Source organism: Molossus molossus, unplaced genomic scaffold, assembly GCF_014108415.1.
Source record: "Molossus molossus isolate mMolMol1 unplaced genomic scaffold, mMolMol1.p scaffold_m16_p_7, whole genome shotgun sequence".
Lineage (NCBI taxonomy): Eukaryota > Metazoa > Chordata > Mammalia > Chiroptera > Molossidae > Molossus > Molossus molossus.
The window spans coordinates 78302029-78590386 of NW_023425401.1; the positions used below are offsets into that span (position 1 = coordinate 78302029).

Consider the following 288358-nt stretch of genomic DNA (forward strand, 5'->3'; position numbering starts at 1 on the left):
TCAAGAACTAAGCTGTTTTTTTTTTTTTTCTTTATTGGTTTTTAGAGAGAAAGGAAGGGATAGGGAGAGAGAGAAAGAGAAACATCGATGAAAGAGGACATCGATTGGCTGCCTCCTGCATACCCTCCACTGAGGATGAGGCCCACAACCTGGACATGTGTCCTGACCAGGAATCAAACTGGCAATCTCCTGGTGCATGAGTTGGCGATCTCCCGGCTCAATCACTGAGCCACACCGGCCAGGCAAGCACTGAGTATTAATACATCCATTTATATGGCAGGAAGCCAGATGAACATTATAATTAAGCAACATAGAGCTTACTTGGTTACAGCCATGTAAGGACATCAAACAGGCAGTACTGAAAATTTAATGTTAATCTAAAAATTGGACATTTAGCCACTTCTAGACTAGTGAATGATTATTACCCTATATTCAAAACAAGCAAAGCCACAATACTAAAACAAACACAGAAAGAAAACTTTTATTTTGAAATGCTATTTTAATTTAAATGTGACTGATGTAATTTTCTATCTATAAATCTAGATATAGAAAGAAAATTGGAAAGATTCTCATCAGATAGACTTATAACACCAAGCTTGATGTAATTTGTTTTTAGATTAAATTTAAAAAACAGCTGCTAAAAAGTTATTCAATTCACATGTTAGTAAAACATAGCACACATCAGATTCTATTGAATGAAATAATCAAATTATGTATAAATAAATGTACATTATATGTATTTTATGAACCTATCCTAGAGTTATTGTCATGAGTAAATAATATAAATGATGGTAAAATACATGATTACTGTGCATGGGCTATCAAAGTACTAACTTCTTTTGTATAGCAAAAACATCAACAATATTTAAAATTCCAAGGTTTTTTACATTGTTTTCATTCATTGCAGAAATTCATTACCTACACTTCACATGTTCAAAGGAATTCTCCAAATATACAAGATATAATCATGGTCCCTTATAGAGATCAAAAGTTTACTTTAGTCACTAAATAAAAGTTTCAACATTACACTTTTTCCTGATAATTTTATCCCATGCCTGTGGAAAAATGAGTTCTAGCCTCAGTTTAATGGAAGCTAAAATATAGAAATAAAGGCAAGAGTGTTATTTTCATAGCAATGGGCAAGTGTGCAGTGAAAGATTTACTGATGACAAACAGCATGACTAATGAAATATGAACCAATTATTTTAGCTCAGACTTATATCAATAATCTATCCAAAAAGCTCCTTAAATAGATTTTTTAAAACCCATCAATAAGGGCAATCTAAAGTTTAGCTATAGAAAAATATTATAAAAAATGTCTTGAAGTTGCTGGTTTTCCAAATCACAAGAAACTTAAAATAAATTTTTGGAACTATTTTTCTGGGAAATTTATCCAGGCTAGGTTAATAAAGAGGAGAAACTGGGCTTCCATTCCACCTGGCTCACCATTTTTGGTGAACTGACACACTTAAAACATTAGAGATATAGGCCAGCTAACTAAAGAAAGTGATTTCAAAGCTAACAGTTTAACCTTAGGGATTTTTGTTGTTTGGCTGTAAGGGTATGGGAGGGTACTTTTTCAAAGGAATATGAAATTTAACTTTAATAACATACCTAAGGAAAAGAATCTTGGTCATCAACAACTGATTAAGCCTGGCCAGTATGGCTTAGTTGGTTGAGCATTGTTCCATGCACCAAGAGGTCACTGGTTCGATTCTTAGTCAGGACACATGCCCAAGTTGCGGGCTCAATCCCCAGTAGGGGGCATGTAGGAGGCAGTAGATCAATGTTTCTCATCAATGTTTCTATCTCTCTTTCCCTCTCCCTTCCTCTATCTAAAATCAATAAAAAATATTTTTTAAGTATCTGATAAACATGCAAGGTCTCTGCTAATAATAATGGTGAAATAGAAAAGATGGCAGCTCTGGCCAGTTTTCTCAACGGTTAGAGCATCAACCTTCAGACCAAAGGATCCCAGGTTTCATTTCCAGTCAAGGGCTTGTGCCTGGATTGCAGGTTCAATCCCTGGCCCCAGTCAGAGTTGTGCAGGAGGCAACTGATCAATGTGTCTCTCTCACATCGATGTCTCTCTCTCTCTCTCTCTCTCTCTCATGCTTTCTTCCTTCCTCCCTCCCTCCTCCCCTTCCACTCTAACTAAAATTCAATGAAAAAATGTTCTTGGATAAGGATTAACAAAAAAAAAAAAGAAAGAAAAAAAAGATAGTAGTCAATATTAATAGAATGGGAAATAGCTTTACCCAGAGATATAACTCTTTTAAGAAAGATCACACACATGTTTTCCTATATATATTAGAATGGTTTTGTTGGGTTTGTTTGTTTGTTTTTTATTTTTATTTATTTATTTTTTTCCTTTATTGATTTTAAGAGAGAGAAGAAGTGAAAGGGAGAGAAAGATAGAAACATCAATGAGCGAGAACATCAATTGGCCGCCTCCTGCATGTCCCCCACTGTAGATCAGGCCCACAACCTGGGCATGTGTCCTGACTGGGAATCAAACTGGCAATCTCTTGGTGCATGGATCAATGCTCAACCACTGAGCCACACTGGCTGGATGGTTTGTTTGTTTTTTAATAAGATTATAGACTTTTGACTGCGTTTGTGTTATATAAAATTCACTTTAGCAACAGTTATTAAGAGTATTCTATTAAATATAGTAGGAGATGAGCAAGACATGATTCCTGTTCTCAAGAAATTTATAATGTAAATAAAAGACAGGGAGGTATATTTCCAAGGAAAATAAAATAATTTATTGTTACAAAGGTACAAATAATGTGTTTTGAACTTTAAAGGAGAAAGGGTTGATTTTCTTGGGAGAATCAGGAAAGCCTGTTTGAGCAAAGAAATATTTAATATGGGCTTTGATGGCTGGGTAGGATTTGGCAACTGGAGTCTGGTGACATGGGGGAATAAGTGCAGTAGTGGTGGAAGAATTCCAGGTAACAGAAACAAAAGACATAGGACACATAAAAATCTAAAACATACTGAGTAGTAAAAAGCAGAATGTAGAAAGCCAGATAATTAACATGATATTAGACAGATAGGTCATAGTAAAGGTGGTTCTTTGTTTCAGCTTGCAGTATGTGCAATAAAAGTGTTGAGGACAGCCTTGGCCTGTTTGGCTCAGCAGTCAGTGTTGGCCTGCAGACCAAAGGTCACAGGTTCAATTCCTAGTCAGGAAATTGCAATGCCTGGGTTGCAGGTTCCATCCCTAGCTTGGTCAGGGTTGTGCAGAAGGTAACAAATTAATGGGTCTCTCTCACATTGATCTCTCTCTCTCTCTCTCTCTCTCTCTCTCTCTCTCCCCCTCTCCCTGCCTCTCATTTTATGTAAAAATCAATGGGAAAATATCCTCAGGTGAGCATTAACCAAAAAAAAAAAAAAAAAAAAAAATGTGTTGAGTACAAACTCCTGAGATTATATTGAATTTTAAGAACTTGTTTCTTTATACTCTGTTACTAGGAGTACTCATTCAAAGCTTGTGACAGGGAGCTATGCCATATAATTGTACATTAAATACTCCAAAATTTTTATTAATTGTGTACACAAAATAATTATAGCTATATTAAAACCTCATTTATATTTATTAAATGAGAACCACATTAGGTAGGTAGTGTTAGGGTAGCCAGTGATCTGGGTTGTGAAAGAATTCACAAAGAAGAGGGAGTTCTGCAAGGAAATTTATTTTACTTTCCAAGGGAGGAAAGGGCCAGACACTGATAGAGCAATACCTACCCCAAAGACAGAGTGGCCTGTGCTTTTAAAGAGTAAACAGTTGCTGTTGCAAAGCAATAAGGAAGGGAGAAGGTTGTGTTCAGTTAGCAGTTCAGCTGTAACCAGCTGCCTGGAGTTATCTTGAAAAGTTATAGTTGCTTGCTTTCCAAGAGGTGGTACATCTGCTGAGGACGTACCATATCAGCATTTTCAAATGCCTCTAAAACAAGCTTAGAACAAAAGTTTTAAAGAGATAAAAGGGGAGGCTGTTTGAAGGGGAGGGCGAAGGGAAAGTGGGAGGAGAAGAAATCCTAATTCAAGTTCTTACTAACCAGATTACTTAATGCAAATCATCCTGAAGCTGTTAAAACAGCAGGGAGGAGGAGGAAGGAACCAAGCAGCCTTATCTCATCTTGCTATTTGAACAGAGGAGCCAACAGTCTAAGGATTTAATTACCAAGTGCTTCTCATAAATTGGAGAAAAACTGCAACAAAGAAAAGGAGAGGCCTGTTTTCTGCTCCTTCAGGTAGCATCTGTGATTTTTTTTTTCTGAATATAATAGAAAAACATAGAATGTATAAGTGGACTTTAGATGTATGGGTCTTTTCTAACCAACCCTTCTAGAGATATTGAATGAATACCAGTATTAAGTGGTTTAAGTTTAACTTTCTCTCCGTGTCCCAGGACTTCTTCTAGTAGAAGTACAAATTAGTATTGATATGACCAAATGCAAGATCAGCTTTTAAAGCCAAATATGATATGAAAGATTACATGTACCCAATTGATCATTCGAATCCAGGAAATAAAAATCCAAAGGTTAAGTGGCTCAACCAAAGTTACCCTAGCAAATTTTCAGAGCCGAAGATAAAACAGATGACATTCAGAGCAAAGGAGAAAATTTATAAAATATATCAGAAAGGTTTTTCTTTCTTTCCACTTCTATTGTCAAAGATTATTTATTAAATTAAGAATAATTAGGACAAATACATTTGAGACTATCTTTCTCACGTACTTTTCTGTCCACACTGGCATCTTTGTTTATCCTCAAAGATGCCAAGATGCCTGGCATGGTATCTATTTCATGTATACATATATATTTCATATACATATGAACAAATTAGAAATAATTCCTACAGGTTTAACATCTCAATCCTGGAGTCCCAGAAGAGAGAAAAGAGAAAATGAATACAAGAAAAAAATCAGGATTTAAAATAACAATATGGTGTTACCTCAAAAAATTAAAAATGGAACTGCCATTTGACCCAGTGATCCCACTTCTAGGAATATACCCTAAGAAGCCTGAAACACCAATCAGAAAAAATATATGTACCCCCATGTTCATAGCAGCACTATTTACAATAACTAAGATCTGGAAACAGCCCAAATGTCCGTCAGTAGAAGAATGGATAAAAAAGCTGTGGTACATATACACAATGGAGTACTATGCAGCTGTAAGAAAGAAAGATCTCTTATCCTTTGAGACGACATGGAAGGACCTGGGGGGTATTATGCTAAGCAAAACAAGCCAAGCAGAGAAAGACAAGTATGATATGTTCTCACTTATTTGTGGAATATAATGAACATAACAGTTTGAGGAATGGGGTAGTCCCAGAGATGTGGAAGTGGGGTACAGACTGACAGTCCCCAGGAGAGGGAGTGGTGGGGGAGGGATAAACCACAGAACTTATATGCATGTATGCCTGAACAATGGACATGGACAACAAAGCTGGGGATAGGGCAGGGAGGGGAAAAAGGAGAAACATCTGTAACAAAAATAAATAAATTAATTAAAAATAAAATAAAATAGCATCAAACTTTTCAAGAATAACAGTGAGACTAGAAGATAATGAATTTTTGTCTTTCAGACTAGAATTCCATGTCTACCCAAATTATCAATAAATAAGGGTAAAAATAAAAATACATTTAGACTTACTAGGTCTCAAAAAATTCTCATCACGTACACTCATTTTTAGGAAGCTACAGGAGGAAGTGTTCTGCCAACATTGAAAGAGTAAACCAAGAAAGAGAAAGACAGAAGACTTGGGAAACAGGTGAGAGGTAATGGAAATGCCCATCATCCTGCTTCTGACCTCTTGAGTCACATTTCAGATGTGGCCTTGCCTCATCCCACAGTCCTGGCACAAAGTGTTCTTCTTGACTTTCACTTTTGTCTTCCCATTCTCAACCTTAATTCAGATAACCTGGCTACATTACCATAGTCCTTCAAAAACCAAGTCCTTGCTGCATGTTTTAGAAAATTGCCAAAATTAGGGATCCTTCCTAGGTCAAATTTCATTAAACTTCTTTTAATCATAATAAGAAAGTAATTTCAGGACCCCAAGAAACAAGTGCAGGCTCGTGTGGAGTCTTATCTGCCTAAACAGAACAGGAGCCCTGGCAGGCATGGCTCATTTGGTTTTAGAGAGGTAAGAGGGCTTCTCTCAACCCTATAGCAATGGCCATGGGCATGATCAGCAAGTACTTCCAAAGGAACAGGTATACTGTGAGTCCTGGGTGACATCCGGACACCATTCTCCTCCCCCAGGTTCTATAGATGGGTTTCCTGGTACCCTCCAATCACATGCTTTGCCTCATTTGTGACAGGTTTAATAGACACATCTAATCCCAATGTTTTTGCCTCATGTGAGGCACTAAGTAACAGATACCTTTAAAATATCTAATAGAAATAGCTAGTAAGCATGTTATTTGGACAAAGAGAAACTTGTCATAAGAATTTTGCATATATTGCATGACTCTTCTTTTCTGCAGTGTATATAATATGTCCTTTGGGGAGGAATCACCATTTCAGTGTGATTTCCTTAAGAATAATAGACACTGTCACACTTTATTAATCCCACTTGTTTCCCAGGAGGAAGGAAAGATTATTAATTACATGGCATGTATAGGAGGTCATTAGGCCCATAAAGTGGGTTGTATTTGAAGGCTCTGCCCCCAGAGCCTTCATATACACTTGCTTATTATTAATTTTTAAAACTTTATAAATACATAGATATCAAAAATTTTAGGCCAACAAAAGTGTACCATTTCTTAAGCTTTGCCTAGCCAAACTAATGCAAAGCTGGGTTATCCTGTATCTGCAGTGAAGCAGTCCCTTCTGAATATACAGTACCCCAGGGTTGTAGGATTTCCTACTTCCCTCTGCCCCAGGAACAGCTTTTCTCATTTTATTTGCCTTAATGCATTCTGATCCACAAAGCAGAAGACAGGAAAATAAAACACAAAACTAATATATGATTAGGTCATGTGGACAATAAAAAAAAGTTAATTGTAGTTCAGTGCAAGATACAGTAATTTAGGAGTATTAAGTGCCACTGGAAAGCAAATGAAGCAACCTGTCAGTCTGCCCAGGGTGTGGGACAGGCCAGAGTGAGAGAGGGCTGGCCAGTCATGGAAGCCTTCTAACATTAGGTTTGGACCTTATAAAATGAGTAAGAGTTTGCCATGCAAATATAAGGAGGAAGGCCATTCCCATCAAAGGAATAAACAATGCCAATAATATTGCCATTGTTGGCAAAGCTGCCAACACTGCCTTCTTTGCAGCTCTTCTTGGAGTAGAAGACACCTATGTTCTCCTTTGCTAGCTTGGAAAGAAAGGCAAAAAGCAAAACCAACACATAAAAGTACTTCCCAGGGCACACACCTTTCTAGGTCAAGTCTCATTTCCCAATTCTGGCAACAAAGTCAATATCCTTTTCTTATTGCCCATGAACTTAAACTCCACTGTCTCTTCAGGGTAGGAGTGGATGGAGAAGAGCAACTTGAAAGTTTATTCTAGAGTTTTGGACAATAATCCTCACTCACTCCTGTTCTTAACCTGCTCATAAGGGGATCTTCATTGAGCTAATAGCATCAGGATCTCTGTTCCACAGCTACTTTTCCAACAAAAGGCTTTATCCCACTTTCCCCAAAGAGGAACTCCTCTTTACCTGCCACAGTCTGCCATGGTCCTCCCTCCCTGACTCCAAGGCACCTGGTATCTTTTATATTTGACTCTCTATGGTCCAGATAATTCTAGAGCACTAGATTATATTAAAAGTAATAATAATAATGATTTCTTTCAACAGCATAAGAACCAAACAATGAATTTTCTTGAAATTTCTCATAGCTATCCTGAAATTTCTCCTATTTGGACACATTAAGACCACCATTTTGCACTAGTGATCACTATCAGGAAGTCCGGGGATAAAAAGACTCAAAATCAAAACAATTTCAAGTGATAAAAAAGTTCTGAGTAGAAAATGTAATGCTTTTAAGGGACTCTGTTTGAAAATTTGGTTCTAGCTTTAAAAAGATTTAAATCAGCCCTGGCCAGTTTGGCTCAGTGATTAGAGTGTTGGTCTGCAGACCAATGGGTCTCAGGTTCAATCCCCAGTCAAGGACACATACTTGGGTTGCAATTTCAATCCCCGACCCCAGTGGGGGTCCTGCAGGAGGCAAGCAATCGATGTATCTCTCTCGCATCAATCTTTCTATCTCTCTCTGCCCTTCCCTCCCCTCCCTCTCTTTTATTCAATCTAAAAATCAATAAAAACATATTCTTGGGTGAAGATTAACAAAACAAACAAAAAAAGATTAAATCAGGAAAGTAGAACCACTATGAGTGTTATAGGAGAAGGAATTTATGATAGGAATGAGTACTCACTTAGTTGTGGGAAGAGCTGGGAAGATAAACATCAGCAAAATGTGGTTGAAGGAGCAGAAAAGTCACACATGAGTCAGAATTTGCAGGGAACTATGGAAGCCAACATGTACTGCCACTGGCGTTGGACCACAAAGTATGTGGAAGGTTGTTGGCCATGGCTGCTACCTCTATGAATTGTCAGCAAAGTATCCAGTGGAGGCCTGGGGTCACTTTCAGTGGCCAAGGCCAGCATCAGGAAGGATGGAAGAGCAAGAACAAACTGAAACCCAACAACACCACTGGATCCAACAGTAATCTTCCAAACATAATGATTGCTGCTTCTCTTCTGCTTCCCAGAACTCACACAGCTTCCCTTTGGGCCAACTTCAACCTAGAATTACATGGAGAAGGAAAGTCTAAAAACCTACTTCTCATTGTTACCAAGTAGCCAATAGAATAATCCACATGGTGGTGTTTTGATGTAACTACCAGACTTGTCACAACTCATTGTGCAAGAACACATAAAATACTCCACCTCGAGTTTAACAAGTCCAACATAAACTCATCATTGTGCCTCACTTTCATTAAACAACAAAAAATAAATAAAACAAATCAAAAGCAATCTTTCTGAGTATAGCTCAATTTCTATTACCACTAAGTGGTCCTATATGTTCCACATCATTGGCATCGATCAAACTTTTCTCCCTGCCCTGCATCCTAGCAGTCCCTGCCTTACATCAAGCTTTCATCATTGCTTCCCTGAATTAAAGAATAGCCTTCCCTTTTGCCACCCTGCCTGCAATCTCACCCTGCTCCAAAACTTCCATTAAACCAGAGTGATCTTTCTAAAATGTGAAATTCGCCTGGCCAGTATGGCTCAATGAATTGAGTATCGTCCCATGGATGTTCTATTCTCAGTCAAGGCGCATGCTGAGTTGCACGCAGATCCCCGTCGGGGGCATACAGGAGGCAGTCAATCGATGTTTCTCTCCCTTCCTCCCTCTCTAAAAAATCAATGAAAACATTTAAAAATAAATAAATAAATAAAATGTAAAATTCCTATTATTTTTACTTAAAATATGTTAGTGACTTCTTATTATCTACCATACAGATTTTCTTTCTCGGTGTGATATGTAAGACCCCTCATATTCTGATCCTCACTTACTTTTTTAGCCATATTTCCTCCCCTACCCCCAAACACTGTGTCCCCAACTATTCTGAACTACTTAAAGATCCCTGAATATATAATTAGTTCAAGTCTGTGTTCATGCTCACTCTGTCAAGAATTCATTTTCTCACCTGTATCCCCCTGAAAATACAGTTGCCTGGCAAACACTCCTGCTCATTTGGTCAGATGTGGCTCAAATGTGGCCTCCCTTGCAGTGTCTTCCACGTTCCCTCATCTCCTCCCTCCCGATCACCACAATTAGTCCATGATACTCTCCTAACAGTAGTTAGCATTTACTACATCATTGTACCAGGTCTGATTTACATGTGAGTTTTCCATGTTAGACTATGAGCCCCTCAAGGTTAAGGACCACACCTCATCCATCTTTGTAGCCCAGACACTAACACTTCCCTGGCATATGGTAAGGACTCAATAAACATTTGGTTAAGAAATTAATTGATGGATTACAAGACCTAACATGTTTAAATATTTTATTCCATATTTATAACTGCTTCCATACAAATTATGATTCCCATAAAATATAGGTTCCTATTAATTTAAAAAACAGATTAATTTGAGGGTAGTCCAACAAATGTACATAGCCAAATATTGAAATTCACTAAAAATCTTGAAATGGCCCTAAATCATATGACCTCATTGATCATATTACTAAAATTATTTCTAAATCTCATTTCACTGGTACTGTTTAAACATGCTCTTGACCTTCCATCAGAATATAGAACAACAAAGGAAACATCTGGTTTTTCTTAACTTCGGGGTGACAAATCCATTTGTTAACAGTAGCAGTGGGAGAGCCAACAGTACTTGATAACAGCTCGAACATGGGAGCTTGGACCCAAACAGATGGCCCAGACACTTAAGGGAAAGCTTTAAAAAGATGTCTTTTTTAATTCAGGTTACACACTCCCATTAAATTCCTTCAACATAAGCACAAAAGTTTGCAGATGATTTTATTGGCTCTGACAGTCTATCTGGGGGTTAGTTTGCAATTGCCTCTTGGGGGCAGTTTGGTTGAATTTTGTTTTTCAAACTAAGTAAAGGCAGGGATGTTTATAATAGATCAGTGAACTGGAAATCCAAAGCAGTTTGCATCATTGTAGACTTTCTGAGCATGGCCCTTGACTGGTCAAAATTTGTCTGTGCTATTTTTTAATGTTATTTTTAAATTTTTCATTGGCAAATCACGGTTAATACAGAGTTATTGCCATTTCTTCTGTGTGTTTTGAACCCACAAAAATAATTATTATTTTTAGACTCTAACTAAGGTTGTTAAACAGTTGAAATCTGGCCAGTGTAGAAGTATTGGAACCATCTTTATTACACATTAGTATACATCAGTTATGTGTAATAGTTACAAAGATTCTAATCCAACCTTTCAAACATTTCATCATTTTTTCAATGCCACTAAGATCTATAAATTACCTCTTAAACTGTTAAACATTGTAGCCATTTCCAAATTGCCTATTTACTTTTGGACTCACCAAATAGATTATCTCTAAACTGATCATTAAATCAATCATTGGAAAGAAAAAATAATTGTATCATATTTGGACAATAGTGATAAGAATCACACTCTGGAGTACTTGCTTCCTAATACAATATCCCATTATATACAATACAATTAGCAAATTGTTTAATATATTTGCTTCAAAAGGACTGGTTTCAGTAAAATTTTGGTTGTTACTTAATTTTTTTATGTCATTCTCATCAGACAGTGAAACTGGTTTTATAGCTGAAATAACTGATCCACAAGGGTTAAGTGCCAAAGCACTCATCAAGTTAGTGATAAAAGTTAGAATTGCAGTAATTACACACACACACACACACACACACAGTTATATAAACATTTCTAAAGGGCTAACCATAAAGAAATACTTATCAATGAAAGAAACACATTTATTATTGTCAGTGAATTATTTCCCAAGATAGACTAATCCATTTGTATTAGTGCAAAACAGTTTAAATTAATAGATGGAATGGATATGCTAGTTGGGAAATAATGCTACACTATGTTGTATAAAAATGAAAGATTTTTCCCAAAATGCTTTTATAATTTACCACAAGGTAAAAGATAGAAAAAGAAAAGAAAAAAATGAGAGCAGAAAAGAGAAGAAAAAGAAATTAGCACAGCATCAGAGAGAGAAGTATCAATAGAGTAATTATGAGGGCATTGCCTTTATTTTTCATCTTCTGAGAAGACCCGCTCTTAGGACTCTGGACTCTCTGTCATCTGGGGCTTCCCTTTCTCTTTCACATCCCCCAAGTACCCAAAGGAGTTGTAAAAACAGAGACACTGGAGAAAGAGCATTCCAGTTCCTTTTCACATCAGGGGGGTCTTGGTCATTTGCACCTACAGCCCATCACCTAGGCCACCCTGACTGCCTGGGACCCTTGCTCCAACCTATTGACAACGTTGGTGGGGCCAGCACCTTTATTCTGCACTGTAATATTCAGTCCCTAAGGGTCAAACAAACAGAGGGTGGCTGTGTCTTAAATTACAGAGAAGAAAGGAAAAATGGGAGAAAGTCTTAAGTTCTGCTGCTCTGTGTTAAATGACTGCATCTTTCACCACAGGAGAAGGAACAGTTAACCAATATTGCAGTGAGAAGTGCAGTTCTGGAAAGAGACAAACTTAGGTCAGTTGTGTGAATTTGAATAAGTTACTTGATCTCTCTGAGCCTCATTTCCCTGGATGTAAACTAGAGGATGATACCTGTCCTAGAGTTTTGTTATAAGGACATAATTAGAACTCAAACACATGACTAATATATGGCAGACATTTAATAAATGGGAGCTAAATACATTGTACCTTTGCATGTTTTATAAGAGAGGCAATAAGCTGGACTTGAGCTCTGGCAGGTTTGGCTCAGCGGTTGGAGCGTCGGCCTGCGGTCCAGAGAGACCTGGGTTTGCTTCCCACTAAGGGCACGTACCTTGGTTGCAGTTTGTCTCCGGCCTTGGTTGGGTTGTGCGGGTGGCAACCACTCGATGTGTCCCTTTCACATCGATGTTTCTCTCTCTCTCTCTCTCCCACTCTATCTGAACAAAAAAATAGAAAAATGTCCTCGGGTGAGGATAATAAAATAAATAAATAAATAAATAAGCTGGACATGAAAATGGACCAAATCACTAACAAAATTGCTACATCTTGTTGGAGATAGCAATTTATTTTCAATTTCTCTGCCTCTCATCTCCTACTTTCTGATTAAAATCATGATAATTGTAGCTTCAAAAGCATAGCGGTCTTGTACTTGTCCTCAGTATTAATAAACCTAGTTATATTTTTAGGTAACTTAACATTGCATGTTTTATTTTTAGACAGCCCAGCCACAAGTAAATGACCAGTACAAATTTAACATATAAGCAGTTCAAATTGAAATTGTTCTGTTCTAACTCTTTGTAGCTGGCATTTCCATTCTTTAAGGCAAGGTGTCCTAAAGTATGATACCTATTCAATTAATTTTACAGAAAATTGCTACTGAGGCTATTATTTGTTTTGTTTTTTCATGCAAAATTTTCAGAATTTTCAATAGTTTAATATGGATAACGTATCTCTAAAAGATAAGAAGATTCCTACATCCCCAAAATGTATGTTCCCACAGAAATTATTTAAGGAGCCATCAAATAACTATTCTTCTTGCCCTTTTGTGGATACATTTCCCATAAGCACAATAATAGGGGCAACAGGATCAGAGAGTTAGGGAGAGGTGAGAAAGAGAATCTAAGAAAAAATACTCTAAGACAGATGTCACAAATTCTAATGCCTACAGGACAAAGTGACATCAAGATCAGAGGAAGGCTGGATGGATTACAAGAGAAGTTGGTAGGATGATGGCAAACTGAAGAACATATGTCTGTCTCCTGCAGCTCAAACTTAAAAAAAATATTCTGTGAGCCAGTGCATGTCTGTAGTCCCTACCTTCCACAGGATGCCAGCATAAAACCCCTGTTCTAAGAAGACTGCTTTCAATTTTGTTTCAAAAACAGCACCATGTGAATGAACTTATAGAGCACCTTCTAAGATCCAAATTTTAACGTGTTGAAGGGAAAGCAAAAATGATGGGGCTGGATGCTGCTCTTCCTCTATCCCTTGACCATAGCTACCATTAGGCCCATCTTAGGGTTAAGAGAGGAGTGCCTGTTTATAGTTTAGCGCTAAGTTATCCACAAGTATGTTGATAAAGATAGTGCATGCCTTTCAAGTACTTATATTTTACCAGACACTATTCCATGTGCTGTACTTATAGCTAGACCCTCATTTTATTCTCACAATAATCCTATCATTATCCTCATTTGACAGATAAGGCATAGAGAATTTAAGACACTGGCCTATAGTTATATAGCTAGGAAGCAGAAGAACTGGGATTAAGTCCAGGCTATCTGGCTCTAAAATCCACACTCTTAACTACTATCTAAACTCAGTCTTGGAGTTGTCTAGCCCCCCTTTGATGGATATATCAATTTTGAATACTTTTAGCCACAGGAAACAGAAACACTGGTTAACAGTGTCTAGAACAAGTATTTTTCCACAAAACAAGAAATCTGGAAGCAGGAGTCTACTGTCATTGGTGCTGTAGCTCAGCAATGTCAGAGCCAACTTCTTTTTTTCATAGTCGCATGATGGCTAGCTCTCTGCTAGGCATGACATATGAAATCAAGAAAGCAAGAAGTAGGGGTGGCACCAGCATATTAGATCCCTTTAATCAGGAAACTAAACTCCTTCACAGAAGTCCCAACAACCTTCAGCTTAACCTCATTGCCAGAATGATATCACATGGCCATGTTTGCCTGCAAAGGAGTCTGGGAAAGCAAGCATTTTTTTCCTTTTACAGCCCCAAGAGTGGAAGCAGGCAAGGGAATATTTGATTGGAAACAGGTGTTGGCTAGCCAACCACAGGAGTTTGCTTTAGTTAGGAAAATACCAATAGAACTTCATCATACAGTGTATCACCCATGCAATGAACCCAAGAAAAGTTAAACAACAAATATTGAAGTTTGCCACAAAACCAAAACTGAATTATAGAACTCCTATTGCCTTTTTAAAGTATCTGCTTCTATCCAATTTCAAATATGTGAAATTACTTCTACTCCTTTTTCTATTTAGGTGGTGTTTAAAAATAAATTATTTTATTTTCACACACAGGTATAGTTTTAGTTGAGCTAGTTTTAGTTTTGTTATTTTATAAAATGTTACCTCATTTATAATTAATAAATCAATGTGACAATTTTTAATTGTTTTAAAATTGAATTGAAATTTGTCAATAATTAGAAACTAGGAAGCTTCAATGCTGAAAATATATAACATGTTACTTGAATTTATACTCTATTTTATTTTCCAATTTGCATAGGCTTTTCTGGGTCTTTCCACCATTTTAATTGTACATTTTTTCTTTTATATTTTTATCATGGCACACAAACTCAGAAAACCTTTTAAGGTAACTACATAATGCAATCTAAAATTCAGTTAACATACTGCTATGGAAACTAAGAAACAGAAACAGCACTCTAGTTATTTCTTTAGACAAGTATGCTTAATTGTGTGTGTGTGAGAGAGAGAGAGAGAGAGAGGAGAGAAGAGAGAGGAGGGAGGGAGGGAGAGAGGGAGGGAGAGAGAGGGAGAGAGAGAGAGTGCATTAGTTTACTTACCTTTTATTGAAAATTGGTAATTAGCCCTGGCTGGTTTGACTCAGCAGTGAGCACAGACCAAAGAGCCCCGGGTTCAGTTCCCACTAAGGGCACGTGCCTCGGTTGCAGTTTGTCCCTGGCCCCTGTTGGGGTTGTGTGGGTGGCAACCACTCAGTGTGTGTCTCTCATATCGATTTCCTTCTCTCTTCCTCTTTCCCTCCCACTCTATCTGGAGATAAATGCAAAAATGTCCTTGGGTGAGGATTAAAAAAATAATAATAAAATTGGTAATGAACCCCAAATCTGTAATTGACCTGTCCATAAATAGGCCCAGCACCCTCCAGCCATTAAATTAGAATTTTAATATGAACCACAGTCATTGTTAAATTATGCCATATGATATGAAGAAATCTTTGGTAGGAATGTGTTGTTTATTTAGTCTTGCCAGGCTGCTGCCTCTTGGCATGGTGTGAAGAACATCTCACTGGAATTTGAGAGCTGGGTTCTAACTTCTCTGATCTTACTAACAGCTGTGTGACCCTCTCAGGACTCTTAGGCACTGTTTTCTCATTTGCAAAATGCTTAAACGAAGGGCTCTACTATTATGTAGGGAACTTTACTTTTCCATAACATTGAGGAATCATAAGGTATTCTTTTGTTTTTAATCCTCACCGGAGGACATTTTCCCATTTTTGTTCAGATAGAATGGGAGGGGAGAGAGAGAGAGAGAGACATTGATGTGAAAGGGATACATCGAGTGGCTGCCTCCTGCACAATCCCTACCGGGGGTGGAGGGGGGGGGGGTGAGGGGTGGACAGGGATAAACTGCAACCGAGGTACATGCCCTTAGCAGGAACTGAACCTGGGTCTCTCTGGACCGCGGGCCAACACTCTAACCGCTGAGCCAAACCGGCCAGGGCAAGGTAATCACTTTTGAGGACTGAAAATGCTCTGTGTAGAGTCCCTGGTAAAGTGTCTGGCACACAGTAAGCTCTCAGGAAAATGCTAACTATTCTTACTATATTTTTCTATTTTTTAATCTGTAGTAAATAATTCCCAAATCTGCATAGTAAATTGCCCCTTAACTGTCAAAATGTAACAGATGCTATTATCTGAGCAAGCCCTTAGGAGAGTGGAAAGGAGAATGCTAAGTCCTAACAGGAAATGCTGTTCCTCAGATCCCATTACCTGTGTTTATTTTCTCTTGAAAGTTAATGTCATTTTTTTTAGAGAGAGAGGGGGAAACATGATGAGAGAGAGACACATTGATTGGTTACCTCCAGCATGAGCCCTGATGGGGGCAAGGGATGGAACCCACAACCCAGGTATGTGCCCTTGACTAGGAATGGAATCTGGTGACCCTGGAGGTGTGGGGGTGCAGGCAATGCTCCAACCACTGAACCACACCAGCCAGAGCTAATGTCAATTTTTATATTCAGAGATGTGGGATATAAAAAGTTATCCTAACACAATTAGTCCTAATACAAGTAAACAAATCCTCAAATTCCTTTTTTAAATCATAAGATTTCAACATTCAAGAATTAAACTTTTGTTCTCTTTTGCTTGTTCATTGATGTTTGCCTCGTTTAATCAGCCTGTTTCCTGCTATGGAGAAAAAAAGAAAAAACACGTTAAAGAAACTGGGGTTTCCTCAGGGTTAAACTACTGTGTTGTTCTTTCTTCCAGAAATCCGAATTATAGTAGGGGATAATCGCTGCATAATGAAATCTTTGTACTATCTGATCTGTCCATCCACTCCTACCTCTCTCTCTCTGACAATGAATTTCTTGTTTATATGGTGCCTAAATCTTTCTCTTCCTCGGGTCAGGACCTAGCGAGTAAATAAATAAATAAATAAATAAATAAATAAATAAATAAAATAAACAATTTTCAAGAGAAAATAAACACTCACAGGTAATGGGATCTGAGGAACAGCATTTCCTGTTAGGACTTAGCATTCTCCTTTCCACTCTCCTAAGGGCTTGCTCAGATAATAGCATCTGTTACATTTTGACAGTTAAGGGACAATTTACTATGCAGATTTGGGAATTATTTACTACAGATTGAAAAATAGAAAAATATAGTAAGAATAGTTAGCATTTTCCTGAGAGCTTACTGTGTGCCAGACACTTTACCAGGGACTCTACACAGAGCATTTTAGTCCTCAAAAAGTGATTACCTCATGATTCCTCAATTTTATAGAAAAGTTCCCTACATTTAGAGTAGAGCCCTGCAGTGTGTGCGCGCGTAGGTGCCCCGAGTGTGCGCGCCGTGAGCTCGCGCGCCCGGAGACGCTTGCCAAGCGAGCGCCAGAAGGGGGAGACTCGGCCCCGCTTATCTTCCGCGGGGCTACCTTCAAACTGCCCCAGCTGGGGGAGGAGAGATCGCAAAGCCTGGGCGAGAGAACTCCACCTAAAGTTTCACCTTGCCGTGGGCGGGGGAAGGGTAGGAGGAAACGCGACCCCCACGGGGTCAGGCGCGGCACTGGGAAGGCAGGAAGGGCGGGAGCCGATTTCCCCCTCTGGGTGGTGCCAGTCAGCACCTTCTCGGTCCTTGGACCCGCAGACGAGGAGGACGGACAGCAGGCCAGACAGACGAACACGTGCTGGGACGGGCGGGAGGCCGAGCTCCTGGGTCGGGTCGCGGGACCGTGCCTCCTGTCTGGACGCGCCCGGGCCGTCCTGGGCCGCGCGCGCCGATACCCGGCTGAGTCACGGGCCGGTCAGCGCGCGAGTGTGAACCGGAGGAGGGAGCGCCGCCGCCGGTGGACCGGACGCTCGCTGGGCCCGGCCACAGGTGACCCGAGGCCCTTGTCCAGTACTTTGTAACCAGATGCAGAGCCCAGCGGGGCGCACGAGCCAAATACAGGACAGCTGACTTGCTTAGAGGAGGCGCGGAGAGCGCGGGTGGTCCCTGCGCGACTGACTTCTCTGCCGCTGGTTCCTGGGCACCACAAGGTAAAACTACAACCCCTTTCATATCCCGCACCCCACCCCTTTCCTCAGTGCTCCTGTCTCTTTGTTCCCTAAGGGACTTGACTGCTATTCCTTAAGGCAAGACCAGAGAGGTAAGCGAGAGTTTAGGGGCATCAGAAACTCAAGGGATGTGGTCTGGAGGGAGGTCGAAACTAGAATGGGGCTTTTCATTTGAGGGGTTCACTTCCGACGGCCACCTGTATGACTCAGGAGAAAGAGGCGCTAGGGTAGGGAGTATGTATGTCTGTTTATGGCCAGGCAAGTTTCAAGGCTGTGATCTGACTCAGACTTTATAAAAGGGATCCAGTCACCCTGTCCACGGTGATACAACTGACAAAGTTCGAACCCAGAGGTTTCCTTGTTCCCAGCGCTGCATTTTCTGTATTACGAGGAGGTCTTTCCAAGGGACAGATGTTTCTGTTGAAGGGATGAATGCTGCTCTTCTGGCAAATGCACAGGACTTGTGATCCATCATTTTCATTTGTATCTTACTTAGCTCTTTGCTGGAGCGCTGTGGAGGGCATCTATCTTATTAGGTAAAACAGATTATATCCAGAGGTCGGATAGTCTGGCTAGTACTGATCCAATAATTAAGGCATAAATGAAAGTATTTTCACTGACTATTACCAGTGCAGAATGTACAATAGAGTACGATTTTCCATTTAATAGCTTTTGTATTTCAAAAGAGCCATTTACAAATTTGGGAGTTGAAGGGGGTTCCAGTGGCCCAATGTAGTTTACCGTATCACAGTTTTGTGTTCAAATGAGCCCTAGGTAGAATGAAATATTGTCAGCTCTCCTAGCCAAAATAATCAGAATACTTTAAGTGCCACGTTAAGATGGTTAATGAACATGAGAGGGTTGGAAAAAATGACACTGGAGAGAGTATAGACTATCTGGACCCTCTCCTGAACTTTAAGAAGACTGTTCACATTTTGTCGAGTTGGTTGGAGGTTTATTCTGTTGTTTCCATCAACCAGACACATGCACATTGCCATGCAAATGGATTCAGGAAAACATTATTTTCCTTTACAGCCAAACTGTTATAGCTGATTAATGACATTTTTCTGCATGAAGATGATCTGAAAGTAATGTACATCATGTTTCTCTGTGCTGTTGGAACATAAATTGTGCTTTTATGTAAACTGTAAGTGTTGCTTAGATTATTTACAAGTACATAGCTTTCTTTTCTAGCTCTACGTGTATTGGGCTTTGTTTTAACATGTAAACTTCTACAATGGAACAGAAATGAGGTGGTTTGGTTCCAGTCATAGACTGCAAGTCTATGGTGTATTTAGTGTTCACTCTTTTTTCAACTCCTGCATAACACAGGTAAAATTTACATCACTCATAAGAAATTTTTGTAGTACCAATAATGTCTGATTGCCTATATAATATTCTGTTGTTTTAAAAATTCTTTTTGAGTTTCACAGTTAACAGTGGATATCTATAGTTATTAATCTAAAAATATTTTTATTTTAATCTAATAGAATTTATGGCATGTAAAAGGTGTTCTGCTGACTACTGCTTTTTCAAAGATTGCTTTATTCTTTATACATCACAAATAGTGGTTTACATTAGACATGCACTCTGTGCCTTCAAAATTAGTGGATGAAGTTTATCTGAATAATAAAGATGCACAAGATTAGCCACAGCAAGTCAGTATGAAAGCTCATAACTGGTATTGTCATGACTTTTAAACCTACAATAAAAGAAAAATGATACTTTTCCAAGCAGGAAAAATACCCATCTTACAAATTCATTTTAAGACTATATAAGCACTATAATCTTAAATTTTTAAAATTTGTTTTAATGAGGATTAAACTAAGAAATACACTTTAGAGATGAATTTCCTCAGCTGTTAGTATTTTCTAAGTCCAAAATAGCATTAGTCTAATTTTCCTTTCACAAATCTACAATAACCTCAAATAAACTTTTTCTCAAATATGGCCATCGCAAGATAAAGTGAATAACTTAAAAAGGCTAACATCCTCTCAGGACACACACCTTTCTTTCTCTAGGTGGCTGCACCAATGCCTATGGTGACACACCTATGATGAGTACATAGCTCCCTACACCTTCAGAGCACCTCCTATGTCTGCCCCTTTCCTTATCCCTTTCCCTTGGTTTGAATTGCTTCCAAGCCCTTGTGTGCCCCATTTCTCTCATTAGGTTTAATGCTTCTCACCAGAACCATCTATGTTTTCTTTTTCCCATCATCCCGAATGTTTTCCTTGGGCTTTGTTCATGTGATACCAAATTTCCTAATTGTTCCGCCTTACGGGGAGAAAATATGCGGAAACTAAATTCCAGGGAGTTCACCTCACTGGTGTATGTTGAAACTGTTGTCTTTGACTCTAGCCCTCAGGACATAATTTCTTCATGGGCTTTGCTTCAGTGCAAAATAAATAGTTACCTCTTAGTAAGTAATAAATGATAGATATACTGACTAATGTCAATTCAGCACCACTTTGATTTAGCAAGCACAGTGCCTGCCAGGCCCACATTTCCCTCACCAAAAATAACTAAGAACTGTATGTAGAATGTCATATGTGTTTGGTACTAAGAGAACAATTTTTTAAAGGAAGAAATTAAATCTCTGCCCTGGAGGAGTTTACAATCTAGGTATACAGATAAATAACACACATATAAAATGAAACCAAGATCCATAACTATTAATGGGATATCACACGAAAATTAAGTAGAATTTTATTTTTCAATCAAAAGATTGGAACTTAAAGACTCACTAAAATGTTTAAGGTGCTTCTGAGAATATCATCTTTCTGGTAATACAACAACCTTATAATATAGGCACTATCTTATATGTTATATGTTATAGACAACAAAACTGTGTGCAAGTGCCTAGCTCCCATGCTGTCTCAACAGCATCATACAGCGCCTGCCACATCATCAATGAAATTTAACTATTTGAAGCATTTCCACTGAGAAACAGATTGGGATCCTTAGGTTAGTGATAAATGATGAATATATATTTCTAGTCACTAGATTTTTTCCTTGCTTTCTCTTTCTCCAGTTATTTTTCTTACTTTCTCTTTTTGTAGTAAAGCATACCAAGAAAAGGTTCATATGTGTGGGGCATTCTCCTATTATCAGATTAAGAGTTGTGAATAATTCTGTAATTTACCCTCTATCAGAAAACCCAATCTCAGATACCTCTTCAGCTGTGTTTAACAGTAAGTATATTCTCCTTGGGATTTGTTTCAATAAAAACACTCAGTAAAATCTGACTACTTTGCTTTTCAAGGGACAAAATGGAAAAAAACTATTTTTATAAGCTATAAAAGGTAATTAAGAGAAAAATCATACATCTGACATTTGTAGCAGGAGATATAAACACAGTGCAACTTAAAAAAAAACCAGTTAACTGGCTAATCACATTCTCAGGTATACATATTTCTTCTGTGATTGTATGAATTTCTGCAAGTATGTTTATGGAGGACCCTCCTATTGTTTTCAATTTCTGTAATAGCTATAGGACCCATAGAAATTATATAAGAGCTTATGAACCATATAAGTTATATAATGGTCCATAGGATTTGAAAATGTATTTTTCCAAATATAACAAAGGATTATTATAAAATGTGTTCAGAGAGTCACAGGTTCTAGTGAAAACTAATTTCTGTACTCCAAGAATGTGATTGAGGATTTAATCATTCTGGATTTTGTTGTGCACCTACTAGGCATAACTCTAAATAGTGGCAATGGAGCAGAGAATAAAATTTAAAAAAAGTCTCTGACCTCATGATGCTCTGTTCTATATTTAGGAAGGCACACAGTAAATAAAATACATAAATAAAATGTGTTGTATATGAGATGGTGATAAGGTCTATAAGGAAGCATGAAGTGGTAAAGTGGAGTAGGTACTGTCAGGGATAAGAGGAGATCAGGTAGTGATTGAAAAATTTAGTATTGGAGTCAGAGAAGGCCTCACTTCAAGGGTGGCCTTTGAGCTAGAACCCAAAGGAGGTGAGAAAACGACCTATGTGGATATCTGGAGTAGGTCTTCTACTTTGCATTCCTCAGGAGTGCCATTCTCATTTTGTTTTCTCTGGAAGTATATAGTCCATAGCCTGTATAGCTATACATGGAGCCTCTGTTTTTTTATGGGAAGTACCTGGACAGTGCCTAGCATAATTCACTACAGTCTCAAAAATGAAGATGAAGTTATGACCCACATCCCTTGTTTTATGGGGTATGGAAGAGAACCCATGGTATTTTCCTCCATTAGTCTGGTCCTATCCTTGTACCCCATCCTTGATCAGGAATATTGCTTCATTTGGACAATTTTCCTTCTTATTTCCTACACTGTGTGCCTGGCCCAAGGATATTTGTTGAGAGCAAAACTCATAGCTTTTGTCATGGATCCCTTAAATAGTATAAAACTGGAGACAACAAGGGAGGCAATTTTTTTGGTATACAGCTTTTGTCTGCTGTGTACTTCTTTCTTTCCTTTTTTCTCTTGCCTTCCTTACCCCTTCCCATTGTTAAACCACTGTGTTGGATTTTCATCATCTTTTCTTCCTTCTTCCTTATGCCCTGTCTATATCCTGTATCAAGATTTGCAAAAAGGTAACCTAAATGAGTAAAACTAACCATTTCACTAGGGACGACAGCCTGCTCAAAGAAAGCCCTAAGAGGAGGCAGCCACTGCTTGGCATCATCAGAGTTGCCATGAGGCCCAGTGTGTGATGTGCGCCCATGTGGTGCTGTCTTTCAAATGTTCAGGAGAAGCTAGAAATCTCTCAGTATTTAAATGTTAACTCAGCATGTTTAAAACTGTGCAACCAGAGAGACAAAATGTCTGTGGGCCAACTTTGTCTTCTGGTGGCACTGTTTGCAATCTTGACTATGACTATACCTGCCAGGTGATCCCCAGTGTGACCTTCAGGTGCTGTGTGACCTTCAGCAGCATACTTGGCCAAAGTGCCCCAGGACCACTTCTGCAAAGTGTTTTATCTTCTAGAGTTCTCAGATTTTTTCCCTTTCTGGAATATTAGTTTAGTAATTTAAAAAAGAGAAAAATATTTTATAATTTGTATATTGTCACATACTTATTTTCTAAACTCATCAGCCCACACACTTTCTATCAAACTATATATATTTCTAAAGTAGAGGGCAGTCTAGCGATTTCATTCTTAAACTAAAGCAATCATTTTTGAAACTTAATTTATCATAACTTTATTTGTACATTTCACATTTCATTTCAAGTTCTTATTTAGAGTAAACCCTCTCTTTAGAATATTGGCACTTTCTTTTTTTGTTTTGTTTGTTTTGTTTAGATCTGCCTGAAGTTCCCCAGTTGTTGCTCCTCTACCATTGAAATTCAAAACCTGCACTGTGTTGATTTCACGGGCCTTTAAAAGCCATGAGATTAGTGTTGCAATCTATTTTTCCAAAGGAATAAAAGCTCACAGGTTGTGCACTAACTTGTTTTCTTTAGTCCTGAGAACTGGGTGAAATACCCAGGCTAATAATGGCCTTCTGGAAGATTATGTACTGTATTTCTTCCTACTATTTTAAAGCAAATATAATAATATATCATGAAACGGTGCACAAATTAAGATCAGTGGCCTTTTCCTGTTTTGAAATGATCTTTTTTTTGATAGTTGGAAGTCTGAGACAGCACCTAGAATCTCAGGTCCAATTTTAAATTTGTATGTTAAAAATAATAATAATAATTGATTTGAGGAATTAAAAAGTACTTCAGTTGTTCAGTGAGACCAGGGGATGGTTTTGGTTTTTATATTTTATTTAATATTAAGAACAGCATTCAAAGCTGGAGACCTTTGAAATAATGTAGTTTTCATAAGTCAGAGAAAGAGAGAGGTGGAGTAAATTTGGTTAACAGAAGGCAAGTTGCCTCCTTTTGAGGCCTAATCATGTGTGAAAGGAAAACTCAACCAAGTTTTGGATCCATAAGACAACTCTATCTTTAAAAATAAATTTTGGTTTTGTTTAAGACTAACGTATTTAGACCAACATTTTAGTTCTTAAAAAGTAAACCTAGGGGTCTTTTAAAAGAAATTTAATCCATGTGTTTTTTAATTCACTAAATCCTAAATTATTACCTATAAACTGTATGTCTCTCTAAGCTCTTTGATGTCTAAGAAATCTTTGAAACCATGTAAGGCCCCTTTTGTTCCAGAAAAACAGGAAGTTTGTTTCTACTAAGTCTCTAAACAGCATCTTCAAAAATCTGAAATCTAAAATTCTGCAACCGGGACAGAATGGATGTTTGAATGGGTACTAATGTATTTTTCTACTGCAATGTAAAAATATACGTATTTTTAAAGACCAGTGCTGTTCCATTATAATCCTTACTAGCCCCAAGGACATTATTTTGGCACAACTCCTCTTTCTTTTGTAATATAAAATAAAGTCCAAATATTTATTATTACTATATTTATAGTAGGTAAATATGTTGTTCAAAGTAAATGAATGAAATGTTCTTCTGCCCAGAATGTTCCATGTTCCAGCTAATATCAGTCTTTCTGTTCAATATCAATATCCAATTGTCATGTCTTGGAATGAGATCTGTTCTGAACCAGTGACCTGGTTCAACAAATTTTTTAAATAAGCCATCTAACAAAATGTATGACATTTATTGAAATTTATTCTGTACCATGAAGGAACTGCCTTTGCAAAGAGTGCTGAAAATAGGAAGGAATTCTAGGCTAATTTGATTAAGTATTCAATTTAATCATATGCTTTCTGAAAATTGATTTTCCCCCTTTTACAATTCCTGCTACCTTCCTCCCACCTTGACATGCTTATTGACTGAAAACGATGCACAGAAGAGGGCAGGCCATTTGTATTTATAAGCAAAAGCAACAAGTTCAAACAGACTTAGAAAACATAAAGCTTTAATCATAAGTTGTCATAAGGGACACTCAACAATAATAGTGGTGTTGGGGCTTGCTCCAAATTACATGGATGACACATCTTTGAACTCTATTGTGTGCAGAACACCTTCTTACTCTAGGTATATTTCCTGTTTGTGAGTTTGTGCTTTCTGGTAACTAGACTTCCCATGTGGACTCAGCCCAAATATATAATTCTATATACAGTTGAAATATACATGACTAGAGTATTAAAGCTTTGGAAACAGCAACACCTTCTCTCTAAAAGAAAGAACGTAGAATTTAGAGGGTGTAGTACTGAAACATGGACATTGAGATCTTTTACTATGTTGTGAATTTCTAACAACTTATCACAGTTAGTCCCCAGAAAACTTTCCCTGATCTCAAGTGTCTTGTTTCTGTGTGATATTTGGGTGCCAGAATTTGGCAGTTTCTTATATCTTGGTGGGGAAATAAAGGAAAAATGTGTTATTATGGTCTTGAAATGGAGATTCTTCTGGGTGAACATGAAGGTTTGCCAAATACATATATCACCGGTAAAGCTTGTTTTGAAATTTAATTGTAGATAGCACTGTATAAGGAGTGACTTATATATATAGTTTTGACATGTTTAATTTTTGTTTCAATGGTTAATCAGAGGATCAATTATAATTATATAGGGTGTCCCTAAAAAATATATACACAAAAAGTATAATTATAAAACAAGAATGTATTAAAACACATTTCATTTTCAACATGTAATAGTATCTACTGACACCCTGTTTACATTTTTTGGGGACACCTTGTATATTAATGTGTTTGTACACATTTATAATTAGATGATTTTAAATTTGATTAAAAGGTCTCAATTTGGTAAATTAGCAGTCAAATGCCTCTATATTTATACATCTGGGAAAATGTAGTTTAAGAAAATTTTTGTCATAAATTCTCATGCCACAGATATAGAAAATAAATAATGAAGGGGAAGACCTGGAGGTCTTTTAGGGGTATTGGATCTTTTAGATTAAGGGAGGAGAGAGGTAGCTGGATACACTAGGGTCATGGGCTTGAGTGCATTGCAAGGCATGAATAGAGTGTCCCACTAGGAATCAGGCTGCTTGCTGCCTTACAAATAGGAAAAAGACTGCTCGAAACTGAGTGGAGAATCAAGGGAAGCCTGCAGGAAATAGTAGGGCACACAAGAAGCAAAGTCAAAACTTTCTCTAACTTTGTCACAGGTTATTGAATTCTGGGAGAAGATAGACTGTAATCTGTCTAGTCCTAAATCAGGCCTTTAAGTTTACCCTACCCTCAGCTACCAATAAGAATAGTAAGAATATTTAGCAGAAGCAGGAAGAACTTTTATTCTGAGTGTCAGAGGTGTGTCCTAAATCCTTTGTTAGTTACTCACAAACACTCTAAATGAAATTCCATATTCTCAGAGGAAATCATTGTATTAAAAGAAAAAGCAGACAGACTTGTAAATGTTTTACACCATTTTCATAACTAAAATTTCCTAGCATATCAGTGATCATAATACATCTATTACTGTTGGGACCAAAAGTTATGTCCCTAAAAACTATGTACACAATTACTTTCCAATGGGATATCATCCACTGTAGTGTGTGTAGGAATTGCATTGTCATGTTCCAAACATAACTCAGACAGTGGTCTGAAGGTTTGATGAAAGCTTGTATTAGGGCCTGCCTTCACTTCCTGTCTTAGGTGAGCAGTTGTCAAGTTGTCCTCTAACTCTGGCCTCACATTTAGGTAGAATCCCTCTAGCTCCTACTGACAATTATACTGTCCAAAGTGAGCTTGTGGTCCAACTACTGCCTAGTTAAGACAAAGACAGCAGATAAATAGAATCATTTAGGGCTTTTCTGAACTTTGGGCTTAAAATATTGCCCTAGCTGGGTTTTTTAAGATATGTTTTTACTGATTTTAGAAAAAGAGGAAGGGAGAGGGAGAGAGAGAATGAGAAAACATGAATTGGCTGCCTCCTACACACACCCTAACAGGGAACTGAACCCGCAACCTGGGCATGTGACCTGACTGGGAATTGAACCAGTAACCCTTTGGTGCATGGGATGGCACTCATCCAACTGAGCTACACTGGCCAGGGCAAGTCGTAGCTGTTTTTTTAATTGAGTGTTAAGTAGTGCAATAAATATTTTAAGTTCTACTGAATTATAATAAAAAAGCAGCCAAAGCAAACATTGTTGACAGAAAAAACTTCATCCTAACAGAAATGAATGTACATTTTGGACTTTTCAGAAATTTACTTTCTGTCATGTCTGAATTAAGATATTTCTAAATTCTGTTTCAGTCCCACTAATGCATACTTGTTCAGTGAAATCTGTATGTCAATGTCCAATGATTTTAAACATTCTTTGGGTCTTCAAAGAAGTTACAAAAAAATCGTTCTTGCCCTGTCCAGTGTTGCTCAGTGGTTAGAGTGTCAACCTGCACACAAAAGGGTCATGGGTTTAATTTTCAATTCCTGGTCAAGGGCATGCACCTGGGTTGCAGGTTTGATTCCCCAGCCCACTTAGGGAGCATGCAGGATGCATCCAATTAATGTGTCCCTCTCACACTGATGTTTCTCCCCCCCCCCCACTCCTTTCCCCTCTCACATTGATGTTTCTTCCCCCCCCCCCCCACTCCCTTCCCCTCTCTCAAAATCAATGGAAAAAATATCCTGGGGTGAAGATTAACAACAACAAAAAATTGTTCTTTTAGTTACCAGATAAGTGCAGATAAAACCCCAGACAGTTTCATTAACAACAATGAAAGGTGACAGCCCTTGAATCTGTGTCATAAGTTGATTAATTACTTTCCAAATGTTTCTCAAGTTTCTCAGTGAATAACTACACTGCTTTTTAGGATCAGACTCTCTCACAATTCCTAAATGGGTTTTAATTTTCAAAGCTAGATGATCAATATATCTGATTAATTTGTTTAGCATCTTTAGATTCTTGGTTTTATTGAAAAGAGAAGAGGGTATCTATTTCAGTATGTTTTTCTTTTCCCTGAAGTTATTCCTTGCAGATATCAATAAAACTGGTTTTGAAATAAATACTATCAAATGCTGACATTTCCTCTTAATAAAGGCTTTTATTAAGAGCCTTAATTTGTTCAATTATGTAAGCAATACAAGGAATTCACTATAGAAGTCATGATTATGGATCCGTTTAATTCTCTCTCTCTCACTTTTTAAAAATTATCTCAAATCTGCTTTGCCAACTACTTAGACATTCAATGAGAATGGGTATTAGAATGAATTTTATCTCAGTTGAACTTGTGTTCTTGTTTTGGTCATTTTCCATTTTCTTTCTTCCCCTTATAATAATTGCAAACTTTCATCATTCTTTCAAGCTCTTGAAACTCTTTGGCTTCTCTTATTTTCAGTATAATATCTTTCTTTATGTTTTAGAGAATAAATAGAAGCCCAAGTGGTTTCCATGTCATCCATTATTACCTCCCTGATTCTGTCTCAAATGATGAAGTGCTCTTTTCAACCAATGGTCTTGGTCCCACTCTTTCTTACATTTTCAGGCACTTTGCCTTATCTATCCTGCTTTCTTCCCAAACCCTTCATATCTTTTAAAATCTCCCTCACCTTTGTTCATTCAGCCCTTACTCAATTTCTTTTTTTAGAAAGAAAGAAAACAGATGTCTAACATCCTGATAGAATTCTTAATACACACAATTACCTTAAATATTAACTCCTAATTCTGCCTTATCGTTTTGTTGTTTGGTTGTTGTTTTTATTTGTTTGTTTATTTAAGTTTGAATTTATGGGGATGACATTGGTTAATAAAATTATATAGGTTTCAGGTATACAACTGTACAATGCATCATCTGTATATTGTATTGTGTGTTTACTAGCCCAAGTCAAGTCTTCTTCCATCACCATTTATCTCCCCTTTATCCTCTTCTGCCTATCCCTCCCACCCCCACCCCCTGCTTCCTTCTGGAAATCACCATATTGTTGTTTATGTCCATGAGTCTGGTTTTTTCTTTGCTTAATTCCTTTACCCTTCTCACCCAGCCCCCAACCACCTCCCGTCTGACAGCTGTCATCTGCTCTCTGTATCCTTGAGTCTGTCTCCACTTTGTTAGTTTATTTTTTAATTACATTCCAAATATAAGTTAAGTTATATGGTACTTGCCTTTCTCTGACTAGCTTATTTCACTTACCTTAATACTTTCCAAGTCCACCCATGCTGTCACAAAAGGTAAGATTTTCTTCTTTTTTACAACTGAGTAGTATTCCACTGTGTAAATAATGCTGCAGTGAACATGGGGGTGCATATATTCTTTCAGATTAGTGTTTGGGATTTCTTTGAATATATTCCCATAAGTGGAATCACTGGGTCATAAGGCACTGTGTCCTACTACTTTACTGAATGTATTTATTGGTTCTAGTAGTTTTATGGTGGAATCTTTAGGGTTCTTTATATACAATATCATGTTACCTACAAATAGTGACACTTTTACTTCTTTCTTTCCATTTCATTTCCTTTCATATATTCTTGTCTGATTATTGTGGCTAGGACTTCCAGTACTGTGCTGAATAACAGTGGTGAAAGCGTACATCCCTGTCTTCCCGATCTTAAGGAAACGCTTGTAGATTTTGCCCATTGAGTATGGTGTTGGCTGTGGGTTTGTCATATGTGAGCTTTATTACTAGAGGTATGTTCCCTCTATTCCCAATTTTCTGAGAGTATTTATGATAAATGTGCACTGGATTTTATCAAATGCTTTTCCCACATCTGTTGATATGATCATATGGTTTTTATCTTTCATTTTGTTTATGTGGTATATCACATTTATTGATTTGTGCATATTGTACCAACCTTGCATCCCTGGAATACATCCCACTTGATCGTGGTGTATAAGTTTTTTTTTTTGTATTGAAATATCTGATTTATTCCTAAATGATGCAAACATTCTACCTGTTCTCCTGATGAATGCCCTATGCCTACTTTATTTATTTTTTATTTATTTTATTTATTTTTGTTACAGATGTTTCTCCTTTTTCACCCCATTGACACCCTCCTCCCCATCCCCCCCCCCCCCCCCCCCCGTCACCGGCTTTGTTGTCCATGTCCATTGGTTATGCATACATGCATATAGGTTCTGTGGTTTATCTCTTCCCACCCCCCACACCCCCTCTTCTGAAAGATGTCAGTCTGTGCCCTACTTCCATGTTTCTGGGTCTACCATATTCCTCAGACTGTTATGCTCATTATATTCCGGTATATAAGTGAGATCATGTGGTATTTGTCTTTTTTTGCTTGGCTTATTTCACTTAGGATAATATTTTCCAGGTCCCTCCATGTCATCTCAAAGGATAAGAGATCTTTCTTTCTTACAGCTGCATAGTACTCCATTGTGTATATGCACCAAAGCTTTTTTATCTATTTGTCTACTGATGGACACTTGGGCTGTTTCTAGATCTTAGCTATTGTAAATAGTGCTGCTATGAACATGGGGGTACATATATTCTTCCTGATTGGTGTTTCAGGCTTCTTAGGGTATATTCCCAGCAGTGGGATCACTGGGTCAAATGGAAGTTCAATTTTTAATTTTTTGAGGTAACACCATATTGTTTTCCATAGTGGCTGCACCAGTCTGCATTCCCAACAGCAGTGTACTAGAGACCCCTTTTCTCCACACCCTCACCAACACTTGTTGTTTGATGATTTGTTGATGGCGGCCATTCTGACAGGTGTGAGGTGATACCTCATTGTTGTTTTAATTTGCATCTCTCTAATGATTAGTGATGTTGAGCATTTCTTCCTATGTCTTTTAGCCATTTGTATGTCCTGTTTGAAGAGGTGCCTATTCAGATCCTCTGCCCATTTTTTAATTGGGTTCTTTGTCTTCCTTTTGTTGAGTTGTATGAGCACTCTCTATATATTGGAAATTAACCCCCAATCTGATGTATCATTGGCGATGATGTTCTCCCGTACAGAGGGTTGTCTTTCCATTTTGATGATTGTTTCTCTTGCTGTGCAGAAGCTTTTTAGTTTGATGTAGTCCCATGTGTTCATTTTTTCCTTTGTTTCTGTTGCTTAGGTGATGTATCAGTGAAAATTCTGCTGTGTATGATGTCCGAAATTTTGATGCCTACATTTTCTTCTAGAATTTTTATGGATTCACGGGTCACATTTAAGTCTTTTATCCATTTTGATTTTATTTTTGTATATGGTGTAAATTGATGGTCTAGTTTCATTTGTTTGCATGTAGCTGTCCAATTTTCCCAACACCATTTATTAAAGAGGCTGTCTTTACTCCACTGTATGCTCTTGCCACCTTTATCAAATATTAATTGAGCATAATGTCTTAGGTCCATTTCTGGGTTCTCAGTTCTGTTCCACTGGTCTATATACCTGTCTTGTGCCAGTATCCGGCTGTTTTGATTACAGTCACTTTGTAGTATAACCTGATATCTGGTATTGTGATCCCACCTACTTTGTCCTTCTTTTTCAAAATTGCTGTGGCTATTCGGGGCCTTTTTTGGTTCCATATGAACTTTGGAAGTATTTGTTCTTGTTCTGTGAAATATGTCGTTGGTATTTTGATGGGGATTGCATTGAATCTATAGATTGCTTTGGGTAGTATGGACATTTTAGTAATGTTAATTCTTCTAATCCATGAACAAGGTATATGCTTCCACTTTTTTATATCTTCCTCTATTTTTTTTTTTTTTTTCAATGTCCTGTAGTTTTCTGCAAATAGGTCTTTTATTTCTTTGGTTAAGTTTATTCCTAGGTGTCTTAGTTTTTTTGCCACGATGGTAAATAGGATTGTTTTTTCAGTTTCTCTTTCTGTGAGTTCATCATTGGTGTATACGAATGCTGTCAATTTCTTGACATAATTTTGTATCCTGCTACTTTGCCAAATTCATTTATTAAGTCTAGTAGATTTTTGATGGAGTCTTTAGAGTTTTCTATATATAATATTGTGTCATCTGCAAATAATGACAGTTTCACTTACTCCTTTCCAATTTGGATCCCTTTTATTTATCCTCATGTCTGATTGCTGTGGCTAAGACTTCCAGTACTATGTTAAATAAGAGTGGCGAAAGTGGACATCCCTGTCTTGGATCGTGGTGTATAACATTTTTAATGTATTGCTGGATCCAGTTTGCTAATATTTTGTTGAGGATTTTAACACCTATGTTCATCAGGGATATTGGCCTATAATTTTTTTTTTTGTAGTGTCTTTATCTCATTTTTGAATTAGGATAATGCTGTCCTCATAAAATGAGCATGGGAGTCTTACCTCCTCTTGAATTGTTTTGGAATAGTTTGAAAAGGACGATTGTTATTTCTTCTTTGAATGTTTGGTGAAATTCACCTGGGAAGCCATCCAGTCAATGATTTTTTTGGTTGGAAGTCTTTTGAATACTGCTTCAATTTTACTAGTTGTCATCTGTTTATTCTTCCTGGTTCAGTTTTGGATGATTGTATGTTTCTAGGAATGTATCCATTTCATACAGATTGTCCAATTTGTTGGCATATAATTGTTCGCAATATTTTCTTAAAATTCTTTGTATCTTTGGTGTCAGTTGTTACTTTTCCTCTTTCATTTCTGATTTTATTTATTTGGGTCCTCTTTTTTTTTCTCGATGAATCTCTTTAAAGGTTTGTCAATCTTGTTTATCTGTTCAAAGAACCAGCCCTTGGTTTCATTGATATTTTGTACTGTGTTTTTAGATTCTATATTGTTTATTTCTGCTCTGATCCTTACATTTCCTTTTTTCACTTTGGGCTTTGTTAGTGGTTCTTTTACCAGTTCATTGAAGTATAAAGTTAGATTGTTTATTTGACATTTTTCTTTTTTCTTGATGTAGGCCTGTAATGCAATGAATTTTCCTCTTAGGACTGCTTTCACTGTGTTATATAGATTTGGGGTTTTTGTATTCTCATTTTCATATGTTTCAAGGTAACTTTTGATTTTGACCTTGATTTCATTGTTAACCTGTTAATTGTTCAGTAACATGTTATTTAGCCTTCATGTCTTGGTGTGTTTTTAATTTTTTTTCTTCTGGTTGATTTTTGGTTTCATACCATTATGGTCAGAGAAGATGCTTGCTATGATTTCAGTCTCTTTAAATTTATTAAGACTTGGTTTTTGTTCTAATATATGGTCTATTCTAGAAAATGTTCCAGGTGTACTTGAAAGGAATGTATATTCTTCTTCTTTGGGGTGAAATACTCTGAATATATCAATAAAATCCATCTGATCTAGTGTGTCATTTAAGCCACTGTTTCCTTGTTGATTTTCTGTCTGGAAAATCTATCCATTGGTGTCAAACGAGTGTTAAAATCCCCTACTATTACTGTATTACTGTCAGTCTTTCCCTTTATGTCCATCAATATTTGCTTTGCATATTTAAGTACTCCTATGTTGGGTGTATAAGTGTTTACAAGGGTTATATTCTCTTTTTGGATTATTTCTTTTATCATTATGTAATGTCATTCTTTGCCTCTTACTATAGATTTTATTTTAAAGTCTGTTTTGTCAGAAGTATTGCTACCACAGCTTTTAAAAAAATTTCTATTTGCATGGAATATCTTTTTCCATCCCTTTACTATTAGTCTGTGTGTATCTTTTGTTCTGAGGTAGTCTCTTCTAGACAGCATATATATGGGTCTTGCTTTCTTATCTATTCAGCTTTCCTGTGTCTTTTATTTATTTATTTTTATTTATTTATTTATTTTTATCCTCACCCGAGGACATTTTTCCATTTTTTTGTTCAGATAGAGCGGGAGGGAGAGAGAGGAAGGGGGAGAGAGAGAAACATCAACGTGAAGGGACACATCGAGTGGCTGCCACCCGCACGACCAACCAGGGCCGGGGACAAACTGCAACCGAGGTACGCGCCCTTAGCGGGAACCGAACCCGGGTCTCTCTGTACCGCGGGCCGATGCTCTAACCGCTGAGCCAAACCGGCCAGGGCTTTCCTGTGTCTTTTAATTGGAGCATGTAAGCCATTTACATTTAAAGTGATTATTGATAGATACATATTAATTGCCATTTTATATTTTAACTAGGTTCCTCTGTTTTATTTTTCTTCTTCTTCTTAAAGAAGATCTTTTAACATTTCTTATAATGCTGATTTGGTGGTAATGAACTCCTTTAGCTTTTTCTTGTCTAGGAAGCTCTTAATTTCTCCTTCAATTTTAAATGATAGCCTTGCTGGTAAAGTAGTGTTGGTTGTAGGTTTTTGCTTTTCATCACTTTGAACACTTCATACCAGTCCCTTCTGGCCTGAAATGTTTCTATTGGAAAATTAGCTCACAGTCTATGGGAGCTCCCTTGTAGGTACTTAACTATTTTTCTCTTAAATCTTTTAAGATTCTCATTTATGTTTTAACATTTGCCATTTTAACTATGATGTATCTTGGTGTGGGCCTCTTTGGAGTTATCTTGTTTGGGCCTCTCTGCGCTTCCTGGACCTTGGTGTTTTTTTCCTTCACCAGGTTAGGGAGATTTTCAGTTATTATTTCTTCAAATAGGTTCTTAATCCCTTGCTCTCTCTATCATCTCTTTTTGGTACCCCTATGATACAGATGTTGTTACTCTTCATGTTGTCCCAAAAGTCCGTTAAACTGTCCTCATTGTTTTTAATTCTTTTTTCTTTTTGCCACTCTGATTGGATGTTTGTTTTTTTACTTTGTCTTCCAAATCACTGATTTGATCTTGTGCTTCATCCAACCTAGTGTTTCTTCCTTTCAGTATATTCTTGATGTCAGGTACTGTATTCTTCATTTCTGATTGCACTTTTTATGTTTTCTATGCTGTTTTTACATGCTGTTATAGGTCTCACTAAGTTCTTTGAGCATCCTTAGAACCATTACTTTGAACTCTGTATCTGATACATTGATTGCCTTCATTTTATTTAGCTTTTTTTCTGGAGAGTTCTCCTTTTATATGGATCCTTTTTCTTTGTCTCTTCATTTTGGCTTTTTTGTGTGTGTTTGTTTCTATGTATTAGATAGATCTGCTATGACTCCCACTTTTTGTGGGATGGCCTTATGTAGTTGGTGTCCTGTTGGACCTAGTGGCACAGTCTCCTTGATCACCTGAACTGGGTACTCTAGGAATGCCCCTTGTGTGGGTTATGTGGGTCCTCCTGTTGTAATTGGATCTTGATTGTTATTGGCCTATTTGTATGTGGGATCAACCTTGACTGTGAGGCTCAACCCTGACCACTGCATGTGAGCTGCTGTGCAGATGCTGACCACACAAAGCAGAATTCACCTCAACTGTGTTTGGTACCTGCCAAGATCTTTCTTTGGATGTGCTGTTGTGAAGCTTATTGGATCCTGCTCTGATGTTGTCTGACGCTGGCCACAGGGTGTGTTTGTTCTGGGCCTCCTGGGAGGGACCCGGGTACAGACACTGCCTGTTCCTGGCCCTCAGCAACCTGTTTGGAACTATAAGAAATCCACCATTGTGGCTACCTCTACTGGGCTTTGGTGCACAATAAGAACCAAGCTGCACACTAAGGCCAGATTTTTCTAGCACCAGGCTTGGGGGCAGTTCAGCAAAAGTCCCAAGGCACCAGAAGATCTGTCTCTGCCTGCCTTTGACTGCCAGCTGCCTGTTAGGTTCAGTCACTGAAAGAACCTCTTGTGAAGTTGGGAGGATGGGGCTAGGATCTTCCATCAAGGGGAGGTGCTGGTCAGGATTTAGGGAAGACAGTGGGTGTGGTCCCTGCCCAAGGACCAGAAGACTCAGTCTGTCCCAGATTTTGTCCCAACCTTGGCAGTGCAGAGCCACTAGGCATTTGGTGGGTGGGCCTCCAGATCCCAGAGGTTGGATCTGCAGGAAGCTAGAAGAGTGGTTCCACTGGATCTCCCATGAAGGGGAAATGCACCAGTCAGGTTCACAGAAAAGTGGCATGGAATGGCCCCTGCCTCAAAGCCAGACTACTTAGTCCAGTCACTGACAGCCTATGAATCTGCCTAGACTTCTATACCCTGGCCAAGGCAGCTGACTCCACAGCAGGGCCTCTGCTTTGCAGGGTGGGGCAAGAGGGAGTTCCAAGGATGGGGCAAGTGCTTTTCCTCCAAGCTGATGCTACAGAGAGGGGAATGCACCACCCAAGAAAATGGCATCTATGGTGTGAGAGAGTGACTCAGCATAGGGGTTCTGGTAGCTGTCCTTTCTGTTTGTTCCCCCAGAGTCACAGACATCAGAATCTCCTCATGTGAGTCTAGTCTCTTTCGCCCTCTTTCCTCCAGAGCTTAGAGTTAGTGGCTACAAATGAAATTTTGTGTGTTGGCCCTTTAAGGGGGTGCCTGTTTCTCTGGCACTTTCTACCTCTCCCTGACAAACAGAAACTTTGCTGTTTTTCACAGACAGATGTTGTATGGGCAACTTTTTCCAGCTCTGGGCTGGGGAGCCTGGCTTGGCGTGTAGGCCCCATGCTTCTAAGGGAGAATCCCCTACAACTGAGATACCTCTCCAGAACCTCAGCCACTACCCATGGATGCAGGGCCAAGCTGTTTCACTTCTTTGCCCTTGCTACTAGTCTTGATGTGGCTTCTGTAAATCCTTGGTTATAAGTCTTCTCTTCAGCTAGTCTTCAGCTGGTTATTCAAGATGATTGTTCTTTAATTTAGTTGTAATTCTAGTTTGGTCCTGGAAGGAAATAAGTGTAGCTTCTACCTTTTCCACCATCATCTTGGAATCCTGCATTATCCTTTAATAAAGAATTCTTGAAATAAATTTCTAACTCACTTTCTCTACTCTCATTCATTCCTTAAGTCATTCAACTCAAGCAGTGTTCCATACTCCCAAGAAAGTATCCTCACGGTAATCACCAATAACCTACTTATTGCCAAATATAACTGATACTTTTGTTTTTATCCCATTTCACCCCTCTGAAATTTGGTACTATACATCATGCTCTTCCCTGATTGAAATTTCTTCTTAAGTTTCTGAAGTGCCACTCAAATTTTTATCTTTAGGATATAAAAGTTAAATTCTGGGTTCCATCTGAATTCCTCCTTTCTGTGAACTGAACATTCTTATGGGTGATCTCACTTACCTCTGTGACTTCAAGTACACTGAGGCACCAGGGTTTACAGATTGTTATCTCTGACTCCCTCTTTACTCTAGACCACTGTGCCAGTGTTAGTAATACCTTATAGACATTTCCACTTGAACGACCAACAGATACCTCAGAGTTATTAACTGACTTACCATTTTTGCTCCAAAACTTTTCTTTGCCTATTTTTCTTCCCATTTCTGATACCTAAATTAGACATCTTTTAGCCATCCTTGACTCCTCAGTCTCCCCTATAACCAAAATCTATGTTGAATCATTATCACATAAATTTTCTCTCTTTAATATATTTTCTTTTTATTTATCCTTACACGAGGACATTTTTTGCATTTATCTTCAGATAGAGCTGGAGGGAAAAAGGGGTGAAGAGAGAGAGAGAAACATCGATGTGAGAGAGACACATCGACTGGCTGCCACGTGCATGATCCCAGCCGGGTCCGGGAATAAACCGCATTCCAGGTACATGCCCTTAGTGGGAACCAAACCTGGGACTCTCTGGTCTGTGGGCCGACACTCTAACCGCTGAGCCAAACCAGTCAGGGTCTTTAATATATTTTCACTCTCATCCTTCCTTTGTATCATATCCATACCTCTAGAGTCTTTGTTCAGGACCATTATTTCATGTATTAATTCATTTAATTATTTATTCTTTAACACATTCTTTTATTTTAGGACACCAAGTTTTCTTTAATTATTTTTTGGGGAAGGGACATCATACTTCTGCCCAATTAAGAGAAACATTTTTTATCAGTACAGAGGTCTTCTTTTTACACTTATCATGCCATGAATTCATAGGGGATGGGTTCCAGCAGCTCCGGCTCCTTTCCATTGGTTCTCACAAAATGTGCTTCTCTGGGTGGAGCAGGCTGATGCTTCAGCTGAACCCAGGTCCCCTTCTCTTTGGCTTCCTTCTTTTTCTGATCATTTTCCTTCACATGTTTCAGGAAGCTATCTCGGCTCTTAGAATGCTTAATATGCTCAATACGCACATTAATTCTCTTGGCAAGAATCTTGCCCTTGACTTGTTTGTTCACAACAATGCCCACTGCATGCTGGGTGACATTGTAGACTCTTCCAGTTTTGCCATGGTAACATTTGTGGGGCATTCCTTTTTGAACAGTGCCCATTCCCTTTATGTCCACAATATCACCTTTCTTATAGATTCGCATGTATGTAGCCAAAGGAACAACTCCATGTTTTCTAAAAGGCCTAGAGAACATATAGCGGGTGCCTCTCCTCTTTCCCTTTGTGTTCGTCATTTTGGCGAATTACTGGAAGATGGAGGTTCGGCTATTCTTTAACACATTCTTACCAAGTATCATATGATGGCACTACATGAGGGGCTGAAAACTGAGCTTGCAGTCTAGTGGAAGATACAGATAAGTAAGTTGCAATGTGATAATGTCTAGATAAGGGGAAGGCAGGATTGATGTATGAGCACATGGAGGAGTTTCTAATCTCTTACCAGAGGACAAGAGAGGCATGAGAGAAGGCTTTCTAAAAGAAGTGTCCCCTAAGATGAGACACGAAGGAGAATAAGAGTTACCACACAAAGGTGAAAACAAGAGTGTTCCATAAGTAGGTATCCACGTGTGCTGAGATGCAGAGTGGGAGAGCACATGGCTCGCTTCAACAACTAGAAGAAGGGCAGGGTGACTGGATCCTAGATTTCTGGGGTGGGGGGTTAATGGCATGAGGCAAGGCTGGAATGTTAGACAGAGGCCAAATTATACATGGCTTTTAAGCTGTGCTAAGGAGTTGAATTGTTTTTAAACAGGAAAGTGACGATTATGTCACTTTCTGATTATGTCACAATCTCATTATAAGTTGTAATTTTAGAAAGATATCTATGGTACAATGGGGAACAGATGAGCAGGTACAAGAATGTTGAAGAAAGACCAGGTAGGAAGCTGTTGTAGTGATCCAGGCAAGAAGTGATACTGCCTTGAACTATAGGTGGCAGTGGGGATGGAAGCAAATGGACATATTTAAAATACCTGTAGGTGGGAGTCAAGGATGATGTCCTGGAAATGTGGGTAGTGTTAGGCACTGAGAAGGATACAGAGTGGGAGAGCAAGTTTCATGGCAGTAGATGAAAGTACCAGAAGGAATCTGATTGCTACTTCTTAGTCTCTGTCTCATTCACCCTCTCCTCCCCAGCGTGTCAGCTTTGGTATGTTCCAGTGTGTAGTTCTCCTCTCTTCATTCTCTATACTCCTTTATTTGGTGGTCTCATCCAGCTTCAAGGTTTTTTATACCATTGATATGCAGACAATTTCCCAATTTTAGTCTCTAGCCTAGATCTGTCTTGTTAACTCTAAGACCCAAGTATCCAACTGCATACTCAACAGGTCCACAGGATTCCAAAAAATTATCTCAGACATGTGAAATACTCCTGATAGTCTCACATCCATGCCAAACTTGTTCTACCCATCAGCTTCTCCATGTTAGTAACTGACAAAGCCATTCTCCCTGTTTAAACAGCTAAAATCCTTGGAGGATTTGAGACTCCTTTTTTTTCTCACACACCTCATATCCAAATTCATCCTATTGGTTCTGACTTTAAAATATAACCAGAATTCAGCCACCTCTTATCATTCATCTCTTCCTTCTGGCCCAGGCCATCAGTCACCTTTACTACTACAGCAGCCTCCCAATTGGTCTCATTTTTCCACTTGTGCCCTATGCCATTCCCCTGCCACCAGCAGTCTTTCACACATGGGCAAGGCCATTCCATTCAATCATAATTACTCCTTTGCTCAACACCCTGAAGTGGCTCCCCACTTCATTTCAATAAAAACCTAAGCCTCACAGTGGCCTTCAGGCCCTATGTGCTCTGCTTTGTCCTCTGATCTCATTGTCTGGATACTAGCTTACTGGCCTCTTTGCTGTGCCTTGTACACACCAGGCATGCTCTCAGTATAGTCCTTCTTGCCTCTACTCAGAAATCTCTTTTCACCTCTCACATGGCTAAGTCCTGTCCTTCTACCCTCCCCTTAAAAGTCACCTTTCCAGTTTTTCAAAGCCACAAACCTCTCCTGTCACCTTCCCTCTGGATGTGCCTGATCCCCCAACCCTGCTCTTCAATTTTGCTTGTAGTACTCATCGACTCCCATTACACTACATGATCAACTTTATTGTTATGTATATAATTTATTGTCTGCATGCACCTGCTAGAAAGTAAGTTCTACAAGAGCTGGAATGTTTGTTTTGTTTACTGATGTATCCCAAACACCTCACACATAGTAGGGCCTAAATAAATGCATGTCCAACTTAGTCTTAAATAGCTGTTGGACATATAAAACTGATGCTTGAGAGAGAGATATCTGGACTGTGGAGGTAAGGAGATCATCATTCTATTATTAATCTTTATCCTCTATTGCCTGGACAGATGTAATGACCTTCATGTCTTCTGGCCTCTAGCTCCTTCCCACTTCAGTCCATTTCACAGTCACAAAATTGTGTACTATATAGACGTAAGTATCTCCTGCTTAAAACCTCCCAGCAACTCACCATTACAGATAAGGTACAGACCCCTCAACAGAACATATAGAGCTTGCTGTGATGTGGCTCCAGCCTAACCTTCCCAGCCTACACTGCTACTGTACCAGTTACAACTTCTTGAACAACCCTGCACATTTTCCCCACGGTCCTCTGTCCAAATGTCTGTGTCCTGCCTCAGCTGTACCTGAGCAACTTCAACTTCTCCTGCAAACTTCAACTTAAGTATTATCTGCACTCTGAAACACTCTAGCCATTCCTCTGTCTGCCAAAGTTAGCAATTCTTCCCTGTTTGCTAGTCCAGCCATGAGTACCCATCTTTACAGCACCACCTGGAGTACAACGAAGCAGGAGTCTGGGACTGCCAGCGAGTGGGCAGCACCTGTAGTGGATAAGTTGTTTTTTTTAAATCTCTTTCTTTCTCTCTTTCTGTTTGGCTTTTTCCCTCAGTCATAAATACCCTTTACACAAACACACACATACAAAACTGCCTATATTATTTTTATTTTTCCTTTATTTGATCAGTTATATAAATGCAATTCTGAGCAGTTATTTTTAAGGTGTCCTAACCTTTTGGTTTATTGATTTTTTTTCAAGGATCCAGAATGTTTACTGAATTTTAGAAATTGGATTCTGTACTTATGTACTTATTTTTCTGTACTGTTCAGTTTTTCCAAGGATAGCTTTGCTTTGCATTCTCTGTTCATTTAAAATGTTTAAGATCTTTGTAGAAAGTTTTGTTTGGTTTTTTATTCTCTGGTTACTATTGATCTCAACATAGTGATATTTTTATGCTTTTAATTTTTCTCACAACATGGTTAGAATTTCATCTGTACAAAAATATGGCTAGGTTTGGCTATTCCTTCCATTCACAGTATTTTCATGATTTCTAAAAGTTTTGATTCTCTCTTTTACCTGAAAAAGAAAATGTCATGTACTGACAAAATTTACCTTCAAAAAGGTTCTTAGTTCATTCCATTGCTACAGAGTCTACTTGCAAACTTTGCTTTCAAAGAAAAGTTCTCAGGTGATATGAACCAAATAAAATTCAGACATACCCTAAGAACTAAATGAAAGTAGTGTTACAGAGGAACACCTGCTTCATTTGATCATTCTGTATTTCAGGGACAGTGCCTGGCCTTCAGCACCCTCATGCCTCTCCCTTTGTCTTTCTTTCTTTGGATGTTGATTTCTTTTTATATGACAGCCACTGTGACGAGAAAGAAGTCTGCTTACCATCAGCATTTCTCTGCAGCCATTTGATTTCTGCTTTAGGTAATACCACAAGAGATTAATTAGTTATATAAAGACTATCTTGAACACAGTTTCCCCCATTTGGAATTTACCACACCTTGGACATTTTCAGACATGGAAGGAGGCAAATGTCTGATTCATTCATGAGTAATGTACCAGCTTCCTCTCTAACTTGTCTCCTCACTGGTTCACATTCTGACAGTTCCAGTCAGGTTTAACCTACTTAAAGAATGCAACTGGAAAAGGTTGTTAGGCTTATTTTAACTTACATACTTAGAAAAATGTTTCTCAAATGTGATTTGTGGATTCATGTTATTCAATATTCCTGGACTAATTGAAAAAAATCTGGTAGCACTTCTGCACAGTCTGTACTATAAAATTATATATCCATTAGGCTGAAAAATATTTTTAAATAGTTTTAGAGAATTTCAAACATGTTAGCACTTCCTTAATATTGGAAGTTCAATCTTCACATTTTTTTTTTTTTTTTTAATCCTCACCCGAGGACATTTTTCCATTTTTTGTACAGATAGAGTGAGAGGGAGAGAGAGGAAGAGAGAGAGAGGGAAACATCGATGTGAAAGGGACACATCGAGTGGCTGCCACCTGCACGACCAACCAGGGCTGGGGACAAACCACAACCGAGGTACATGCCCTTAGCGGGCACCGAACCCGGGTGTCTCCGGACCGCAGGCGGACGCTCCAACCGCTGAGCCAAACCGGCCAGGGCAATCTTCACATTTTTAAAGGTGATGAAACATTCTTGTTTGACCTACAACTTATTAGTGAGACAAATGCTTGTCTATCAGTCAAGACTCTGACAGTTCAATATATTTTCTGAACAGGACTTTTTACAATATGCACACTGATAAAACAAATGTCCATTTATTATTCTTTCCCAGACGCTGTATACTTTCAGTCATTCTTAAAGGAACAAAGATATTTACCAACAGATTATGATGGCTAAGCTTGAGAATATAATGGAATTCTGTTGTTTTTTATTTTTATTCTTACCACATCAGTTTTCAATCATATGTTACAACTAGAAAATGTATGGTTGGCTTTTTTGGTCCTATAATTTAGTCATTTTCAATTTTTAAACTATTTATTGGAAGAAGGGATGCAATGTTGCATACGTATCTGAATAAAAGCATTATTTAGGTCTCATTCAAAGAAACAACATTTATGTAATCAAGAATCAGCATTTATAGGAACCCCTAGAAACATTAATTATAAAACATGAAACTTATTCTTTTACCATATTTAACTTTTTTCACTTATAGCCACTTATATTTATTTATTTATTTATTTATCCTCATCCAAGGATATTTTTTTATTGATTTTTAGACAGAGTAGAAGGGAGGGAGGGCTACAGAGAGAGAGAGAGAGAGACATCGATGTGAGAGAGACACATCAACTGGTTGCCTCTCACACTACCCCAACCAGGTATGTATGTGCCCTTGACCAGGAATCAAACTTGAGACCCTTCAATCCACAGGTCGACGCTCTTAACTGCTGAGCCAAACTGGCCAGGGTGCCACCTATTTTTTAATTTAAATCAGCTTGGCCTGGCTGGCATGGCTCACTGGTTGAGTGTCAACCCATGTACCAGGGCACATGTGCAGGTCCAACACCCAGTGCGGGGCATGCAGGAAGCAGCCATTTGATGTTCTCTCATTGATGTTTCTCTCTCTCTCTCACACACACACACAAAAAGAAAAAATATTTAATTTAAATAAGCTTGTTTATTATAAATAAAGTATGCAAATCAATTTAGGAATATTTTTTCTGTTTCAGAAATTTTATGTTAGTGATAAGTTGCCATATACCATACAACTTTTCTCCACAAGCACACAATCTTTTTCTTGATTTTAGTTTTTAAAAAAAAGAAAAGAGAAGAATTTTTACTTCCTTTCAAAACCACCTATTAGGAACAGGTTACCCTGAAAATCACTTTGAAAACAGCATGTTTTAGATGTAAAGCAGCAAAACAACAACAGCAAAAAATAATTGTATTTTATATAGTTCTGCAATATGTGTGTGTTACAAAAACCTTAAAAATACTGTTCTGCTGCAACAGATAAATAGGTTTGGTCAAAATCTTTTCAGTCGAAGTTCTGTTAGTAAAAAGGGTAATTGTTCCTTTATTTTTCTGCATTTGCTTACAAATTAGATGGTCACATATAATACATTCATGGAACATACTTATACTAAGAAAAGTTATTTGTTATTTATCTGAAATTCAAATTTAACTGGACATCTTATATCTTTATTTATTAAACCTCAGTGGGGATATGAGTTTACTCTAAAGTGGCAAAGTAATTGGTTACTTATTTGTTTTTTCTAAGTACAGAAAGTCCTTACCGTGGCCTTTGTCTTGGAGGACAACTTAAGAAGGACTTCAAGAACTTGAAATTGGTTTCAGGAAAACCACAAGATAGCCAAAGGGTAGGAAAATAAGAAATAACACTATTTAATCTGTAGATGAAAGGACTAAGGTGATGAAACAATCACCAAGTATTTTGAGTGGGCTCACTCTGTGCCAAGTTCCTCATTTTTGATGAGGGTAGGCAAAAATTGGCTAAACATAACTTAGGATAATAAGTATAGTAGCTACATTTATTGAATGCCAGTGCCTCTCATAATTTATCTCTTACTCTAATGACTAACCCATAAGATGTGTACTATTATCCCTATGTTTGAAGTGAAGAAATTGACAGAGTTAGATGCTATGTAAATGGTAAAGCCCCAATTCACATCACATCTGAATCTCTTCTTCAGAAGGTTTTATGAGCTATTGGGAAGAATGCTGTCAAGCAAACTAGTCTGTACACATTAGACATAAGATTGACTCATGGGTATTTTGGATCATTTAAATGTAGTCATGTAAGAGAGCAGTTGGATGGGCTTAATGGTCCCAAAGATTTCTTCCTCCCTTCAACTTACTGTTAGAAATTATTTTCAAGGTAATGTCTGACTATATTAGAAGAGGTTTTTGACATGGTATATTTTTTCATCTTTCTAAATTCATTTTAGGCTTTTTTGATGATTATAACACTAAGTCTTTAGGTATAAGAATCAAATGTTCCACAAAGCATGTTTTAAAATGTGCTTTCTCAACATACTGCTAGATCCATTCACTTTTCAATTTAGATTACACATTTTGATTTTAATTATTTACCTTGCTAGCTTCAAATCCACGGACTGTACACTCTTTTAGGGTAGAAACCTTCAGTATCTAGACAAGGGCATGGTATCCAATGGATATTGTGTGATACAATATTACTTAAGCTGTGAGTTTTTACAAATAGAGTCTTTTAAATTACATCAGAAATATCCTATTGGAGTCTTACCTTTGCTTTGTTTTTATGGGCCTACTTTTAAAGTTAATGGAAATAATATATATAGAAAGAGGGCTAAGAATTTGCCTTAGGATTTAACTCTGGCAAGTCATTCTGGAGATTTAGCCATGACTGTTTTATGACTATAATTTCCTTAATATGAAGCCTCAGCCATTTTCCATAATCATAAATTTCTTTTATACACTTAAAAACAGGATTGAAATATTTTCAAATTTTTATATGTTAAGTTCTCTATGATACATTATTTCTATTTTAAGATTATGTTAAGTAAATACTACAGAATAATTTGGAATTATATAGCAGAAAAAACTAGTATACCACCTTAGAAATTTTAGCTAATAGATGTTTCCAAATGCAAAGTGAAATATATAAAGTAAGTTTTAAAGTAAATAAAGAAAGCATCTTTTTCTAATTACTTGAATACATCACATAAAGTTGCTTACGCACTTTGTGTTTGAATTCACAGATTTTTAGTATCGTTGATTGGATGTTGTTGAGTCAGGATTTTTTTAGGAGCAAGGAATAAAAGAATCACAATGAAACTGCTGATGGAAAAAAAGAAAGAAAAGAGGAAAGAAAAAAATTTTACTATTTCCCATTAGCACGGTGTGGGATCTTCTGCTCTTTGGGTCAAGTGTCATACTCAGGCAGGCTTTTATAGTGACAAAGATGGTTATAAGACACTCCAAGTTAAAATCACCTTTAGTGTGTGTGACCTTTGAAGGAGAGAGGTCCTCTCACAGTATCTGTACTGAATTCCAAAAAAGATTCAGTTGGCCTTGCTTTGGTCACGTGTTCACCCTTGACCAAGTTGTGGGTCAAAGGAATAGAGTTCATTGAAAGGCCAGCTTGGTTTGCAAGCTTACCTTGTGATGAGGGAGGTAGACCATGTGATTGACAGCCCCATTAGATAGTGAAGGGAGAGTTTTCAAAAGAATTTCCAGTAGTAGAGACTGTGACGGCTAGTCAGATAAAAACAAATGTTTACTGAAATATTGTGCCTTTTGAATAAAAATATTTTCCAAGAAATGCAAATAATTTAAATAATCATTATACTTTTAAAAATTAGAAATAGCATTCAGAAGAACTAAATGACTTGTTTATCATATTTTAGATAATATTTTGATTTCTTTGAATCTCAGTTTTGTCATCTGAAAACATGGGAATAGTGCTTACCTTCAATGAAATCATGCAGATGAGAAGAGATGATGCAATTGACAATATTTTATAAAGTATAAAGTTCTATCTGTATATTTAGAAAACATGGTTTCTAAGAAAATTAGCTCCTGAAGAAAACAACGTCACCTCTGTCAAAGGTGGAAAAAGTTTGGAAAATCTCTCTCTTACAACACGTGTTCCATTATACCTATTGCGGTTTTTCCTAAGGAATCTAGTACTTGAATACAACATACATATTTGCTTTGCGACAGGTTTTCATTGATAATGTAAGAACAATGATGATGACAGTAGTAGTGAAGATAGGCACAGATAGCTACTCAATAAATTCTTAGAAAATTAAATGTATTGCTAGATTTCTAAGGTATGAAAAGACCAAAGTAAGCTAGTTTAATGAGAAAACTAGAAGCAGATAGATGGCAGACAGAGTTGAGTAGCTGGCCTTAAATTTAGGCTGAACTGATATTTGTAGCTAACAGAGCAGTCCTCTTTATAGAAAATACTCCTCAAGACCAGTAGATTAATGCCCAGGGTGCCATTGAGGTAATCATTCCTAGGAAATGTTTTGCCAGTGAAATTATCTTAACTACCAACTGAAAAGAAATAAAGAAATGACTTATGTGTGATTCATTTTCATCTGCTATGTACACAACATTTTGAGAGAATAAATCAGTCATTTTGTTTGAATCATCTTTACATGTTCCTTTTACTAAACAACTCATAGTTGGTTAAATGGCCAGCACTATTTCAGAAAGAAAGAAACAAACAAACAGTAAAAAGACATTCTATATTGAAAGCCTTATGCAGGCACATCAAGATAAAAGTGTGTGAAAAGTGAAAATATTTTTAGAGTCATTACCAATATAAATACTGAAATTGCTCACATAGCTTGATCTGGCAGATTATATAAATGGAGAAAAGAGAGCAATATGTGCCAACTCAATGGCAAATAGAGTAAAATGTAATTGTAGAAAATCTCTCAGAGTTGAAAATTATTAGAGCTGGAAAATACTTTGGAGTTCATAAGTTCAACTCAGAAGTATGGTTGTAAATATTTAATAACCGTCCCTCTAGGGAAGGAAAAGAGCCCTGATTTGTAGTGCTAGCCTATTTCTATGATGTAAATACTCCCACCATGCCCAGTTTCAAGCTACTAAGATGAGGTCACTGAATGTGAGTTGGTAAGAGATGCACACAGCAGGCTGTCATGCACCAATCTCACAGGGCTCTACACATGACTAGTTCAACACTGTAATTTTACAAATAAGAAAGCAACTGAGGCCGAAGGAGTTGTTTTATACAAGTATTTTGCTGCACTGCCCTGCTAAAACACAAGTCCTTCATGCTCCACCTCAGTATTATGAATGCATTATGAAGAAAGGACTATGATTGATTGATTGGTAAGCCCAGATGCCCTCCCTAGCCTGGTTAAGCTTTCCCTTTAGGAGTCCCCATAACCTTTTGTCATTGAGTTTAAACTGTGATCTGTTTGCCTCCACCAGTCTGAGATTTCCCTGACACTTTTTCTTTTATTTTTGTATCTTTAGTATGCTGCACAATATCTAGAACATAGTAGACGCTCAAAAAGTGTTTATTGAGGGCATGAACAAACAATAATAACAAAATATTTATTGGTCCACTGTGTGACAAGCACTGGTCTTATTGGTTTGCATGCATTAACTCATGGAATCCTCAGAGTAACTATTGCAACAAGAGAAGTAAATACTATAATCACTTGTATATTTCAGATAAGAAAATAGAGACTAAGAGAAGTTGTTTGCTCAATGTCATACAGACAGTAAATGGATTCAAACCCTGCAGTCTGATTTCAGAACCTGTGCATATGGCTGTTGAGCTGTCACTCAATTAACTGGCAGTGTCATTGGGTTACACAACTCAGCAACAAATACTTTAGTAAGTTCTCTCTCCATTCCTTATGAATGACACAAACATTTTGCAGAGAAGATCTAGTCTGACCAACATATCCCTTTGCTAAGTTAAACTGATCAAGGAAATAGGGGGTTCAAATTTTCTTTATCTGAGCATTAAATAGAAGCCTGTATTCTAATTAAAAGTCCTGTTGTTGACAATGGTCCCAAGTCACATTTTTTTTTGCTTTAATAAAAAAAAAAAAATAGACTTTTCTTTGATTTCTCAGTCTGAAAAATGGCATCACTATTTGCTATCGAGAGAATGTAAAGAAGGTGTAGGAGACTGGGTTACTAACTCCAGGGGTATTCTGCATGTTTTTTCTTTAAATAGAAAAAATATTCTCCTTCCCTACTGGTTTTCTTATGATTTGTGACCAAGTAAGATAACAAAAAGCCCATTACTGCCCTGACTGGTGTGGCTCAGTTGGTTGGAGCATCATCATCCCATACACTGAAAGGTTATAGTTTTGATTCCTGGTCAGAGCATATACCTAGGTTGCAGGTTCTGTCCCCAATTAGGGTATATAGGAAGGCAATGGATCGATGTCTCTCTCTCTCTGTCTCCCTTCCTCTCCCTCTCTCTCTTCCTCCTTTCCTCTTTCTCCCCCTTCCTCCCTTTTTGTCTCTCTTCCTCCCTCTTTGTCCCCCTTCTAACTCTCTAGAAATCAATAAGCATGTCCTCAGGTGGGGATTAAAATAAAATCCCATTACTACATTTGCACATTTTCTTGGATTCTAGTTAATGTTAGTATCATGAGTGACTTATGTTCCAACCTTAAGATATGAACTTTATTTTTAAAATATTATGTAGTATGATACCTCAGACTTTCTTTTTTAAAGATCATTTTGAAGATTCCTTCAACAAGCCTGGAAGGGAAAAAAGTCATTTGCCCTCTGCACCACATTAATGGACATCAACTAAGATGCATACTGGTTGTTATGCCTTTTTTTTTTCTTTTGACAGTAATGATTCATTTATTTTCTTTCTTTATTATTTTTTCTAGAGAAAATGTGGTGATAAATAATGTATTTGGCTAATGTTTTCAATTTTAAAGATATACCAGCACCATATTGAGAGGTGCATTTAATTTTTCTGCCTAATATTGTCTAGAAGATTTAGATACACATTTGTAGCTTGTTTACAGTTTGTATTTGTCTTTTAATAGGACAACTTGCTGCAAATCCTTTTCTTCTACTCCTTGTCATTCCCCCCATCAGTGCCAAAAACTTTCTAGTTTATTTCAAAGCAAAGAGAATTATATATAAAAATAGCAAGTACATGCTCAGGCCAGTTTGGGTCAGCGGTTGGAGCATCAGCCCACAGACCAAAGAGTCTCAGGTTTGAGTCCAATCAAGGGCCTGTACCTCAGTTGCGGTTTTGTCCTCAGCCTTGGTCGTTTAGGAGGCAACCAATTGATGCCCCCCCCCCACACACACACACACACTCTATCTGAAAATAAATGGAAAGATATCCTTGAGTGAGGATTAAAAAAAAATAGCAGGTATAACACCCTCTATTCATAGTTATATACACATAACAAAGTGCTTTCAAAAATGAGTTGTTATTTGAAATAATTATGTGAGGGTAGCAGACCCTTGAATTTAAGAAGTGTAAGAAGTGGATGAATTGCCTGGAAGCACACAGCTAGAGAGGGTGTGGACCAGAACCAGAGCTGTGACTGCTTTACTCCTGCTCTTGTGCATTTTCCTTCTTAGCGTGGGTAGCCACTTCATTGTTAGTGAAGCACTTGAGAGTCTGGACAGATTGGATTGAATCTGGTTCTAACTGTGTGACTTTTGGCAAGTTGGCTCATCTAGAAGAGGAGAATAATAATAATTCCTACTTCACAGGGTGTTTATAAAGAGTAATTCAGAGGGTTTAGGCAGAATGCCTGGCATATGGTAAACACTCAACATGTTATTTTTTATTGTCATATGGTTTCTCTTTCACTTTTTTACCCTAATGAAGCTTTGTTTTGCCCTCTGGACCAACTAGTTTTCTAGCCTTCAAAGCCTATATCCTTAATCAAGTGCCTTCATTTGGACCCTGAAATCATTGTGTTCTTGACCTTCTACTGTGGGTTTCTTGCATGTCTTCTGTAAATGTGAAGAGGAAGTCATAATACATTATATTTTATCTCAAAGAAGCCCTCAGATCTTTTCTTTCATTTTTTGCTGACCTCAGTTTGCATGCCCTACTGTAACTATTCTAAACCTACTCCTCCTTCACCCTGAAGTCCCTCAGCCCTCTCTGTATTCATCACTTTGAGCAGATGGTCATATACTGTAATTTATTGTTAAAACATTGAGATCTTGTGCCCTGAATTCCTTTAGTGTCCCTGTACTTTATCTGATTTCTCATCCTCTCCACCTTCTCAAATAGACTGACTTGTCTTTTGTTCCAGAGCTCTTGGAAATGCCTTTTTAAATTTTGTTCCTTTGAAATGTTACCCCCCAAATTTCTGCCTCCCTCATTTGCCCTCTTTGATTTCCCCACATCTCTAATCTCAACTACTTTCATGTCTCCTTACCAGTCCAGGTGTTTTCCCTTGCCTCTATATCTTTGGACAAACTACTCTGTCACCTAGGAATTTCCATTCTCCAGCCTCCTTCAAGACTCAGCTCTAGCATCACTTCCAGGTTGGCTGCCCTTCCTACACATCCCTATAACCATCTATAAACCCATGCTTCCAAGTGACTATGAGCTTTCCAAGGAGTGGCACCAAGCTCTGTATTCTCAGCAGTACCACACTGACTGGCCCTTAGTAGATACCAATAAATGTTAGTGGGAGAAAAGGAGATCTACCAATAAGATATGTCTTTTCTAAAATTTAAGAATAAACTCCTCTATACCAATATTGCCTTCCTCCTGTCCTTCCTTAGCAAACATTCTACTTCTTCATCATACATTCCCTTGCAGTTTAGCATCCAATACCATTATTGAGTCTGCTGTAAAACTCTCATGAAGGTCAACAAAGAGCTTCCTTGTGGATCACATCCTCTTTCTTGAGCCTCACGCCTGGCCTGGCTTTTGTGACTATGAAATATAGGTTTTCTTGATGCCTCACCAAACTCACCTTTATTGACTCCTTCACTGGTTTTTCCAGTGTAAGTATTCTCCAAGATTTGATTCATTTATCTTCTCTTTCACCTTGTCTCTCCATGAACATACTCTTGGTTTTAACCATCACATCTGTGCAGATAACATGCAAAGTTTATGTCTAGTCAAACTAGCATCCCAGTTAGTCCAGCAAGACTGAGTCCTAGAATATTCATTTTCTTCTAGTGCAGAGATGGCAAATGCTTGGCACTCTAGCTTCCACTTGCCAGTGTCTCATCCAGGATGGATGTTGTATTTCCCAAGACTAATTGATTGTGCCTATTTCCCAGTAAGGGCAGGCTTCTCCTCAGAATCCTTTCCTTATTCTCCTCTGTTGTTTGACACAAATGCTCTGTCTGCTTCGAATTTTCATTCTTCACTTATTATAGACACCTGCCTCCTGGTGAACAATGTAAAAACATACTAGTCATCCCTCCAATAGAACATTTTCACTCATTTCACAGAATCACATTAAACTAAACATGTTTAAAACCAATGTATTGTATTCCTCAGTCTTCAGCCCAGCTTCCTCCTACTGACTACACTAGTTTTGTAACTTGTTTTACTTTTTCCCAGATGACCACTAATCACCTTTGCCTTCTCCTTTGTACTCCACCAATTTAGGGGTCAACCTTATTTATTCAATTATGTCTCATTCATCCCTTTCTATTCTTAGTGCCACCATCTTGGCTGGCCCTTGTTACCTGGTTATGAGCTATAATAATAGTGTGTCCTCTGATCTTCCTGTTGCCACATTCTCCCTCCTGTAAGCCACCTTGCCTCCAGATCAATCCTCCTCGAGTAAAACCTGAGTTACATGGCTTTCCAGCCCAAAACCCTCAATGACTTTTTATTACCTCTTAAATAAAACCCCAATTTCTATCGAATTTAGTAAAGTATAATTAATTATCATTGATTTTTTTAGTCAAAAATATTTAGATTCAAGTTCTGGGCACTATGTTGACCTGTTCTGTGACTTTGAACTTATTATTTACTTTTTATTCACTCATTTTATTCAACATGTATTTAGCACCTACTGTGTTCTAGACTCTATGCCAGGTACTTGGGATATAGTGATGAGCCAAACAGACCATGTCCTTGTTCTTCTGGACCTTACAACACTGTATTCTTGTCCCTATTACTCATAGTAATCCTGAGTACCTCCCTCTCTTGATGCTTTTAGTATTTGGTTTGTGCTATGCACAGTATTGTAATGCCATGTATTATAGTTATTTGTGTATCTGTGTTATCTCTCAACCACATTGTAGGTTCACTGGAGGGTAGGAGCCATCTCTCATTTCCCACAGTGTAAGCACAGAGCTATGCACATACTAGTTGCTCAATGAATTCTGTTTTTTTTGTAGACCCAGGGTTAGACTTGGGAATAGTCATAATACCTAATGTGTTTTTAGATGCTCCCACTGTCCTGTCAGATTTATACATTAATAAAAGGAAAATAGTGTCTATTTAGTTTCTATTCATTCGAAGGCCTATCCCTCAGCCTACTGCCCTGCCAATAATTATTGTAAGTGGAATTTGCAATATATATAACTTGTGTACATGAAATTTTTAAAAACTTAATCACAAATCCACTGTGCTTCCAAGTAGAAAATATTGTTCATATGCATACAACAGAATGTTAAAATAACGTTCCTTTTACTAAATAGCATTTGACTTGATAATGAATAATATGCTGTTTTTACCTGTTAAATAATTCTAGGACTTTAGTCCTGAAGGTTAATTTTATTTTATACAATTTCAGCTTACTGTTTTTATGTTCCCATGATCTTACATTAAGTTAAGCATTTGTCTATCCAAAACAATAGGTCAACTATAGCTAAATTATAACCATACCTTTCATCTGCACACAAAATCCTGTTATAAATAGCATGTGATCATTTGCATCTAGAATTTATTATTGTTTTCTTCCAAAAGGAAGCTAAATTTAGCCTAGTAATTCTACATGCTCCCAAGGAAACAATGCCTGCTGTGATTTCTAGAATAAATGAATCTGGACCACAATTCCTTTACTTGACTAACTGAGAAATTTTGAATATCAACTTAGTCATTAACCACAGATATTAAACCATATTGAACAACCAGCAAGGGTTTAAGAAAGAAATTTAGTATGTTTCTGACTTCATTGCTGAATGAGTCTAACTTCTAGTCACCCTATCATCCTTAATACAGAACATTGTTTGCATCTCATAATGGTTCTCTAAAATTAGTCATTCTGGCTTGAGTTCTAAAATTAAGTTATGTGGAATCATGTTCAATGGCACAATGCATCTTTATGTGGAACCAGTTTGAATTTTGTTTTCAGTCAATGTAAAATTTCCAGTAAGGAAGTTTTGTTTCTAATAGCTTAACTGGTCCAGTTCTTTCCATTTAATCTTTGTTTCTAATGACAACTAAATTGCTCTCACCTTGAACATGTTTTGGCAGATAAACTTCTCACCATGAAGGCCCCTGCTGTGCTTACACCTGGCATCCTTGTGCTACTGTTTACCTTGGTGCAGAAGAGTGATGGGGAGTGCAAGGAGGCACTAGTAAAGTCTGAGATGAATGTGAACATGAAGTATCAGCTTCCCAACTTCACTGCGGAAACACCCATCCAGAATATCGTTTTACACAAGCAGCACATTTACCTTGGTGCCATTAACTACATTTATGTTTTAAATGACGAAAACCTTCAGAAAGTTGCCGAGTACAAGACTGGGCCCATGCTGGAACACCCAGATTGTTTTCCATGTCAAGACTGCAGCCACAAAGCCAATTTTTCAGGTGGCATTTGGAAAGATAATGTCAACATGGCTTTGCTTGTTGACACATACTATGATGATCAACTCATTAGCTGTGGCAGCATTCACAGAGGGACCTGCCAGCGACACGTCCTTCCTTCCTACAATACTGCTGACATACAGTCTGAGGTACATTGCATGTACTCCCCACAGGCAGATGAAGAGTCCAGCCAGTGTCCTGACTGTGTGGTGAGTGCCCTGGGAACCAAGGTCCTGATGTCTGAAAAGCACCGGTTCATCAACTTCTTTGTGGGCAATACCATAAATTCTTCTTACCTTCCAGATTATTCACTGCATTCGATATCAGTGAGAAGGTTAAAGGAAACACAAGATGGTTTTAAGTTTTTGACAGACCAGTCCTATATTGATGTATTACCTGAATTCCGAGATTCTTACCCCATTAAGTATGTCTACGCCTTTGAAAGCAATGATTTTATTTACTTTTTGACAGTCCAACGGGAAACTCTTGATGCTCAGACTTTTCACACAAGAATAATCAGGTTCTGTTCCGTAGACTCTGGGTTGCATTCCTACATGGAAATGCCTCTGGAGTGTATTCTCACAGAAAAAAGAAGAAAAAGATCCCCAAGGGAGGAAGTGTTTAATATTCTCCAAGCTGCATATGTCAGTAAGCCTGGGGCCCATCTTGCTAGGCAGATAGGTGCCAACCTGAATGATGACATTCTCTATGGGGTGTTTGCACAAAGCAAGCCAGATTCTGCTGAACCAATGAATCGCTCTGCCATCTGTGCATTCCCTATCAAGTATGTCAATGAATTCTTCAACAAGATCATCAACAAAAACAATGTGCGGTGTCTCCAGCATTTTTATGGACCCAACCATGAACACTGCTTTAATAGGGTAAGTTACACAGATTCCCCACTTATAAATTATGAGGTGTAAATCAGAATAGGTATCAGTCTAGAAAAGAATACTAATGGCTTTTTGGTGCTTGTTAAATGGTATTAATCCAAAATACTTGTATATTCTTTCCAAGAAAATTTAGAACTTGAATCTTCATTTAGAAGTAAAATTACAGTTTGAGAAAAACTTAATGTGGTAATTAAAAGAAAAAATAATATATTTTTACAATTTGGGTTTGCACATTTGCCAGCACTTCAGATTATTAACCTTATTTTTCAAATAAGCTTTAGTAGTCCTGGTCAGATTTACACAAAGTTTAACACAACAGCCATTTCTATAAAGCATGATTATTAAAATCCCAGTAGAGTCTTTAGAACATTTTAAATTAGACACAAGTTAATGTGCGGGTTCTGAAGGCTTTTTTCTTATGAGGCACCATTTGCTCACTAATATGCAAATAAATGGTCTATGTTTTTTGCATTACTTAAAGAAACAACCAAAAACAAAACAAAACAAATCTCTTTCAAAATCTTGGTAAATAAAACATATTTAAATGAGCTAATATTTTTCTCGAAATAACCTAGCAAACTAGAGAGGAAATTTTTGCTTCTAAATCTCTCCTTTTTTTTTAAACATACATAAACAAACACATTTATTTATTTTTTGAACATTAACTTTCACTAGTAAGAATGCAACTTTTCTTTACTGTTAATGTCTAGTAAAACAAGCTTCTGAGATGCCATTCTGGCATGTGTCCTTCTGAAAAAAGAGTTCAGGATCAGTATACCAAAATAGCCCTGAGAATGTTCATGATTAGGTCTCCTGGAACAGATAATTTCCATTTCTATTCTTTGTTTCTTTAATTTTTTTGTTTTTCAATTAGAGTTGACATATATTATTATATTAATTTCTGGTGTACCCCAGTCATTAGACATTACATAACTTACTAAGTGATCCTCCCAATAAATCTCAAACCCATCTGACATCATATATACTTATTAGAATATCATTGACTGTATTCCCAATGCTGTATTTTACATCTCCATGACTAATTATGTAACAACCAATTTGTACTTTTTTTTTGAATCCTCATCTGATGATATTTTCTGATTATCTTCAGATAGAGTGGGAGGGAGGATGAGAGAGAGAGAGAAACATCCACATGAGAGGGACACATTGAATGGTTGCCTGCCACACGACTCCGACCAGGGACGCAATTGAGGTACATGCCCTTGACCGGAATCAAGCCCGAGACTCGGTCTGTAGGCCAATGCTCTAACCACTGAGAAATTTGTACTTCTTAATCTCTTCACCTTTTTCACCCATCTCCCCAACCTTTCCATCTGATAACTGTCAAAATGTTTGCTCTATCCATGAGTCTGTTTCTGTTCTGCCTGTTTGTTTATTTTGGTTTTTAGATTCAATTGTTGACAGATATATATTTATTGCCACTTTATTGTTCATACTTTTATCTCTTTTTTCTTCTTAAAAAGGACCCTTTAACTTTTCATATAATACTGGTTTGGTAGTGATGAACTCCTTTAGCTTTTTCTTTTCTGGTAAGCTCTTTATCTGCTCTTTGATTCTAAATGATAGCTTTGCTGGGTAGAGTAATCTTGGTTGTAGGCCCTTGCTTTTCATCACTTTGAATATTTTTAGCCAATCCCTTCTGGCCTGTTAAGTTTCTGTTGAGAAATCAGCTGACAGTATGGGAGCTCCCTTATAGGTAACTAGCTGCCTTTCTCTTGCTGCTTTTAAGATTCTCTTTATCTTTAACTTTTGGCATTTTAATTATGATGTGTCTTGGTGTGGGCCTTTTTTTGTTCATCTTGTTTGGTACTCTGTGCTTCCTGGACTTGTTTATCTATTTCCTTCACCAAGTTAGGGAATTTTTCTGTCATTATTTTTTCAAACAGGTTTTCAATTTCTTGTTCTTTCTCTTTTTCTTCTGACACCTCCCATGATGTGAATGTTGGTACACTTGAAGTTGTCCCAGAGATTCCTTACACTATCCTCATTTTTTTTTATTCTTTTTTTTTTGCTGTTCTGATTGTGTGTTTTTGCTTCCTTATATTCCAAATCACTGATTTGATTCTTGGCCTCATTGGCTCTACTGTTGATTCCCTGTAAATTATTCATATCAGTTAGTGTATCTTTTATTTCTGATTGGTCCTTTTTTATGGTGTTGAAGTTCTCACTAAGTTCACTGAGCATCCTTATAACCAGTGTTTTGAACTTGGCATCTAATAGGTTGCTTGTCTCCATTTTGTTAAGTGATTTTTCCTGTAGTTCTGTTTTGTTCTTTCATTTGAGACGTGCTTCTTTGTCTCCTTATTTTGGCAGCTTCCCTGTGTTTGTTTCTATGTATTAGGTAGAGCTGCTATATCTCCCAAGCTTTTTAGAGTGGCCTAATGTAGTAAATATTTTGAAGGATTCAGTGGCACAGCCTCCTCAATCACCCAAGCTGAGCTCTTGAGGTGTGCCCCCTGCGTGGGCTATGTACACCCTCCTCATGTAGTTGAGCCTTGATTGCTGTTGGCACATCAATGAGAGGGATTTACTCCCAGGTTGATCAGCTGCAAGGACTAGCTGTGACCACTGATGACCAATGTCTGACCACCATGGAAAATCAGCTGTGCAGAGGCCCACCCCACAGAAGAGGACTTACATCAGCAGGCCTCTGGTGCCAGTTGAGTCCACCCCTTGAATGTATCACTTGTGGAGGTCATTGAGTAGTGCTTTAATGTGGTCTGAAATTGTTCCCTGAGTTGTTGACTCTGGGGCCTCCCAGGAGGTACAGACCAAGGCCAGTCACCTCCTGTGTTCTTCCCAGGGCCACCTGGCATGAACTACAAAGTGATCTTCTGATGGCTACTAATTGTGTTGGGTTTGGATGTGCCCAGGAGAGGCTAAATTGCAAATCAAAACTGGATGCTGCCAGTGCCAGGCCTAGGGCTACTTATTGAGAGGTACAGGAACACTGCTTATTTGAGAGATTTTAAGAAAATCTGAAGCATGAGTCAAGACAGGCCATTCATATGGAAAAGCCACTGGGAACTGCTTGGATGGGTCCCAAAGTTGTGTGGGGCAAGGTCTCACCAGGGTGAGGCAACAGTGTGAGCCAGGCTGATGGAGTCTCAGATATGGCTCCTGCCTGCTTGCTCTGTGGGGAGAGCTCAGCAAAGGAACAATGACCAGTGCCAGCACTTCTGTCTGGGAGAAATTGCCCTTCACCCTGATGCCAGACTGCTCATTTGTTTCTGGTTCCTTTAGAGCTGCTGCCCCAGCGCTGAAGCTCAGAGGAATAAGTTGGAATAAGTTCGTGTGCAGGCCCTTTGGGAGGTACTGCCTGGGACTCCAAAAGACCCCATTTCTCTCAGCCTCAACTCCTGCTGGTATTTTACAGCCAGAAGTTATGGGGGCTTTCTCCTCCTGCCACTGGAACCCTGGGCAGGGGGCCTGGTGTGGAGCTGGGATCCCTCTTCCCTCAGGGAGGACATCTGCAACTGAGCTATCCCTACCAATTTTTGTATGCCACCATATGTGAGGGTGGGACCAACCTATTTTGTGTCACTATCCCTCCTGTCAGTCTCCCTGTGGCTTTTTCTTTGATTCCCTAGTTATAGCATTTCTATTCAGCCAGATTTCAGGTAGTTCTGAATGATGATTGTTCTGTAGTTTAGTTGTAATTTTGATGTGTTTGTGGAAGGAGGTGAGTACACATTTACCTATGCCACCATCCTGACAGGAAGTCCTTCCTTTGGATCTTGACATTAGTCATGGATTTCCTTCTTAAATAGGCACTGGTCTACTAAGTTCTAGTTTAGTACTTTTTATCTGGTTGGTATTTGATATTTATATAAATATAATTATTTTTGACAGATGATTGTTTATACTTACATGAAATTGTATTTTCACAGGAAGTATTAGGGAAATTGTTTTTTACTTTGATTTAGATTTACCCAAGGATTTATCCTGCTAGTTATCAGATCATTTGGTACCATAGAAAGAGCACCAAATTTTGAGTCCATTATGGCCTTAGGCTTTCTTGATTTGTGCCCAGATTTGAATATATGGACCTAGCTATACCTCCTAACATCATAACCAGTAGTTATCATAACTAAATGAACAAATAGTAAGCTTTCCTCAAGATAATTTGACTTTAGAAAAGTACATCTATCTGTAACAGTTTCCAGTTTAGGTAATAAAGGTTATAATTACAAATAGAAGAACATTAAACATGTCTTTGGTAACTTGCTCAGAGATATCCAGGGCATATGAATTCAGAAACATTTGGCTCACTTTTGCTGAAATGTCTTGGATACTTGACCAAATAATTTTTTTTATAAAACTAGGAACTTCTGAGAAAACAAATTCATCCTTTGGTGAACTATAGACATAACTGTCCTCTCCCTTTCCACAGTCTATGAATATACATAATGTATATACATATATATCCCAACTAAGACTTGTATCTCCATGCATATATTTAATATATGTTGCACACTCTGTAAGAAGCAATGGGATTCCTCATCAGGCTGCCCCTTTTCTTCACTAGAAAATATGAAAAAAATGAAAGGAAACAAAAGGACTTTCAGATACCTGGAATTAGGAAATACAAATGTAATATTAGTAGCAGTCCAGAGAAAACACTTTTCCTGCATCCAATAAATTGCTTCAAGAACACAAATTTATAAAGAGTTTATGAGGAATTCCTCCAGAGCCTCTGGAGCATATGAGCTATTTAAATCTTGTTCTCTTAAAAATTAAAGAGACCACTTAGGAGGGTGCATTGATATCTTATTTATTTTGTTCATTTTAGCCCCAGATGTAAAAGTATTTATCAATTCTAGAAATTGTCAAAACACATCTGAACTTTGTCCTACCCCTTTGACTTTTGTAGTGTTCCAGGGGGACAAAAAGGCAGGATTACCAGTGAAATTTAGGTCAATGACCAAAATGTACCAGCCACACCTGAAACCTTTACCACTCCCATCAAAGAAATTCTTGTGGGAAACGAGCTAAAACTTGCCAACATAGTCTTTTTACAAGGGAAGCCAACTTTTACAACAGCCAAATTTCATTAAGACACATGCCTTCATACTTCCTCTATTTACTTGCCTGTTTATCTTCTAAACCTGTTGGTTTCTAAAGATCAAAAGTTTTTCAACAATGAGAATACTCACATTCTCAGTTTTTATATACCTATTCATTCCACAAAAAAACTCAGATTGTTCCAGTAATCACCATACAATCAGCATAGAATGAAGGCACCTAAATCCATTATTCACACAAGAACAAAATGACCAAACCAGTTTGGAGAGACTGTAAGCAATAAAATGACTCCATTTTATCTTGGCAAATTTACTTGTCAAGATATCAGGTGACCCTTCTAACAATTTCTTGGAACTGAGTTTTTATTTTGGCATAAAGTTTTGTGAATAGACACATATGTTGTAGTTTTGTTTTTAACCTATCAGTCAGAGTCAGATCATTATTGAGGGACTGTTATGTGCTCTGTGGACAAAGTTAAGAAAGATTCAGCAAATTACCCTACTCAGGGAGATAGATAACAAAATCCAATTAGTGCCATTTGTGCCAATCGCACCCAAGGGCTGATGAAGTCAGGGGAGTAAATCTCATTTTGGTACATCAACATGAAGCTGATGAATATTCTATTGAGATCCTCCCCTAAGATATCCCCTAGAATTCCCACCTTTGGAAAACAGTTATAAACCTTAACATTCTTCCCCTCTGGAACATGCCTACACCTCCCGCTTCTTTCTCTTGTGAGCTCTCTCTGGAGCATACTCTCACCTTTCCCTTCTCTGTCTTCTTCCCCCCAGGCACATTACCTTTGCCTTTTTCTCCCCTGAGCTCCAAGGACCCTTCTTTTGCCTTGTAACTTATTTTCTGAGCCCAAGTAACCTAGCTGGCTCACCTTTTCTATCTCTGTGACTTTCTAAATAAATTTTCTCTTATAATTGAGAGTGGGGGGAGAAAGATGTGGCAGTAACTTTCCTCTAAGGCTTCTGCCCAGTCCTGAGTATGAGCCACAGTGAGATTTTTCTGACCCTCCTTGAGCTTCCCTCCATATGCAAAAAGGGTTTATATCACAGGATCAGACAGAGAGAGGGCTAACAAAGGGTCAAAGGATCTCCTAAATTTAGGGTGTCCAGGAGGTCTATCAAGCCTGACTTGCTTATTTAAGATCACTCATGTTGCTTTTCCCACTCTGACATTTTATGAAATACTAGCTATACAAACTCTATATACATCTCCTCATATTGATGACATCACCAAAGCCCTCTTATGAGTCATCTGATATTTTCCAGAGCATTTCATTCTCACCTCTTAAGTTATTGGTGTTTCAGAACTCTTTGACTTCACATATGAGGCTGTTTCTGGAAACTTATCTCAAGCCACAGATATCCCGTTCATGTAATATTAATGTTGATTATATCAGTTCTGTAAGAATATATTCTTGTCTTCATAATTTAACCATTTTCTGTATTGCTATTGAAAATGATTCACAAAGGGTTTGTTTATAGTGACTTCCAATGCTTAGAATTATCTTAAACATCTTAACCTTCTTAATACCGATTGAAGATGTTTTAGACTAATGCACAGTCCCTAAACTGCACGTCATTATTCAAAATACAGTAATTGAAAAAATACCCCATACCATGGAGACTTGTGAAGCCCCAATTTTGGGTAGAAAAAAAAAGACTCACATTCTAGTTGGGACAAACAGTATTAAAAACTCAGTCTGTTTTAAGCATATTAACTGGAATCTCCAACAGCATCAAATAGGGGATTTGTTAACATGACAGTTATTCCAGGAAAAAAACTAAAATCATTACACATTGGCCTAGTCTCTTACAAGTGAGAATTAATATTGAATAAAGGAATTGTTTATATTCCCAAATCAGCAAAGATCCTGCTTCTTAAATTACAGTATACTTACTAAGAGAAGTAGAATAATACATTTGAAAAGATTTTTAATTTCAATCAAAGTTGAAATTAAAAATGGTTCTCTCACTTACCCAGAAAATGCAATCATTAATATTACACTGTTTTTGTGCAATCTCATTATCAAAGTGTTGCTCTATCTGTAAGCATTTGAAAAAAGAAATGTAGACTTGTAGCAGATATTTTCATCAATATCTTGGTCATCTTCATGATTAGTAATTAATCAGTTAAGTGGAAAAGTATGTCATTTAATGCCAGACACACCTGGATGGAAATCCTGGCCTACAGCATACTAATTGTGTGACTTCTGCCACATTACTTCTAAGGGCCTCAGTCTCTTCATTTGTAACATTCAGATAACAACACCTACTTCACGGGGTTTTATAAATATCTGGGATAATGTATATAAAGTACCTGGCATAATAAGATGATCATAATTTAGCTCTTTGGAGGCAGCATGGCCTAATGGAACAAGACTGAGGTCAGAGATCTGGGTTCAAATCTGTACCCCAACATTTTCTGCCTGTTTGGCCATGAGAGCATTAATTAAACTCTCTGAACCCACTTTTTTCCATGAGGACTATTATGTGGACAAGTACAATGATGTTTGTAAAAGACCTAAACTTAGTTCATGGCACATAATAAATAAAGCTATTATTGTAAGAAACACTTATATAAAGAAAGGCAAATTCAAATTATTGAATTGCTTTCTGGAAGAGGTACATTCTGGTTTTATTGATCATGAGTGTCTTTCTCTTCCCTCCCAACCTGTTAATGAGTGACCCACCTCCATAGTGCTTAATTTGTGCAAGTCCTTCTTATAATTCAAAAGAAAAGAAAAAGGAGGGGAAAAAAAGGAAGCTGTGGTCTTTGGGGAGTGAAGACAAAGGCAATTGAATCAGAAATGTACTATAGTCAAGCTAGACGGTATAAAGTGTGCTGCTTGCTCTCCAACTTTCAATTCCAACTACCCATAGCACTGTAATATACTATGCTTAATGTAATTTAAGTTATACTGTGCATTAAAGAACTTGCAGATAAGGAAGTTTTAGAAAAATGTAACCTCACAGATTGTTTTTATCAAGCTTTCTTGTTTATTGTTATCATTTATACTCCAATGCAAAAAATAGCCAACTGCTTCCCAAACTAAAGGAAACTTAAAGTAGTAATTTTCCATCTCCATCACGTGAGTGCCAGAGTTTAAGGGTCACCACTCAGAACCATCATAGGAAGAAGGCAAAGTGATTAGAATAATTTTGAATGAAAACAAAATCAAAAGATGAAAACAAGGAATAATACAAATAGGCAGAAAATAAACATACAGTCATGTTTCTTTATTACTATTATAAAGATGATAGATGAGTAAAATTGGGTTACATTTAAATTGTAATGGAAGAAAATAATTACAGCCTTCCATCAGGAAACCACAAGAACCATTATTGATCTGTCATCTTCAGGACATGTCTCGTATATTTAATAAAATAAAGATTTATAACTCTTTATAGGCCATATATCTATAATCTCCCACACCCCAACATTTAAACAGGGAATATGGAATCAGTGTTGCAAATAACATCCATGTAATTACTGGTTTGGTATGTCTTATTTAAGCAATCTAGCCTCTCAAGAGGATGCATTTTGTATTAGGGATGAAAAATGTGAAATCAGATTTCAGGGTTTTTTAACTTCCTGTGCTCCAAACAGAATGTTATCCTTTATGAAATGTTATTGAGGATTCTTTAAATACTAAATCTCTTGGCCATATGCCAAATGTAATAGCTACCAAAGCAAAATCTTGCAAAAAACAAAATCCTTGATTTATAAGGATTCAATATACTTTTTTAAAAATCTAAGTAGAAATTCATTAATTATATGCTTGATTCCTCTCCTTCTGTAAACTCTTCTTTATTCTCTGCCAGACTCAGGGAATTACTGCTCCCTAACTTATTTGAACTTTCCGTGCTACCCATTCCATGAAAAGTGGCATATTGCATTATTTTATAAAAAGGAATTTAAAATTCGTTTTTTTTCTAGAATATGGTGACACTCTCTGAGATCACTGGGCACACCCTGGGTTAATTAGAAAATGTGTTAAAGAGTGAGTCATTATTGCCTTTTGCTTTTTTTCCTCTCCTCCTCCTAAGCAGTCTTTAAAGTCCAGCGGTTCTCAACCTGTGGGTCGCTACCCCTTTGGGGATCAAATGACCCTTTTACAGGGGTCGCCTAAGACCATCAGAAAACACATATTTTCGATGGTCTTAGGAACCAAGACACCGCTGCTCTATCCATCTCCATATACCCTGCCCACATGCAGATACACCCACATAAAACATGAGGAACTGTATTAAAGGGTCGCGGCATTAGGAAGGTTGAGAACCACTGCAACCATTTCATAGCTTATTCACAGGTATACCCCAGGAAAGAATAAAAAAGCAAAGGCATGATGTTTTTATAAGCTAACAGCAAAGAAAAGCATTAATTCTGAAACTCACTAAAAATATAGGTAGGCTCATAATGTGATTGGTAGTATTTCCCATGTATGGGTAATTAAAAGTTAACTGTGCCATATACATAAAATGAATTCTTCATTCTTCTTAATGTCTTTTGAAGCAGGCAGTATAATCTATGTTTTATTTAAGTAGTTGGTTTCTACATGGAGATTCATTTGGTAAAATTAATGTAATGCAAAAAGATTTTAAGTTGGTTTTTGAAATGTTGAAGTGTTAATAAAATCTGAAGACACAGTTCTAATACGTGATATTTTCATTGCCATACCACCATTGTGATTAGAGATTTCTGAAAACTTGTGGGATCCTGCATTTTCATAAGACTATTAACCTACTTGAGTAATAATGGAATTTTTTGGCTCAGAACACTTCAGAATTCTTTCTTTTTGATGGCCATCCTACTCTGCATTCTTATCTCTTCATTCTAATATGAAAAATGAGGATCTGTCAGAATTTGGAAGGAAGACCCAAGGGAATATCTGCTGTTGCTTATTCATGGATCAGCATAGATACTGAATCAGTGGGCACACTGAGTCCAGAATGACTCAGTGCCCAGATATGTTCTCTAAGTCCCATTTCCAGTAGCCAGGGAGGGACTTAAAGGGCTCATTTATCAAGGAAATGAAACCAACGGTTCAGCTATTCTTGAAGTAAAACACCCCTGATTTTTTTTTTTTCTATAATAGTGAATGTGCTGATTTTAGAATCCCAGCTAGATACATTCCAGTCTGCTAATTATATTTTTTCTAGCTAAAACATTCCAGGCAGGTTTGTTTGCATATAAATTACTTGCTGAGCACTGTTGACTTTCTATCCTAAAAGTTTTGGAGAAGAGGCATAGTGCACTTCGCCCTAGACCTAGGCCAACATTGAAGCAGATGAAGTTTCTCCACCTTCTTTACTTCAAGAATATTCTCTAGTTTTCCAACAAGAGGACAGAAAAATGTCTTACAAACACATGCTATCATAGAATGAAGGATATTTTAACCATTCTTGATGTCACAAATAGGGAGAAACAGTTTATGAATCGTATAAATATAAGACAAAAAAATAATTGTGAATTCAAACTAAAGTCTGACTTTAGTTGTCTTAGTGAGTAAATCACTAAAGTGTTTCTTAATCAGAATACAATAAAATGGTAGGTGATATTTCAAACTGTGTTCTAGATTAAAAGGGTAAATTAAGGTCATTTTGATTTGTAAAACATTCTTTTCTAGAACTGACTTTATGAAAATTAAGTTTGCTGAGTTGTCATTTTAAAATACATGAATTAGCCATAATTTGCTAGAATTTGTGTCCATATATCAGAAAAGTGTAAATCTGTATGATATTAAATTTTCTAATGACACTTTAAATTTAAAATCTTATTAACACTTGCCTGTGGGTACAGACAATAGTGTGGTGAGGTCCTGGGGTGGGGTGGGAACCAGGTGGAGGGGGATCATGGGGGAAGAAGGAAACATCTGTAATATTCTCAATAATAAAAATAAAAATAAAATAGTTCTTGCTCAGATTTTTAAAAAACCTATTAATACTTGCATCTAGCAACCAGTCCTCTAACTAAACTGTAGGTGAATTGGTGTTCAGGAAGTAGAAAAAATGCAAAGATTAAATCAGTCTTTTAGCCAAATGGTAGGTGGCTAAATCAATAGTATTCAGTGCTAATGCACTAAGCAGATTACAAGCACTAATGCAATGACAGTCAATAGCAAGAACGAGTCTCTCTAAAAATTATCTTCACAATAAAATATGCAATACTTTCCATTTATTTTAAGCTAATTACGTTATATTCTTGTTCTTCCATATTATTTGTTTAAACCAAATGCTGGAAGTCTAACTTTTATTTAGTGCATAAAATAACTAAAAATGTATAATCATTGTTTTCAGGAAGAGACTGAGGAAAGGAATTAACCATATACCCAAGATTCAATGAGAAATTCAACAGATATTTACTGAGTGCCTAACCCTGTTGGCATTACAGTGGTAAATGATATACGCATGGTTCTTACCTTTATGAAACAAACAGACTAGGGGAGGAGATGACCTTAAATGATCAGTCACACCAATAAACAAATACATCGTGATGACTTATGAAATACAGTGTGAGAGAAATAAACACCTGTAAATACAAATGAGGAAGAATATGTTAATTTGGTAGTATAATCACAAAAGGTCACCATGATAAGGCGAAAGTTAACTTTACATATGAAACTCAAAATTTTAGAAAAAAAAAATATATATATATATTTAGCACATGGGCAAGTACATAGCTAGTATTTACTAAACTAATAATTCTTACCTATTTCACAAGCTTTAGGTCTTAACTGCATGCTGCTGTATTTAACCAGATTTTTAAAGTGGATTCTAGCCATGAGTGCATGTTACTTTACACTTACAAAAACATATCACAAGTAGATCTGTGCTGGAGAATTTAACTTTTTTAACAGTTTCTATTTGACTGTGTACAAACTTTGTCTTTTCTTTGATTTCTACATGAATTAAATTACTTATCATTAAGTGATTTTTAGTATGCAGAAGATCATGTGTAGATTGTAGAAGCTAAGGACATAATTTGGGTTAGTACTCACTTTCACTGCATCTCATAGCCTATCACCTTATCAACTTCTTTGAAAATAGATATTTCTTACATCAGTCTAAGTTGTTTCTTTTTCGACCTCCTTTCTTTTCTTCTGTGGTTAACACTTAGGACCCTATTTGTCAGAAGGACCTGTGTTTTTTGGGGGGTGGAAGGGATTATCCTGTTACCTATGAGTAAGTCCTATGACAAAATGAATTATATACCTGAGAACATATAAAATAAGCTCTTTTGAGACTATCAAAATTATAAAAGTTGATAGAATTCAAGGGAATGTGATCCTGAGGTGGGCCCCAGTCATATTCTCTTTCTGCATCTTTGTACTATCCTCTGCTTAACTGAATCCATTTTGGAGGATTTCCTTCTCATGTGAGTTATGTAACCTAGAGGTTCAAGTGAGACACAAGTGTTCCAGGAACTCATGAGGATGTCATTAGCACCTATGGGACAGTCTCTCTAGTTCATGCCATGGTTATGTTGCTCTAATGAGTCTCTAGCTGCAGGCACATTTTGCCTTTCTCATTTTAATCATGCATATACATTTATCATATATATATATTTATATATATGTACATATATACAATATCTATATACATATATATATATAGATAGATAGATAGATATATTTAATCATATATTTAAATAAGTTAGGGGGCAGGCAGTTTATCAAGCTTCTTTGTACCTAAGCCTATGTATATGCAAGACCATAGACAATACTGTTTATTTCACTTGGCAAAAAATGTTGTCTTTCAAAAGAAATCTATATATTTATACTGTATGCAGAAACCATCTGAATTGCTAAAGTGTTTAAATAAAAGTTCTTGATAAACTCTACAAATATATTTTATTTTTATTTTTTTGTTAATCCTCACACAAGGATATTTTTCCATTGCTTTTTAGAGTGGAAAGGAAGGAGGGAGAGAGAAAGAAATATCTATTTTAGGGAGACACATCAATTGGTTGCCTCCCACAAGACTTCAACTGGGGCAGGGGATCATATATGCAACCCTTGACAGGGAATCAAACCCTCAAACCTTGGTCCAAGGACTGACACTCTAATGGCTGAGCCAAACTGGCTAGGACTATAAATGTATTTTTTAAAATATTTTTATTGATTTTTAGAGACAGGCAGAGAGAGAGAGAGAAACATCTATGTGAGAACACAACATCTACTGGCTGCAGGAGGCATGCCCCCCACCAGAGGTTGAGCCAGCAGCCTAGGCATGTGCCCTGACTGGGAATCAAACTGGCAACTTTTCAGTTCACAGGATGACACCCAACCACTGAACCACACCAGCCAGGGCTACAAATGTATTTTTATGATGATCATAAAAGGCATTGTTTTTGTCATCTCCACAAACCACAAAGATTTAAAATGCAGATACAAGATATATGTATGAGGAATCAAAGGAAATATTCAACTTCTGTATTCACTTTGTTTTTTTTTTGTTTGGCCAAGAAAGAAATGGAGTTTGCCAAGGGAAAAGATGGAATAGGAGTCATTTAATCTTCAGGGCTTATTCCTGTGCCTATATGTCAGAGAGGTCACTGGCTTGCCCCTTCCTGAAGGCTATAATTATAAGCAGAGGACTGTTTGTTTTGCAGTAATGTGATAAAACTCGTGAGTGTAAGAGATTGTTTATAAGAATGCAGTTTGTGTATAAAGGCTATGTATATAAAACTTAAAGAAAGACAAGGAGGTGAGGTTATTTTTTTTCATATATTCACTAATATAAGAAGGTCCAAGACTCTAAAAATGTTCTAAAGTGCATTAATAAGGGTGAATATGAGCCCTGGCCAGTTTGGCTTAGCGGTTAGAGCGTTGGCCTGCGGTCCAGAGAGACCCTGGTTTGGTTCCTAGTAAAGGGCGTGTACCCCGGTTGCAGTTTGTCCCCGGCCCTGGTTGGGTCATGCAGGTGGCAACCACTCGATGTGTCCCTTTCATGTCTATGTTTCTCTCTCTCCCCCTCCCTCCCGCTCTATCTGAACAAAAAATGGAAAAATGTTCTCGGGTAAGGATAAAAAAATGAAATAAAATTAAAAAATAAAGGTGAATATGAGGTCAAATTATGTGATTCTGGTACCTGAGGAACTGAATTAAGTGAATGAAGAAGAGGAATTTATAATAGAATAGACTATATCTGCTGATTCGTTAAATGTAAACTTACTTTTGGCTCCAACATCATGGTAAATGGAAATCAGTAAATATGTTAGTAAGAGTAATTGAGAAATATTTCTAATTTGAAAAACACCAGTTATATTGGGTTTATCTAGATCTGATATGGAAAAAAATGGGTGGTGTTTCTTATTCTCAGCTAAACACACTCTCATTTCAGAAAAGTCATAGAAAGGCATTGATTTCACATAGAATTGGCAGGCAAAGCACAAGATCAATTTTGTTACTGGCCTAATATTAAGGACATTAGTCAGTGTTTGCAGAATGATGAGTAATATATGTATAAGTTGTAGTTTAACAATTGTAGGTACAACTTGAACTAATGTTGAAAGGGCAAAGTACAGGTTTTTGACAAGTACAAAGAGCACTAAAATATGTTCCTGCTTTTGGAAAATACCACGTTATGGTAAATAGTAAAAAATATTGATATTTTCTATCTAGAGACTTTTTTAGATTCAAATCCTTTGAAAACAAAAGCAACAATTTCAGATATTTAGGCAAGCGATACTTTTTATGATCCTGGTGATGTGGCCTGGTGGCACACTGATTCCCTCATTCCTCCTTTCCTGTCTCCATTTGCTTGTAGTAGATTCTGCAGAGGAAAACATTTTTACCTCAGTATTGAAAATTTGAAGTTCACCATTTGTGACACTGTTTAGATGTGACAGAAGAAAAGTTTTTACTACATCTGACAGAAGAAAAGTTTTTATTAAAAAAAAAAACAAAAAACTCCAAATTATTACAGGACCTAGGTAGCCATGGTGTAAACTCTATGACCCTGGTGATAACAACGTAATCGAATGCACACAAACTCATGAAAAAAAGGATTATGAAATATTTGGAAACTAAACACCTACATTTTTATAAGTAAATAGTAATTCAGTATTTGTGTGAGCTTTACTGTATTTCTTGAGCCCTTGGTACCAGCTATTATAACTAATTCCCAGTGCCTTACTTAATACATTGTATGCTGGTGATTCTAGAACTAGTTAAGAAACAGTCAAATTTTCTATTTTCTCTGCCGATATAAAATAAAACCTCTGTTCCAGTGAATGAGTGGGCAGTTATTTTGATAACATTATTGGCATCGCTTTATTTTACCTTTTTTGCTACTAGCAAGGCTTTTATTTTATACTCTAAATTCTGGGTAAATCACAAGTTAAATTGTACTGTTGTTTGTTTAATGCTCTGTTTCTTTCTAACCTTATTCTTATCTATCAACTTCAACCCAGTTCCCCAGTGGCTCAGGAACCCTTCAATTGGCACTAAGTAATAGTTTACATAACCTCTCTCATTCATTAACCCATGTTGACATTCTATATACCAGCCATATTTCATACTTTCTTAAGCACATTATCCAGCTGCTGGTTTGGGTACAACAAACAACACCTATTTAATCAAGAAACTTAATGTTTCCAAAGAATCATTCAGCCTATCTCAACCTTCTTATTCAGTCTGCTTCCTTCTATTCCTTCAGGATAAAACCTGGTCTCATTCACAGTAAATATGAAGTTTAAAAATCTTTACTTCTTCTCTCTTTCTACATATACACAAACAGAAACAGAAAATTGCATGTCATCATTCCAGACAAGGTTTCTATTATTATTGTATTGAAAATGATGCCAAGTATGATAAAACTAGATCTCCCTGGTTCCACCCTCATCCTCAACCAATGTATTTGTTTCCATATTGCTGCTGGAATAAGTAGCCTTTTTAAAAAACAAACCAATTTGTGTAATTGTATTCCTTAACATAATTTGAGGGCACCCCAATGGTTTCAGAGTAAAATCCATACTCTTTAGTGTGATAGTCAAGGTGTTTCTTACCTGGTCCCTGGCTGTTTCTTAGTCCTCCTCACACCTAGTGGTATGCTGGTAAATGTTTAACTCTGCAGGGGGAGAGGGAGAAGAAGCCCCTGATTTGTAGTGTTTGCAAATTTCCATGTTAGGAATACCTCACCAAGCCAATTTCAAGCTACCAAGGTAAAGTCACTGAACAAGAATTAGGAAGAAATGTCACAATCGGTTCTATAATCTTGTACAAGACAGCTTAAGCACACCACTGCCACCCTGTTCTACCCTTAACCTATCATTCTTTTTTTGTGTGTATGGGAACATTTAAGTTTTACTCTCAGGAAATTTCAGTTATACAATACAGTGTTATCAACTATGGTCACCATATTATACTTTAGATCCTCAGACCTTATTCATCTTTTAACTGAAAGTTTATACCATTTGCCAACCTCTCCCTCAACCCCACCCCCTGCCCCTGGCAACCACTTTTCTTCTATCAGTTTCTATGAGTTCAACTTTTTTCAAGTAGAGTCCACATATAAATGATGCCGTGCATTATTTGCCTTTTTCTATCTGGCTTATTTCATTTAGCATAAAAGGCTAATTTATTTTATCTTAAATTACAGGATTTCCGTCATTTCTAAGGCTGAATAACAATCTATTGTAATAGGTGTGTGTGTGTGTGTGTGTGTGTATACACATACATATATACTGTATATGCCACATCTGCTTTATCCATCGATCCATTGATGGATACTTATGTTGTGTCCATACCTTGGCTATTGTGAATAGTGCTGCAATGAACATGGGAGTATAGACATCTCTTTTAGATAATTGTTTTGTTTCCTTTTAATGGAAAGTGGAATTGCTGGGTCATATGGTAGCTCTATTTTTAATTTCTTAAAAAACCTCCATACTGTTTTTGTTTTTTCTTTATTGAATTTAAAGAGAGAGGAAGGGAGAGGGAAAGAGAAATAGAAACATCGATGAGAAAGAACATCAATCAGCTGCCTCCTGCATATCTCCCACTGGGGATCAAGTCCACAACCTGGGCATGTGCCATGACTGGGAATCGAACTGGCGACCTCTAGGTGCATGGGTCGACGCTCAACCACTGAGCCACACTGGCCGGGCATCCATACCGTTTTCCACAGTGGCTGTGCCAGTTTATATTCCCACCGACAGTGTATGAGGTTCCCTTTTCTCTATATCCTCTTTAACACTTTTTAACTCTTGCCTTTTTTATAATAACCATCCTAACACTTGTTAGGTGATATCTCATTGTGGTTTTGATTTCCATTTCCCTGATGAATATATTAAGCACCTTTTTATGTAGCTGTTGACCATTTGTATGTCTTCTTTGGAAAATGTCTGTTCAGGTCTTTCGCCCATTTTCAATTGAGCTATTTGGTGTGTTTGTTTTATTCTATTGAGTTGTATGAATTCCTTGTATATTCTGTATATTTGTGTCAATCTATCATTTTTGTACTTCCCAGAATCCATCTAGTCTCCCTAACAACCCTGCCTTGACACATATTACTCTATCTGCCTCAAATTCTCTTTAACAATAATTTTGTCAGGTTAACACTTTCTCCCAAGGCTGACATATGATATTATATTAGTTTTAGGCATATAAACACATAATTAGACATTTATATAACTTACGAAGTAATCACTCTGATAAATCTAGTACCCATCTGACACCATATACAGGTATGGGAAAAACTAGGTTTACAGTTGTAAGTCCAAGAAACACAGAGTTAATAAAGCTATTGTAATAATCCTAACCTGTATGTCTTTCCATACTAATAACTGTAAAGCTACTTTTACCCAACCCCATATAATTATCACAGCATTACTGACTGAATTCCATATGCTGTATTACATTCCCGTGATTGTTCTATAACTACAAATTTGTACTTTTTAATCCCTTCACCCATTTCCCCTGTCCACCCCCCAACCCCTCTCCCATCTGGCAACCATCAAAATGTTCTCTGTATCTATGAGTCTGATTCTGGTCTGCTTACTCATTTATTTTGTTTTTTAAATTCAATAAAAGTGGAATCATCTGCCGTTTGTCTTTACCTGTCTTATTTCATGTAGCCCAATACCCTCTAGATTCATCCATGTTATTGCAGATGGCAAGATTTCATTATTTTTTATAGTTGAATCATACTCCATTGTATGTATATACTTCTTTTTTATCCATTCATCTATTGATAGATATTTTGGTTGCTCCCATATCTTGGCTATTGTAAATAATGCTGTAATGAATAAATAGATGTATATGTCTTTTTGATTGAGTGTTTGGGGTTTCTTCCTATAAATACTAACAAATGGAATTGCTGAGTCCTTTGTCTCTTGTTATAGCCTTTGTCTGGTATAAATATCGTTACCCCAGATTTTTGTTTTGTTTTCATTTTCATGAAATATCTTGTTTGATCCCTTTACTTTTGTTCTGTGTATGTTTTTTCAATCTGAAGTGAGTCTCTTGCAGACAACACATATAATGGTCTTGTCTATTATTTATTCAGCCATCATATGTCTTTTGATTGGAGCATTTAATCCATTTGCATTTAAAGTAATTATTGATAGATATATATTTATTGCCATTTTATTATTCATATTTTGAAATTTTTTATTCTTTTTCTTTAAGAAGATCCTTGAACAATTTTATAATACTGGTTGGGTAATAATGATTCTCTTTGTCTTTAACTTTTAACATTTTAATTATAATTTGTCTTGGTGTGGGCCTCTTTGTGTTTATCTTGTTTGGGAATCTCTATGCTTCCTGGACTTGTATGTCTATTTACTTCTCCAGATAGGGAGGTTTTCTATCATTTTTCAAATAGGTTTTCAATTTCTTACTCTTTCTTCTCCTTTTGGCACCCATGTGATGTGAATATTGGTACCTTGAACGTGTCCCAGAAGCTCCTTACACTATCCTCAGTTCTTTGTATTCTTTTCCCTTTTTGCTATTCTGATTGGGTATTTTCTGCTTCCTCCCAAATTCTCTGCTTCATCTTCTGTACTGTTGATTCCCTTCTGTAATGTACTCTTCATTTCAGTTTGTGTATTGTTTTTCTTTTTTTATTGTTGACACTATTACAGATGTCCCTATTTCCCCCCACTTTGCCCACTGCCATCCAGCCCCAACCTTTCCCTCTGGCCATCAACACACTGTTGTCTGCGTCTGGGTTATGCATATATGTTCTTTGGCTAATCTCTTCATCTTATTCCCTCGCTCCCTCCTTCTGACAGCTGTGAGTCTGTTCCATGTATTCATACCTTTGTTTCTATTTTGTTCATCTTTTTTTTGTTGTTAATTAGATAACACATGCAAGTAAAATCATGTAGTGTTTGTCTTTCTCTGTCTTGGCTTATTTTGCTTAGCGTAATAATTGCTAGGTCCATCCATGCCATCACAAAAGTTTAGATTTTCTTCTTTTTATGGCTGCATAGTAGTCCATTGTGTAAATATACCACATTTAAAAAAATAACATTTGTATTTAGATTTTATATTGTTGACATGATTGCAGGCATCCCCATTTCTTCCCCACTTTGCCCACCTCCACATAGCCCCTGCCTCTCCCACCTTGGCCCTCACCACGCTGTTGTCTGTGTTCATAGGCTATGTACATATGTTCTTTAGCAAATCCTTTACCTTCCTTTCTCCAGTCATCCCTACCTTTCTCCCCTCTGACATTCTGTTCCACATACCAATGCCTCCGATTCTGTTTTGTTCATCAGTTTATTTTGTTCATTAGACTCCACATATTGGTGAGATCACATGGTATTTGTCTTTATTGAACTTGCTTATTTTGCTTAGCATAATCATCTCCAGGTCCATCCATGCTGTCACAAAGGGTAAGAGTCCCTTTTTTTAAAAATATATATATAGCTGTGTAGTATTCCAATGTGTAAGTGTCCCTCAGCTTTATTATTCATTTATCTACTATTAAGCACTTGGACTGTTTCCAGATCTTGGCTGTTGTAAGTAATGCTGCTGTGAATATAAGGATGCATATATTCCTTTTGATTGGTGTTTCAGGAGTCTTAGGATATATACCCAGAAATGGGATCGCTGAGTCAAAAGGCAGTTCAATTTTTTAATTTTTTGAGGAAACTCCGTAGTGTTTTCCATAGTGGCTGTACCAGTCTGCATTCCCACCAGCAGAGTATTAGGGTTCCCTTGTCTCCACATCCTTGCCAGCACTTGTTATTTGTTGATTTATTGATAGTAGCCATTCTGACAGGTGTGAGATGATACATCATTGTAGTTTTAATTTGCATCTGCCTGATGATTAGTGACGCTGAGCATTTTGTCACATGTCTCCTGGCCATCTCTATGTGCTCTTTAGAGAAGTGTGTATTAAGGTGCTTTGCTCATTTTTTAATTGGATTTCTTGTCTTCCTGGTGTTGAATTGGATGAGTTCTTTGTATATTTTGGAGATTAACCCTTTATTTGATGAATCATTTGCAAATATGATGGGTTCCCCATTTGGTGGGTTCCCTTTATGCTTTGTTGATGGGTTTTTTTGCCCTGCAGAAACTTTTTAGTTTGATGTCCCTTTTGTTTATTTTTTACTTTGTTTCCCTTGCCCTCGGAAACATACTGGCAAAAAGATTACTGCAAAAGATGTCTGACATTGTACTGCCTATGTTTTCTTCTAAAATTTGTATGATTTTTTCATCTTATATTTAAGTCTTTTATCCATTCTTAGTTTATTCTTGTATATGGTGTGAGTTGGTGGTCTAGTTTCTTTTTTTTTTTTTTTTTTTTTGCATTTACCTGTCCAATTTTCTCAATGCCATTTATTAAAGAGACTATCTTTTCTCCATTGTATGCTCTTGTCTCCTTTTTTAAATATTGACTATACAGGTGTAGGTTAATTTGAGGACTCTCTGCTCTGTTATGTTGATCTATATGCCTGTTCTTATTCCAGGACCAGGCTGTTTTGATTACGATGGCCTTATAGTAGAATTTGATATCAGATATTGTGATACCTCCAACTTTGGAACTCTGGCTATTGGGGATTATTTTGATTCCATATAAATTTTTGGAATATTTTTTCTTCTGTGAAATATGTCATTGGTATTTTGATGGGGATTGCATTGAATCTATAGATTGCTTTGGGTAGTATGGAAATTTAATGATGTTTATTCTTCCAATCCATTAACAAGGTATAAGGTATATACTTCCACGTTTTTATATCTTCCTCTATTTCTATTTTCAATGACCTGTAGTTTTCTGTGAAGAATTCCTTTACTTCTTTGATTAAATTTATTCCTAAGCATTTTAATTTTTTGCTGCGATGGTAAATGGGATTTTTTTTTATCCTCACCCAAGGACATTTTTGCATTTATCTTCAGATAGAGCAGGAGGGAGAGAGGGAGGAAAAAAGAGAGAAATATTGATATGAGAGAGACACATTGACTGGTTGCCACCCACACGACCCCAATCAGGGCCAGGAACAAACAGCAACCAAAGTATGTGCCCTTAGCAGTGGCTCTCAACGTTCTTAATGCCATGACCCTTTAATATAGTTCCTCATGTTGTATGTGGGCATATCTGCATGTGGGTTGACCCACCTGGAGATGGCTAGAGGAGCAGTGTCTCAGTTCCTAAGACCATCAGAAATATGTGTTTTCTAATGGTCTTAGGCGACACCTATGAAAGGGTAATTTGACCCACACAGGGCTCACGACCCACAGGTTGAGAACCACTGCCTTAGTGGGAACCGAACCTGGAACTCTCTGGTCCGGGGGCCAACACTCTAACCACTGAGCCAAACAGGCCAGGGTAGGATTTGTTTTTTTAGTTTCTCTTTCTGTGAGTTCATCGTTGATGTATAAGAATGACATCGATTTCTTGACGTTAATTTTGTGTCCTGTTACTTTGCCAAATTCATTTACTAAACCTAGTAGTTATTTTTAATTAATTTATTTTTGTGACAGATGTTTCTCCTCCCCCCCCCCCACTGATTCCCTCCCCACCCCGTCTCCAGCTTCATTGTCCATGTCCATTGGTTATGCATACATGCATATAAGTTCTGTGGTTTATCTCTGCCACCCCCCCCACCTGCTCTTCTGAGGGATGTCAGTCTGTACCGAACTTCCATGTTTCTGGGTCTACCGTATTCCTCAGACTGTTATGTTCATTATATTCCGTATATAAGTGACATCATGTGGTATTTGTCTTTTTCTGCTTGGCTCATTTCACTTAGGATAATACTTTCCAGGTGTCTCCATGTCATCTCAAGGGATAAGAGATCTTTCTTTCTTACAGTTGCATAGTACTCCATTGTGCATATGTACCACTGCTCTTTTATCCATTCATCTACTGGTGGACACTTGGGCTGTTTCCAGATCTTAGCTATTGTAAATAGTGCTGCTATGAACATGGGGGTACATATATTCTTCCTGATTGGTATTTCAGGATTCTTAGGGAATATTCCTAGAAGTGGGATCACTGGGTCAAATGGAAGTTCAATTTTTAATTTTTTGAGGTAGCACCATATTGTTTTCCATAGTGGCTGCACCAGTCTGCATTTCCACCAGCAGTGTACTAGAGTCCCCTTTTCTCCAAACCCTCGCCAACACTTGTTGTTTGATGATTTGTTGATAGTGGCCATTATGACAGGTGTGAGGTGATACCTCATTGTTGTTTTCATTTGCATCTCTCTGATGATTAGTGATGTTGAGCATTTCTTCATATGTCTCTTGGCTATTTGTATGTCCTGTTTGGAGAGGTGCCTATTCAGCTCCTCTACCCATTTTTTAATTGGGTTCTTTGTCTTCCTTTTGTTGAGTTGTATAAACACTCTCTATATATTGGAAATTAACTCCTTATCTGATGTATCATTGGCAATGATGTTCTCTGATACAGTGGGTTGCCTTTCCATTTTGATGATTGATTGTTTTGCTTTGTAGACACTTTTTAGTTTGATATAATCCCATGTGTTCATTTTTTCCTTTGTTTCTATTGCTTAGGTGATGTATCAGTGAAAATTCTGCTGCGTATGATGTTCGAAATTTAGATACCTACTTTTACTTCTAGAATTTTTATGGATTCACGGATCATATTTAAGTCTTTTATCCATTTTGAGTTTATTCATGTGTATGGTGTAAGTTGATGGTCTAGATTTATTTTTTTGCATGTAGCTGCCCAATTTTCACAACACCATTTATTAGACTGTCTTGACTCCATTGTATGCGCTTCCCACCGTTGTCAACTATTAATTTGGCATATTGGCTTGGGTCCATTTTTGGGTTCTCTGTTCTTTTCCACTGGTCTATATGCCTGTTCTTGTACCAGTACCAGGCTGTTTTTTTTACAGTCGCTTTGTAGTATAACCTGATATCTGGTATTGTGATCCCACCTACTTTGTCCTTCTTTTTAAAAATAGCTGTGGCTATTCTGGGACTTTTTTGGTTCCATATGAACTTTTGAAGTATTTGTTCTAGTTCTGTGAAATATGTCGTTGGAATTTGGATGGGGATTGCATTGAATCTATAGATTGCTTTTGGTAATATGGACATTTTAATGATGTTAATTCTTCCAATCCATGAAAAAGGTATGTGCTTCCACTTTTTTATATCTTCCTAATTTCTTTTTTCAATGTCCTGTAGTTTTCTGCAAATAGGTCCTTTACTTCTTTGGTTAAGTTTATTCCTAGGTATCGTAATTTTTTTGGCGCGATGGTAAATGGAATTGTTTTTTCAGTTTCTCTTTCTGTGAGTTCATCACTGGCGTATACAAATGCCGTCGATTTCTTGGCATTAATTTTGTATCCTGCTACTTGGCCAAATGCATTGAATAAGTCTACTAGATTTCTGATGGAGTCTTTAGGGTTTTCTATGTATTATATCATGTCATCTGCAAATAATGACAGTTTCACTTACTCCTTTCCAATTTGGATCCCTTTTATTTTTTCTTCATGTCTGATTGCTGTGGCTAAGAATTCCAGTACTATGTTAAATAAGAGTGGTGAAAGTGTACATCTCTGGCTTGTTCCTGTTCTTAAGGGAAATGTTTTTAGTTTCTGCCCATTGAGTATGATGTTGGCTGTTGGTCTTTCATATACGTCTTTTATTATGTCAAGATATGATCCCTCTATTCCCACATTGCTGAGCGTTTTTTTCAGAAATGGATGCTGGATTTTGTCAAATGCTTTTTCAGCATCTATTGATATGATCATGTGGTTTTTATTCTTCATTTTGTTTATGTGGTGTATCATATTTATTGATTTGCGAATATTGTACCAGCCTCGCATCCCTGTAATGAATCCGACTTGGTCATGGTGAATAATTTTTTTGATGTATTGCTGGATTCGATTTGCTAATATTTTGTTCAGGATTTTGGCGTCTATGTTCATCAGGGATATTGGCCTGTAGTTTTCTTTCTTTGTAGTGTCTGTTTCTTGTTTTGGAATTAGAAGTATGCTGGCCTCATAGAACGAGTTTGGAAGTCTTCCTTCTTCTTGAATTTTTTGAAATAGTTTGAGGAGAATGGGTGTTAGTTCTTCTTTGAATGTTTGGTAAAACTCCCCCGTGAAGCCATCTGGGCCTGGGCTTTTGTTTGCTGGGAGAGTCTTGATTACCTCTTCAATTTCCTTAGTTGTTATTGGTCTGTTCAAGTTTTCTATCTCTTCCGGGTCCAGTTTTCGGAGACTGTGTGTTTCTATAAATTTGTCCATTTCGCTTAGATTGTCGAATTTGTTGCCATATGGTTGTTCATAGTAGCTGTTAACGATCTTTCGTATTTCTGTGCTGGCGGTTGTTACTTCTCCTCTTTCATTTCTGATTTTGTGTATTTGGGTTCTCTCTCTTTGTTTCTTGGTTAGTCTAGCTAAGGGTCCATCAATCTTGTTTATCTTTTCGAAAAACCAGCTCTTTGTTTCACTGATCCTTTGAATTGCTGTTTTGGTCTCTATGTCATTCATTTCTGCTCTGATCTTTACTATTACCTTCCTTCTACTTGCTCTGTGGTTTTCTTTCTTTCTTTTTTTTTTGCTTTCTAATTCTTTAATTTGTGTGGTTAGACAGTCAATTAGAAATTTTTCTTGTTTTTTGAGGTAGGCTTGTAGTGCTATGAACGTCCCTCTCAGAACTACTTTCGCTGCATACCATAGATTTTGTGTTGTTGTGTGTTCATCTTCATAGGTTTCCAGGAAGTTTTTAATTTTTTCCTTGATTTCCTCGGTAACCCATTCATTGTTTAATAACATGCTATTTAGCCTCCATGTGTACAAATGTCTTTGCATGTCCTTGTTGCAATTGATTTCTAGTTTCATGCCATTGTGATCTGAGAAAATGATTGATATGATTTCAATCTTTTTGAACTTGTAGAGATTTAATTTGTGTCCTATCATGAGGTCTATCCTTGAGAATGTCCCATGTGCACTTGAGAAGAATGAGAATTCTGAAGTTTTGGGGTGTAATTCCCTGTACATATCTATTAAATCCATTTGGTCTAGTGCTTCATTTAGAGTCTGTTTCCTTGCTAATTTTTTGTCTAGTGGATCTGTCCAGTGGTGTCACCTGGGTGTTGAAGTCCCCTGCTTTGATTGCATTGCTTTCGATTTCTCCTCGAAGTCCTCCAGAAGATTTTTAATATATTTTGGTGCTCCTATATTGGGTGCATATATTTTTACCAAGGTTATATCTTCCTTTTGTATTGATCTTTTCAATATTATGTAGTGGCCTTCTTTGTCTCTTGTTATGCCCTTCATTTTGAAATCTATTTTATCAGATATGAGTATTGCTACCCCAGCTTTTTTTTGCTTTCCATTTGCTTGGAAATTTTTTTTCCATCCCTTCATTTTCAACTTATGTGAGTCTTTTGTTGTGAGGTGGGTTTCTTATAAACAACATATAGATGAGTCATGCTTTCTTATCCAAGCACCTACTCTGTGTCTATTTATTGGAGCATTCAGTCCATTTACATTAAGGTGATTATTGATATTTACTTTTTTATTGCCATTTTTGTTTAGTGTGGTTATATTTGTCTTCCCATTTCTTCTACTAATTACACTGTTTTGTTTTTTTTTAACATTTCTTGCAGTGCTGATTTAGTGCTAATATATTCCCTTAGCCTTTGTTTGTTTGTTTGTTTTTTTCTGGGAAGCTTTTTATTTGACCTTCTATTTGGAATGATAGCCTTGCTGGGTAGAGTAGTCTTGGATTCAGATTCTTGTTTTTCATGACCTTGATTACTTCATGCCATTCCCCTCTGGCATGTAGTATTTCTTGTGAGAAGTCAGCTGAGAGCTTTATGGGGTTTCCTTTGTAGGTAACCTGTTGCTTATCTCTTGCTGCCTTTAGGATTTTGTCTTTGTCTTTAATTTTTGGCATTTTAATTACTATGTGTCTTGATGTGGGCCTATTTGGCTTCTTCTTATTTGGGACTCTCTGTGCTTCTTGAACTTGAATGCCTTCTTCCCTCACCAAATTAGGGAAGTTTTCTGTCGCTATTTCTTTGAATATATTCTCTAACCCTTGCTCATTTTCTCTTCTTCAGGGACTCCTATGATGCGAATATTATTACATTTCCAATTGTCCCACAGTTCTCTTAAGCTGTCTTCTTGTTTTTGAATTTGTTTTCTTTTGGTTTTCTGATTGGTTGATTTTTTCTACCGTGTTTTCTAATTAACTGATCCGGTCCTCAGCTTCCTCTACTCTGCTTTTTCGACCTTCCAATGTGTTTTTCATTTCTGATATGTCATTTTGGATCTCTTCTTGGTGGTTTTTAATTTCCAGTTGGTTCATTTTCAACATCTTTATGTCCTTACTCATGCTGTTGAAATTCCTCAAGATTATGGCTCTGAATTCTAGCTCTGTTAACTTGCCTAACTGCTCCACATTGATCTCATCTTTGGTGGAGGTCTCTTGTTCTTTCATTTGGCTTCTGTTTCTGTGTTTCACCATTTTGGATATCACAGTGGGCTTTGGAGCCTGTCACGTTTTCCCTGTGGGTGTTGTTGTTCTGCTGTTTGTGGCTCCTTCTCCTGGGTTTAGATGAGTGAGGGAGGACCCACATTAATCACCACTGTCAGGTCTTACTTTTATGGTTAAAGTTGCTAGCCCCGAAAAGGTACTGTTATCCTCTAGCTTTTTGTCTGGTGGCTAGCAGTCAAGGTTACTTGAAGAGTTTTGGGTTGTCTGTTGATTGAAAAACTCCCTCAGGTGCTCAGCATAAGGGGATTTCCCGATGGTGGGGCAGATGCTGGTTGTAAATGAGCCTCAATTAGCATTTCAGCGGCCCACAGGGTGGGGTTGGATCTCTGAGGGAGGGGCTGCTGCCTCTCCCCAGAGCCCTGGGAAGGAGCAAGATGGCCACCATCCTGCGTGGCAGCAACTCAGCAAGAGATCTGAGTGCCCTCAAAATCCCGAGTGTTCCCACACAGTTCCAGTCCAGTCTGCCCTCCCTTTGCCGGAGCCAAAGGTTAGTGGCTGTGGCTTTTTTAGGCTCTGTCCCAGCTCTGTGCTGTGGAGCCGCGTGGGAGTTTAACCCGAGGGCGCTGCTCCCAGCTAAGGCCGCTGCTATCTGTGGGCTCCCAGCTCCCGTCTCGCGCCTTCACAATTTTACTAGGATCGATTCAGTGTCCCTGGTTATGTGGTCCTTGCAAGCTGTTTTTCTGTTGCTTTTTCTCATCAATATGTGTGTGTTATAGTTATCTTCCAGTTTGGTTCTGGGAGACGGTCTGTGTAGCTTCCGTTCTCTCCGCCGCCATTTTGGAATCCTCATATGAACCTTTGAAGTATTTGTTCTAGTTCTGTGAACTATGTCGTTGGTATTTGGATGGGGATTGCATTGAATGTATAGATTTCTTTGGGTAATATGGACATTTTAATGATGTTAATTGTTCCAATCCATGAACAAGGTATGTGCTTCCACTTTTTTATATCTTCCTCTATTTCTTTTATCAATGACTCGTAGATTTCTGCAAATAGGTACATTATTTCTTTAAATAAGTTTATTGCTAGATATCTTAATTTTTTTGCTGTCATGGTAAATGGAATTTTTTTTTGTTTCTCTTTCTGTGAGTTCATCAATGGTGTATAAGAATGCCGTTGATTTCTTGACATTAATTTTGTATCCTTCTACTTTGCCAAATTCACTTATTAAGTTTAGTAGATTTTTGATGGAGTCTTTAGGGTTTCCTATGTACAATATCATGTCATCTGCGAATATTGACAGTTTCACTTTCTTCTTTCCAACTTGAATCCCTTTTATTTTTTCTTCCTGTCTCATTGCTGTGGCTAAGACTTGCAGTACTATGTTAAATAAGAGTGGCGAAATTGGGGAGGGAGGGTGAGTATGTGAAAGAGTGAGGGAGTGTGTGAGAGTGTGATTAGACGTGAAGGTGGATGACCAAACCCGAGCAGTGCAGAGCCCCAGAGTAGAAGGTTCCCGTGCTGTGGACTGGCGCAGCCAGCTACCTTGATAAGCGGCCCTAAGGGCGCTTCTCGGTGCACTATTGGGAGGTCCCACCATTTTGGAAGATCCTGGCTCTTCCATGGGAGGAGGCAGTGGGAGTTGCTAGGGCCCAGTAACCTCAGCCCACCAGCACACCTGGTACCATGAAACCAGTGGACACTCTGTATCAACATAGACCAGTACACAGTAGTAGAGCTACCAAGGTTCTAGTCGCGGAAGCCCTGGACAGTCTGGAGACCAACACCATCACCCACAGTTCAGCCCTGTCAGGGTCCAGATATACCCCCAGAAACAGAGGCTTGGGGAGCAAGCATCCATCCCTAGGCAACAGAAGCACAGACCAGCAGCTGAGACCCATCCCCAAAAACTACAGCCAAAGCTAAACGGGAGTTGTGCTCCATGTGGCAGCAGCACTCCCCAGCCACCAGAGTCAGGACCTGGGGCTTCACAGAGGCCTGTTTGCTCCTGTAGCTTACAAGAACAGTGGAAATCCTGAGCCTGAGAGAGACTGGTGCAATCCAGCTGCCCACCCATGGGAACTGCAGGGTGCAGGGGCACCAGAGAGGCCTGTGCAACCCAGCAAGGACTGTGACATCCAGTTACCCAGGGGACCTACGGACTGATAAAGCACCAGAGAGGCCTGCACGACCCAGCAGGGACTATCCATCCAATTACCTACAGGAACTGCTGGGTGCTGAAGCACCAGAGATACCTGTGCGACCCAGCAGGGATGCGTGATCTAGTTATCCAGGGGGTCTATGGAGTGCTGAAGCACCAGAGAGGCCTGTGCGACCCCATTACATGCGAGACCTGCAGGGTACTTGGGCATCAGGAAAGCCTTTGTGACCCAGCTGCACACAAGATAGGCAAAGATGATGTGAAAATGGATGCAGAGTGAATAGAAGCTATGCAGAGGATATCCCAGGACCAAATGGAAATTACAACTAAAATAAAGAAAATCCTCAGGAAAAAAGCAACATAAAAGCAACAGAACAGGACCATATAACCAGGGACACTGGTAGGATCTGCAGAGGCACAAGAGGGTGGCAGGCTGGGAGCCCACAAACAGCAGCAGTCTTAGCTGTGAGCAGCACCCTTGGGGAATAAACACTAACCCTTTCTACAGCTCAGAGAGCAAGGAGGGAGTACTAAAATAGCCATAGCCACTCACCTGGGGGCTATAGCAGAGGGAGGGCAGACTGGGCGGGAACTCTGTGGGCACACCCAGGATTTGGATGGCACTCAGAGTTTTTGCTGAGTTGCAGCCACAAAGGATGGTGGCCAGTGTGCTCCTTCCCAGAGCTGAGGGGAAAAGCAGCAGCTCCCCCACTTGGAGATTCAGCCTTTCCAAGATGAGACAAAGAAGTGTAAATTGAGGATCATTAATAAGCAACATCTATCCCACCCTCTGGAAACCGTCTTATGTAGAACACCAGGGCTTCATTCCAAGGCACAGAGTATCTGAGACTACTAGCCACCAGGAAAAAGCTAGAGGATAATTGAACCTTTGCTGGGCTTGCAAATCTACCCAGAAAATTAAGAGTTGACAGTGGTATTAAATGTGGGCCCACCCAGGTTCATCCAAACCCAGCAGAGGGAGCCACAAACAGCAGAACACCAACACCCAAAGGGAAAATTTGGCAGGCTCCAAAACCCACTGACATAGCCAAAATGGTGAAACAAAGAAACAAATCCGAAATGAAAGAACAAGAGAACTCTATCAAAGACGAGATCAATGAAATGCAGCTAAGCAAATTATCAGAGGTAGAGTTTGGAGCCATAATCTTGAGGAAGCTCAATAGCATGAATAAAGACATCAGGACCATGAGTAAAGATATAGAAACATTGAAAACCAACCAATTGGAAATGTAGAATGACATAGCAGATACTAAGAACACATTGGAAGGACTAATCAGCAGAGTAGAGGAAGCAGAGGACCGGATCAGTGAATTAGAAGACAGGGTAAAAAAAATCAACCAATCAGAAAACCAAAAGGAGAAAACAATTAAAAAACAGGAAGACAGCTTAAGAGAACTGTGGAACAATTGGAAACATAATAATATTCACATCATAGGAGTCCCCAAAGAGGAAGAAAATGGGCAAGGGTTAGAGAATATATTTGAAGAAATAGTAACAGAAAAATTTTGTAACTTGGTGAAGGAAAGAGGCATTCAAGTTTAAGAAGCACAGAGAGCCCCAAGTAAGTAGAACCCCAACAGACCCACACCAAGACACATTGTAATGAAAATGTCAAAAATTAAAGACAAAGAGAAAATCCTAAAGACAGCAACAGATAAGCAACAGGTTACCTACAAAGGAAACCCCATAAGGCTCTCCACTAACTTCTCAACAGAAACACTAGAGGCCAGAAGGGAGTGGCATGAAATAATCAAGGTCATGAACAACAAGGATCTGAATCCAAGACTACTCTACCCAGCAAGGCTATCATTCAAAATAGAAGGTCAAATAAAGTGCTTTCCAGACAAAAAAGGGCTAAGGGAATATATTAACACCAAACCAGCACTGCAAGATATGCTAATAGGACTGTTGCAGTTATTAGAAGAAATAGGAAGAAAAATTGAACCACACTAAACAAATACAACAATAAATAAGTACATATCAATTATCATCTTAAATGTGAATGGTTTGAATGCTTCGATAAAAAGACACAGAGTAGCTGACTGGATGAAAGCATGACTCATGTATATGTTGTTTACAAGAGAACCACCTCATAACAAAAGAGTCATATAGGTTGAAGGTGAAGGGATGGAAAAAAATCTTTCAAGCAAATGGAAAGAAAAAAAAAAAAAGCTGGGGTAGCAATACACATGTCTGATAAAGAAGATTTCAAAATGAAGGCCATAACTAGAGACAAAGAAGGCCACTACATAGTATTGAAAGGATCTATCCAACAGGAAGATATAACCTTGGTAAACATATATGCACCCAATTTAGGAGCACCAACATATATTAAAAATCTTTTGGAGGACTTCAAAGGAGAAATCAACAGCAATACATCATAGCAGGGGACTTCAATACCCCACTGGCATCACTGGATAGATCGTCTAGACAAAAAATTAACAAGGAAACACAGACTCTAAATGAAGCACTAGACCAAATGGATTTAATAGATTTCTACAGAGAATCATATCCCAAAACTACAGAATTCACATTCTTCTCAAGGGCACATGGGACATTCTCAAAGATAGACCACATGTTAGGACACAAACTAAATCTCTACAAGTTCAAAAAGATTGAAATCATATCAGTATTTTCTCAGATCACAATGGCATGAAACTAAAAATCAATTACAACAAGAACATGCAAAGACATTTGAAAACATGGGGGCTAAATAACATGTTATTGAACATTGAATGGGTTACCATGGAGATCAAGGAAGAAATTAAAAACTTCCTGGAAACTTATGAAAATGAACACACAACAACACAAAATTTATGGTATGCAGCGAAAGCAGTTCTGAGAGGGAAGTTCATAGCACTGTAGGCCTACCTCAAGAAGCAAGAAAAATTTCTAATAGACTATCTAACCTCACAACTTAAAGAACTAGAAAGAAAAAAAAAAGAAAACCCCAGAGCAAGTGGAAGGAAGGAAATAGTAAATATCAGAGCAGAAATAAATGACATGGAGACCAAAAATACAATTCAAAGGATAAATGAAACAAAGAGCAGGTTCTTTGAAAAGATAAACAAGATTGATGGACCCTTAGCTAGACTCACCAAGAAACAAAGAGAGAGAACCCAAATACACAAAATTAGAAGTGAAAGAGGAGAAATAATAACTGACACCACAGAAATATAAACTATTGTGAACAAATATTATGAACAATTGTACGGCAACAAATTTTACAATCTAAGCGAAATGGACAAATTTCTAGAAACACATAGTCTCCCAAAACTGGATCAGGAAGAGACAGAAAACTTGAACAGACCAGTAACAACAAAGAAATTGAAGATGTAATCAAGACTCTCTCAGCAAACAAAAGCCCAGGCCCGGATGGCTTCATGGGGAAATTTTACCTAACATTCAGAGAAGAACTAATACCCATTCTCCTCAAACTATTTTTAAAAATTCAAGAAGGAAGACTTCTAAACTTGTTTTATCAGGCCAGCATAATTCTATTTTCAAAACGAGAAAAAGACACTACAAAGAAAGAAAACTACAGACCAATATCCCTGATGAACATAGATGCCAAAATCCTGAACAAAATACTAGCAAATCGAATCTAGCAATACATCAAAAAAATTATTCACCATGACCAAGTGGGATTCATCCCAGGGATGCAAGCCTGGTACAATATTTGCAAATCAATAAACGTGATACACCACATAAATAAAATGAAGAATAAAAATCATATGATTATATCAATAGACACTGAATAAGCATTCAACAAAATCCAGCAACCATTTCTGATAAAAACGCTCAGCAATTTGGGAATAAAGGGATCATATCTCGACATAATAAAGGCTTTATAATGAAAGATTTACAGCCAACATCATACTCAATGGGCAATAATTAAAAGCATTTTCCTTAAGACCAGGAACAAGACAAGGATCCCCACTATCTCCACTCTTATTTAATATAGTACTGGAAGTCTTAGTCACAGCAATCAGACAGGAATAAAAAATAAAAGGGATCGAAATTGGAAAGGAGGAAGTGAAACTGTCATTATTCGCAGATGATATGATACTATACGTAGAAATCCTCAAAGACTCCATCAAAAATTTATTAGACTTAATAAATGAATTTGGCAAAGTAGCAAGATACAAAATTAATGTCAAGAAATCGATGGCATTCTTATATATCAATGATGAACTCACAAAAAGAGAAACTAAAAAAAAAAAAATTCCGTTTACCATGGCAGCAAAAAATTAAGATACTTATGAATAAACTTATTTAAAGAACTAATGTACCTATTGCTGCAGAAAACTACAGATCATTGAAAAAAGAAATAAAGGAAGATGCAAACAAGTGGAAGCACATACCTTGCTCATGGATTGGAAGTATTAACATCATTAAAATGTCCATATTACCCACAGCAATCTATAGATCCAGTGCAATCCCCATACAGAAAGCAATGACATACTTCACAGGACTAGAAGAAATATTTCAAGAGTTCGAATGGAACCACAAAAGACCCCGAATAGCCACAGTAATCTTCAAAAAGAAGAACAAAGTAGGAGGGATCACATTACCAGATTTCAGGTTATACTACAAAGCGACTGTTATCAAAATAGCCTGGTACTGGCACAAGAACAGGTATATAGACCAGTGGTACAGAACAGAGAACCCAGAAATGGACCCAAGGCAATATGCTCAATTAATATTTGACAAAGGTGGCAGGAGCATACAGTGGAGTAAAGACAGCCTCTTTAATAAATGGTGTTGGGAAAATTGAACAGCTACATGCAAAAAAATGAAACTAGACCATCAATTTACACCATTCACAAGAATAAACTGAGAATGGATAAAAGACTTAAATGTGACTCATGAATCCATAAAAATCCTAGTAGAAAATGTAGGCAACAAAATTTCAGACATATACCCAGCAGAATTTTCACTGATACATCACCTAAGGCAACAAAAACAATGGAGAAAATAAACACATGGGACTACATCAAACTAAAAAGCCTCTGCACAGCAAAAGATACAGTCATCAAAATGGAAAGGCAATGCACTGTAGGGGAGAGCATAATTGCCAATGATATATCAGATAAGGGGTCAATATATATAGTGTGCTTATACAACTCAACAAAAGACAAAGAACCCAATTAAAAAATGGGCAGAGGAACTAAATATACACCTCTCCAAACAGGATGTACAAATGGCTAAGAGACATATGAAGAAATGCTCAACATCACTAATCATCAGAGAGATGCAAATTAAAACAACAATGAGGTATCACCTCACACCTGTCAGAATGGCCGCCATCAACAAATCATCAAACAACAAGTGTTGGTGAGGGTGTGGTGAAAAGAGGACTCTAGTGCACTGCTGGTGGGAATGCAGACTGGTGCAGCAACTATGGAAAACAATATGGCGTTACCTTAAAAAATTAAAAGTTGAACTTCCATTTGACCCAGTGATCCCACTTCTAGGAATATATCCTAAGAAGCCTGAAACACCAATCAGAAAAAATATATGTACCCCTATGTTCGTAGCAGCACTATTTACAATAGCTAAGATCTGGGAACAGCCCAAATGTCCATCAGTAGACGAATGGTTATAAAAGCAGTGGTACATATACACAATGGAGTACTGTGCAGTTGTAAGAAAGAAAGATCTCTTATGCTTTGAGAGAACATGGAGGGTCCTGCAAGGTATTATCCTAAGCAAAACAAGCCAAACATATGATCTCACTTATTTGTGGAATATAATGAACATAACAGTCTGGGGAATGGGGTAGTCCCAAAGAGGTAGAAGTGGGGTACAGTCTGACAATCCCCAAAATAGGGAGTGTTGGGGGAAAGATAAACCACAGAACTTATATGCATGTATGCATGAACAATGGACATGGACAACAAAGCTGGGGACAGGGTGGAGAGGGAGATGGAGGGGGAATCAGTGAGGGGAAAAGGACAAACATCTGTAACAAAAATAAATAAATTAATTTAAAAAATAAAATATATATCTGGGAAAAAAAATGAGTAGTGAAAGTGGGTATCCTTGTCTTGTTCCTGTTCTTAAGGGAAATGCTTTTAGTTGAATAATATTTTTGATATATTGCTGGATTCGATTTACTAGTGTTTTGTTCAGGATTTTGGCATCTATGTTCATCAGGGATATTGGCCTGTAGTTTTCTTTCGTTCTTTCTTTGTAGTATCTTTTTCTGGTTTTGGAATTAGAATTATGTTGGATTAGAAAAAGAAGAGAAAAATTGAAGACAGGGAGGATGAATAGATAGGAATTTAAGAGCTTTGTAATCAAAATTGGGTAAAACACAATTAAAACCATTAAAAGAAAAAGACAGGAGGAGTAGCCTCCATGCTACTTAAGGCTTTCTTGAGCCTATTAATAGTGCTTCCCCTTTGAATGGGTGATACTGTTTGTATGGGAACTTTAGGCAGTACCTTTGGGTGAACATTGCTCAAGCACTGGTACCAGTAGAGGTGACCCCCCTCCCACTCCATGAAGTTTACTTTAGAATCCACAGATGTTCACTGTTAATCACCAATATATGATTTCAAATTGAAAAGAATGATTGGATTAAGGAAAAGAAATTAGTAAAGAACGAAGGTCTTTTTGATTACCACTCTTACTGTGACCACAGGATTAGACTCCATAATGACACCACTTCATGAGCACCAAGTATGGACTTGGTACAGAGTGAAACTTGGCTAAGCTTGGCCTTGATGTAGCTGCAGTAAGATTAGAAGAGAGTTTTGTAAGGTCCTCAGGCACCTTGGTCAGTGAGAAGGGTAGCTGACAGATTGAAGTTTCTGGTAAACAGTTTTGATCAGGAACAAGGGAAGAAGATGAGTAGAGTCTCACTGCCCATTGGTAACATGGAAGAAAGAGATAAGAGGTGATGACAGTGATGGCACGCTAGAATACAAGCCTGGATTTAAACAGTACATTGGAGCACAGTTGAAGGACTCAGGTTTCATCCATCTTTCACCTCTCCTGACGCTCCACTAAGACATTCATCACCTTGTTTCTATTGGGTGTGACACTGTTAGACACACAAACAGACCTGGCTCTTATCTCCTATAGGAAGAACTGCTTCTGTGTTATTGGTTAGTGCATGGTAATCAATGTCCTGTCTTCAGAGTATTTATTAACCCCTTTGAGTAAGTACATTAAAATTTGTTTTCTGCTAACTAAATAGAGAAAATCAGAAAACCTCTGCACATTAATCATTAAAATTAGCCTCACCTGGAACAGCTTTCTTAATGAATCACTCTGTCACTCCTGGGTTTGACTGAAGTGCAAGATGAAGACTGCCAACCAAAATCACATGGGCTGGGTCTGTTTTAGGTCTTATTCACCTTAGGAAAGGGTGGTAAAGAAGCAAAAGTTTGACACTTAGATTTTCAAAGCCCCTATCATTGTAGAATTCTGATATTTTTTTAATCCTGAGGATACCTCGAGAGGAAATATATGATATATTATTTTTATTTCATTTATATATAAATGCAGTTGTATACATGTATGTATGAACCCATACATACATATACATGAAATATATTCTGCTCCAAGTATTTCTCTTTCCTCTTCAGTAATTCAACTTCTGTCTAGACCTGGCTCAACTTCGGCCTCTGCCATAATCCTTCTCCAGCTGTTGAAGCTCACACTGATCTTAAACTTTTTCTCATCTTATAACATTTACTACATGTACCAATGTTTTCAGAACTTAGCTGTCAACTATATTCTTTGCACTTTACATTATTAATTAGCTGTTTGTATTTCTGTCTCTTTTCTCCCTGTGTACATGGTGCCATTAAGTGACAGTGAGGGACCAGGTTGGACTATAGGTAGGAGCACTTGATAGGATTGGCAACCTGGCCTGTTTTTGTACACCCAGCAAGTTAAAAATGGTTTTTAAATTTTAAAAAAGTTAGAAAATAATACAAACAAACAAATATATATTACAGAGACCCTATGGTACTCAAAGCCTAAGATATTTGCTATGTAGTTCTTTATAAAAGATGGATATCAACCCCTGCTTTAGAAAATAATGAAAATTAATAGTGGACAGATTACAGATTGAGCCTTACAAGATGTAAGTAATTCTGTTAGATACAAGTGATTCCATTTTACAGATGAAGAACCCTAGGCTTGTTAATCTAAATAATTAGCCCTGGCTGGTTTGGCTCAATGGTTGGAGCATCGGCCTGCAGTCCAGAGAGACCCGGGTTCGGTTCCCGCTAGGGGCATGTGCCTCAGTTGCAATTTGTACCCCTGCAGGTTGGTCATGCGGGTGGCAGCCACTCGATGTGTCCCTTTCACGTTGATGTTTTTTTCTCTCTCTCTCTTTCTTTTCTCTCCCTCCCACTCTATCTGAACAAGAGATAGAAAAATATCCTCGGTTTAGGATACAAAAATAAATAAATAAATAATAATTAGAATTTTGGACTTCATCTTTTTAGATATTAGGATGAATTACTAGGCCAACAACAGTAATAATAACTATTTAAGTTGCACAGGGGCAGGGACTTCAGTCTTTTTGTCTGCTGCTGTATCCTTCCAACACTCAGCACCATATCAGTCACATAGTATGGTTTGTATTAGTTTCCTGTGGATGCCATAACAAATTACCACAAACTTGGTGAATTAAAACTACAGAAATTTATTCTCATACAACCTGGAGTCTAGAGTTTGAAATCAAGGTGTCGACCAAGGTTGTGCTCCTTCTGAAGGCTCTAGGGAAGAAGGCTTCCTTACTTTTTTCTTACAGTCTAGTGCCCCTAGGTATTCCTTAGGTTGTAGCAGCATACCTCCAATCTCTGCCTCCATCTTCACATAACCATCTTCCCTGTGTGTGTCTATGTGTCCTCTCTTCTTCTTGTAAAGACAAGAGTCATTGGACTTAGGGCTCACACTAAATCCAGGATGATATTATCTCAGGATCCTTAACAAATTACTTATCATAGAGCCTATTTCCAAATAAGATCATATATTGAGGTTCCAAGGAACAATTTTGGGGATGGACACTATTCAACCTACTGCAGGTCTCAATAAATATATTTTATTTTATTTTTCAATTACAGTTTACATTTAGTATTATTTTGTATTAATTTCAGGTATACTCAAATATTTTTAAATGACTAAATGAATGAAGAAAGTGACACTTTAATATATTATTGGCACTGGATTCATTTCATTTAAACCTTAAAACAATTCTAGTAGATAGGTATATGTTTTTCCATTTTACAGGTGAAGTGAGAGTTGAAAAGCTAAGTGTCTGTCCTCAGTTTGTACAGCTGATAAGGGCAGAGCTACCCTGAGCCCATACTCTTCTCCACTAGGCCAGGGTGATTACTACTAGACATGACTAAAAAGGTGAACATTACGCTAAATATTTAGAGGTGGAATTGAGGGAAGACGATCTAGAATCAAGGAAATTAGATCATAGGAGGCCAAGTATGAGATTTATTTAATTTGATTTAAAAAAATTTGTATCAGTAGGTGGACATAAACAATAAAAGAAAAGGAAGACTCAAAGATGGTTGAGACTACAAGGGAAAGGGTGGCTATTGATGCCATATAGACATAGAAAGCAAGAAGTCCTGGTTTGCTCAGTGGTTAGAGCACTGGCCCACAGACTGAAGGGTCACAGGTTCAATTCCTGGTCAAGGGCACATACCTCAGTTGCAGTTTGTCCCCAGCCCCAGTGTGAAAGGCAACCACTTGATGTGTCTCTCTCTCTCTCTCTCCACCTCCCTTTCACTCTAAAAATCAACGGAAAAATATCCTTGGGTGAGGATTAACAAAAAAATAAAAATAAAAAATAAATAGAAAACTAGAAGAGGGAGTAAGTTTAGAAAGAAAAATTAATAATTTGAATGTCATCAATGGCATATTTAAATGCCTGAAGAGATTTGCAGATACAGGGCTGGTCCTCAGAAGAGAAAATGCCTTCAGATCTGTGAAATTAGGTCATCATGTGAAGTAGGTCACCACCGTCTTGTGAATCAGCAGTGTTGAACCAGCAGCTGCCTGGCCAGATGCCTGGTTGTGCTACATTTATGGCCATCTGATGAACACACAGCCAGGGAGAATGCACTTTTTTCCTTCCTAGAGAAGACCAATCACCCCTTCTTTAACTGTCCCCCAGCTTTGTTCCCCTGCTAGAATTGTAATTGAGGTCTCAAGTTGTCATGAACCCCTGTGGCTTGAAGCTGTGAGGCGGGATTAGGTCATCAAGTGGAGTTTGTGGCAACAGAAGAATTGAGGAAGCATCTTTCTTTTAAACTGTGCATTGAGTACATCATCAGGTTGACTCCTCTTCATAATACAAACAATGTAATCAGATTCTTAGGGTTTGACTACATCACCCTAACAGTCTGGTGTAGAGAGCTGACTCTTCTGCATTTTACAAAGAATCAGACTTCAGTGTTAATTATCTTAGACATTTGAGTACAGACTGAGAGAAGTTTAAATATGTCTGAAACAAACAACCTGATACTGAAGCTCAAACCTCTGTGCCTCTTCCTGTGGTCAGTTTCAAACCACCCCTTTCCCAGTCCCATTTAGTAAAGAGAAGAGAGTACATTAATGCAATTTAGGAAAATATACTGAGAGGAATTCCTGAAATTAAAGCTGTTGAACTTTTAGCCAATTATAGAAAAGCCCTTGTTAAAGAGGTACTTTCTGTTTTGAAATAGATATCTGCCTAAAAACTGTTACTACATGTTCATAGAATCTATACAAAGTATAATTATAAATAAAGTTTAGATTAAATTGCTTCTGTTAATTTAGATTTGGGCAAGGAGGAAGAGAGCTGGTATGAGTGAACTAAAGATTTTATGAGTGAGTAAAGATTTTACAAGACAGTTCATTTCTTTAAAAATCTCTCCTATAGATCAATTAAAATAATCACTATTTTACACATTCTTAATTATACTGAGTTTTAATGTAATTGCATATTCACTGCATGCATCATAATGTTAATTCGAGGATTCATTTTAAATCAATATATTGAAGTATATAACACTTTCATTTTCTTTTTAGAAAATAAAGTTATAAGTCTGAGTCATAAAAAAAAATCTGGCCCTGGCCGGTTTGGCTCAGCGGTTAGAGCGTCGGCCTGCGGTCCAGAGAGACCCGGGTTCGGTTCCCGCTAAGGGCATGTACCTCGGTTGCAGTTTGTCCCCGGCCCTGGTCGGTCGTGCGGGTGGCAGCCACTCGATGTGATCCTTTCACGTCGATGTTTCTCTCTCTCTCTGTTCCTCTCTCTCCCTCCCACTCTACTTGAACAAAAATGTCCTCGGGTGAGGATAAAAAAAAAATCTGGCAAGTACTCGTGGAAGATAAAGAAAGACTAAAATAATAAAAGTATTATTTCAAGGCTTATAAATTATAGAGTAATTACTGTTATTTAGCCCTATGACAATATTTAAGCCTTTGAGTTAAGGAAGCAATTTGTGACAATTTTTTTTTAAATTTTAAGAGTATTTACCATTGGTTCTCACAGGTAACATCATATAATTATTTTAGAAGGTGATAAACTTTGAAAAATTAAATACTTTCAAAACTTCTTATAAAATAGATGTATGTATCCAGAATCTATGTTTTGGAGTATCCTATAGTGGTTGAGGGACAGTGGCTTTTTATTTACGGTATCTGAACATCTGAGCAACCGTTCGTTCTGACAGCAAGCTAGTGGTAGTTTGGTAATTCCAAGCTCAGGGGAGATTTTGGAAAACCATCTGTAGGCACACAGCATGGTAGAGCTGAAGAGAACATTGAGATCAACTTGCTGAATTTCTTTGCAGACAAGGGTACAGGGGTGAAGATCCTGGGGTAGAGATGGCCTGTTTGCTCCTGGTCCCGCCAGTGCTGGTCATGTGACCACTCTGTGCTTCAGTTTCCTCCTAGGATGATTATGGGAATTCAGTGAATTAATATTTGGAAAGTGCTTAGAATAGTGTCTGACATGTTGTAAACACTGTGAACCAAAGTTTGTTACATAATTGTAAAATAAAACTCAGACCCAGAGAGATCAAGTTATTTTCCTGAGGTAATGTGACTCATCAGATCCTAACTGGAGTAAAACTAGTTCTGTCATTCTTTTCTACAGGCCCTTAGATCAGCCCTAGAGTGTGGGTTTATCTCAGAAATACTGTAGGAGCCTATAACTAAATAGCATGAGGCAATATAAAGAATAGAGCATTTGAAATCAATAACTAGGATTTAAGCTTTGATATTTACTGAAACTCTTTGAACCTCAGTTTCTTCATCTGTAGAAATATGATCATAACAACCCAACTCAGACTTGAGAGAATCAGATACTTTGAAAACCATAATCCACTATGCAGTTGTTGTTTAGCATTACAGTAAACCCTTGATTTTGCAGACCTCAATGTAATGGATTTTGGATTTAACAGACAAAATTTGCAGTCCATATGTCATCTGTAAAAATTAACAACCTGTTAATTTTAAAATTCTTTTAACCAAGATTTGCTTGTAATTATATTAACAGGTTGTTGTTTATTATTGATTCACTTTTATTTTTTAACAAATAGGCCATATATTGGGGGAAAAAAACACTGTAATAATTTCACCAACATAAGTAAATATTACATATCTACAACTATAGCCTACATATTTAAATTCAGGAGTCACTTCTTGTTAAAAATGTTTGGGGAATGATTAGCAGGAGATTACACCGCATCATGCCATTGTTGGTTCTGTTGTCACATGCACTAAGCCATACCCCAGCCATGTGCATTTGTTTACTCTCGGTGACTGGTGAATGCATACATTTACTACACCTACTCAGTATGGATTTAAAATTACTGTATTACACATAGAAAACTTTTCTGTGAAATTAAACTTTTCATACATACTTAATTGAAATTACAGAAACGTGTCTACATGAGTAAAAAGGGGTTAACTAATTTGTCAATTTTTTAACACATGCATTCGGAAAACCTACTTTGTTATATAACAGACTTTCAGCTTTAATGGATACCCCCTCACCCAAATTAGTCTGTTGTATTGGAGTTTTACTCTGTTATTGTAAGCTTCTGTGAGATGAGAGATAAGCCATTTTCATTGTAAGAAACATTCAAACCTATAGAGAATTTTTGTGAGTTCATTTGAGCCAAACTGTTGACAGTTATCAGGAAGCAAAATCTCAACTGATTGAGATAATGCTATAAACAATGTTTTGCACCTTATTTTATACATTACAATCAAAGGAGAAGATGCAAGTGAGTTACATGAAATCAACTGGTTATAGATTAGGGAGTTGGGAGAAAGCAAAGCAGGGAAACCTCTGGGATTGGATGAAAAGTAAAATGATAGACACATATCTTTTATAGAAGTGGGTACAGGATAGTTCATAGTCAATATTTAACTCAATAACAATGAGGGGATTTATGTTCTCTGCAGAGTGATGCCAGTGCTTTGAGGGATCCAGAAAAAGGAAAATTACTTTGACATTCCAAAGATATGTTATCATAGATGCAAAAAGACAATAGACAGGCTCAGTTAAGGTAAAGATTGACCATTGTCAAGGAAGATGCTGGCCTAGGATATGACTACCTACCATAAACTGCTTTTAGTTAGAAAGTTTTCATTTCAACCATCCTATGTTATTACTTTAGGCCTCCGCCCATGCCTTCCCTAAGCTTGTCAGGGTTAGTATGAAGCCCCTTTTTGTCCACATGATGAATATGTCAAACTTGCTGAGGACATCAAGAAGTTGTAGAGAGTTCTTAATAGGCTCTCTCCACTTTCTCACTTCATTTGTTCATTGTTTTCTTTTAAAATTTATTTTTATTATAATATACTCATATATACAAAGGAATTGTATACTATACATATGTATATCTGTTGTGTGTGTGTGAAAAATAGATACTGATTTCTGTGCAATATTACCAAGGCCTTTGAAGCCCCCTCTGTGTTCCACCTCAGTCATATCCCTCTCCCTCTCAGAAAAATGGATAAACAATTGTATTTTTGTTCATCTTTCCCTTGCCTTTGGTTGCACCATACACGTGTCCCTGCCTAAACAATATATTGTATTGGGTGAATTTTTTTCTTTCTTCTTTTTCCCTCTTGACTTATCTCTCAGGCTATATGATATCTTCTTGTACCACTGTACTATCCACTTCATTCTTTGTTACTATATCCCCTCCCCGCCCCTTAAAGCACATTACTTCTATTATCAAAAGACCTTGTAAAGAGAGACTTTGAAGATAGCCAAATTTCAGGTTTACATGAGTAAGGAGTAGGTGTCCATGACCTAGCAGGAGGTGGGGCATCAGTGGCCAGAGCAAATGCAAGAATCCAAGAATGGGAAGGGTCTTGTGTCAGGATAGCCACTCCGAGATTCATTGGATTATCTGACGTTTCACCTTAATGGAAAAACAAAACAAAACAAAAAACACTAAAAATGTAATTCAAGGATAGTTTGGATGCTCTCCCAAGGAACTTAGACTTTTCCTGCAGGCCTTTGGGAAGCAACTAAAGTTTGAAGACGGGAGTAACAACATGTATCTGCTTCAAGGCAGCTAAAATAGAAGACCAGAAAGCCAATGAGAAAACATCTAGCCTGGGGCAGGGGTGCAGGTGTGGCTGGAGAGCTGCATAGGAGAGAGACTGCAGACAGAGTTTAGTAAGATTTCACAACTGGTTGGATGTGGGAAGTCCTAGAGAAAGAGGAGTTGGTGATGACTGAAATTTAAAATTTACTTGGATGGTACATGGTGATTAACCAAAATAGTAGGTAACAGAGAGAGGTAAATTTGAGAGCCAAGCTGACTAGAACAGCCCCAAATGCTAATGGTCATCTCTGTGCCATTATCCAGAAAATAATGACTAATTTCAGCCTTTCTCTCAGAAAAGGAATCAGAGGTGAGCAAATTTACATTTCTTACTTTCAGGGGTTTGTAGGTTTTTTACATGTTAAATAATAAATGTTTGTTCAATGATTCCAACTCTTTGACAGTTACAAATGTAACTGTATGTTTCTCATACATAAAATTAGGGGCTGGAGTAAGATGATCTCTAAGGCCCTTTCCATTTTGTAATTGTGCAATTATCAGAACTTTGCCTAGAATAGTGCACAGTAGTAGCAAAAGAAATTCATGAGCTTGAAAATCAGAGAGAACTAAATTCTAATGCCAATTCCTGTGTGAACTGAGCACTGTGGCTGCACCCTTGATTTTTCCCTGAATCTCCTCCTGAAAACCGAGTGTGATAAAAGCTCACAGGGCTGCTGTGAGTCTGGCTGTATGTGGAAATGCCCAGCTTGGTACCTGGCACAGTGTAGGTACAGGAAAAAGATAGACTTCCTCCCTCCCTTCCTTCCTTCCTTCCTCCTCCCTTTGTTGCTAATGGCAGTCATTAGTTTGGCTCCCCAACTGGTGCTGGGGTGAAACCTTCTCTGCGGACTTTTTTTGTGGTGCCCTAAAGCAGCTGTTGTACCAGGGAACTGCTTTCCACTAACCTTTCTTAGTTTTATCCCAAAGTTCCAGACCTCCTGGCTTTGAGAGAAGTATAAGTAGCAAGGAGACCGTTGGCAGCAGATCTGTAATTGCTTCTCCAGCTGGACCCAATCCCACCACAAATGCCACAGCTAAGAGCTAACTATGTAAAAAGTGGTAAGAAGAAGTCATCCCAGCTTCCCTGTACAAAGAAGCAGCAAACACATTCACTCATTATCTTTAAGGGGCACAGTGAATCAGACTCAGATTTAGTCATATTTGCACAGTGCTTTATCTTTGCAATGTTGAGAGCTGAAACCAAGGCTCTCTAGTTGTTCAAGTTCTATTCAAGCTCAAAGACAGCATGTGGCTCTAAGCCAGTTCCTGCCACCTTGACCCCAGTCACTGAGTTTATCAGGATTCTCAGCAGGAAGAGTGAAGGAGTAGTTCCCTCTCCTGCAGTGAACCCTGGAATGTTACTTTTTTCTGGAAGTTAATACCCCTATCCTTCTCTTGCAGCTCTCAGTTATGGAGAAAATGAAAACAAAAACAGTTAGGTTCTCCTGGCTTATGAATTGGAATGTCACCTGAACCTGACATGATGTTAGTTTTTTGGTTCCGAATTGCACAATTTTTCACAATCAAGGAGTTCTGTAAATCCTATTCCAACATTATGCAATGTTTCTATACTTAGGAATTTGTTTGGGGGAAATAGAGACAGACATAACTTAATCTTACCAGTTCTTGAGGAGGTATCGTTTAGAGACCTTACTATTTCCTGAAGGAGAAGCCTTGAAGTGCACAATCTAAATGTTACCTCGACTCTGATTCAGTATGCCTTACACATGAGGAAACAAGAGGCTAAAGTTCTGGTCATATTATTCTTCCTTCATTTAAAAAAGATTAACAAGTTCCTGCGGGTTTACGGAAACTCTGAGATCTAGCTCAACTCTGTTCTCCTGCGCTCCCTGTTCAGCAAGGCAGACCACAAAGCAAGCTGAGGAGGCAGATGGGCTATATTTGTGGTTACTTTGATGATGTATTAATTTTTCAGCAAGATGTTATTAAATATATACTGTGTACTGGGCACAAAACACAGTGGGGATAAAAGATGAATAAGACAATTCTTGGAGTGTTGTTGATAGAAAGTTGCTACTAATTTACAATCAAAGCCTGTATTCCACACACAGCAAACTCTTTTATATCCCAGTGAATTCATCCTATCACTACCAGCACTGAACTTTGAGGCTTTAAAGTGTCCACAATGCCACTTAGATATAGAAAAAAAGGAGTAAGATCAAGCAAGAGAAGAAACAAAATAACCACAGAAGCTGAGCCTGAAGAGCAGTCACCTCTGTAATGGTACTTGAAATGACCTTTGGTTTAAAACTGATCTTTGCTCCTTTAAGCGGGTTCTTAAAATCTAGCTATCTCTGCAAAATGGATGACTGATCACCAATGAAAACTTAATTACCAATTAATTGGTTACTATTGAATTGCTGGTACATCTCAGTTATCTGCTACTCCTCAGAGTAATCTATAGTACTTTAGTGAAGAACAGCTTCTAATTAAATAGTGAAATAGCATTAATTAATGTATCAAAATAAATGCCTAGAACTAAAACATTTAATTAATTATGAGTCAGTAGGTTTAGAATCTCAGAGACTCTGCTAATTTATAACCATTTAAAATGAAGACATAGTTGTTGCTTATATAAAACAGCATTGTAGGTGATTTTTTAAACAGTAAAAGTCAGCAGATGTAAGAATTTCACATTCTATGTGACAGAAGTTTGACAAGGTTATTTTATATAAGGAAACTAAATATTTTATTTCAATTTGTTCTTAAATACTAAGTTGGTTTGAAATATACTATGACAATTTTCTGATTATTATAAATGTAGTAGACAATAATAGAGAATTTCTAATCTTCAGATCATTTTCCAGGACTTCTAACTATATACAAAGATATGTAAGAATGAACTTTTGTTTCCCTTTTTCTTCCTTTTTTCTTCCTAGTTGGCCTTTATTTTCCTTAATACATCCTCCTGCTCCCTGTTATCTGTCCCAAATTTACCAATTCAAAACTGTCTTGTCAGGATAGTCAGGAGCCAGACACTCTATTTGTCCCTTATAAAGTCTGAACTCCTCTGTTCCTTAAAAAAATAGCTTTAATAATATTGGTACATATATCCACATTCATTCTCCATCTACCCATAATTGATTCAATTACATGTTCATTCAATTAATATTTATTGAAGATTTACTGTGTGTGGTATTACTTCTACTATAAATAATTACAGAAGTGAACAAACAAGGTCCCTGATTCAGAGAGCCACCTGGAGAAGTAGCACATCCATCATATGAACAAAATAGAAGAATTTGACCTAGACATTGGAGCCAGGGAAGGCCTCCTGAATAAATGATGACAAGCTGAGATCTGAAGGAGGCTTAGCGGCTAACACAGTGAATGGAGATGAAAGGAGCACTTCAGGCAGAGGAAACAGCATGTGCAACGACCCTATAATGGGAGGACACATGGCATATTTGGAAAACTGTAAGAAGGCCGCTCACAGAAGCACAGTGAGCAGAGGAGAGCACATTGCAGGAGAAGTTGAGTAGGATTCAGATGATGCAGAGCCTAACAGGTCATGTTAAAAATTTTGTCCTTTATCCTAAGAGCAATGGGGAGACATATTAAGTGTTTCAAACAGTGTTATATGATAAGACTTATGTTTTAAGAAGAAAATCTGGCTGCAGTGTAGAGATTGGATCTAGAAGGAGATTGGATAAGACTGGGTGTGGCAGGTCCAGTTAGGAGGCCATTGCAGTAGTCCGGGAAAGGAAGGAGACGGCTTGGATTAAGGTGGATGTGGTGGAGATAGAGAAAACTGGATAGATCCAGGAGATATTTATGAAGTACAATTGATGGGAATTGGTAATGAACTATAGATAGGGAAGAATTGGGGATGACAGATTTCTGACTTGTGCACCTGGAGGAATGGTGGAGCCATTCTTTGGGGTGCATTGTATCATAAGATCAGGCATGGAGAAGACTATGTTTTCTATTCTAGCCATGTTTAGTTTAGGACTTTGAGATATCTGAATGCAGATTTTTGTAGTCAGTATGATATGCACAATCAGCTCAGAGTAGAGGAGTAGCCTGGAGGTATACAGGTGTCAACTAAATAATAATAGCTATCACAGGAGAGACTAAGATTGCCTGGGGGGAGTATGAAGAGTGGAGAAGCAGCCCTTGGATGGAGCCTAGAGAAATTGTAACACTGATAGCCAGGTCTGAATGGACCTGCAAAGGAAACATAAATGTTGCAGCCTGAAGAGTAGGAGGAAAACTAGGAGACTGAAGTGTCAAGGAGAAGGAAGCTTACTTGTCATATATTACTGAACAATATTTTGTTAAATCCTTCCCTTTGAAGTTGAATCTAAAGGATAAATACCTGATTGAATGACTTTTAGTAAGCTGGTTACTAAGGCTTTTGATGTGCAATATTTACATTTTTGAGCCTTTCACCATAATAATGACAATTATGTAATTGGTGTTCTCTGCATGCTGGGTTCTATCATAAGAGATTTTTATAAACTAGCTCATTTACTTTTTACAAAAGTTCTCTAAAGTAGATACATTTTTATAATTCTCTCAATTTTGTAGTTGGGGGAACTGAAACAGAGGTAACATGAATTTCACAAACACAGAGAGATTATAGGGGTTATATAGAGTAAATAAGCATTAGGGACCAGGTTTTGGTGCAGGCACTTGGGTCCAGGGTCTGTGCTCTATGGCCTCCCCATGAATTACCTATCAACCACCACTTTGCACCACCTCACTACACAGAGATGCACAAAGGCACACATTTTAAAATATAAAGTCCAGCCCTGGCCAGGTGACTCAGTTGGTTGGGGCATTGTCTTGTACAACAAAAAGGTTGTCGGTTCAATCCCTAGTAGGAGCGCATACAGGAGGCAACCAGTCAGTGTTTCTCTCTCACACCAATGTTTTTCTCTTTCTCCCTTCCCCTCTCCTACCCCCACCTTCCTCTTTCTAAAATCAGTAAACATATTCTCGAGTGAGCATTAAAAGGAAATAAATTTTAAAAACTATAATAGAATGTCCATATGATTCTGACATTTATTACTATTCCAGTTTAAATTCATCTCATTGGACTTACCTGATAGAAGTATTGCCTTTATGTCGAGGGCTGAAACATTTACAGTTTTATTTTTCTTTAAATAATACCAGCTAAGTTTCATCTTTATGTATGCACATAATGAACCATGATACAGAGTGTGATAGTAAAGTTTGCCCCTACATATATAACAGTGCCTCACTAGAATTATTTCTGCTTATCAGGGCCTATTTGCATAGTTCTCATTGCCATCCCCCACTCCCGCCCCCGCCTGCTCTGAAAATATATACTGAAAAGTTTATTAACAGCTTGCTTGCATCTGGACTCACATTAATTCTGACCGTATTCTATTCCAGACACTTTTGAGAAATTCATCAGGCTGTGAAGTGCACAGTGATGAATATCGAACGGAGTTTACCACAGCTTTGCAGCGCGTTGACTTATTCATGGGACAATTCAACCAAGTCCTCTTAACGTCTATATCCACCTTTATTAAAGGAAACCTCACCATTGCTAATCTTGGGACGTCAGAGGGTCGCTTTATGCAGGTAAACACTTTCTGAGAGTCGCTGTGTCTGTTTTATCTGGTATTGTACAATTAATTTTTTTTTGTTTTTGCAGTAAGGTATTTGCAAATACTGTAAAATGAATATCATAGTGGGTGTTAGAAACATAGACCGAAAGTAGAACAATAAAGGCTGGTTCACTTTTTATAAAGTGCATGGCCTATTTTTGTTAAATTCTTGAAACTTCTGGTTTAAATGTGGTTGCTTTTCATGTCTTTGCCTGGAATGGTTTGTGGGTTTTTTTTTTCCTTTTCATAAATGATTTCTATCACATGATTGGAAAAGAAAATGAAACAACTAAAGCACTCCCAGGTGATGTTTTCTTCTTTCAAAGAAAGGTACTGCTCAAAGGAGAGCTATTGTGTGTACCATGCGTCTCCATGAGAAGAAACATTCACATTACTGAGAAATACTGGCAGCAATTAGGAAGGGACATTATTATTAAAATCCCGTTGTAACTTAAATTCTCCTGATTTCTGCTGATGGGGTCAGACACAAAGAAGTATAAATACTGGGGAAAAAAAATCTGGGTATTTATTAAGAAATGCTCTTAATGGATAGCAACAGTATTTTCCTACAATGAAAGTTCACATTTCAGAAGTTGTGTTTCTTAGATACAAGAATAATAGTGCTTTGCAGAAATTAAAATGCCCTTGTGTGTGCTGTTTTACTGCCTTGATAGTTAGTGCATAGTGTTGATCTCATATTGAACTCATATTTCAACATGAATTCCTTATTAGATTCTTTTTTTTTTTTTTTAGTAAGTATAATGGTTTTAGTAACTATAATGGTTTTATTTTAGAACATATATAAACACACATTCACCAACAAGTAAATAATGGTTATTTTTCATTGGTATGGTAGAATTTAGGTGTAGATTGTTATTTTCTTTTCTTTTTATTTATTTATTTTGTTGTTCTTGAAAGTATTATAGATATTCCCACTTTGTCCCCCATTGGCCCCCTCCTTCCTGCTTCCACAACCCTCTTGCTTTCCCCAACCTAATGTCTGTGTCTATTGGTTGTGCATATATGCATATAAGTTCTTTGGTTTATCTCTTCCCACCTCCCACCCCCAATCCCTCTGAGGTTTGTTAGTCTATTCCCTACTTTCTCAACTCTGGATCTCTTTTGGTCGACAGCTTATTTTGTTCATGTTGTTCCATAAATAAGTGAGATGATGTGGTACTTGTCTTTCTCTGACTGGCTTATTTTACTCAGCATAATACTCACCAGGTTCCTCCATGTCATTTCAAAGGGTAAGGGATCTTTCTTACAGCTGCATAGTATTCCATTGTGTAAATGTACTACAGCTTTTTTATCCACTCATCTACTGATGGACACTTGGGCTGTTTCCAGATCTTAGCTATTGTAAATAGTGCTATGAACATAGGGATGCATATATTCTTTCTGATTGATGTTTCAGGCTTCTTGGGCTATACTCCTAGAAGTGGAATCTCTGGGTCAAATGGGTTCATTTTTAATTTTTTGAGGAACCACCAAATTGTTTTCCATAGTGGCTGCACCAGTCTGCATTCCCACCAGCAGTGTACTAGAGTATATTTTTCTCCACATCCTCGCCAACACTTGCTGTTTGAGGATTTGTTGATGGCAGCCATTCTGGCCGGTGTGAGGTGATATCTTTTAGTCATTTTAATTTGCGTCTCTCTGATGAATAGAGATGGTGAGCATTTGCTCATATGTCTCCTGGCTATTTGTATGTCCTCTTTGGAGAAGTGTCTGTTCGGGTCCTCTGCCCATTTTTTAATTGGATTGTCTTCCTTTTGTTGAATTGTATGAGTACTTTATAAATTTTGGATATTAAGTCCTTATATGATGTATCATTGGCAATTGTGTTCTCCCAGAGAATGGGTTCCCTTTTCACTTTGATACTGGTTTCTTTTGCCATACAGAAGATTTTTAGTTTGATGTAGTCCCATTTATTAATTTTTTTCTTTGTTTCTCTTGCCCTAGGTGTATCAGTGAAAATTCTGCTACGTATGATGTCTGAGATTTTTTGCCTACATTTTCTTCTAGGATTCCTATGGTTTCACAACTTACCTTTAAGTCTTTTATTCATTTTGTGTTTATTCTTGTGTATGATGTAAGTTGATGGTCTAGTTTCATTTTTTTACATGCTGTCCAATTTTCCCAATGCCATTTATTGAAGAGACTGTCTTTTCTCCATTATATGCTCTTGCCTCCTTTGTCAAATATTAATTAAACATACTGTATTGGGTCAATTTCTGGGTTCTCTGTTCTGTTCCACTGGTCTATATGCCTGTTCTTGTGCCAGTACCAGGCTGTTTTGATTATGATGGCTTTATAGTATAACTTGATATCTGGTATTGTGATCCCTCTTACTTTGTTCTTTTTCAAGATTGCTGTAGCTATTCAGAGAGTTTTTGGTTCCATATTAGATCTATATCTGTGAAATATGCCACTGGTACTTGAATAAGGATTGCATTGAATCTATAGATGGCTCAGGTAGAATGGATATTTTAATGGTGTTAATTCTTCCAATTCATGAACAAGGTATATGCTTCCACTTTTTTTTATCTTTCTCTATTTCTTTTTCAATGTCCTATACTTTTCTGAGAACAGGTGTTTTACCTCCTTGGTTAAGTTTATTCCTAGGTATCTTATTCTTGTTGTTGTTGCAATGATAAATGAGATTTTTTTATTTTTTATTTTTTTTAGTTTCCCTTTCTGAGTGTTCATTATTGGTGTATAAGAACGTCATCGATTTCTAGATGTTAATATTATATCCTGCTGCTTTGCCAAATTCATTTATTAAATCTAATAGATTTTTGATGGAGTCTTTAGGGTCTTCTGTGTACAATATCATGTCATCTGTGAATAATGACAGTTTTACTTCCTCCTTTCCAATTTGGTTCCCTTTTATTTTTGTTTACTTGCTGTGTCTAACACATCCAATACTATGTTAAATAAGAGTGGCGAAAGTAGGCATCCCTGTCTTGTTCCTGTTCTTAAGAGAAATGCTTTTAGTTTTTGTCCATTGAGTATGATGCTGGCTGTAAGTTTTTTATATATGGCCTTTATTATGTCAAGATATGAGCCCTCTATTCCCACTTTGCTGAATTTTTATCAGAAATGGGTGCTGGATTTTGTCAAATGCTTTTTCAGCATCTTTTGATAAAATCACATAATTTTTATCTTTCATTTTGTTTATGTGGTATATCACATTTATTGTTTTGTGAATATTGTACCAAGCTTGCATCCCTGGGATGAGTCCCACTTGGCCATGGTGAATAATTATTTTAATATATCTCTGGGTCTGTTTTGCTAAAATTTTGTTGAGGATGTTGGCATATATGTTCATCAGGGATATTGGCCTGTAGTTTTCATTCTTTATAGTATCATTTTCTGGTTTTGGAATTAGGATTATGCTAGCCTCATAAAAAGAGCTTGGAAGTTTTTCTTCCTCTTTAATTTTTTGAAATAGTTTGATGATAAAGGGTGTTAGTTCTTCTTTGAATGTTTGCTGTAAAGCTGGCTGGACCCAGGCATTTATTTGCTGGGAATTTGTTGTTTACAGCTTCAATTTCCTTAGTTGTTATTGGTCTGTTCAAGTTTTCTGTCTTTTCCCTGTTCACTTTTGGAGACTGTGTCATTCCAGGAATTTGTTCATTGTGCCTAGGTTGTCCAATTTGTTGGCATATAATTATTCATATTATTTTTTTTGTTATCCTCATCCGAGGACATTTTTTTCATTTTTTGTTCAGATAGAGTGGGAGGGAGAGAGAAAGAGAGAAACATTGACGCGAAAGGGACACATCAAGTGGCTGCCACCTGTACGACCCTACCAGGGCCAGGGACAAACTGCAACCGAGGTACATGCCCTTAGCAGGAACCAAACTCGGGTCTCTCCTGACCACAGGCCAATGCTCTAACCACTGAGCAAAACTGGCCAGGGCTCATAGTATTTTTTTACAATGCTTTATATTCTGTGGTGTTAGTTGTTACTTTTCCTCATTCATTTCCAATTTTATTTATTTGAGTCCTCTCTATTTCTTGGTGAGTCTGGCTAAAAGTTCATCAATCTTGTTTATCTTTTCAAAAAAACAGCTCTTTGTTTCATTAATCTTTTGATTTTTTTTTTTTTTTTTTTGTTAGTCTCTATATCACTGACTTCCACTCTGACTTTTACTATTTCTTTCTTTCTACTTGCTCTGGGTTTTCTTTTTGTTTACTTTCTTTAAGATGTAGGGTTAGATAGTCTATTAGAAATTTTTCTTATTTATTGAGGTAGGCCTGTAATGCTATGAACTTCCCTTTCAGGACTGCTTTTGCTACATCCCATAGATTTTGTGTTGTACGTTCATTTTCATTGGATTTCCAGGAAGTCTTTTATTTCTTCCTTGATCTTGGTAACCCATTCATTGTTTAATAACATGCTATTTAGCCTCCATGTGTTTGAATGTTTTGGGGTGTTCTTATTATAATTAATTTTTAGCTTCATGCCATTGTGATCTGAGAAGATGCTTGATATGATTTTAGTCTTCGTGAACTTGTAGAGGCTTAGTTTGTGTCCTAACATGGTCTGTCTTTGAGAATGTCCTGTGTGCACTTGAGAGGAATGTGTTTTCTTCAGTTTTGGGGTGTAATTCGCCTGTAAATATATATAAAATCTATCTCATCTAGAGTGTCATTTACGGTCTTTGTTTCCTTGTTAATTTTTTGTCTAGAGGATCTATCCAGTGATGTCAGTGGGGTGTTGAAGTACCCTGTTATGATTGTATTACTGTTGATTTCTCCTTTGAAGTCTTCCAGAAATTTTTAAATATATTTTGGTGTTTCTATATTGAATTTATATATGTTTACCAAAATTATGTCCTCCTATTGGATAGATCCTTTTAATATTATGTAGGGCCTTCTTTGTCTCTTGTTATGGCCTTAATTTTGAAATCTGTTTTATCAGACATAAGTAATGCTACCCCAGCTTTTTCTGATTTCCGTTTTCTTGGAAATTTTTTTTTCATCCCTTCACTTTCAACCTGTTTGAGTTTTTTGCTGTGAGGTGGGTCTCTTGAAAACCATATATATATGAGTAATTCTTTCTTATCCATTCAGCTACTCTGTGTCTTTTTTATTGGAGCATTTAACCCATTTACATTTAAGGTTATTATCAATATGTACTTATTTGTTGCCATCTTTTGTTTATTATGGCTGTGTTTCCCTCTCTGTTTCTTTTGTTTATTACCACAATTCTTTTAACATTTCTTGCAGTGCTGGTTTGGTGATAGTTATTCCCTTAGCTTTTTGTTTGTTTGTTTCAGAAGGTAGTTATTTCACCTTAAATTTGGAATGATAGCCTTGCTGGATAGAGTAGACTTGGATTTAGATCCTTGTTTTTTAGTACCTTGAATATTTCATGCCTTTCCCTTCTGGCCTATAGTGTTTCTGTTGAGAAATCCACTGATAGCCTTATGGGGACTCCTTTGTAGGTAACATGTTGCTTTTCTCTTACTGCCTTTAAGATTTCTCTTTGGTCTGGCTGGTATGGCTCAGCGGTTGAGCCTCGACCCATGCACCAAGAGGTCGCTGGTTCAATTCCCAGCCAGGGTACATGCACAGGGTCTGGGCTTGATCTCCATTAGGGGGCATGCAGTAGGCGGTCAATCGATGTTCTTTTTCATTGATGTTTCCTTCTCTCTCTCCCTCTCCCTTCTTCTCTCTCTAAAATCAATAAAAGGAAAAAACTTTTTAAAAAGATTCTCTCTTTGTCTTTAAATATTGGCATTTCAATTACAATGTGTCTTGATGTGATTCTCTTTGGGCTCTGCTTACTTGGCGCTCTCTGTGCTTCCTGAACTTGTATGCCTTTTTCTTCACCAAGGTAGGAAACATTTTCTCCCACTATTTTTCAAATAGATTTTCTAACCCTTGCTCATGTTCTTTTTCTTCTGGTACTCCTATGATGCAGATGTTGTTACATTTTATATTGTCCCACAGCTCTATTAAACTGTCCTCCTGTTTTTTAATTGTTTTTTCTTATTGATTCTCTGATTGAGTGACTTTTTTTTACTCTGTCTTCTAATTCGCTGATCCAGTCCTCGGCTTCCTCTAATCTGCTGGTTATTTCGTCAAATGTGTTCTTTATTTCTGCTATGTCATTCTTTATTTGGTTGTTTTTCATTTCCAGTTGGTTGATTTTTATTGTTTCTATATCTTTACTCATGCTGCTGAGCTCTTTACTCATGCTGTTGAGCTTGCTTGTAATCATTTCTCTGAACTCTATATCTGATAACTTGCTTATCTCCATTTCATGTAGCCCTTCTTCTGTAGTATTTTTTTGTTCTTTCATTTGGGATTTGTTTTTTGTTTCACAATTATGGCTGTCTCAGAAGGTTTTGGAACCTGCCAAAATTTCCATGTGAATATCAGTGTTCCACAGATTGTGGTTCCCTCTGCCAGATTTGGATGAATATCTAAGGGACCAGGCTGAACACCAATATCTAGTCTTACTTTCCTGGGTAGAGTCTCAGAATAGGTAAAGATTCAATTATCCCAGAGCCTTTGCCTGAAGGCTGACTATTAGTCTCAGTTACTTAATGTGCCTCAGGTTGTAGCCCTCAGCTGAATGGAAAGTCCCCCAGATAGGCAGGGTAAGAGGATTTCCAGCAGATGGGGCAATTGCTTTCTCCTGGACTAAAGCTTCTTTGAGAAGAAAATAGTTTCTGCAGCATGGGTTAATAACTCAGCACTGGGGCCCAGGCAGCTGCCTTCTCAGCTCTGACCCCAGAGTCTGAAAACACAATGACCAGTGACCATGAGACAGGCCTAAGGATCAGTGTAACCAAACACTCTTCTTCACCTGCAGGCTGGCCAATAGTCTCTGGCAGTTAATGAACCTCAGTTTGCACTTCTCCTGGCTAGGAAGGGTTAAATTCCCAGGGGAGGGACAGTTGCTTCCCCAACTGGGCTATTACTATTTTGATGGGAACACTCTGCTTGAGGAGATTGGTTCCTGCAGTGTGGGTTAATGGCAGGGATCCAGGCCTCAGCCTTCACAGCTCAGTCCCTGAGCCACGACTCCAACACTGAGAGTCAGGTCCAAGTCTCAAAGCCAGTTGCTTCTCCCCTAGGCTAAAGCTGTTCTGTTGGGAAGGGGCTGCTTAACACAGTTGACTACTGAAGCATGGGGGAATGACTCAGCATAGGAACCCAGGCCTTAGCCTTCACAGCTCAGTCCCCAGAGCCAGGACCCACAACACTGAGAGCCAGGTCCAAGACTCAAAACCTTGAGAGGCTCTTCTCTGCCTACTGGCTGGCAGGTAGTCTGGCTGTTAATTAGCCCCAGGTTGGCTTCTCCAGGCCAGGTTGCGTTATATTCCTGAGGGAGGGGCTGATGCTGCACTGAAGAGAAGGGGCTTCTTGAGGAAGAGGGCTTCTTGAGGAAGAAGGCTTCTATCAGGTGGGGGAGTGACTCAGCATAGAGGCTCCTAATGGCCTCCTTCCCAGCTCTCTCCCCAGCACCACGAACCCCCATGAAACCCCAACTCTCCTCACACAGCTCCAGTCCAGTCCACTCTTCCTCTGCTGGAGCCCAAGGTGAATGGCTGTAGCTGTAATTAAGTACACTGGCCCTTTAGGGAAGTGCCAGCATTCCCAGCACCTCTCCCTGTCAGACAGAACCTCTGCTCTTATGATTTTCTCAGCCAGGTGTAATGTGGGTGCATTTCCCTGTTCCACCACTCTGTGCTGGGATCCAGCTTGGGGTTTAAACCCCAGACTTCTCAGAGGGAGCTTCTCATAGCTAAGACAGCCCTCAGCTGCTGCCTGTGGGAGCCTAGCCAGCCCTCTCATGCCTCTGCACCTCCTACCAGTCTCTATTTGAGGTCCTCTTTATGTCCCTAGTTATAAGGGTTCTCTCCAGCTGCTCTTCAGTTGGTTTTTTCAAATGACTTGTCTTTATTTTTGTTGTAATTTCTATTTGGTCCTGGGTGATGGTCTGTGTACCTTCCCTTCACTCCACTGCCATTTTCCCTCCTATATTTGATTCTTAAGGAATGCAAAATGTCAATGCTGTCTATGGAAATGTTGAATTTCTACTAATACTTGATATTTCTCTTAAAGAGAGTTGCTTATTTCATAATTGTCTGATATAATTAAAACCCTGCTTAGACAATGATATCTAGTAAATCAATTGAGGATTATGATGTTTTCCAATTTCTTGCCCCTCTCTGTATACATCTTCTATCTGTATTCTTTTACAAACCATATTTTTAAAAATTACTACTGTCTTTATAGCAGTCTGGATATTGGTCATTGCCCTATTTTATATCATGTTTTTCTTGTACCAGAAGGTATGATGGCATTTTCAAAGTCATAAAACATGTAAATAAAGCCTTCTTAGCTCAAAACGAATCATAAAGATACTATTATCTAAATTTTCCCACACTTAGTTTCCCCTCCTCCCATTGCTTCACATTTAACTACATTGTTTCTTCCCCTCCTGTCTCTCCCAGCCTACTATTTTTATTTACCCACCTCAGACCATTTAATTCCTAATGTCCTTAAATCCTCAAAATCTGAAGAAGGAATGCCAGACCTGTCTCACACAGACAAGCGTTCTAATGTATTTGAAATATGATTGTTATCTATTATCCTTATAAAACGTGTGGTATTAAGTTGTTGTTTTTTTTGTTTTTTAGTTTACACTGATGTTATTCTATAGAATTCCAATAAAATTTAAGGAGGATGAAAAAGCTAACACTTACTGAATTCCTAATGTGTTCACTATGTTGATTTGCTCCCCTCCTTCTTTATTTCTGCTTTTCTTTTTGTTCTAAAGTGTATATTACCTCGCCAATCCAGTTTCATATTAATATACTTCCCAAAGATACTTTAGGTCTGACACTTTTTTACATCAAAAGGTTCTTGGACTATTTCCATATTCTAAAGATCTAAAGAATCCCACTTTTCAATAGGTTGCTTTAATAACTGAGTAAATTCTGATGTGTGACAGATTCCACCACTGAAGTGCTATGTCATGCATCATCAGGCTCATTATAAGAAAAATGCTGTGGCAAATGTTTTATTCTTATCTCCCAGCATTTTCATAAAAGAAGCTATATTATGCCCATTACCTATACATCCAACACATTCAAGATAAAAATAAGCAAACAAGTAGAAACATTTATGAAAATTACTAATATCACTGCTTGTTTTTTTAAAAAACCAGATAGCTCTTAATTCATCAAATATGCATTGGGAACTTACTAATTTTGCTTTACTTGGCAAATAGGCAAACCAAAGAAAGTGACACAGAACCTGCCTTTAAGGAGCTAACATTGTGGTAGGGGAGATAAAAACATGTACCTGATACCAAGACTACAAAAAAGATATAAAACAAAGCACTGTTGACATCCACAGAGGATCTATTTCTCTGACACTTGCCTAAGAGGATCCCATTCCATTAAATTCTATGTAAATAAACCTAAAACATTTGAAGGATCAAACAATCAACATCAATGAAATCCAGTTTGTTTATAGCAAATAATGTTAGGGGAGGAGTCAGTAGTGCAATGAAGACAAGGGGACCTTCTAGCTTAATCTAGCAGAATAGTAACTAACTACAAAGTTTTGTAAATGTTTTGACCACACTAATGTGCTAAATCAGTGGCCAGGCCTAAGTTTCTACAACTTGTGTTTTAATAATACTATGGAATCTCTGTTACAAAATAGAATGGACATAATTTTCCCCCCAAACAGCTGCCATACATAAAAAGGAACAGAAAAATGATTTTACTTCCTTCCTACCCTGAAGTCTAAAGGCAGTTACTTTACAAATGTTTTCTTCCAAGAGTTTGCAGCTGTTTCTGCCTTTCCTATTGTGCTTATGTTCATCCCTGGCTGGGAATACAAGCTACAGCCCCAGCTGTCGGGTGCAAAGTGAATCAGGTATTTCACAGTGGTTATTTAATTAGAAAGAATTATATTGTTTAGCTAATAGTATTATATGAATGACAAAGAAGACATTTTTGACATGTTTCTAACATGTAAATGTGTAACTTATTTCATAGTGCAGCAGGTATGTCTAAATATACTGATGTGTACATAAATTTGGGTCTCTATCTGTAGGGTCATGTCAATATAGATATAGATTTCAAAAACAGTTTTTATTTGTGTGCTTGCTCTCTTGGGATTCTATGAAGTAAAATAATATGATAAGCAGTATTCAAGATGGTATAAATAAACAATGAACACGTGCCTTCTTACAAATTTTGGAGGGGGGAGGTATTTAGTAAAGGACAAGTTTCAGGAACATTAGCACAGTGTGCAGGGCTACGTGGGAGAGGGAAGAGGGAAACTCAGGAAGATCACAGGATTAATCACAGGGATTGCCCATGTCTCCCCTTCTGAGCTCCTCGTCTAATCTACATCCAAAAACAATGCTTGCTTGATTTTTTTTTAAAGCACTTGTATAAGTAAGGCCTTTAATCTCTAGATGCAAGGCATTGCTATTAAAATATCTGTGCATGACTGTCAGGCCAGGGAGAGTGAGTAGCTCAGGAATGGGTTGGGGGTGGGAAATTACTTTCAAGACTTGTTTCAAGTTCAGCTCTACCAACACTTACAGGGTAGCTACCTTTTCTACATACAGTGGCCACCACCTGGGCTTTATCACAGCTGTCATTAGGCCCTTTGGCTTTCTCTTTACTCTTCTCCAATCCCCTTTTTTCTCTCCTCAATTTTTTAATGCTGTTACCACTTATTACCCCTTTTCTCTTGTTCCTCTTAACTGGATTAGTTGGGTCTTAAGCAGGAAACTTAGAGGTAGGGATCACCTAAAAAGACATCCTTAGTTTGTAACCATTACTTAATGATTATGTTAGTAATCAGTGAAATTGAGAATAATTACGCAGTTCCAGTAAGAAGAATCAATTCAGCTATTGACAAGCTGTCTTCAAATTTCTTCAGTTCCTATGCCACCATCATGGCATGTCAATGCTTTATGTTGGAAGCCTGTGGTATATATTATGTTTGGGATTACTGCTATTTTAAAGTATGTAGACACAGATTATCAATTTATCAATGGTGTAAGCATCTGGCAAGAGACAGCCAAATAAAGCTTGAACTTAAATGACATTTTTTTGGGGGGATTACTGACTTGTGTGTCTCCTGTATACAATGCTCAGATAAAAATATCATCTGTCTTTTGTTAATGGATATAATATAGACTTTGTTATATCCCTCAAGACTGGTAGCTTTGATATATTTTTTAGAAGAAAATATACTAATGAGTTCTAAAATTTCTTTTGTGAAAAAAGAACCTATTATAAATAATAATTTCAGAATTATGTCCATAATTAAAAATTAAGCCCAGTTCATATATAGTCTCGTAAAATGAATTAATGCATACTCTTAAATACATTTGTCTTTTTATTATCTTCATCGTAGAAAGTATTACAGATGTCTCTCCCTTTTTCCCCCCATTGACACCCCCTCCTGCTTCCACCCCCACCTTCACTGTACTGTTGTCTCTGCCCATTGGTTATGCACATATGCATATAAGTTGTTTGGTTTATCTCTTCCTGCCCCCCACCACCTTTCCTCTGAGGTTTGTCAGCCTGTACCACAGCTCTTTTATTCACTCATCTATTGGTGGACACATGGGCTGTTTCCAAATCTTAGCTATTGTAAAAAGCTCTGCTGTGCACATAGGGTTGCATATACTCTTTCTAATCAGTATTTCGAGCTTCTTAGAATATATTCCTAGAAGTGGAATCAACTGGTCAAATGACAGTTTCATTTTTAATTTTTTGAGGGAGCACCATATTGTTTTCCATAGTGGCTGCACCAGTCTGCATTCCCACCAGCCGTGTACTAGAGTACCCTTTTCTCCACATTGTCACCATCACTTGTTGTTTGATAAATTGTTGATGGTAGCCATTCTGGGAGGTGTGAAGTGATACCTCATTGTAGCTTTAATTTGCTTCTGTCTGGTGATGAGTGACATTGAGAATTTTTTCATATGTCTCTTGGCCATTTGGATGTCCTCTTTGGAGAAGTGTCTATTCAGGTACTTTGCCCATTTTATAATTGGATTGTTTGTCTTCCTTTTGTTGAGTTGTATGAGAACTTTATATATTTTGGATATTAAGCCCTTATCCAATGTATCATTGGCAAATGTGTTCTCCCAGAGAGTGGGTTCCCTTTTCATTTTGATGCTGGTTTTACCAGGCTGTTCTGAGGTGGATCTCTTATAGACAGCCTATATATGGGTCATATTTTCTTATCCATTCAGCTACCTTGTGTCTTTTTGTTAGAGTATTTAATCCATTTACATTTAAGGTTATTATTGATAATTACTTATTAATGGCCATTTTTATTCATTATGCCTATGTTTCTCTATAAAAATTTCTTCTTCTTCTTCTTACAGCAGTTTCTTTAACATTTCTTGCAGTGCTGGTTTGGTAGCAACAAATTCCTGTAGCCTTTTTTTGTCTGGGAAGTTCTTTATTTCATCTTCAATTTTGAATGATAGCCTTGCTGGAAAGAGTAGTCTTTGTTTCAGATCTTTGTTTTTCATTACCTTCAATATTTCATGCCATTCCCTTCTGCCCTATAGTATTTCTATTGAGAAATCAGCTAACAGCTATATGGGAACTCCTTTGTAGGTAGCCTGTTGCTTTTCTCTTGCTGCCTTTAAGAGTCTCTCTTTGTCTTTAATTTTTTGGCATTTTAATTATGATGTGTCTTGGCATGGGCCTCTTTGGGTTCTTCTACCTTGGGACTCTGTGCTTCCTGAACTTGTATGTCTTTTTTCTTCAAGTTAGCAACGTTTTCTGCCACTATTTCTTCAATAGGTTCTCTAACTCTTGCTAAATTTCTTCTTCTTCTGGCATTCCTATGATGTGGATGTTGTTATGTTTCATATTTTTCCACAGCTCTCTTAAACTGTCCTCCTATTTTTTCTTTTTGATTCTCTATTGAGTGATTTTTTTTTCTACCCTGTCTTCTAATTTGCTGATCCAATCCTCGACTAATTCTAATCTGCTGTTTATTCCTCTGAATGTGTTCTTTCTGTATGTCATTCTTGATTTCTGATTAGTCATTTTTCATTGATTCTGTATCTTTATCATGCTGTTGAGCATCCTCATAATCATTACCCTGAACTCTATGTCTGATAGCATGCTTATCTCCATTTTATTTAGCCCTTCTTCTAGTGAATTCTCTTGTTCTTTCATTTGGGGCTTGTTTATTTGTTTTATCATTGTGGCTGTGTGTTTGTGTTTGTTCCTATGTATTAGGTAGATCTGCTACAACTCTCAGTGTGGTTAGGGTGATAATATATTAAGTCACCTATGGGACCCAGTGGCGCAGACTCCCTGATCATCAGACCTGGATGCTCAAATTATGTCCTTGTGTGCTTTGTGTAGGCCCTCCTCTTGTAGTGGAGTCTTAATTGCTATTGGCCCATTCGTGTGTGGGCTCGACCCTCGGGCTGGCTAACAGTGATTCTCAATCCCCAATACCATGAGAAGGCTGCTATGCAGTTGTTTATCATGTGAAGTGCAATTCACCTCATTAGGATGGAGCCTTCTGAAATCTCCCTGTGATATCAACAACCCCACAGTATATGGCTCCCTCTGCTGTGGCTGGATGTGTATAAACCAGAACAAACTGAACACCAAGGCCTGATATTACTCTTCCAGGGAAGATTCCAGTCTCAGGCTAGGCAAATATTCAAAGCACCCAGAGATCCATTTCTGCCTACTGTCAGACTGTTAATCTCAGTCACTTAATGATCCTAAGGCTATAGTCCTCAACTAGATGTAAACTCCACCAAGTCAGCTGGTGAGAAATTCCAATGTGTGGGGCAGTTGCTTCCCCTCAGACTAAAGCTGCTTTGCTGGGAACACTCTGCCTGGGAAAGATGGTTTCTGCAACTTGGTGGAATGACTAAGCATAGGGCTCCTGGTATTTGTCTTCCTAGCTTGTTCCACCAAGATTTGAATTCCACACCCTCCTCATGCAAATCTAGTTCACTCAGCCCTATCTCTGTTGGAGCCCAAGGTGAGTGGCTATAGGTGAATTTAATGCGCTGGCCCTTCAAAAGGGTGCCCATGTTTCAAGCCGCCTCTCCCCGCCAGACAGACCCTTTGGTGTTTTTTACAGCCAGGTGTTAATGTGGGCACCTTTCTGAGATCTGCCACTCTGGACTGGGGTGCCCAGCTTGGAGTTAGACCCCAGATTTCTTAGAGGGAATCCTCCACAGCTAAGATATCCCTCTGAACTTCAGCTGCTTCTTGTGGGTTCCCAGCCAGCCCTCCTGCATCTCCGTAATTCCTACCAGAGTTGATATGGGCTCCTCTCTACATCCTTGGTCATAGGGTTATCTCTAGCTGCTCTTCAGTTGGTTATTCCAGCTGACTTTTTGATATTTCATTTATAATTTCAGTTTGGTCCTGGGAAAAAGTCAGGGTAGCTTTCATTCAATCCACTGCCTTTTTTTTCTTCAGTACATTTGTCTTTTTAAAACATCATAAATATTTGAAACCTTGGGAAAATACTGAAGTTTATTTGTTTGGGGTAGCATGGAATAACAGGGATTTCTTGTTTGGATGCTTTTGTGGAAGAATGGAGAGACATTTTAAGTTACATTTAAGACATTTTAAGACATTTAATATATATATATGTGTGTGTATGTCAGTAGGGTGTTGAACTTTTCTCACTTCTAAAATTCAGAAACAAATATATTCTGAATAGATTGGATAGTTCTACATCATTATATTTGGGATATTGATTTAAAAGTATTTTTACATTCAACAAATTTACTAACTTATTTAGTTTTTATATGTTTTGTTTTGTTTTGTTTACAAAGTGGAGTTTAGTCTGGTTTAGACTCATTCCAACTCACTTTGACTCACTTCAAAAAGTTGAAACACACACACATCACTATTTTAATAGTAAGGGAAATATTTTGCTTACTGTATATACCTTTCCTTTGTAGTATCAAGTTGGTGTAGGAACACTTGAACCCATGTTCCAAAAAGAGTGAAGGAAAGGATGGGATAAAACTTCATTTAATTTAACTTTTGCCACCTCGTACTTGTCTTACCCTTTTAATTTTGAGCTATCAGTACCAATCAGCAATTTCTACTTCTCATTCCATGTTTTTCTATTGAAACAAATAACTCTATTCTTCATAACTAATTTTTTTAAACAAACACCAGTTTCTCTCACATACTGAAGAAAACAGTAAACCTAAAGCAGGCATCTTGGTCAGTTCAGGCTGCTGTAACAAATTACCACAGACTCGGTGGCTTTACTTATCACAGTTCTGCAATCTGAAATCTCAAGATCAAAGTACTAGTAGATTTGGTATCTCGTGAAGACTTATTTCTTGGTTCACGGATAGCAATCTTCTTGCTGAGGGCAAGAGAACTCTCTAAGTTCTCTTTATAAGGTCCCTAATCTTATTTATGCCCTAATTACCTCCCAAAGGCCTCACCTCCTAATAACATGATACTGGGGTTAGGATTTTAACATATGAATTTTGGAAGGACACAAACATTTAGTCCATTGCAGCAAGCCAGAAGTAAGAGTCATAAGAAGCTACGCCTTGAAAATCCAGATTAAACTCTTGATTATTTAAATATCAAAAATAATTTAGAAACTTTGTCAACTGGGAGATGGCAGCAGGCAGGACCAGAGCGAGGGTGAGTGTGTGAGAGTGTGTTAGTGTGAGAGAGAATGTGATTGGACATGAGTGTGGACAAGCAATCTTAAGCAGTGCAGAAATGTGAGGCAGAGGGTTTCTATGCTGTGGACAGGGAGCAGCCAGCTACTGTGGTAAGCAGCTTGTCAGGGCACTTCTCCCTGCATGGCCAGAAGGCCCCGCCATCTTGTAACATCCCTAGTCTTCTCTGGTAGGAGGCAGCAGGGAGCAGCTAGGGCCGAGTGACCTGAGTCCACCAGTGTACCTTGCACCATCAGACCAGTAGACCCTGCTGTGTCAACACAGACCAGTGCATAGCAGCGACACTATGAAGGTGCTGGCTGCGGAAGCTGCAACTGGCTGGGAGCTATGCACCGTCCCCCATAGCAGCAGCCAGATCAGAGCCAAGCACCACCTTCAGTAGCAGTAGCACCAACTTGGGAGCCCAGCACCTTCCCCCACAGCAGCAGTGACTAGGCAGGAGTGGAGCCCCATCCCCAATAGCAACTGCAGCTCAGGAGCCAAGACACACCCCAGCAGCAAAGGCTTAGGAGCAGACATCCATCCCCATGCAGCAGCAGCACAGATCAGCAGCTGAGAGCCATCCCCAGAAGCAGAAAAGTTCCAGGAGCTGAGCATCCTCAGCACCCAACAGCAGCAGAGGCTAGGGAGCTGAGAGCACCCCCTAACAACAGCAGCAGCAGTAGCAGTGCAAACCGGAAGCTGATACTCACCCCCAGTAGCATCAGCAAAAACTGATCAGGAGAGGAGCCCCACCAGGCAGCAGTGCACCCCAGCACAGCACCAGTGGGACCCATGCACCCCAGAAATTCACTGGTGTGACCCATGTACTCCAGCATCGCCTGCCACGACAGACCAATACCAGCCGCCAGTTGTCAGTCCTCCAGGACCCACAGAAGGCAAGAGGTGCTATACACCAAAACAGTCTGGGAGGCCCAGCAGCCTTATTGATACACACTGACCTGCCTACATATCCCAACATTCTTCACCAGGCCTAGAACTACCAAACTTCTAAAATGATGAGACCAAAAAAACAAAAAGGAACTACATGAAATAGAAGAAAACAATTTATCAGATAAATAATTCAAAGAAATGGTTTTAAGGGTGCCAAACAATTTAGTGAGAGCTACAAGCAACTTTAATGAGAATTATAAAGAGCTCAGTGGGAACTGCATCAGCTTAAAAAAAGGGGTAGAAACTATGAATAAAAATCAAGAGGAAATAAAAAATGACAGCTGATATGAAAAATACCTTAAAACAATTCAGTACTAGATAAAAAGGAGCTGAACAAATCAGTGAGTTAGAAGACAAGGTAGAAAACAATGACCAAATACAGCAGCAAATGGGGGGGAAAATTAAAAAGCAGGAGGAGAGTTTAAGGGAGCTTTGGGACAATAAAAAGTGTAACAACATTCACATTATAGGGGTACCAGAAGGGGATGACTCAAATAAAGGAATAGAGAACCTGTTTGAAGAAATAATGACAGAAAACTTTTCTAGTTTGGTGAAAAAAAAAGTCACACAAGCCCAGGAAACACAGAGAGTCCCAAGCAATATAAACCCCAAAAGACCCACAGCTAGACACATCATAATAAACATGGCAAATATTAAAGACAAAGAAAGAATATTAAAGGAAGCAAGAGAGGGACAGAAAGTTACCTACAAGGGAGCTTCCATTAAACTTTCAGCTGATTTCTTAGTAGAAACACTGCAGGCCAGGAGAGAGTGGCATGAAGTATACAAAGTAATGAAAGGCAAGGGTCTGAAACCAAGACTAGTCTATCCGGCAAGGCTATCATTAAAAATTGAAGGTGAAATAAAGAACTTCACAGACAGAAAAAAACAAAAAACAAAAAACTAAAGGAATTTACCACCACCAAACCAGCACTGAAAGAAATGTTAAAGGGACTGCTGTGAGAAGAGGAAGGAGGAGGAGGAGGTGGGGGGGGGGGGGACACAGGCATAAAATAAAAATGGCAACTAATAACTGTCTATCAATAATAACCTTAAATGTAAATGGCTTAAATGCTCCAATCAAAAGACATAGGGTAGCTGATTGGATAAGAAAACACAACCCATATATATGCCGTCTACTACAGACCCACCTCACAACAAAAGATTCACACAAGATGAAAGTGAAGGGATAGAAAAAAATTTTCCAGGCAAATGGAAACGAAAAAAAGCTAGTGTAGTAATATTCATATCTGATGCGATAGACTTCAAAACAAGGGCCATAATAATAGATAAAGAAGGTCACTACATAATATTAAACATATGAGCACCAAATTATTTTACAACTTCTGCAGTACTTTAAGGGAGAGATCAGTAGCAATACAATCATAGTAGGTGACTTTAACACCCCACTGACACCACTGGATTGATCTTCTAGACAAAAAACTAACAAGGACATAGAGTCCTTATAAGACAAACTAGATCAATTGGACTTAATTGATATTTACAGAATGTTTCACCCAAAAGCTACAGAATATACATTCCTCTCAAGTGCACACGGGACATTCTCAAAGATAGACCACATGTTAGGACACAAAGTAAATCTCTACAAATTTGAGAAGATTGAAATCATATTAAGCATCTTCTTAGATCACAGTGGCAGGAAAAACATTCAAAAACTTGGAGGCTAAATAGCATGTTATTAAACAATGAATGGGTTACCAAGGAGATCAAGGAAAAATAAAAACTTCCTGGAAATGAATGAAAGTGAACACACAACCACACAAAATCTATGGGGCACAATGAAAGCAATCCTGAGAGAGAAGTTTGTAGCACTACAGGCCTACCTGTAAACAAAAAGAAAAACCCAGAGCATGTAGAAGGAAAGAAATAGTAGAGTTGAGAGCAGAAATAAATGATATAGAGACTAAAACAACAATTCAAAAGATCAAAGAACTGGTTCTTAGAAAAGATGAATGAGATTGATGGACCTTGAGCTAGACTCACCAAGAAACAAAAAGAGAAAATACAAATAAAAATCAGAAACAAAAGACGAGAAGTAACAACTGACATCACAGAAATACAACGAATCGTTAAAACATTCTATGAACAATTATACATCCAACACATTGGACAATCTAGGCAAAATGGACAACTTTCTAGAAACACACAGTCTCCCAAAACTGAACCAGGTAGAGATAGCAAACTTGAACAGACCAATAACATCTAAAGAAATTGAAGATGTAATCAAGAAACTGCCAGCAAACAAAACCCCAGGCCCGGATGGCTTCACAGGGGAGTTTTACTGAACATTCAAAGAAGAACTAACACCCATTCTCCTCAAACTATTTAAAAAAATCCAAGAAGACACACGACTTCCATACTCATGAGGCCAGCATAATTCTAAATTCAAAACCAGATAAAGACACTACAAAGAAAGAAAACTACAGGCCAATATCCCTGATGAACATAGATGCCAAAATCCTGAACAAAATACTACCAAATCAGATCCAGCAATACATTAATAAAGTGTTCACCATGACCAAGTGGGATTCATCTCAGGGATGCAAGGCTGGTACAATATTTGCAAATCAACAAATGTGATACACCACATAGACAAAATGAAAGATAAAAACCATATAATAATATCAATGGACATTGAAAAAGCATTCGACAAAATCCAGCACCTATTTCTGATAAAAATGCTCAGCAATGCAGGAGTAGAGAGATCATATCTTGACACAATAAAGGCCATATATGAAAAACCTACAGCCAGCAGTTGGCAAAAAGTAAAAGCATTACCCTTAAGAACAGGAACAAGACAGGGATGCCCACTTTTATTACTCTTAATTAATATAGTATTAGAAGTCTTAGCCACAGCAGTTATACATGAAGAAAACATTAAAGGGATTCAAATTGGAATGGAGGAAGTGAAACTGTTATTTGCTGATGACATGGTACTGTACATAGAAAACCCTAAAGACTCCATTAAAAAACAACTAGATTTAATAAATGAATTTGGCAAAGTTGTAGGGTAAAAAATTAACATCAAGTAATCAATAGCATTCTTATACACCCACAATGAACTCACACAGACAGAAACTAAAACAACAATCTTTTTTTTTTTACCATTGCAGCAAAAAAATTAACATACTTAGGAATAAACTTAACCAAAGAAGTAAAGGACCTATTTACAGAAAACTATAGGTCATTGAAAAAAGAAAGAGACGAAGATGTAAAAAAGTGGAAACATATATCTTGTTCATGGTTTGGAATAATTAACATCATTAAAATGTCCATTCTACCCAAAGCAATCTATATATAGATTCAATGAAATCTCCATTAAAATAACAACGACATATTTCACAGAACTAGAACAAGTACTTCAAAAGTTTGTATGGAACTAAAAAAGACCCTGAATAGCCACAACAGTCTTGAAAAAGAAGAACAATGTAGGAGGGATCACAATACCAGATATCAGGTTATACTACAAAGCCATTGTAGTCAAAACAGCCTGGTATTGCACCAGAACAGGCATATAGATCAATGAAACAGAACAGAGAACCCAGAAATTGACTTAAGTCGTTATGCTCAAATAATTTTTGACAAAGGTGGCAAGGGCATTCAGTAGAGTAAAGATAGCTTCTTCAATAAATGGTGTTGGGAAAATTGGACAGCTATATGCAAAAAAAAAAAAAATGAAGCTTGACCACCAACTTATACCATACACAAGAATAAGCTCAAAATGGATAAAAGACTTAAATGTGACTCATGAATCCATAAAAATCCTAGAAGAAAATGTAGGCAACAAAACTTCAGACATCACACATAGCAAAATTTTCACTGATACAACACCTGAGGCAAGAGAAACAAAGAAAAAATGAACACATGGGACTACATAAAATTAAAAAGCTTCTGCACAGCAAAAGAAACAAGCATCAAAATAGAAAAGGAACCCACTATATGGAAGCGCATAATTGCCAATGGTACATCAGATAATGGGTTGATTTCCAAAATATATAGAGTACTCAAACAACTCCACAAAAGGAACACAAAGAATCCAATTAAAAAATGGGCAGAGGACCTAAATAGACACCTCTCCAAAAAAGGACATACAAATGGCCAAGAGACATATGAAGAAATGCTCAACATCACTAATCACCAGAGAGATGCAAATTAAAACAACTGTGAGGTATCAGTTCACACTGGCCAGAATGGTTGCCACCAACAAGTCACCAAACAAGAGGTATCAGCTCACACTGGCCAGAATGGTTGCCATCAACAAGTCACCAAACAACAAGAGCTGGCGAGGGTATGGAGAAAAGGGGACTGTAGTACACTGCTGGTGGGAATGCAGACTGCTGCAGCCACTATGGAAAACAGTATGGTGTTTCCTCAGAAAATTAAAAATTGAACTGCCATTTGACCCAGTGATCCCACTTCTAGGAATATATCCTAAGAAGCCTGAAACACCAATCTGAAAAAAATATATGTATTTGTATTTTCATAGCAGCGCTATTTACAATAGCTAAGATCTGGAAATAGCCCAAGTGTCCATCAATAGATGAGTGGATAAAAAAGCTGTGGTACATATACACCCAAATAAATGGAATACTATGCAGCTGTAAGAAAGAAAGATCTCTTATCCTTTGAGACAACATGGAGGGACATGGAGAGTATTATCCTAAATGAAGCAAGCCAATCAGTGACAGACAAATATCACATGATCTCACTTATTTGTGGAATATAATAAACAAAACAAGCTGATGAACAAAATAGACCCAGAGACATAGAAGTAGGGTACAGATTGACATGGCTTAGAAGAGCGGAATGGGGCGGGGGGGATAAACCATAGCACTTATATGCATGTATGCATAACAATGGACATAGACAACAATCCTGTGTAGGGATGGGATTGGAAAGAGGGTCTCAGTGGGAGAAAAGGGAGAAACATCTGTAACAAAAATAAGTAAATAAAAGAAAAAAATAATTTAAAATCTCATTCCTTCATCAAAATTTAAGTGAAAAAAAAAAATACACAAGTTCAGGAAGTACAGAGTCACAAACAAGAACTCAAAAAGGCCCACATCAAGACATATTGTAATTAAAATAACAAATATTAAAGACAAGGAGAGAATCTTAAAAGCAACAAGAGAAAGACAATTAGTTACCTACACGGAGCTCCTATAAGACTGTCAGCGGTTATCTCAACAGAAACATTTCAGACCAGAAGGGATTAACATGAAATATTTAAAATGATGACAATCAAGGACCTACAGCCAAGATTACTTTACTCAGAAAGGCTATCATTTAAAATTGAAGGAGAAAAAAAGGGCTTTCCAGACAATAAAAAGCTAAAGGAATTTGTTACCACCAAATCAGTATTATAAGAAATGTTATAAAGTCCTATTGGAGGAAGGGGAAGGCAAGGAGGAAGAGGAAAATAATTAAGAGTAAAATGGTAGCCAAACCAGTGTTGCTTCGTGGAATGAGTGTCACCCCAAGGACTGAGAAGGCTCTGTTTGATTCCCAGTCAGGGCACATGCCCAGTTTGTGGGCTCAATCCCTGGTGGGGGGTGTGCAGGAGGCAGTTGGTTGATGTTTTTTTCTCACATAGATGTTTCTATCTTTCTCTTCCTTCCTCTTTCTCTAAAATAATCAATAAAAATATGTTTTTTAAAAAGTAAAATGGCTATAAATACATACCTATCAATAATCACTTTAAATGTAAATGGTTTAATTGCTCCAATCAAAAGACATAGGGTAGCAGAATGGATAGAAAAAACAAGACCCATATATTTGCTACCTACAAGAGACCTGCCTCAGAATGAAAGATACAGACTAAAAATAAAGGAATGGAAAAGGTTATTACATGCAATTTGGAAAGAGGAAAAAAGGTGAAGTACCAATACTTATATCTGGCAAAATAGACCTTAAAACAAAAGCTAGAGTAAGAGAGAAAAAGGACACTACATAATGATAAAGAGATCAATCCAACAAGAAGATGTAAGCCTTGTAAACATTTATGTACCCATCATAGGGGCACCTACATATATGTAAAGCAACTCTTGATGGACATAAAGGGAGACATTGAACTAATACAGTCATAGTGGGTGATTTTAACAACTCATTGACATCAGAGGATAGATCTTCCAGACAAAGACAAGTCTCAATTAATTTGAGAAGATTGTAATCATATGAAGCATCTTCTGTGAAAATAGAACTCAATCACAAGAAAAAAATGTTAAACACAAAGATATGGAGGCTAAATAACATGCTACTAAACATTGTGGGTTAACAGTGAAATCAAGGAGAAATCAAAAGTTATCTTGAAACAAATGAAAATGAGAACACAACCACCCGAAATATTTAGGACACAAAGAAAGCAGTCCTAAAAGGGAAATTCATAGCATTACAGGCCTACCTTAAGAAACAAGAAAAATCTCAAATAAAGGAATTTTTACACTTTAAGGAATTAGAAAAAACAAGCAAAGTCCAAAATGAGTAGAAGGAAGGAAATAATAAGGGTCAGAGCAGAAAAAAACAAAATAGAGTCTAAAACAACAATACAAAAGATCAATGAAACCAAGAACTGTTTCTTTGAACAGATAAACATGACTGACAAACCTTTAACCAGAGTAATGAAGAAAAAAAGAGAGAGGACCCAAATAAATAAAATCAGAAATCAAAGAGGAAAAGTAACAACTGACACTACAGAAATACAAAGGATTATAAGAAAATATTATAAATAACTGTATGCCAACAAATTGGACAATCTGGATGAAATGGATACATTCCTAGAAACATGCTATGTTCCAAAACTGAATCAGGAAGAATCAGAGAATCTAAACAGACAGATGACAACTAGTGAAATTGAAGCAGTAATCAAAAAACTCTCAACAAACAAAAGTCCTGGACCAGATGGCTTCACAGGGGATTTTTACCAAACTCTCAAAGAAGAATGAACACCTGTCCTTCTCAAACTATTCCAAAAAAAATTCAAGAGGAGGAAGATTCCCAAGCTCATTTTACAAGTCCTGCATTGCCCTAATTTCAAAATGAGATGAAGACACTACAAAGACAGAAAATTATCCCTGATGAACATGGATCCTAAAATCCTTAACAAAATATCATGTCAACAGATACAGAAGCATTTGATAAAATCCAGCACTTATTTATGATAAAAACTCTCAGCAAAGTGGGAACAGAGGGAATATAACTCAACCTAATGAAGGCCATATATAGCAAACCCACAGCCAATATCATACTCAGTGAGCAAAAACTACAAGTGTTTCCCTTAATATCAGGAACAACACAGGGAGTTCTGCTTTCACCATTCTTGTTCAACATAGTGCTGGAAGTCCTAGCTGCAGCAATCAGACACAAAGATATAAAAGCATTAAAATGGAAAGGAAGAAATAGAGTTGTCATATTTGCAGATGACATGATACTGTATATAGAGAACCCTAAAGATTCCACCAAAAAGCTACTAGAACTGATAAATGAATTTAGTAAAGTAGCAGGATACAAACTAAATATCTAGAAATCAGTTGCATTTCAATGCACCAACAATGAACTATCAGAAAGAGAAACTAAGAAAATCCCATTCACAATTGCTTCAAAATAAATAAAATACCCAGGAATAAATTTAACCAAGGAGGTAAAAGACCTGTACTCAGAAAATTATAAGACACTGAAGAAAGAAACTGAAGAAGATGCAAATAAGTGGAAGCATATACTATGTTCATAGATGGAAAGATTTAACATCATTAAAATGTTCATACTACCCAAAGCAGTCTATAAATTCAATACAATTCCTATCACGATACCAGTTGCGCATTTAACAGAACTAGAACTAATATTCAAAAAATTTATATGGAACCACAAAAGAGCCCGATTGGCCACAGCAATCTTAAGAAACAAGAGTAAAGTTGGAGGAATCATGCTACCTCATATCAAACTATACTACAAGGCCATAGTAACAAAAGTAGGATGGTATTGTCTTAAAAACACACATAGATCATTGAAACAGAATTGAGTGCCCAGAAAAAAACCCACACCTTTATTGTCAATTACTACTTGACAAAAGAGGCAATAACATGCAATGGGATAAAGAGTGTTTATTCAATAAATAGTATTGGAAAAATTGGACAGTTGCATGCAAAAAAAAAAAAAAAATGAAACTAGATCACCACACACCATACACAAGAATAAACTCAAAATGGATTAAAGGCTTAAATGTTAGGTTTGAAGTCATAAAAATCCTAGAAGAAAACATAGACACTAAAATCTTGGACATTTCTCATAGCAATTATAATATATATCATCTTGGGCAAGAGAAACAAAAGAAAAAATAAACAAATGAGACTACATCAAACTAAAATGGTTTTGCATAGTAAAGGAAACCACCAACAAAATGAAAAAATGACACACCAAATGAAAGAACATATTCACCAATGATACATCTGATAAGGGGTTGATATCCAAAATGTATAATGAACTTATAAAATTCAACACCAAAACAAAAATCCAAGTAAAAGTTGGGAAAAGGACCTGAATGGCCAATACACTTGTAAAAAGATGTTCAATGTCACTAATCATCAGAGAAATGCAAATTAAACAACCAGGAGATATTACCTCACACCTGTCAGAATGGCTGTCGTCAATAAATCAAAACACAAATGTTGGCGAGGCCCTGGCCGGTTTGGCTCAGCGGTTAGAGTGTTGGCCTGCAGTCTGGAGAGACCCGGGTTCAGTTCCCGCTAAGGGCACATACCTCGGTTGCAGTTTGTCCCCAGCCCTGGTTGGGTCGTGTGGGTGGCAGCCGCTCGATGTGTCCCTTTCACATCGATGTTTCTCTCTCTCTCTCTCTCTTCCTCTCCCTCCTTCCTACTCTATCTGAACAAAAAAATGTCCTCAGATGAGGATTAAAAAAAAAACAACAAATGTTGGCGAGGATGTGGAGAAAAGGGAACCCTTGTGCACTGTTGGTGGGAATGCAGATTGATGCAGCCACTGTGAAAAGGAGGATGGAGTTCATAAAAAAATTTAAAATGGAACTGTCTTATGACCCAGTGATTCCACTTCTGTGAATATATCTGAAGAAACCCAAAACCCTAATTCAGAAGATATATGCACCTCTTTGTTCACTGAAGCATTATTTACAATAGCCAAGATCTGGAAGCAGCTCAAGTGCCCATGTGATGAATGGATAAAAAACTGTGGTAGCCAGGACCTGTGTGCTAAGTGGTTAGAGCATTGGCCAATGCACTGATGGGTCACTGGTTTGATTCCTGGTCAGGGACATGTACCTGGGTCGCAGTAGGCAACCAATTGATGTGTCTCTTTCATCGATATTTCTCCTTTCTTTCTCTCTCTCTCTCTCTCTCCCTCTCTCTGCCTCTCTCCCCCTCTGTCCCTCCCTTCCACTCTAAAAATTAATCCTCGGGTGAAGATTAACCAAAATAAATAAATAATAAAATTAAAAACCTGTGTAACATTTACACAACGGAATAATATACATCATAAAATAAAGAAGGAAATCTGCCCTCAGTGTGGCTCAGTTGGTTGGGGCATCATCCTGTATACTGAATGGTTGCAGGTTTGATTCCCAGTCAGGTACATACCTGGGTTGTGAGTTTGATCCCCATTCAGAGCACATATGGAAGGCTACCAATCAATGTTCTTTCTCACATCAATGTTTCTCCCCCCAACCACCACCACCCTTTTCCTTCTCTCTTAAATCAATGAGCATTTCCTTAGGTGAAAATTTTTAAAAAGAAGAAGAAGGAAATCTTACCCTTTGCAACAGTGTTGATGGAACTGGAAAGCATTATTCTAAGTAAAATAAGTCAGAGAAAGACACATGCCACATGATTTCATTCATATGTGGAATTTAATTAACAAAATTAATTAACACACAAAAGACAGATTCATAGAGATCAGATTGACAGTTGTCAGAGGAGAGGGGTGCTGGGAGGCTTGGAGGAAAAGGTGAAGGGATTAGGCAAAAAAAAAAAGAAAAACCTCAGACACAGAAAACGCGATAGTAATTACCAGAGGGAAAGTGGGTGGAGGGAGCTAAAGGAGTGTGTAAGGTGGAGAATGATGATCAAAGGAGACTTGATTTGGGGTGGTGAACACACAATACAATATACAGCTGATATATTATACAGTTGTACACATGAAACTTATACATTTTATTAACCAATGTCACCCCAATAAATTCAATAAAAAAGTAAAAAAAAAAAAAAGTGAGCTTCTTATTCATATATTTAGTCAGTATGTGTGCCTTTGAGATCTACTATGTGCCAGACTTTACTGGGAACTGGAAAAGCAGACCTACTTCTGGATCCCTAAGGTCACATACAGTTATAACACAGTCTCTTTCTTAATGGTGTCATCATCTTCACTCACATTTTTTTCCTTTTAACTCACATTTTTCCTAGTTGAGTCACAAACTACAATAATTTGCATTATTTTTTATTAAAAATGAAGTTTTCCTTATTTTTAACAGATCCTCTATTTTTCTTAACTTTAAAATTAATCTAGATTATATCAAAGACCCCATTCAGTTCTATTTGCCCAGAAATAGAACTATATCTTTTCTCTTTTTATAAAAGGAAAATTCACTTCAATCTTCAAAAAACAGTAGCACTTGGGAAGTGTGCTGCATCTTCCACTCTGATTGATTCTTCTAGTAATAATCTGTTTTTCTCTGTCGTTGACTGACCTCTAGCTCCTCTGGAACTCTGTTTTAGAAAATTCCAGTCTGACCATGATGGAATGCTCTTCTGAACACTAGGAGACTCAGCAGGTGATGCCTGACCAAGTACTCAGTCTCAGGGAGGAGGAATGGATGGAAGGTTGTAGAACCTCCATAAGTAAACTTGCCTTTATTCAATTTAATAAAACATTTGTCATAGAAATAGTAAACAAAATCACAATGAAGTACCACTTCATACCCACTAGGATGTCTATAAAGAAAACAGAAAATAACAAATGTCAGTGAGGATGCTGAGAAATTGGAACCCTCATACATTGTTGCTGGGGATGTAGAATTATGCAGCCCATGGAAATTGGTCTGGCAGTTCTCAAAACTTAAACAGAGAGTCACCATAAAACCCAAAAATTCCACTCCTAGGTATTAATGAAGAGAAATGAAAATATATAATCACACAAAATGTTGTATATGAATATGCGTAGAAGCATTATTCACAATAGTCAAAGAATGAAAACAACCCAAATATCCATCAGCTTATGAATAAGTAAATGAAATATGTATATCTATATGATAGAATATTATTTGGTAATGAAAATAAATGAAGAACTGATACATGCTCCAACACAGATGAACCTTGAAAAAGTTATACTAAGTGAAAAACTCAATCACAAAAGACCACATATTATAGAATGATGTCAGAGGAATGGTGGTGTGATAGATTCTCTTTGTCTCTCCCCCTTGGGAGTTCGAACAATTTGAACAGCCATCTTTCAACAACACACAAGTGCACCTGAGATATCCATGCATTGAAACAGCTAAAGTTGGGTCAAGTGGAGCAAAAGGGGGAGGCGAACAGAGAATGGAGCTGATACAAGCCAGGGATACAGCTCACAGTGGGGCTTATCCCAGAGAGAGGAAGAATCCAGTTGTTGCTGACACCCCCCTTCAGCTGGGAACAGAAAGACTCAGTGGGCCGCCCTGCAGGAGGGAACAGCACTAGCTATGGCTGAACTGAGAAAACTAAGCAAGAACATAACACAGGAGAGTGGCCATGTTTGTTGGCAGTTGGACGTTCAGACAAAAAAAGCCACAAAGCCTGGCCACCTCCCCTTAACCTCCCAGAAATTACCTCCCTTTGCCCTTACTGTCGGGTTGTGGAGCAGATTAACTGTGAGCTTGAGGACTAATACTGCAGAATCACATTTTTTCCTGAGCAAAGGAAATCTGTCAAATACTATTAATAACCATGGTACTGAGGCAGCTCAGAAAGAAAATGAAAAGTCTCCAGAAAACAAAATTAAAGATATGGAAATATGTGACATAAATTACAGAGAATTCAAGATTGCAGTTCTGAAAATACTCAACAACATGAGAGAAAATACATACAGACAATTTAGTGAGCTCAGAAAACAACATAACAAACAAGATGAGTACATCACCAAAGAAATTGAAATTTTAAAATAAACCAAACAGCCCTGGCCAGTTTGGCTCAGTGATAGAGCATCAGCCCGTGGACCAATGAGTTGCGGGTTTGATTCCGGCCAAGGGCTTGTACCTTTGTTGAGGTTTGTCCTGGCCCTGGTCAGGGCCGTGTGGGAGGCAACCAGTCAATGTGTCCCTCTCACATTGATGTTTCTGTCTCTTTCTCCCTTTCTCTACTTTTCATTCTATCTGAAGATAAATAGAAAAATATCCTCGGGTGAGGATTAAAAAAGGAAAACAGAAATCCTGTAGATAAAGAATTCAATTAAAGAAATGAAGAATGAACTAGCAAGCAGAGGAAATAAAGCAAACCAAATGGAGGAAAGCATCAGTGATATTGAAGATAGAAATCTCGAAATGATGCAGAAGGAAGAAAAGAGAGACTTGAGCATAAAAAAAAGAGAGAGAGAGAATTTCCGGTCAAGATGGCGGCGTAGGTAAATGCGGTATCACGCCCTCCGTCCTCCCACAACCACATCAAACTTACAACAAAACTACAGAACAAGCGTCATTCAAAACTGCCTGAAATCAAGCTGAATGGAAGTCATACAACTATGGAATTAAAGAAGCAGCCACATCGAGACTGGTAGGACGGGTGGAGGCGGAAGGAATGGTCCTACACCCACATGTGGTGGATAAAAATCAGGAGGATACCTCAGCTGGTAAGCTCCTCCCTGAGGACTGAGGGGTCCCCGTCCCACACCAGGTGCCCTGCTCAGGGCTCCAGTGCCAGGAAGAGAAGTCCCCATAACTTCTGACTGGAAAAACCAGCGGGAACTGAGGCTCAGGGAGGCTGACGCGGCTGGAGCCCCAGGCAGCTTCTCTTAAAGTGCCTGCGCATGGACTTATCGGACTCTCTCCCTCTGTGCTTGGACGGGAGGTAGCTCAAGGGGAGGCAGGTCGAGGGGCGCCAGAGACATACAGGGAAGAACTGAGCTGTTTGGCATTGGAGCAAGGGTTGGAGAGGGGGCTTTCTCCAGGGCAAACTGCTGTCAGAGGCCTTTGTTCCTTTGATGAGCCCTTCCCTGGGGTGGCAGACAGCCGCCATATCTGGGACTCCAGCAACCTGGCTCACACTCGTTGCCCTGCCCTGGTGATTCCCTGAGGCCCCAACCCACCCAGCTTTCAGGCCTACCCAAGCTGTTGCCAGTTGCTTAACCATAGGATTGGCCTGTCTTGGATCCTGCTTCACGTTTTCCTGAATTCTTTCAAACAAGCAGCATCTCATCTCAGCTATCCCCATACCTGCTGTTAAATAATACATAGAAACAAACACAGGGAGGCAGCCAAAATGAGGAAACAAAGAAACAGATCCCAAATGAAAGAACAGAAGAAATCTCCAGGAAAAAGAACTAAGCGAAATGGAGATAAGCAACATAACAGATGCTGAGTTCAAAATACTGCTTATAAGGATGTTCAATGAACTTAGTGAGAACCTCAGTGAACTTGGTGAGGGCCTCAAGAGCATAAAAAGGACCAGTCAGAAATTAAGGTTGCACAGTCAGAAATGAAGGAGGCACTAACTGAAATAAAGAATAATTTACACAGATTCAATAGTAGAGTAGGTGAAGACAAGAAGCAAACCATCGATTTGGAATATAAGGAAGAAAAAAACACCCAATCATAACAGCAAAAAGAAAAAAGAATAAAAAAAAACCGAGGATAGTATAAGGAGCCTCTGGGACAACTTCAAGCATACCAATATTCACATCTTGGGGGTGCCAGAAGGAGAAGAGAGAGAACAAGAAATAGAAAACCTATTTGAAGCAGTAATGGCAGAAAACTTCCCTCACTTGGTGAAGGAAACAGACATACAAGTCCAGGAAGCACAGAGAGTCCCAAACAAGGTGAACCCCAAGAGGCCCACACCAAGACACATCATCATCAAAATGCAAAAGGTTCAAGACAGAGAGAATCTTAAAAGTAGCAAGAGAAAAGCAGTTGGTTACCTACAAGGGAGTTCCCACAAGACTGTCAGCTGATTTCTCAAAAGAAACTTTGTAGGCCAGAAGGGAGTGGCAAGAAATATTCAGAGTGATGAAAAGCAAGAACCTACAACCAAAATTACTCTATCCTGCAAAGCTGTCATTTAGAATTGATGGCCATATAAAGAGTTTCCCAGACAAGAAAAAGTTAAAGGAGTTCATCACCACCAAACCGTTATTATATGAAATGTTGAAGGGTCTTTTTGAAGAAAGAGATAAAATATATGAACAAACAAAATGGCAATGAATACATATCTATGGACAATTGAATCTACAAACAAAATGAACAGGCAGAACAAAAACATTCTCATAGATACAGAGAACATTTTGTTGGTTGCCAGATGGGAGAGCAGTTGGGGGAATGGGTAAAAAAAGGTGAAGGGATTAAGAAGTAAAAATTGGTTGCTAGACTGACAAACCTCAAAGGGAAGGGGGTTGGACGGTGGGAAGAAATAAACCAAAGAACTTATATGCATAACCAATGGACACAGACAACAGTGTGGGAAAAGGCAAGAGTGGGGCGGTCAATGGAGGAAAAATGAGGAACATCTGTAATACATTCAACAATAAAGATTAAAAAAAAAAAAAAATTAAAGACCTCTACGAGAACTATCCGATTCCATCAGAAAGAGTAATGTAAGAATAATAGGCATACTAAGTAGAAGAGAGGGGGAAGGGAGCAGAGAGCCTGTTCAAACAAATAGTTGATGAGAACTTCCCAAACCTATGGAAAGAACTAGATCCTAAATCTAAGAAGCAAACAGAACACCTAGTTACCTCAATCCAAAACAGCCTTCTCCAAGGCATATTGTATTAATACTGTCAAAAATTAATTAGAAAGAAATTCTTAAGGAAGCCAGGGAAAACAAGAAAGTACCTATATAGGAAAACCCATTAGGTTATTATCAGACTTCTCAGCAGAAATTCTACAAGGCAGAAGAGAATGGTACCAAATATTCAAACTACTGAAAGGGAGAAATTACCAGCCAAGAATAATATATCCAGTGACATTATCCCTTAATATGAAGAAGAAATAAAGACTTCTCCAGACATACAGAAGCTGAGGGAATTTATCACCAGAAGACCTCTATTGCAGGAAATAAGGAGGTTATTCTACTTGAAACAAAGAACAAAAGGTCACAAATCTATGAGTAAGATCACCAACAAAAAGCATAAACAGGGATAAGTTGTCACAACAAAAACATAAAAGGGGAAGGAGGGAACGTCTGAATTGTCAAAGGAGGATAGAGGCCAGATGTATTCAAAAGAAAAAGGGCTACTATTATATGAAACATTCTTTTCATAAATCTAATGGTAAACACACACACACACACACACACACCTGAGACACGTAGCATAGAAAAAGGAAACAGGAAAGAAGTATGGAATATCACCAGACAAAAACAACAGACAGAAACACAAAAGAAAAGAACCAATGGAGGCACAGAGCTACAGGAAAAAAAAGATAAAATGGCTATAGGAAATCTTCATACATCAATAATTACGCTAAATTTAAATGGACTGAAATCACCAATAAAGAGACACAGTTGCAGGTTGGATCAAAAAACCAAACCCCCGCCCTGGCCAGTTTGGCTCAGTGGTTAGAGCGTCGGCCTGCGGTCCAGAGAGACCCGGGTTCGGTTCCCGCTAAGGGCACGTACCTTGGTTGCAGTTTGTCCCCGGCCCTGGCTGGTCGTGCGGGTGGCAGCTACTCGATGTGTCCCTTTCACGTCGATGTTTCTCTCTCTCTCTTCCTCTTTCTCCCTCCCACTCTATCTAAACAAAAAAGTGGAAAAATGTCCTCGGGTGAGGACTAAAAAAAAAAAAAAAAAAAAACAAACCCAACTATATGCTGCTTTCAGGAGACACATTTAAGCTGCATAGACAAAGTAGATTCAAAGTTAAAGGGTGGAAAATGATTCTTCAAGTAAATAACATCCAAAGAATAGCAGTTGTAGCCATACTTGTATTTGACAAAATAGATTTCAAAACAACAAAAGTACATACTGATAAAGGGAACACTATATCAAGAAGATATAACACTTGTTAATATATATGCATCCAATTAAGGAGCACCGAAATATATAAGGCAACTACTAATAGAATTAAAGGGAGAAACTGACCAAAACACAGTCATAGTTGGAGACCTTAAAACTCCATTGTCATGTCTAGACAGATCATCCAAACAGAAAATCAACAAAGAAATATTGGACTTAAATGCTACATTAGACCAAACAGAAATAATTGACATCTACAGAGCCTTTCATCCCAGAATATAAGGTTATACATCTTTCTGTATTGCACGTGGAACATTCTCAAGGATAAACTATATGTTGGGTCACAAAACTAACCTCAACAAATTCAAGAAGATTGAAATTATACCAAACATATTATTTCACCATGCATTGAAATTAGACATCAACTGCAAAAAGGAAGTAAAGAAACCCAAAAATATGTGGAGATTAAACAATATGCTACTAAAAAATGACTGGCTCAAAGAAGAAATAAAAGATGAGATCAAAAGATATATAGAGCCCGGCCAGTGAGGTTCAGTGATTGAGTGTTGACCCATGCACAAGAGGTCACCGGTTCGATTCCTGGTCAGGGCACATGCCCAAGTTTTGGGCCCAATCCCCAGTGAGGGGCATGCAAGAGACAGCCAATTGGCAGCCAACTGATGTTCTCTCATCGATGTTTCTATCTCTCTCTCCCTTCCTCTCTCTCTAAAATCAATAAAGAAAAAACAAATTTTTTAATAAAGGTATATGGAGACAAATGAGAATGACAGTGCAACATATCAAAACTTCTGGGATGCAGGGAAAGCATTAATAAGATGGAAGTTTATGTCATTGCAAGCCTATCTCAAGAAACAAGAGAAATCCCAAGTTAACAACCTAACATTACAGCTCTTTTTTTAATTTATATTTATTGTTGAGAGTATTACAGATGTCTCCCATTTTTCCCCCATTGCTCCCATCCACTCAGTTCCTGCCCCACATCAGGCCTTCACCACACTACTGTCTGTGTCCATGGCTGTGCATATATGCATATAAGTTCTTTAGTTATTACCTTCTTCCTCCATCCCTTTTCCTCTGAGGTCCACCAGTCTGTGCCGTGCTTCCATGCTTCAGGACCTATTTTGTTTATCAGTTTATTTTGTTCATTAGATTGTACATATTTAGTGAGACCATGTGATATTTGTCTTTCTCTGGCTTATTTCACTTAGTATAATACATTCCAGGTCCCTCCATGCTGTCTCAAAGGATAAGAGAGCTTTCTTTCTTACAGTTGCATATTCCATTGTGGAAATGTACCACAGCTTTTTTATTCACTCATCTGCTTTTGGGCACTTGGGCTGTTTCCAGATCTTAGCTATTGAAAATAGTGCTGCTATCTTAAAGAACTAGAAAAAGAAGAACAAAAGCAACCCAAGGTCAGCAGAAAAAGAGGAAATAATAAAAATTAGAGCAGAATTGAGTGAAATAGAGAACAAAAAGACTATACATAAAACAAACTAAACAAACAAACAAAAAAAACAAAAAGCGTATTCTTAGAAAAGATTAATAAAATTGACAAACCCCTGGCTCAACTCATTAAGGAAAAAAGAGAAAAGACTCATATAAACAAAATCAGAAATGAAAGAGAACTTGCCACAGACATCAAATATTTATAAAGGATCATATTAGAATACTAAGATTATATGCCACTAAATTCAATAACTTAGAAGAAATAGTTAAGTTCCTAGAAATATATAACCTTCCTTTCTAGACTTCATCATGAAGAAATTTGAAAATAGAAAAAGAAATAGAATAAACAGTGAGGAAGTTGAAACAACCATCAAAAACCTCCCAAAAGCCCTGGCCAGTTTGTCTCAGTAGTCAGAGCATTGGCCTGCAGTTAGAGCATTGGCCTGCGGTGGAGAGACCCGGGTTGGTTCCTGCTAAGGGCACATGCCTGAGTTGCAGTTTGTTCCTGGCCCTGGCTGGGTCATGCAGGAGGCAGCCACTCAATGTATCCCTTTCACGTCAATGTTTCTTTCTCTTACTCCCACTCTTTCTGAACAAATAATGGAAACATTTTCTCGGTTAAAGATAAATAAAAAAACCTCCCCAAAAATAAAAGTCCAGGACCAGATAGCTTCACTAGTGAATTTACTAAACATTCAAAGAAGATTTGATACCATTCTTCGAAAATTCCTCTAAAAAACTGAAGAAGAGGCAATTCTTCCTGAAAATTTTGTGAAGTCAACATAACACTGATACCAAGACCTGGCAAGGGTCCTGTCCTGTTTGGCTCAGCGATTAGAGCATCAGCATGTGGACCAATGAGTCTCGGGTTCAATTATGGTCAAGGGCACATACCTTGGTTTGGGTTTATCCCCAGCCCTGGTCAGGGTTGCGTGGGAGGCAACCAGTCAATGTGTCTCTGACACATTGTTGTTTTTCTCTCTCCCTCCCTCCCACTCTATCTGAACAAAAATGGAAATATATCCTCTGGTGAGGATTTAAAAAAAAAGGGTGGCAAGGATAACTCTAAAAAAGAAAATTGCAGACCAATATCTCTGATGAATATGGATGAAAAAATCCTAAACAAACTACTAGCATATCAAACACAACAATATATTTTATGAATTTTTTTAAATTTTTTTGTTACAGATATTTTACCTTTTTACCCCATTAGCACCCCCCACCCCACCCCACCTCCGCCCCATCCCCGGCTTAGTTGTCCATGTCCATTGGTCATGCATACATGCATATAAGTTCTGTGGTTTATCTCTTCCCACCCCCCCACCCCCCACCCCCTCTTCTGAGGGATGTCAGTCTGTGCCTACTTCCATGTTTCTGGGTATACTGTATACCTCAGACTGTTATGTTCATTATATTCCGTATATAAGTGAGATCATGTGGAATTTGTCTTTTTCTGCTTGGCTTCTTTCACTTAGGATAATACTTTCCAGGTCCCTCCATGTCGTCTCAAAGGATAAGAGATCTTTCATTCTTACCGCTGCATAGTACTCCATTGTGTATATGTACCACAGCTTTTTTATCCATTCGTCTACTGGTGGACACTTGGGCTGTTTCCAGATAATAGCTATTGTAAATAGTGCTGCTATGAACATGGGGGTACATATATTCTTCCTGATTGGTGTTTCAGGCTTCTTAGGGTATATTCCCAGCAGTGGGATCACTGGGTCAAATGGAAGTTCAATTTTTAATTTTTTGAGGTAGCACCATATTGTTTTCCATAGCGGCTGCACCAGTCTGCATTGCCACCAGCAGTATATTAGAGTTCCCTTTTCTCCACATCCTCGCCAACACTTGTTGTTTGATGATTTGTTGATGGCGGCCATTATGACAGGTGTGAGGTGATACCTCATTGTTGTTTTAATTTCCTCTCTCTGATGATTAGTGATGTTGAGCATTTCTTCATATGTCTTTTGGCCATTTGTATGTCCTGTTTGGAGAGGTGTCTATTCAGCTCCTCTGCCCATTTTTTAATTGGGTTCTTTGTCTTCCTTTTGTGGAGTTGTATGAGTACTCTATATATATTGAAAATTAACCCCTTATCTGATACATCATTGGCAGTGATGTTCTGCCATACAGTGGGTTGCCTTTCCATTTGGATGATTGTTTCTTTTGCTGTGCAGAAGCTTTTTAGTTTGATGTAGTCCCATGTGTTCATTTTCTCCTTTATTTCTGTTGCCTTAGGTGATGTATCAGTGAAAATTCTGCTCCGTATGATGTCCGAAATTTTGTTGCCTACATTTTCTTCTAGAATTTTTATGGATTCACAGGTCACATTTAAGTCTTTTATCCATTTTGAGTTTATTTTTGTGTATGGTGTAAGTTGATGGTCTAGTTTCATTTTTTTGCATGTAGCTGTCCAATTTTCCCAACACCATTTATTAAAGAGGCTGTCTTTACTCCACTGTATGCTCTTGCCACCTTTGTCAAATATTAATTGAGCGTATTGCTTTGGGTCCATTTCTGGGTTTTCAGTTCTGTTCTACTGGTCTGTATGCCTGTTCTTGTGCCAGTACCAGGCTGTTTTGGTTACCGTCGCTTTGTAGTATAACCTGATATCTGGTATTGTGATCCCACCTACTTTGTTCTTTTTTTTCAAGATTGCTGTAGCTATTCGGGGTCTTTTTTGGTTCCATATGAACTTTTGAAGTATTTGTTCTAGTTCTATGAAATATGTCGTTGGTATTTTGATGGGGATTGCATTGAATCTATAGATTGCTTTGGGTAGTATGGACATTTTAATGATGTTAATTCTTCCAATCCATGAACAGGGTATGTGCTTCCACTTTTTTATATCTTCCTCTATTTCTTTTTTCAATGACCTGTAGTTTTCTGCAAATAGGTTTTTAACTTCTTTGGTTAAGTTTATTCCTAGGTATCATAATTTTTTTGCTGCGATTGTAAATGGGATTGTTTTTTCAGTTTCTCTTTCTGTGAGTTCATCATTGGTGTACAAGAATACCGTAGATTTCTTGACGTTAATTTTGTATCCTGCTACTTTGCCAAATTCATTTATTAAGTCTAGTAGATTTTTGATGGAGTCTTTAGGGTTTTCTTATGTATAATATCATGTCATCTGCAAATAATGACAGTTTCACTTCCTCCTTTCCAATTTGGATCCCTTTCATTTTTTCTTCATGTCTGATTGCTGTGGCTAAGACTTCCAGTTAAATAAGAGTGGCGAAAGTGGACATCCCTGTCTTGTTCCTGTTCTTAATGGAAATGTTTTTAGTTTCTGTCCATTGAGTATGATGTTGGCTGTAGGTCTTTCATATATGGCCTTTATTATGTCGAGATATGATCCCTCTAGTCCTACATTGCTGAGCGTTTTTATCAGAAATGGATGTTGGATTTTGTCGAATGCTTTTTCAGCATCTATTGATATGATCATGTGGTTTTTATTCTTCATTTTGTTTATGTGGTGTATCACGTTTATTGATTTGGGAATATTGTACCAGCCTTGCATCCCTGGAATGAATCCCACTTGGTCATGGTGAATAATTTTTTTGATGTATTTCTGGATCCGATTTGCTAATATTTTGTTCAGGATTTTGGCGTCTATGTTCATAAGGTATATTGGCCTGTAGTTTTCTTTCTTTGTAGTGTCTTTTTCTGGTTTTGGAATTAGAATTATGCTGGCTTCATAGAACGAGTTTGGAAGTCTTCCTTCTTCTTGAATTTTTTGAAAGAGTTTGCGGAGAATGGGTGTTAGTTCTTTTTTGAATATTCGGTAAAACTCCCCCGTGAAGCCATCTGGACCTGGGCTTTTGTTTGCTGGGAGAGTCTTGATTACCTCTTCAATTTCCTTAGTTGTTATTGGTCTGTTCAAGTTTTCTATCTCTTCCGGGAATAGTTTTGGGAGACTGTGTGTTTCTAGAAATTTGTCCATTTTGCTTAGATTGTCGAATTTGTTGCCATATAGTTGTTCATAGTAGTTGTTAACGATCTTTTGTATTTCCGTGGTGTTGGTTGTTACTTCTCCTCTTTCACGTCTAATTTTGTGTATTTGGGTTCTCTCTCTTTGTTTCTTGGTGAGTCTAGCTAAGGGTCCATCAATCTTGTTTATTGACCCGGCCCGCAGGTCGATCAACGAGGACCCTAGAGGGGGAGTGAGGATGAGGTGGGACAAGAGACACGAGAAATGGAGACAAGACAGGATTCTGATCAAGTCTCGTTTATTCAGGGGGAGTTCACATTATATATAGGGGGAAAACACGTGAAACAGCCAATGAGCATCCCACCTGAAGCCAACCCCAGCAAACACCCCAGGTGGAATAAATGATAAGCAAAGAACGGAGCAAACAATTATCTTAGAGGAATGCAGGCACTGTACGTGGAGAGGCACGGCACGTGGAGAGGCACGGCACGTGGAGAGGCACGGCACGTGGAGAGGCACGGCACGTGGAGAGGCCCCGCCCTGGGGCCGGAGACAGCAGAGCAGACTTTAACAAGATGGATGCCATGCAAACGGTCTTCCACAGGTCCCCCTTTTTTATTAAATTTTAAGGCCGAAATAATACCTTGAGGGGACTGTGCCTGTCTTAGGTCAGGAAACTTGCACACGGTTCCAACCTGTCCTTACCCGTCATTGGAAAGCAAGGCAGCATAAGGCCTTGTTCCTGTCTTAGGTGGTGGTTGGTGACGCGTGTGAGTTTCAGTTGCCCGTCTCTGGCTAACCAGCCCAGCGCACCAAGGTGACGAGGTTTTTGAGACTATTTGCCATCTCGGGCATAGTCATAGCTTGACTCACAGCTAGAGTGAGCTTCTCTGTCGGCCATTTCAAGTCTATAATAGTGGACCTGTATAGATTGCATCTTAATGGCATCCATCTGCTGCTTGAAAGCCATCACCTCATTGAAGAGGAAAGGTCCTAGTGACACAATCAGTAAAAGGCCAAGTAAGGGGCCCAACAGAGGGAGAAGATAAGGCAGCACCCCATTTAGCCCGCTCCAAAGGGGGTTATTGAAAAGTTCTTTTAAGCAGCAGCGTTCCTGCAAGGCAGTTGCATGGGAGGCCAAATAGGGCCCTCAGGAGCTCGTCAGGGTTTGGAGGAGGCCCCAAAACCTCCTTCCACAAGGAGGTAAAGATGCAGTAGTTTTCCTGGCAGTAAGATTTCAGCCTTCCAGTCCATTCCTGAAATAAAAAAACAGGAAAAGCCTCTCAGGGCGAATTTTCGTCCCTGGAGTTATCTATATGGTTATCTGCTATTCCTTTAACTTGATCAATCTGTTTAACCAGACGCTCTGGTAGCCATCTGGCAGATTTCATTTTCTTAGAGTAAATGCATACAGAACCTCGGCCCCAGATGAGGACTGGGTCTGGGCCATGCCAAGAGTTGGTTAGCAGATCTTTCCAAGAATTGTCTAACTGTATGCCCTTTCAAGGCGGCAGTCATGGCAAGGCCCCAATATCAGAGCATAGGCGAATATAACCAGTTAAATCAGTCTTTTTCTTATAAGGTCTAATAGCGGCTTGACAGGCGGCATTAGCGTTTTCAAAAGCCAATTGTTGAACAAAATCTGTGCCGGTGTCTGCATTACCGAAAATTCTGCCTGCTGCAGTAATTAAGCGGTGAACAAAATCTGCAAAAGGCTCATCAGGTCCTTGTTTAATGTTAGTAAGGGAGGAGCTCATGTCGCCCTTAGTGGGCAGCTTCCTCCGTGCTCTAGTGCCTGCTGTCTGAACTTGCGCAAAAAGACCTGCATCATATTGCATTTGGACATCGCTATTAGCATAATTTCCTTCTCCTATTAGCATATCCAAATTCCATCCATTACCAACCTGTGCGTTGCGTTTAGCAATGTCCCTGCAGTTCTCTACATATTCTGATTTCCATAGGAGATAGTCTCCTCCAGCAAGTGTCGCTCGGGCTAACTTCTGCCAATCCCCAGGCGTAAGCCAATTCTCGGCTACTGATTCTAAAATTGCCATAGTATACGGGGCTGTAGCTCCGTATTGTGCTACAGCGGTCTTTAACTTCTTTATTAATTTAAAATCAAACCCGCTATGGTGGCGCCAAGGCTGTCCTTGCGCGTCCACTATTTCTGTTACTGGAAAAGCCTCTATATCATCTAGCTCCTGTGCAAGTTGCAAGTGGGGAGGGATCTTTGGGACGGCTCCCCTCATGGGTGGTTTTTGATTCCCAAGGGTTTCTGGTTTTACTTCACTCTCCCTTTTAGATTTTCCTATTTTTAGTCCTTCTAATTGGGCTATGAGATCTTGGTGCTCTTTTTCCAGTTTTATTTGTTCTTTGAGGTGTTCAATTTTGTCTCTAAGTTCTTTTCTAGGGTCAAGAACTGGACATGCCAGCGGGGGAGCACTGGGATTATTATTATAAGGCGGAGGGCGTTGAGAAACAGGCGGATAATCAGAGTTACAGTATCTGGCAGCTTTATCCGCCAATTCATCCCAATTAACCTCCCCTCTGTCAGGAACAGTCTCCAAATATACTGATTGGTCGGGATAAATCTTTGCTTGGATTTGATTATTTCCTCTGGGGCAACACTAGTTTTTGTTCTTTTGATTTCTCCACCCTCTCTTTCTGTTAGTTTTTCTTGTCTCCCCGTATGAGAGCCCTTAGGCATAATTTTATTCCAAGTGGGCTCGGTTTCTTCTTCCTCATTATCACTATCGAATGACATGAAGTCCTCACATTCTTTACTTTCATTTTCATTCCACTTTTTTACTTTCTGTAATATACCCTTGCCATTTTCTACTACATTGGCAACGAGAGGATCAGAATGTCTCTGAGATAAAACCTCATCTATTAAATACCAATAAGAAAAAGCAGTTACCGGGACCTTCTCGGGTCCATAAGTCTTATAATAATCTCTAAGAGCGTCACCAACTATTTTCCACTGTTTTTGATCTATAGATCCCTCTGTAGGAAACCAAGGACAAACTTCCTTAACATAATCAAAATACTGACATAAATGCTTGTTTTTCACCTTTACTCCTCGTGCCTTTATAGCCTTTCCTAGTCCTTCAACGAACGTCTTATCTTGGCTCAATGAATGCTTGACCCATAATCGCCGTTCACTTACCCGAGGGGTGCAGACGCAGCAGGTTCCCACGTCGTTCCCTCTTTTCTTTTCCTTTTTGCCGGCCACTCGAACGGCGTCCTTCACTGGATCCCCCGTGCTGGAGCCCCACGTTGGGCGCCACTTGACCCGGCCCGCAGGTCGATCAACGAGGACCCTAGAGGGGGAGTGAGGATGAGGTGGGACAAGAGACACGAGAAATGGAGACAAGACAGGATTCTGATCAAGTCTCGTTTATTCAGGGGGAGTTCACATTATATATAGGGGGAAAACACGTGAAACAGCCAATGAGCATCCCACCTGAAGCCAACCCCAGCAAACACCCCAGGTGGAATAAATGATAAGCAAAGAACGGAGCAAACAATTATCTTAGAGGAATGCAGGCACGGCACGTGGAGAGGCCCCGCCCTGGGGCCGGAGACAGCAGAGCAGACTTTAACAAGATGAATGCCATGCAAATGGTCTCCCACAGTTAATCTTTTCGAAAAACCAGCTCTTTGTTTCATTGATCCTTTGAATTGTTTTTTTTTTTTGGTCTCTGTGTCATTTATTTCTGCTCTGATCTTTACTATTTCCTTCCTTCTATTGCTCTGGCGTTTTCTTTTTGTTTGCTTTCTAATTCTTTAAATTGTGAGGTTAGACAGTCAATTAGAAATTTTTATTGTTTTTTGAGGTAGGTCTGTAATGCTATGAACTTCCCTCTCAGAACTGCTTTCGCTGCATCCCATAGATTTTGTGTTGTTGTGTGTTCATTTTCATTGGTTTCCAGGAAGTTTTTAATTTCTTCCTTGATCTCCTCGGTGACCCATTCATTGTTTAATAACATGCTATTTAGCTTCCATGTGTTGAAATGTCTTTGCATGTTCTTGTTGCAATTGATTTCTAGTTTCATGCCATTGTGATCTGAGAAGATGCTTGATATGATTTCAATCTTCTTGAACTTGTAGAGATTTAGTTTGTGACCTATGATGTGGTCTATCTTTGAGAATGTCCCATGTGCACTTGAGAAGAATGTGTATTCTGTAGTTTTGGGGTGTAATTCTCTGTAGATATCTATTAAATCCATTTGGTCTAGTGCTTCATTTAGAGTCTCTGTTTCCTTGCTAATTTTTTGCCTAGAGGATCTATCCAGTGCTGTCAATGGGGTATTGAAGTCCCCTGCTATGATTGTATTGTTGTCAATTTCTCCTTGGAAGTCCTCTAGAAGATTTTTAATATATTTTGGTGCTCCTATATCGGGTGCATATATGTTTATCAAGGTTATATCTTCCTGTTGGATAGATCCTTTCAATATTATATAGTGGCCTCCTTTGTCTTCTAGTTATGGTCTTCATTTTGAACTCTATTTTATCAGATATGAGAATTGCTACCCCAGCTTTTTTTGCTTTCCATTTGCTTGGAAAATTTTTTTCCATCCCTTCACTTTCAACCTATGTGAGTCTTTTGTTGAGAGGTGTGTCTCTTGTAAACAACATATAGATGAGTCATGCTTTCTTATCCAATCAGCTACTCTGTGTCTTTTTATGGGAGCATTCAATCCATTTACGTTTAAGGTGATTATTGATATGTACTTATTGCCATTTTTGTTTAGTGTGGTTCTATTTTTCTTTTTATTTCTACTGCTAATTACAGCAGTCCTTTTAACATTTCTTGCAGTGCTGGTTTGGTGCTAATGTATTCCCTTAGCCTTTTTTTGTCTGGGAAGCTCTTTATTTGATCTTTTATTTTGAATGATAGCCTTGCTGGGGAGAGTAGTCTTGGATTCAGATTCTTGTTTTTCATGACTTTGATTACTTCATGCCATTCTCTTCTGGCCTGTAGTGTTTCTTGTGAGAAGTCAGCTGAGAGCCTTATGGGGTTCCCTTTGTAGGTAACCTGTTGCTTATCTCTTGCTGCTTTTAGGATTCTCTCTTTGTCTTTAATTTGTTGTATCTTAATTACTATGTGTCTTGGTGTGGGCCTGTTTGGGTTCTTCTTACTTGGGACTCTCTGTGCTTTTTGAACTTGAATGCCTTCTTCCTTCACCAAATTAGGGAAGTTTTCTGTCACTATTTTTTTGAATATATTCTCTATCCCTTGCTCATTTTCTTCTTCGGGGACTCCTATGATGCGAATATTATTACGTTTCCAGTTGTCCCATAGTTCTCTTAAGCTATCTTCCTGTTTTTTAATAGTTTTTTTCCTTTTGTTTTTCTGATTGGTTGATTTTTTTCTAGCCTGTCTTCTAATTCACTGATCCGGTCCTCACCTTCCTCTACTCTGCTTTTTAAACCTTCCAATGTGTTTTTCATTTCTGATATGTCATTTTTTATCTCTTCTTGTTGGTTTTTGATTTCCAATTGGCTTATTTTCAGTGTCTCTATGTCCTTACTCATGCTGTTCAGCTTCCTCAAGATCATGGCTCTGAATTCTAGCTCTGTTAACATGCCTAATTGCTCCACATTGATCTCATCTTCGTTGGAGGTCTCTTGCTCTTTTATTTGGCTTCTGTTTCTGTGTTTCACCATTTTGGCTATCACAGTGGGCTTTGGAGCCTGTCAAGTTTTCCCTGTGGGTGTTGGTGTTCTGTTGTTTATGGCTCCCTCTCCTGTGTTTAGATGAGCGAGGGAGGACCCACGTTGAACACCACTGTCAAGTCTTACTTTCCTGGTTAAAGTTGCCAGCCCAGGAAAGGTACTGTTATCCTCTAGCTTTTTGCCTGGAGGCTAGCAGTCTAGGTTACTTGATGAGTTTTGGGTTGTCAGTTGATTAAAAAACTCCCTCAGGTGCTCAGCCAAGGGACTTTCACGAGGGTGGGGCAGATGCTGGTTGTTAGTGACTCTCAATTAGCACTTCAATGGCCTACAAGGTGGGGTTGGATCTCCGAGGGAGGGGCTGCTGCCTCTCCTCAGAGCCCTGGGAAGGGGCAATGTGGCCACCATCCTGAGTGGCTGCACTCAGCCAAAGCTCTGAGCGCCCTCCAGATCCCGAGTGTCCCGACACAGCTCCAGTCCAGTCTGCCCTCCCTCTGCCGGAGCCCAAGGTGAGTGGCTGTGGCTGTTTTAGCCTCTGTCCCGCTCTGCGCTGTGGAGCCACCTGGGAGTGTAATCCGAGGGCGCTGCTCCCAGCTAAGGCCGCTGCTGAGCTGCGGACCGTGGGCTCCCAGCCCCCGTCTCGCACCTTCGCAAGCCTACCGGGATGGGGTCAGTGTCCCTCGTTGTATGGTCCTCACAAGCTGCTTTTCTGTTGGTTTTTCCCGTCGATTTGTCTGTGTTATAGTTGTAATTCCAGTTTGGTTCTGGGAGATGTTCTGTGTAGCTTCCGTTCACTCCGCCGCCATTTTTTCTCTCCCCACAACAATATATTTTAAAAAGATAATACATCACAATCAAGTGGGGATCATTCCAGGGGCACAAGGATTGTTCAACATATGCAAATTGATCAATGTAATACACCATATTAACAAAACAAAGAATAAAAATTATATGATCTTGCCTGGCTGGGTGTGGTTCAGTGGATTGAGCATTGTCCCATGGACTGAGAGGTCCTGGTTTGATTCCCAGTAAGGGCACATGCCCGAGTTGCAGCCTTGATCCCCAGTAGGGGGCCTGCAGGAGGCAGCCAACCAATATTTCTCTCTCACATTGATGCTTCTCTCTCTTCCCCTTCCTCTCTCTCTAAAAAATCAACATAAACATATTTTTAAATCATATGGTCTTATCAATAGATGCAGAAAAAGCATTTGATAAGATACAATATTCATTTATGATCAAAACACTCAATAAAATAGGTATAGAAGGAAAGTACCGCCCTGGCCTGTTTGGCTCAGCGGTTAGAGCATCGGCCTGGGGCCCGGAGGGACCCAGGTTCGGTTCCCGCTAAGGGCACGTACCTCGGTTGCAGTTTGTCCCCGGCCCTGGTTGGTTGTGCGGGTGGCGACCACTCGATGTGTCCCTTTCACGTCGATGTTTCTCTCTCTCTCTCTTCCTCTCTCTCCTTCCTGCTCTATCTGAACAAAAAATGGAAAAATGTCCTCGGGTGAGGATGAAAAAAAAAAAAAAGAAGGAAAGTACCTCAACATAATAAAGGCTATATATGACAAACCTTCAGTCAGTATCATGCTCAATGGTAAAAAACTGAAATCTTTTCATCTAAAATCAGGAACAAGACAAGGATATCCACTCTCACCTCTCTTATTCAACATAGTTCTGGAAGTCTTAGCCAGAGAAATAAGGCAAGAGAAAATAATAAAAGGCATCCAGATTGGGAAGGAGGAAGTAAAAGTATCACTTTTTGCAGATGACGTGATTCTGTCTATAGGACAACCTAAAGATTCTACCAAAAAACTATTAGAAACAATAAACAAATACAGTAAAGTTGCAGGATACATTATCAATGTACAAAAAAAACCCACTGCTTTCCTATATAGAAACAATAAAATTTCAGAAAAAGAAATTTTTAAAAACTTATTTTTGTAAATTTCAACCAAAAAAAAATATATAAATACCTAGGGAAAAACAAAGGATGTATACTGAAAAACTACAAAGCATTTTTTTAATTGAAAAAGACACAACAAATTGGAAAGATATTCCATATTCATGGATTGGAAGACTCAATGTAGTTATAAAGGCCATATTACTCAAAGCAATATAGAGATTTAGTGCAATACCCATCAAAATCCCAATTTAATTAAAAAAAAAATAGAACAAAAACTTCCAGATTTGTATGAAACCACAAAAGACCCCAAGTAGTCAAAGAAGTCCTGAGAAAAAAAGAACAAAGCTAGTGGTATCACAGTACCTGACTTCAAATTATATTACAAAGCTACAATAATCAAAAGAGCATGGTATTGGCAGAAGAACAGACACTAAGACCAATGAAATAGAATTTAGAGCCCAGAAGTGAAACCACAGGTATATGAGCAAATAATTGTTGACAAAGGAGTCAAAACAGGGAAAAAAGAAAGCCTCTTCCATAAATGATGCTGGGAAAATTGGAATGCCACATGCAAAAGAATGAAACTAGGTCATAGATTGTCCCTTTGTACAATAATTAATTCAAAATAAATCAAAGACCAAAATATAAGGTCTGAAACAATAAAGTACATAGAAGAAAATATATGTACTAAAGTTATGGACCTTGGTTGTGGAGAACATTTTATGAATTTGACCCCAAAGTGAAGTAAAGGCAAAACTAAATGGGACTACCTCAAACTAAAAAGCCTCTGTACAGCAAAAGAAACCAACAACAAAACATAAAGGCAACCAACCACATGGGAGATGTTATTTGCAAACAATAGCTCAGACAGGGGATAATATTCAAAATATTTAAGGAACCCATACAACTCAATACCAAGCAAACACACAATTCAGTTAAAAAATGGGTAGAGGACCTGAACAGACACCTCTCCCAAGAAGACATACAAACAGCCATCAGATATATGAAAAGATGTTCAACTTCACTAGCTATTATGTTAGTGCAAATCAAAACTGAAATGAGATACCACCTCACACCTGTTAGAATGGCTGTTATCAACAAGACACGTAATAACAAGCTTTGGAGAGGTTGTGGAGGAAAAGGAAACCTCATTGACTGCTAGTGGGAATGTAAACCGGTACAACCACTATGGAAAACAATATGGCAGTTCCTCAAAAAACTAAAATTAGAGTTACCATATGACCCAGCAATACCTCTTCTGGCTATCTACCTGAAAACTCTAAAACATTTATTTGAGAAGATAAATGCACCCCTATGATCATTGCAGCATTATTCATAGTGACCAAGACATGGAGACAGCCAAAGTGTCAATAGAGGACTGGATAAAGAAGAATGTTACATATATACTATGTAATACTATTCAGGCAAAAGAAAAGATGAAAATCTGCCATTTTTGACAATATGGATGGACCTCGAGAATATTATGCTAAGTGAAATAAGTCCATTAAAAAAAAGCTGAGAACTGTATGCTTTCACTCATATGCAAGATAAAAAACAGAAACTCAGAGACACACACAGACAACAGTATGGTAATTGTCAGAGGGAAGGGGCGGGGGAGGTGGTAGAGGATAAAGGGGGCCAAATATATGGTGACGGAAGATTATTTGACTTTGAGTGGTGGGTTCACAATGCAGTATACAGATCATGTATTATAGTAATATACACTTGAAAACTATATGACCCTGCCCTGGCCAGTTTGGCTCACCAGTTAGAGCATCAGCCCGTGGACCAAATAATCACAGGTTCGATTCCAGTCAAAGGTGCATACCTCGGTTGTAGTTCAGTACCCAGCCCTGGCCAGGGTCGGGTGGGAGGCAGCCAGTCAATGAGTCTCTCTCACATTGATCTTTATCTCTCTGTCTCTCTCTCTCCCTCCCTCCTTCTTCCCACTCAGTCTGAAAATAAATGGAAAAATATCCTCAGCTGAGGATTTTAAAAAAAGAAAACCCTATTAACCAATGTCACCCCAATAAATTTAATAAAACTTTGAAAAAGCCATCAGATTCCCATGAATGATTGTTTTTATGATTTCCCCTTTAACCAATAAGATTGTATCCAATGAGAGGCTCTACTCTGAGCTAATAACCACTACTCTGGAAAGAGATTGAAAAGGTATTATATATGGGAGAGCATAATTGCCAGTGATACATCAGATAAGAGGTTAATTTCCAAAATATATAGAGTACTCATATAACTCAAAAAAAGGAACACTAAGAACCCAATTTAAAAAATGCTCAGAGGACTTAAATAGACATCTCTCCAAAAAGGACATACAAATGGCCAAGAGAGATGGAATTGCTCAATGTCACTAATCATCCAAGAGATGCAAATTAAAACAACTATGAGGTTATCACCTCACACCTGCCAGAATGGCCGCCATCAACAAATCATCAAACAAGAGCTGGCAAGGGTGTGAAGAAAAGGGGACTCTAGTACACTGCTGGTGGGAATACAGACTGGTGCAGCCACTATGGAAAACAATATGGTGTTTCCTCAAAAAATTAAAAATTGAACTGCCATTTGACCCAGTGATCCCACTTCTAGGAATATATCCTAAAAAGCCTGAAACACCAATCAGAAAGAATATTATGTCCCTCTATGTTCATAGCAGCACTATTTACAATTGCTAGGATCTGGAAACAGCCTAAGTGTCCATCAATAGATGAGTGGATAAAAAAGCTGTGGTACATACACAATGGAACACATAGAGGGACCTGGAGAGCATTATGCTAAGCAAAATAAGCCAATCAGAGAAAGACAAATATCACATGATCTTCCTTATCTGTGGAGTATAATGAACAAAATAAGCTGATGAACAAAATAAGCTGATGAACAAAATAGACCCAGAGACATAAAAAGGAGTGCGGTTCAGACTGACAAACCTCAGAGGAGAGGTGGTGGGGAAGAGGGATGAGATAAACCAAAGAATTTATATGCACATATGTGTAACTAATGGAAGTAGACAACAATGCTGTGGAGGGCAGGGGGGAATCAGGAGGAGGGTGTCTGGGGGGAATAAAGAAACATCTGTAACAAAAATAAATTAATAAAATTGCAAAAAAGAAAAGGTATTATATATAGTTGCATTTAAGCAGCTTGAAATGGAGCTCCAAAAAGCCTGAAATCTACCCACCCTATGGAAAACAATATGGCAATTGCTCGGAAAACTAAAAGTATAGACCATATGACCCTGCAATGTGTGGTGATACTCACAAATTACTGAAATAAGACAGAAAACAGAACTTATACTTTCACAAAAGTATGGTAAATCCATGCCTGGATGTTGAATATTGCTCTAAAAACAATGAAAGGAAGACAGAAATCTGGAAAAAGGCAACAAATGATCAAAGGAATACATCACTGTGTGGCTTAAGAGACTAAACTGAGAGAATCAAAACAAAAGTCAAAATGAGAAGATAGAGGATTGAGATGCAAAACTTGCTGAAAGAAACAGGTGGGATGAGTGCGACCTTATTCATCAAGCCTTGGTGTTTAGAGTTAGAAAGCATGCTTTCAAATCTCGAGTGATGTTGGGGAGAAGGAAGTTCTTTAAAGGGTAAGTAGTGAGTCCTGGCCAGTTTGGCTCAGGGGTTGGAGTGTGGGCCTGTGGACCAGAGAGTACTGGGTTCAGTTCCCACTAAGGGCACTTCCTCGGTTGCAGTTTGCAGTTTGTCCCCAGCCCCGGTTGGGGTCATGTGGGTGGCAACCACTCGTTGTGTCTCTCACACGTCAATGTTTCTCTCTCTCTCTCTCTCTTCCCCCCTCTCTCCCTCCCTCTCTATCTGAAGATAAATGCAAAAATGTCCTCGGGTGAGGATTTTAAAAAAAAGGGTAAGTAGTGAGCTTCTGTTGGACCCATACTGCCACGCTCTGTTAAGACATGATGAATCAAGAAACCTGTGATTGACCAAAAAATAAATTAATAAGAAGTTAAGAAAAATTTTTTAAAAGACTGTTTTAATCAAAAGGGGGGAAAAAAGACCACTGTATGGTAAATGGGAACATAGGCCTCCTTCCCATGCTCCAACTCCCCCTTTCACCCTGTGGACAATATGGTGAAGGGCCATCAGTAAGTAGATTCTGAGACCTTGGAAGCCTGGTCAGTTCCTCAATCAAGAAAACAGCATTTTGATCTCTCACAGCTATTGTACATCCCCCCCATCCTCCGCCCCCCACCACCTGCCCTGTTTTTCTCTGTTTTCTGTACTCTAAAACTTTGTGTTGGGAAAGTCTGGGTGATGGTGAAACAATAGCACTGGCCGGCCGCCTTTGTTGTGGCCCGTGTGCAGGTTGGATGGGACTTAACGGTTCAACTTCACAGGGCAGCCAATGTCCGTTTAAATTCCACTAGTTGGCCCCACCACGGTACACACGTTAAGTCCTAATAAACCCATGTCTTTCACAGCCAATCCTCCAGGTAATTTATTTGGGAATCCAAGAACAATGCGCTGAGGTTTTCTGGGACCTCAGCACTTTGCATAACAATCACATATTATAGAGTTTCATCTATATGAAATATCCATAATAGGAAAATCTGTAGAGACATAAAGTAGATTAGTGGTTGTTAGAAACTAGAGAATATGAGATGAGATGATGGGTAAGGGGTGTGGGTTGAGGTAATGAAAATGTTGCAAAACTGATTTTGGTAATGGTTGCACAAATCTGTGACTATACTAAAAACAATTGTCTACTTGAAAAAAAATGGAGAGTAGACAGAAAACCACTTATAAATGCCTTATGTTAAATTTTATTCATCATTCTTAAAATTAAATTCTAAAACAGCTTGATTAAAAACAAAAGTTTATGTGTGAGGTGAGAGTATCTAGCCTTTATGTATTTTTTAATATATCACATAAAATTACTTTGTTCAGGCTTATGAAGTTTGGGACCTTGCCGCAAAAGATTTATTTTACTTGTACATATATTTCTTCCCCATGTCCTGTCCCAGATAATTTGAGATCACAGCAACAACAATTAAGTAAATTTAGATTTTGCCCTACTCCTGCACCCCAAATGTATTAGTCTTATATTTTTAAGAGCATTAAAGAAAAAGATTTTGAGACCTAAACACTAAAGATTAGTTGTCATCACAGCAGAAACTCAAAAGATAATTACCAGTCTCCTGTTTCATATTAATTATCCTAAGATTGCCAGTGATTTATCATAAGGATTAAATTTTCATGCTAGATTTAGTTTTGTCCCTAGAAATATCTCATGACAACCAAAAGGAACTCCTAATTTTGAAAACATTTCTTCAGGGTTATTTTGAGAGTTAAAGTGGTTACTCAATTATTTAGAATTTGGGCACTGAACGTGAGGAATTAATGATAGAAAAGCATTCTTAGCACTATAGGTATCCTGGTGGAGAAAGGGCTAATGATCAACTAAAAGGGTATTTGCATCTGTGATATGACCTCTGCTCAAAATTCCAAACAGTCATCTCACTTTTCCATTCAGCCTTCCTGTCTTCTCAGGTTCATCCCATTTTGTATATCAAGCCTCACATCCTAGCTGATGATCAAAAGTAGAGCTTGCCAGCTGTGCTAGTAGTTTCCTCTATGCCACAGAAGCTTTTCAGATGTGTAATTTTTCTCCTTTGGCACAATTAACTTGTGCAACCAAAATTACTGAAACGAGTATTTGGCAAGACAAATATATTATGAAATTTGTTTTAATGCTTTGACTCACAAGTGACTTTTAGGAGCTCAGAGTTGAAGCTTTTTATTGGTATTTGGTGTTCCAAATACCAATTGAGTGATTAAGGAGTTGAGTGATTAAGGAGAGGTTAAGCACATGGATTCAAGTCATTAGATAATGACTCATATTTTTCAGCTAAAATTCTCTGTCATATTCTCTTTATGGAAAGTAATAGTATCTACCTTGTAGGATTATTGTGAGGAGTATATATATATATATATATATATATATATATATATCCATTTAAGGCACTTAGCACAATGCTTGGCTGTTACCTATTATGAGAGTACCACATATATGGTGCTTTCCAGACAAAAGGTCTTAACTGAATCAATCTACCCAAGTTCTAGAGGTACAAAGAGCTTCTTTAGGAAAAGAGAGATAAAGGTTAATCCTTTCTGAGAAATGAGTATTTGGATGGGCTTCAGATATTTGAAAAAGTCAAAGATGATGACCTAGTAATTAAGAAGAGATTGCTTATTACAGATATGAGAAATGATATCTAAAAGAGCAAGAAGATGGCAAAAAAAGATACTAGGAGGTGATCGTTATTTATCATGTCTGAATAGAATGGAATATACAAGAGAGAGAGACAATGCAAATATTCATAGGAAGGTTCATAGAGATAAATAATCTTCAGTGAAGCAGAAGGCACAGAAAGAGGCAGAGAACATTCGGGGTATTAAGAGAGGCTGGTGTTTTGTTTTGTGTTAGACTTGTATGTGAGAGGAGGTTTAATTTTTTTTTTTTTTTTTTTTATCCTCACCTGAGGACATTTTTCCATTTTTTGTACAGAGTGGGAGGGAGAGAGAGGGAGAGAGAGAGAGGGAAACATCGATGTGAAAGGGACACATCGAGTGGCTGCCACCCGCACGACCAACCAGGGCCAGGGACAAACTGCAACCAAGGTACATGCCCTTAGTGGGAATCGAACCCGGGTCTCTCCGGACCGCAGGCGGACGCTCTAACCGCTGAGCCAAACCAGCCAGGGCAGAGAGGAGGTTTAATTTTTTTAATCTTTGCAGTTTGAAGTAATTGGCAACAATCAGGAAAATATGAAAAAAAAAAAAGAGGAGTAGGGAGTAGAAAAACAAGAGGTAGTGAGTTAAGATTGGAAAATTGGATAACTGAAATCTGGATTATTTGGGATAGAAGCTTTTGAAGTCTGATGCATGGATATTCTGCTTGTCACCAGCACACTAAGGGAGGTAGGACTGGTAATTGAACTTCTTTTTAACAGAAAAAATCACAAATACCTATTTGAGTCTAAATTTTGTAATAACAATAGTGTCCAACCTTTCCCATCCTGACCAAATGACCTTTGATCCATCATTTAACTTCTGTGCAAACATTGCCACCCTGCTTAATGGAGATGTTTTGAAACTGTTAAGTGGTCTAAGTCCATACTAGCCTAAAAGTTCCAGCTCTGAAAGTGTTAAGTGTTTGGGATAGAACTTATGTTAGGGGAAAAATGTCATGATGTTTAACTTTTATGGCTTCATGAGAACTTGGTTCATTTCTCTATCAATAGTCTACTAGGAGCAAATTAGGTACATTGGGAATCTTCCTGAAGTTGTTTCAGGCTACTTGACTGCTTCATTGTGTTTAAGAAAAAAATTTACTACTGGTTCCCCAGAACATTTATATGTTGTATGTGTTTGTTAGGTAGTTAGCAGTTATTTACTCCTGCAATTTTCATTCTCGTTTTCAAGATAAGAAAGCGGAGGTAGAAGGAGTGGTCATTTAGCTAATCTTAGTCTCACAAATGCCCATACTTGTTATGTGATTTCAGTCCCACGGCAAATAAATACACTTCCAATGCAACCTACAGGGTATTTGAGACATTGGGAAATTTTCCTCAGTTTCAAGCCCAGAGCTGTGCTCACCCTCCTGTACCCTCATTTAAGAATGAAATCTCACTGAGCACCTCTAAACTCGCCTAAAGGTTGAATGTTCATCTCAGTTAGTCATCCTGATTTTACCCCTGGACTTCATTATTACTGGATTATAGCAACAGGAAAGATGGAAATTATATAGCTGAGAAGCATTCCAAATTAGAAATACCTGAAAGCAGGAATGACACCAGTTATCAAACCTCATTTCCAAGGCATTGTTAAAACCATCAAGCCTTATATAAAACCAGGCTGAGAAGCAGAACTTTATTTATAATCCAAGCAATAACATACGTGGAACAATGGCTTATAAAAGGACAGCACATCATTTCAAAGTAGTTAAGGGCTTATTTTGACCTCCAAAGATCCATAAATGTGGCTCAGGAGTAGCAAAGCCAGAACTAGATCCAGGTCTCCAGAATCCCCTTTCAGTATGCCTTTTTATTACATCAAGGGAAGCTGCCTGGTGGGAAGGGTCAGAAGGATAGATTAAAAAATAATCCAGCCCTGGCCCGTGTGACTCAGTGGTGGAGTGTCGCCTGCGCACCAAGCATCACAGGTTCAGTTCTCAGTCAAGGGCACATACCCGCATTGCAGGTTTGATCCTCACCGCAGTCAGGGCATGTGCAGGAGGCACCTAATCAGTGTGTCATTTGTCTTTCACATCAATGTTTCTCTCTTCCTCGCTCCTTGATTCCCTTCTACTCTCTCTAAGGAATCAATGGGAAAAGCATTTTCCGGTGAGGACTAACAAAAAAATAATAATATCTAGAATCCCCATAGCATAAGTGAGGTCTGTTCTGGGGAGAATGGCTCCTCTAGTTTCCAATATAATCATGAGGATTTTTCTGTATGTGCTGCCTGAGTGACTGGGAGATCTCCTTCCCTAGAAACCATGAAAAGATCATAGGAAAAGTCTGTCTTGGGGGTTCAGAAGAATTGTCTTCAAGGCAGAAGATTAGATGTCATATTGATTTACAATGAGATAAAACATTGGCTCTTTAGTTTAACTACCCATGAGTTCTTTTAATCTATCATTACCATTATCATCCACATTTTCCAAAAACTAATCTTGTTGGAATAAATATGTTTTCTGGTGTGTTTCTCAGGTTGTAGTTTCTCGATCAGGATCATCAACCCCTCATGTGAATTTTCACCTGGATTCCCACCCTGTGTCTCCAGAAGTGATTGTGGAGCACCCATTAAACCAAAATGGCTACACATTGGTTGTCACAGGGAAGAAGGTAAGCCCTGTTCCCACAAGAGGGTGCTACGGATGCAGTTCTTCCTGAATGGGTATTTCTAGCCAGTGTCATGTATATACATATAAATTATATTTCTATGTATCTTTGGTATATTTAGTTTTCATTTAACAAACAAACATTCTGGAAGCTCTATTACTTTTGTTTACAGATCACCAAGATCCCATTGAATGGCTTGGGCTGTGTGCATTTCCAGTCCTGCAGTCAGTGCCTTGCTGCTCCTCCCTTTGTGCAGTGTGGCTGGTGCCACGACAAATGTGTGCGATTGGAGGAATGCCCCAGCGGAACATGGACTCAAGAGATCTGTCATCCTACAATCTATGAGGTAGGAATCTCTGGTAGCTATCAGTGTATTTTTGGTAAACACAAATCCCACTACTAAAAAAAATCAAAACTCAATTTACTTATTTAGCTCTGAGAAATCAGCCAAAGCACCATCTTCCTTCAAATTTTTTCTTTAGGATGGCATTTGGTTACATCCCCAGAATCCTTTACCTGAAGTGCTTGCTTCACACTCACTGAGTAGATTTTCTCCTTGGGTAATTGCTCTCCCTTAGTACCATGTGAATAAGCTTCCCATTTCCTCACACTGGGACCTGTTCCCTCCTGACTCCCCCATTCTCTGAGTCCTCACCACCTGCTTTATCTGCCAGGTGCCTAGACGTGTGCCTCTACCACACATAGAGATCTGCTTAAGGCACAACCCGAAACCCTACACTAAACTGTGCAAGCTAGAGATCACAGCCATTCTGGGGCAGACAGGACAGGATTTTTCCCATCTGACTCCAGAAATGGTGGCCTTGTCTTATCATAGATGAGATAAGAGGTTTCTTCCCAGGACATGCAGATGGCCAACACCTATGGGTGGCTGTGCACCTTCTCTCCAAATTTCTGGAAGAGCCATAAGGGGGCAGCTGATGACTATACTAAAATCTATAACATTTGAGCCATTTCATTCTTTAATTTACACACACACACAAAAATATTTGAATGCATACTACACAGCAGGCACTCCTTTGGACACTGAGGAGATATAGGCTCAAACAGGACAAAAGTGCCTCCTGCTATTAGAGAACTTATCTTTTAGCAGTAGACTTCAGCCATGATGTTGTAGCCACCATCTCTCTGTGTTGCCTTAGTTTCTTAAGTATATATTTGACACTTTGAAAATATGGCACTTTTTTAAAATGTCTTAATCCAAACACATTTTGCTTGAAAATGCTTCCCTGGTGAGGACCCAGTGTGTATTCTCTCTGCCTGCATGTAAAACAGTTGGACTTTAGTAAATGGTACTTGTGAAAGATTCAAGTTAAAGGTCTTGGTTGCCTGGTTCAAGTCCAAGTAAACAAAATGTACAAGTCAGAAGAGGAACTGCCCCAAAGTGCATGCTATTTTCATTTAGTTATGATTTGGGATAAGATTTGTACAGGGTGACTAGGTTTTAAACCAAATTATTTCCTGTTGGGTATGACACAATTATTAAGACTTAGTTTGATCAGCCAGAGAATAAATTAGATAGTAAGAAAACAAATTTAAATCTATACTGTAGTCTTTATGTACCCTTTTTTGTTGTTATTTAATATACTTTTAAAACCACATGCAATTTTATATTTTTTTTAAACACACAGCCTTGGCAATTTGAGACACTAGAAAGCTGAGCTCAACTATTCCATGAAAGAGATAGGAGTGGGGTGGGTATATGTGTGTGTGTGTGTGTGTGTGTGTGTGTGTGTACACAGTTAAATCACAACAATTTTCTTTCAAATATTACCAAGCTGCTATTTTAAATAAAGAGCCAGTTGAGAACCTGTACAAATGAAACATTTAGTTTTGACCAATGTGCTTTCTTTTATTTGTCATGAAAGCCTTATTAAAATGATTAAAAATAGAAGGTAAAAATCTTTCCTAATGTTTGAATCTACCTTTTCTCTCACCTTTCCTAATTCCAACACTCTAGTTGGCGATTCTGTATTATATACAAGTCAGTGAGGCTTCAACTGTAATGGTTTGAAGGAAAGTAGTGCAGCTGAGTCCATAAATCCCTTTCGGTTCATAGTGTTAGGAAGATTTCATGCTGCACTAGAGCGTGACATTCAGCATTCTTACTGAAAAAAAAAAAAAAAAAAAAGACAGATTAGTCATCTTTTTCTAATCTGTCTTAAATTCATAGGCACAAAACCCAGCTAATGTATAGGATTTCACTTTTCGATAAATGTAAGTTAACTTGCTTTTCAATGTACATGATGTTCAGTGGCTGGAATTCTTTGCAGTTCCACATATGAGAGATTTCAGAATTGCAAGCCCATTATTTTGTTTCTAACATATTGTCTGATCTTGTGCTTAAAGGTCAACTGGAAGTGCTTTAGGAAAAAAGCACACTTTCCAATGTATTCTGAATTTATCATAATAAAATTCTCATTTTGTAGGACTGAATTCAATCCCAGGGAGACAATAAAACAGTTTATTATTGATTGATCAGAAGACTAAGATAAGAAGCAACAGCAGTATCTCATGGGGGCAGGAGTCATGCAGTGAATACACTGCTACCAATATATTTGTGACTTTTTTCCTACTGAAGAGACAAATTTTAACTTTCCAAAGTTTGTTGTTGTTGTTTTCCTATATACTCTTCACATGGTTTCTCTTATTGTTAATGTAGTACATTACTGATACATTGTACATTATAATCTTCAATAGTTTTTTATTGTTGTTTCTAGCTTTCTCATGTATTATCTTGTTTTAAAAACATGATCATTTGAATCATTTTCACTGTGAAAGGATGCTAGCTTCTTTTATAGCTGTTTTTCCCCTATTCAGACAGGTGGGAGACACAGCCTCTGTGGCTTTATGCTGGATACTCATTTCCTTCCCATGGAGTTTCTCTGCCCTTCAGGATAATTCAGAGTTTGCCAGCCCATTGTTGGTTCTGTCCAAGGGTGGGTAGTCCAATACTGCTTCCTTCCTTTCCTCTGGAAGAGTGAACATTAGCCCATAAGCTAGGAAAAATCCTCAGATGCCCCACTCTAGTATTTCAGCCTGGAGAGAAAAGCCAAGTAGAGCTGGTTTTTCCAAACCTGATTGTCTAGCCAAGTTTTTATAATATCCATTTCTGTTGCACCATTTGGACACTTCTCGGTATCTTTTCTCAAATCACCCAGACTCTTTGCCTTATATAGAAAGTCATGATGTATGCAGAGTGACAGACTTCAGTTTTACTTGGGTGGGGGGGGGGGTCTAGCTGTGCAATCAGGCCTTGGCAGCTGTGTTTTATGGGGAAGACTCATTAAGAGTAAACAGCAGCTGTGTGACCGCTTCAGGCTAAAGAAAGTCCAGGAGGGTTAGGTGTCTTATTCTCTCCTACTAGATTTCTAACATAATAATAAACAGTTATATTTTTCCTAGCAGTTCTCATTTTAGCTAGAAATGGACAAGTAAGTTTTCAAGAAAGACACAACTGTGTAATGGATAAAATAGCTATTATAAAAGCTAAAATTTTAAAGGGATTTGGTAAACAAGGGTAACTTTGGTTTGCACTTATTATTTGGGAAGGGTGGAAATCATTACAATTTGAATTTTGCTAAAAGTCTTTTTAAACTGTAAAAGAATCATTTTTAGATTTTCACTAACTAGCCTTAACAAATACCTTTTTGAGTTGTTTCTGTAGCGGTGCTGTTTTCCCACCATTGTACTTTACAGCACAATTTATATGTTCCCCCAAAAGAGCATTTCCTTTCTCAATTGTCACAAAATTGCTGAGGAGAAGCTTATTTTTAACTTGGAAATTTGTTTTGTTTATAAATAGTCTTAGTGTAAGAACTGTTGTCCTGTAGACTTCTATCTATCTTTTTTTTTTCTTTATTGATTTTAGAGACAGGGGAACGGAGAAGGAGAGATATAGAGACAATATCAATAGGCCACCTGCTGCATGACCCCTCAGGAGATCGGGCACAACCTGGGCATGTGCCCTGACTAGGAATTGAACTGGTGACCTCTTGGTGCATGGGTGGGTGCTCAGCCACTGAGCCACACCAGCCGGACAGCCAAATGCTATCTTATATTACAGTTGCCAAAGGCTTTTTGGGGTGTGTGTTTTTTGTTGGCTTTTTTGGGGAGGAGGTATGTGCAACAAAAATCTCTCTTAGTAATTTATACTACAGTTCTTTTTTTTATTAAATTTATTGCAGTGACATTGGTTAATGAGGTCATATAGGATTCAAGTATACATTGCACTGATGCATGATCTATATTTTGAGTGCCCACCATCGAAAGTCAAATCATCCTCCATCACCATATATTTCACCCTTTAATAACCTCCCTATCCCCTTCTCTTTCTTAACCACCATACTGTTCTCTGTGTCTATGAGTTTTAGTTTATATCCCACATATGAGTGAAATCATATGGGTCTTAGCTTTTTTTTATTATTATTATTTATTATTTTTTTTTTAAAGATGTTTCTCCTTTTTTACCCCATTGACACCCTCCCCCCATAACCCCCACCCCGCACCTGGCTTTATTGTCAATGTCCATTGCTTATGCATACATGCATATAAGTTTTGTGGCTTACCTCTTCCCTCACCCTACCACCCCCTCTTCATATTATACCCTACTTCCACGTCTCTGGGTCTACCCTAATTCTCAGACTGTTATGTTTATTATATTCTACAAAGAAGTGAGATCATGTGGTATTTGTCTTTTTCTGCTTGGCTTGTTTCGCTTAGGATAATACTTTCAAGGTCCCTCCATGTCGTCTAAAAGGATAAGAGATCTTTCTTTCTCTCAGCTGCATAGTACTCCATTGTGTATATGTACCACTGCTTTTTTATCCATTTGTCTACTGATGGACACTTGGGCTGTTTTCAGATCATAGCTATTGTAAATAGTGCTGCTACAAACATGGGGGTACATATATTCTTTCTCATTGGTGTTTCAGGCTTCTTCGGGTATATTCCTAGAAGTGGGATCACTGGGTCCAATGGAAGTTCAATATTTAATTTTTTGAGGTAACACCATATTATTTCCATAGTGGCTGCACCAGTCTGCATTCCCACCAGCAGTGTACTAGAGTCTGCTTTTCTCCACACCCTCGCCAACCTTGTTTGATAATTTGTTGATGGCGGCCATTCTGACAGGTGTAAGGTGACACCTCATTGTTGTTTTAATTTGCATCTCTCTGATGATTAGTGATGTTGAGCATTTCTTCATATGTCTCTTGGCCATTTGTATGTACTGTTTGAAGAGGTGCCTATTCAGCTCCTCTGCCCATTTTTTAATTAAGTTCTTTGTCTTCCTTTTGTTGAGTTGTATGAGTACTCTAAGTATTTTGGAAATTAACCCCTTATCTGATATATCATTGGCAATGATGCTCTCCCATACAGTGGGTTGCCTTAACATTCTGATGGTTGTTTCTTTTGCTGTGCAGAAGCTTTTGAGTTTGATGTACTCCCATGTGTTCATTTTTTATTTTGTTTCTGTTGCCTTAGGTGATGTATCAGTGAAAATTATGCTGCCTATGATATCTGAAATTTCATTGCCTACAGTTTCTTCTAGGGTTTATATGGATTCATGAGTAACATTTAAGTCTCTTATCCATTTTGAGTTTATTCTTGTGTATGGTGTAAGTTGATGGTCTAGTTTCATTTTTTTGCATGTAGCTGTCCTATTTTCCCAACACTATTTATTAAAGAGGCTGTCTTTACTCCATTGTATGCTCTTGCCTCCTTTGTCAAATATTATTTGAGCATTATGACTTGGGTCCATTTCTGGGTTTTCAGTTCTGTTCCACTGGTCTATATGCCTGTTCTTGTGCCAGTAACAGGCTGTTTTGATTACAATAGCTTTGTAGTATAACCTGATATCTGGTATTGTGATCCCCCCTACTTTGTCCTTCTTTTTTAAGATTGCTGTGGCTATTTGGGGTCTTTTTTGGTTCCATATGAACTTTTGAAGTATTTGTTCTAGTTCTGTGAAGTATGTCCTTGGTATTTTGATAGGGATTGCATTGAATCTATAGATTTCTTTGGGTAATATGGACATTTTAATGATGTTAATTCTTCCAATCCATGAACAGGGTATGTGCTTCCACTTTTTTATATCTCCCTCCATCTATTTTTTTTCCAATGTCCTGTAGTTTTCTGCAATTAGGTCCTTTACTTCTTTGGTTAAGTTTATTCCTAGGTATCTTAATTTTTTTTTTGCTGCGATGGTAAATGGGATTGTTCTTTCAGTTTCTCTTTTTTGAGTTCATCATTGCTGTATAAGAATGCCGTTTTATCCTGCTACTTTTCCAAATTCATTTATTAAGTCTAGTAGATTTTTGATGGAATTATTAGGATTTTCTATGTATAATATCATGTCATCTGCAAATAATGACAGTTTCACTTCCTCCTTTCCAATTTGGATCCTTTTTGTTTTTTTCTTCATGTCTGATTGCTGTAACTAAGACTTCCAGTACTATGTTAAATAAGAGCGGTGAAAGTGGGCAACCCTGTCCTGTTCCTGTTCTTAAGGGAAATGCTTTCAGTTTCTGCCCATTGAGTATGATTTTGGCTGTAGGTCTTTCATATATGGCCTTTATTATGATGAGATATGATCCCTCTATTCCTACATTGCTGAATATTTTTGTCAGAAATGGATGCTGGATTTTGTCAAAGACTTTTTCGGCATCCACTGATATGATCATGTGGTTTTTATTCTTCATTTTATGTATGTGGTGTATCAAATTTATTGATTTGTGAATATTATACCAGCCTTGCATCCCTGGGATGAATCCTACTTGATCATGGTGAATAATTTTTTTGATGTATTACTGGATTTGATTTGCTAGTATTTTGTTCAGGATTTTGGCATCTCTATTCATCAGGGATATTGGCTTTTAGTTTTCTTTCTTTGTAGTGTCTTTTTCTGGTTTTGGAATTAGAATTATGTTGGCCTCATAATGAGTTTGGAAGTCTTCCTTCTTCTTGAATTTTTTGAAATAGTTTGAGGAGAATGGGTGTTAGTTCTTTTTTTGAATGTTCGGTAAAACAACCCTGTGAAGCCATTCAGGCCTGGGCTGTTGTTTGCTGGGAGAGTCTTGATTACCTCTTCAATTTCCTTAGTTGTTATTGGTCTGATCAAGTTTTCTATCTCTTTCAGGTCCAGTTTTGGGAGACTATGTGTTTCTAGAAATTTGTCCATTTCGCTTACATTGTGGAATTTGTTGCTATAGAATTGTTCATAGCAGTTGTTAACGATCTTTTGTATTTCTGTGGTGTCAGTTGTTACTTCTCTTTCATATCTGATTTTGTGTATTTTGATTCTCTCTCTTTATTTCTTGGTGAGTCTAGCTAAGGGTCCATCAATCTTGTTTATCTTTTTGAAAAACCAGTTCTTTGTTTTCTTGATTCTTTGAATGTTTTTTTTTGGTCTCTGTGTCATTTATTTCTGTTCTGATCTTTACTATTTCCTTTCTTCTACTTTCTCTGGGATTTTCTTTTTGTTTGCTTTCTAGTTCTTTAAGTTGTGAGGTTAGATAGTCTATTAGAGATTTTTCTTGTTTCTCAAGGTAGGCCTGTAGTGCTATGAACTTCCCTCTCAGAACTGCTTTCGCTGCATCCCATAGATATTGTGTTGTTTTATGTTCATTTTCATTGGTTTCCAGGAAGTTTTAAATTTCTTTCTTGATCTCTTTGGTAACCCCTTCATTGTTTAATAACATGCTATTTAGCCCTCATGTGTTCAAATGTTTTTGCCTGTTCTTGTTGCAGTTGATTTCTAGTTTCATACCACTGTTATCTGAGAAGATGCTTGATATGATTTTAATCTTCTTGAACTTGTAGAGACTTAGTTTGTGTCCTCACATGTGGTCTATCTTTGAGAATGTCCCATGTACCCTTGAGAAGAATGTGAATTCTATAGATTTGGGGTGTAATTCTCTGTAGATATCTATTAAATCCATTTGCTCTAGTACTTCATTTAGAGTCCGTGTTTCCTTGCTAATTTTTTTTTAGAGGATCTATCCAATGATGTTAGCGGGGTGTTGAAGTCCCCTGCTATGATTGTATTGCTGTCGATTTCTTCTTTGAAGTCCTCCAGAAGATTTTTAATATATTTTGGTACTCCTATATTGGGTGCATATATGTTTATCAAGGTTATATCTTCCTGTTGAAGACATCCTTTCAATATTATGTAGTGGCCTACTTTGTCTCTAGTTAATGGCCTTCATTTTGAAATCTACTGTATCAGATATAAATATTGCTACCCCAGTTTTTTTTTTTTCCTTTTCGTTTACTTGGAAGATTTTTTTCCATCCCTTCACTTTCAACCTATGTGAGTCTTTCATTGTGAGGTGAGTCTCTTGAAAACAACATATATATGAATCATGCTTTCCTATCCAGTCAACTACTCTGTCTTTTTATCGGAACATTCAGTCTATTTACATTTAAGGTGATTATTGATATGTAGTTATTTATTGCCATTTTTTGTTTAGTGTGGTTATATTTTTCTTACTATTTCTTCTACTGATTACAGCAGTCTTTTTAACATTTCTTGCAGTGCTGGTTTTGGTGCTAATATATTCCCTTAGCCTTTTTTTGTCTGGGAAGCTCTTTATTTGACCCTCTATTTTGAATGATAGCCTTGCTGGGTAGAGTAGTCTTGGATTTAGATCCTTGTTTTTTATGACCTTCATTACCTCGTGCCATTTTCTTCTAGCCTGTGGTGTTTTTGTTGAGAAGTCACCTGAAAATCTTATGAGGTTTCCTTTGTAGGTAAGCTGTTGCTTATCTCTTGCTGCTTTTAGGATTCTCTTTTTGTCTTTAATTTTTGGCATTTTAATTACTATGTGTCTTGGTGTGGGCTTGTTTGGGTTCTTCTTACATGGGGCTCTGTGCTTCTTGCACTTGAATGCCTTCTTTCTTCACCATATTAGGGAAGTTTTTTGTCACTATTTCTTCAAATATATTCTTTAACCCTTGCTCATTTTCTTCTTCATTGGGGACTCCTATGATGCAAATATTGTTCCATTTCCAGTTGTCCCACAGTCCTCTTAAGCTGTATTCCTGTTTTTTAAGTGTCTTTTTCCTTTTGGTTTTCTGATTATTTGATTTTTTCTAACCTGTCTTCCAATTCATTTGCCGGTCCTCAGTTTCTTCTACTCTGCTGGTTAGACCTTCCAATGTGTTCTTTATTTCTGATATGTCTTTCTTCATTTTTCCTTGGTGGTTTTTAATTTCCAGCTGGTTGATTTTCAACATTTCTATGTCTTTACTCACGGTGTTGATGTCCTTACTCATGCTGTTGAGCTTCCTGAAGATTATGGCTCTGAATTCTAGCTCTGTTAACTTTCTTAACTGCTCCTCATTTATGTCATCTTCAGTAGAGGTCTCTTGTTCTTTCATCTGGCTTTTGTTTCTGTGTTTCACCAGTTTGGCTATCACAGTGGGCTTTGGAGCCTGCCAAATTTTTCCTGTGGGTGTTGGTGTTCTGCTGTGGTGGCTCCCTCTCCTGGGTTTGGATCAGCCAGGAAGGACCCATGGTAAACACCACTGTCAAGTCTTACTTTCCTGGTTGCTAGCCCAGGAATGATTCAGTTATCCTCTAGCTTTTTGCCTGGAGGCTATCAGTAGTGATTACTGGAATATCCTTGGGTTCTCATTTGAATGAAAAACTCCTTCAGGTGCTCAGAATAAGGGGATTTCCCAAGGGTGGGGCAGATGCTGGTTGTTAATGAGCCCCCATTTGCATTTCAATGGCCTGCCAGGTGGAGTTGAATCTCTGAGGGAGGGGCCACCGCCTCTCCCCAGAGCCCTGGGAAGGAGTAAGATGGCCACCGACCTACGTGGCCACAACTCAGCAAAAGCTCTGAGTGCCCTCCAAATCCTGAGTGTCCCCACACAGTTCCAGTGCAGTCTACCCTCCCTCTGTCAGAGCCAAAGTGAGTGGCTGTGGCTATTTTAGCATCTTTCCTGGCTCTGGGCTGTGGAGCCACTTAGGAGTATAACCCCAAGGGCACTGCTAAGAGCTATAGCTTTTCTTGACTGATTTATGTCGCTTAGCATAATATTCTCAAGGTTCATCCTTGTCCTAAATGGTATTATTTGATATTTTCTAATGGCTGACTAATATTCCATCACATATATCTACTACATTTTCTTTATCCAATCCTCTATTGAAGGACATTTTGCTTATCTCCATGTCTTGGCCACTGTGAATAATGCTGCAATAAACATAGGGGTTCATATATTTTTGGGTAGATACCCGGAAGAGGGATCATTTGGTAAATTTATTTATTAATATATTAATAAATTTAAACTTTGCTTTTTACACATCTGCAAGAATAAAATGAACCTATTATTTATGTAACGTTGAACCATGGAGCAGGAGCAATCCTAGAAATAAGATATAAAATAATATCAAGGGAGATCATTAGAAACATTACTACAATACAGATCACATTTGGGGCTCTCACCAGTTCTGTTTTTTTCTCTTTCTAATACAAATAACATATTGAATATATTAAATATTACATCATTTTTTAAAGGCTGAGTGTATAAATTAGTGATCATATTTAAAGAAAAATTACAGATAAATAATATATGTGGATTAACAAGTGAAAGAAATAAATTCACTTATTCACATGTTGTTACCTGGCACATAGTAGATGACTTATAAATAAATGGCACATCTGTATTGAATACCATCTATGTGCTGATATTACAAAAGCTGCTGAATGCAACTGAAAACACTAGATATCAAGAGATATTTTTTTTTTTATTGATTTTTAGAGAGAGAGAAACGATGAGAGAGAACATTGATTGGCTGCCTCCTGCATGCCCCCACTGGGGATTGGGCCCACAACCTGGGCATGTGCCAGGACCAGGAATCAAATCAGCAACCTCTTGGTGCATGGGTTGATGCTCAACCACTGAGCCACACCAGCTGGGCTCAAGAGGTATTTTTGACTTCCAGTCAAGATGGCGGTGTAGGTAAACACAGTATTTCCTCCTTCCAAAATCACATCAAAATTACAACTAAACCACAGAACAACCATCATTCAGAACTGCCTGATCCTACTAAATAGAAGTCCTACAGCTTCGAAATTAAAGAAGAGGACATACTTGCCCTGCCCAGTTTGTCTCAATGGTTAGAGCATGGGCCCGCAGACCAGAGAGTCCCGGGTTTGTTTCCCGCTAAGGGCAAGTACCTCGGTTGTGGTTTGTCCCTTGCCCTGGTTGGGGTGGTCGTGTGGGTGGTGGCCACTCGATGTGTCTCTCTTATGCTGATGTTTCTCTCTTTCTCTCTCTCTTTCCCTCCTGCTCTTTCTGAAGATAAATGCAAAAATGTCCTTGGGTGAGAATAAAAAACAAAAAAAGAAGAAGAGGCCATATCAATACTGGTAGGAGGGGCAGAGGCGTGGAAGGGCTGGTCCCAGAGCCATGTGTGGAGGGTCAAAATCAGGAAAGATACCTTGGTTGTGAAGGTCCTACCTGCGGAGTGAGGGGCCCCAGTCCCACAACAGGCCCCTCAGCTCAGGGTAAGAGTGCCAAGAAAGAAAAATCCCCATAACTTCTGGTGGTGAAACCAGCAGGAACTGAGGCTGAGGGTTATGGAGTCCCAGACAGCTACTCTTACAGGGCCCACGTACGGACTTACTCGAACTCACTGTCTCCAGGCTTCCACACTGGGGAGGAAGCTTGAAAGGCACACGAGATATACAGGGAAGAACTGAATTGTTTAGCATCAGGGTAAGAGCTGGTGGACCAGCTTTCTCTCAGACAAATGTGCTGGTGGAGGCAGTTATTCCTTTGGTGAACCCTTCCTCCTCAGGACCAGCACACTGGCACCATATCTGGGACTTCAGCAACCTGGCTCACCCTGTTTGCCTGGCCCTGGTGATTCCCTGAGGCCCTGCCTTAGCCAACTTTCAGGCCTACCTAACCTGTTTCCAGTGACTTTACCTTAGGAATGGTCTGTCTTGGTTTATGCTTCAGATGTTCCTTAAAGCTCTCAAACAAGCAGCATCTTGCCTCAGTGAACCCTATACCTCTTGCTAAGTGCCCCCAAGCCCAGCACTAGCAGCAGTCAGCCTTGGTTCACAGCTTGGCTTTGCCTAGACACCTCCAAGCCCAGCACAAGAAGCAGCCAGCTGCACATTGCTCTGTAACTTATGCCTGGTGGTCCCAGGTAGAACACAGGCAGTGGTTCACCTTGGCCTGTGCCTTCCTGGAGGCCCCAAAGTCAGCTCACCTCATGGAAAGCTTCAGACCACATCAAAGCACCATCACCCAAACACTTCTATAATTGACACATCCAAAGGGTGAACTTAGTGAGTACCAGAGCCCTGCTGAATTAAGTCTTGCTCTGTGTGGTGGGCCCTTGCACAGCTGATCCTCCAAGGTGGTCAGAGATCACTGGTCAGTGGGCCAGTCCTTGAAGCTGATCAGCCTGAGTAAATCCCTTCCATTGACTTGCCAACAGCAATCAAGACTTAATTACAACAGGATATACAGTCCAAACAGGGGGTATACCTTGAGTGCCCAGCTGGGGTGATCAAGGAGACTCTGCCACTGGATCCTACAAGACACCTTGTACAATAGGCCATCCTACAGAGCCTAGGAGATGTAGCAACTATACCTAATACCTAGAAACAAACACAAGGAGGCAGCCAAAATGAGACCAAGAAACATGTCCCTAATGAGAGAACAGAACAAAACTCCAGGGGAAAAAAAAGAAAATAAATAAAATGGAGATAAGCAATCTACTAGATGCAGAGTTCAAAACCCTGTTTGTAAGTATGCATAGGGAACTTAGTGAGGACTTTAAGAGCATAATAAAGGACCAGTCAGAAATGAAGGATGCATTAACTGAAATAAAGAATAATTTATAGGGAATCAATAGTAGAGTAGATGAAGCCAAGAAGCAAACCATTGATTTGGAACATAAGGAAGCAAAAAACATCTAATCAGAACAGCACAAACAAAAAAGAATAAGAAAAAATGAGAATAGTGTAAGAAGCCTCTAGGACAACTTCAAGTGTACCAACACTCACATCATGGCGGTGCTAGAAGAAGAGAGAGAGCAAGAAATTGAAAATCTGTTTGAAAAATATGACAGAAAACATTCCTAACTTGGTGAAAGAAACAGGCATACAAGTCCAGGAAGCACAAAGTCCCAAACAAGATGAACCCAAAGAGGCCCATACCAAGACATATCATAATCAAAATGCAAAAGGTTAAAGACAAAGAGACTCTAAAAAGCAGCAAGAGAAAAGCAATTAGTTACCTACAAGGGTGCTCCCATAAGACTGTCAGTTGATTTTTCAGCAGAAGCTTTTCAGGCTAGAATGGAGTGGCAAGAAATATTCAAAGTAATGAAAAGGACGGACCTACAACCAAAATTACTCTGTCCTGCAAAGTTATCATTTACAGTTGATGAACATATACAGTTTCCCAGACAAGAAAAAGCTAAAGGAGTTCATCACCACCAAACCAGTATTATATGAAATGTTTAAGGGTCTTCTTGAAGAAGAAAATAAAAACTATGAACAATAAAATGGCAATAAATGCATATCTATAAACAATCGAATCTACAAACCAAATTAACAAGCAGAACAGAAACAGACTTATAGATAACAGAGAACTTTTTGTTGGTTGCCAGATGGGAGAGTTGTTGGGGAGATGGGTGAAAAAGGTGAAGGGATTAAAAAGTACAAATTGGTTATTAGACTGAGGAACCTCAGAGGGAAGGGGAGGTGCAGGAAGATATAAACAAAAGAACTGCTATATGTATAACAAGTGGACATAGACAATATTGTGGGAAAGGCAGGAGGGGGGCTGGAGTGGAAAGGAGGGGTTCAATGAAAGGAAAAGGGGACATCTGTAATACATTCAACAATAAAGATAATTTTTTATGTGTTTTTACTGTGGGACTTCTCTGGGTGGGGAATATCATAGCAACAAGAGTATAGCACACAGACCAAGGCATATCTTGGATCTTGGGTTCTAGGACACATAAAGGCGTTTTGAGCAGAATTTCATCTACAGGCCCATGAAGGAGTTATAATCAGAATTATAAGCATAAAGTCTGGGTCCAAAGTATGTCTTCTCTAGCCCAGAACTTTCCTAGAAGACAAATTTATTTCAGAGTAGTCCAAGAAAGCCCTTTGTTCCCACCCAGGCTAAATTTGCTCTGTCCCTTCCCTGGATCTCCTGAAAACAACTTGTTTCACCAGCATGTCAAATAGGTTTTTGGTTTTTGTGTTTTGTTATAATCCTCACCCAAGGATATGTTTCCATTGATTTGAGAGAGAGAGTGTGTGAGGGAGAAACATCAATAGGTTGCCTCCCCAGAATGTGCCCTTACAGGGAATTGAAACCGCCACCATTTTGGTATACAGAACAACACTCCAGCCAACTGAGCCACACCAACCAGGACAGCATGTCAGATAGTTTTAATGTTTGTCCCAGATGCTCTGAAATCTGTGACTATTATTTCTTAATGAAAGAATTTCAGACTATATAAGCATATGTATTTCGTTTTCCATACATGTGAAAGATAATATATTGGAGTTTTAAGTTCTATGTCATCCTTGTAGGTTTTCCCAACTAGTGCTCCTCTGGAAGGAGGGACAACGTTGACCATATGTGGCTGGGACTTTGGATTCAGGAGGAATAATAAATTTGATGTAAAGAAAACCAGAATTCTACTTGGAAATGAGAGCTGCACCTTGACCTTAAGTGAGAGTACTACAAATATGTAAGAATCTTAAAATACTTTCCTAGGTATAGTTGAAAAACAGGTTTTGTTTTTTAATGAATGCTTGTAAAAATTGCCCTAAAATTTTATTAAAGAGGGAAAAGGGTGACATTACCCAGGTGAAAAAAATGAAGAATCCAGCATGTGGGAATTTTCAGCCGTTTTGTAACAACTCCAGAAATTGTCTGTGTAGATTTGAAAGCACTGGTTGATTGGAGTCACTCCATCTTCAAAGTCTTCAAGTATAGTGTCTAATGTTTTTTGTTTTTGTTTTGTTTTGTTTTAATTTTCTTTTTCTTCATTGATTTTAGAGAAAGAAGGGAGAGGGAGAGAGATAGAAACATCGATGAGAGAGAAAATCAACCAGCTGCCTCCTGCATGCCCCGCCCCCCCACTGGGGATATGGCCCATACCTGGGCATGTGCCCTGACCAGGAATCGAACCCATGACCTCTTGATGCATGGGTTGACATATTCAACCACTGAGCCACACCAGCTGGGCTCTAATGTTTTTTTCCATAAAAATCAGTAAATAGTTCAATATACCATGAATAAATAGCTCAATACCATGTCTTCTAAATTCACTTTCTAAATATCTTCAGAAATGTAGTAAAATAGCTGAATCACATTTTTGAGGCTCTTTTTTTTTTTTTTGATGAGTTTAAATTTACATTTAGTGGATATTTATTGGCATTGTAATATAAGGAATGTATTTCATTTAGCTATTCCCAAATATTAGGTGATAGCAATATTATTCCTATTTTATAAAGTGGTTCCTGAAGTTCAGAAAGATAATTCAGAGATTAAGAGGTGAATAAGCCTTCAAGCACTCATCCAAGACCTGTGCTTATTCTTCTATATTCTACACATACCTTCTATAAGATCTGAATCCCATAATGAACAATAATCCAGAAATTTTTAGTCATCATGTAGTAACAACAACCAAACATTTAAAGTTTTATGGTTGAGTCTATTAAGTGGTTATTTTATACCTAGTAGAATTCCTTTCAGGATTACACAAAGCTCTAAATCTTTTCATTTTACTGAGACTGAAACATCCATTAATGTCAGACTTGTTTAGCTTAATGACTTAACTAATTAATTCTGGAAATTTACCTTGTAAATTTTTATTCATTGCATTATAAATTAGAGCCTGTAAAAGTGAAACAATTTATTCTCTTCTTTTAAAAGTTATTTAATAAAACAAATTATATTTATAATTTTTCAAGACTATACGATTATTCAAAAATAATCTTATGGAAAACCTATCACAGTCTCATAATTTTCTAAGTAATTTAAATGAACACATGACAAGTATAATTACAGAACTGTATCTATTGACATACTTTAATGAAGACATTTGGCTTATTTATCATTAGCCATAGTTATACTGTTTGTTATGTATACCAAACGTTATGCCTACAGTTGTGCAGGATTAGACTTAGATTATTATGAATGTTTCAGCTGGTGACTTCTGCTTCGATGAGGTTTAACATTTCCTGTTTTGTCTATATAAATAATATAATACAATCAATATAAAGTTAGTATAATAGTATAGAAATAGAATTATGCACTTTTCAGCCATAATGCTTACCACAGAACTTACCACAGAGTCAACTCACACATTAGCATCAATGTCCCTTTATATAAAACAGTCAAACCGCCCAACTGGTGTGGCTCAGAGGTTGAGCGTTGAACCGTGCAGCAAGAGGTCACCAGTTCAATTTCTGGTCAGGGCACATGCCCAGGTTGTGGGCCTGATCCCCAGTGGGGTGGCATGTAGGAGGCAGCCAGTTGATGATGTTCTCTCTCATCCATGTTTCTATCTGTCTCTCCCTTTCCCTTCCTTTCTTTCTAAAATCAATTTAAAATAAAATTTTTTTTTTAAATAAAACACCCAAACCAGAATATGCCTCCTTTGGATTTTTAACGTATCAAACTTGGTGAGTTTCTTTTTTTCAGGTTAAAATGCACAGTTGGTCCTGCAGTGAATGAACATTTCAATATGTCCATAATTATTTCAAGTGGTCGAGGAACAGTACAATATAGTACATTTTCTTATGTGGTAAGTCTAAGCATTACTTTTCTCATGAAGTAGGATATTTAATTGTTACTTAATCTATTTAGAGTTATAAAATTAACAAGATACTTTGCTTTTTGTTTTTATCTCTTATCAGGATCCTATAATAACAAGTATTTCTCCAAGTTATGGTCCTAAGACTGGTGGCACTTTACTTACTTTAACTGGAAAGTATCTTAACAGTGGGAATTCTAGACACATTTCTATTGGTGGAAAAACCTGTACTTTAAAAAGGTGTCGTAAATTTATTTTTTGTTGAATCAGTCATGTAGAATTAATATCTACATCTAACAAATCAAGAAAAAATTATTTTTAATGGAAAAAAATCCAATATATTTACCATTTACTCTCCTGCTGATAAAACTTCTTCCTTCCCAAATCTATCTATTCCCTTTTGCTCGTTTTTCTATCTTTCCCTTATTGTTTATTAATTCCACTTTTAAGTTTAGTCTTTCCATTTACCTTCTCTCCTGTTTTATCTTAGTGTCCTAGCTATGCTATGAGCTGAGAGATTCTGGTAATTGACAATAGAATAAACATTTCCATCAAGATTTATAGTTAGACTACACCACTTTGGAGAGGTGAGAAAAATGGGGGAGATTGGGTTGGGAGAGAAATTATATTTTTGTTTCTTAGAATTGGAACAGCTCAGTTTAATCAAATACTAAAAGGATACCATAATAAATGCTTTAAATCCTAAATGTTTTGAAGTTAAGGATGGCTTTCTCAAACAAGACTAAATTTGGGGTCTAGTCAAATGTAAACCTCCTACTTAGAAAGTTCTTTCTTCTAGACTACATCAGGAAATTCCTATTTACAAGTCATGAAATTATATCCTTTTGATTTATGGATATAACTTTTCCATCTGTTATAGATATGACGGCAAAAGTCCCTTTTCTTCATTTTTTTGTTTTTTTATACAGTGTGTCAGATAGTATTCTTGAATGTTATACCCCAGCCCAGACCTCTCCAACTGAATTTCCTATTAAATTGAAAATTGACTTAGCCAACAGAGAGACTGACAGCTTCAGTTACCAGGATGACCCCATTGTCTATGAAATTTACCCAACCAAATCTTTTATTAGGTAAGTAAAAAGTTATGATGGGTATTATAAAATAAGGAACATAAGGATAATTTGACTGTCGAGTAGTCAAGAGGAATTATGGTTTTATCTTTAGCTTTGATGCTGTTGCATTTCTTTTGAAGGCTGCCTTACAAATTTAAGAGTAAAAACTATGTTCTTATCCTGAATGCAGTTTGACTTTATTAATGCTAGTTCATGCCAAGAAAGATTTCATTCTGTTCTATTATATGTTGAATAGATTTCAGTAAAACTATTTAACATGGCATCATAATATTTATGCACTTATGTACATGTCAATTCTATGCTAACCTTAGTGCTCAAAAGTAGAATCACCTTAATTTTCCTCATTCTTCAGTGTATTTTTCTCCTGCCTGCTTTACATACAGCTTTTCCCTATACTAGAGCCCCTTTGAATCAATATCTTGTTGAGTACACTGCAATCTACCTTGTTTCCATTAATTCTATCAGTCTAACAACAATAGTTAAGTTTGTTCTTCTTTGTATTTTTTTTTATCAGAGAGAAAAAAGTATTTTGCATATTTGGTGAATAAAAAGACAAATGCATTTCTTCATTTTATGAAATGTGAATTTTAAAAATATTTTCAAGTTAAATAAGTTGTTTCCAAAGAACCATTACCATTGAACTTCCATTTGACTTTGGCTGTGGTTGCTGCAACTTGCAATCACTACATGTGATTTAACTGAACTTCTCTCTTAAAATACTTGGTAGGGAAAGAGTCTCTCAACATTGCTATTTTTCTATTTTATTTTGCTAGTGGAGGGAGCACAATAACAGGTGTTGGAAAAAACCTGAATTCGGTCAGTGTCCTGAAGATGGTAATAAATGTGCGTGAAGCAGGAAGGAACTTTACAGTGGTAAGTCCTTTTAGTGATGGTTGTGCTTAAAGTTCTGCATCTCTGCCTACTTCATAGGACATTTCAGTTTGCCTTTAATGTTTGCTAGTTAGATACCTTCCTTGCAGTATAAATCAAATATTATTTTTTTATTCAACAACTAAAATTATGTAGTCTTGGGCTAACATTGTTAAAAAAATACACACACACACACACATAATGTTTAAGCACAAGTGATTATCAACTTTAGGCAGTATTTTTAAAGACAGTTGGTACAAATACAAACCACATAATTTCCTGTCTTACTGAGTTCAGGGTGCTGGAACAAAAATACCATAGACAGGGTGACCTAAACAGCAAACATTTATTTCACGGTTCTGGAAGCTGGGAAGTTTAAGATCAAAGTGCCAGCAGATCTGGGTGTCTAGTGAGGACACTCCTCCTCATTTACGGAAGGCAAACTTATCTCATTTGTAACCTCAAATGAGAGGTAGAGAGAAAGAGAAAGGAAGCTCTCTTGTGTCTTTTCTTATAAGGGCACTAGTGAGAACTTCATGTTCGTGACTTAATAACCTCCCAAACTCCCTTCAAATACTGTCACATTGGCGATTAGGGTTGCAACATGTTAATTGAGAGGGGCACAAGCCTTCACTTCATAGCATTCTCCTACTCCCCTTTTTTTAATGCACCATAGAACATCAACCCTTTTGCTTTAATAAAACCCATGGGCAAAGTCTTCAATCTTGCAGTATCATTTGTGTCTTTCTAAGTGGTAGGTGTACAATGTTTTCTTTCATTCACTTCTTACCATTCTTCTTGTCCCTTTGTTAGAATGTTATCAAGTAATGAGAAAGAACATTAAAATACTTATGGCCTAGAGTATGTATGTTCTTTGGTATTTCTCCACCTTTCCTTCTTTTATTTGTAAGGTCAATCAAAATTTAACTGAATGCCTTCTTAAAAGTAATTGACCTATTTCATGCTCTAACAATTTATATAGGTCACATTAAAATGGTAATTTAGTTTAGACCTTAGGGAAGTTGGAGTTATTTACAGAGATTGCATATTTTTGTTGTCTTTTTCTAATATAAAATACTATAATCTAGTTGGGCTTGTGTACTCACTTAGAATGAAAATTCTTAGCCTGCTCCCAAGCTGGGTCTTGATTGGTCAGGTGATAGATTGAATGATAGCACTTTCTTCTAGATTGGCCATCTAATATTTCTTGAAAACTGAGGCCACGGTGCTCTTTAATTACAAAAACCAATTTGGGGCTAAAAATGTCAAGCCAGATTGCCAAACCATATGGTCACCTCAAATGAGATTTTCTTGACCTTCTCAATCAGCCACATTGCATCACTTTGAAGAGTATTATTAGATTCTTATCATATTCCTGGGAGATTGTACTCCAGGGAGTCACCGTATGAAGTAGAAAGCTTTGAAACCGACCTTCACACACAGCCACAAACAAAATTACAATACCACTGCTATTAATTTAAAGGGCATCAATTCTTTATAACTAAGAATAACATTATTATCCAAATAAGAATAACAGTAACCTCCTTTGATGTTGGCATGTGAGTTTTTAAAAGAGAAATTATTAGTTTATCTAAATTACACCAAGCCTGTTATTAAAATATGGCTAAATTTTCTTCCTTCTCACTCACCAGCATGATAATAATAGGTAGAACTCCTCTTAGCTTTCTTCATTAATTCATAAGCAAATATTAAAACCTTCCTAGATGTCCGACATAAGAGGGGCATATCCCAAGGAAGATTCAAACAATGGTAGAAGATAAAAATTCTATCTGTTTGCATATCTGGGAATGTGAACTTTTGTTTAAGCCACAACATATTACTGGTACATTAGAACTATGCATTAGAATTGAACAAGAATGAAAAATTCAGGGAGTCTATTTGACTGTTGTTTGTGAAAACTACTTCATAAACAGACATATTCCTTTAATGTTCCCTGCTGCTTGTAGAATTTGAAGCTAACCATGATTAATTGAACCCATTTATTATTTAACAAATAAAAACTCTGGGTCAGGTCTGATTTAGATATATTGATCCAGCAACCATATCTTTAAATCCAATAAACTCAAAACTTTAAAAATAAAAATACTGATCACCTTCTTAACAAAATATATATTAATTTGTTTATGTATATTATGTCTCAAAAGCCAGAAGTTTATTGTATAGTTTTTAAATTTCTTGTTGTTGTATAGATAATTATTGTGCTAGCAGTAAAATTGTTCACTTTTATTTTCAGGATGATAGGAGTAATTTGCTTTCAGCATTATAATATGAATTTGATATAAACTTAAATAATTTTACTTATATTATATTTATGTATTAGTTTTCTTTCCTGGTAGTATATACTTTAAATGTAGGATAATTTTTAAAATAAAATATCAATACCCAATTTTGTTTGTCTTTTTTCTATTGTGGGCATAAGTAATTGTTTTATCTCCAACCCTACTTGTGAAAGAAAAGGAAATCAAAGGGATGTTGTTACTTGTTTGTTTTTTCCTTGGAGGGGAAAAAAAAAACTACTTAATCTTTTTCAAATATTTATTGATTGATTTTAAGGGGAGAGAGAGAAAGAGAGAGAGAGAAACATTGATTTGTTGTTCCACTTATTTATATATTCACCATTTGCTGCCTTATATGTGCCTTGACCAGGTACCAAACCTACAAACCTGGCATATTGGGATGGCGCTCTAACCAAAAGAGCAACCTGGCCAGGGCCAAAACCACTTAACCTAAATGTGCCTCTTTGTGTTGCTGATTTATTATAAGCACGAATAAGAGGAAAACACATTTTCCAAACTTCCATAAATCAGAATTCCAAAGAGGAATATTTAAAATTAGAGATGAAAGGGCACGGAATAATAATAGCAAAGCCTTTGTAAAATAGAGAGCATGGGACAAAACTTACCAACATAGATTATAGAGTGGGCAAGAAACAGTACATGTAGCAGTAAATTTTGGAAACAGTGGCCGAGGATTTATGTTCCTTATTCTACCACTCAAAGCTATGTGACCTGGTCTGATGATGTAAGCTTAAAAGTTGTTTCTTGCCCTGGCCAGTTTGGCTCAGTGGTTGGAGCGTCGGCCTGCGGTACAGAGAGACCCGGGTTCAGTTCCCGCTAAGGGCACGTACCTCGGTTGCACTTTGTCCCCGGCCCTGGTTGGTCGTGCGGGTGGCAGCCACTCGATGTGTCCCTTCACATCGATGTTTCTCTCTCTCTCTCTCTTCCTCTCTCTCCTTCCCGCTCTATCTGAACAAAAAATGGAAAAATGTCCTCGGGTGAGGATAAAAAAAAAAAGTTGTTTCTTCATCTGTGAAATGAGGGTGATCAGAGAACCTACCTTATAGGATTATTGTAAGAATTAAATGAGACTAACCATGAAATATTTTGCACAGAACCTGGTATTCATTAATTGATAGCTTAAAACACACTAGTAAAATGATCTAATTATACATAGTTAATTATAATGTGAACCGTATGGTACTTGGCAGTTGACAAAGCACTTTACCACGTAGTATTACACATAGTTAATAATATTTTAATCTTACTTCCTAAATGAGGAAACTGAGTTTCCAAGTTAGGATTTTTCCCTGATTCTCACAGTTTGATTTAAAGCTAGGATGTGCATAAGGACTTCTAATTGCACAAAGTTCAACTCCCACTCTGTCATAGCTGTTTCATAAACAAGAAAGCAGTCCTTCCAGGATACTGTCCTGTCTTTGAAAGAAAAATAAAGTGATGGAGGGTGAGCCACCTTCAGATAGATCACTATAGTTTATTCTGAGGAAGTAAAGCTTTGTGTTTCTTTTAAGACTGCATTTTTTTTTTAATTTTTAAAAATTTTTTATTAATTTATTTTTGTTATAGATGTTTCTCAATTTTTTTGCCCATTGACACCCTCCAACCCATCCCCCAAGCCCCATTCCCGGCTTTGTTCTTCGTGTCCATCGGTTATGTGTACATGCATATAAGTTCTATAATTTATCTCTTCCCTCCCCCCACCACCCCCTCTTCTGAGGGTTGTCAGTCTGTACCCTACTTCCACGTAAGACTGCATTTTTTAGATAATGTCGCATCTATTATGTTTCCAGAAATGTGTTTTTCAATATTACAAAGTTAAATGCTGATTTTTTTTCAAAAATTTGTATTTTTTTTAATTGTTTTATTTTTCAATTAGAGTTGACATATATTATTATATTAGTTTCAGGTGTACTACCCCAGTGATTAGACATTGCATAAATTACTAAGTGATCATCTGATAAATCTTTCACCCATTTGATACCATACTTATTAGAATATTAGAATATTATTGACTATTCTCTGTGCTGTACTTTGCATCCCCATGACTGTTTTTGTAACAACCAATTTGTACTTTTTAATCTCTTCACGTTTTTCACCATCCTCCCAACCTCCCTCCCATCAGCAACTGTCAAAATGTTTTCTGTATCTATGTTGTTCTTGTTTATTTTGTTTTTAGAGTAAAATTGTTGATATATATGTATTTATTGTCATTTTATTGTTCATATTTTTTATCTTTTGGGTGGGGCTCTATTTTTTCTTAAATAAGACCCTTTAATATTTCATATAATACTAGTTTGGTGGTGATGAACTCCTTTAGCTTTTTCTTGTCTGGGAAGCTCTTTATATATCCATTGATTCTAAATGATAGCTTTGCAGGATAGAGTAATCTTGGTCATAAGTTTGTGCTTTTCATCACTTTAAATATTTCTTGCCACTCCCTTTTGGCCTGCAAAGTTTCTGTGGAGAAATCAGCTGATAGTCATGGAAGCTCCCTTGTAGGTTACTGACTTCTCTTTCTGCTTTGAAGATTCTCTCTATGTCTTTAACCTTCGGCATTTTAATTATGATGTGTCTTGGTATGGGCCTTTTTGAGTTCATGTTGTTTCCTGGACTTCCTGGACATGTATGTCTATTTCCTTCACCGGGTTAGGGAAGTTTTCTGTCATTGTTTTTTTCAAATACATTTTCAATTTCTTGCTCTCTGTCTTCTTCTGGCACCCCCATGATGTGAATGTTGACACACTTGAGTTGTCCCAGAGACTCCTTACACTGTCTTTATACTTTGGATTCTTTTTCCTTTTTGCTATTCTGATTAGGTGTTTTTTGCTTCCTTATACTCCAGATCTCTGATTTGATTCTTGGTTTTATGTACTCTACTATTGATTCCCTATAAATTATTCTTTATTTCAGTTAGTGTATCCTTCATTTCTGACTGGTCCTTTTTTATGTTGTTGAGGTTCTCACTAAGTTCATTGAGCATCCTTATAACCAGTGTTTTGAACTTTGTATCAAGTAGATTGCTTTTCTCCATTTGTTTAGTTTTTTTTTCTGGCTTTTTTTTCTGTTCTTTCATTTGGGACATGTTTCTTTGTCTCCTTATTTTGGCAGTCTCCTGTCTTTGTTCCTATGTATTAGATAGAGCTGCTGTGTCTTCCAGGCTTGGTAGAGTGACCTAATGTAGTAGCTGTTCTGTAGGGTCCAGTGGCACTGCTCCTCCAAACACCCCAGCTCAACACTCAAGGTACACCCCCTATGTGGCCTGTGTATACCCTCCTCTTGTAGTTGAGCCTTGATTGCTGTTGGCATGTCAGTGGGAGGAATTTACCCCCCGGGCTTCGACCACTGACCTTCAACTGTGGCGGAGGATCAGCTGTGCAGGGGCCCACCCCACAGAGCAGGACTTACTTCATTCATCAGAGCTCTGGTGCCCACTGAGTCTGCCCCTTGAGTGTATCCCTCGTGCAGGTGGTTGGATGGTGAAGCTTTGATGTGGTCTAAAGCCATCTACTAGGTGTGCTGGCTCTGGAGCCTCCTAGAGGTACAGGCCAAGGTCAGCTGTGTTCTGCCAGGAGCCACCCAACATTAAATAATACAAAGCTATCTGCAGATGGCTGCTTGTTGTGCTGGGCGTGAAGGTGCCCAGGTGAGTCCAAGCTACGAATCAAGGCCAACTGCTGCTAGTGCCAGGGCCGGGACTACTTAGTGAGAGATATTGGGCACACTAAGGCCAGATGCTGCTTGTTTAAGAGATTTTAGGAAAATCAAAGCATGAGTTATGACAGGACATTTGTATGGAAAAGCCCCTGGAAACTGATTGGGTGGGACTGAAAGTTGGGTTTGGCAGGACCTCGGGGAATCACAGGGTAGGGCAAACAGAGTAAACCAGGTTGATGGTGTCTCAGTTATGGCACCCACCTGTCTGTTCTCTAGGGGAAGGGCTAATCAAGGGAACGATGGCCTCTTCTAAGAGAAAACTGTGCCCCCTCAGCCCTCACCCTCGTGCCAAATAATTCAGTTCCTTCCCATATGTCCCTGGTACCTTTTGAGCTACTGCCCCAGCATTGGAGCTTAGAGCAAGTGAGTTCAAGTAAATCCAAATGTGAGCCCTTTAAGAAGAACTTCCTGGGACTCCAGAAGCCCTCAGCCACCATCCCCTCTGGTTTTTACAGCCAGAAAGTATGAGACTTCTCTTCCTGGCACTGGAACCCTGGGCTTGGGAGGCCTAGCTTGGGACTGGGACCCTTCATTCCTCAAGGGGTCCTCCTGCATCCGAGATATCCTCCCAATTTATCTGCCACACATGAGTGTGGGACCAGCCTGTTCCTCCTCTCCACCCACTCCAACCAGTCTTGATGTGGCTTATTTAATTCCCTAGTTGTAGGACTTCCATTCAGCCAGATTGCAGGTGATTCTGAATAATGGTTGTTCTGTGTTTTAGTTGTAGTTTTGAGGTGTTTGTAGGAGGAAGCAAGTACCTTATTTACCAACACCACCACCCTTGACCAGGCACTCTAAAAATTATATCTTTCAATTGATTGTCTGAAATAGTTAAATGTGAAAGTTGCTATTGATGTTTTCAAGACATATTCTGCTTACAGTGGGTAATTGTGTCTTATTATAGGCATGTCAACATCGCTCTAATTCAGAGATAATCTGCCATACAACTCCTTCACTACAACAACTGAATCTGCAAGTCCCCCTGAAAACTAAAGCCTTTTTCATGTTAGATGGGATTCATTCCAAATACTTCGATCTCATTTATGTACATAATCCTGTGTTTAAGCCTTTTGAAAAGCCAGTGATGATCTCAATAGGCAATGGAAATGTACTGGAAATTAAGGTAAGAAATGTTTAAAGTGCCCCCTTAAATCATGAACTAGCACTTAATTGACATCATAGCTATGTGAATAGAATTGTTGTACGTGGTTGATCATTATCTCATACTACATCAGCAAATATCTAAGCTCTGAAAGCACTTTTTTTTTTTGGCATAGAACTAAAAGGTAAGTATAATCATGGACTGCTATTTAATGAAGCATTTAACAACTCTTTTTTGTGTATATATTAAAAAGTAGCAAATGTGGGACACAAATGCATTAAATAGTCTGCCTGTGATGCATTATCCTGTCAGTGTTATGCATATATTTTCCTGGATACCGGAATGAGCTCATTATAAGATGAAAGGTAAAAGCCATGAAAGTAAATGCATCAGTTGTAGTTCTATACTTCTTTGAAATACTTGGAATTTTGTGTCTAGGTGTAGTCATCTCTAAGATGAATTATAAATGGAGCTGGGTTTCCACTACCTTAGGAATATATTAGCCTCTAACTATAATTTAACTGGAGAGAAACAGATCAACTTTTCTAACCCAGCCTGCTGCAAACAAGGAATACTAAATCCCAAGTGATGAAATAGTGACTAGAATACCGCTCTCATTCATCTTTACTTTAAATAGTAATAAAACAGGCAAAATAATCAAGACTTTAAATATCTATATCATTTCACTAGAAACAACAATTTATCCTTCAACATGTTTTTAGACAATCAGAATTTTTTCCCTAAAATATAACCTGGATGCAAATGTGTACAAACACAAAGTAATAGAATAAGATAGTCCTTGTTTAGGTGTAATATAAGTTCATATAGATTATCTTCATCTAAGTAAATATATGTTTCTACTGAAATTTTTCCTTTTTGACAAGATTTTATCTCTAGCCAAACCCATGTTCATGTTCATACTCATACTAATCTTCCAATTGTGTTTTGTACAATAATTAAGCAAACCCAGAATGAAATTAAATGGAGTCTGCTTCAATGAACAACATGTCTACTACAGCAAAGTTCTTTTATCTACTTCTTTGTTTTGTAAAGGAAGAAAAAACTTATATCTCTTCTTTTTTTTTTTTAAATAAAACTAATTTAATGTGGCCTTTGCTTTCAACAACTACTTTGTTTGCCATTTGAAAGATTCCATTTGGTTTGCTTGATGAAAACAAAAGTTTATTTGCAAATATGTGTACCCCCAAATAAACTCTATTTTTCTATTCTTGTGTTTATGATGGAAGGATAAATGTTTCTTTATCTACCCTTCCAGCACAGTCTATTTTTTTTTTAACTCTTAAACCTATCTTTATTGTTAAAGGTATTACAGATGTCCGGCTTTTTTTTTTTTTTCCTTCTGGTCTACAAAGTTTCTTTTAAGAAATCTGCTGACAGTCTTATGGGAGCTTCCTTGTAGGTATCTAATTGCTTTTCTCTTGCTGCTTTTAAGATTCTCTCTTTGTCTAACTTTTTGCATTTTGATTATGATGTGTCTTGGTGTGGGCCTCCTTGGTTTTATGTTGTTTGGGACTCTCTGTGTTTCTTGGACTTGTATGTCTGTTTCTTTCACCAAGTTCGGGAAGTTTTCTGTCATTTATTTTTCAAGTAGATTTTTAATTTCTTGCTCTCTCTCTTCTCCTTCCAACACCCCCATGATGTGAATATTGGTACACTTGAAGTTGTACCAGAGGCTCCTTACACTATTCTCATTTTGTCTTATTCCTTTTTGTTTTTGCTGTTCTGATTGGATGTTTTTCACTTCCTTATGTTCCAAATTGATGGTTTGCTTCTTGGCTTTACCTACTCTACTATTGATTCCTTGTAATTATTTTTTATTTAAGTTAGTGTATTCTTCATTTCTGACTGGTCCTTTCTTATGTTGTTGATTGTCTGACTAAGTTCCTTGAAGTTCTCACTAAGTTCCTTGAGCTTCCTGATAACCACTGTTCGAAACTTTGCATCTGATTGATTGCTTGTCTCAATTTCATTTAGTTCTTTTCCTGGAGTTTTGTTCTCTTCTCTCATTTGGGACATGTTTCTTTGTCTCCTCACTATGGTTGCTTCCCTGTGTTTCTATGTATTAGGTAGTTGCTATGTCTCCTAGGCTTTGTAGGGTAGCCTATTGTAGTAGGTGTCCTGTAGGATCCAATGGCACAACTTCTCTGATCACCCCAGCTGGGTCCTCAAGGTGCACCCCCAGTGTGGACCATACACCTTTCTATTGTAATTGATTGCTGTTGGCACATCAGTGGGAGGTATTTACTCAGGCTGATCAGCTGCAAGGACTGGCTGTGCCCACTGACCACTGGCCTCTGACTACCTTGGAGGATCAGTTGTGTAGGGGCCCAATGCACAGAGCAAGATTTACTTCAGGAGGGCTCTGGTACCCACTGTATCCACTCAGTGAGTGTGTCACTTGTGGAGGTGGTTGGGTTGTGGTGTTTTGACCTGGTCTTAAGCTGTCTACTGGATGTGCTGGCTCTGGGGGCAAGGTCACCCACTGCCTATGTTTTACCTAGGGCCACCAGGCATAAGCTACAAAGCAATCTACAGATGGCTGCTTCTTGTGCTGGGCTTGGAGGTACCCAGGAAAAGCCAAGTTGTGAACCAAGGCTGGCTGCTTCAAGGCCCGGCTTGGGGCCACTTAGCAAGAGGTATGGGGCTCACTGAGGCCAGGTGCTGTCTGTTTGAGAGAATTTAAGAAGATTGGAAGGATCCAAGACATGCCAATCCTATGGTAAAGCCACTGGAAACAGCTTAGGTGAGCCCTACAATTGTGTGGGGCAGGGCCTCAGGGAATCACCAGGGCAGGTAAACAGTGTGAGCCAGGTTGCTGGAGTCCCAGATGTGGTGGCTGTCTGCCACCCCAAGGAGGGACTCACCAAGGGAACAATGGCCTCTGCTAGCACATCTGTCCAGGAGTATGCTGCCCCTCCAACTCCTGCCCCAATGCCAAACAATTCAGTTCCTCCTCATATGTTTCTGGTGCCCTTCAAACTGCTTTCTCCATGCTGGAACCTGTAGGGAGCAAGATCAAGTAAATCCATGTGCAGGCCCTTTAAGAGGAACTGCCTGGGACTCTAGAAGCCTCAGCCTCCCTCAGCCTCAATTCTGGCTGGTTTTTACAGCCAGAAGTTATGGGGACTTCTCTTCCTGACACTGTAACCCTGAGCTGGGCATCCTGGTATGGGACAGGGACCCCTCACTTCTCAGGGAGGACCTTCCCACCTGAGGTGTCCTCCTGATTTTTATCCACCACACGTGGGTGTGTGACTGGCCTACTCGCACCACCACCCCTCCTACCAGTCTCAATGTGGCTTCTTCTTTAATTTTGTAGTTATAGGACTTCCATTTAGCTCGATTTCAGGTGGTTCTGAATGATGGTTTTTCTTTAGTTGCAATTTTGATGTGGTTGTGGGAGTTGGTGAGTATTGTGTTTACCTGCTGCCATCTTGACCGGAAGTCCCAAGCACAGTCTTGTATGGAGAAAACTTATTTCTCTATAAATTAAATACCCATTTTCAATGTCCCACAAAATTGTTGCACCAAGAAAAATATGTTTTGACATCATCCTCAGCCTTTCAGTGCTATTCCCAACATGGTCCAAAGAGTCTCTGGAAACAGGCACAAAACACTTGCTTCTTTTGCCTACATATATATAATGATTCTTTTCTCTAACAAGTGTATAGCACCTGTCGTGTCACAAAGTGGCAATCTGAGGGGAAAGCTTAGGGGGATTGTTTTGGTATCATGATTGAATCTTTTCCCATACTTCAAATTAAGGTATAAGAGAATATTTGTGTGACCACAGTTTAACCCTTTATCTATCTTTAAAGTTGATCACATTAAAACCTCAGCCCCTCTTAGGGCAGAAAAAAATGAAAGCAAAGCATTAAAAAAGAAAAGTCCTCTTCTGGACAAGCAATGGACTGTTTTTTATCTAAAGAAAGGATACCATTTTATTTAATGTTGTACTTGTTCAATTACCATTCAAAACATGAGTGTGAAGTATGTTTGTATTCTATCAGTGAAAGCACAATGTGGAGAATCATGTGTTTACAGTGAGAATTACTCCTTTTCATTGCCAGGAAGAGTTCATGCTCCTCCAGCAGCCATGGATATAAGAATTCGTTGGCCAATTATGATAGTTCCCAGCCCTGATTATGAGACTTGCCTTAGTCAGCAGTTGGCCCAATGACTACACCCTGGTGAAGAAGGTCAGCCAAGTTTGGATCCAGAGAACATAGTAGAGACCAAGGGTCAGTCACTCCTTAGAACAAATCAGAAACCCCATTAATGTGGGAGTTTTATGAGCAAGGCTTCACTCAGCCAGCACCAATGCTAGACAGTGGTCATCACAAGTTGACATCTCTTTGGGACTATATATTAGGGCACAATGTTTACGTCAAAGGCAGCTCACCTTTGTGTGTCATTTTAGTTAACACAGTACTCTAACATATATTATTTCATCTGAGATTCATGTGGATCTGTGAGGTTTGGGAAGTCAGTGATGATTATCCCCATTTACAGATAAGTAAAATATTTTTTTTGTTTGGTTTTAATTTTTTTTATTGATATTAGAGAGATAAAGGAAGGGAGAGGGAGAGAGAGATAGAAACGATTAGAGAGTACATCGATTGGCCGCCTCCTACATGCCCCCCACTGGGGATCAGGCCCACAACCTAGGCATGTGCCCTGACTGGGAATCGAACCGGTGACCTCTTGGTGCAAGAGTCTATGCTCAACCACTGAGCCACACTGGCTGGACAGTAAAAACATTTAAAGAGATTAGGTGATTTGCCTTGGGTCACATGGAAGAGCAAACAGCAGAACTAGAACCCATACTCAAATTTCTCAATTGCAAAATTGGTCTTCTTTCCACTAAATAACAGTGTTTTTTTATATTACTTTTATTTAGTGCATACCAAAATACCTTTTGTAATAGAGTCTTTTCTATCATATAGTAGGTATATATATATACAGTTTTATAAGTGAAATAGCTCTAAACTCTTCACAAATATCTAAAAATCTAAACTTATTATATCACTTTTTGTGTATCAGCATATATTATGGAACTGGAGAAGTATAATATTTAATTCTGGAACAAGGACTACCTGACACTGCCCTGGGAGTTTATCTTATTTGGGAGCATATTGTATATATATGATTATAGAGATGCTTCAGAAGTCCAGTCTGGTGAAGTCAGCTAAAATAGGAAAAAGGAGGCAAGAAGATCAGCTAAGGCAGGGAGCAGGGACTTGGGCTGTGACATTGCTAACACAAGAACAAAGGTTGGGAGGTCAGGAAGAAGATTGTGTCAGTGTCTAGTATCAGAAGGATCTAGAAGGAAGTATAATTCTGAGCTAACCCAATCTATCTGCCACCCAGAGCCAGCCAGAGATTGTCTTCTTCCCGCTTCTGACAATTTTACCTGAAACTATAGGCCCAATCTCACCCACAACCACTGTGAGGCCAGTTCTAGCTCCAGAGAGGATGGTGGTGAAGGGCTCTTTTCTTAGAAGTCATTTGTCCCAATATCAAGATTTGTTCTTACTGATGGTACTAATAAACTAGTATTCTACTATTTCCCTGTACTATATACATTAATATGCATTCTGTTAATATATATGTGTGTGTGTATACATATATATACATACACACACACGTATATATATGTATGTGTGTGTTTGTGTATATATATGTGTGTGTATGTATGTATATGTGTGTGTATGTATATGTGTGTGTGTGTGTGTGTGTGTGTGTATGTATATGTATATGTGTGTGTGTGTGTGTGTATCCCCAGGGCACATAGATAGCACCTGTAAAGAAATCAGTTTAATTTTGGTTCACCAAACTTTTTCCAAAGACATGGGAACTTTCTCCCCATGTGCCTATTAACATTCTGTGGACTCAGTTTAGAAGTTTTCAATGAGTATTCTTTGGTCTGCTTCCTAAGTTGAGGGACTCATAGCCTCTGAATAAAGGCCACCCCCAACCACTGCCAACTCACTAGTTTTCTCTTGCCAACCTCCCTGGACTATTGCCTGGCTGAGTTCTGCTACCAACCTGCCTTAGGTGACTTTCCCAAACTCAATCTTATGGCCACCTTAATGTATGAAAACTTCTGTTATAATGCTATTTTTCAAATCCTACCCCATTACACCCCTATCTGCTCCGTAACCAGCTCAGATATGTGTTCCTGGGCCTGAATTCTAGATAGAAATATGTCACACCTGGTCAGAGTTGGAAAGGAAAGGGAACAAGAAACATCCTGATACTACATATTTGGAGTAATTAGTTTTCACTTTAGAAAGATATTCATTTTAACATTATAGTGAGAGGAAGAAACTCTTATTCATCTTTATATGCTCAGTAAAAGTAATGTGTCTAACACAGAGTAGACAGTAAGAAGATTTTGTATCAAATGGAATTTTATTTGCTTCACGACCAAGTTCTTTCTTGAACGTACTTCTCAATGTATAACAATAATGGCTACCTTAGGAAGATGTCTTTACAGGATAAAATTAGATAATTATACTTCTAAATTGCTATGTGTATGTAGGGGATTAAAGACCAGAAAGTTTCTTCTAGATCACTTTATTTAAAGCATATATTGCCCTGGCCGGTTTGGCTCAGCGGTTGGAGCATCGGCCTGCGGTACAGAGAGACCCGGGATCGGTTCCCGCTAAGGGCACGTACCTCGGTTGCAGTTTGTCCCCGGCCCTGGTTGGTTGTGCGGGTGGCAGCCACTCGATGTGTCCCTTCACATCGATGTTTCTCTCTCTCTCTCTTCCTCTCTCACCCTCCCGCTCTATCTGAACAAAAAATGGAAAAATGTCCTCGGTTGAGGATTAAAAAAAAAACATATATTGCCATTTCAGTGACTGAAAACCTGAACCAATTTTGTAAATATGTTTTTCTATTTAATAATACTTAATATTAAATAATGAAAAAGTAGGCCTGACTGGTATAGCTAAGTGGTTAGAGCGTTGGCTGGCACACCTTCAAGGGTATGTACCTGGATTGCAGGTTCTATCCCGGGCCCCATTCAGAGCATGTGCAGGAGGCAACCAATGTGTATCTCTCTCACATCGATCTTTCTCTCTCTCTCTCTCCTTTCCCCTCCTTCTCTCTCTTCCACTCTCTCTAAAAGTCAATGGAAAATGTTCTCAGATGAGGATTAACAAAAATATAATAAAGATAATAATGAGAAAGTAATTTATAAAAGTTCTAAACATATACCTTTTCCTACAGCTCCATAAAACTATGTTTATTTTAAATGATAAAAAATGACCTATATCTATTTCTATTTTTTCTGACTCAGGCCCCTCTCTTATATAGTAGTGGGCTGCCAGTATCACTTTTGTGATATCTTGGGTTGTAGACTTTCATGGTAATTACTGAACATACAAAACTAATAGTAATTTCTTATATAAGTCACTACTTACCATGTGTTCCTTAGTAGGCACAAATGAAAAGGGGTTCAGTGTGTGGCTGTGTGATCTGTTTTTGTTTTAGAGAAGCCTTTATGCAACATCCAAGGAGATCCTGAACCTAACAGGAGTATTAGAAATGTAAATGCAGTATGTTCATCCATTCTCCCAGCTTTTGTTATTATCTAAACAAGACACATTTTAGTCATTCTCTCATAAATCAAGTCTTCCAGCTCTTTAATCTTTTTTCTTTATCAATTCCCTGAATTCCCTCCAAAATGTGAGTGCCTTAGCCCTCCTCAGGCCTAACCAACAAGTTGTCATTTTAGGCCCCAAAGTGACCTATTAAATTTATGTGCTTGTATGTTGAATTGTCCTGTGTGGCTGACCTGTTTCAATGGAGTACACATACTGCCCCTAAAAGTATTTTAAGAATAGAGTTTGCCTATCTCTATATTTCTTAAACTGTAGATTCATGTTAGAAAGAAGTATTTTCTTCCAACTTCTTTTCCCAAAATAATATCTGACCTACCAGTCTATTAAGATCTATATGAGACAATGTATATAAAAGCAGTTTGTGCTAAGTATTAAAGATCATCTAAAACAGAGTAGCAGTGCTACAGTTATTACTGGCTGCTCTTTGTCCGTAAGAAAAATAGTAATATGTTTTGATATATCTTTCCTCCAAGTAATGGCTTTTTAATAAATAACTGTACTCATTAATTATTTTTTTATCCTCACCGGAGGACATTTTTTTGTTTTTTGTTCAGATAGAGTGGGAGGGAGAGAGAGAGAGAAACATCGATGTGAAAGGGACACATCGAGTGGTCGCCACCCACACGACCCAACCAGGGCCGGGGACAAACCACAACCGAGGTACATGCCCTTAGCGGGTACCGAACCCAGGTCCCTGTGGACCATAGGCCGACGCTATAACCGCTGAGCCAAACTGGCCAGGTCTGTACTCATTAATTATTGATGTGAGAGGTTGTTTCTCTGTTTTCACTTCTTTCCCATGTTAGTGATTGGTTTCTTCAACAAAACTTTAATATTTTATAAATGCCTAATGGTAACTTCAGTTAACTAAATATGTCAAATTGAATAGTTTTTTAAATCTTCATGTAGCTATATAATTGTTCAAAATAATGTAACCATGCTCTCAAATCATAATGAAGGTCACATGGCATCTTACAGGAATTTCTTTAAAAGTAAATTTATTTATGTATAGGATTTAATTGTGCAAAAAGGATGAAAAGAAACTGCCCAACTCAAGTACAAAAGGAATATATTGACATAGATCAATTAAATCAGAATCTCTAGGGGCATCAGAATTTTATAAAACTCTCATGTGATTCAAAAAAAGAAGCCAAACCTGAGTTTCACTGCATTAGGTAGTGTTAGGCAGCATAACAACTAAATCTCTAAACTGCTTTCTTTTTGCCAACCATCAATACCCCTGAAAGCGTTAATAAGGAGATTATGAGTAAGAGGGCATTCAATGTAAGGATGTGAACAAAACTCTGTTTCCTTTAAAATGCAATTCGATGGAAAGCAATATGTTGCAATTCCTGACGATTTAGTGCCCTGAAATGGTCATGCTTTCTTTCAGCCATCCAAATTCCCATGAAAATGGATATCATAAACTGCGTATCATGTGCCTTGGCAAACAACATGGCCTGTGTTTGCAATATATTTATATTCCTTCATAAATGTTAGCATTCCTGCAAAACTGTGAAGTGTTAACAACCTCTTTTTTTAATTCCAGGGAAGTGACATTGACCCTGAAGCAGTTAAAGGTGAAGTGTTAAAAGTTGGAAATAAGAGCTGTGAGAATATATACTCACATTCTGAAGCTGTTTTATGTACAGTCCCCAATGACCTGCTGAAATTGAACAGTGAGCTAAATATAGAGGTGGGGTTCCTGCATTCCTCTCATGATGTAAATAAAGATGTTAGTGTAATTATGTCACTTGCAGGCTTAAAACCAATCATTAAATTCATTTGTGTGTTGACTTTGGCTTATCAGCTCAGCCTTGATTTTTGGGTGTTATTTTAGAAATAGTGAGATTTCTGTTGCACTGTCTCCTTCCCAAGCTTGAGATGGTAGATCTCAAAAGTCCTTTCCAGCCACACTCCTTCTGTGTCATGCCACACTCTTGCCAAAATCTGCTCTAGGGATAAGGACGAATCCAAGATTGCCCCTGCCCCTATCCCTGCCTCTGACCACCCCAGGAGGCCAGAGCCAACCTACTACTTACTGCCTTCCACAGAGATCTCAAATGCATGGACTTCATAAGTAAAAAAATATGTATGTATGCACTGGACAAAATAAAATAGAAATTAAACTATTTTATAGTAACTTCTTCATGTATACAGCTAGATTAATAACCTGGAACCAGAGTGAGTGATTCTTTTTTTTTTTTTTTTTGCATTATTTTTTTCCTTGAAGAGCTTCATTAGATTAACTCATATACCATATGATTTATACATTTAAAGTATATAGTTCAGTGGTTCGGGGAATATTACCTTATTAATATTTTAAACTTGTGGCAAAATAAATATAACAAAATTTTCCACTTTAACCATTTTTAGTGGATAATTTAGTGGTGTTAATTACATTCACAATGTTGTGTGTGCAACCATTCACCACTATCTAATTCTAAAAATTCTTTTATCGCCTCAAACAGAACTCTGGAACTAATAAGCGGTACCATCACATTCCCCCCTCTTCCCCAGTCCCTGGTAACCTCTAATCTACTTTCTGTCTTTATAAATTTGTCTATTCTAGATATTTCATGTAAGTGAAATCATACAATATTTTTCCTTTTGTGTCTGGCTTATTTTATTAGCATGTCTTCAAGGTTTATCTATATTACAGCATATGTCAGAACTTCATTACTTTTTAAGGCAAAATATTCCATTGTATAGATATACCATATTTTGTTTATCAGGAACCAATGGTTCCTGAAACCTTCTAAAAAGTTATGAAATGGAAAACTACAAAAAAATTAGAAAATTTAAAAATTAATTATGAGATCAGAATTTGGAATTTAAGAGGACTATAAATCCTAAATGTTGTTCAATGTTAGAGCTGGAAGGGACCCCAAAGATTTCCTTTATGTATCAAAACTGATATTAAAATGTGTTAAGGCTTTATTATCCCATAATAATGATTACTTCTTATGGTAAGTGTCCTTTGCCCTCAACCCCACCCTGTAGGACAGAATTAATATCCTATTGTCTCTGTTTCTTACTATTTATATGTACAAATGTGGGACATATCACATTGTATTATAATCACCTATTTATGTATTTATCTTCTTTTCATATCTCAGCTCCTTGAGATCAAAGACTGTTTTTTATTTATTTTTTTGTTCCTAATACTTAGTTACAAGTACAAACAGCTAAATATCATGTGAGTACTTCAGAGATCATTAGCCCCCACTTATTAAAACACTGAAGCAGAATTGAGGAATGTCTTAACACTCTGAAGGCAATCATGCCACTTATAAAACAGTAATAACCGGGTGGTATTTGGGGCCCACAGAGACTGTGATTCAACCTGTGTAGTATATTTTATAGCTATGTAAAATAAACAGCTAAACTCTGGCTTTTCTTTATCATTTTTAGTGGAAGCAAGCAGTTTCTTCAACTGTCCTTGGAAAAGTGATCATTCAACCAGATCAGAATTTCACAGGATTGATTGTTGGTGTTGTCACAATATCAATAATACTCTTATTATTACTCTGGCTTTTCCTGTGGCTGAAAAGGAGAAAGCAAATTAAAGGTACATTTTTTAATTATTTATTTTAAGGAGTTACCTTAAGAATGCAGTCATTATAGTTTAAAATTGTAGAATCATGTGTGCTGTTGTATATGCAATCCATAAAATTCATGAATTCTTGTCATTCATTTAAGGTCTGCTGGGACACATGATCGCTAAGTGTTTAACAAGTTGTTTCTCTCTCTCTCTGTTTTAAGATCGAGGCAGTGAATTAGTTCGCTATGATGCAAGAGTACACACTCCTCATTTGGATAGGCTTGTAAGTGCCCGAAGTGTAAGCCCAACTACAGAAATGGTTTCAAATGAATCTGTAGACTACCGAGCTACTTTTCCAGAAGGTATATTTCAGTTTATTGTCCTAAGAAATACCTGTACGTATACCTCAATGGGTAGTTGCATTGTTTATTTTTGGTTTTGCCTTTATATTTTTATAAAAACATAAAAGAAGTATTTACCTCTTCTTTGGTCAAGGAAGTCTTTAATTTGACACAGAATTACAGGGCTTTTATTTTTATTTTTTAAAATATGTTTTTATTGATTTCCTTTTTTTAGAGAGAGAAAGGGAGAGAGAGATAGAAACATTTACCTGAGAGAGTAACATCAATCGCTGCCTCCTGCATGCCCCCTACTGGGGATTGAGCCCACAACCTGGGCAGGTGCCTTGACTGGGAATCAAACAGGGTCCTCTCAGTCTGTAGGATGATGCTCAATCCACTGAGCCACACTGGCCAGGTGAGGGCTCTTATTTTAAAGTGAATTCATTTATACATTATATTTGAAAAGGTAATTTTTATATTTCAATTACAGTTGACATTCAATATTATATTAGTTTTAAGTGTACAGCATAGTGATTAGACATTTATATAACGTATGAAGTGATCCTCCCAGTAAGTCTAATACCCACCTGATATCGTATAGTTACTACAGTATTATTGACTATATTCCCTATGTTGTACTTTGCATCCCCATGACTGTTTTTGTAACTTCCAACTTGTACTTCTTAATCACTTTACCTCAAAAGATTAATTTTAATATAATTTGAGCAAAGGTTAAATGTTTATCGTCTCAGTGCAATGTTAAGAAATTGTGAAGGGCTCTTTAACAACCAGAAAAAGTTAAGATACAAAATTTGTATTTATTTAAATATAAGTTGGCACTGCTACATTTTTTACCTCAAAATGTTGATCCTCATTTAAATTACACCTTTAATATGTTTTTGAAGGCTTCTCAATTAACAGCCTTTTACCACAGCATTCCAGGACTTCCATATATCTTGAATCTTTGCCAATAAAAAATCTTCATTTGGGGTTAGCATTATCTGCTTTGCAAAACACTAGGCCTAATAATGGTTAGGTTAACCAGCACATTTCACATTGTTTTATTTAAAATCTCTTGGTAAAAGCAAAATGTCTGTATTGTATCTGCTCCATTATCTTTAGAAGTTACAGGACGTGAGTCAAATACAAGGATTTCCCCAGTTGAATATTTACAGTTGGACAAACAAAATGAGTCACAGATGGTTTAGGATACAGGGAAACTTTATAAGTTACTCCTCCAAACAAGTACAAGAACAGTTAACATTTTAACTTTTTTTTAAACACTTACTGTCTCTTATATTTTGAAGTTTATATTAGTTCTATGAAGATACATATAAATATTGTCTTTACCCACCTGATTCTATTTGCCTTTTAAAAATCCATGCCCTGCCCTGGCTGGTGTGGCTCAGTTGGTTGGGCATCATCCTGTGCACATGGTGGTTGCTGGTTTGATTCCCAGTCAGGGCACATGCCTGGGGATCCCCAGTAGGAGATGAGTAGGTAGCCAATCAATGTTACACTCTCACATCAATGATTCTCTCTCTCTCCTTCTTCCTTCCTCTCTCTATAAAAATATTTTTTTAAAAACCCATGCCCTTAACAACATGGACAAATCAAATCCAGTTTATAGTTTTGAAATTTAGAGCTTTTATTGTCTTATATTCACCTCTACTAGCTCTAATCTAAGATCATTAAAATGCACCAGTAAAAAATAAAACAAAATTTACCAGTAATTTTTTTAAAATTTTTTTAAAAGCTTACTTAATTTTCTTTCAACTTCATTACTCACCAAACCTCTATCTTCATTGCTAAGAAGCTTGCGTTCCATCTTCTTTTCTACATTGAACCTGCTCCTTGGAGACATGGAAAAGTAAAATAGGCAAAAGAAGGTCATCCAGAAAGAAAATGCACAGCCAGCACCCAAAGAAGAGACAATTATAAAACTTTTCTTTATATATCTGCTGGGAACAGCCTCTTCATCAGTTTTTCATGCAGACCTAAACTCCCTGTGGCCTTACACCAGAATCGCACATTAATAGTTTAAATGGTTTGTACCTGTTTGAACTTAATCTGAGGGTCATTCAGATTAATTTCCATGCCAAGGGACTTGTTTCTGTGTTTTGCCGAGGATTTTCTTCAATCTCTGCACCCCTGAGAATATATAACTCTGATATATAGGTGCAAAGGTTTGGGAAGTAAAGATGAAGCAACTGAGAGCTTGGGGAAGGTCCTTTGCATTCTTCTCCCTTGGAGAGGGTTTGGGGAACTTGACTCTGGGATCAAAGGAACAGGCAGCCAACTAGGCCCTCTTCTTCTCGCACCCATCCAACATTTCAAGTACTCTCCTGATGTTCTAAATGTGTCCTTTAGGTAATCACTATCTGTTTCATTTCCAGACAGTGATTACTGTAACTATAGCTGGCCCTGAAGCTTTCCTTGAACCACTGTTAAGATTTACTGCTCTGGTCAAATTGCTTTGTTATTAACCAAACTGATCAGTGTGGCAATTACTAAAAAATGCTTAATTGAGATTAGTAATAATCAGAGTACCATCAACTTTCTCTTATTCCCCACTCTCAAGTTCTGATTTTCCTGTTCATTTGCAAATAAATAATATTATCTTTTGGTACCAGTGGAGAGCCCCCTCACAATACCTCCCCCTTTCCATATGTTATATATTAATATAATTCCGTGCTCTGCTTAGTTTATTTTCAGGTATGTCGCTGTGGATGGGTGCCTTCTCCCTGACATGTATGGATTCCCAGTGGAAAAGGGAAGGCAACTGTGGCTTCTCTGACCTATTTGGCATTAAGAAATTTATTTTAAACCCCATAGTTCCTTACCCCTGAAAGGAAAAAGCTTCACCTTGCAATAGAGTACCTTGCCTGAGGCTCTTAAAGGGCTTTGGTTATAAAGATCAAATTATAAGGAATGCTGATTCCTTTCCAAGTGCCCTCAACTAAGCAATGGGGATGGCACAGTAACCCATTTCTAATCAATCTTCTCTAAACAGCAATGACACTAAATCTGCTGCCCTCATCACACAATGGAGAATTTACCACTAATGTAAAAAGTTTCAATTACGAAAATGTAGCCATTATATATTTCTAAACATATATATGTAATATATTTCACTATAGATATTTTTCCTTGGACAAGAATCCATGTAGGTTTTGAGCAATACCAATTAACTCCATAAAAAACACCAGTCCCTCAAAAGGCAGACTACTTGTGCAGCTTTCCATTTTTAAGAATATAGTATATTAAAGGTAAACTTCAAGCAGGGCTTTTTGTTATATATAAAAAGAGAAATGTCTATGGAAATGAAGAAAATAAACAAGTTGTCAAAGTTAATGCTTAGTCTACTTAAAAGAAAATTTATTTAAAAAATTTTAAACTCACAAATACAAAAATAAGCCAGTATCTTTTCCTAGCTTACCTTTTTTTTTAATCCTCACCCGAGGATATTTTTCCATTGATTTATAGATAGAGTGGAAGGGAGGGAGGGGGAGATTGAGAGAGAGAGAAACATTGATGTGAGAGAGAGACATTGATTGGTTGCCTCCTGCACAACCCCAACCAAGGCCAGGAATTGAACCTACAATCCAGGTGTGTGCCCTTGACCAGGAATCAAACCCACAACCCTTTGGTCTACAGGCAGACAGTCTAACCACTGAGCTAAACCAGCCAGGGCCCAGCTTACCATTTTCATTAAACCAATTCCTTTGTAAAGACTCTTCCTAGCCTCACCCAGACAGTATGGCTCAGTGGATTGAGCGTCATCCCATGGACTGAGAGGTCCTGGGTTGCTGGCTCGATCCCCAGTAGGGGGCGTGCAGGAGGCAGCCAATCGATGTTCCTCCCTCACATCAATGTTTCTATCTCTCTTTCTCTTCTTCTCTCTCTAAAAAATCGATAAAAACATTTTTTTTAAAAGACTCTAGCCTCATTCAGTAATCAAGCATTATTTTTTTAATTTTAAAATTCGGGCTTTATTATTTGTTCAATTTGCTACCCCTGTTGCAGTCCCCACTATTTAAGTGAGGTTTTCCTGTGGTTTTCTAATAATTTTACTTTATCTTGCAGACCAGTTTCCTAACTTATCTCAGAACGGATCATGCAGACAAGTGCAGTATCCTCTGATGGACCTATCCCCCATCCTAACTGGTGGGGACTCTGATATATCCAGTCCATTACTGCAAAATACTGTCCACATTGACCTCAGTGCTCTAAATCCAGAACTAGTTCAGGCAGTCCAGCACGTAGTGATTGGGCCTAGTAGCTTGATTGTGCATTTCAATGAAGTCATAGGAAGAGGTAAGTATTTCCACTCAGCTTTTTGTTAAACACGATTTTCCAGTAAGGATTTTATCTTCTGCCTTTGCAGATTAGGACTTTAGACAATGGTGAAAGCAACTGACAGAGCAGTGATAACAAGTGCACGTGATTTCTGTTCTGCAGAAAAAAACAGGCCTGCAAATAATATCCAGGGGGACTTACCCTTGTCCCTGGAGGCAATTTAATCTCGCAAATACACTAGAAATAAATCATATTCTTTCCTCACCATTTTCATAATTACAACTATAATTTCCTGAAAGATGCCATTGACCTCCTTCTAAAACATCATTCTTTTATGTTCCAATAGTTTTGCTCATAATCTCCTTCCAGTCTTTCTTTCCTCTGAGAACAGTGACTGACTCTGTCAAGTCCTGGTTTATAGCAGTTTGTACACTGCTGGACAGCATCAGAAGACAGGGAGTTTATAGCATTCTCCTGATCTGAAAAACATATATCATATCTACAATGCACTCCAATTTCTTTATACAAAAAGGAATGAATATCTGTAATAAGCCAGACAGAGCAACAATATTAACTAGCACACAATATTGAAGGAAATATTTATCAGGAAAAGAAACCAAGCAGAAGCCAGGAAGTGAACTCCACTCTTCCCATTTTTCTAAAAAGCTTTTACCTTTAATATTGAATGGTCTCTGATCCCTTTTATTCAGTATGTGCTTTAAGAGGTAGCACAGGCATCTACCAGCAAGGTGCAGAAGAAGCTGACAGGACCATTTTCCTTATATGAACAGGAGGCCTTCACATTTTCCTGTGAGAGCACTCACACATTCCTCTGTCACATACTCCAGACTTTTTGTCCTGCTCCTCCTTCCTAGTAGCAGCTTCACTGTTAATAAACATGTTTCATGTCAAAGTAATTTATAATTCTTTTACCAGCACATAAATTCCAATAATTGCACCAGTTTGAGTATGTGGCCTCCTTAATTATGTTCTAATTCTATGTATTATAAAATTAGATTTTTTTATTTTTATCATGAAAGGTGCTAAATGGCAATTATTTATTTTATGTAGTAATAATCACTAATGATTCTGTAAATATTACCTATTATTTATGTTTTACCCTAGTAGAATGTGAGCCCTTAAGATCATAGATTTTATTTTATTTATCTTGCATTATAAGAGGGTAGATTAATGCCTGACACTCACATACTAGTCATTCAGGGAGTCTTGGCTGACTAGATGAATTAATTAATGAATGACTTATACAGCTATCAGATGTTTGGCACCTCTGGGGAAAATTACTGCCACTGGATGAAAGGTTACATTGGGAAGGTCGATGTGGCTAAAGCCAGAGAGCTGGATGAAATGACTCAGAGTGAATTTGCTTCATTTGGGTAATTTCCTTTCCATTTTGGCCAACCTGGATACATATTAACTGGTGACTAATGGGGAAAATTCTTATTCTATAATGCTAATCTTACCTTTATGGTAACATATTTATTTCATTTCAGTTTATTGGAATATAGGGAGCTCATTTTATTTCTTTATGTAGGCAAAACTTTATTTTCATATTTAAAAGATATTATTTGATCCTTAAAAATAATAAAAATTTTTATGAAGCAGATGTTACTTCTGTTTTTACTGGTTACATTATGGTTGAATATTTTATTATATTAGCCTTTAATAATAGTTATATTATCTAAATTTTCACCATGTCTTAAATAATCATTGCTTATATCTTTGAGTAAAATGTATTACATTTATATATACATAGTAGGGAAAAAGTAGGTGTATAGTTATGAGTATGCAAAACAGAGTGTATTCTTATATTATTAATTATTGTATTATTTTCCACACAACCAACTGTAAACCTACTTTTGTCCCACCCTGCATTCACACACACACACACACACACACACACTGATACTGTTATTCAAAAGTAGACCAAAAAAAGATAGACAAAGCAATGTACTTTTTTGTCATGTATAAAAAAGGAAATGAAGATCACGAAGTGCCTAGTAAATAATTATTACATAATTAAAAGTAATGCAGCATTAACCAAGTGCCCTCTTTCATGTAGGTCATTTTGGGTGTGTATATCATGGGACTTTGTTGGACAATGATGACAAGAAAATTCATTGTGCTGTGAAATCCTTGAATAGTAAGTTACATTTTATTTAACAGTGGAGCACACTTTTATGGTTTGCAAACTAATTGTTCATAATGAAATGTTGCTTTACACATTCCCTTGTGGAAAAATCAGCTACTTTTGAAATTATGGATCTATTCCTGAAGTTTTTGGTCTAAATTCTTATTAAGATATTTCCTCAGAAATTATCCCTCAGGATCTTCATAAGTTAGAGTGTAGGTGAAATGAGGTTCTTGGATGAGCTGAGTATCATTTAAGTATGTTTGACTTACAATATTTGTTTTGTAAGTGACATTCATGGAAACTATTGGAAGCATGTTGGCACATACAATAGCAATGACTCATATTACCCAGAGGCATTACTATAATTATTTTTTTAACCACAACTTTCATTAAAAAGATAAAATATGAAATAAGATAAACAGGAGAAAAATATGTTGGCAGAAAATTGAAAAATTGTGAATGTGGTAATACCTCATTTATCTGCATTTTGGGGAAATGAGGTATTCCACAAATAAACTTCCTATGCAAGTGAATTTACCCCTCCCCCACTTTTAGTACTTGAACATTTTTTTAAATTTTAGCAGTTACTGAGAAACTCTTTTTTAAATGGAATGTGTACTCTGTTTAAAAAACAGGTATTACTTTCAAACATAAACTAAGACTTTACTGATGACCATAATTATGGCATAAATTACTATCTTGTACAACCCAATATACCCCTCATACTAGGGTTTCCCTGGCTCCACCTTTGCTGACAGGTCTCACGTGTCAATTCCTGTGCTTGTTTTTTCTAAATTTCCAAATTTGTGCTCATAATTTGCAGCATCCTGAAAAATGTTAACCAGTTATATTACAAATTTGTATTGGAATCATAACCTTTAAATGCACCAGTTAAAGATTTTTCTGCGAGATAGGTTACTGTCAGAACTATTTCAGCCTTTTTTACACATAAATCTCCATGCTAAGTACTGTTCTGTATGGTTGATTTTGTTGGAAGTCTAATCACAAGGTAGTTAAAAGGACAGTTTATATAAAACCTAACTTCACACTGTGATGGATTAGGTATGATTGTCAAGTAAATTTGCCTCACAAGAGAGCACTACTGCCCAGTATACAAAGAGTAGTCCTAAGACCAAGAAATCTTTCTCTGTCTCTGGTGTGCATTGATTTCTTGGACTTCCAGGTTTCAAAATGCATTGCATTTGTAAAAGAATATAATCACTGATGCTGATATTAGTCAGATAAATAAATTAAAGGTTGTTAACTCTTCATTAATGCTGACTAATGTCAAGCCCTCAGGATCTCTGTCTGTAAATGAATAGAAACTATTAGAAACCAAAAAAGTCTACTTAGATATAGGATAACAATTGGTCTTTAAATCCTCCCATTCTAGGGATTGGAAAACTATGGCCTGACACCTGTTTTCCAAAATAAAGTTTATTGAGATTTAGCCGCTTATTGTCTGTGGCCACTTTAACACTACAATGGCAGAGTTGAGTATTTGAAACCCTATGACTCGCAAAGCCAGAAAAGATTTGCTGTCTGGCTCAACAAAAGAGTTGCCAACCCCTGCCCTAAACAGTCACTATGGAAATGAACTGGCCTACTTTCCTCTCCTTTTTCTGTATGAGACAAACTGGCTGCTAGCTTGACTGTATCTTACCAAAATGAGTGTAGGTAATGTCTTGAAGGCACAGTGCAGGGTGAAATCATTCTCTCAGGTGTATTTTTAAAAAAAAACATTCTGAGGATGAGGCATCAGGGCAGGATGGAATCCTATGGTTTTATATGCCATTGCTCTCCCTCTCTGAACATGACAAAGTATTCATTGTTCTGTAATGAAATCAATATCTCTACCACTGGATTTCTCAGGAATCACTGACATAGGAGAAGTTTCCCAATTTCTGACTGAGGGAATCATCATGAAAGATTTTAGTCATCCCAATGTTCTCTCACTCTTGGGAATCTGCCTTCAAAGTGAGGGGTCTCCACTGGTGGTGCTACCATACATGAAACACGGAGATCTTCGAAATTTCATTAGAAATGAGACTCATGTAAGTATATTACCAAACTTACGAACTGATAAACTAGCTGTAAATCAGCCAGCCTTCCAAAATGCCTATTTTGAACCTTTTTAAAAGCTGTTTAGCCAAAGAAGCACATGTAAAATGTTATCACCATTCAGATGTACAAAAGCTGATTCAATTCACTTTACCTGAAAATTCTCTATCCTGGCAGGAAGATAGTGATACCTAGAAGGGTTTCCTCAGAGGCAGTGATTCTTAACTTCCCTGCAAACACCTTTGCTCTACCAACCTCCTGACAGGTACATTTAGTCATTTTTGAGGGCTTACTATGAGCCTGAAACATCACAGCACAGGAAACATAGAGACATAATAAGCCACAGCCCACATGGAGTATTATTAGCTCTGGAAGGAAAGACATTGAAGAATTGATTACAAATTAGTCCCTTGCTATTCTTCAAACTTGCCAATCACTCTCCTACCTCAGGACCTTTGCACTTGCTATTTCCTCTGCCTGAACTATTCTTCCCCAAAATAGTCACATATCTCATCTTAAACCTTTTATACAGATATCATCTTCAAACTGAGGCTTTCCTGGCCTGTTTAAAATGCAACTAACCCACCCCACCCTCCTGCCTTCCATCTGTCTTCTTTCCCCTGCTTTATTTTTCTTCATCACACTAATCATCTATAAGATGACTAGGCCTCAGTGGTCCAGTACTGTGACCATGGGCCACATGCGAAATATGGCTAGTCTGAATTGAGATGTGCTGTAGGTGTAGAATGCATCCCAGGGTTTGAATATTTAGTTTTAAAAAGGTAAAACATTAATAATTATTTATGTTAATTACATGTTAAATGATAATATTTTGGATGTGTTGGATTAAAAATATTGTGAAAATTAATTTCACCTGCTCTTACATTTTTAATGTGACTATTAGAAATTTTTAAATTACATTTGTGGCTTGAATTATATTTTTATTGTACAATGCCATGCTAAACAATAAACTAATAAATAGTAGCTATATGTGTAAATATATATGTATGTGTATACCCACATACCTCCCATTAAAATTCAAACTCATAAAGGTAGGGATTTTTGTGTATGTGTTCTCTGCTATAGCTCTAAAACTTAAAATGGTGTTTGGCCTATGGACTCTCAGTGAGTATTTGTTGAGCGAATGAGCTCAGAGTTACAAAAAAGGTTCTGGCCCTGGCCAGTTTGGCTGAGCAGTTAGAGCATCAGCCTGTAGACCAAAAAGTCGCAGGTTGGATTCCAATCAAGAGCACATACCTTGGTTGCAGTTGGTCCCCGGCCCTGGGTGGGGTCGTGTGGGAGGCACCCAGTCAATGTGTCTTTCTCATATCAATGTTTCTCTCTCTCTCCCCCCCTTCCCTCCCTCTTTCCCTCCCTTCTTCCCTCCCTCTCTATCTGAAGATAAATGGAAAAATATCCTCAGGTGAGGATTAAAAAAAAAAAAAAAATGAAGACTAAAAAATACATGATCATACCAATAGATGCAGAGAAAGCATTTGAAAAAATTCAGTAACCACTTATGATAAAAAAAAAAAAAAAAACCTCTCAGCAAAGTGGGAATAGAGGGAACATATCTCAACATAATAAAGACCATATATGACAAATGCACATCTAGCATCATACTCAATGGGGGAAATCTAAAAGTATTTCCCCTAGAATTAGGAACAAGACAGGGATGTCTACAGTCATCCCTCACCACTTCACGCTTCAACTTTCACAGCTTCACTCTATCATGGTTTTTTCAAAAAAGTCAAAGCGAAAAGTGGCGAGGGATAACTGTATAAATAAAAAATCCTACTTTGCAGAAATTCATTTATCAGTCTGGAACTGATTAACCGCAATAAACAAGGGCCAACTGTACTTTTACCAGACTTATTCAACATAATACTGGAAGTCTTAGCCACAGCAATCAGATAAGAAGAAATAAAAGGCATCCAAATTGGAAAGGAAGAAGTAAAACTGTTATTTGCAGATGATGTGATACTGTCATGAGAATCACTGAGTTCTCATCTGAGGAGTATTCTGCCCCCCAGATGCTATTTGGCAATGTCTGGAGACTTTTTTGATTGTCACAAATCATGAGTAGAGAGGTAATGTTTTGGCATCAGATATTTCTCTTGCTAGTAGAAGTCCTCTTCCCAAACAAAAAATTATATGGCTCAAAACATTAATAAGTACCAAGAATCATGGTTCCATGATAATATAATTCATACTTTAAAAAAAGACTGGGAATCTTCTGAGAGCTTTGATACCAAAGTCCTCCAGCTCAGGCTTTAGACATGAGGAATAGTTTTTTTTTAATTTTTTTATTCTTACCTGAGGACATTTTTGCATTTATCTTCAGATAGAACAAGAGGGAGAGAGAGAAACATTGATGTGAGAAAGACACATCGAGTGGTTGCCACCCACACGACCTCAACCGTGGCCAGAGACAAACTGCAGCCAAGGTACGTGCCCTTAGCAGGAACTGAACCTGGACCTCTCTGGTCCACAGGCCAACACTCTAACCTCTGAGCCAAACTGGCCAGGGCAACAGTAGTTTCTTATGGACTGACAAGCACATAAATGTAATCCAAGATTGAAGTTGGTGCTGTGAATTGGATTTATTGACCATTCAAAGTACACATTCAAGAATTCTACCATCTGGACTTATGACCAATGTTAATATTTAAAATAATTTAGAAATAATGTCTGGATGATGACTGTGAGACCGAGTCTTGAGAGAAATTGCTCTAGTATTTTGCACAGGAAATTGCTGCCCATGTAAGGAGGAATATTTGGAAATAAGCAAAGAATGTTGTGACATTTTGTCTGTCATGAGTAACTTCAAATCCTATAATTATTACCATCATTTGTGTTCACGTCTGTCACTTTACCTTCATCTGTTACATATTTGGGAGATGAAGGGGAACAAGAGTGACATCACCACAATATTCAAAGTATCTTGTAACATTTATCTTACACATTCTTTTGTCAAGGGTTATTAATTGACTACAATTTTGATTCTAAATTTAAAACAAATTTTACATGAATATATCATTTGAAGAGATTATTTTGTAAAAGATTCCATTTGTAAAATTTGCAAATAAATATGACCTGTGCTATTAAAAAAAAAAAAAAAGGTTCTGAAGCTCCTACAAATGAGAGTTTTCTTAGTGACATTTATGATAGAAGTAAAGAGTAAGCAAGTAATGGCCAGATCAGAACCAGAGAGGTAAAGGATGGAGTCCCCAGAACTGAAAACACAAATGACATCTAGTTCTTTAGCCACTGTGCCCAAGGTCCTTTGGGAGTTAATGGAGTAGCTTTACTCTTGATCAAAAACAAAACTTCATAAACATAGGGTTTGTTTCTCAGAGGAAATAAGCTCTAGGATGGATGATAAAGTAATATTTTGTGTTCAGCAAAAAGAATAAAATATTCCCTAGCAATGAATGTTTGCAGGTAGGGCGACTTTATCTTATAAAGGACAAAGCTGCCCACAAAGCACAAAAGCTCCAACTTTTCCACTTTAACTCTTGTCATTATCCTGATAGTTCATCTGGTTAGATATGCTACCTTCTCTAGGGTATTATGCCCCCAGGGTTAAAGCATGATAGAGATTTATTATTGTACAGTACTATGACCTTTAATAACTTAAGGAGTCCATACTAATGACAACCACTAACTTAGGTGTGTCTTAAAGAGAAATGCAAGAAACTGGCCTCTCTACATGCTATGTATATTAAGTAGGGCTGTAGCCCTCTTTGAAAGGTCCCCACTGTCTGTCTTTTGGGTTCACAAACTCCACAGCAACTGCTAAAGAAGAGACGCCCTATTCCTGATGGCTGCACCAGTAGGGCTGCCTGCCACAGTAACATCTATGTGATTTCAGATACAGTTCTTAAAGACATTAAAGTTCCATTAAATACATTCCCACTGTCCATCCAGTTTCTAGGTGGAATTCCTAGAGAATAAGATTTTATGTTCTCTGTGTGGGTCCAGACCACTGGAGTTGTGAGCTGGTGCTTCAGTACATGTTATAGGGGTTTTGATGTGATTGATTTTGCTCTAGTATGGGCTTTGGAGCCTAAAAGATTTTAGTTAAAATCCTAATTTCACCACTTACCATCTGAGTGGTTTGAGGTGATTTATTTCTCTCTGAATTTTCTGTGTTTCTGATGCTCTAACTCCTGGGGCCTTGCTGACCCTGCAGGGACTGCCCCTCCCAAGACTAGCAAATTCCCAGGGATGATGAACAGCTCACCTGCAAAGAGCATGCAGACTAGCCTATCCAGAGTCCAAACCCCAACCATCTCCTTCCAAGGGCTCTCACACTCTAGATCACTATCTCTTTGCCCTAATCAATTAAGGGTCAGGTACCAAACAACTAGGGACAGCGTCTATACCCAGAAGCCCACCTGCTGAAATTATTCAAACTAGCCAATTCTAAACCTGCTTACCCTGCCTTGCCCATTTCTTCCTACAGAAACCTTAATAAAGCCTCACCTGTCTCCTGACCAAACCTGCTTCCCTGTGTGGGCTTTCATGACAGGGCATGCCCCCTCCTCTTGGGGATTATAACAAACTCTTTTCAGTGGCAATTGTCTCCCATCCAATGCCTTCACCATACCTGAATAATAATAATACCTACATTTTAAAAAACCTTTAGTTCCCCATCTGAAAAATGGAGCCCCTATAAACAATCTGCGTTACAGAAGTATATGAAGATTAGTCAAAATGTGTAAGCCATCCTGCTTGGTGCTTTGCAAACAGTAGATACTTAATAAATGATTTCTGTTATCAATAGGGCATAAGTTATCATTTGAAACAAGATCATTCTTATAAACATTTCAGATTTCTGAGATCATAGCTAGAACAGTAGATGCTTCATTTATGAGTTTCCAATTGTCTTTTATTGCAGAACCCAACTGTAAAAGATCTTATTGGCTTTGGTCTTCAAGTAGCCAAAGGCATGAAATACCTTGCAAGCAAAAAGTTTGTCCACAGAGACTTAGCTGCAAGAAACTGTATGTAAGTATAAGCATCTGTGCCCACAGCCAAAATTAAGTGACAAGGAGGAAACTGTTTCCACTGTTTAAGGCTAGTAAAGAAATTGTATCTTCTTATGCAAAACTTTATTTCCATTACAGTTTTAAATCCACATGTAAGCACTGGATATCTAGGCAGGGCTTTCGGTCTCTATCAAATGGAGAATTTAAAAGGGATTCTCCAGAGGAGATCTTAACAGTTGTGTGCTTTTGCCTTTTTTTTTTTTTTTCTTTCCTAAAAAGTAGATTTCAGTGTTGTGGTTTCACACTGCATTGGTGTTGGGAGGTAGAATTTGATCTTCAACTTTTTCCAGTGAAAAGAAAAGGGCTGATAACACAAATATCAACATATTGTTACTTTCCAAGAGTGGATTTGAAGTCTGCCTGCAGAAGCCCTATCAAAATTGGTATTTGGGAATGAATATATGAAGAACTTTGTGTCTGGCTGCCTGGGCTGTATAATACAGAAGTCAACAGTTTGTAATTGATTCAGTGTTTTCCCTTGTATTAGCACTAATTCCTAACTTACAGTATATGTGAATGAGAGAGCTGTGCTATTAATTTCCTACCTTGGTTTTGGTCAGTGTAACAACATAAAAACCCACTTAAACAAAGGGATACATAGCCTCATATGGCGGAAAGTGATTTTGTTGAAACTGTTTTTCTTAGATGCTTTACTATGTGTCTTGTTTCTCTGTTACCTCAGTGGTGGGATATATAAGTTATATGTAATATCCTAGCCAATTTGAGAATTAAAATGTAATATAACAGTGCCCTTTTATGTCTCCCCTGTAAAACTAAGTATTGGTAGTAAGTTGACAAGTGATTATTGGTGATGACTTCGGTTACTCAGTTGGTATATTTGATTTAGCAACCAAGGAAAACTGGAAGGGGGCCCAATTTTACTACTTCTTTAAATCCACTAAAGCAAAACAAATTTTCTTGTGTGACATCAGTCATAATCTCTTTCTTTGGCCTGTTGAATTTGTAACATAAATATCAAGCATTTCTATTCAAGAATTCCATTGTAATATAGTGTTAGAATTGAGGCTAGAAGAAGCCTCCCTACAGAAGTTATGGATTTATGGATTTCAAATACAGAAGTCACTTGCTCTGTAGATATTCAGCATCTCTGTAAATTATTCTATTTCAGCCACCAGTAATAATATTTGTCCTTTCTATAGGTTGGATGAAAAATTCACTGTCAAGGTAGCTGATTTTGGTCTTGCCAGAGACATGTATGATAAAGAATATTACAGCGTACACAACAAAACAGGTGCAAAACTGCCAGTGAAGTGGATGGCTTTAGAAAGTCTACAGACTCAGAAGTTTACCACCAAGTCAGATGTGGTAATGTATTATTGATTACCCCCAACGTTCTCCTCTTTTACTTTCATATCCAAATTTTTTTTAGTAGTTTTATAGATACTTAATTTTTTTTAGTAGTTTTATGGATACTTAATTTTTTTAAAAAAAATGAGCCTTTAACATCACGAATTTCAGGGTTTTTTAATAAGTAAAAGTGGCTTGATTGTCTAACAGGTACTCATAGTGTTATCGGTGGAAGTGGATTATTCACCGGTGGAAACAGAGGATCCCCTTCCCTACTGAGGAATTAGGATCAGGTTGTTACACTATCTCAAGAAAAAGAATTTTCTAAGATTCACACAGGAGGATGAGTGATGTTTATTTGCATGGAATTATATCCTTGGTTTCCAAAGTCCCATTTTTCTTAATCCAGTTCTAGAAAAGGTGCAGCTGGGGTTTCAGCAGAGCTAGAAGCAAAGCCAGTGTCCATACTTTCTGTTCCATGGTGGAGCTGAGTCCGGTTTAGCATCAAGCTAGTTGTAGCCCATTAGTCCATTGTGTGTGGGGTCCATGTGGGCAAACATGGAGCATGAGAGCCCTACAAGCCAGGAGTCAAGTGAAACACACCAAGAGGCAAGAGAGAACTCCTTTGTTTAGAAGTTTAAGTATCTCAAATCTTCCCATGCTTACAGGCCAATGACCTGTTCCCAGGTGTGACTGACAGGCAAGTACATTCCCAGTGTCACCCAGACTTCACTAGGCATGCTTCTATTTAATTAATAACCAGGTTCATTAATTAATGGCATTATCTCCCCCTGAGAAAAAAGGAACCTCTTGTAATCTTACAAAGGAGAAATGAATGAAAGTCTCTGTCTTCTTGTAACTGCTTCAGGCTGTCAGAGTGACACAGACCTGCCTATCCCAAGGCTCAGAGGCCTGATGGAGGAAGGAAAAGAAAAAGGAAAAGGATATTTTATGCAGGGAAGAGGAATTTTGTAAAGTCCAAGTCAGTCTGATGTTCGTGGGAGGTGATATGGGTAATCTCCAGGAGGATGACACGTTGAATAAGCTAGCATTTTTGTTGCAGTCTAGAAATGACAAACTTGACAAGAAGGGTAAAAGGCATAATTTAAAAGTAAGGAGATTTATAACAACTAAAGGTCTAGTGAGAGGTAAAAACCCATGTGATAAAGGGAAAGATTAACTTACAGTGTCCCCAATTAGGTTGGAAGAGTGACTTCACTGGAGGCAAGTGTGTCACACCTGTCTGAAGCGCTTTTGTTCACTGTATTTAATCTATATTAAGATAAGGGAAATATTATAAGATTTCTCCCACGAGAAACTGTGGGCCTTTTCTGTCTGACCTGTTTGGGCAGAAAGGAAAAAGCATTTCAAGTGAAGACATAGACCATCCATGTTTCATTGACTCAACCATAAGTCCAAACCGTTGAGTCTCATTTCAAGAAATAGTCATGCAGATGGCTTTTAAAGTGAGGCCTATGTTGTATGAGTAAGCAATCAGGTAAATAAAGACACAGGCATACATTCTGTGAAAACAGAAGCAAACAGAACACAAAGGTTAATGCACACAGCAAATTAAAAACCAGTGGAAAAGATTCCAGATGCAAGGCTTCTGCTGAAATTAAAGCAAGCATTGATAATCCGATAGATTGTCTGCAGTTAAAACATCTCTGGTGATATCATCAGGTGCCAAGGCCTGTATGGCATACATGGGCACAGCCTTAAAAACAAAACTTTCTGGAGGGATCAGGTAGGGAGAAAAAGCTAAAAGAGTAATTAGCATTCCCTAGATTGGCAAATGCATTCTATAACTTTTAGAAACACAAGCTTCTTTACTGGCAAATACACTGACACTTTAAGAGACAGACTTCCATGGAGACAGGCATATAGCAAAATTCACTGATTTAGGAAACCATGGGTTAACTGAATTACACTGATTGTCTTAGATAGTTTAGGCTCAGATAAGATCTGTTTCTCAGAATCTGCATTTCAACAGATGGTTCAGATAAGTTTTCTTGGAGACAAGGTATTTGCATTACAAAGGCAGACAGTACCTTTTGACAAACCCAGAATAAAACTCCATGTCAGAGTGGGCTCTCTTGAGAAATGGAAATTGTATTATTGCTGATTTCAGGAAAAAAATCTAAAAGTTGAGGGAGGCATAAACACTGTCTTTGCTCCCTAGCTTCCTGTCATAGACCCGAATCCAAGGAGCCTATGATGCCTTAGCAACCATGGAACAGCATCCCACAGTTTTCTAACCTAATCTGACTGGAGGAATTGAGATTTTCCCACAGCCCGAAGTCTCTTCCCACACTTGAGATAGAGACTCTTCCTGAAACAGTAATACAATTGTCCAGGTATGAGGCCTTAAATCAACATGGAAGATTCTGAAGGTCTCTGACTTTATTGGAGACATTCATCCCATTGTCTGTCTTCGGTAGACGAAGTTTGGCCTTTTAACTGGCTTTTAACAGCTGGGCTAGTAACCTGTCACTGCCTCATATTTTTCTAACAGCCTCATTCCTTTAACAGGCTTGGTAGCATGAGACAGCTTCCATTAAGAAAGGAATGAGCATTCCCTGTTAATTTCACTGGATAGAATTTAATACCCCAGGTTTGGAGGTTAAATTCCATTTCCTGCCAGTTTCTAAAATCAGGTAACAAAAACCTTTTATTTCTCTGAGCATTTGTACATTTGCAGCTTTTCTCTATTAGCTATACTAATATTGGCCTGCAAGTGCAGGTAGATTTGAGATACTTAATTAAATTCCTGAACAAAGGAGTTCTCTCTCGTGCCTCTTGATGTGTTGCACTTGACTGCCGGCTTGCAGGGCTCTCACACTCCTGCATTTGTCCACATGAACCCCACACACAATGGACTAATGGACTGATTAACCAGGGTAAAAGCTAGGTCTCTGAGAGGCATAGAAAAAGAGAGAAATATGATTTCTAGAGCTAGGATTTAAAGCTAAATTTAATCAAAGTCATAAGGACCCTCAGCTCTTTTTTAATCATTCCTCAGTCTTAAGGGAGAAGGGCCAAAGACCTCTCTGGCTGCTTCCTGCTGAAAGAGGGGGGAGTTCAGGATTAGAAGAATGAAACTGTTTTACATTCAATTGAAAATATTGTTTTAGCTCACAATTACCATGAATACTCTGTTCTACTATAATGTTTGCTTTTTCCTTGGGAGCTCCGCTTTCTAGGTAGAAAATGTCTCATAATATCTTACCTGGAGCAGAACAATATAGGAAAACTTTGTCCTTTTTGACATCGTGAAAGAAAACCAAACTCTAATTCTGCATTAGTTTACTTTAGGTGCTTAAATTAACTTACTCTATTAAATCTATTTGAATATTACTCAGCTTAACCATACATAAAAATTTCTTTCTCAAGATTCCTGTTCCACAAAACTTCTACTACTTTTCTAGTCCCTCTTATTTTGTCTTTTCTTTTTTATCCTCACCCGAGGACATTTTTCCATTTTTTGTTCAGATAGAGTGGGGGGAGAGAGAGAGAGAAACATCCACGTGAAAGGGATACATGGAGTGGCTGCCACCCACACGACCCAACCAGGGCTGGGGACAAACTGCAACTGAGGTACATGCCCTTAGTGGGAACCGAACCCGGGTTTCTCTGGACCACAGGCTGACGCTCTACCGCTGAGCCAAACTGGCCAGGGCTTATTTTGCCTTTTCTTACTAGTTTAGAAACAGCCAACCTTATTTTAGGACAAACCACTTTCTACTAATTTCTCAAAAATATATTTCCATACATAATGCCTTCCTTTACTGAAAACTCACCTGATTTTCTTCCATATTAATTAGAATTTATAACCCTTAGAACCTTAATTTTTGCTGACAACTAAAATGTAAGTAATTAGCATTTTTTAGATTGGCAAATTTATTAATCTATTTCATAACCTTTAGAAATATAGATTCTTTTACTGGCAAAGCACAAAATGTTTTAATTAGCAGATCTAAATATATCATTTAGTTTATCTTTAATAAGAGGTAATGGTAAAAAACTTGGACTTATCTAGCAATTAATTTTTCTGTATTTCATGTTATTTGGAAATATCTGGACATTCAATAATTTTTAACATTTATAACTTAACTTAGTAAAACTCTAAAATTTCAAGTTACCAAAGAGATTTAGAGAACCATTTAAGTAAACATAAAATACAGGATGTGGCACAAGTAGGTTTAGAGTTGTTTGTATGAGAAAAAATATAATACTTAATAAATAATAATACAAGAATAAACTCTGGCCCTGGCCAGTTTGGCTCAGTGGTTAGTGTCAGCTTGTGGCCCCAAGTGTCACGGGTTCAACTCCCGGTCAAGGGCATGTATCTGGGTTGCAGGTTCAATCCCCAGCCCCAGTCAGGGTTATGTGGGAGGCAAATAATCAATGTGTCTCTCTCACATCACTGTTTTTCTTTCTCTCTCTCTCTCCTTCCCTCCCTCCCACTATATCTAAAAAAAAAAAAAAAAAAAAAAAAAAAAAAAAAACAATGGAAAATATCTTCGGGTGAAGATTGGCAAAAAAAATAAAAATAAAAGAAGTCTATTTCATGTACTCACAACTGTAAACCTACTTTTGCCTCACTTGTATAATTGTTGCCAAAGAGTTTACATAAAAGAAATTTCTTGTCCAATTACATTTATTTAATTTACTTCCTCCTAACAATTAAGTTTAGGTGACTTATAAAAAAATTTTTATATCAAGTTTTTGGGGTTCTTTTGCTGACAAATTTTGCAACATAGATAACATGAACTTATTTGACTAATAAACCCAGGTAGAATAAAAGTATTATTTAATGCTGGTGATTTTAAAGATATGCCTATTTAACCAAACCAAACTCAGAACCAGCTTTAGTATTACATATTTTCCCAGATCATCTAATTCTGAAAAGCATTTGGGTTAGTCTGTAATATTTTTGAGAATTCTCATATAAGCACTTGTTTGTCTAAGCCAATTTAGTATTGCAAATTAACATTACCATTCAGAGGTGGGAATATGCTATATCTAGAACTTATATACATAAACATAGAGATAAACATAAAGAGAGATCAAATAGCTTTCATTTAATTCCCAACTTTCGGTGTCCCAGGTTCAAAAGGCAAAGGACAAACTGCATCCAAGCTATATTTCTGGTGGATGGACTAAGTTAAGATATTGTTCAGGTGACCAAAGCTTTACATACTATAAAACAAATAACATTGACAAACAGTACATATCACTCATTCACATTCATATATTCCCCCCTACATACACAAATACAATACTTTCATATTTAACCTGCCAGCTCTAGACCAAATTAAAAACTGATTTCAAGTTAAAAACAAAATTCCTAAGCCAGTCGAGCTTCTATACACTCCTTCAAGGTCTACTGCAATGCAGTTGGCATTGGCCCCCCTTTCCACAGATTCATCAAATAACAGATACAGTTCCAGTAATCAATTCTAGTTGCTAATTGTAACCTTTTAGGGTCCTTTCCTTAATACAACCAATAGGGGGACCCCAAACCAAGTCAAGTGAGTCCCTCAAGGACCCAACCAAAAGTAATGGGGGGAATGGCCCTGAGGTTGTCACCCATGAAGTTACTCACCAATAGATGTCTCCTAATTTTTCTCACAGTAAATTGAAAGTGCTGTAGGTCAGCCATGCCTAGTGGGCACTGAGCACTGCAGGTCCATCCCTGGAACAATCAATCCAGGCAGCTGCTCAGACAGTACCTGGAGAGACCACCACTGACCAGGGGTCGCTAGACTGCGAGCAGAAAGCCCACTCAGGGCTGAGTCCCATCTGAGTCGCCATTTGTTACAGAACAGAAAGAGTTCATCCACCCGGCTCTAGCAGATCCAAACACTAAACCCTGAGAATTGCAGTAGAGAAATCATTTGGCTATTTTATAATGAATGGTGACATCCTGGAGAATGGGAAGCTAATGTTCAAAAGCCCGAATTCCCTAATGGCATGTAGGTTATAGAGTATATAAAGTAAAATCACAAGACACTGTGGGTTAGGTATTGGGAATCATGCTGGAAGTTGATTGGTTGGAGTTGAGGTAGTGGTCGAAAATCATTTCTTTAGGTCTTGAGGACAATTCTGAGGTCTGTTCCAGTGTCCCTCTGTCCTGGTTTTATGGGAAATTAGCCAGGGGATTATTCCACTTTAGGGTTTAGGAACTGGAACATAATTTAGGTCAAGATGTTATCTTTAGCCTCCCAGAGGTTCAGACCATGTGATGGTTAGTCAGGTCCAGGCTATTGTCTTCTGCTACCTCAGAGGTTGCTGATTATCCAGGGGAAAAGCTAGGTCTCTAAGGTTTATAGAAGAAAAGAAAACAATATGGTATCTAGAACTACAGTTTAAAGCTAAATTTAATCATAGTTAAAGGACCCTCAGTTTCAAAATGGGCCTTAAACGAGGATGTAATGGGCAATGAAATAAACAATACCTATACAGGTGAGACAAAGAGGCCAAAAAAATACACATCTTTAACGTTCAATAGAAACAGTAAGCATTGGGTGATTTGCAAAAATGAGGGCACAAAGTAGAGTTATAAAAATAAACTGAGAAAAATATCTTCATACTAGATCATAGAGGTCCTTAGAAAGCAAGCTGGGGAGTCTGGAATTTTTTCTCTGTCGTGTGAAAATATTAAAGTGTAATTAGATTAGACTACAGTCTTTCTTCATTCTGTAAAATGATTTGAGAGGAGTTAGATACAGAAAGACACCATGAGAGATAGAATTTGAAATAATACAGAAACTGTGAGAACAGAAAGGAGAGAAGGAAAGGCATCTCAAAGGTAGAACCAACAAGCAGCAAGAAATTGATAGAAATTAAAGATGAGCAAGTTATATGCTTATGCAGTAACAAATATATAAAGCACAGAAGCAAGAGCTGGTGTAGGAGGAAAAATACCAAGTTGAGCCTTGAATATATTGGGCTTGACTTGTGAGAGTAGGATATCTAGGCAGAAAGATCTATTAGGCAATTAGAAATGCTGATCTGCCACTTGTACAGCCTCTTTAATTGTATTAGTCAATTCAGGCTTCAGTGACAAAATACCATAGACTGGGTGGCTTAAACAACAGACATTTCATTTTTCACAGTTCTGGAGGCTGGAAGTTTGAGATCAGGCCAGCCTGGTTCAGTCAAGATCAGAGAGCCCTCTTCCTAGTGGCCACCTTCTCACTGTTTCTCTCCTATAAAAGCACTAATCCCATCATGATGTCCCCTCCACCGTCTCTTATCTAAACCTAATTATCTCCCAAAAGCCCCACCTCCTAATACTGTCACACTGAGAGCTTCACCATGTGAATTTTGAGAGGATACACTTTAGTCAGTGACAGAGGTCAAGTCTAGAAATATCCTTTTGAGAGTGCAAGAGTAATTATTAGGGAGAACCTATGTATACAAAGTGAGGAAGAAAAACAGAGAGGTAGGAGACTCAGGAGAAGAGACTGTCATGAAAGCCAGAGAAGAAAAAGTTTCAAGAAGAAATAGGATACTCAACAGGGTCCACTGTTAATCATTGCACAAGAAGGGTCTTCGAAGCTCAGTAACTTCAGAGGTCTAGAGTGTGCTGAGGAGCCTGGGTGTTGAGTGGACTAGAGAGTATACATATTCTATTTGCATGTACAGTAAACCCTCTATTTTATGGACTTCAATTTAACAGACTTCAATTTAATGGACAAAATTTCCAATCTGTATGTCTTATGTGAAAATTAACACCCTGTTAATTTTTAAGTGCCTTTAACCAAGATTTGCTATAATTAAATTAACAGGGTTTTTTTGTTATTAATTCACTGTTATTTTAACAAATTTACTGAATAGGTCATATGTTGGAAAAAACACCAGTAATTTTGCCTACATAAATAAATATTACATGTCTACAACTATAGTCTACATATTTAAATCCAAGAGTCACTGCTCATAAACAAGTTCAGCAAATGATTAGCACATGATCACACTGCATTGTGCGCAATAGGTAATTGGTTCTGTTGTTGTGTGGCAGGACTTTCTGCAGCAGTTTTAACACCTGACGGCTGATGTTCAGTTGTGCACTAAGCCATGCCCCAGCCATGTGCATTTGTCACAGCACTCGCAGTGACTGGTGAATGCATGCATTTACTACACCTATTCAATATAAATTTAAAATCACTGTAATACATATAGAAAACTTTGTGAAATTAAACTTTTCATACATCTTAATTATACAAACTTTGTCTACATAAGTGAAAAGAGGTAAACTATTTTGTCATTTATTAACATATGCTTTGGAAAACCTACTTTAACAAACACCCCCTTGCCCATATTAGTCCATTATATTGAGGTTTTACTGTAATAAATCAAGAGGACTAGGCTGTCTAGAGGTAGAGAGACATTGATATTTCAGTCCTTGGGGATAATAACTGAAAAAGGAAAAAGCACAAATCCACATCAGCCAACAGAGTGGTCAGAAAATAATGCTAATGGAGAGGACTTCAAAATAAAAATGGTTGGCAGCTATTGAGAGATAACAAGGGACAGGGATCTAAATGAGGCTTTGGAATTGAAAAATCATTTACCCTCTTCCCTGTGAATCAGCATGAAGGATAGGTGTGGCCTTGGTTGGTGAGAGTTTCAACGAAATTGTGGTCTTCAAGAAAAGCCTAGTTTCAGCTATTATAAGGAGACATTTTAAAATAAGTTGGGGGTGACTTGGGAGTTTGTTTTCAATAAATAAGTTTGTCCCAGGACATGGTGGAGGAATTGGATTTAAGAGTAGATAAGAATGATAAGAGAATGCGATAGCACATGGTAGAGCATAACACCTGGTATTCTAGTCCTGGAAGATTCTGAAAGAGACAACAGAAGTGGGTACTAGAGAGGTAGGCTGAGGACATATTTGTGATGGCACAGGTAGTAGCATAAGGTAGGGAGATTTAACCCAGCCTCAAAAAACATACTGTTCATTCAGACTTAACTGTTAGTCTACCATTATGAGCCAGAAGCAACTGTTACAACTCAATAAGACAAAATACCTAATTTTTAAAAATAGGCAAAAGATTTTAATAGACATTTAACCAAAAATAAATATGAAAAGCCAGTAGTAAGCACATGAAAACATCTGCCCACACAAAGGCTTGTACATGAATATTCACAGTAGTAGGATTCATAATAGCCAAAACCCAGAGCAATCCTGATGTCCATCATTGGATGAATGGCTAAACAAAATGTGGCATATCTATACAATGGAATAATATCATTGAGCAATATAAAGGAACTATTGATGCATGCTACAACATGGATTAACTTCAAAAACATTATGTTAAATGAAAGAAAGCAGATTCAAAAGATTACATGTTGAGCCCTGGCCAGTATGGGTCAATTGGTTGGCTGGCTGAATTCCTAATCAGGGCACATACCAAGGTCATGGATTCCATCCCTGGTTGGGTGCATGCAAGAAGCAACCAATTGATGTTTCTCTTTCACATTGATATTTCTCTTTCTCTCTTTCTCTTTCTTTCTCCCTTCCTCTCTCTGAAAAAATAAAAATGAATAAATAAATAATATACACCTCACTTTTTAAAAAATACAGATTACATGTTGAATTATTCCATTTACATGAAATTTCTAGAAAGATATAAAATTATAGAGACAGAAAATTGAGCCTGGGGCTAAGGATGGGAGTGAATATGGGCATGGAGGAACTTGCTGCAGTGTTGAAATTGATCTAAAACTGAATTGTGATGATAGTTGCACAACTATATAAATTTAGTAAATATCATCAAGTATATGTTTACAACTGGTGAAGTTTATGGTATATAAATTCTACCTCAACAAAGCTGTTAAAACAAAAGGAGTCTGATGAAATTTTGGGTGTTCAAGGCAAGAGTTGGAATTTCTAAGCTTTTTGAATCCTCTGACACACATACACACCCCACTACCTCCACAAACATACATATACCACACGGAGGACAACACTTCTCCCAGAGCAGTTATCACTCAAATACTTAACTGGACATGTACATAAGCTTCTGCACATATGAGGTATTATATCTTTCTCCATATTGTCTCCAAACACAATGTTGTGCTACATGAAGGGTGAACCTGAGTAATCCATATAAATTGCTATTTTGGCAAATGGTTATTGCTTGCTTGGATAAATTGCATAAAGTTTTATTTCCAGGACAACACAAACTCTTGAGTGTTGAAATGGAACATTTCCAAAAGCATATAATAAGATGTATGTATGTTAAGACCTACCAGCAAAAACTTGCCTGCTTATAGAAAGGTCCACTTTCTTGCAAATGCCCATATGAAGTTTGACGAAAATCTGAATACTCTTCAAGCCCATTCAAAGAAAATACAATTATCCAGTACTATGCAGTGTTTCACATTTAGTATTGTTGCTTCTATTAAAATCAGTATTGACATCTCAGTTGTTCAGCCAGCTGGTTTCTTCATTCTTCTTCATTTTGTAGCATTTAACACTTTTGACTACTCCTTCCTTCTTGAAATTTCCTCCTCCTTTCATTTCTGGGATTCTGCCATCTGGTTTTCCTCTTGCTTCTTTATTGTGTTTGCTTTACCTTTGATAGCTTCTTTTTCTTCTCTCACATCCTACATGCAACTATCCCCCAGAATTTTGGTCTTCGGGTGTCAGGCTCCCTTAACCATTTCAAACCATTCCCATCAATAGTCACCTTTGAATCTCTCTTTCCAGATGTTTTCATCAGCATTACAAATTTACCATGTTCAAAGTCAAAATCTTTTCTGCCGACTGTCAATACCTGACTTCTTTATTTCTACTAATGGCATCATCATTATGCAATTTACCAACTCTTCAACTTTGTTGCTGTATAGTTCTTCAATGTTTAAAGAATGCATACATAAAAAATTTAAAAAATAAATAAAAAAGACCATGTAATTAAAAAAAAAAAAAAAATCCATATAGCTCTGCACCAGCATCACAATCGGGATATTGAACAGTCTGTCATTCCAGAAAATTTCTTGTGCCCCTTTGTGGACCTGGAAACCTCTAAGTGTGTTTTCTGTCTCTATAGTTTTACCTTTTATAGGATGTCTTCTAAATGGAATTATATAGTAAGTAGCTTTAAGTTTCAACTTTCACTTCCCATAGGGCACTTAAGAGTCATCCATGTTTTGTTAGTAGTATCCATGTATCAGTAGTTCATTTCTTTTTTTATTGTGTAAAAAATACAACATAAAATTGGCTATCTTTAATGTACAGTATAGTAACGTTAACTATATGCACATTGTTTTGCAACAGATCTCTAGAACTTCTTCATCTTATAAAATTGAAATTTCCTGTCCTCTGAACAACTTCCCATTTTCTTCTCCACCAGCCTTTTGGCAACCACCATTCTCCTCTCTGCTTCTAAAAATTTAATGACTTTAGGTACCTTATGTAAATAAAACCCTGTATTATTTATCTTTGTGTGACTGGCTTATTTCACGTAGTATATTGCCCTCAAGGTTCATCCATGTTGTAGCATATGACAGGATGCCAACTGTATGCTCTATGGAACTGTGGACACCAGCCATCAGCTCTACTGACCCCACTGCAGCTTAGTGCCACTGGCCCCGTAGGCTGCACGCCAGCCCAGAGCCACCTGCCCCACAGGCTCCACCATAGCCAAGAGCTGCTGGACCCGTCGGCCAAGCTGTGAACCAATGCCCCTGGACATATCAACCTACCAATGTGACTTTGCCCTAAACTACCAGACCACTAAAATGGGGAGACAAAGAAACAACCCCCAAATGAAAGAAAAGGAGGAATCACCAGAAAAGAAACTAAATGAAATGGAGGCAAGCAATTTGTCAGATAAAGAATTCAAAGTAAAGGCTTTAAGGATGCTTAAACTACTTAGTGAGAATTGCAAGCAACTTAATGAGAACTATTAGGAACTCAGTGGCAACTACATAGCATGAAAAAAAAGTAGAAGCTATGAATAAGAATCAATCAGAAATGAAGAATGACAGCTAAAATAAAGAATATTGTGGAAAGGAATCAATAGTAAATTAGAAGAATCTGAGAACCAACTTAGCAAATTAGAAGTCAAGGTAGAAAAAATACACCCAATCACAGTGACAATTGAAAAAAAAATATTTAAAAACAAGGAAGAAAGTTTAAGGGAGCTTTGGGACAACATAAAACATAACATTTGCATCATAGTGGTACCAGAAGAAGAATCAGAGCAATGAATAGAGAACTTTTTGAAGAAATAATGACAGAAAACTTCCCTAATCTGGTGAAGAAAAAAGTCACACAAGTTCAAGAATGACAGAGCCCCAATCAAGATGAACCCAAAAAGATCCACAGCTAGACACATCATAATTAAAATGACAAATGTTAAAGACAAAGAAGAAATTTTAAAGGCAGTGAGAGACAGAATGTTACCTATAAAGAATCTCCCGTTAGCCTGTCAGCTGATTTCTCAATAGAAAGACTTTGGGCCAGAAGGGAGGGGCATGAAGTATACAAAGTAATGAAAAGCAAGGGTCTGGATCCAAGACTACTCTATCAAGCAAAGCTATCATTCAAAATTTCAGGTGAAATAAAGAATTTTGCAGCACAGCTGGTGTGGTTTAGTGGACTGAACTTCATCCCATGGACTGAGAGGTCCCGGTTTGATTACCCATCAGGGCACATGCCCAGTTTGTGGGCTCAGTGCCCAGTGTGGGTGTGTGGAGGAGGCAGCTGATCAATGTTTCTCTCTCACATTGATGTTTCTATCCCTCTTATCTTTCCCCTTTCTCTAAAAAAATTATAAAAACATTTATAAGAAAAAAATTTTTTAATAGACAAAAAGACTAAAGAGTTGATTACCACCAAACCAGCACTTTAAGAAATGCTAAAGTGACCGTGGTAAGAAAAAGAAATAGTAAAAGAGAGAAACACAGGCATAGAATAAAAAGGGGGATTCCAAAATGGCGGCACAGTGAATAGAAGCTAAACAGACCATCTCCCAGGACCAAACTGGAATTACAACTAAAATAAAGACAAATCATCAGGAAAAAGCAACAGAAAGGCAGCTTGGAGGACCATAAAACCAGGGACACTGACTCAATCCTGGTAGGATTGTGGAGGCGGGAGAGGGGTGCTGGGAGCCCACAGACAGCAGTGGTCTTAGCTGTGAGCAGCGTCCTCAGGTTAAACTCCCAAGCAGCTCCACAGCACAGAGCTGGGACAGATGCTAAAATAGCCACAGCCACTCACCTTGGGCTCTAGCAGAGGGAGGGCAGACTGGACTGAAACTCTGTGGGGACACTCGGGATTTGGAGGACTCTCAGAGCTTTCACTGACTTCTGGCCATGCAGGACAGTGGTCATCTTACTCCTTCCCAGGGCTCTGGGGAGAGGTGGTGGCCCCTCCCTTGGAGATTGAACCCCACCTGGTGGCCATTGAAATGCAAATTGAGGCCCATTAACAACCAATATCTGCCCCACCCTTTGGAAATACCCTTATGCTAAACACAAGAGGGAGTTTTTCAGTCAACTGAGAAGCCAAGGCTCTTCCAGTAACCACTGCTAATAGCCTCCAGGCAAAAAGCTAGAGGATAACTGTGTCATTCCTAGGTTAGCAACTCTACTGAGGAAAGTAAGACTTGACAGTGGTGGTTAACGTGGGTGCTCCCTTCCTCATCCAAAACCAGGAGAGGGAGCCACAAACAGCAGAACACCAACACCCACAGGGAAAATTTGGCAAGCTCCAAAGCCCACTGTGATAGCCAAAATGGTGAAACACAGAAACAAAAGCCAAATGAAAGAACAAGAGACCTCCACTGAAGATGAGATAAATGAGGTGCAGTTAAGCAAGTTAACAGAACTGGAATTCAGAGCCATGATCGTGAGGAATCTCAACAGCATGTGTAAGGACATTAGCACCATAAGTAAAGACATAGAAATGTTGAAAATCAACCAGTTGGAAATGAAAAACCACCAAGAAGAAATGAAGAATGATGTATCACAAATAAAGAACACATTGGAAGGTCTAATTAGCACAGTAGACGGAGATGAGGACCGGATCAGTGAATTAGAAGATAGGGTAGAAAAAATAAACAATCAGAAAACCAAAAGGAGAGAACAATTAAAAAACAGGAAGACACCTTAAGAGAACTGTGGGACAACTGGAAACGTAATAATATTTGCATCATAGGAGTCCTCGAAGAAGAAGAAAATGAGCAAGGTTAGAGAATATATTTGAAGAAATGGTGACAGAAAACTTCTTTAATTTGGTGAAGGAAGAGGCATTCAAGTGCAAGAAGCACAGACAGCCCCAAGTAAGAAGAACCCAAACAAACCCACACCAAGACACATAGTAATTAAAATGCCAAAAATTAAAGACAAAGAGAGAATCCTAAAGGCAGGAAGAGATAAGCAACAGGTTACCTACAAAGGAAACCCCATAGGTCAGCTGACTTCTCAACAGAAACACTACAGGCCAGAAGGGAATGGCATGAGATAATCAAGGTCATGAAAAACAAGGATCTGAATCCACGACTACTCTACCCAGCAATGCTGTCATTCAAAATAGGTCAAATAAAGAGCTTCCCAGACCAAAAAAAAAAAAAGGCTAAAGGAATACAGGAATACATTAGCACCAAACCAGAACTGCAAGAAATGTTAAAAGGACTGCTGTAATTAGCAGGAGAAATAGGAAGAAAAATAGAACCACACTAAACAAAAAATGGCAATAAATAATCACATATCAATAATCACCTTAAATGTAAAAGGACTGAATGCTCCAATAAAAAGACACAGAGTAGCTGATTGTATAAGAAAGCATGACTCATATATGTTGTTTACAAGAGACCTACCTCACAACAAAAGACTCGCATAGGTTGAAAGTGAAGGGATGGAAAAAAATCTTCCAAGCAAATAGAAAGAAAAGGAAAAAAAAAGCTGGGGTAGCAATACTTATATCTGATAAAATAGATTATAGAATGAAGGCCATAACTAGGGACAAAGAAGGCCACTACATAATATTGAATGGATCTATCCAACAGGAAGATATAACCTTGATAAACATATATGGACCCAATATAGGAGCACCAAAATATATTAAAAATTCTGGAGGACTTAAAAGGAGAAATCGATTGTAATACAATCATAGGAGGGGACTTCAACAACCCACTGACATCAATGGATAGATCCGCTAGACACAAAATTAGCAAGGAAACACAGACTCTAAATGAAGCACTACACCATGTAGATTTAATAGATATCTACAGAGAATTACATGCCAAAACTACAGAATTCACATTCTTCTCAACTGCACCCGGGACATTCTCAAAGATAGACCACATGTTAGGACACAAACTAAGTCTCTACAAGTTCAAGAAGATTGAAATATCAAGCATCTTCTCAGATCACAATGGCACGAAACTAGAAATCAATTGCAACAAGAACATGCAAAGACATTTCAACACATGGAGGCTAAATAGCATGTTATTAAACAATGAATGGGTTACCGAAGAGATCAAGGAAGAAATTAAAAACTTCCTGGAAACCAATGAAAATGAACACACAAAATCTATGGGATGCAGCAAAAGCAGTTCAGAGAGGGAAGTTCATAACACTACAGGCTTACCTCAAGAAACAAGAAAATTCTCTAATAGACTATCTAACTTCACAACTTAATGAACTAGAAAACAAACAAAAAGAAAACTCCAAAGAAAGTAGAAGGAAGGAAATAGTGAAGATCAGAGCAGAAATAAATGACATAGAGTCCAATAAAACAATTCAAAGGATCAATGAAACAAAGAGCTGGTTTTTCGAAAAGATAAACAAGATTGATGGGCCCTTAGCTAGACTCACCAAGATACAAAGCGAGAGAACCCAAATACACAAAATCAGAAATGAAAGAGAAGTAGCAACTGACACCACAGAAATACAAAAGATCATGAACAATTATATGGCCACAAATTCGACAATCTAAGTGAAATGGACAAATTTCTAGAAGCACATCATCTCCCAAAACTGGACCGGGAAGAGGTAAAAACCTTGAACAGACCAATAACAACAGAAAAAAATTGAAGCGGTAATCAAGACTATCCCAGCAAACAAAAGCCCAGACTCAGATGGCTTCACCGGGGAGTTATATCAAACATTCAGAAAAGAACTAACACCTATTCTCCTCAAACTATTTCAAAAAATTTAAGAAGAAGGAAGACTTCCAAACTCGTTTTATGAGGACAGCATAATTCTAATTCCAAAATAAGAAAAAGATACTACAAAGAAAGAATACAACAGGCCAACATCCCTGGTGAACATAGATGCCAAATTCCTGAACAAAATACTAGGAAATCAGATCCAGCAATACATCAAAAGAATTATTCACCATGACCAAGTGGGATTCATCCCAGGGATGCAAGGCTGGTACAATATTCACAAATGTGATACACCACATAAACAAAATGAAGAATAAAACCCACAAATTATATCAATAGATGCCGAAAAAGCATTCGACAAAATCCAGCATCCATTTCTGATAAAAACGCTCTGCATGTGGGAATAGAAGGATCATATCTCATCATAATAAAGGCCATATATGAAAGACCTACAGCCAACATCATACTCAATCGGCAAAAACTAAAAGCATTTCCCTTAACAACAGGAACAAGACAAGGATGCCCCCTTTCACCACTTTTATTTAACGTACTACTGAAAGTCTTAGCCACAGCAATCAGACAGGAAGAAAAAATAAAAGGGATCCAAATAGGAAAGGAGAAAGTGAAACTGTCATTATTTGCAGATGACATGACACTATACGTAGAAAACCTCAAACATGCCATCAAAAATCTACTAGACTTAATAAATGAATTTGGCAAAGTAGCAGGATACAAAATTAACATCAAGAAATCAATGGCATTCTTATACACCAATGATGAACTCACAGAAAGAGAAACTAAGAAAATCCCATTTACCATTGCGGCAAAAAAAAATAAGATACCTAGAAATAAACTTAACCAAAGAAATAAAGGACCTAATTGCAGAAAACTACAGGTCACTGAAAAATGAAATAGAGGAATATATAAAAAAGTGGAAGCACCTACTTTGTTCATGGACTGGAAGAATTAACATCATTAAAATGTCCATACTACCCAAAGCAATCTATAGATTCAATGTAATGCCCATTAAAATACCAACGACATACTTCACAGAACTAGAACAAATCCTTCAAAAGTTTATATGGAACCAAAAAAGACCTTGAATACCCACAGCAATCTTGAAAAAGAAGAACAAAGTAGGAAGGATCACATTACCAGATTTCACGTTATATTACAAAGCGACTGTAATCAAAACAGCCTGGTACTGGCACAAGAACAGGCATATAGACCAGTGGAAAGGAACAGGTAACCCAGAAATGGACCCAAGGCAATATGCTCAATTAATATTTGACAAAGGTGACAAGAGCATACAGTGGAGTAAAGACAGCTTCTTTAATAAATGGTGTTGGGAAAATTGGACAGCTACATGCAAAAAAAAAAAAAGAAACTAGACCATCAACTTACACCCTACACAAGAAGAAATTCAAAATGGATAAAAGACTTAAATGTGACTCATGAATCCATAAAAATCCTAGAAGAAACTGTAGGCAACAAAATTTCAGACATCATATGCAGCAGAATTTTCAATGATACATCACCTAAGGCAACAGAAACAAAGGAGAAAATGAACAGGTGGGACTACATCAAACTCAAAAGCTTCTGCACAGAGAAAGATACAATCATCAAAATGGAAAGGCAACCTACTGTATGGGAGAACATCATTGCCAATGATACATCAGATAATGGGTTAATTTCCAATATATATATAGTGCTCATACAACTCAACGAAAGGAAGACAAAGAACCCAATTAAAAAATGGGCAGAAGAACTAAATAGACACCTCTCCAAACAAGACATACAAATAGCTAAGAGACATATGAAGAAATGCTCAACATCACTAATCATCAGAGAGATGCAAATTAAAACAACAATGAGGTATCACCTCACACCTGTCAGAATGGCTTTCATCAACAAATCATCAAACAACAAGTGTTGGCGAGGGTGTGGAGAAAAGGGGACTCTAGTACACTGCTGGTGGAAATGCAGACTGGTGCAGCCACTGTGGAAAACAATATGGTTACCTCAAAAAATTAAAAAATTAAAAATGGAACTTTATTTGACCCAGTGATTCCACTTCTAGGAATATATCCTAAGAAGCCTGAAACACCAATCAGAAAGAATATATGTACACCTGTGTTTGTAGCAGCACTCTTTACAATAGCTAAGATCTGGAAACAGCCCAAATGTCCATCAGTAGATGAATGGGTAAAACAGCTTTGGTACATATACCCAATGGAGTACTATGCAGCTGTAAGAATCAAAGATCTTTTATCCTTTGAGATGACATGGAGGTACCTGGAAAGTATTATCCTAAGTGAAACAAGCCAAACAGAGAAAGACAAGTATCATATGATCTCATTTATTTGTGGAATATAATGAACATAACAGTCTGAGGAATGGGGTAGTCCTAGAGATGTGGAAGTGGGGTACAGACTGATAATCCCCAGAAGAGGAGGTGGTGGGGGAGAGATAAACCACAGAACTTATATGCATGTGTGCATGAACAATGGACATGGACAACAAATCTTCGGACAGGGCAGGGAGGGAGAGGGAGGAGGGAATCAGTGAGGGAAAAAGGAGAAACATCTCTAACAGAAATAAATTAATTAGTTAAATGAAAAAAATAAATAAAAATGGCGACAAATAAGTACCTATCAACAATATCTTTAAATGTAAATTGCCTATATGTTTCAATCTAAAGACATAGGGTCGCTGAATTGATACAAAATCATGACCCATATATATACTATCTACAAGAGACACACCTCACAACAAAAGACTCATACAGGATGAAAGTGAAGGGATGGAAAAAAATTTCCCAGGAAAATAGAAATGAAAAAAAAAGCTGGGGTAGCAATATTTGTATCTGACAAAATAGACTTTTAAATGAAGGCCATAACAGCAGACAATGAAGGCCGGTTTATAATATAACAAGAGGGATACAGCTAGAGGATATAACCCACGTAAACATATATATACCCAATATATGAGCACACAAATATAAAAAAAAAAAAAAAAACTTCTGGAGGATATTAATGGAGGGATCAACGACAATACATTCATTGTAGGGAACTTTTACACTCCACTGAGATCACTGAATAAATCTTCTAGACAAAAAAATAATAATAATAATCAACACTGGGAAACAATGACCCTAAACACTAGATTAAGTGGATTTAATTGACATTAATAGAACATTTCACCCCAAAGCTGCCGAATGTACATTTTTTCAAGTGCACATGGGACATTAAGACCACATGTTAGGACACAAACTAAGTCTCTACAAGTTCAAGACTATTGAAATCATATCATGTATCTTCTAGGGTCACAACGGCATGAAACTGGGAATCAAAAACATTTAAACACATGGAGACCAAATAGCATGATATTAAATGATGAATGGATTCACAATGAAATCAAGGAAAAAATAAACTTCCTGGAAACAAATGAAAATGAATACACAACCCATAATCTATGGGACACAGTGAAAGCAATCCTGAGAAGAAAGTTCATAGCAATACAGGCCTACCTCAAGAAACAAGAAAAATTTCTAATAAATTATCTAACCCTACAACTTAAAGTATTAGAAAGAGAACAAGAAAAACCCAGAGTAGGTAAAAGGAAGAAAATAATAAATATCAGAGTGGAAATAAATGACATAGAGACTTAAAAATAAAAATACAACAGATGGCCCTGGCTGGTTTGGCTCAGCAGTTAGAGCATCAGCCCGTGGACCAGTGAGTCACAGGTTCCATTCCAGTCAAGAGCTCGTACCTCGGTTGCAATTTGTTCCCTGCCCTGGGTGGGGTTGTGCAGGAGGCAGCCACTTGATGTGTCCCTTTCTCATTGATGTTTCTCTCTCTCTCTCTCTCTCTCTCTCTCTCTCTCTCTCTCTCTCTCTCTCTCTCCCTCCCCCCCCTTCTCTCCCTCCCTCCCTCCCTCCTTCCTTCCCACTCTATCTGAACAAAAATGGAAAAATGTCCTCAGGTGAGGATAAAATAAATAAATAAAATAAAATAAAAAAACAAAAGATGAATGAAACTAAGTGTTGATTCTTTGAAAAGATAAACAATATCGATGAACCTTTAGCCAGACCCATCAAGAAACCAAGAGGACCCAAATGAAATAAAAACAAAATAAATGAAATATCAACCAACACCACAGAAATACAAAGGATTGTAAGAAAATACTATGAACAACTATATCCTAACAAATTGGACAACCTAGATGAAATGGATAAATCCCTAGAAATGTACAATCTTTTAAAACTCAATAAGGAAGTTTCAGAAAACCTAAACTGACCAATAACAACCAAGGAAATTGAAGCATTACTCAATAAACTCCCCACAAACAAAAGCCCTGGTCCAGACAGCTTCACAGGGGAGTGTTACCAAACATTCAAAGAACTAACACCTGTCCTCTTCAAACTATTCCAGAAAATTCAAGAGGAAGGCAGACTTCCAAGCTCCTTTTACAGGCCAGCATTATCCTAATTCCAAAACCAGTTAAAGACACTACAAAGAAAGAGAATTACAAGCCTATATCCCTCATTAACATAGATGCTAAAATCCTCAACAAAATATTAGCAAACATGATCCAGCAAAATCTTAAAAAGATGATACACCAGGATCAAGTGGGATTTATCCCAAGGATGCAAGCTTGGTACAATATTTGCAAATTAACAAAGGTAATACATACACAAATTGAAAGATAAAAAAGCACATGATCATATTAATAGATGCAGAAAAAGCACTTGACAAAATCCAATACCCATTTTTGATAAAAACTCTCAGCAAAGTGGGAATAGAGGGATCATACCTCAACATAACAAAGGTCATATGTGACAATCTAATTAAAAAATGGGCAGAGGATCTGCATAGACACTTCTCCAAAAAAGACACATAAATGACCAAGAGATGCCCAGCCAGTGTGGCTCAGTGGATTGAGTGTCGTCCCATAGATTGATAGGTCCCAGTTCAATTCCTGGTCAGGGCATATGCCCAGGTTGCAGGCTCAATCCCCAGTGTGGGGTGCACAGAAGGCAGCTGATCAGTGTAGCTCTCTCACATCAATGTTTCTACCCCTCTCTCCCTCTCTCTCTAAAAAAAAAAAATCAATAAAAACATTTTTTTTTAAAAGCCAAGAGACATATGAGAAAATGCTCATCACTAATCATTAGAGAGATGCAAATTAAAATGACTGTGAGGTATCACCTCACACCTACCAGAATGGCTACCATCACCAAATCATCAAACAAGTGCTGGCGAGGATATAGAGAAAGGGGGATTCTAGTACACTGCTGGTGGGAATGCAGATTGATGCAGCCACTATGGAAATTACTATGGTGTTTCCTCAAAAAATTAAAAATGGAACTGCCGTTTGACCCAATGATCCCACTTCTTGGAACATGTCCTAAGAAGCCTGAAACACCAATCAGAAAGAATATATGTACCCCTATGTTCATAGCAGCACTATTTGCAATAGCTAATATCTGGAAACAGCCCAAGTGTCCATCAATAGATAAGTGCATAAAAAAGCTGTGGTACATATACACAATGGAACACTATGCAGCTGTAAGAAAGTAAGCTCTCTCTTACCCTTTGAGACAACATGGAGGGACCTGGAGAGTATTATGCTAAGCAAAATAAGCCAGTCAGAGAAAGACAAGTACCACATGATCTCACTTGTTTGTGAAATATAATGAACAAAATAAACTGATGAATATAATAGAAACAGAGGTATGAAAACATGGAACAGACTAACAAACCTCTGAGGGAAGGTGGGGCAGGAAGAGATTAACCAAAGAATTTACATGCATTACCCATGGACACAGACAATAGAGTGGTAAAGGCCTGGGGCAGGATGGGAACCAGGAGGTGGGGACAATGAGGGGAAAAGGAGAAGGACATATGTAATATTCTCAACAATAAAGATTTAAAAACAAATTCTTTTTCAGTTATTTTGGTTATATACAGATATGGGATTGCTCAATCATATAATAGATCTAATTTTAATGTTTTAAGGACCCTTCATACTGTTTTTCATAGAGCAATTCACTCCTTTTTATTTCTGAGTATTGCATTGTACAAATGTACCATGTTTTGTTTACATTTACCATCTGAGGGACATTTGGGTTCTTTCCAGTTTTAGGTAATTACTTATATGTAATTATACAGCCTTAACATTTGCTTAAAGGTTTTTGTATGAACATAGTTTTTATTTCTCTTGGGTAAATATCTAGAAGTAGAATTACTAGGTTGTAAGATAGGTGTTATATTTAGCATTATGAGAAACTGCCACCTGTTTTTCCACACAGGCTGTAGCATTTTATATTCCTACCAGTAAGTAATACATAAGACTTTCAGTTGTTTAGAATTCTTACCAGCACTTGCCATATCAGTTTTGGGGGTTTCAGCCATTCGAATAGGTTGTAGTGGTATTTCATTTTATTTTTCATCTGCATTCCCCCAATGACTAATGATGTTGAGAATCTTTTCATAGGCTTGTTTGCTATTCTTATACCTCTATTAGTGAAGTGCCTACTAAAAACTTTTGCCCATTTTATTAAGTTTTAGAGTTTATTTTCTGGGTTCTTTTTTATCATTGAATTATTGAATTCTGTATATATTTTTCTAGCATGTGTCTTTCCTTTTTATTATTTTACTGGTATCTTTCAAAGAGTAGAAGTTTATAATTTTATTGAAAATTTATCAATTTACCTTTTTTTTAATCAATTGTGGTTTTTTACAAATTTTGTTGTATCTTCTTCCCTACTCTTGGAATATTCAAATTTGGCTGTCCCTATTCCTTGCTTAACCTCAGTAGTGACCCTTTCTATCACTTTTTGTAACTTATAACAGTCTCTCACATCTAATAAGTGCTTTGATCTTTACCTTTTTGATAAAGTTGGGCAGAGATTCTTCAGATGAGCTCACTTCTAGTGCTTAGATGTTCAGAATGGCTTGACTCTTCACACAGTAAGTGTAAATGGTAGCGCTTTCCTGTCTTGAAATTAAAACTGACTTGTTTCCATCATTCCTAATGCATATTCACTCACACCTCCTTCTATCCCTTTCCCCCTATCTTCTCTCTTGGTTCAACTTCAAGCTTCTCTTTTGATGCCCCTCCCCCATTATCCTGTCAATCCTAAACTGTTAAGGAGAAGGGCTTTTCCTGGAAACTGCCACCCTCTCACCTATTCTGTCCCAAGAGTCTTCCAACTCGCCTCTGTATCCAAATTATTGCTCAGACATTTACCCAACTTTGCCCCCTTTTTTGTGAATTTGCCTCCAGACAAACCTATAGCCTAGGCTAGTGGTTTGGGAGACCTTATCACAGACAAGTAATTAGCCCCTAAGAACTTTGGTTTCCTCATCCCTAAAGCATTTATAAAACCAATTACATTACAGGGTTATAGCAGGGTTGTTATAGGGATAAGATAATCTTTTTTTTCAATCCTCACCCAAGGATACTTTTCCATTTTTGTTCAGATAGAGTGGGAGGGAGGGAGAGAAGGAGAGACAGAGAAACATCTATGTGAGAGAGACATATCAGCTGGTTGCCTCCGGTACAACCCTGACACACGGCTGGACGAATCACAGATGAGGTATGTGCCCTTGACTGGAATCAAGGGCCAATGCTGTAACCGCTGAGCCAAACTAGCCAGGGCGATAATCATTTTTTAAAAGTTATGATGCCTCTGCCCAGCTCATTATATGACACTTTGCATCTCCCATCACCCTAATTTGGAAGTTCAGCCTTACATGCTTCCGTGTTCCAGTATGCAGTAGCATTCTTCACCTCTTCCTCTTCAGAAAACTCCTAACTGGTCTCCACCTAATGAATCAGCTTCTCCTATTTGTCTAAAACATAGTGTTTACAAGATGCAATCTCCTGGAGTTCAATTTCAGTCATGTCCCATTGATTTCACTTTCACCATTCAGAAACTCTACAGCACAGTCTCCTTTAAACCTTATCTATCCCTCGTACTTTCACCTCGTCCACACACCAAACAGTGACTGTTGTACTTACAGTTCAATAAAAACATGTGTACTCTCACCCCTAGGCCCATTCCTTCTATCCAGAACATTTGCTCTCTGCCCTCACATTACATGTACCTGTAAAACAAATTCTTCCTTGACTTCAAGACCCAGTTTACTATCACTTTCTTCCTGAAGCCTCTCTCAGTACCCCACTATTATCTCTTTAACTTTTCACATTTGTACCTCTTTTCTATTATTGCTCTCTTGTTATATGTTATAGTTCTATATAACAGGTAATTGCATAATACTCTTAACCCTGTTTAATCAGCCTTGGGGCTTATCCAGCAACTTGGGGAGTAACCTACTTGTATACTATCAAGAGTCAGTAGATACTTGTTAAATTGATTTAAATTTTAATGCAAATTTTGGAACTTGAAGGTTAACACAATGAAGTTGTCAGATGTGACTCATAAGATTTGCAGGCTTTGAAATCCTTAATTTTGAGAGGCTGCAGAAGACAGCAAAGTTATTTAGTTCCCAACTGGGAAGAAGTTTGGATCAAGGCTCAGTGGCCTTCAAGGGTTTTTACTCTTGGGCAAAAAGAAAGAGCCATTAATGGAGATTTGTATCAGCAATTACAGTATCTACCTGGTTTCTTTCTTTGGGCCAGTGTTCAAAGACATACTTTATTCTCCTTGTTGCTGAATATTATGAGCCACACTTGCTTCTCAATGTTATGTTGTCCTACTCTACCTGTCCATTCTGTATTCTCTTTTTTCTCCAAGCATCTTTTTTCTCAGGCCTCATTTCTCCTCGAATATACCTCTTAGTCTGTGAGTGTCCTGAAAGTGTTGCCAAGCAACAACTGATTTTCTGGATCTTCTGCCCAGATGTGACCTGCACATGCTGACTTATTCTCATTGTGTCACTTTCACCTTGGCACAGGTCCAGGAGAAGGGAAATGTGTGATCTGATGTGTTATTCCAAGTAGAGTGCTTTAAATCGAGAAATTACACATTTAGTCAAGTTCAGTAAACCAAGCAAGATCCAAGAACTTTTAGATGTTCATCCCACTCTGAATTAAAACTTATTAGAGAATTTTGAGCAAGTCATTTAACTTGTCTGTGTCCATGCAATCTACCTATAAAGTACTGATACAGCTGTTTCATGTTAATCTTCTCTTTTACCATTTCAAGTTACAGATATTTTACTGAAATTAGTTTTTAATAGAGATCTTTGTTGCCTAGCCATTTTATTACTTCTGGTTTTTAATATGAATTTTTTCTTAAACTGATTTAGGTCTTCTTTTTTAACATTAACTTTTAGATATGGTTGCATTCTTAACTATTTACATTCATTTGGAAATCCCACAAATTTAAATTTTGGAAGGCTTACTTGTCTTCCGTTACTAATAATCTAAAGTTTTAGTGAAGCTATTGAAAAGAAAAATAGAAACCTGATAATGCTTTGCCTCTACAAGAGAGAATTTAGAAATACTACTCTACTAACTACAGATTAAATCTTAATCATCATGTGGACTTCAGATAATCTTTTTGAAAACTTTACATTTGCTTCTAATCTAAACTTTATCCAATTCTGGTTTAAACAAATCATAAAATAAATGACTTACTAATTGGCTTTAAGGAAATGTTTTGCCCCAAACAGCAAGTGTATTGAATATACTAAGACAAGTTTAGTTAAGATTGCCTTTCAGCCCTGGCCAGTTTGGCTCAGTGGTTAGAGCGTCGGCCTGCGGTCTGGAGAGACCCGGGTTCCGGTCCCGCTAAGGGCACGTACTTCGGTTGCAGTTTGTCCCCGGCCCTGGTTGGTCGTGCGGGTGGCAGCCCCTCGATGTGTCCCTTTCACATCGATGTTTCTCTCTCTCTCTCCCTTCCTTTCTCTCCCTCCCATTCTATCTGTACAAAAAATGGAAAATATCCTCGGGTGAGGATAAAAAAAAAAAGATTGCCTTTCATATTTGTGCAGTCATACTTCTCACCTGAATTCTCATTTCCATTGTTTGGCTAGTGGTCCTTTGGCGTGCTTCTCTGGGAACTGATGACAAGAGGAGCACCACCTTATCCTGATGTCAACACCTTTGATATAACAGTTTACTTGTTGCAAGGCAGAAGGCTCTTACAACCTGAATACTGCCCAGATCCTTTGTAAGTAGGAATTCCAAAAGAATCTTTAGCTTTTACAATCTTTACCTTTACAGAAATGCTTGCCTTCAAAGAGTTTCTCACAGCATTTCATTTTTTCTGAAACAGGTATGAAGTGATGCTAAAATGCTGGCATCCCAAAGCCGAACTGCGCCCATCCTTTTCTGAACTGGTCTCCAGGATATCAACGATATTCTCTACTTTCATTGGAGAACACTATGTCCATGTGAATGCAACTTATGTGAACATCAAATGTGTCTCTCCATACCCTTCACTGTTGTCATCACAAGATAAAGTTGATAGTGAGGGAGACACATGATGGATGGATACACCATCAGCCCCCTTCTGATAAACATCGTAGAACTATTCAAACAACAGTCCACACCATGACCAATATTTTTTCATTGCCTAGCCATTGAAAGGCCACCAGATGGTTTTGCTTTTGCCAAAATTGCACTATTATAGGATCTTATATTGTGATTTTAATGACTGGGTTCTAAGGAATATCTCATCTGACAAAACATCAGAGCCAGAAGCTTGATCCCATAGGCCAATGGCGACCCTGCAGCTTTGATGACGCTCCTGTCATATTCAGGCCAAAATCTGAATTCTGGGTTGAAATTTTTAGAATCGTGGTCCCACCTGATTTTATATGGGGAACTGAGGCAATGAATTTTAAGGCCTTTTTGATCACAGAAAATCCAGAAATGGTAATGTCCGGGCAGCCCTAGGAAGAGGCTACTCATTTAGAATTAAAGTGTTTCGAAGAGCTTTCATGTGTTATATAGTGACTGACATTTTTATTACTGATGTTGTAATCTGCCTACTGGGCAAATATTCCCTTCTAAATTTTTTCATACTCATTCCTTTTATTGGAGAAATATCCATAGGCAATGCAGTTAATATTTCAAATCAGCAGGACACAAAATGTGTTCAATAGGAATATTACATACTGTATATAGATGACATTAAGAAGGTTTTCATAAAATAGTCATAATGAAATATTTGTCATTTAAAAATCAGGTGTTTGAGAATGATACTGTTCTGATGTAATGAATGTGGACACGTAGATGTTTTGTCTGTATTTTTTATTTTTATTTTTTGGAGAATGCTGTAAAACTCTATTGAGAGAACTGTAACAGTCAGCATGTTTTCAGATCATCTTTCTTTAAACTGGTGGTTTCCCTTCCCATGTTTCCTGCATTTCCATGGGCTCTAGATTTGCTACAGTGTGGCCAATGACTTCAGGATCATCTCCACTCGTGCCCCCAGTCTTTGGTTTCACCAATTCCTGGAGATCAGCCTCGAGGTCAGTCCCTTGGACTCCGGCAGAGGGAGGGCAGACTGGACTGGAACTATGTGGAGACACTGGAGCTTGGGAGCTAGGAGGGCAATGGGAGTTTTTTGCTGAATCACTTCCTCACGGGACAGTAGCCATCTTACTGCTGTATGTATGTTTTAAATGCCAATTAAAAATAAAACAAGTATTCTGCGATAAGTGTTTTTCAAGGTAACTTAGCATGTTTTTAAATCAAAATACATCTGACTGAAAGGTTTATTGGTTCCCATCTGGCTCATAAGTACAGCAAAGAAATGATCAATGGACTGGAAATATTAGCCTTGTTCTCAAGTGATAGCTTCCTATCCCACAAACACACATAGATAATAAAACTTTTTGGGTCCAGTTTTTGCATTAGAACATGTTTTATATTAAGCAAAAAATATTTTAGAAAAATAAAAAGGCAATTAAAAGTTCTGGCCAGGTAACCTGAGTGAACAATTAATCTGGGTAGGACTTTTATGATATTTTGTTTGTGAGATTTTGTGCTTACTACTGTATAGTGCATATGGCACAGGATACTCTAACTGGTCTTGTCTGTATAAACATTTAAAATATTTTATTTTTATAAAAATGTTTATTTTTAATGATATAAGAAAACTTTTGTTAGGCCACAAAAATACTGCACTGTGAACATTTCAGAACATTTCACTAGTTTTATGTGGCTGTAACCAATGATAAGGAAATACACTGGTTACTAGTACACCCCACCCTCATTATATCACTCAGCAAGGTATACAAAGGGTGTGTTACACTGAAACCCAATAGTAGAGATGGGCTGTTGTTGCAAGAGAGTGATTATAACCAAAAGCTCTTTGACAATGGTGGAACTTACCAGAAGACACAGGAATTTTACTGCAGAGATATTTTAATTCAAATATTACTATTTTAGAAGTATAGAGAGTAATATGAATTCACAGAGCATTATAAATGATGGATGACAAAAAATAAACCTGCTTTTCAGAAAGAAATATCTCTACCAATGTCAAGAGAATGAATGCATCAAAAACAGAAAGGACTTGTGGAAACAACCCATTAATAAGTGTACACACCTATACACATGCTTGAGAAAGCTGCAATGTGAAAATCGTGTTTGCTATTTATAAATGTGTCCTTAGGTTAATGTGTCTGGACAGATTGTGAGAGTAAGTGAGTCTTCTAAGAATTAGATACTTGTCACTGCCTATACCTGCAGTTGAGCTGAATGGTACTGTGTATGTTAATAGTTATTCTGATAAATCATACAATTAAAAATAAAGTGATGTATCATAAACTGAGAGTTGGTTATTGCTAGTCATGCTTGATTACCTATCATTTACATAATGTCAGGAAGCCTACAATTGATTTCACCTGGCTGCATCAAGATTTTCCATATATGAGAGCCTTAATCAAGTTAATGCATGGTCAGCTAAAAAGAATTTGCAACTCTGAATCTCAGGAAGTCTCTGTCTTTTTACGGGTGCTTTTCCCTGAATTGCCAAATTATCTGCATTTCTCTGACAAGTTTTCGACTGCTAGAGCACCTGGCTTCTGGTCTAGCATGATGCTCTTCTCCAGCAAGGTGCATTTCTGGACCAGAAAATATGACAGTGGAGCTGCAACCCACAGACACACTTAGTTGGGAGTTGGAGAGAGGCCTTCTTATCCACTACACAGAATCCCACAATTCAGGAGCCCCCAGTTATTAGAAAATCATCTCCAGGCTATCTCCACAAATATTCTTGTAATGGTAAAGGAATTCATGTGATATTTCATCTAAAAATCATGTGGAACTTTGGAGCAATCTGCTAAAAATAATTTTTAAAGGCCCGAATTTAAACCAGAGCCTACAAAATACAGTGGGGGCTGATTTACTAAGACAGAAGTCAGTCTTTTTACACAGCCACACTACTTCCCAGCAGAAATGCATTTTCTTTTGTTTTTAAACTATATTGTTGAATTATTACAGATGTCCCCTGTTTATTTCCTCATTGACGCATCCTCCTCCCCACTCCCATCCCTCTCCTGCCTTCCCTACCCACACTGTTGTCTTGTGTCCATTGGTTATGCATATATGCATTTAAGTTCTTTAGTTTATCTCTTCCTACCTTCCCTACCCCCTTCCATTTGTGGTTCTTCAGTCTAATAACTAATTTGTACTTCTTAATCCCTTCACTTTATACCCATTTCCTCAACCCACCTCCCATCTGGCAACCAACAAAAAGTTCTTTGTATCTATGAGTCTGTTTCTGTTCTGCTTGTTTGTTTGCTTTGTAGATTCAATTGTTGATAGATATGTATTTATTCCCATTTTATTGTTCATGTTTTTTATCTTCTTGTTCAAGAAGATCCTTCAACATTTCATATAATACTGGTTTGGTGGTGATGAACTCCTTTAGCTTTTTCTTGTCTGAGACACTCTTTATATGTCCATTGATTCAAAATGATAGCTTAGTAGGATAATCTTTTTTTTTCTTTATTGATTTTAGAAAGAGAGGAAGAGAGAGGGAGAGGGCGACAGAAACATCGATGAGAGAGAACATTGATTGGCCACCTCCTGCATGCCCCCCACTGGGGATTTGGCCCACAACCTGGGCATGTGCCCTGACCTGTGACCTCTTGGTGCATGGGTCAATGCTCAACCACTGAGCCACACCAGCAGAGCAGATAGAGTAATCTTGATTGTAGGTCCTTTCTTTACATCACTTTGCCACTCCCTTCTGGCCTGCAAAGTTTCTGTTGAGAAATCAGCTGACAGTCTGATGGCAACTCCCTTGTAGGTAACTAACTGCTTTTCTCTTGCTGTTTTTAAGATTCTCTCTTTGTCTTGAACCTTTTGCATTCTGCTTATGATATGTTTTGGTGTGGGTCTCTTTGGGTTCATCTTATCTGGGACTCTCTGTGCTTCCTGGACTGGTATGTCTGTTTCCTTCACCAAGTTAGTTAGGGAAGTTTTCTGTCATTATTTTTTCAAATAGATTTTCAATTTTTTGCTCTCTCCTCCTTTCAGCAACCCCATGATGCGAATGTTGATACACTTGAAGTTGTCCCAGAGGCTCCGTACACTATTCTCTTTTTTGGCTTTTTTTGTTTTTGCTGTTCTGATTGGGTGTTTTCTTCTTATATTCCAAATCGATGGTTTGCTTCTTGGCTTTACCTACTCTATTATTGATTTCCTGTAAATTATTCTTTATTAATACATCCTTCTGACTGATCCTTTTTTATGCTGTTGAGGTTCTAAGTTGCTTGAGCATCCTTATAACCAGTGACCAGTGTTTTGTACTCTGCATCTGTTAGATTGCTTATCTCCATTTTGTTTATTTTTTTTCCTTGAGTTTTGTTCAATCCTCTCATTTGGGACTTTTTTTTTTTTTTTTTTTTGTCTTCTCATTTTGGCTGTCACCTTGTGTTTGTTTCTATGTATTAGGTTGAGTTGCTATATCTTTTAGGCTTTATAGGGTGGCCTGTTGTAGTAGGTGTCCTGTAGGGTCCAGTGGCACAGCCTCCCTGATCACTCCATCTGAGCCCTTGAGGTGCAGCCCTCATGTGTACCTAACACCTCTCTGTTGTAATTGAGTCTTAATTGCTGTTGGCATGTCAATGGGAAGGATTTACTCAGGCTGATCAGCTGCAAGGACTGGCTGTGTCCACTGACCACTGACCTCTGACTACCTTGAAAGGTCAGCTATGCAGGGCCCACCACACAGAGCAAGACTTACTTCAGCAGGGCTGTGGTACCCACTGAGTCTACTCCTTGAGTGTGTTATTTGTGGAGGTGGTTGGGTGTGGTGCTTCATTGTAATATGAAGTTGTCCACTGGGTGTGCTGGTTCTGGGGCAAGGTCAGCCACTGCCTATGTACTACCTGGGGACACCACACATAAGCTACAAAAGGAATCTGCAGATGGCTGCTTCTTGTGCTGGGCTTGGAGGTGCCCAGGTAAAGCCATGCTCTGAACCCAGGCTGGCTGCTTCTAGTGCCAGACCTGGAGCCACTTAGCAAGAGGTATGAGGCTCGCTGAGGCCAGATACTGTTTGTTTGAGAGAGTTTAGCAAAATCTGAAGCAGGAGCAAGAACAGGCCAATCCTATGGTAAAACCACTGGAAACAGCTATGGTGGGCCTGAAAGTTGAGTGAGGCAGGACCTCAGGGAATCACCAGAGCAGGGAAAACTGTGAGACAGGTTTCTAGAGTCCCAGATATGGTTGCCTGTCTGCTGGTTCCTGGGGAAAGGTCTCACCAAAGGAACAATGGCCTCCTCCAACACATCTGTCCAGGGAGAGAGCTGCCACTCTAGTTCTCTTCCTGATGCCAAACAACTCAGTTCTTCCCCGTGTATGTCTGGCGCCTTTCAAACTGCCTCCCCCAGCCTCAATTTCTGCTGGGTCTCAGCCAGAATTTATGGAGACTTCTCTTGTCACTGGAACACTGAGCTGTGGGATCTGGTGTGTGACGGGGACCCTTCACTCTTCAGGGAGGACCCTCACAGGGATTCTTATCCACCACATGTGGGTGTGGAACAAGCCCTTCCTTGCCTCCACCCCTCCTACCAGTTTTGATGTGGCTGCTTCTTTAATGTCGTAGTTGTAGGACTTCCACTCAGCCCTATTTCAGGCAGTTATGAATGATGGTTGTTCTGTAGTTTAGTTGTAATTTTGATGTGGTTGTGGGAGGAGGTGAGTACCTGGCTTACCTACTCCCCCAACTTGACTGGAAACTCAAGAGTTGCATTTTCATAGGAAGGTCAATATGAATCCATGCCCCTGGAAGATAAGAATTGTCATCTTTATATCCCTAAGCATCTGGTACCTAATAGATTCTCAAATAATTGCTGAGCTGAAACAGGATTTTCTTATCCTCAATCACTTTAAACCACCACAGATACAGTTATTACCTGTGTAGGTTCCATGATGTTTGGTGAACACTGATGATGGGAGGGGGAGAGGGATTAAAAGATAACTTTGCAAAGTTTATTTGATGCTCTAAATTATTAATTACCACAGGATTTTTTACTTCATAATGTAGGCATCAATTATATTTTTGTTCTCTCAGCTTTCACCCTTAAAGAAATATGGGAAAGTGATATAAATGTTTGAATGCTGATATATCCCATTATTAATCTACCTGATTTAGTTCAGTAAATAAGTTAGTATTATGTAAAAGAAATTGATTAGTATTTTATTTAATTCAACTAATATTTATCAAGCATCTACATATGCTGGGTAATGGGTATTTAAGAATAAACAGTCCCTCCCACCCCAACGAATTTAATGAAAGAGACAAAATTACACAACTAGTGAATATTAGATTATACATTTCTTAGATCTGTAAACTACCTTGAAGAGGCATTACAGGTTATAACTGGAAGTTTATGCTTTTGACCTCTTTGCCCTTTTTCTTCTACCCCCCCCCCCCCCCCAATCCCTGTCTCCAGCTGCCACCAATCTGTTCTGTGTATCTACGAGCTTGGTTTTGGGTTTGTTTTTTTACATGTAAGTGAAATCACAGTATTAGTTTCTCTGTCTGACTTATTTCACTTAGCATAATGCCCTCTCAGTCAATCCATGTTATCACAAATAGCAAGATTTCCTTTTTATGACTGAATAATATGTATATCACATATAATATATATCACATTTTCTTCCCATTCATTCATCACTGGACTGTTAGGTTCTTTCTGTATCTTGGCTATTGTATATAATGCTGCAATGAACATGCATATATCTTTTTGAAATAGTTTTTGTTTGTTTTTTCCCTTGGACAAATACCCAAAAGTGGAATTCCTAAATCATATGGAAGTTCTACTGTTCTTTGAGTAACCTCCATACTGTTTCCCATAGTGGCTTCACCAGTTTACATTTTCACCAGGAGTACACAAGGTTTCCTTATTCACATTCTCATCAACATTTATTACTTTTTGCATTTTTGATAATAGACATTCTAACAGGTGTGAGGTGATACTGTGGTTTTGATTTGCATTTTTCTGATGATTAGTGATCCTGAGCTTCTTTTCATGTACCTGTTGGCCATCTGTATATCTTCTTTTGAAAAAAAAGTCTATTCATATCTTCTGCCCATTTTAAAATCAGATTTTTTTTTTTTTTTGCTATTGAGTTTATGAGCTTTGAAAATATATTTTGGATATTATATGATTTGCAAATTTTTTTCTCCCATTCAGTAGAGTTTTCATTTTATTGATAGTTTCTTTGCTGTGCAGACCTTTTTAGTTTGATTTAATCCTACTTGTTTATTTTTGCTTTTGTTGCCTTTGCTTTTTGGTGTCAGACTCAAAATTATCATTACCAAGACCTATGTCAAGGAACTTACTGCTTATGTTTTCTTCTTGGAGTTGTATGGTTTCAGGTCTTACATTCAGATCTTTAATCTATTTTGAGTTCATTTTTGCATATGGCATAAGTCAGTGGTCAAGTTTCATTCTTTTGCTGGTGACTGTCCAGTTTCCTGGCACCATTCATTGAGAAGACTGTCCTTTCCCTGTTGTATACTTTTGGCTCCATTGTAAATGAATTAACCATATATGCATAGGTTTATTTCTGGGCTCTCTATTCTGTTTCACTGATCTGTGTTCCTGGTTTTATACCAACACCATACTGTGTTGATTACTAAAGCTTTGTAATACAACTTAAAATCAGGGAGGGGACCACAGTTTAACATACCAAAGTAAAGCCTCTTACCTTGGGCAAAATACTGAACCTCTCTCAACCTAATTTTCTTCATCTGTTAAATAGGTTAATCCTACTTACTTTACCAAGTTTTTTGAGGGCAAAAAAATAGTGTGTAAAGGCACACTATAGTTGCTCAATAATTGGGATATTATTAGTATCTTCAGTCTTAGACAATAAAAGCCCATGTAAAGGTAGCCAGTGGTTGATTGAAAGGGAAATTAAATCTAAAAGGGACCTTTTAGAGGTTTAAATTCAAATCCTTACCTCATCCTTCACCTCATACCTACTTTATGCAATAGAAACAGAGCTGTGATTCCACCTCATCCTTGAGTATTGATATGAAGTGCAGGGTGAGGCGAGAATGGTGACAAAACAATAACAAGATTGTGCCACCTCTCCTCATACTGCAGGATACCTGAAGAATACATCCATCCCTTCTTTTTTCAAACTCCCTATTATTTCTTTAATTACCTCTCCAATGACTAGTTTCTTTTTTTTCTTGTGTAGACTTCATATCTAGAATATACAACAGACATGGAAAAAAAGTCTCCATTACTGGAAAGTTGCATGAAGGCACAATGATAAGAGACACAATCCTCAGTATTCATGTCTAGTGATTATTACTGTTCCTTGTTTTGCTCAAATGAATGGTTAATGATTATTCATATTCAGGAAAAAAAGTACAGTATTGTTTTAGTTATATAGTGTGTGTTTGGAAGATAAGAAATACTTCATTAATATTGTAATCCATCTGAATGACTAAACATGCACATGATTCATTCTTGTGGCACTATAGATAATTTCAGAAGGTAGGCATGCAAACATTATACCTCAAAAGAAGAAATACTTATTGCTTTTAATTCCATAAAATGTTTTTCCTTTTCATACTTAACATTTTTCTTCAGGACTATTTCAATTTCCTATCTATCAAAAATTGAAAATAACTTCAGTCATAAGCCAGTGAAATATTTCAGTAGGTGAATTGAAGATAATAAAATAGGCATGCCCAAACTGTCCTTTGTTGTAAATCACACCAGAGATCTAGATTACGTCAGCCAAAAGCATTGATCACAATGCTGAGAGGTTTATAACTACTATTGACTTACCATGTGACCCTGGAGCAGATATCTAGGAAAATTGCAAAAGCATACCTATGGTAATGAAAAGCCCATCATTAATAGGACTATGTTAGCTTCAAGGCAAATATTTAACAAATGCTGGAAAGAGAAGAAACTTCTGTCTTCTCCCTTTTCTCCACTGAATGCTTCTGAACTATTCAGATAAATGTTTAATTTGTTGTTGTTGTTGTTGTTGTTACAGGGGTCCCTCCCTTTTCCCCCACTGACACCCTCCTTTCTGCTCCTATAACCCCTCCCCCACCTGAATGTTTTCCTTCTTATCAATATAATGTGTAGGTTAAAAGAAACTGATATGACTTAATTAGTTAATTAGTTTCATATGAAATTAGCATCCAAACATCCAAATTGCATCTAATTTTTTGTTATTGTTTTTTAATGAACAGCTAGAGCCCCATATAGACCAATTTAGAATAGGACTCAGGTCCTATTCTCCTGGGCAGTTAAAGCCTACCTGGTTAAGCATTCTGGAAAACACATAGCATTTAAAAAGCAATCCTGAGATGAAAATGGCCATATTTAGTGTACAGAAACAGAAATGTTTCATTTAAGGAAACTATTAATTTATCATTATTTTGAAGCACTGACCCATATTACAATGATAATGTTATCCATTTCTTGAAAAGAACCCCTTTATCTTTATGCATTCACTTTTTCATTGTCACATGCATACATTCTTTCCACCACATGAGTTCCAAGCTGGCAGAAACATCCACTAATCCTTAGACCTCTGAGCTGGAATGACAAAAATGCATAAAATCTTACCAGGCCAAAAGAGATCAACTTTAAAAATCTTTGGCATCCAAACATGTCAGAACTGTTTTTCACTGACTTCCCAACCCATTTGTGATCCATGGGATTTGTAATATCATTTCTTATTTTTATTGGGCAGCCTGAAATTTAAGCACCATATTTTATTTACTTTTCATGTTTGTTTATAATTTTCACAGTTGTTTCATGAGTTTCAACTGTTTCACAGTTGTTTCTATGTCTAATTCTAAAAGTGTTGGAAAGAGGTAATGGACAGACTGTTCCCTGCCAGCCAAAGCCCTGGCTTTGATGTTTGCCACTGTGTTCTGATGAGATCTGCTCTTTCCATTACAGTCACGCTGGGCCTTTCCTCCTGTAGCCCTGTGACTAAACAACCACTATATTCATCAGTGGCAACAATCCTCATAAACAAGAAATGGCAAATTCTGAGATTCTGTGAAATCCTGCCCCACACTTCTGAAGTCAGTCATAAGATCTTCAGAGATCATTTCAGAAGTCCCAATAAAGAAAAATTACAGAGAAACAAAAATAACCTATCAGGATACTTTTGCAAAGATGTTTCTAATTTTTTGTTAACAATAGGAATTAAACCTAGGGAATTTAAATTAGCTTCAGTGGTAGCCAAAGGGTCTGTGGAAACATGGGCAAAGCAAGAAATCACTATCGCAAAGATACTAAAAACCATGTTTAGAAAGAAAATACTCACTGTTAAAACTACATAGATAGCCCTGGCTGGTGTCACTCAGTGGTCAGAGGGGTGTGCACCGAAGGGTCGCAGGTTTCATTTCCAGTCAGGGCACATGTGGGAGACAACCAATCCCATGTGTCTCACACTGTTGTCTGTCTGTCTCTCTCTCCCTCCCCCACTTCTTCTACCTCCCTTCCTCCCTTCCACTCTCTCTAAAAATCAATGGAAAAATATCCTCGGGTGAGGATTAATTTAAAAAGAAAAAGAAAAAACTACATAGGTATTTTTTTCTGAAAATTAACTTAATTGATAAAAATAATAGTGATAATAATAAAGATCTCATCCCAAGACATGTCATAGGAATTAATAACTGTCTGGAAGATAGTGGGCTCTCAGGAATTAGTCTTGCTTAATGAAATGCTGTTATTTTAGTAAACAAATGCTTAAAATCACAGCAAAAAAAATCAGTGCTGCCATCAAAACTGGTTGAGTCACGGGGGGAGAAAAAGCTAATGCAAAAATATGTCATGTGCTGCTCTTATTCATTTTTTTATACATTTGTAATTCAGAAGAATATATATATTCATCTTTTTCTTTCATCCTAGTATTATTGACATATCTAAACTTTTAGTAAAAATGTAACTTGTTCTAGTGCAGACATGTCCAATTTAAATCATGAATCATTTTATTTTAAATGCTCTGATGTGCAGAAAATGTGGCTCCTCCATGTGGGCTTTAGAATATTGTCTCCAAATTATATTTGGCTTAGAAGCCATTACACAACATCTTTATACTAACATCTGACCTCCTCATTCTGCTCTCTCCATACTGACTGTCTCTTATAATCTAAAACTAGCTGCAAAATTATGATATATCTGATTATGTCATTTTCCTGCTTGAAAATCTATGCCCATTTCTAGATGTTCTCTGCATCAGTTGTTTTATGTCTTATTCTGTTTTGTTTATATTTATTATAAAACATATCCTTATGGAAAAAAATGTTTAATTAGACAAAACATTTATAGTGAACAGTAAATATTCTCTGACCCACAGTTTTCATCCTCACTTCCTAAGGATAACCAATGTTAACACTTCTTGTATATTCTTCCAGAAACTTCCACCTTGCATCAGTTCTAAACTAAGCCAGACACTTTTTTTTTTTATCCTTACCTGAGGACATTTTTCGATATTTTGTTCAGATAGAGTGGGAGGGAGGGAGAGAGGGAGAGAGAAGGGGGGAAGAGAGAGAGAGAGAGAGAAAAACATCTATGTAAAAGGGCCGGGGACAAACTGCAACCAAGATATGTGCCCTTAGCGGGAACCGAACCCGGGTCTCTCTGGACCGCAGGCCAACACTCTAACCACTGAGCCAAACCGGCCAGGGCTAAACCATACACTTTTAAGACGTCCTTTAAAAGTCTCCATCAGCCCTGGCCGGTTTGGCTCAGCGGTTAGAGCATCGGCCTGCGGTCCTGAGAGACCAGGGTTTGGTTCCCGCTACGGGCGCGTACCTCGGTTGCAGTTTGTCCCCGGCCCTGGCCGGTTGTGCGGGTGGCAGCCACTCGATGTGTTCCTTTCGCATCGATGTTTCTCTCTCTCTCTCTGTTCCTCTCTCTCCCTCCCACTCTACCTGAACAAAAAATGGAAAAATGTCCTCGGGTGAGGATAAAAAAAATAAATAAATAAATAAATAAATAAATAAATAAAAGTCTCCATCATATTGACCAAACTATTACTCAACATAATCTCTCCAATCAAGTGATCATTTGGCTACTTCTGTAGCTTTCAACTTCCACCAAAAATAAGCCCCTTTAGTGTATATGGGGTTTTTAACACACCTGTATAAACAAGGCTAGACTAAGCTATTTGAATTACCACCACCATTACCCAAGCTGGCTTATAATTTGGTGCTCCTTCAAATTGATAACCTTTAAATATTTTCTCAACTTTTATAACTTTTGTTTAAATAGAAAGGAGACTGATTGATTTGCTCTTAATAAAAAAAAAAATTAAAGAATAGATTTATTTATTTTCATTTAACAAAATAGAATCAATATACTAAAAAAATTAATCAGTAAAATATTACACTTTTCTAAAAATCTAGCTCTCTTTGCAATATTCCGAACCAGACTGCTTAGATGTTATAAAGGGTTTTGAACTTAAGTAATAAAAAGAAATCACCCATTTCTGATAAGCAGCATTCTATAAGGGATGATTTCAGAATTTTAGCTGACTTTTAACTGACAAATTCTGTGTATGGCAAATATGCACCAGAGATGGATTGTTTACTGTAGCAAATTACTTTCCTTCACTCCAACTGTCCTTTTGGCAGGAATACACCCAACCTAATTTTGTCTGTTACATAATGAGCCACATGTGGAAACCTGAATTTCCTGACATCATATTACTTAATCCAGTCATAATTCAGTGCCCAGATATCTGACAGGCCCACTCTTACTCTCATTCTGAACAGAAGGACTATAGCATAGAGGTTAGGTGGACACTTTGGAATAAGACATTCTAAGATTGAAGCATTTCCACTACTTTCCAGTAGTGTGATTTTGGACTAGTTGCTTACCCCACCTACGCCTCAGTTTCCACATCTGTAAAATGGAAATACAAATGGTGGCTGTCTCACAAGATTGTGCAAGGATTTAATGAAATAATGTGTGTAAAACTCTCAACAAGGATCAGTAATTATTTCTGGAGATATTGATTTTTTTACTTTATTATTATTATTATCACTATTATTTCTAGCCTACCTTGCTCCACAGAAAGAATCAATGTGGAAGACTCTAAAATAAAATCATCACCAAAACAGGTCCAAAGTTTGGCACAATTCAGAAATAATGTGAAGGCAAAAGTCATGAAAACATATTCTAGTTTTCTTTATCCTTCAGCCTGATACTAAGAAAGGGGTCCTAGTCCTGTCTGACTTTACTACCTGTGTGATCCTCAATGTCACTTAATCTTTCTATGTTGTACTTTTATTGTCTATAAAGAATGATTATCCTCACAGTGCTGGTTATAAATATTAAATGATATAATAAGGTTTTATACAAATATAAGGTATTATTATGGTTATTAGATTCATCAAAATATACTTTTATTGCAGAAGTTTCTTTAGAACTCATCTGATTCATAAAATTCCCTCTAACTAACACCAGCATTCCATTTGCTCCAACATTATTGCTAGAGTTGTTTACAGAAATCTGTACTTAGAATCAATAAGCTCAGGAAAGAAAGCCTCAAATCTGGTCCCAGGCCTCCACACAGGGATTCTGGGTTCTCATTACTAGATGACCCTTAAACAACTCCATGTCCTCTTTGGAGTTCAAAGTTTGAGGTGAAAGTACTGCCCCTTCTCAAAGATAAACACAAATGCAGATCTGAAATGGTGTCCTGAGCTAACATGAGATATGTTGAGTTTGAATCTCATCAGGGCAGTGTTTTTCCAACATAATAAATTGCTCTTTGTTCAAATCAGAATTTGAATTCACTTTATTTTCCAAAACCAGTCCTGCCAGTTTTCCTTGATTTAATTGTATCTTTTTTTTTTTTTTTTGTCTACTGACAATGGAAAGCAGAAGAAAATACTCTTGCTAAGGAAATGAATTATGACCAAGAAAAACAGGCATTCTTACATTGTAAGAGGAATAGTGTTGTTGGTGGGTTTTTTTTTTTTTTTCATTCAATTTTTTGTAAGGAAAAGGGTCTCAAGCCTTTGAAATAACAGCACTATTGTGGTGACTATTAGGTCATATCTACACAGACCAAAAAAAAAAAATGTTGGAAAGAAAATTAACTAGTTCATAAGGGTATAGACACATTATTTTTAAAAGGACATGGTTCCTCATACATTAAAAGAATAACACATGATAGCAAAGAAAAGTAAGAGTTGAGACAATCATTTAAATAATTCCAATTTTAAAATGTATGATTAACTGAAGCATCTGTGGAGGATAGGTAAAATAATTTAGAGGGAACACAAGTGAACCAAATTATTACTGCAATCCTCCAATATATTTAGCTAAAATAGTCCTTCTTTAATAGCAGAGAAAAACTCTTGAGTGCCAGTTGACTGATAGGGAGCTCTTGTAATGAAAAAATAAGGGTGTGAAGCTAGGAAGGGCCAGGTTTCCATCCAGCTCTGCCATCTACTCACCAGTTGATTGTGGATAAATATGATTGTCCATTTATTCAATTTTAAAATGTTTTTGAGAGTCTTCTACATGACTGGCACTGTTCTCAGGAAGGAAGATACAACAGGGAATATACTAGCCAAGACTGTTACCCCACAAGGCACTTATTCCAAAGTGGAGAGAAAGATAGGCAGATGGATGATGATAGGTAGGTAGGTAGGTAGGTAGGTAGATAGATTAGATGATAGATAGATAGATAGATAGATAGATAGATAGATAGATAGATAGATAGATAGATAGATAATGGATGGAAGTATAGACAGACACACAAAAGTGATAAATACACAAAAGTTAATTTCAAATTGTTAAAAGTACTATGAAAGAAATAAACAAGATAATAAGATAAAGATTTAAATAGTGATCAGGAAAGGCCTCTCTAAAAAAGCAAAATGTGATCTGAGACCTGATGATAAGAATAAGCCAGCAGTGTAAAGTGTGGAGCAATCAAGGCAGGGAAAACACCAAGTACAAAGGCTACTGCTGGAGGCAGGAAAGGGCTTTGCCTGTTGGAGGCCCAGAAATCAGATCTGCATGGTAGCAACAAGTTGAGCTGGGGAAGAGTGGAATGAGGCAAAGTTGGAAATGTAAGCAACAAGCAATTAGATTTCTATTCTAACAGCAATGAGAAGCAACAGAAGGGCGTTAAACAAGAGAGGACATGATTTATTTTTAATAGATCAGTCTGGCTGCTGAGTGAAAATAGATTGTAGCAATGCAAAGAAGAAGCAGAGGACTAGTGAGTAACTCCAGGCATGAGAACAGTGTGGACTTGAGGTAGGATGGAGGCCATGGAGGCAGAGATAAGTGGACAGATTTGAGATACATTTTGAAGATATAAATGAATGGAATGTGCTAAAGACTTATATGTGGGTGAGGGGGATAAGGGAATGATCAAAGATGAATCCTAGGTTTTTGGCTTAAGCAATTGGGTGGATTGGTGTCAGCACTTACTGGGAGAGGAGAGTCACAGGTCAGATTAAGAGCTCTACTTTGGACATGTCAATTTGAAATTCCTTTTAGCCAGAAAATGAAATGCCAAGTAGCCATTTGAATGTGTAAATCTGAAGCTGAGAGGAGCAAAATCAACAGCTGTTGGTGGCAAAAGCCATAGAACCCTATGAGATCATCTAGGGTTAGAAGCTAGAGAGGGGCCAGGATGAAACCTCAGGGCACTACATTGTTTAGTGGTCAGGGAGGTGTGATTGAAAAGGGATTACTTACCTCATCATAAAATGCAAAGTTATCATCTGGGAAGATTAAATAAAATTATGTATGGTTTAGCCCTGGCTGGTTTGGCTCAGCGGTTAGAGCGTCATCCTGCAGACTGAAGAGTCGTGGGTTTGATTCTGGTCAAGGGCAGGTACCTGGGTTGTGGTTTGGTCCCTGGCCAAGGTTGGGGTCATGCAGGACGCAACCAATTAATGCGTTTCTCACATCGATGCCCCCCCCACACACACACACTCTATCTGAAAAAAATAAAAATAAAAATTATCCTTGGGTAAGAATTCAAAAAAATTTTTTTTAATTATGTATGGTTTGCTACTAGCTGATTGAAGATAACAACTGTTAGCTAATTTCTTCCATCTTTTTAAACTCTCTCCCTATTCACCCACTCCCACCACTCAAATATAATTAATCTCTTGTTCTAAAAAAGAAAATTGAGCCACTGTATATACTAAGGAATAAAAAATTACACCTTTTAGCTCAGTTTATATAAGCCACACCTGAATGTAATAAGTGAGCAAAGATTATACACTAATAAGTCATAATACATCACAATTAGTAATCTGAAGTGACAGGGCTCCTCTCTCCTAAAAAATTGTTTCATTTAATTATTCTAAAGCTTACATTACAAAATTAACACAAAATTATACCCAAGCTTATCTTCTTTCATTTTAAAACAGAAAACTGTGTATCCTTTGTTTACCTGTACACTTTAAACACCTTAACTCCTGCTTATATCTAGATAAGTTTATATGATCATTATCATACCTAGAGAAAGTCCCTGAAAACAAACAAACAAAAAGAAATGACCCACAAATAATCTAGAGTGTGTGTATAAACATTAAATTCAGAAGACTTCCAAACAACTGTGACTTAAATAAGTTCCCTTCTTTTACACAAAAGAAGTTGGGAGACAGATAGTTGAGGGCTGGTGCAGAGGGTGCAATGTGTCACTAGGGAATCAGGTTCCCATCTTTTCTGCTCCATCATTCCAGTGCATGGCTCCTATACACAAGGTCACCCTTGTGGTCCAGATGGCTTCCTGAGTTTCAGGAAAAAGAAGGAAAGGCTGAATCTGCATCCTTTAAGAACCTCCCTAAAAGGCCTGTAAAACTCTTTCAGTGCTATATTTGATGAGAATGTAGTCTTAGAGCTATACCTAGATGCAAGGGGTGACTGGGAAATGTAGTCCTTTATTTCTGGCCTAACATGCCGAGCTAAAAACCAGGCTTCTGTTTAGGAAGAAGGGGAAATGGATGTTGATAGAAAACCAATAGTCTCTTTTACAGTGTATATACAAGACCAATATCAACCAATGTTTTTTATGGAATAAAACATTTAAGAATCTTCCACTTTTGGCCCTGGACAGTTTTCTCAGTGGTTAGAGTGTCAGCCTGTGGACCAGAGAGTCCCGGGTTCAGTTTCCACTAAGGGCATGTACCTTGGTTGTGGTTCGTCCTCTGCCACAGTTGGGGTCGTGTGGGTGGCAACCAGTCGATGTGTCCCTCTCACATTGATGTTTCTCTCTCTATCTCTCCCTCCTTGCTCTATCTGAAACAAAAATGCCCTTGGGTGAGGTTAAAAAAAAAAGGAATCTTCCACTTTTGACTTTCAGTCAAAATGGAGGAGTAGGTAAATGCTGTGCTTGCCTTCTCCCATGACCATATCAAAATTACAACTAAACTACAAAACAACCATCACTGAGAACAGCCTAAAGTCTAGCTGAACAGAACTCCTACAACTAAGGATATAAAGAAGCCACATTGAGACTGGTAGTAGGGGAAGAGATACTGATCAGCTAGTCCCACATCCCCATGTACCAGTTAAAACTCAGGAGAAATATCTAGGCTGTGGAGATCCCCCAAGGAATGAGGGGAACAGGTTTCCAGTGCCAGGAAAAGAAGTCCCCATAACTTCTGTCTGTGAAAACCAGTGGGGATTGTGGCAGAATGAGATGGAGGGCTTCTGGATCCCCACTGTTCCTCTTCCCCCCAAAAAATATATTTATTGATCTCAGAGAGAGAAAGAAACAGAGGGAGGAAGAGGGGGAGGGAGACATCAATCTCCTGTTCCACCATCAGTGCATTCACTGGTTGACTCTAACCAGAGATTGAACCCACAACCATGGTGCATCGGAATAACACCCAACCAACTGAGCCAGCCAGCCAGGGCCCAGATGTCCTTTTTTTGTTTTATTTTGTTAATCCTCACCTGAGGATATTTTTTCCATTGTTTTCTAGAAAGAGTGGAAGGGAGGGAGGGAGAGAGAGAGAAAAACATCGACGCAAGAGAGACACATCCATCAATTGCTTTCCACACACACCCCAACCAGGGCCAGGGATCGAACCTGCAACCCAGGTACATACCCTTGACTGGAAATAGAACCCAAAGCCCTTCAGTGTACAGGCTGACACTCAAACCACTGAGCACACTGGAAAGGACCCAGGTGTGTTTTTTTTGTTTGTTTTTTGTTTTGCATTTATCTTCAGATACAGCAGGAGGGAGAGAGAAAAAAAGAGAAACATCCATGTGAGAGAGACACATTGAGTAGTTGCCATTCACCTGACCCCAACCGGGGCCGGGGTACATGCCCTTAGTGGGGACCAAACCGGGGACTCTCTGATCCATGGGCTGACACTCTAACCACTGAACCAAACCAGCCAGGGTCCCAGGTGTTTTTTAAAGAACCTGCACATTGACTTACTTTCTGACAGAATCACTTGCTCTTCGCTCCAGTGTTGGAGCAACAGCTTGAAAACCAAAAAGCATACAGGAAAGAACTGAATTGTCTGGCTTCAGGGAGATCTGGAGGGGCAACTTATTCCCAGACAGAAGTGCTGGCAGAGACCACTGTTCCTTTGCCTAGCCCTCCCCATGCAGGTGCAGTCAGGCACCATATATGAGTTTTCAACAACGTGGATAATCCTGCTCACATTGCCCTGGTGATTCCCTGAAACCCTGCCCCACTCAACTTTCAGGGACACTGAAGCCTCTTCCAGTGGTTTTTCCATACAAATGGTCTGTCTTGGCTCATACTTCAGACTTTTCTAAAATCTCTCAAAGGTTCCCAAACCCAAACAAGCAACACCTGGCCTCATCATGCCCATACTTCTCACTAACTAGCCCCAAGCTCAGCACTGGTGGCAGCCAGCCTAGGTTCACAGCTTAGCCTCTCTCAGGTACCTGCAAGCCCAGCACAAGTGGCAACCATCTGCAGACCACTTTCTAGCTCCTACCAGATGGCCTCAGGGTAGAACAAATGAGGGGCTGACCTCACCTTGCACCAGAGCCCTTTCTAAGAGGCCCCAAAACCAACACACCCATGACCAGTTTCAGAGCACACCAGACCATCACCCAACTACCTCCATAAATGACACACAAAAGGCAGACTCAGCAGGCTCCAGAGCCCTGTAAAAGTGAATCCCACTTAATGGGGTCAGCTCCTGCACAACAGTTTCTCCACTGTAGTCATGACCAGTCATCACAGCCAATCAGCCTGAAGGTCAATCCCTCCAACTGATGTGCCAAACATAATCAAGGTTCAACCACAACAAGAGGGCACACATGATCCATACAAGGGACACACCTGGAGCACTTGGCTCAGGAGAACAGAGAGACTAGACTGCATTACTAAGCCCCACAGTACACCTACTAACTAAGGCCACCTTGCCAAAACCGGGAGATGTAGCAGAGCTATGTAATACATAGAAACAAACACAGGGAGACAGCCAAAATTAGGAGACAAAGAAAAATGTCCCAAATGCAAGAGCAGGACAACACTCCAGAAATAAAACAAAGTGGAGGCAAGCAATCTACCAGGATGCTCAGTAAGAACTTTAACAAAGAGATAGGAAATACAAAAAAGAACCAGTAAGAAATAAAGAATACAATTACTGAAATGAAAAATATATTAGAAGGAATCAACAGTAGAATAGATAAAGCAGAGGATCAAATCAGTGATCTGAAAGACAAAGTAACAAGAAAACACTCAATCAAAAGAGCAAAAAGAGCCCTGGTCAGTTTGGCTCAGCGATTAGAGCATTGGCCCGCGGACCAGAGAGACCCAGGTTCGGTTCCAGTGGTTCTCAACTTTCCTAATGCCACGACCCTTTAATACAGTTCCTCTTGTTATATGTGGGCATATCTGCATGTGGGCAGACCTGCCTACAGATGGATAGAGGAGCAGTATCTCGGTTCCTAAGACCATCGGAAATATGTGTGTTTCAATGGTATTAGGCGAACCCTGTGAAAGCGTCGTTCGACCCCCAAAGGGGTCACGACCCACAGGTTGAGAACCACTGTGCTAAGGGCATGTACCTTGGTTGCAGTTTGTCCCTGACCCTGGTTGGGGTCTTGTGGGTGGCAATCACTCATGTCTCTCTCACATCAATGTTTCTCTCTCTCTCTCTCTCTTCCCCTCTCTATCCCTCCCACTCTATCTGAATGAAGATAAATGAAAAAAAAAAAAAAAAAAAAATGGCCTCAGGTGAGGATAAAAAAAAAACAACAAAAAGAAAAAAGAATCCAAAAAGTGAGGATAGTTTAAGGGACCTCTGAGACAACATCAAATGTTACCTAGGGGTATCCAGAAGAAAAGAGAGAGCAAGGAATTGAAAACCTATTTCAAGAAATCATGATGGAAAACTCCTCTAACCTGATAAAGGAATTAGACATACAAGTCCAGGAAGTGCAGAGAGTCTCACAAGAGATGAACCCAAAAAGACCTACACCAAGACACATCATAATTAAAATGCCAAAAGTTAAAGACAAAGAGAGAATCTTACAAGCAAGAGAAAAGAAGTTAGTTACCTACAAGGGAGCTCCCATAGACTGTTAGCTCATTTTTTAGCAAAAACTTTGCAGGACAGAAGGGTTCGGCATCAATGTGATGAAAAGCAAGGATCTACAACCTAGATTATTCTAGGTACTCAAGGCTATCATTTAGAATCAAAGGATAGATTAAGAGCTTCCTAGACAAGAAAAAGCTAAAGAAGTCCATAACCACCGAACCAGTATTACAAGAAATATTAAAAGGTCTTCTTTAAGAAGAAGAAGAAAAAAAAGTTCAAAAATATGAATAATAAAATAGCAATAAATATATATCTATCAATTGCTTTAAATGCACTAATCAAAAGAGATATAATGGCTGAATGGATAACAAAACAAGATCCTTATATATGTTATCTACAAGAGACTCACTTCAGATCAAAAGACACACAGAGACTAAAAGTAAAGGGATGAAAAAAGATATTTCATGAAAATGGAAACAAACAAAAAAAGCTCAGGTAGCAATACTTATATCAGAAAAAAATAGACTTTAAAGCAAAGACAGTAACAAGAGACAAAGAAAGACCCAGTAATTCCACTTGTGAGTATTTATCTAAAGAAACCCAAAACACTAATTCAAAAAGATATATGCATCTGTGTGTTCATTGCAGCATTATTTACAATAGCTAAGGTAAAGAAGCAACCCAAGTGTTCATTGATAGACATATGGATAAAGAAGAGATAACACATATATACCAAGAAATAGTACTCAGCCATACAAAAGAATGAAATCTTGCCATCTGCAACAGGGATGGACCTAGAGGGTCCAAGTAAAATAAGTCAGACAGAGAAAGTAAAATACCATATGATTTTACTTATATGTAGAATCTAAAGAACAATATAAATGAACAAACAAAACAGAAAGAAACTCATAGTTACAGAGAAGACTATGATGGTTGCCAAATGGAAAGTGGGTTGGGGGATGGGTGAAAAGGGGAAGGAATTAAAATGCACAAATTGCCAGCTTAAAAACGATCACAGGGAAGTTAGGTATATCATAGGGAAACAGTCAAAGATATTGTAATAATTATGTATAGTACCAGATAGATGATCACTTCATAAGTTATATAAATGTCTAAACACTATGTTCTATACCTGAAATTAATATAATATTGTGTGTCAACTGTAATTTAAAAACAAAATTATTTAAAACCAAGAATCTTGCTCTTTTAATGATCAGTCCAATATATTAGCTATCTCTGATATAGCCATTCATCCTGGGTCTTTTGATCAAGTTTTATCCTTTCTTATTTTAGTAAATTCAACATTTATGGACCATCTGTGTTACATAAGGCACTTGGTTTGACAATGTAAGAGATACAAAGAGTTAGAAATCCTCACAAAATTTACACTTGTATCAGAAAAAAAAAAAATAAGAACAGAAATCCTGTCATAGGTTATTGTAATAAGCACATAAATTAAGAAATTTGGAGTACGGCATATAAAGAGATTCATTATGTTAGAAAGAGTTGAAGGTTTTGTAAAAGAACATGCACAAGAGTTGGGCTCAGATTAATGTAAAAGAAAAGAACATTCCACATGAAATTACTTCAGCAAAGAAGTAGAGAAAGTACAAGGATGGTAAAGAAACAAGACAGGTTAATTTGAACATAATAATGTTTGGAAAAGAAGGAGTAATGTGTCTATTGATAATGAGCCTTTGTGTACAATCGACTGTGAGCCTCCCTTGCCTACAACATATTGATCTTATTTTCTCATTATGCTGGAAAGTAGGTTTGAAAATTCAAGAATGGCTTTAGGTGATGGGAGGATATAATGAGAATAAAAGAGGGTGAGTCCTTTGTCCTTTTTGCTGCCAGCCCCTCAGCTCTGGTCATGCCACCCCACTCCTGTCCTGGGAGCGAGGTCATCCAGAACCCTATGTGCCCATGCCTATGATGCAATACGGAAGATGCATTGGGTTGTTACCTCTCTTGGAAGAACATAGCACACATTTGGGAATCTAGCACTGCCAAAATGTTCTGGATGAAGAATTTCATGGTAGTCCTGGAGCTTGGATATATACATGCTACAGGAGTACAGAGGACCCAAATCATGAAGGGCCTTTAATATCACCCTAAGATATTAGGAAATAAGGAATGACAAGGCTTTCAAAACAGAGGGTCAACAAAATGAGAAATAGTCTTTGGAATAATAACTCCAATAGCACTGATTGGAAGAGGAAATATTTTAAAAGATCACTATAGCCCGGCCAGTGTGGCTCAGTGGTTGAGCGTCGACCCATGCACCAAGAAGTCGCCAGTTTCCAATCAGGACACATGCCCAGGTTGTGGGCCGAATCCCCCTGGGGGGTATGCAGAAGGCGGCCAATCGATGTTATCTTTCATCAATGTTTCTATCTTTCTCTCCCTCTCACTTCCTCTCTCTCTAAAATAAATAAAAGGGGGAAAAGTACAAAAAAAAAAAAAATCACTATAGTTGATTCTTGAGCAACACAGATTTGAACCACACAGGTACATTTATGTGTGGATGATTTTCAATAAATGCACACAATACTCTAAATGTATTTTCTCTTTCTTAGGATTTTTTCTTAATAAATTTTCTTTTCTCTAGCTTACTTTTTTGTGAAAATACAATATATAGTACATATAACAAAAATATATATATTAATTGACTGTTTATATTATTGGTAATGCTTCCAGTCAACAGCAGGTTGTTAGTAGTTAAGTTTTTGAAAAATCAAAAATTATATGCAGACTTTCTACTGGTGGGGGTGGTCAGCGCCCCAGACCCCTGCATTGTCCAAGGGTCAACTGTATTTCAATTTATTCTAGTTGACTAAAGTAAAAACTACAGCTATACTAAAGGAAGGTGGCAATAGGTCAGCATCCCATGATCACATTGCACTGTTGCTTTATGAGGTATTTGATGGCACAGTTGTTTACAACCCTTCACTTGTCTTCCCTGTCCTATCATTAGTGTTACTTTAGAATAATGAAGCCTATTTCATCCATTAACTCCACTAACATTTGATCTCCCCATGGACTGAGGTTAAAAATTAATTACTCTTCCAACATATTGATTAAATGACTGTAAGTATAAAAACAGAACTACAGAGCAACTACAGGGACCTTTGTTTAAATAGCATGTTTGCTCTTTTTAAAGGGGGGAATTAATGTTGAAGGACCTTGGAATTGGAGGAACATACTAGAAAAGCAACCCTAGAGTGCCATCTAGTGTTGGTAGCATATTTAAATACAGTGTATTAGAGAAAGATCTGGTTTCACACGCTGTACTCCATGTTCTCTTGTTAAAAACTTGGCCACAACCCTGGCCAGTGTGGTTCAGCGGTTAGAACATTGGCCAGAGGACCAAAGGGTCACAGTTTCAATTCCCAGTCAAGGGCACATACCTGAGTTGCAGGTTTGATCCCTGGGACAAGAGGCAACCAATCAATGTATCTCTCTCACATCAATGTTTCTCTCTCCCCCCTTCTCCCCCCTTCCCCTCTTTTTAAAAGCAATGGAAAAAATATCCTTAGATGAGAATTAACAGAAAAAAAAATTTTTTAAATAAAAACTTGGCCCAGGGGGATGGGGGGACTAGGTAACATTTGCCAAGCAAAAACCTAACTATTAAACTGCCTTTGTTGCTAAGCTTCCAGATATAAATCTAAATTTTAAACAAAGTATTCACTTAGAACTGCAGCAGGAGGAAGGAAGCCTTCCCACTCAACTTCTAGAAAGTGGTGAGTTAACAAAATTAAAGGGCATTATTTGCAACTTTGTATCATCCTTCATACAATTAATTCACCATTCTTATCATTCTAAGAAAAGGTTGGCTCTAAGATAAAGCTAACTTTAACCAAGTGGTTTCAGACTATTTCACCTCATAAAAAATGGATTCATAATATTTCCTGAATTAAAGGATGGATAGTATGACCTAGTTTAGGAACTGGTGTTAAAACCTCCTGCCATGGAAATTCTTTGTTACTGGGGTGGTTCATATATCAGAGCACTGCATTTTGCAGACATTAAAATTCACTTTGTTTCCTGTCCCTAATGTTGCTCAGGCCTTGGGAAGCACGAATCTGACATTATATTAGGCAATCACACTGATCTAGTAACTCAATCATCACTGGTAACTTAAAGTGACTACACTCCAAAAGAAATAGAGTCTAAGGTCACAGTTGTAAATCTTGCCACAGGAAGTCCAAAGATTATAATCTTTATACTAAAGTGCTGCAGATTCCTTTCTGCATAGTAGAGTCATATTTCAAAGAGTCTACTAATCTGAAACCTATTGGTAGTTGTGACAATAGCAGATATAGTTTATGATGACATCAGACATACATTTTAAAGAACACCAGTAAGATCAGTGAAAAAAAAAAAAAGGCAATTACATTTATTGTATCTGAAGTTGAGGTTTTCTAGCTTCACATTACACTAAAGTTCAAGTTATCATAATTTTTATGAATACAAAGGCTAACGCAATTAAATAAATTATGGTTGATTCAGGAAGTATATGAACCTGTATAGTATATTTGCATAATTTGCAAGCTGATTCTGTGTTTGTTATGCTTGTGTGTAAACAGGAGGTACTAGTTCAGTTGGAGCTTTGTGCTATTAGGACCAAGGTTAGCCCTGGCTGGTTTGACTCAGCAGTTAGAGCATAGGCCTGTGGTGAAAGGGTCATGGGTTTGATTCCTGGTCAAGGGTACATATCTGGGTTGCAGATTTGATCCCGAACACAGGTTGGGGCAAATGTAGGAGGCAGCCTATAGATGTGTCTCTCTCACATTGATATTTCCCTCTCTCTCCCTCTCTCTCTCCCTCTCTCTCTCTCTCTCTCTCTCTCTCTCTCTTTCTTTCCTGCCTTCTTGCCTTCCTTTCCACTCTATCTAAAAATCAATGGAGCCCTGGCCAGTTTGGCTCAGCGGTTAAAGCGTCGGCCTGCGGTCCGGAGAGACCCGGGTTCGGTTCCCGCTAAGGGCACGTACTTCTGTTGCAGTTTGTCCCCGGCCCTGGTTGGTCGTGCAGGTGGCAGCCACTCGATGTGTCCCTTCACGTCGATGTTTCTCTCTCTCTCTCCCTTCCTCTCTCTCCCTCCCACTCTATCTGTACAAAAAATGAAAAAATATCCTCGGGTGAGGATTAAAAACAAACAAACAAACAAACAAAAAACAAAAATAATAAAAATCAATGGAAAAAATATCCTCAGGTGAGGATTAATAACAACAACAATAAAAAGACCTAGGTCAGAGCCTGGCCTATGTGGCTCAGTGGTTGAGCTTCAACCCAAGCACCACAAAGTTGCCAGGTCCAATTCCTGGTCAGAGCACATGCCTAGGTTGCAGGCTTGATCCCCACTGGGGGGCATGCAAGAGGCAGCCGATCAATCTTCTCTCTCATCGATGTTCCTTTTTCTCCCTCTCCCTTTTCCTCTCTCTAAAATCAATTTTTTAAAAATCATTTTTTTACATGTTAAAAAAAAAAAAAGATCAAGGTAAGAAGTTTGATTCCTATGGAAGACAGACAGCTTCACTGTTGAGTGCCTCAAAACGTCTTATTAATATATTCTCTCAAGATCAGTGGCCTTTACAAGGGGAGGGGGAGGTGGAAGAGGGTAAAGGAAGGATAACTGGTGATGGAAGGAGACTTGACTTGGGGATGTAGTGTAGAATTGTATACAACGTCACTCCAATAAATTTATTTTTTAAAGGTCAATGAGCTTTAGGAGAGTGTGTAAACTGGCCACTGCTAAAGAAAAACATTTTTGTCTGCTCTTATTAGACTTTTTATTGCATAAATAACGTATGATTTCTATGGGTAAAATAATGTCTAGATGTAATTTTTTAAAAGCAAGCATTCTTGCATATTCTAACAATTCCCTCCAGTACTACCCCAGTACAATAAATTCTCTCATCTCCATAATTCCATGCCTTGCATGCTTATAGAAAGATATACCTATATGTAGATTTTATGGTTTTTAAATAAAAATAGGATCATGCTATATACATAGTCTGCAACAGGATTTATTTTGACTTAGCACTATATCACAGGCATTCCTCCAGTTTATAACTTAGTCTTCTTCATTGCCTAGTATTCTGTAGAATGAGTGTTTCAAAAGTCACTTAATTTTTCCCTTCTTCATAAGCTTTGGGGTTGTTTTCAGGTTTTTTGTTTTGTTTGTTTAGCATTACCAAAAATGCTGCAAAAAATAAAAGAAACTTACACATATTATACCAGTCTTTTATTCTACTAGGATAGAGTTCCAATGAGACCAAAAAAAAAAAAAAAAGTAGTAAATAATTGATGCAGCCTCTAAGGCAGCGATTCTCAACCTGTGGGCCGCAATCCCTTTTGGGGTCAAACGACCCTTTCACAGGGGTCACCTAAGACCATCGAAAAACAAAATTACAGTTCTGAAGTAGCAATGAAAATAATTTTATGGTTAGGGTCACCACAACATGAGGAATTGTATTAAAGGGTCGTGGCATTAGGAAGGTTGAGAACCACTCAGAGCCTAAGGTCATATTAAATACCTGAAATTGAAAGAGAAGATTTCTCTTTTGACACATAATAAGTCCAAGCATGTTGTAACCAAAAGATATGGTCACACTTGCTCTAGGTCTGAAATTCTGGTGGGAAAAAAGTGAAATAAACAAGAACAACTCTTGCCCTGGCCAGTTTGGCTCAGCGGTTAGAGCATCGGCCTGCGGTCCCGAGAGACCTGGGTTCGGTTCCCACTAAGGGCATGTACCTCGGTTGCAGTTTGTCCCCGGCCCTGGTTGGTCGTGCGGGTGGCAGCCACTCGATGTGTCCCTTTCACATTGATGTTTCTCTCTCTCTTCCTCTCTCCCCCTCCCACTCTACCTGAACAAAAAATAGAAAAATGTCCTCAGGTGAGGATAAAAAAAAAAAAAAAAAGAACAACTCTTTATGCTGATATTATGAAATTCAACATACTCTCTGCCAAAATATTCTATGCAGTGATTTCATATGATGTAGCATCATTAAGTATTTACCTGTGCTCTGCAGTTAAGCTATGAGGTAAGTAAAAGTTTCAAGGAGACATCTTTGGCCTCAGATGCTCCTAAAAATAACATTTCAAAAGACATTTATTTCTACCTGCTTTTCTAAAAATGGGACTATTTTGAATGATAGGATAACCAATGGAGTTGGAGCCAGAAAAATTAGGTCCAAGGTCTAGCTAGGTTACTTTTTAATAGCCAACATTTATTGAGAGCTGGCTATGTGCCAAAGATTACACACAATGCTGTACTCAGATTAACAAAATATAAACCTCGCAATAACCTGATGAGGTACATACTATTATTATGGCCATTTTACAAATGAGGAAACTGGGGCAAAGAGGGTTATGGAACTTGCGCACAATTACATAGCTAATAAATAGTTGGACCAGGAATAAAAAACAGGCAGTGTTCCTTTAGGAACCCATGCTTTTAATCAATATTCTGTAAGTGGGTAACCTTGAGTCTTTTCCTTCCAAAGACTCAGTTAACTATCTCCAACATGAGGATAATAAACTAATGCCACCTATATCCCTGGGACATTTTGAAGAATAGGTAACATCATTATATGTAAAAGTCTCAGTAAGTTATAAATCATTAGAATTTTCGGTTTCTTTCCTGGTTTTCAAAAATGAGCAAGATGAATCCTAGATAAATTCTAAAGTAGAAGTATTTTTTCAACAGAAAGGTTTGTACTTAGGCAAATTGCCTGATGTTGACTTTACAACATTGCTGAACTTTGAAACTGTATATGATGTCCTTTTGATAGAAAATATAAGTGTAGCATGTGGAATACAAAGTAAATCCAGAGTCAGGGATGCAGGCCCAACAATGGTTTCAGACCTTATCAACCCTATAGCATATTCTCTTATTCTTCAAACTTCCCATCTGTAAAACCTATTCCCCACCTCACAGGTTATTAAAGAAGCTGCTTGTGCTCTGTAAACTATCAAACAGTAAGTTCCTGTTTGTATTACTACAATGTCAGAGAAATGTACAACTTTACCAGAAGAGGGAAAAGAGAGGGGCGCCACTGGCCGGGAGCCAGCCCGTCCCCTCAGTACCTCAGACACTCTGGAGAGCCTGACTTTGATGACTATGGATTTTGTCACCTTTTTTTTCAGCAACCGTTGGCAAGGGCTATTTCCTTGCCTTGAGGGGAATTATTTATTCACTAATTCTTTCGTTCAAAAACCAATATGTTTGTTGAGCATCTACCATGTGCTAATTGTGCCAGTCATGACCAACACTGGGGACACAAGGGTAATCATAATAAAGCTCCTGTCCTTAAGGAACTTACATTCTAGAAAGACACAAACAAAAAATTAACCCAAATGATAATAGCAAGGGATAAGTGCTAGAAGAAAATTAACAGTGATCGATGAGACCATGGAGTGGGAGAGACCAACTTTAGATGGGTACTAGTGAAGGTGGGATGCTGAAGATATGGAAAGACAGAACCAAGGCCCTGGCCTGGTAGCACAATTGGTTAGAGTGGCATCCTAATGCACAAGGTTGCATGTTCGAGCCCCAGTCAGGGTACATACAAGGATCAACCAATGAATCTATAAGTAAATGGAACAACAAACTGATTTTTCTCCCCCCTTCCCTTCTCTCTCTAAAATCAATAAATGAGAAAATAAAATTTAAAAATAGCCCTGGCAGGTTTGGTTCAGTGGTTAGAGCATCCGCCCATGGACTGAAGGGTCAGAAGTTTGATTCCAGTCAAGGGCATGTACCTAGGTTACAGGTTCAATCCCCAGCCCAGGCTGGGGTCATGAGGGAGACAACAAATCAACAAAACACATCTCTCACATTGATGTGTTTCTCTCTCTCTCTTCTCTCTCTCTCTCTCTCTCTCTCTCCCCCCCCTCACTTTATCTAAAAACTCAATGGAAAAATATTCTCAGGTATAATGAACATAACAGTCTGAGCAATGGGGTAGTCCCAAAGTCATGGAAGTGGGGTACAGACTGACAATTCCCAGAAGAGGGAGTGGTGGGGGAAAGATACCACAGAACTTATATGCATGTGTGCATGAACAATGGACATGGACAGCAAAGCTGGGGATAGGGCAGGAGGAGGGGGTGGGGGTAATCAGTGGGGGAAAAAGGAGAAACATCTGTAACATAAATTAATTAATTAATTAAATTTTTAAAAAGTTAAAAAAAAAAGGAAAATATTCTCAGGTGAGGATTAACAAATAATAATAATAATAAAGGCAGAACCAGCACCAACATAACTTGATGGATCTAATGTGAGGGTTAAGGAAAATTATATAAGAGAATTATAAGATGGCTACTAGGTTTCTGCAGTAGACAACTGAAAGGACTATGTCACCATTTACTTACTCATGTGAGAAACTGGAAGAGGGAGAGTGGAAGTCAAGATTTCCATTTGTGATATGTTGATTTTTAAGTGCCTGTAAGCTTTTCAAATGTCAACTTGGAAGTATGAACCCAGAGCACAAAGGAGGGCGTCTAGATAGAAGAGAAAAGGTGAGATGTTATGAGTTTACAGACACTACTTAAAACTGGAGTAATCCACATTAAGCTGTTGGGTATCAGCTTTCCCTTGGTTAATGACATTTTAACTAATAATACAAGTCTGAAAACCTTTCAAGAATTAATATATTTCTTAAATCCCTATTAGTAAAATTTCAAGAACATTATAAGTCTCAAAGAAATATTTCTGGACAGATATTGAGAGATAATACTTAGTCTCTGGAAAATCATGTTGATGGGTTATCTGCTACTCTGGTGGGGATATGGCATAATAGAATGAGGTAGGACTTTGACCAAGAAGGACCTGGGCTTGAATCCCAACCCTGTTATTGTTAGTTATGTGGCTTTGAAAAAATTCCTTGTTCTTTTCATGTTTTGTTTTATTATCTAAACAATGAAAATTAAAACACCTACCTTGTTTTTGTTTTGTTTTATTTTTTATTTTTTTGCATTTATCTCCAGACAGAGCAGGAGGGAGAGAGGAAGGAAGAGTGAGAAAGAGACATCGATGTGAGAGAGACGCATCGAGTGGTTGCCACCCACATGACCCCAGCCGGGGCCTGAGACAAACTGCAACTGAGGTATGTGCCCTTAGTGGGGATCCAAACCCGGGACTCTCTGGTTCACAGGTTGCCTCTCTAACCGCTGAGCCAAACCAACCAGGGCCTACCTTGTAGATTTGTTGTGAGAATTACAAATAATATATGCAAAACTGCCTACCTCAGTAAATAGTGGCAACATTGAGTTTCTCTTCTCTGCACTGTAAAATGTCTTGAATGGCATCTCTACTCCCATGCCTCATTCTCACCTCAGGTTATTCCAGTTAATTACCCACCTCTGCATTTCACTGGTTCCCACTTCCCAAAATCACCAGTGGTATTAAATTTGTCTTCAATTTTACACCACTTCTCCTTGGCATTTGACCCAGGTAATCTCTCCTCCTTCATTGATTAGCTTTCTCCTCTTGGCTTCAGTGACACCATACCTGCCTAGTATTCTACCTACATCACAGAAAACTCCTCTGTGTTCTTTGCTGGACTCTTTCTCCCAGCTCAGATTTACTTATCTAAGTTTCAGTCCTGGAACCTCATTTCTTTTGTTGCCCCACTCCCTCCAAACTAATATTAACCAGTCCTATTGTTTTAAAAACATCCATAAACTCCAAAATCTACATGTTCCCCTGAACTCCAAATTCATCTATTATTAGCTGCCTACCTCATGACTTCATGTCATAAGCACTACAAGTTTAACAAATAAAAAATAGAACTTTCACGGTCCACTCCTCCTCCCACAACCACATCAAAATTACAACTAAACTACAGAACAACCATTGTTCAGAACCACTTGAAATTCAGCTAAATGGAAGTCCCACAACTACGAAATTAAAGAAGCTATATCAGGACCGGTAGGAGCAAACAGGCTGGCCCCACACCCACGTGTGGAGGATAAAAATCAGTAGAGATACCTTGGCTGGGAAGGTCCTCCCAGAGGAGTGAGGGGCCCCATTCCTACACCAGACCCCCAAGATCAGGGTTACAGTGCCAGGAAGAGAAGTCCCCGTCACTTCTGGCTGTAAAAAGCAGCAGGAATTGAGGCTTCTTGAGTCCCAGGCAGCTCCACTTAAAGGGTCCATGCATGGACTTACTCAGACTCACTCTTTATGGGCTTCAGCACAGGGGAAACAGCTTGAAAGACACCAGATATATACAGGGAAGAGCTAAACAGTTTGGCATCAGGATGAAAGGTATAGGGCAGCTTTCTCCCTGACAGACATGCTGGTGGAGGCAGTTGTTGCTTTAGGGAGCCCTTCCCCAAGGGGACAGAAGACACAGACAGGCGCCATGTCTGTGTCTCCAGCAACCTGGCTCACACAATTTTCCCAGCCCTGGTGATTCCTTGAGGCCCTACCCCACCCAACTTTCAGGCCAACCATAGCTGTTTCCAGTGGCTTTACCTTAGGATGTGCCTGTCTTGGCTCCTCCTTCAGATTTTTCTAAAATCTCTCAAACAAGCAGCACCTGACTTCAGTGAGCCCTATACCTCGTGCTAAGTGGACCCAGACCTGGAACTAGCAGGAGCCAGCTTTGGTTCACAGGTTGGCCTTGCCTGGGCACCTCCAAGCCCAGTACAAGAAGCAGCCAATTGCTTTGTAGTTTATGCCTGGTGGCCCTGAGTACAACACAGGCAGTGGATAACCTTAGCCTGTGCTTTCTGGGAAGCCCCAGAGCCAGCACAACCAGTGATCAGCTTCAGACCAGTTTGAAGCATGACCACCCAACTACCTCCATAAGAGACACACTCAAGGAGTAGACTCACTGGATAGCAGAGCCCTGATGAAGTAAGTCTTGCTATTTGTGGTGGGCCCCTGCCCAGCTGCTGATCCTCCAAGGTTGTCAGAGGTTAGTGGTCAGTGGGCATAGCCAGTCCTTGCAGATGATCAGCCTGAGTAAATTTCTTCCATTGATGTGTCAATGACAATCAAGAATTAATTACAACAGAAGGGTGTACAGTCCACACTAGGGGTGCATCTCAAGTGCCCTGCTGGAGTGATCAGGGAGGCTGTGCCACTGGACCCTACAGGACACCTACTACAATAGGTCATCCTATAAAGCCTAGGAGACATAGCAACTTCTCTACCTATTACATAGAAACAAACACAGGGAGACAACCAAAATAAGGAGACCAAAAAAACACAACATGTCCCAAATGAGAGGATAGAACAAAACTCCATGAAAAAATAAACAAAATGGAGATAAGCAATCTAACAGATGCAGAGTTCAAAACACTGGTTATAAGGATGCTCAAGGAATTTAGTGAGGACATCAACAGCATAAAAAAAAGAATGAGGCAGAAATAAAGAATGCACTAAGAGAAATAAAGAATAATTTATTTCTAACCAGTGTGGCTCAGTGGTTAAGTGTCAACCCATGCACCCAGAAGTCGCTGTTTCAATTCCCTGTCAGGGCACATGCCCAGGTTGTGGGCCCAATCCCCAGTGGGGAGCATGTAGGAGGAGGCCAATCGATGTTCTCTCTCATCAATGTTTCTATCTTTCTCTCCCTCTCCCTTCCACTCTTTCTAAAAATCAATAAAGAAAATAATTTTTTTTTTAAAAAAAGAACAATTTACAAGGAATCAATAGGTGAAGCTGAGAATTAAACAATCCATTTGGAACATAAGAAAGAAGAAAACACCCAATCAGAACAGCAAAAAAAAAAAAAAAGAATCCAAAAAATGAGGATAGTTTAAGGAGCCTCTAGGACAACTTCAAGTGTACTGACATTCACAACATGAGGGTGCTAGAAAAGGAAGAGAGAGAGCAAGAAATTGAAAACTTACTTGAAAAAATAATAACAGAAAACTTCCCTAACTTGGTGAAGAAAACAGACATACAAGTCCAGGAAGCCCAGAGAGTCACAAACAAGATGAACCAAAAGAGGCCCACACCAAGACACATTATAATTAAAATGCCAAAAGTTAAAGACAAAGAGAATGATAAAAGCAGCAAGAGACAAGCCACTGGTAACTTTTAAGGCAGCTCCCATAAGGCTGTCAGCTAATTTTTCAATAGAAACTTTGCAAGCCAAAAGGGAGTGACAAGAAACATTCAAAATTATGAAAACCAAACACCTACAACCAAGATTACTCTATCCTGCATAGATATAATTGAGAATTGATGGAAATTTAAAGAGCTTCCCAGACAAGAAACACCTAAAGGAGTTCATCACCACCAAATCAGTATTATATGAAATATTGAAGGATCTTCTTGAAGAATAAGATAAAAAAATATGAACAATAAAATGGTAATAAATACATATCTAACAATTGAATCTGCAAAAAAAAAAAAATGAACACACTGAACAGAAACAGACTCAAAGATACAGATAACTTTTTGATGGTTGCCAGTTGGGAGGGGTAATGAGGGGATAGGTGAAATAGGTGAAGGGATTAAGAAGTATAAATTGGAGATTCCAAAATGGAGGTGGAGTGAATGGAAACTAATGTCCCAAGACCAAATGGGAATGACAAAGAAAATAAAGACAAATCGTCAGGACTTCCGGTCAAGATGGCAGCGTAGGTAAACGCGATATCGCGTCCTCCCACAACCACATCAAAGTTACAACTAAATTACAGAACAACCATCATTCAAAACCAAGCTGAATGGAAGTCCTACAACTACGGAATTAAAGCAGCAGCCACATCCAGACTGGTAGGAGGGGCGGCGGCGCGAGGGGCTGGTCCCACACCCAAGTGTGGAGGATAAAAATCAGGAGGATACCTCAGCTGGGAAGGTCCTTCCTGAGGACTGAGGGGTCCCCGTCCCACACCAGGTGCCCCACTTAGGGTTCCAATGCCAGGAAGAGAATCCCCATAACTTCTGAATGGAAAAACCAGTGGGAACTGAGGCTCAGGGAAGCTGACGTGGCTGGAGCCCCAGCCAGCTCCTTAAAGGGCCCGCGCACAGACTTATCGGACTCTCTCCCTCTAAGCTTGGAGGGGAGGCAGCTCAAGGGGAGCCAGCGACACACAGGGAAGAACTGAGCTGTTTGGCATTGGAGCAAGGGCTGGAGAGGGGCTTTCTCCGGGACAAACGTGCTATCAGAGGCCTTTGTTCCTTTGGTGAGCCCTTCCCTGGGGCCGCAGACAGCCGCCATATCTGGGACTCCAGCAACATGGATCACACTGGTAGCCCTGCCTTGGTGACTCCCTGAGGCCCTGCCCCACCCCACCCAACCCAACCCAACTTTCAGGCCCATCCAATTTTCAGGCCCACCCAAGCTGTTGCCACTTGCTTAACCATAGGATTGGCCTGTCTTGGATCCTGCTTCAGGTTTTTCCTAAATTCTTTCAAACAAGCAGCATCTGGTCTCAGCTAGCCCCATACCTCTCGTTAAGTAATACACTGAAACAAACACAGGGAGGCAGCAAAATGAGGAGACAAAGAAACAGGTCCCAAATGAAAGAACAGAACAAAACCCCAATAAAAGAACTAAGCGAAATGGAGATAAGCAACCTAACAGATGCTGAGTTCAAAATAATGCTTATAAGGATGCTCAATGAACTTAGTGAGAACCTTAGTAAACTTAGTGAGGGCCTCAAGACCATAAAAAAAGACCAGTCAGAAATCATGGATGCACAGTTAGAATTGAAGGAGGCATTAACTGAAATAAAGAATAATTTGCACAGATTCAATAATAGAGAACGTAAATCCAAGGAGCAAACCATCGATTTGGAATATAAGGAAGCAAAAAATGCCCAATCAGAACAGCAAAAAGAAAAAAGAATCCAAAAAAATGAGGATAGTGTAAGGAGCCTCTGGGACAACTTCAAGCATGTCAACATTTGCATCTTGGGGGTGCCAGAAGGAGAAGAGCGAGAACAAGAAATCGAAAACCTGTTTGAAACAATAATGGCAGAAAACTTTCCTAAGTTGGTGAAGGAAACAGACATACAAGTCCAGGAAGCACAGAGAGTCCCAAACAAGATGAACTCCAAGAGGCCCACACCAAGACACATCATCATCAAAATGCAAAAGGTTCAAGACAAAGAGAGAATCTTAAAAGCAGCAAGAGAAAGGCAGCTAGTTACCTACAAGGGAGTTCCCATAAGGCTGTCAGCTGATTTCTCAAAAGAAACTTTGCAGGCCAGAAGGGAGTGGCAAGAAATATTCAGAGTGATGAAAAGCAAGAACCTACAACCAAGATTACTCTATCCTGCAAAGCTGTCATTTAGAATCTATGGTCATATAAAGACTTTCCCAGACAAGAGAAAGTTAAAGGAGTTCATCACCACCAAACCATTATTATATGAAATGATGAAGGGTCTTTTTGAAGAAAAAGATAAAATATATGAACAAACAAAATGGCAATGAATACATATCTATCCACAATGGAATCTACAAACAAAATGAACAGGTAGAACAGAAACATTCTCATAGATACAGAGAACATTTTGTTGGTTGCCAGATGGGAGGGGGGTTGGAGGAATGGGTGAAAAAGGTGAAGAGATTAAGAAGTATAAATTCATTGCTAGACTGACAAACCTCAAAGGGAAAGGGGTTGGGGGGTAGGAAGAAATAAACCAAAGAACTTATATGCATAACCAATGGACATAGACAATAGTGTGGGAAAAGGTGGGAGGGGGGTGAGAGTGGGGAGGAGGGGGATCAATGGGGGGGAAATGTGGAACATCTGTAATACATTTTACATTCAATAATAAAGATTAAATAAATAAATACAGTAAGAAAAAAAAAAGACAAATCGTCAGGAAAAAGCAACAGAAAGGCAGCTTGGAGGACCACATAACCAGGGACACTGACTCAATCCCGGTAGGCTTCAGGAGATGCGACAGGAGGGCTGGGAGCCCACCGTCAGCAGCGGCCTTAGCTGTGAGCAATGGCCTAAGCTGTGAGCAGCACCTTTGGGTTAAACTCCTAAGGGGCTCCACAGTGCAGAGCCGGGACAGATGCTAAAATAGCGACAGCCACTCACCTTGGGCTCCACCAGAGGGAGGGTGGACTGGACTGGAACTGTGTGGAGACACTTGAGATTTGGAGAGCCCTCAGAGCATTGGCTGAGATGCGGCCACGCAGGACGGTGGTCATCTTACTCTTGCCCAGGGATCTGGGGAAAGGCGGCGCCTCCCCCCCCCCAGGTTCAACCCCACCTGGTGGCCTTTGAAATGCAAATTGAGGCCCATTAACAACCAACATCTGCCCCACCATCAGGAAATCCCATTATGCTGAACACAAGAGGGAGTTTCTCATTCAACTGAAAAGCAAAGGCGCTTCAAGTTATGGCTACTGATACCCTCCAGGTAAAAAGCTAGAGGATAAATATACCATTCCTGGGCTAGAAACTCTAACGAGGAAAGTAAGACTTGACAGTGGTGTTTAACGTGGGTCCGCCCTGGCTCATCAGGAGAGGGAGCCACAAACAGCAGAACACGACATGCACAGGGAAAATTTGGCAGGTTCCAAAGCCCACTGAGATAGCCAAAATGGCGAAACACAAAAACAAAAGACAAATAAAAGAACAAGAGACCTTTACCAAAGATGAGATAAATGAGGTGCAGTTAAGCAAGTTAACAGAACTAGAATTCAGAGCCATGATCTTGAGGAAGCTCAACAGCATGTGTAAGGACATGAGCATCATGAGTAAAGACATAGAAATGTAGAAAATCAACCAGTTGGAAATGAAAAACCACCAAGAAGAAATGAAGAATGACATAGGAAAAATTAAGAACACATTGGAAGGTCTAAACAGCAGAGTAGAGGAAGTAGAGGACCGGATCAGTAAATTAAAGGACAGGGTAGAAAAAAAAAACAACCAATCAGAAAACCAAAAGAAAAAAAAAAAACAATTAAAAAACAAGAAGACAGCTTAAGAGAACCATGGGACAACTGGAAACGTAATAATATTTGCATGATCAGAATCCCCGAAGAAGAAGAAAATGATCAAGGGTTAGAGAATATATTCAAAGAAATAGTGACAGAAAACTTCCTTAGTTTGGTGAAGGAAGAAGGCATTCAAGTTCAAGAAGCACAGAGAGCCCCAAGTAAGAAGAACCCAAACAGGCCCACATCAAGACACATAGTAATCAAAATGCCAAAAATTAAAGACAAAGAGAAAATCCTAAGAGCAGCAAAAAATAAGCAACAGGTTACCTACAAAGGAAACCCCATAAGGCTCTCAGCTGACTTCTCAACAGAAACAGTACAGGCCAGAAGGGAATGGCATGAGGTAATCAAGGTCATGAAAAACAAGAATCTGAATCCAAGACTACTTTACCCAGGAAGGCTATCATTCAAAATAGAAGGTCAAATAAAGAGCTTCCCAAACAAACAAACAAAAAAGGCTAAGGGAATACATTGGCACCAAAACAGCACTGCAAGAAATGTAAAAAGGACTGCTGTAATTAGCAGGAGATATATAAAGAAAATATAACCACATTAAACAAAAATGGCAATAAATAAGTACATATCAATAATCACCTTAAATGTAAATAGATTGAATGCTCTAATAAAAAGACACAGAGTAGCTGATTGGATAAGAAAGCATGACTCATCTATATGTTGTTTACAAGAGACACACCTCACAACAAAAGACTCACATAGGTTGAAAGTGAAGGGATGGAAAAACATCTTCAAAGCCAACGGAAAGGGAAAAAAAGCTGGGGTAGCAATGCTCATATTTGATAAAATAGATTTTAAAATGAAGACCATAAATAGAGACATAGAAGTCCACTACACAATATTGAATGGATCTATCCAACAGGAAGATATAACCTTGATAAACATATATGCACCCAATATAGGAGCACCAAAATATATTAAAAATCTTCTGGAGGACTTCAAAAAAGAAATTGACAGCAATACAATCATAGCAGGTGATTTCAACACCTTGCTGACATCACATCCTCTAGACAAAAAATTAGCAAGGAAACAGAGACTCTAAATGATGCACTAGACCAAATGGGTTTAATAGATATCTACAGAAAATTATACCCCAAAACTACAGAATTCACATTCTTCTCAAGGGCACATAGGACATTCACAAAAATAGACCACATGTGAGGACACAAACTAAGTCTCTACAAGTTCAAGAAGACTGAAATCATATCAAGCATCTTCTCAGATCACAATTCCATGAAACTAGAAATCAATTGCAACAAGAACATGCAAAGACATTTGAACACAAGGAGGTTAAATAGCATGTTATTAAACAATGAATGGGTTACGAAGAAGATCAAGTAAGAAATTAAAAACTTGCTGAAAAACAATGAAAATGAACACACAACAAGACAAAATCCATGGGATGCATCAAAAGTAGTTCTGAGAGGGAAATTCATAGCACTACAGGCCTACCTCAAAACACAAGAAAAATCTCTAATAGACTATCTAACCTCACAACTTAAAGAACTAGAGAGCAAACAAAAAGAAAACCCCAGAGCAAGTAGAAGGAAGGAAATAGAAAAGATCAGAGCAGAAATAAATGACATAGAGTCCAAAAAAACAATTCAAAGGATCAATGAAACAAAGAGCTGGTTTTTCGAAAACATAAACAAGACTGATGGCCCTTAGCTAGACTCACCAAGAAACAAAGAGAGAGATCCCAAATACACAAAATCAGAAATGAAAGAGGAGAAGTAACAACTGACACCACAGAAATACAAAAGATCATTAACAACTACTATGAACAATTATATGGCAACAAATTTGACAATCTAAGTGAAATGCACAAATTTCTAGAAACATATAGTCTCCCAACACTGGACTGGGAAGAGATAGAAAACTTAAACAGACCGATAACAAATAAGGAAATTGAAGAGGTAATCAAGACTCTCCCAGCAAACAAAAGCCCAGGCCCAGATGGCTTCATGGGGGTTGTTAGTTCTTCAAACATTCAAAGAAGAACTAACACCCATTCTCTTCTAACTATTTCAAAAAGTTCAAGAAGGAAGACTTCCAAACTCGTTTTATGAGGGCAGCATAATTCTAATTTCAAAACCAGAAAAATACACTACATAGAAAGAAAACTACAGGCCAATATCCCTGACAAACATAGATGCCAAAATCCTGAACAAAATACTACCAAAAAGAATTCAGTGATACATCAAAAAAATGATTCACCATGACCAAGTGGGATTCATCCCAGGGATGCAAGACTGGTACAATATTCACAAATCAATAAACGTGATACACCACATAAATAAAATGAAAAATAAAAACCACATGATCATATCAATAGATGCCGAAAAATCCTTCAACAAAATCCGGCATCCATTTCTGATAAAAACACTGAGCAATGTGGGAATAGAGGGGTCATATCTTGACATAATAAAGGCCACATATGACAGACCTACAGCCAACATCATGCTCAATGGGCAAAAACTAAAAGCATTTCCCTTTTAGAGAACAGGAACAAGACATGGACGCCCACTTTCACCACTCTTATTTAGCACAGTACTGGAAGTCTTAGCCATAGCAATCAGACTGGAAGAAAAATAAAAGGGATCCAAATTGAAAAGGAGGAAGTGAAGCTGTCATTATTCACAGATCACATGATACTATACATAGAAAATGCCAAACACTCCATCAAAAATTTACTAGACTTAATAAATGAATTTGGCAAAGTAGCAGGATACAAAATTAACATCAAGAAATTGGTGGCATTCTTATACACCAATGATGAAGTCGCAGAAAGAGAAACTAAGAAAACAATCCCATTTACCATTGTGGCAAAAAAAAGTAAGATACCTAGAAATAAACTTAACCAAAGAAATAAAGGACCTAATTGCAGAAAACTAGAGGTCACTGAAAAATGAAATAGAGGAAGACATAACAATGTGGAAGCACATACCCTGTTCATGGATTGGAAGAATTAACATCATTAAAATGTCCATACTACCCAAAGCAATCTATAGATTCAATGCAATCCCCATCAAAATACCAACAATATACTTCACAGAACTAGAACAAATACTTCAAAAGTTCATATGGAACCAAAAAAGACCTCAAATAGCCACAGCAATCTTGAAAAAGAAGAACAAAGTAGGAGGGATCACACTACCAGATTTCAGGTTATACTACAAAGCCACTGTAATCAAAACAGCCTGGTACTGGCACAAGAACAGGCATCTAGACCAGTGGAACAGAACAGAGAACCCAGAAATGGACCCAAGGCAATATGCTATATTAATATTTGACAAAGGTGGCAAGAGCATACAGTGGAGTAAAGACAGCCTCTTTAATAAATGGTGTTGGAAAAGTCGGACAGTTACATGCAAAAAAAATGAAACTAGACCATCAACTTATATCCTACACAAGAATAAACTCAAAATGGATAAAAGACATAAATGTGACTCATGAATTCATAAAAATCCTAGAGGAAACTGTAGGCAACAAAATTTCAGACATCATACGCAGCAGAATTTTCACTGATACATCACCTAAGGCAACAGAAACAAAAGAGAAAATGAACACATGGGACTACATCAAACTAAAAAGCTTCTGCACAGCAAAAAATACAATCATCAAAATGGAAACGCTACCCACTGTATGGGAGAGCATCACTGCCAATGATACATCAGATAAGGGGTTAATTTCCAATATATATAGAGTGCTCATACAACTCAACAAAAGGAAGACAAAGAACCCAATTAAAAATTGGCAGAGGAGCTGAATAGACACCTCTCCAAACAGGACATACAAATGGCCAAGAGACATAGGAAGAAATGCTCAACATCACTAATCATCAGAGAGATGCAAATTAAAACAACAATGAGGTACCACCTCACACCTGTCAGAATGGCTGCCATCAATAAATCATCAAACAACAAGTGTTGGCGAGGGTGTGGAAAAAAGGGGAATCTAGTACACTGCTGCTGGGAATCCAGACTAGTGTAGCCACTATGGAAAACAATATGGTGTTACCTCAAAAATTTAAAAATGGAACTTCCATTTGACCCAGTGATCCCCCTTCTAGGAATATACCCTAAGAAGCCTGAAACACCAATCAGAAAGAATATATGTACCCCCATGTTTGTAGCAGCACTATTTACGATAGCTAAGATCTGGAAACAGCCCAAGTGTCCATCAGTAGAAGAATGGATGAAAAAGCAGTGGTACATATACACAATGGAGTACTATGCAGCTATGAGAAAGAAAGATCTCTTATCCTTTGAGATGACATGGAGGGACCGGGAAAGTATCATCCTAAGTGAAACAAGCCAAACAGAGAAAGACAAGTATCATATGATCTCATTTATTTGTGGAATATAATGAACATAACAGTCTGAGGAATGGATAGTCCCAGAGATGAGGAAGTGGAGTACAGACTGACAATTCACAGAAGAGGAGGCGGTGGGGGAGAGATAAACCACAGAACTTATATGCATGTGTACATCAACAATGGACATGGACAACAAGGCGGGGGACAGGGCGGGGAGGGAGAACGAGGGGGTTCAGTGGGGTAAAAAGGAGAGACATCTGTAACAAAAATAAATTAATTAAATAATAAATAAAAAAGAAGTACAAATTTGTTGTTAGATTAATGAACTTCAGAGAGAAGGCATAGAGCAGGAAGAGAGAAACCAAAGAATTTATGTGCATATATGCATAACCAATGGACACAGACAATAGTGTGGGGAAGTTGGGCGGTGGCAGTGGGGTGGAGTCAGTGGGGGAAAGAAGGGGGACATATGTAATACTTTCCACAATAAAGATAAATTAAAAATAAAAATACATAAGTGAAAGATAGAACTCTTCACTTCATGTCAAGATGACAGAATAGTTAAACGCTGTGCTCACATCAACATTACAACTAAATTATAGAACAACCACCCTTAAAAAACACCTGAAAACTAGCTGAACAGAATACCTTTAACTAAGGATATAACGAAGAAGCCATGTGGAGATGGGTAGAAGGGGCAGAGATGGGATACAGACTGGTCCCAAACCCACAAATGGCAGTGAAGAATCAGAAGGGATATCTTGGCTTCAGAGATCTCCACTGAGAAGCAGGGGTCCCAGCTCCACACTCAACTCCCCAGTCCAGAGCACCAGTGCAAGGAAGAAGAGGCCCCACAACATTTGGCTATTAAATATTCAACAGGGATTTATTTGGGGTAAAACAGAGGGCTGCTGTAGATCCAGGAATCCTTTTAAAGGGCCTGAGCACACACTCACTGGCTCACAAACACTTAACTCAAGCTCTAGAGAAGGGATAGCTGCTCGGAAGTACCAGGTACATACAAGGAAGAACAGAATTCTCTGGTTTCAAGGAAAGGGCTGGAAGGGCAGCTCTCTGCTGGACTTAAGGGCTGGCAAGTACCATGGTTCCTTTGTTGAGCCCTACCTCCACCCAGCCAGCAGGTGCAAGTGGGTGCCAAATCCATTAATCTGGCTACCACTGCTCTCACCCCACTTTGGTCATTCTCTGAATCCCTGCCTCACCTAATTCACACATCTGATGCCCTTCAGAAGCTAATCTACACAAGCAGACAGCTTAGGCCCACACTGAAAACTTTCCTAAATACTCTCAAAGGACTTCCAGTGAAGATGGTGGCATCGGTAAAGGCGGTCTTGCCTCCTCCCACAACCACATCAAAATTACAGCTACACTACAGCACAACCATCATTCAAAACCACCTCAAATTGAGCTGAATGGAAGTCCTACAACTACAAAATTAAGCAGCCACATTGAGTCTGGGAGGAGAGGCAAAATGTGGATGAGCTGGTCCCACACCCACATGTGGTGGATAGAAATCAGGTAGCTACCTCAGCAGGGAAGATCCTCCCAGAAAAATGAAGGGTCCCTGTTCCACACCAGGCCCCCCAGTTCAGGGTTCCAGGACCAGGAAGAGAAGTCCCCATAACTTCTGACTATAAAAACCAGTGGGAATGGAGGCTGAGTGAAGCTGAGGCTTCTGGAGCCCCAGGCAGCTCTTCTTAAAGGGCCAATGCATGAAATTACTCAGACTCCCACCCTCTAGCTTCCAGCATGGGTCAGGGGGTTATGGGGGAAGGCAGCTTGAAAGGCACCAGAGACGTACAGGGAAGAACAGAGTTGTTTGGCATTAGGCAAGAGCTGGAGAGGCAGCTTTCTCCCAGACAGACATGCTGATGGAGGCTATTATTCCTTCGGTGAGCCCTTCCCTTAAAGACCTGCAGATGACTGTCATATCTGGGACTCCCGCAACCTGACTCATGCTGTTTGTGCCACCATGGTGATTCCCTGAGACCCTGCCCCAACCAACTTTCAGATCCATCCACGGTGTTTCCAGTAGCTTTACCATGGGATTGACCTGTCTTGGTTCTTGCTTCAGATTTTTCTAAATTCTCTCAAACAAACAGCACCTGGCATCACAGAGCCCCATACCTCTCGCTAAGTGGCCCTAGGCCTGGCACTAGAAGCAGCCAGCCTGGGTTCACAGCTTGGCTTTGCCTGGACAGCTCCAAGCCCAGCACAAGAAGCAGCCATCTACAGATTGCTTTGTAGCTTATGCCTGGTGGCCCCAGGTTAGAACACAGGCAGTGGCTGATCTTGCCCCAGAGCCAGCACACCCAGGGGACAATTTCAGACCACATCTAAACACCACCACCCAACCACCTTCATAAGTGACATACTCGATGAGTGGACTCAGTGGGTACCAAAGACCTGATGAAGAAAATCTTGCTGTGTGGTGAGCCCTGCACAGCTGATCATACAAGGTAGTCAGAAGTCGGTGGTCAGTGGGCACAGCCAGTCCTTACAGCTGATCAGCCTGAGTAAATTCCTTCCATTGATGTGCCAATAGCAATCAAGACCCAACTACAACAAAAGGAGATACAGTACACACAAGGGATGCACCTCATGGGCTCAGCTGGTATGACCAGGAAGGCTGTGCCTCAACACTCTACAGGACACCTACTATAATAGGCCACCCTAGGAAGCCTAGAAGACAGAGCAACTCTACCTAATACATAGAAACAAAATGAAGAGACAAAGAAGCATGTCCCAAATGAAAGAACAGAACAAAACTCCAGGAAAAGAACTAAACAAAATGAAGATAAGCAATCTAACAGATGCAAAGTTCAAAACAGTGGTTATAAGGATGCTCAATGAACTTAGTGAGAATTTCAAGGAACTTTGTGAGAACATCAAGGAACTTAGTGAGAATGGCAAGAGCATAATAAAGAACTAGTCAGGCCCGACCGGTGTGGCTCTGTGGTTGAGCATCAACCCATGCACCAAGAGGTCACCGGTTCAATTTCTGGTCAGGGGAAATGACCAGGTTGTGGGCCAAATCCCCAGTGTGGAGCATGCTGGAGGCGGCCAATCAATGTTTCTCTCTCTCTCTCTCTCCCTCTCCCTTCCTCTCTCTAAAATTAATAAAGAAAAATAAATTTTTAAAAAAAGAACCAGTCAGAAATGAAGGATGCACTAACTGAAATAAAGAATAATTTACAGGGAATCTATAGTAGAATAGTCAAAGCCAAGAAGCAAACCATCAATTTGGAATATAAGGAAGCAAAAAACACCCAATCAGAACAGAAAAAAAAAAAAAAAAAAAAAAATCCAATAAAATAATGATAGTGTAAGGAGCCTCTGGGACAACTTCAAACATACCAACATTCGCATCATAGGGATGCCAGAAGGAGAAGAGAGAGAGCAAGAAATCAAAAACCTATTTGAAAAAATAATGACAGAAAAATTCTCTAACTTGTTGAAGGAAACAGACATACAAGTCCAGGAAGCACAGAGTCCCAAACAAGATGAACCCAACAAAGCCCACACCAAGATACATCATAATCAAAATGCAAAAGGTTAAAAACAAGGAGAGAATCTTAAAAGCAGCAAGAGAAAAACAGTTAGTTACCTACAAAGGAGCTCCCATAAGACTGTCAAAAGAAACTTTGCAGTCCAGAAGAGAGTGGCAAGAAATATTTAAAGTGATGAAAAGCAAAGATCTACAACCAAGATTACTCTAGCCTTCAAAGCTATCATTTAGAATCATTGACCATATAAAGAGTTTCTCAGACAAGAAAAAGCTAAAGGAGTTCATCACCACCAAACCAGTATTACGAGAAAAGTTAAAGGAGTTTCATTAAGAAGAAGGAAAAAAATAAAAATATGAATAAGAAAATATCAACTGCAATATATTCTAAGAATCTTGAAACACCAACCAAAAAAAAATATATATATATAAGCACCCCTATGTTCATAGCAGCATTATTTACAATAGCTAAGATCTGGAAACAGCCCAAATGCCCATTAGCAGATGAGTGAATAAAAAAGCTGTGGTACACTTACATGGTGGAATACTATGCAGCTATAAAAAAAAGACCTATTACCCTTTGAGACAGCATGGAGGGAACTGGAGATTATTATGCTAAGTGAAACAAGCAAGTCAGAAAAAGACAAATATCACATGATCTCACTTACATGTGGAATCTAATAAACAAAATAAACTTATGAATAAAATAGAACCAGAGGCATGGAAACATGGAACAGACTGACAAATCTCAGAGGGAAGGGGGGGCATGGGGGGCAGGACAGGAAGATGTTAACCAAAGAATTTATATGAATATATGCCTTGCCATGGACACAGAAAATAGGGTGGTGAAAGACTGGGGTGGGACAGGAGCTGAGTGGAGGGGGCAATAGAGGGAAAAAAAGTGAGGGCATCTATAAAACTCTCCACAATAAAGATAACAGAAAAGAAAGAAAGAGAAAATATTCTCGGGTGAGGATTAAAATAATAAATAAATGAAATAAAAAAAATACAAATAAGAAAATATCAACTGCAATATTTACTTTGTTTAATTTTAAAAATACATTTTTTTCAAAAAACACTAATTTTAATGTTTTAAAAGGCAGACCCAAAAAACCTGATAGGCAAGGGAAGTCTAGACCAATTAGAATTGAGGCAGCTGAAAAAAAGAAAATGAACACAATACAATGATTTGACCTCATAAAGGAAATGACTAATTAAAATGTCAACAGCCTTCATATTTGTAGTAACTTATTAATGTACAAAATATAAAAAATACAAAGTATGAATTTTCCTCTTTAGATTTATAATAAACTATGAAAACTCTGTTTAATACATTTACTTTTATAAGCCTTCTCTGTTTAGCAGCACATGCTATACAAGTACATACATGCTAATATTTTACCATGAGAATTAGTTTTTATCTTAATGACTTGCCTTTTTACCCATAGCTATATACATTTCATTACCCTTATAAGACATTTAATACTTTTCTAGTGGCAAATTTCAGTCAACTTATCATAAAAAGAATCTTGACTTTAAAAATAAATTTCTTTAGTACTGTACCATGAAGAGTTTAATTGAATAGTTGAAGCATAATAATAATTACATTGTTCAGCCCTAGCTGGTTTGGCTCAGCAGTTAGAGCATCAGCCTGCGGTCCATAGAGACCTGGGTTTGGTTCCCACATACCTTGGTTGCAGTTTGTCCCTGGCCCTGGTTACATCATGTGGAAGGCAGCCACTTAATGTGTCCCTTTCACACTGATGTTTCTCTCTCTCTCTTCCTCTCTCTCCCTCCCACTCTATCTAAACAAAAAGTAGAAAAATGTCCTCGGGTGAGGATAAAAATAATAATAATAATAGTTACATTGTTCTGTTTAAACTAATTCACAGCTATAGAAAAATGTTTGGTTTTAAAATGTAACCAAGATGAGACTGCAAAGTTCAGAGCAGTTAAATACTAGAAAATAGTGAATGAACAAATAAAATGATTTTTTTCATCAATGGCCATTTATTATTTTGCTTTCAGGAACCTGGATGAAATTGTCTTCTTTGAGTTTCAAATGTTCTGGTAAATTAGCCATTTCTTAGCTTCCTTAATATCACCTTAATTGCAGAAATAAGTGACTCTAGAAAATTAAAGTTCTTTTCTGGTCTGAGGTAGCAATGGCCACATTGAGGATTTTTTCATAAAAGTCCTCTTTGAAGGTATGTATGCTATGAGTTCCATGGACTTTCTTGTATTCTTTTTTTTTTTAATCATCACCAGCGGATATTTTTCTATTTACCTTCAGATAGAGTGGGAGGGAGGGAGAGAGAGAGAAACATTGATATGTCTCTCTCACATCGACTGGTTGCCTCCCATACGACCCTGACCAGGGCCAGGGATGAACCGCAACTGAGGTATGTGCCCTTGACCAGAATCAAACCTACAACTCATTGGTCCACAGGCCAACACTCTAACCACTGAGCCAAAATGGCAAGGGCTTGCTTGTATTCTTGTAGGTTCCATTCTATGCTCACCACTATCTATCTTATGAACAGCTCTACTTCCAATACTAGCCCATCCAGAACAAATGCCAGTGAATACATCATCTGGAAGACTATCTACTACTTATTCAAGGAAGTTAGCTTTAGAGATGCCCAGGCTGCTTGGAGCCTATCTTGCACCACTTGGCCACTGGAGAAGTAAGGCTGGTGCTTCCTGATGCCATCCACTGGGTGCAAGGGCTGTAGCCCAGTCTGAAGTTCTGGTGGGGCTACTGTTGTGAGACTGCTTGGTTCTCCCTGACTAGCCCTGGGACAAGGGCAAGAGCTAAGCCAGCAAGCCTGGCCAGAGCTCAATGGGCCAGGAGGCTCCCAGGACATGCAAGGGCAAGCCCCTCACACTACTGACCCAACAGAAGCTGCCTGGAAACTTGGAGGAGTCTCCACCTCAAGAGCAGCAACCTAATTTATTTATTTATTTATTTTTTTTTTTGTTACAGATGTTTCTCCTTTTTTACCCCATTGGCACCCCCCTCCCCACCCCACACCCGCCCCGTCCCCGGCTTTGTTGTCTATGTCTATTGGTTATGTATACATGCATATAAGTTCTGTGGTTTATCCCTTCCCACTCCCCCACCCCCTCTTCTGACAGATGTCAGTGTGTGCCCTACTATCATGTTTTTGGGTCTACCGTATTCTTCAGACTTATGTTCATTATATTAAGTATATAAGTGAGATCATGTGGTATTTGTCTTTTTCTGCTTGGCTTCTTTCACTTAGGATAATACTTTCCAGGTCCCTCCATGTCGTCTCAAAGGATAAGAGATTTTTTTTCTTACAGCTGCATAGTACTCCATTGTGTATATGTACCACTGCTTTTTCATCCATTCTTCTACTGATGGACACTTGGGCTGTTTCCAGATCTTAGCTATTGTAAATAGTGCTGCTACAAACATGGGGGTACATATATTCTTTCTGATTGGTGTTTCAGGCTTCTTAGGGTATATTCCTAGAAGGGGGATCACTGGGTCAAATGGAAGTTCCATTTTTAATTTTTTGAGGTAACACCATATTGTTTTCCATAGTGGATGCACCAGTCTGCATTCCCACCAGCAGTGTACTAGAGTTCCCTTTTCTCCACACCCTCGCCAGCACTTGTTGTTTGATGATTTGTTGATGGCAGCCATTCTGACAGGTGTGAGGTGGTACCTCATTGTTGTTTTAATTTGCATCTCTCTGATGATTAGTGATGTTGAGCATTTCTTCCTATGTCTCTTGGCCATTTGTATGTCCTGTTTGGAGAGGTGTCTATTCAGCTCCTCTGCCCATTTTTTAATTGGGTTCTTTGTCTTCATTTTGTTGAGTTGTATGAGTACTCTATATATATTGGAAATTAACCCCTTATCTGATACATCATTGGCAATGATGTTCTCCCATACAGTGGGTTGCCTTTCCATTTTCATGATTGTATCTTTTGCTGTGCAGAAGCTTTTGAGTGTGATGTAGTCCTATGTGTTCATTTTTTCCTTTGTTTCTGTTGCCTTAGGTGATGTATCAGTGAAAATTCTGCTCCGTATGATGTCCGAAATTTTCTTGCCTACATTTTCTTCTAGAATTTTTATGGATTCACGGGTCACATTTAAGGCTTTTATCCATTAAGAGTTTGTTCTTGTGTAGGGTGTAAGTTGATGGTCTAGTTTCATTTTTTTGCATGTAGCTGTCCAATTTTCCCAACACCATTTATTAAAGAGGCTGTCTTTACTCCACTGTATGCTCTTGCCACCTTTGTCAAATATTAATTGAGCATATTGCCTTGGGTCCATTTCTGGGTTTTCAGTTCTGTTCCACTAGTCTATATGCCTGTTCTTGTGCCAGTACCAGGCTGTTTTGGTTACAGTCGCTTTGTAGTATAACCTGATATCTGGTATTGTGATCCCACCTACTTTGTCCTTCTTTTTCAAAATTGCTGTGGCTATTCGGGGACTTTTTTGGTTCCATATGAACTTTTGAAGTATTTGTCTTGATTTCAGGTGGTTTTGAATGATGGTTGTTCTGTAGTTTAGTTGTCTAATTAATTTTTTAAAAATAGAACTCTTGATCTTCCCCACCCCTCAAGTTTTTCACCACCTTAGTAAAATAGCATCGTCATTCACGCAATGGAACTCTACCAAAATCTCTTCCTTCAACACGTTATTAACTCCATTTCTAAAATATATCTACAATCTTTTTAACTATGCTGCCAAACCCCAAGACCAGGGTACAATAATTTCTCACCTGGACTACTATTCAAATGGGCTCTAAGCTATAACTAAAATTCATTCTTCCACAGCAACCAGAGTGAACTTTTGAAAACATAAATCAAGTCATTTCTGGTTCACATCTAAAATCTTTCAATGGCTTCCCACTGCACTTAGAATGAAGTCCAAGTAATTTATCATTGTTTATCAGGCTTACATGATAGAGCCGTAGCCTTCTCTCCAACCCATCTTATTCTACTCACCTCATTTAGC

The 288358-nt window shown here is 38.1% G+C and overlaps 2 protein-coding genes across 2 annotated transcripts; one reads left to right on the forward strand and one right to left on the reverse strand.

Annotated features, from left to right (window-relative positions):
• Positions 1 to 17995: 17995 nt before the first annotated feature.
• MET (MET proto-oncogene, receptor tyrosine kinase) lies at positions 17996 to 238282 on the forward strand. Its single transcript, XM_036246654.1, has 21 exons — positions 17996 to 18146; positions 53888 to 55104; positions 104210 to 104401; positions 159010 to 159144; positions 159314 to 159487; positions 173736 to 173896; positions 175858 to 175960; positions 176073 to 176209; positions 176899 to 177060; positions 177837 to 177936; positions 184873 to 185091; positions 194272 to 194418; positions 196137 to 196293; positions 196488 to 196628; positions 200694 to 200924; positions 202987 to 203067; positions 204931 to 205112; positions 210023 to 210132; positions 211334 to 211499; positions 237622 to 237758; positions 237864 to 238282. Exons 2-21 carry the CDS (start codon positions 53902 to 53904, stop codon positions 238072 to 238074), a joined length of 4149 nt encoding a protein of 1382 aa, XP_036102547.1. The 5' UTR covers positions 17996 to 18146; positions 53888 to 53901; the 3' UTR covers positions 238075 to 238282.
• LOC118619860 (60S ribosomal protein L21-like) lies at positions 37880 to 38402 on the reverse strand. The gene has a single exon (XM_036246655.1). The coding sequence runs from the start codon at positions 38375 to 38377 to the stop codon at positions 37895 to 37897; it is 483 nt and encodes a 160-aa protein (XP_036102548.1). The 5' UTR covers positions 38378 to 38402; the 3' UTR covers positions 37880 to 37894.
• Positions 238283 to 288358: the final 50076 nt, after the last annotated feature.

Bases quoted from the DNA above. Each gene is read 5' to 3' on its own strand.
- MET (XM_036246654.1), top strand. From the start codon at position 53,902: ATGAAGGCCCCTGCTGTGCTTACACCTGGCATCCTTGTGCTACTGTTT. The intron at 203,068-204,930 runs GTAAGTTACATT...TGGATTTCTCAG, and splicing joins TGCTGTGAAATCCTTGAATA to GAATCACTGACATAGGAGAA. The intron at 211,500-237,621 runs GTAATGTATTAT...TTGTTTGGCTAG, and splicing joins TTACCACCAAGTCAGATGTG to TGGTCCTTTGGCGTGCTTCT.
- LOC118619860 (XM_036246655.1), bottom strand. From the start codon at position 38,377: ATGACGAACACAAAGGGAAAGAGGAGAGGCACCCGCTATATGTTCTCT.